The sequence below is a fragment of the Sinohyriopsis cumingii genome, chromosome 8 (assembly GCF_028554795.1).
Source record: "Sinohyriopsis cumingii isolate HCF-2022 chromosome 8, ASM2855479v2, whole genome shotgun sequence".
Lineage (NCBI taxonomy): Eukaryota > Metazoa > Mollusca > Bivalvia > Unionida > Unionidae > Sinohyriopsis > Sinohyriopsis cumingii.
In genome coordinates this window covers 27,380,002-27,638,712 of record NC_142968.1, presented here as the reverse complement: position 1 = coordinate 27,638,712, position 258,711 = coordinate 27,380,002, and the positions used below count along the sequence as shown (strand labels likewise).

The following is a 258,711-nucleotide window of genomic DNA, read 5'->3' as shown; positions in this document are numbered from 1 at the left end:
GTAGACGCAAATAAAGATGCTAATGATAACATTCAAAGTCACATTTCCTCGACAAAACCACAGAAAAACACACATCACAATCCTTCTAAGATCAGCCTGTTTGAGACGTGGATGAAGACTATGAATGGTTACGATAGGCCAGAAATAAGTTGTCAACAGGGCAAATTAGATTCAATAAATTTCCTTCTCGATAAAACCCAACTTCAACAAAGTATGTAACAGGTCTCTCTGGCAAAAACAAACTGCTAAATGTTAAGCGCAGACTACCACCTAATATGCTTTTAAAAAGTTCAAACAATATGTACACTGACATACACACGTTGCCTTCTTACCCTTACATTCACTTCTTACCCTTTCATTCAGACATCAGCGTTGGACTTGCATTATCTAGGTGGGACGAACTATAGTTTTTAACATGTGATGATTGAATATATATATATATATATATATATATATATATATATATATATATATATATATATATATATATATATATATATATATATATATATATATATATATATATATATATATATATATATATATATATATATATATATATATATATATATATATATATATATATATATATATACATACATATATAGATATATATATATATATATATATACATACATATATAGATATATATATATATATATATATATATATATATATATATATATATATATATATATATATATATATATATATATATATATATATATATATATATATATATATATATATATATATATATATATATATATATATATATATATATATATATATATATATATATATATATATATATATATATATATATATATATATATATATATATATATATATTGAAGTTGAACTGGTCCTAATACAAGGAAATAAAAGAAATCCAAACAAACTGTATGCATTAAATTTTAAAAATTAACTTCCGGTGCGCCCTTAAGTGACATTACTTTATTTATTTATCATGATCTACAATTAAATTTAATGTAAACTGAGCAGCCTTCACAACACTTGTCAAAATACTTCTCATCTCACTTTAAAGCGCATAAAATTGAAATATTGTTTTAAAATTTCGGGGAAAGCATGCTTTAAATACCCGTGCCTTAAAATGTTATGATAGATTACTTAATGATGTGCCATGGATCTTAAACTTGTGTCAGAACATAACTATTGGATGTCCAATATTTCACGCGTTCTTAATGCCTACACATGCGCATATTCATCAGAATATGACTATGACCAATATATATGCGTGGAAACATTTACAAAGGAAATATCAGTTGCACATAATTTTGGAAAATAATCTCAACCTTTAGATATTGCATTGCGTATCCTAGATATATGTGTATAAACATATACGAATATATGAATTTAACTGATCAAAAGAGGTTGTTGTCACAAGTACTAATAGTGTATGGACACTTGCAAATTTTAGTACATATCAGTTTCCCCTCCTTGCAAGTAAGTTTGTGAGATGTGCATCCCTTTGCGCATTCCCTCAAGCCAACATACCTGCATGACTCGGGAATAGTAAAATGTATACCAACTTTGGTGACAGCTGTCCATCTTCTATTTTCCAGTCCATGCTTGCATGTGATGATAAGATATGATATGGCTTGGTGATCTGCTTCCATACCATGTTCCGGAAGTGTGATCGTTGATCTGGCAATTGGATTTTGAAAACAGGTTAACGTGGGCCTCGTCACCGTTGCTTGACTCAGATATATTGCACAACCTGCACAGAATATATTCTGCGTCCCCTTTGTTTAATGTTTCCTTTCCCCTTTCCCATAGTTCTTGAGGAAAGGATTGTCAGTGTTTAACACGTTCCATCCCATCATATTGTTTTATCGAGCAAAGAAATATACAGTAGTACATCATGTTACTCATGAAAAGGGATTTCTTCAAATAGGACCATGTTTTGTTGAAATAATATTCTCTGCACTGGTTTGCAGAAGAAAAAAAAACATTGGTTATGCCCCTTCAGGGTTAGAGTGTAGCTGTTGAAAGTCCACGTCAGGAACAGATGTCTCTCTCTGGACTTTATCAGAAACTTCTAGGGTTTTGTCTGTCAAACATTTGCGACAAGATTTATCAACATTTTGACTTCATTTTATTGTCCGCTTCCATCGTTTGAATTTATCGGGGCACGTATTACCTTGCCAAACTTTCTCATCCATTGCTTTTACTGTCAAAAATGGTTCCAAACTTCCATTCCCTTTACAGACGTTTTCCAATCCAGATTCTCGAGTGTATTTCGTAATATACTCAGAAGGTTCATTGACGAATAGACGCGTCCTGATCGTGGAATTAAAACATCTATGTTCTGTAGTATTTTCTATTTCTGCTCCATTAGTATGCAAAAGAGCTTGATCAATTTTAAGCACGTACTTATTTTGCCGAAGATAATCTGCTACATGTAGAACTATTTTAACAAATGTGGTCAATATTGCCAGAGGTTTTAATATTTGGCATATATCCTAATGTGCTTTTATTTGTAATTATAATTTCGAGCACAATATAGACAACGGATCAATATTTTCAGATCTTTTCATCAGATTTATAAGCCTTATAATTAATTGGTGCAATATATGTTTATGATTGCAATTTCATTGCTATATACATATATTCCTTTTTGTGGCATCAAAAATGAAATAATTAAATATTATGAATTAACCGAGCATTTTTACAATTTTATTTGATGTAAGCGGTCATATAATACTGACCTGGAATATTTTACACATTTTTACATATTGGTATATTCTGCGGACTACTTTTGGTCACTGTTTCCGGGTCATTTTTGGGAAGTTTAATCCAAAAACCCTTATGATTTCCGATCAAAATTTACAACCTCAAGATTACAATCGAATTTTAGAATTTAAAACAACGTATTTTCACAGATCTTTATGTAGTCAACACTCGCCTCTTTTGCAGTAGAATATAACTGCAGGCTTTAGAAATTATTGCAGATTGCTTCCACAATGTGTTCCACCAGCTGTTATTAAAGGCCAGGGGCATAAGAAAAGCAAGCTATCTCACCAAAATGGAGTTTGCTTTTAAAAATCAAAATGTGTAAAACGCTTGAACAGTGAATAGTATAGCAAGACATGTCATACACAAGGGTAATGCTGAAAAAGAATGGAATAGCCTGGTTTTAAAAAACGAACAACCCTTTTGACGAAATGCAATATCATAGTAATCTTCTGCATACTAAACATAAAAATATGCACATATGCATAAAAATGCACGAGGTGTGCTAATTTAGAACTGTTTTCAAGCATAAGAAAATCAAGTTTCATTTGTTTCATTCGTTTGTTTCAATCATTTTATGGTCTAGCTTAATACGTCATTTTGTTACTTAATAAATTGTAACGAGCTGTGGAAGGGCGTCTATTTCATCAGTTTATTTCATTTTAACGAACTATTGCAATGTAGATGTTTTGATAATTAATACACTCATTGAAGTCATTTACAACCCTTTTATGTCCCGTCTGCTGCCTTAGGATGGTGTATGCATTTCGGTCTACTTTCTTAGGGGATTGGTGGGAACGACAACTTGTGCACTGGTTGAGCTTCTTTGCCATTCTTAGTACTTTGTGTACGATGTATGAACCATTTGAAGAAGTAATTGGTGGACTTTCAACACATTTGCGATATGGATGAACTTTTGATATAGTTTCATTTTCTCTTTCCCTCTTCTCGTGTCACATTTATTCTTTTGATTTTTATAGTTAAACTGTAATTTCCCTCTCCATAGAATTCTTATTTCATATCTACCATTTGGATCTTAACTAGTTCATAGATTTTTGTTATCCACTAGATTGTAATTCCTTTTTGGACCCTAGTCTACTTTGAATTTCAGACGATAATTAACATTGTTTGTGATATTGATCATCCAGAATTCGTCTCATTTCGACACTACACGTTCCGACCGTTTATTGTGTACGTGTTTCTAATAATATCTGGGACGATAGACTGATTGTTTTCAAGCAAATGTTCTTTTAGTAAAGAATTTCTTTCCTCAAACATGGCTGATTTATCTGCTGAGGCTTCATCGTTTTCTCTAAATATGAATTTTCAAAGTTACTGTGTAACTTGAGTAGATTTATGTATTTTGTCCAACATTTGCCGTATCAGGTTGTCGTTTATATCGTTTGTCCAAAGATTTCTCTTCACACAAGAAAAAAGCTAGGTCAAATCGCATTAGCTGTAATAAGACATGCTTTATTGCCTAGGTAATTCGGGCAAAGAACCTAACAAACAGGCCGATAATTGACCTATCGCCACATGTCATTCGCGCTGATTGGATACCCAATCAACAGGTGTAAATTAGGCACCTCCGGGTAACGTTGACGTCCGCATTAAAAATGTTTGCAGTGACTTTTATTTTATATCACCATGTTATCAAGCCTCTTGAAAATTTATTTTCATTATTTACTGAAATAAAAATTGTACGTTTGTACTATCCAAACTATACAGGTATAAATATTATATACTTCATTATAAATTAAGCAGCGTGGTAATTTTATACTTTACGAATGATACAAGTCAATTTAAAATACTTATTACTGACACTGAAACATATTTCATTACCACATACCAAATATGTGTCCGAGGCGAACAGGCTTTCATATTAATTGAAAAATAAAAACCAAATCTTTCTCATTAATCTTGAAAAATATGATCAGTTGCTCAAGCTTTTTTATACAAAAGGAAAGGGAAGACTTATTACTTTACTGCATGCGAGCTCTGATGCATTTCATTTCACACAAATTCAAAGAAGGCAGCGACTGTCATTGTAAATCCTTATACCAATTTTTCCAAATCTCGCTGTGATGACTTTCCATGTTTGTTACGCATATGCAATTGTCTTTCAGTTGTTCTGCCTGACACATAATCAAATTTCTTCTCGATTTGATAACACTAACCTTGTGATTTATGAGTGTGAGTCTTTTTCATCCAAGCAAGAAATGATGTTGTTATTGTTCTGGCCATCGCAAGACCATGACTCTCTTTCTTTTCGTTGCCTTTCCTTCCACTTTGTAGCCCTTATTCTTCGTCTTCTCAACTAAAGAGTTCGAAAAGATTATTTTATATCAGTGCTTGCAACAATTTGAAAACTCAATGGCTTTTATAAATGTTAACGATAGTGAATGGACATGCATGCAATGTAATATGATAGAAAAGTTAGTATTGTTTATTTTCAAATACAAGAAAATAGAAGCTGATTTATAGGTTCCATTCACACCACACAGATACGCAATGCCTGCATTTTTCAAATGAACTTCACTAAAATAAGAAACTCATTTTGTAATAGTCTTAATGTCAAGGATATAACTCTTGACAAACCCGTTCAACCAAAATATTTAAGATGTTTAATGACAAAGACACAAGGAGGGGGAGAGAGAAAGAGGAATGAACTGTCAGAAATATTGGACAATTCAGCATCATTTTAGGCATTTATTATAAAATACTTTGAATACATAACAAATATACTTGTCTCAACTGCAGAATATTCATGGTATAAGCGATTATCTTTCTGAAAAAGAAGAAAATTGTTCTTAGTTGATGTAGAAGTAGAAAATTATATTATTGTTATCAACATTATTAATGTATATGTCCACTAAAATAAACATCTGCCACAATCCCATCAGAACTCATGTTACCAGCATGTGTTCGTTACACATTGGATGTACTGCGATTGCATTGTAGGGCATTATACACACGCATGATGATTAACATTTTTTCCACAATCGTTATTATTATATATATTTGTTACGTGACGACGTGTCAGAAATACATAGCTTGGAAACTGTTCACATCCCATCTTAAACAATGTATACTTTTAATGTGGATGAGGAGATAAATGTGTTTGAGCATCCTACGCAAACAGCAGAACATGCCTCTGGAAAAAGAGAGATGCCCTTGACTCAGAACTTGTAAAATAACAAGAGTCGTACTTATAATCATATATACACTAACAGGATATGAAACAAGAAATATACATTGCTGATGTTGAATCTCTAGCACTTGGTTAGGGCTACGACTCTCGCTGTGCAGTTTGGAAGCGTGGAGGTATGAAATGGCGTGCTTTGACGTGCTTGTGCACAGGAAGCTTTGCCAGATTTTTGTCTACGTACTGAATGAATGGCCCCTGAAGCCTTTGTTTCTATCATAACGTATGAACGTCTCATTTACTGTTTGAGTCTTTCTTGCTAGCTAAGATCTTATCCAGTCTTTACTTTTTGTGTCACGACTGTAGTAAAGCAGAAATCACAGATAGTAACAGTGAGATAAACACTGTATATTCACGCATCACAACCTACGGATATTACACTTTTATTATTTTTTATCTGGTCAATGTCATGTTTTCATGGATTAAATATAGCTGAGAAGCTGTTTAAATAGTCGAATATAAGACATTTTTTATGGTTCGAATTGTACACTTTAAAGATTATACATGCGAAGATAAGTTCATTGTCATCAGGAAGTAAAAATATTGTTTGCTTCCACTATAATAAATTATTACCAATAACCATAAGCTGACAATATTAACGATTTGGCAGTTATTCTATCTTTACCAAGAAATACATAGCTTTAAGTTTGAGAGCATTAACAATGAATTTGATTCATAGCTCATATCACAGTTTGCATCCGGAGTCTCTATGATCCCATCAAATTAGTATAAACTCTTACATTTCATTCCATGTATAACGTATACTAAGACCAGCATTTTCATTGCGCACGTAAATGAAATAAATGTTAAGGGTTTAAAGATGACACAATATATAATCCAGTAATACAACACAAAATTAATAGGATCTTCGAAATATGACAGGACATCATAACAACGATAAAAATCCTTAGCTTTCAATTGCAATATCATTATTGCAATTTTGAATCATTCTTTATTCATAGGGTCGGAAATTTCATTGTATTTTGGAGAGCTGAGAGAGTACACATAATGATAATAATAATAATAATAATGAGGACTTTCTATAGCGCCTAATCTTTAGAAGCTCCAAGCGCTTTACAACATTAGACACACCTAAAAGATAAAAGCATATAATGATACGATTACGAAAACAAACAATATGAAATTAGAAAACATTATTAAAAAACATGCTGAGAATATTTAAGGTAGGAAACATTATTAGGTCTTTAAGTTTGTTCTTGCAGTCGAAATAATTGAGTTTTGAGAGCCCTCTTGAATGTGATCGCCGTGTCTTTATGTCTAAGTTCAGTGGGCAATTCATTCCACGTTGCTGGGCCGTGGTATGCATATGACGTTGTTTCCGTAGTGGAAATAATGAGTATACAATTGTCAGAAGAGGAGCGCAAGTATCTTGCTGGTGTGTAGACATGGGTGAGGTCTGATAGGTATGTTGGACATGAGTCTGACATTGAAACACAGAGAACAAATTTTGTGTTTGATTCTGGATCGAAAGTGTCTTTATGTACAATAACTAATGAAATCTTTTCTAAATAAATTTTGTATACACCCGCGGTCAGTGTATGCTGATGAACTCTTGCCAGGCCTGACTCTGTCGTAAGTTTGATTCAAGGTTTCCTTCATCTTATGTGTCTAAATATATATGCAAAACAAGATAATACGACCATGACAATGTTTCTTTTCCTTTTTCTTTTCTTCATTTTTTATTTTTTAAATTGACTTCATCTATTTAACTTTTGTAATCGTCTGTATGGGAGATTGCGTACCTCGCAAATCTAAAATGTTTGTTATCAAACTGTATGCTGGTTCTAAAATGAGGTCAAAGTGTCGAAAAAAGCTCGAAATTCACAAGCTCGTTAAAGTTCTAGGAAAGTGAAAGCATAATTTACAAATGTTAATGGTTGTAAATATATATGTCTAAATATATATGAGCCCACGTTTTGGCCCATATTTGTTTACCGACAGCGGGGGCGGAGTCTTTTTAAAAGAATATTTCCTCGGAACGTTTTCTTGGTACTTCTTAACTATCTAAATTGTTTGGGTTATTTTGGGTTTTTTTGGCCACCAAAATTCACTAATTTCAGTAAATTCGGCTTTATCTTTTCAATCATATAACATTTAAATGTATATTAATTTTTTTTCTAACTATACATTGCTATGACAAGTAAAATTGACTTGAAAACCCAGCTTATGCTTCATGTAATTGCATAGACAATGAAAGTTTCAATGCAGAAGAGGACAGGACTACCCTTATTACCTCCCTTCATTCTACCCGATAGTTTCCCTGTGAACAAACGTTACGAAAGTCATCGCGAAACCATGACCTTTATGATCAACTGGCAACTTACATAGTGCATACACTAGGCAGAGTTGTGTGCAGACATGGGCCAGTTGAGTTCCTTAATGCAAAGTCGTTTCCATGTATTGAGGCAACTCACCTTCGATTGTTCTATGAAAAGATTGTCCGCCACCCGTTCCTTGTACATTATAAATATATTTGATTATGGAAATTTGAACCGTATACCTAAAACTTGTTTGAAATTGAAACAATACGTTCTATTCATCAGTGAAATAAATAACATTCATACTCAAAACAGACACTGATCACAAGCTGCAAGATAAATTCTGATTCCCACTTATTAAAATGTCAGTGAATATATATACAAAAGATAGCAAACATGGAAACAAGATATAAATGAAAAGCTGCCCAAAGATATGTGATCTGATGTATATTTCTCCTGTTTCATCCCAACAAAAATCTAAGATGGAATTTTTATTTAAATCTTACAAAGAAACAATATGTTCTGACCTAAAACACAGGTTATGAACAAAGTACAGAAACCATGCATTAGAAACGAAAATGTATCGTAACCCACAACATGTACTAGTCAAACAGTATCCCATTAAAGTTATGCATGGAGGAACAAAAGGAAATATATTAAGAGAAGAATGGTAGTAGGTGATAATGAACAAGAATTAAGATAATAATACTAATTTTATAATAATAATAATAATAATAATAATAATAATAATAATAGAAAAAGTTATGGAATATATATATTTGAGTAGATAATATTGAAAACATTATATAAGGGCCATAAAAATGACGCTTGGCTGTGATTATAATAATATTCGACTAGACAAGTTACACGTGTTCACTTGGGTCGACCTCCCACTGAATTGTTGACTGCTGTATCCAATACGTTAGGTTTGATCGGTAGCATATCGCAGGACGCTAGAGAATGCCCAGGTTATTGTAGCAAACGGCAAGCCATTTGTTGATTTGGCTGTGAGCGTGGCTCTTGTATTTGTTGGATCTTTTTCTGAAATCAATAGTTTCGACAATGTATTGATTGATACAGATAATCTTTGTCAGAAGGTAGATTATATTTCAGTTTCGACATCCAAACTTCTGATTGATGGCGAAGTTGACTCCTGTCGTCGAACTTCTGAAGGATTCTTTATCTGGAATACGTTTTCAAAATCAAGCATCGCTTGTCATTGCAACGGTATGGGTCTGAATTTGTGCTCTTATTTTAAATTACCTTATCGCGCACTTGATGGTCCCTTAGTTTGTTCAGCTCTACGGTACACAACCACAAGAACTTCCTGAAATATACCCCTCAGACGTTTGGAGAATCTGATTTCTTTTCAATGTTTCCAAATGACCTGCTGCTTCGAAGTGTAAACTAAAATGACACGATTGTTGACTTTAGCCTTCTCCATGCACCTCCTTCTGTGTCTTGTGTGTATATATATATATATATATATATATATATATATATATATATATATATATATATATATATATATATATATATATATATATATGTGTGTGTGTGTGTGTGTGTGTATGTGTGTGTATGGATATAAATATATATGTGTGTGTGTGTGTGTGTGTGTGTGTGTGTGTGTGTGCAAATAAACATTTGTCACTATAAAGTGGGCTGAATCCATTTCAGGTTACGTTAGCTTACCGTCGAAAATTGCTGTAACGTTAACGTTTACATACAGTTAAGCTTTATATGTGCCATTTTAGTTCGTGTGGGTGTATTAGGAGTGGAATACTAGGTAGATCCTCATTTTCACTTCAAATTGAAGCACAGATTTTGGAGTCTTCTATTATATTGTTACAACTTTGAGTTACCTATATATTAATTATTATATGTCTAGTTATCCCTTCAACCGTGTTAAATTTACTTGCAGCTTTACTGTTTTAATGTTGACCTTGATACTGTCTCTCTACTGTGTATGTTAGCAATGCATGCATTACGTCCAAGTAGCGTGTCTGAGAAAGATGACTCTTTTTAATGTGTTCAGAAAATAGCAGTTATCATATATCTTTCAAAATCTGCAATGTTCAAATTATAGACTAATTCGCAATTGCTGCATTCAATACGTGATAATTTCTTAAGTATATTTTACAATTTCATAAACTCTAATAACTATTCAGCTATACATATTTTGTCGTCCTTCATAAACACATATGTGAAGTAAATGGCATTTGTGTCCCTATTGAAATTATGTATTATAAACCGTATGTGATAATTTGCAAATGTGTATTAAATGAAATACATGCACGAATGCCAAGCATTCACTAAGATCGTGTTAAACTTTGAACAAGCGACTCTTAGATGCAGTACCATTGGAGACCTCATTTACGCAGGATCATAACTATTGCACATGGACGCCCAAGACTGTGCAATTCGCAAGGAAAGTTAGCTATGGCACCATACAAGTTACAAATGTGCATTGCCACATTGAAAGAAATGAATCACAAGCTATAATCTACAACACCCATTTCATATTCGAAGCTATATTAATGTCCATTTCGATTTCTTGCGGTAATAAAAGACACCCACTTCATAATAGTTAGCAGAGGTTGCAACAATGGAAAGTCTGTAATCTAACTACAGAAATATATCAGATGAACATTCCGCACCAGATGACCTCCACAACGTACAATTTATTTTGTTTTATACTGATGAAATTTAGACATTCATCCGCGCTAATATCGGGCTGTTGTGTCTAGTGCCATATGGTACGTCTCAAGACTAACGACTAGAATTGATTTATATTTTTAAATTGACTGAATTTACTGAAAGGTAATTTTATTTTACTGGGTTACAATACTATATTAAAGGCGAATCCCTCGATTGTGACTTAAGTGTGGGATACATACGGTTTCCTTCTTGACTCTTTTGTGCATTCATTATCTGCAGAGCTTAGGCGAAATACGACACACATTCCGTCAAATCAGTCTGTTCAAATTAAAATAATTCCTAACATGAATTGTACTGTTAAAAATGCCATTTAATGGTCATAAGGTTCCAAGATTTATGTAAATTTACTTTATTTATATCATTCTATCAAATTAAAGCGAAATGGTTATATGAACCTTTCAGGAATATAATCCTTCTTGAAAAACCAGGTCCTTAGAATGGTACCATAGTCAAGATTATTTTCGGTGTAGCGCCATTTTAAGCACATGCCACGCTTCGCATGGCGGCCAGTATTTTTTGAGGAGTAATAATTTAAAATACCATAGGATCAGTCACCTGCCCACGGGAAAATACAGGCCGGCATTCCTACATATCCACGCTGGTCTAGCCATAACATAATGCAACATATTACAAGTAATATATGTCATATAGAACGAAATGATTTTAATCACAACTGGGCGTGGTTTTAATTGGGAAAGCTTGTATGTTTAGTTACTGTTTCATGGAAACATGAGTTGACATTTAAACGCGTTTATTCCCATAGTCGAACTTAGAAACAAATATGAATTTTTATTTCGAAGCCACCTACATTACCGTCAAATAATACAATTAAATACAAGAAATATGCGTGGGCCATCCTGGACCGTGCTGTATGTCAATATTAAACTTCTAGGGAAACAAGAAATAACTTTATTTAAAAGATGACACAAAACATCATTAATGAGCTCTTTAAAACACCTATTTGCTGACAGAAAAAACTTTCCCAGACCCGGGAAGAATTAGCAGGGATAAATACACATTTACGATGGATTAGTCCCTGGGCCTAGCAGATATATATTTCCACCTTATGATAAATCTGAGTACACTTTCTACCCTTCAATTATAAATAACCTTTACCTAATTGTTATACTTGTCATTGCAGACCAGGTCTCAAAGGTAACGAATACTTAATTTTTTACACAGGTACCCGATATAAGCTTGGTTCTAAAAGTGGATTCATATTACGGACATACTGTATTGCGAGTTTGCTTCAAGCACTCGATTTCTTAATGGAGTTCGCATTTACAAAGATATTTTTCATTTTCAACTGTGATGTTGAAAAAGTTTATCTTTCAAAGCTCTATCATCTTTATGACTCACACCACTAGCATTTTGTTCTGATTTTACATCTTATCAGATTTCAACAACTGCTCCTAGTAAACGGTATTTTCAAAAATGAGGCTTTCGTGACTGCGTATATTCAAAATACGCATTTTGTAGTGTCTCAGTCGCTTTCCACCATCTTTCACACCTTGCTTGATGTTTTAGTCCACATAAAAACAAATAATATTGAGATTAAAGCTGATTGTTGAAAATAGGTCTGATAATGACCTACAAAGTTTCCTTTGTTTGACCAATTAGCAGTCTTCCTTTTTGTATCTTAGATGTTTAGCCTGCAGGAATGGATGTCTGACCAGAATGGATTGTTTAGCACGAAAGCTGGTAGAAAGGGAATAATTGGAATTCTTCTTTCAAACGTAAGTTACTGGCATTATGCTTATATAAATATATGCTGGATTCCTTACTTTAGTTTGATTATGTATTAATATAAAATCATGAAAATAGTGGCAATATAGGCAAGCATAACAATGACCCAAATCCACTTTTGATACCCTCTCCGAACTTCTTTCATATTTGACTCATGTGTGATAACTGGTTGAAAACGAAACTTGTGACATCTGGGTATCAGAAAATGTTCACTATAAACACTAATGTCATGAGATCAAGAACTATGTGTGCAACTGCAATTTCTCGACCTACAGACCGTGTATTTTATTACAAGCCTTTATGAAAAACCATTAATTAAGTCAAAATATTTCTATGATGTTCACTCAGTTTGGTATTATTATTTTTTATCGTGTGCAGTGCATGCCCAGCCAGTTAACATCGTCATCATCAGCAAGGTGCTGAGCCTGTCTTGAGTATAATGGGGACCGGGTACGAGTAACTCTTGCGCCTCCCTCGTCACTGGGATTTGTGCATCTGGTTCTGTTTCATGGGCTCTGCAATGATACTCTATGACAAGTTTTGCTCAGTAAGGTGCTGGGGCGTTTTATAACTAATATGACATAAGGTATTTTTATGTATTCCGTTGGACATGACTTATATATTTTGAAATATGAGTATTGTATACAATATCATGCAAAGTCAGATATTGCAAAGGCGGTTGTTGGTCAACAAACAATGCTAGCAGACACGGTTGATAGTTGAGTAGCCAAACAAAAGCGCACACATACGATGTGCAGGATAAGTGTAAACATTAAATCAATAAGGTTTAAATGTCCCGGTCTACAATGACAAACTGCCAGAACCCCATGTGGTGAGAAATCATCTATCTATACAAGGAATAAAAGGAACAAGTGTAGTCATATCGTTACGATGTCTACAGTGTAGCAGTTTATAGTGATGTCTACCATTGGGAATCATGCTGCATACATATAACGTCATGTACCAACTAGTCACTTTATCTTGACACCAGGCCAACCAATCCAAACACTAACAACTTAATGCTGATCGCCAAGCATGGCAGCTTAAAATACCATTTTTATTTTAAAAACTTATATGAATCGGCATGAGTTCGAACCCACGGCCTCACGCATTCAAGGCAGACGCTCAAGTCACATAGGAGCTGTGGTGAGTAATATTATGCTATTTATATGTCATCATCTCTACTAAAATTCATTCGACATACAGGTCATCATGACAAGTGAAAATAAAGATACACACATATAATAAAAACGAACAAAGTAATAAGATATATATCTAATCATAATAAGTTAAAAACGATTTGACGTACAATCATCAATACGTGTTATTCGTACATGTCATCATAATGAGCAACAATAATGTTGCCCGAATGACGTCATAGCGAGTATTAATAACGATACTTATATATTGTATATCTTGGGCGAATACCTTACATATTTTCACGAGTGACTTCACTAGTTTCTGAAAATTCAGAGTATTTTCACCCACTCGTTGAAATATAGTCCATATAATTTTTTAGACAATTTGTTCAATCGAATTTGTTATTGTCGCGCAACAGAAAATGTAATGCAGCTAATCTAGCATAGGGTTTATATAACGTCCATAGATCTATCAGGAGAAATACATGATGTTTTATATTATTTGATGGAATCGACAAAGTTGATGTACAAAATATAACAGGAGAACATTGTGCATAAATTTGCAGTACTGTTCCCATGAAGCACCTGACCAGGTAAAGCACAATTTCTTTTTATTTGATAAACTAATACGAGATCGAAATCAGGAATTTAGATGTAGAATAGAGAGGTTCTTATATTATTAGAGTAATCTAAAAATTAATCTAACAGATGCGAAGCATATAGATGTTCTAAAGACATCTTTTGCAACAAGAGTTGCATTTAAGTAAAATGTTCAGCAATAACGTCGCGGGCAACAACAAACTGCCGAGGAAACTGAAAGACTATTCAGACATTTGACTGAAGCTGTACTTGGCAAACAGGCAGATATTTCTGATTCATCGCCAGAAGATAGCAAACACATTATTGGAGAAAGGATTATATTATATACTTGAAGAAGAGCAAACGTTATTGACAAAATAGGAGATCCCAGTGCGTTTCAAGAAAAGGCAAATAATTTAATATCTGAATCAATGCTACGTCAGAATGTATTATCAAGAAAAAAAAAATGTTCTTACTGATATCAATGTCACAAATATGTCACAGGAGGATCAAATTGGGTTTAATTAAAAAAATCTACAAGAGAACCAATATCACTTAAAAATTACAGCAACTTTTTTTAAAAGCTTATATTTCTGATGACCAACATGACGTTTATCAATTTTGCAAATGGTCAGGAAATATATACAATAACTGTATTGATAATCTGGTAAACATTGGAAAGATAGGATTAAAAGCTGACGAAAATATTGACAAAGCAGGAAGTGATAAAGCATATTTTGATTAGTATAAAAAAATCCCTACTGGAATTATTGTTGTTGTTATGTCATATACTGATAAACCTCCTCAATAAGACAAATCTGGTTCCGGTGATAAGATCTTCAATTCCAAAGCTAAAATAGTTGATGCACTGATTCTATTAATTTCATCAACATAATCTGGAAATGTAAGCACAGAAATCGACAATGAAATTGTTGAAATTTTATATCATATGCGATCAAACAAATATCTAACATCCGACGAATATTATATTTTACATAGTGATCTTTGCACTGCAAATTAATTCGGGGCGATTTGATTCCTTTACCACAAAGTACTCTGAGTATTATCCATCAGATAAATAAGAATGTCATCAAACACATTACTACCTGATTCAACACACAGTGCGGCGGACAGTGCAAAAGTATGTTATTTGTAATCCATAATTGAACTTGATACGGAAACGCAATATAAAATAGGTTTGGCATCAGCTACTGCTTGGCATCGTAAAATCTAACGTGAATGACTGTTTCACAGTTCATTATAGTCAGCCTTCTGCCTCTGCTTGGAGATCTGTTAAGATTTCGCAAGGCGCTTACAACGTTACAGATCTCAGTAAAGCAATATAATATCTGATTAGAACTGGAGTTGGATCCGCGACCGACAATTTTACTCCAAACTATAACACCCTACTTGCCAAAATTAGGTTGAAAACAGTTTTTTTCTTGATTGTGATACGGCCAACATCATGGATTCGTTGTTAAGTTGTACTCGATAAAAATACGGTTCTAGACCCCAAAGCGATCCGGCTGCAGCTTCAGTTTCATACCAAGGCGAGTTACCGGTGGACATATCAAAAGTAAATACGATTTCAGTAAACTGTTCAATTGCGAGTGTATCGTATACAGCACGTGGCAGTCGAGGAGAAACAATTTATAGTTTATCTTCTGACAGTCCAACAGAACCTCAGATGCAAGAAAATCCACGATAAATAATAAATTATCCGAAAAAGTCGAAAATCAATTAGGCTCAATAACAATGACGCCTGCAGATCATTCAGGGAGATATTTCAATCTCAACAACGAAATTGTTACCTACTATCTGCATTTGAGGTCTCAGTGAGCTCTGCTCACAGGGTTGAAAGTCATGGATATAAATAAATCTGACAGCAACTGATGAATTTTATCAGACAAGTTTATAGTGCTACTGACAGATCATGAGTTAGAGGAACTTGACAAACATAAAATAATCTTTGTAAGGTACAACAGAGAAATAGTGATGTAGTCGGCCCACAGTTGTTTGACGAGCAAAGATCTCAGAAACGTTTTAAAGGTAGGTCTGTGAACAGCAATTCTGTGCTGATTATTAAATAACACGGAGCGATTTGTTACTCTTGTTATTGTGGTAAACACTTACTAACTATAAGAAATATGTTCCACGGTGACAACAATATTGTGGCTCACTTTTAAGTAGAATGAAAAAAATAATTTGATCTTTGCGCAAAAACATTGAGGTCGACATGGAAAGTTTTTTGTCGAATACAACAAAAAATCTTTAAACAAGTAAGTAAATTGTTGCTCGACAAGCAACGACGTAGTGCAATGATTAAAAAGAAGGTGACTTATAACGAAAGAAGATTATATTTCCGTTTGTTTTCTGGAATGCGGACTTTCAGACTCCATCTGCAACGCATTTTTTATGCTGGACAAATACAAAAGTATTTTGATGCAGCAAAGATTGATGGAAATGCTATTTCTTCACCTGTGATAGAGCTCGTTGCTATAATAGGCTTACTAGGATGATCAAAATTAATTTTTCCTATTTCTCGTCTAGAATTTTCTTGTTCTGGCAAAAGGTCAAGATTTTCAAGTCAGTTGTCTTTCTGTATGCCGTTCCAGTGATTTACAACCAAATCGTCGAGAACGATGCGATGTAAAACCTCAAATGCAAATCGATGTGATCTGTAGCAAACTTAATTAGTATTAGTTCCACGTAATGTTATTTGTAAGTAACCGAAATTATCAAACTTATTTCCAAAAATAATTTTTGTTTTAATTTGTTTGATAATTTCTCTGCTACTAGCTTCGTACAGACATGATGTGGTTGAAACTTATCATGCAAAGACAAATTTGAAAGGTTGTTGTCGGTGACATGAACATTCACATGAAAAACTAGCATTTAATCTGAAATAGCATCGTTAAACAGCGTCCATATTAACGCATACAAAAACATTTCTTTATGCTCTGCATCATCTTTACAATTCACCCGAATTGTATAATCAGCCGGAGTTGAAACTCCTATCGACATTTTTGTCCTGATGTTTATCACAACTCTAAGCTCGTTGCCAGCAAAGAGGTTATATCTAGGATGAACCAAAATATTTCCTGATACCTTGCGAGGTATTTCAGGATAAGTGGCAGCTTGTATAAATTTTGTGTCATTATTGGATTGTGTTTTTCTAATCTCATTTTTTTTATTATATCAGACTCAATTAGAGTAATATAAAACAATAAAATATGACAATGTTGAAACTTGTCAATATACAAAACGAGGTTTGATGGGGATACCAAGCTATCAATCTAAAACAAATGACGACTGCTTTTCCTAGGTTCGACGACAGCTGGAAATTTGATAATACTCTAGCAAATGTCCCTGCCACAAATGTGTATCTTCTGCGTCTGCCAACTGTAAAATCTGAGCTTGCTACACACAACGGTTTTAAAATCATAATACAATTACATGTTCAGTTTTCTAAGCTAAATATCTCTTCAGAGCAGCTTGCGTCTCAACAGCAAATCGAATAACTTGTTGATCTTTATATCACATCAACATCTCGCCGAATTTTAACTGGAATAGATTTGATATCTTTGTCAGATGAAATATTTCAGGAAATATGGAAGAAAATCGACGAGTACACATCATCTGGTTCGGACTGGATATTTGATAAAATAACAGAAACTGTATTCGACACTATGAAATATAGTCCATTGCGAGGTAGCTCATATGTCGAGCTGCCAACCAAAATAAAAATAAAACTTAACATCTTGTGTGAATGTCAAAAATAGCGACAACAAGTGCTTTCAGTGGTCTATGTTATTAGCATGATTTCCATCAAGAGACCATCCTTATAGAGTATCAAATTATATTTGTCATGTTAACAATCGAAACTTTAGAAAGACTGGCTTTCCAGTTGCTGAGAATTCCAAAATTTCAGGAACAAAAGAATCTCCCGTTAGAACGGGTGTTAATGTATTTTGGAGTTGATGAGTAATCACAAAAGATCTATCCAAGAGAATATCAGTGATCAAGCATCACAAAAAGCAATAAATTATTGTGTTGATAAAATTAGTAGATGTGGATAAAGAACGTTAACGGGATAATCTGAAGTCAGTATAACAAACACAAATAAAAATATTTCTGTGTCAGATGTTTGCACTTATGCAAGTCTCAGCAAGTACTTGATCGTCATCTCGAGTATTGCTCTAACGTACAGCGGATATCAATGACTGCCGAAGATGAAACAATATTTCAATGTGCAAACTACAGACACAAGATGAACGTTCCTTTTATAATTTATGCTTATTTTGAGTCTATTTTTCTTCCAAAGCTAGGAGCAGTAGATACCTCTGATATATCTTCGACAAGAAAAATTCAAGAACATATTCTTTGTGGTGTAGATTATGAAGTTGCCTGTGCTGTTGATAAAAATTGGTCAAAATCAATTACAAATTATCGTGAAACGGATCCTGCTGTTTTGTTTCTGAAACATCTTACGAATGAGGTTGATATCATGATGTTGCTCAGTAAAACAGCAACGATGAAACCGCTGACAATAAAACAAGAAGCTGATTTTACTGGAGCAGAAATATATCAAGATCGTGTAAACAATCACTGTCATAATCCTGGTAAGTGTCGTGGTCCAGCACATGACAAATGTAATTTAAAAAATACCGCACAAAATAAAATGTATTCCAAATAATACTGAAAATCATATGTTAGTGGCACTCGGCAAGTTAAGATTAATTGATAGTTTGCAGCTTATTGCAGCGTAGGTGGATGAGTTTGTAAAAGGCTGCGGTAAAGTATGATAATTTTTCAGAGCATTTCGGTAAGAAATCAAATTTACTGACACAAAAAGGTATCTTTGCATATGAATATCTTAACAATTGGCATAGATTTGAAATAAGTTTACCTGACAAAAAAATTGTTTTCTTCTCGATTAAATCTTGAAAGCGATAGTGATGATGATAATGTTTATGCTATACCGATTTGGAATGAATCTGATTGTAAATATTTTGGAGATTATCACTACTTCTATCTGATCACAGATGTGCTGTTGCTAGCCGATAATTTTGAAATTATCAGAGAAATCAGCGCTAACAACTATGTATTAAATCCTGCCTGGTATTACTCAGCACCAGGACTAAGCTGGGGTGCATGATTAAAGCAGGGCGAAACAAAAAAAGAACAACTAACCGATCTGGACTTATTCTTATCATAAAGCGGGGAATCGGAGGAGGAATAAGTGTCATAACAAACAAAACTGTGCTAGCGCCAATAATAAATATTTACACCAATATGATAATACAGAGCCATCAACTTTTAAAACCTATCCGTACGCGAATAATCTTTATGAGTATGCAATGTCTGGGTCTATGCCGTATGGTGGATTCATATGGATCAGTGAAAAAATAGTTTTTTGATGAAACTGATAAAAGCGCAAGAGAACTTGAAATTGACTATCCTGCTGAGCTTCACGATAAGTATAACGAGTATCTATTTTGTCCCTAATCGACTACAGTTTATTACCAGAAAAACAACAAAAGTATACACAATGTAAATATGTTGTTCATAAACTAGTTCCTAATCTGCTTGTCAAATGGAGATACGTTTCACATATACAAAGCTTAAACAGGCACTTGATAATGGTCTTGCATCAATAAAAGTTCGTCATGTGTTAAAATGTAGTCATGTTGGATGAAATATTATATCGACGTTAATAATTGCCGAAGAGCAGTTGCAAAAACAAAATTCAAAAATAATGTTTCCATGCTCATGAACAACAGCGTCTTTGGCAAGGGCAAGACTATGGAAAATATCAGAAAGCCAGTCAATATTTAGATTGGATATATACATATTACATTTCAGCAACAGCTTTATCACTGTATCCCGCGCAAGAATATCAGCTGTTTATCGTTTATAATCTGCTGTTTGAGGTGTATATAGAAAATCATAATTAACACAATAATCCTTCCTATTCGAAGGTAAAACGGCAAATAATGAAACACTAAAAATATGACGAAATAAATGTATATGCGCGTTGCAACACTGACCTTGGATTCGTCCGCATCACAAGACCATGTCATTGCGCAAATCAATTCAAATGACTTGATCATAATGTCGTCAATTTGATGGTGTTGTGAAATAAATGGTATTGTGTTCCATTGCAGTTAATTATCACAATTATTTATCTTGAAAAGGTCCAGTACGTTATAGCCTAGCATAAAATCAGTTCCTAAGTCAGGCGTGAAACTTATGGAATTTCAAATCTAGAGGTATTGTATAGAAAATACGTGTCATTATTTTGTGGGTATCTTTTTGTTAGAGAAATGCAACGTTTAGTACAATATTATATGAAAGAGTACCAACAACTGATAGTTTTGCCCACTGTAGCATTTTGGTCAGACGATTCATGGCGGCCTGTTTTGTATATTCATGCTCATATGCTTACGTTTGTGCATGAACTAGCGATTCACTCTTTGTATCTCATATAAAAAGCATGTATAGTTTGGCAGTTACTTCATTTTACCACATAATAATTCCCATTTTTAATTCACAGTACCAGAAGCAAAGACATAGCGGGTACATCAGGAGCATAACAAAGTTGATAAATTTAATCTACTAATATACTCTTTGATGTGATTGTGTCTTTTGGCAAGCAACTGACAGATCGTGAAATAAACAGATCGGCAAACATTCAAACAGGCATGTAACCAGGGACGATCAACATATGGATATTAGCGAAACGACCAGAATAAAATCCACTGTGACTCTTGCAGCAACAACACCCCTTGGGTTCTGAGATATATAATAACCTAAAAGACCCATGCTGCATGTTGTAATAGGCAATTAATGGAGGTAATAACAGGAGTGGCTTAGAGGATGTGCTGCCCGTCTCAGTACCAACTAGATAAGTTCATCAACTGGTGTTTACATGGAATACAAATACCCAATGGATGTGTGTGTGTGAGAGAACGAGTGGTCTAAAGCTTTCCCATTCACACATAACTAACTTCTCACCCCTATCTGCGTGGGTTCGAGTCTCAAGCTCTGCCAAGGTGGGTATGTGACAAAGCTTGCCTTTAGCATTCCATGGGTCGTTAGTTCTTCCCGCGTATTTTCCATGGCTTCTCATCCACCAGATACTATAGCCGCCTTGTAAAGACTTTGAAGTGCTGACAAATGGCATTAAACCCACAAAGCCATGCCTGTCATTTGTATCTCTCATAACCTCCATTTAGCAATTTAAACCATCACAAAATAAATTTGAAATATATGACATGTTTACATTTCCGTTTGCAAACCATCTTTGCGTTTTCTGTATGCATCACTTAAGTTATTTATGACAGGAAATTTTCATTAACAATTAACCGTGGAACAGTAGATCTCTGCGTTGCTGATTACAAGCGCAAAAGTATGAGACGCGGTGGATCTATTTAAATTTCATAGTTAAAGAATACGTAATAAGGAAGAACACGCTGTCCGTTTTGTGTCAATGATGGCGTAACTCGCAAATATCTTTATCAGGCACTAACTAGTACTACATTTGATTCGGCAATTTTAGCATACGTGGAAAAGGACAGCTTTAAAAGTAAAGAGAATGGAAATTTTAAATAAACGTATTAGTGATATTCAGTCAAGGCGTAGCAGCAGTTAGACAATTGTGGGATACACGTATAAACCTGAATAAGAGTATACAGTTATTTATAAATAGTGATCATAAAGTTTGACGTGGCAAGAATAAATTAGTTGTATTTAAAACTATTTTGATTATGTGTAGAACACTTGGTAATTGCTTGCAACATGCATGATATAACATATTCCAATCATCAACATAGGAAAAGAAAAATACCACGAAGTGATTATAACGCTCTAGTTTTGTTATATGCAAAGGGGATGTTAAACCAGTTCCGGCAACGAAACTACATGCATTAGAGAGAGAGAGAGAGAGAGAGAGAGAGACAGACAGACAGACAGACAGACAGACAGACAGACAGACAGAGAGACAGAGAGAGAGAGAGAGAGAGAGAGATAGAGATAGATAGATAGATATCGCATCTTGGGGTCCTTCCGGCCTGAAATATAAATTCCAAACAAATCCTTAAGATGTGCTCTGAAAACATATTTTTGCAGAAAATGCAAGATAGCATGACTATATGTTAATCCCTGATTTTGCTAAAGTTAGGTGAAAAACGCATTGTTTAAAGTCAAGCAGAAAAGAAAGATAATTTATAAAAAAAACCAATCAGTTTGACAAAGACGGATTTAGATCTTTTTGTAAAATCTAAGTCTATTTTATTCTATCCTAAAAATACCACTTTAGATCATAATCATTCATTTGAACATTGAAGCTGGTCACGGAAAGTTCGAAAGATAATCTCAATAACAACTAAATTTTATATTCTCTTCATTTACGATTTTATTAAACCTCAGAGTACTTTCATTTCATTTTTATAAATAGAAAATAAATTTAATTTTGATCTTAACCCGCAAAACTCTCTAACTAGCGTACCACTTAGACCGTCCTTTAAAACGACAAGAACGTTCTTTTTAATTGGTGGTACATCAAATATATTCTAATACATAGTATCTACAGTCAAAATATTATATTGTATCGTTTATAACGATGTAAAAGATCTCCGTTAATACAAGGTGCATATTGTATCTGTAATAAGTATTGGCATTCTATCCCAATGTTTAGGCTTAGTTCAAGTACAAATATTTTACCTATTTAATGATCTTTATTTTGTTAATGGCGTTATCTGTAATTTATCCACCTTTTTAGTTTCAAGAACTATGTCTAAAAAACTTTCAAATCATTTTGTAAATATCGTATTCAGTTTTATGTATGATTTGAGTCGCATTTCTGCAGTGACTTGCTCATTACTTCCTATTTATGAATTTTTATATTAGTCGTTGCACATCTGCTTTTCTACCATTGTAATCGAAAGTTAATTTCTTTTGCCGGGGGGTAAATCATTTTTGGCCGTGGTTAATTTTCCTGAAACTAGTGGATGGTTCTCAGAATGGTCATGAAAATGCAGCGGAATCCACAAATCTACTTCTATCCACCCTGTTCAACTTTTATTAAGTATTTAAAACAGAGTGTATCCGATCTATCGAATTTGTTCATAATTTACCATTTGTTTGTTTCTTTGCTATTGACTTATTCTCTACACATATAATTTTGAAGTGCCTATGTCTGTCAACGTACAATTATTTTTTTCATCTAGTACGCCAATGTGTTATAACACTTCCTGCATGAATTCCACTTCAAATCATTGTGCATGCCATATATACATCCGATATATTTGACACCGTATTATGCGTTATCCCATATGCTCTGTAATAGTTGAGTCCCTCATATATTTTTCTTACATCTTTTGTCATAGATGCATTCATACTATTACGATTCTATGGTCTAACAATAAGTAATAGAAAAGGGTGAGAAACAAAACTTTTGTAAAATTCAACAAATAATTTATTTCCTTAAAATAGATAGTGAAAATATAAAATATTTAAGATACGTTATGGCGAATTAAATCCCAAATAATCATACAATTACAGATTAAAGTCATAATTATTAAAGTTTTGAATAAACTTTAGTGGAATGCAAATTAGATCCCAGGTTAGAAGTGTTGATATCCCTGTTGTGGCCCGTATAGTGGCGATGCGCCAAAAGTTTTGATTGTACCACAATCATACAATCCAAGAATATAATCCTTGTTTGAAATTTTACTACAAAGTCTGACCTCTCTTTGCAAGAATGTTATTTTTGCAGAAGAATTTGTATTTCCAGTGAATAAATAATTTGAATAAATAAATTCCAGCCCAAATGAATTACTAGACACAGCAAAACTACAATTGATTCGGCTAAGATATTAAATTATGAATAAATAATTTCTAGAAAGACAATAGTATCCTGTCCTCTGCTTAACCTTAGGTCACAATTAAAATTTTCTATCCACAAAATTACCTAATGGAAAACAACCTTCAAGAACTCTATTAATTTTTACTAGATAAAATCTCAGTTATACGTAGAGTATAAAATGTAGCAAACGCAATGTCCTTGACTCAGGGAAACGTAATAATCCTAATAGGTAATCCATACACATAGGGGAACTATTAGCTATGTAATACTTGCTAATAGAATTTAAAAACTCAATGATTCAGGTCAAGTAGAAAATGAACTTAATTTTCGGCAAGGTTATGTCCAACATTCAATGTTACATGATCAATAGCATATATTGAAATAAAAAATAATAAAACTAACAAACAAACAACGCAAATATGCACAACAATACATTCTTAAAAAGTACAACACAACAACAAAGTTCATATCTTTGCGCTACAATCATGAAGATCTCAAAGTGTTTTCACATTCAAGTATGACATCATATTATATTTGTGCTGGTAATAATCACTGTATACATTTTGATTATTTGGATGAGTAAACATTGTTGTTTGGGCGGTATAGATGTTTCATCAAATCAAGTAACGGATTTAGCAATCGCGGGGCCGGAGTTGGATCATCTCTCGACTTACACGAAAGGCCCCTTGTGGCCACGGCATCTGGAAATAAACTTTTAGATAAGTTTTATATGATATTGAACTTAAAATTTTCCTCCATCGCTTTAAAATTACTTTTTCTCGATATAGATATATTTTGAGAAATTATTAACCCAATGGGGCCCTATGAGCGCGATGCCCGATTGGGTCGAATCGGTTCAATCGGCATAAGGCCTGCCCAGTATGTTCATCGCAGACAAGTGCTTGTTTAAAGTGACATTACAGCCCATATAATCATAGGACTGGCACGGACGTGCGTGTAGCATGTTACTTTCTCTCTAAAGATATATTATTAAAAATGTATAACGCTCGGGGCCTTTATGAGCGCGTGGCCCAATTGGGCCAAATAGGTCCAATCGGCCTAAGGCCATCCCTGATTAAATCTAGCATGGGTTATTATTGGTATATGTCTTTCGATAATATGTATGAGTCGTGTCACTAACATAGTTTCAGTGTTTCTGTATGGTTTTAAATACATAATCATGTTGCCAGCGAATTTAATGATTCTTTCGTGTATTTAAAGTTATAACTAAACGGATTATTCCTTTTACAGAGACTTCCTTAGTATTATGCAGGAACCTGACGACTATAACACGCTTACAGAAACTTAATATATTTATATTCGGTACGATTGTTTGTGTATTCTCCTTGATATTATTTGAAAGCATCGTTATGAATGATCACCTAAATTGTGAACGATGAATAGAATGTACGTTTTTAATCCAAAATTCAAATAGGGTTTCTTATTAGGAGCGCCAGTGTTTGTCATTTAAAAGAACATGGTCTCCAGCTTTGTCTTTAAATAAGCTTTTTGTCATAGATATTGGATGTATTAGTCGAACTAGTTTGTTTCTCTTCAACTCTCTGAACTCTATATTATTCGTCGTGTAATATTTTTGCGATCTACCCAAGCAGTTGTATAACACCTTATTTCATTCAACACTTATGCAAGTATTAGTCTGTTACAGTTGTTAATTGGCTTTCAGTACAGTCAAAGCCTAAATGCCCTTAGACGTTTGCATTGTCCATCATTGCTATTGTTCCCTCGTAGCACCTTGCCTTTAGCATCCTGTCTCCCACGTCCATACCTATTTTATCGAGTCTGAATAATGGACACTACATACACGATTCGGATTTACATTCAAAATTACAATAACCAATATACAATACGTTTAATTGACATGGATAGTATTTCATGTTAATAAATTAATCCATCTTCAGACATTATAGATATCGAGTTGTCAACACGGTAACCTAGTGTTCTGATACCTTTTCTGGGCTATAGGAATAATATAAACATATCTACAGATATACTTTTGTCCGTGATATCTATTCAGTCATGATTACACCAATATTAGCGAATCTTTTTTTGAAAATAATGGTGCAGGCCACACGTATGGCTTTTAAGATCAACGTTCAAATCGAATATGATCGCAATGTCACCATGTCTAAACTTTCTCTGGGAAGATAATTTTATCCCGTTCAATGCAGCTTTTATACGTTGGGATGTGCTCCGCGACGTGGAAGCTCAGCGTGTTGTTTCGTCTTCCAGTATTTCATCCGCAGGTACAAATTCGCTGGAGCATGAATTAACGTTTTGCCGTTATTAATGTCAGAAATTGTTTTGAGATGTACCCATTGGCTGGGAAACCGATTAAATTTTGAATTAAATCTGGGCTACATATTATAGCTTACAATACCATTCTTGAGATGTTCTGCATGTTTTCTGCTGACAATTATTATAACAACCCTTGGTGCGATAATATGGTACTAAGTGCAGACAAGGCAGTTTCCCTATTTAGCAGCACTAGAACCTAAACAATACAGGTAAGTAAAAGTTAATTTTCTTTACTCTGAATAATTTTTTTCATTTTCAATGTGGTACTTCTGTTAGTGGCTCTTACTGAGCCTCAAATTAAGGCAGCTATCTATGAAACTAATAACTTCACTCTCACAAAGTCTAATTTTATTGACATGGACATAGCAACATCACTTTTAAATTTTTAGAAACAGGTATTTACTTCTAATGGCAAATATACAAGAACTAATGAAAAACACGAGACCCTACTGTACAATTTGCGTTTATTAGGTTCTGTAAATCTATAACATACGAATACGTTTACATGTCTTCAAGTACAAGAATCATTCTTATCATATGTCTGCATAAGTGTTGATTTTTGTCACTTAGTGTGATTCGAATGCCGTCCAGAGAAGCATATTATAGTTGAGTCTCTACCTCTTGCCTAAGGTTGTAAATGCACCTAAATGTACAGGAATGGATGTTCGGCATAGCATAGGACCACTAATTCTTTTGAAGCCAGACAACCAGTGAATTGGGACTGGGGTATAAAATAAATATATTTTGAGATGCATAAATTGGCAAGTAAATATTTTTTTTATGAATCTCATAAGCTTCAATATATAGTTGTACCGGTTATAGTCACCGCTCGATTGGCGTAGAGCCAGACGCCAGGGGTTGCTTCGACGGTGGGAGAGACAAACATGTTTCACTGGACAGCTACCGCCCGCCTCAAAGTGGGCAGCCCCAAGCCAATAAGGTGACGTCCCAAACCATTTCGCCTGCCTTGCTGGATGCGTAAGGCTTAAGGTACGCGAGTACCTGACAAGCGGACTGCAACTACTGCACCAAGAAATAACAAAACAAAAATAAAAAAGAAGACTTCAATCCTCAAGCTAGGTACCTGGAATGTCTGGACCATGCTGACTGGGCTTTCAGATGATCTCCAGACAATCAGTGATGCTCGTAAGACTTCAGTCATCAACGACGAACTTGCAAGGCTCCAGGTCGACATCGCCTCACTACAGGAGACACGACAACCAGATTATGGGTCCCTCAGAGAAAAGAACTACACATTCTTCTGGCAAGGAAAGAGTGCAGATGAAGCCAGAGAGTTTGGTGTTGGATTCGCTGTCAGGAACATTCTGCTGGGAATGATAGAACCCTGCCAACAAGGAAATGAAAGACTGCTATCCCTCCGCCTCCACACCACAAACAGGCCTGTCAACCTGATCAGTGTTTACGCTCCCACACTAAGTTCCGCCACAGATACCAAGGATGAGTTTTGTGATGAGTTAAACTCGCTCGTTGACAAAATTCACAAGGAAGAGAACTTGATTTTGCTGGGCGACTTCAATGCTAGGGTGGGTGCCGATCATGACTCTTGGCCCTCCCGTCTTGGCAAGTTTGGCGTTGGGAAGATGAATGAGAATGGGCAGCGCCTTCTAGAGATGTGCTCGTACCACGAACTCAGCATCATCAATTCATTCTTTCAGACAAAGCCACAGCATAAAGTGTCTTTGAGGCATCCCCGGTCTAAACACTAGCACCAGATAAACTTGATCATTACAAGACGGTCAGCCATGACGGGTGTGCTTCTTACCCGTAAATTCCACAGTGCTGACTGCGACACCAACCACTCGCTGGTGTGCTGAAACATGAAGCTTCAGCCAAAGAAGATCCACCGCTCTAGGCAAGAGGGCCAACCACGCATTGATGTGAGCAAGACATCATATCCAGACAAGGCTGAGGAATTCACATATGCTCTTTCCAAGACGTTTGACTCAGAACCCCCCAACGACAGTCCCAAAGAAAGATGGGATTACATCAGAGAGACTGTATACAGCACAGCCACACGGATCTTTGGTAAGAAGCAATCAAAGAACAATGACTGGTCTGAGGCTAACTCTGCCACACTCGTGCCAGCCATAGAATAGCGTGGCAGTGCTCACCTGCAATACAAGCGATCCCCGTGTCAGAAGACACTACAGTACAGACATACAGGTCTACCAGAAGCAAAGTGCAGAGATTAGCACGGCAGTGTGCCAATGAATACTGGTTTCAGCTATGTCAGAGTATCCAGTCAGCAGCAGATATTGAAAACATCAGAGGCATGTACGATGGCATAAAGAAAGCAATGGGTCCCACAAAGAAACTGACAGCACCACTGAAGTCTGCCACAGGCGATACCATCCACAACAAGGGCAAGCAGATGGAGCGTTGGGTGGAATACTACTCCGAACTGTACTCCAAAGAGAACCACGTGACCAATGATGCCCTCAACGCCATTGAAAACCTCCCTCTCATGGCCGAACTGGACGAGAAACCTACTGTAGACGAACTAAAGAAGCCTTAGAGAAACTGTCCCTAGGTAAAGCCTCAGGGAAGGATGGCATCACAGCAGAATTCATCAAGTGTGGATGTAGCGTGCTTCTCACACACCTGCACGACCTCCTCTCCAGTGCTGGGACGAGGGGGCAGGGCCTCAGGATATGAGAGATGCTAACATCATAACCCTGTACAAGAACAAGGGCGACAGAAGCGACTGCAAAAACTACAGGGGCATATCACTTCTCAGCATCGTGGGTAACGTTTTTGCACGCGTCATCCTGAACAGACTGCAGACGCGTGCTGACAGAGTTTACCCAGAGTCGCAGTGCGGGTTCCGCGCAGAGAGGTCCACAATCGACACGATCTTCTCTGTCAGGCAACTGCAGGAAAAATGCAGAGAACAACACAGACCCCTCTTCCTGGCCTTTATAGACCTCACCAAGGCATTCGATCTGGTCAGCAGAGACGGACTCTACACAATCCTGGCGAAAAGTGGTTGCCCTCCAAAGCTGCTAAGCATGATCCAGTCCTTCCATGATGACATGAAAGGCACAGTGCAGTACGATGGCTCAACATCCGACCCGTTTGACATCCGCAGTGGACTTAAACAGGGCTGTGTCCTTGCCCCCACGCTCTTCTTCGCAGTCCTGCTCAAGCACGCCTTTGGGACGTCCACAGATGGGATTTACCTGCACACACGATCAGACGGCAGACTGTTCAACCTGGCATGACTGAAGGCAAAGAGCAAAGTGCGTGAAGTAACCATCAGGGACATGCTCTTCGCCGAAGATGCTGCTCTACCCACCCACACAGAAGCTGAGCTTCAGCGCCTGATGGCCCGCTTTGCTAAAGCATGTGATGAGTTTGGGTTAACCATAAGCCTAAAGAACAACAACTACGAACTTGAGGTGGTGAGGCAGTTCATGTATCTCGGCTCTACCATCACCAACAACCTCTCGCTCGATGCTGAGCTCAACAAGCGGATCGGAAAGGCATCAACAACTCTCTCCAGGTTGTCGCAGAGAGTGTGGAACAACAGCATGCTGATATCAACACTAAGATCACCGTGTACCGTGCATGCGTGCTAAGCACTCTCATGTATGCCAGTGAAACCTGGACTCTGTACGCCTCACAAGAGAAAAGACTGAGCGCCTTCCACATGCGTTGAATCCGACACATACTCGGAATCACCTGGAGCAATCGAGTAACAAACAACGAGGTGCTCGAGCGTGCCAAGATTCTCAGCATGATCACACTCCGCCAACGCCCCATCAGACATTCTTTATTCGGAACTCGCCTCTGGATCGGGCAGCCACATCTCCGCTTCAAGGATGTCTGTAAGCATGACATGAAATCCCTTGATATTGATGTCTACACCTGGGAAGAGCTCGCTCTAGATCAATCAGACTGGCGACATGCTCTGATCACTGGTCTGAAAGCCGGAGAGGACAAGCAACGCTTGCTAGCTGATGAAAGACGATCGCAGAGGAAGAAGAAGCAGCCTCATCCAACACCTGACACAACCTTCAAGTGCAGCAAGTACAGCAAGGACTGCCACTCCCGCATTGGACTACTTAGCCACAGCAGTCGCTGCACAGCCACCAACCGGTACATTTCTCATGGGCGCAGTTCCATCGTCCCTCGAGACTAACGGATGTCAACGATAGTTGTACTGTAATTGACAGAACAATACATGTATTTGCAGTTACTTTTAAATCCTGTATTCAGTTTGTACTGACAATAAAATATATAAACTCCTGGCGCGATGCTGTTATTAGGTGTAGACAAGGCACAACGCTCCAAACGATGCCCTGGAACAATTGATTTTCAGCCATGTTTTGTTCTTATGCCAGCCTAATGCAGACATTACTTTTTTATTTTTTTAATATATTAACATTAAGTTTTAAGATATTGTAATAGTATTCCAATCCAAGAAGTTTGAAGAAAGATACTTAAATTATATGTATCTATATTTGAATATTTAAAACTTATTACGTTTGGGAAACCAGGAAATTCAGCAAAAACCATCGTTAACAATTGCGGACAATCACTGTGTAGAACTATTCATATACATATACAAAACGGCAGATTTTAAGAGGATAAAATCGTAATCTGTTGCAAAACAGAGGTGGTAAAAGTGTTGATTGCTATATGACACATTATTCAAAATGTTTGACACAATTTTTGTATTTTGCATTTATAGAAAATTATGATTACGATTTCTGTTCTATTAAGCGAATCTTTCGAGTTGTCTCCCATAAACCACAAACATTTTGTACACAGATGCACGTATGTGAGTAGCATAGATGTAAATGGATAAAATAAAAAGCCGACGAAAGTATTCACTGATGATAATGATGTTGAATATATATCCCTATTATCCAAGATGCAGCAAAATGAATGTTAAAAGCTCGCTGTTATTTTGCGTCTGTGGTCTTAAAATGAAAAATAGAAAATACATAGAAGCTTTAGAAAGGATTTGTAAAATTCAACAAATATTTTATTTCCCTAGAAAACAAAGTGAAAATGTAAAACATACGAACTTACAGTATCGCGAATTAAATCCAAAATAATCCTCAAATTACAGACGCAAGTCCGAATGATTAAAGTTCTGAAAACATTCTTTTTGGAAATCCAAATTTAAGAAAAACTGGAAGTGTTGATGTGCACGTGGTGGCCCATGTAGTGAGGATGTGCCAACAGTCTGTTGTTTGATCATAGTAATACAATCCAAGAATATGTTGTTACTTGATGTGTCACTATCAACTCAAGTCTCTATGTCAAAGAATATAATTTTATAACATCACTTTGTATTTCCAGTAAATAAATAGTTTCAATAAATAAAATTCCAACCCAAATGAAGCGATGGACAAAACAATAATGCAGTTGGCTATGTTCAGATCTTAAAGCACGAATGAATAACTTCTAAAAAAACGAATCATAAGTCCGCTGTTTGATCCCATGTCACAATAAACGTTTTCTAGAAAAGGAACTATTAACTTATGGAAAATGACCTTCTCGAAGGTTCCTAATATTCACAAAATTAAATCATAGTTATAGTTAAATGGTCTGTTGCTAAAAGTAAAATAGAGAATGTTAAATAAATGGGGTAGACCATGTATACTTATAGACTATAAATACTTATAGAGGAATTCAAATAACCTAAACCCAGACCCAAATAAATATGTTTACTTCTATTGATAATAATCATATTTAACCCATATTTCTAGGAAAAGTCTTGCAAAATTTTAGCTGTTTACAAACAAAATTTAATGATACTTGTTTAGTAGGAATATAACTTAATTTTGGACAAGGTTTACAATTTTCTGTTGCATATAATGAAATAAAACAACAAAAACCTAAAAACTAACAAACAATGCAAATGAAATATTCATAAAATGCTGATATCCATAAGCCAACTTACTCATATAAAATATGACACTTACATTTCAAGTTGCGTAGAATACATTTAAATATATTCTTTGTATGGCTATAGAAGAGCGGAAGAGAAGTAATTTTTATAAAAGAAGACATATATGTTGCACACACTGTGTTCAGGATGACATTAATGAAATGGAAGGTGAATTTCACTTATTGCAAAATATTGAAATTAAAATGATTTAAGGATAAAATTTATATTTATATTTCCATAACACACGTGAACTTCGCAAATATTTCCATAAAAAACAGTGATGTTTATCGATATATAGACGTGAGTGCCTCGTTCAAGGTTTTTCTCGTTAGGGCTCAATACATAGTGATTTGTTTTTAACACACTGGCTTATGACGATGGTGAATAAAAGTTGCTGTTATCTGTTGATAGTTGAGACGATAGAAAATTGTATTCCTAAGATCCAAGTCAACTGGATTATTCACACGTAAGCTAGAAAACTAATCATAATAGGTTAAATAAAAAATTTAAAATCTGGCTACATAATCGTAGGGCATTTTACACTTAGGTTTTCCTCTACTATAGTTTTTCTCCATCTAATTCAAATACGATGGATGTAGTGAGATTACTCAATAATTTTAAATATTGTGTCATAATAATAACTGCGTTAGTTTTTATTTTTTGCCTGTGTGTTCTCGTGCCGTTAGATAATGTTACAAATTCCAACTATATAGTTATCAGTGCGTTTTATTTATTAATTCTCAACATGTTATCTAAATTGTGAGAATGTTAGATAAATGGTAGGCACACAAATATGCATGTATTCCAAGAAGAGAAACCATACTTCCTATATTGAATTCCATTTTGTTTGTCGTGCGACTTTTCCATTATGTATTCGATAAGTTAAGATGCATTATTACCAGATTCTAATTTTGGGCAGAAGGCAAGTCATAAATCCAACAGCAAAAAGACCTCCCATTCCGAAAACAATATGCAGCACAAATGGTCCGGAAATAAATCCTGAAAAGAATTCAAAACATGATTTTACATGAAATATGAAAATTATATGTTCATCGCTGATTACATAATCGTTTCAAGGCTAGGATTGCCTCGATTTCCTCAATGACCAAGAGATCGCACCAAAAATTATCACAACTATTTGATGCCTTGCAATAACGTTTTACTAAATCAAGCAGTATCATGCATAATCTACCTCAAAATGTAGCATATGAAATGGAATGTGTATACCATCATAAACAAAAACAGCAAAAGAAGATATTGAATCAAGAAACAGGATGGGAAGAACAAATGTGTGCCTGAAAATAACAAATCAGTGGATAAAGACATCATCCTTATACTTTCATACGTTATCAAACATCTTTGAAGTATCATCCACAAATATCTCAATATAGGTTCTGCAATTATTATTGTAAAGTTCAGTCAAACGAACGTTACTTGATCTGGGCAAATGACACTATTGAGAGTTATAAATAAGATATAAAGATTTTAGCTGTATGCATGCTTGAATATAATTCCTTCTACACGATGCATCTTTTTGGAACTGTAATTTTATGGATTAGATTTCTTCAGCTTCTTAACGTAGAGATTATATTTAGTGTTTCCGCTAAGATGAAATTACATCTGATAAGATGATATTTTTATGAATTAACTGGAAGGAGACTGACACTTTGGTGGCTTTTTGAATAGATTCTGGAATTTTTATATCATCCAGGAACAAATTACTATAATATCATCTCATTGATTTTAATACTGATAGGATCAGGAATAATGTAACATCTGCCTCAGACTACAATATACGTGGGTAATGTTCGCAAAGCATAAAATAGACGAAAAATATTATATGTGTGAATAACACGCTAGACGGTGGATAAAACGTTATTTTATTTTCAAGCAAATATATATGGCGAATTGACAACACATTAATTTGATTGAATCTATGGCGAATATGACACATTTTTGTTCAAAGAGTTCACATTGGAGTCATTATGTTGTGCAAGCAATTAACTTGTCAGCAATACGTGAAAAGACAGATGAAGAGGTCGAATTAAAACTATCGGCAACATATGACAATGATGGATTGAGGATGGATTAATCTGTGAAACCGTATAGTAAGTTTGCAATATAATGGTACGATACATGAGATTACAACACTAAAACATTAAGTCTGATCGAGCAACAAGGGACAATGCTATTTGTAATCGAAGTTCTAACAACAGGGGACATAACTTTAGTACAGGTGAGCAAGTCATATGCGCCGAAGACTTATATATTCTCTAGACTGTAAGCCTGTTTATTTTGGTCTTAAATGTTCGTTCTGCTTGCAGTGATCATAAATTGGGTGAGCAAGAAAAGCGAGTTAATGGGACTATCGCTTTAAATAGAAAGAACAGTATTGATGAATGTTAACGATCGGATGTCAAACATATCACTTTATCAATACATTCAGCAAGAGTACCGAAAAGGTATTAAAGATAGGAAGAATAAAACTGAAAAGATTTGCCATGTATACAGAACCTTCTACATCCATTTCCGGCATCAAAACCGCAGTAGTGTAATAATTGGTGCCTTAAAAAGAACAAAGTCAATACTGTACGAATTGTATCCATTAATCAGAGATACATGTTGCTACTCTGTCTAACTAACGGATACATGCATTATATAACTTGTGGAAAACGGGCCTTGTAAGATTTGTATTGAAATAAATTTTACTTCGACCATCATATCACAAAGCAACCAATTTGTAAAGGAATTTTAAAAGTTTCTTCTTGTAGCTGATTGTTATCTTCTTGTCAAAGTGTTGGTCTTTATGTAGGGAAAAACAATACAAAATATCAGAATTTGTTGAAAAGAATGTTCTAAATAGGAAGTTCAATAAAAATATCATCCCGGTAGGTTTCGTTTCGTCGTCTATTTATTTACCTGTAGCATTATCTTTAGTTGCTTTTTGCTTCTAATCTTTCAACATAACGGATTCCCAAATCACTTTCTTCATCATCACACAATTGTTTTCGAATCCAATTAGAGCCAGTCCGTTAAGATTCCGTAGCGTAGTAGACTTACTACTCTGCAGCTCCAGAATAAAAAAGTTCTTTATATACTTACATAATGCGTTCTACATAGGTTTCATCAACTTTATGTGATGTTAAATGGCAAATATTTTATTCATGAATTTGCTCCAATAGTGTGCCTTCTTTGAAGACTGTGGACAATTATTGTTTACTTTCATTTGGAAGTAAAAGAAGTTCCAAACATGACAGCATCTAAAGTCCAACATAAAATGTGTAAACAACAATGTTAGTTTTCTCCAGCTAATCGTGTAAAACTGATTTTAAACTAAAATGGACCATATTTGTATTTTCAACAAAAGTACCTTGTGTATATACTTTCAGGCTCATGGTAGTATTCGAGTAATGACTACTTCATGTAAATACGCAAAGAGAATTTCTCATGTGTTTTCTGTCTTATTCAAACATGCATATATATATATATATATATATATATATATGTGTGTATATATATATATATATATATATATATATATATATATATATATATATATATATATATATATATATATATATATATCCCCTCGCTTTAAAATGCTAGATTATTAGAAACATACTCAAATTTAGAGACAAATACATAGAAATATGCGAATCGTGTAGAAATATAAAAAAGGTATTCCGGCGGCCGACAATTGTAGAAAGAACACCTGAGTTTCGGTTATTATTGTTTCTTTATGAGTATCATCATTATATTGCTACAGAAAGATAAATTTAAACAGTTTTACCTGGAGAAATAACTTATGTATCCTTTTTACACTTTGGACTTGCAATAATTGATTTCTAAACGAAAATGAAGAAACTGAATACTGTATATATGAAGATACATATTGCTCATTGGTCTAATATGGTGAATGCTGATAACTGTAACCCGATAATTCCAATAAGATGTTGAGGTTTTGAGTTTTCCTTAAAAGTGTTTCCGTCCTTTTGCGATCCCCAAAGTAACAACTGTTTTCTAAGTGATATGTTCATTCTCAGAACTTCGGGTTTTCTTCAAAGCAAAATGATGTACTTCTAGTAAGAACAAATATGGAATAGACTGGGTGTTCATGAGAATAAAAGAACGTTCTTATGTCAATCATTACATGTTTATCGATTATGACTAGAAAATAAACACGTTGTAGTAGCAGAATAAATACCTTTGCATCCTCCTTCTGGGTTGTCGCCGTAGTTGTGTAATGGATGATCCCTGAAAATTGCAAATAGGTCTCTTGATTAATCAAAGATGCATACTACTATTATGTTTTTAATGGTTCGTGTGCTTCGAATTTGAAGTAAATTATTTAAAACATATACTCACGGTTCAAGGTCATATATATGGCGTAATTAGCTTGGTGTTGTACTCACGTAATGATTACACAAAACAGAACGATTACATCTCAGATAAAAGTAAAGACTCCGAAAAGTTCCTGTGTCTCTTAGAGAAAGACTTCTTTACAAATGGAAGATTTTGTGTCAAGGAATATTCATAGCTGCGTGAGCAGCATTGTCCAATGTTTCAAGCTTTTGCTCGTCGGGCTAGATCTTGAGGTCAATATTGACGCCATTATTGAACCCTTCAATTAATATGGGTTGTCTGGGGTTATCCTAATCATAATCAACCTTCTTGACTGAGCACCACTTATCAGATAGTTCTTATTTTTACATAGGTTTGTCCAGGTTCTTTATACAGTGCCGAACAACTTGTCAATAAGCCTCTGGGGGTAACTTATAACCCTTCAAGATACATTCCTTACCTACATCATCAATGGCACTTTTTGTACCGACAGCGAAATGTAGGCTTCACGCGCTTTGCCAATAACACAGAAATTACACTTTATAATAAAAATGTTAAATGCTCACTTGACCATTTCAAGTTTATATTTTTATTCGCAAAGTGAGGAAAGTATTGTTCAACTTATTTTTCTTTGAAAGTGGGTAATAACCTAATATTTCTGGTGATATCAAAACCTGAACATGGGTGTAAGGGAGGGTGCTCCGACTGCCAGGTCAGATTCGTTTAATTTCAATTGTATTTCCTTTCTTTCTGCATCTGGCTCTCTCTTCTGTAATCCCCCCCCCCCCCCGTATCTGTTTATCTCTCTGTATTTAAATTTCTCTCTCCGTCTTATCTCAATGAATTTGAATTAATTTTTCTGTCTCTCTTCTCTACATTGTCTTAATTTCATTCTGAAGTGGAAGCTTTATTAACTCTGTTTCCATCTGGGTTTTTAACTTCTTTTAATTCCCTATCGAAAGCGGATACACTTACTAACGAAATATTAGGCTCGTTTTATCCAAAACATTTTTTTCATCAAATACTGGTACAAAATATGTTTTATTTCTTGTTCTACCAAAGATGCTTTTACTTTTGATTCAGCATAATGCCTGACGTGCTGAAGCGCAAAAACTCTTCCAGGATAGTATTTGTTAAAAACGTTCACTACATTAATTGATATTTTGGTTCCTCTAAAGATTTTTTCAAAAGTTTGAAATTAAAAACTTTACCATGGACCATGCCAATTGTTCGTTTTACCCTCTATGATTTCTTATAAAGAAATCTGTATGATCTTAAGATAACAGACAATAACACCAACAAGTGTAGTAACTTTCAACAAAATTATTAATTACAACAGTTATAAAAATGAAAATTTAAGAGGAGCATACAGTAATGTGAATTATATCTTAAATAATTCTAGCAGTTCTACCACAAGACTAAACATGTATTATTTAGAAAGAAATCCAAAATTGAATGTGCTGGTGTACCCATAAAATTTAATGGCTTGATGTAACAGCAGCCTGGATGTATCACAATGATATATTCCAGAACGTCTTTAAGGGAATCCACAATAATTACCAAATAGTGTTTAGTCCAAATTGCAAACGAGCACTTTCACATTCTAACGAATCGTTTGAGTAATCAATTTCTCTCAGATTATATCTGAACACAACTATATGTGATTCCACAAGAATTGATATTAAAATGGGAATGAATTTTTTTTTTTACTTCAGACCCTTACATAAAAACCTATGACAGAGTAAGATGTGGGTTATTGTCCCATGAAACTGGCAAAGAAGGCCAAATGTTTCCTTAATTTGTATTACAAATACCAGATTGTAAAACTAATGTCCTGAACTCAAATCCAAGTAAACATATTTTAAAAGAAATGAAATTAGTCAGGTGAAACTTCCGGTGACCTAGTGGTTAGAGCGCCCGCCTCAGATGCGGGAGGTCGTGGGTTTGATCCCCGACCGAATCATACCAAAGACTAAAGACTAAAAAATTGGTACTAACAGCTACCTCGCTTGGCGCTCAGCATTAAGAGGTTAGTGTTAGGACTGGTGTCAGTGTAATGTGACTGGGTAGGACATCATGCTACATGTCGTGGCATGATGTCCATGTGCTAGACATCACTATAAACTGCCACACTGCAGACATTGTAGCGATATGACTGAGCAATTGTTAAAGCTACGTTAAAAATCCAAACCACACATTACACACATTAGTCAGGTAGGCCCAAACTCTTTCCCTCAGGGTCAGAGAAACAATACAAAATTAATATACATAAACAATGGTCTATATTCATATAATTTTAGCAATTGGTGTGGCAAAACAAACTTAAAATATCAGCCGAAACTATCAAAATGATTGGGTGTGTTCTACACTATTTAGAAATGGTTGTAAAGACAAGCCTATAAATACATTCAAAGTATTGTAGGGAAACGAGATGAACTGTGCGGCTCGTAGGTAAGGAAATTACGTAAATTGCAATGTTGCCACGCAAACATCACGTGGACAGTAAATTATTCTTCTGCGGTAAATTACAGTGTATGAGAAATAAGCATATCTTTATTTCAGAATTAAAATGGAAGATGAAACACTATCTTTAATCACTGTACGTAAAAGCACACACTCTGAATGTATACAATTATGTTCTTTCTCAATGTAAGACACAAGAAAAATTAAGTATGTCGTCTATGGTAGCAATGCAGATTGAGGAACAGTATAGCTAGTCATTTGTTACGTTTGATTCAATTTTGCGGGAGGTAAACTTTATTTGATACTGTTTTGCTTCACATGATATTATTTGTGCTGACAGAAATCGATACGTTTATATAAATTCTGGGGTACATACCATTCGTTGGTACATTAACACTGATGTACATATCAGTGATTTGTATTGTAACACTGTCAGCCAAATCTTGTACTTTCCATTGTTTTACCACCCTGTAAGTTCCAGTATCATTTTCGATTATGTTAAAAATGTCTACTGTCACCGTTACATTTTCAGGCGGAATGTAAACTATATAAACATTCAATCCATGCGGTGGTATGCGTTGAACAGACGTCTTGTCATTGGTGTAAAACCTATGGATAGGTGAACAGTTGTGGAGGAGGATGATAGCATCATCCGTTATACTCTTAAACGTCCATGAGAAAAATACGTATTGTCCAGTTATGCCCCTTCTGATAAACTGTAGATAGTTTTAAACAGTGGAACACAATATTTAAGAAATGCATAGTATATTCCTGTCAGTGAAACGTTCACTTCAGACTAAGTTCGCATTACTCTACATTAATGAAAAAATGACAGCGCTTATATCGAAAAGATGGTATAAATAACACGTTCGAACAATTGATCAATGTCTTTTCTAGCATCTGAAGATGACATTATTAATCACCATTGTGTGTTTGAGTCTAACATCACCGTATGATAAGAGCTTGCCACTTGAGTCTAATAACCTTATAACATACGAATCCCTCCATGAAAGGTAATATATTAAATGTATTAGTACTTATCTTCTAACCTTTGCGTAGAATATAACATAATTATAGATAATTTCAGGAAGAAAAGAAATATTTTAGGGACTGTAATATGCAAAAAAAACATAACGGAACAGTTTATCAAATTGGTTGAGTCATCAAAATGTGGGTGGACCTCCAGACAAAATTAACAATGTAATTCAGTTTGTATTTATATGTATTCTAATTCTGAGTTATCCTTTCATACTAGGGTCAAAAATAATTTGTACCATTCTTATAAAAATGTGAGGAAACGAAAACGGAAAATTGTTATCTTCAAGAAAAAAATGCATTGATACATACAAGGAAAGACAACGAATTGATTGAATTTTATAAGTGCTTATGGCTGAGATGGCATATGGGTTGGTGATTGGTGCCGTAACCCGCTGACCCGCGTTCGAATCTCCCAAGAGTACCAACAACAATTCTCTAATATATATGAGTATAGTATTTATTCGTATTTGAACACAACTTAAAGAAAGGAAGACAAAGTCGTAACACAGCGGCCAAGAGCTCACCTGAGGTATTTAATCATTTGCATAAATAAGGGCAATGTACATATCATTATGAAAATCAGATGAAAAATACTATCGCAATGTGTACTTTCCATGTCTATTTTATGTTGGGATCAGAATAGCAGACGTTTATTAAATTAATCAAAAGTGTGGTAATCTTAGTGAAAAGATATTATCCATAAGGTGAATAAAACCCAAATAGCGTGATTTAATTCAGTATAAACACGAAACCATGCGTAGCGATTAACCAAAAAACAAAAGATACGTGATTGCGAAGTTGAAGTTGAGTTGAGTGGGGTTGGAGTCGAGGGTGCGAATTTATTTCAACAAAAAGCGACACATCACACCAAATTAGTCAACAATGAATAAAGGTTAAAGTAAAAGGAAAATCTGTACAATATGAATGAAAAATAAATGGGTTCTGATTTCCTATCGTTTAGTTACTCTGTTCACAGAAACATCAATGTGTATTACAGTACCAGGCCACTTAGTGTTGAACTAAATTGACGTTACAACTTTAAGATGTAGTAAAACTTTAGAAGAATCATTCTCAATTTCTCCTAAATCGAGAGACAAAGATATAATTTCTGGAAAACTGTGAAAGATTCAATACAGTACATAGTGACTCTGCATATGAAGTAGCTGTTTTGTAACTGAAAATATAAATTAAAATTTCTTTCTTCAATAAAAAATCATTTAGATCTATACATTGTCCTGTAAGAAAATTGAATACATTAAATTTATTAACCCACCGTAACCATGCAATCATAACAAATGCCATTAGCGAGATAAATGACTGAATACATAGAACATATGTTTTCACATAGAACACACTGAACATTTTGAAAATTATTAGTTTTATTGTTACCGTGACGACACTTTGAATAGATTTAGATTAAAATGTGACCTGAATCAACAAATGTGTGCGGGGTGTTTATTTGCAAACTTAGTAGTCAGACTGTCTCTTTTGCACCCTTTGCCTTTCTGGCTCCTGATAATCGCCATAGATTCTTTCCGCCATGACTTGTATCCATTTTGGCAACCAAATCACATACTATGTTCAACTCGTGGGGTATTAATAATACAAGAATGTGAAGATTGTTTAACTTGACTTTCATCGTATGTAAATCCGCCGCAGCAAGGTTAATTTTTGTTATCGGGCTTGGCGCTGATTCTCCATTTTTGCTAACACATTCTCTACCTCGGCTGCCCAAATTATTTTATCCTTGATTGGCACTGAATACAGTTAACTGATAGTGCACATAATAATTTGTGCCGCCGTAAAACGTTCTGAACAGACACGTATTCGAGAATATAAGCTTATCGAAATTTGTTTGATAGCACCACCAAAGACACCGGTTTTTATTAATAGATCCTCACAATAGTTCTGATTGGTGCACCTACGATGGTTATTATGGATGCGATTCCTTCAACATCAGGACCAACATCGGTTACTCAGGCAAATCCACAGATTTCATCTGCAACCGAACCCTCACGTTTGTATTTCATTTCGCAGCTGTTGCTCCACTTCAATTGTTTTCATGTCGGTAACATTGAGGGTCTATTATGGTTCTTCTATTAATAATACAATCGCCTAGTACAATTTCATGACTGGTAGACCCTGTCTGACGTGCCCATTGATACCAATAACAGTTGATTTTGTAGCTCATAAGTACCTATGGAATAAAACGTTCTTACAGTTTGCGAATGAATGTCCGATTCGGCGCAATAAAAAAGAACATTTACAGACCTAACAGAGCAGATCTTAAACCATACTATTTTATAAACCCAAGGTATGATATCTAAATTCATTTACGTGTCCTTTGGAACAATTGCCGAAGTGAGGAGAGTAATTGTTGTACTCAGTACTCTTGAATTATGTATATATTCATTTGTTTCATCAAGTGAAGGAATGCTGACATTCTGTTTGATTTATTCCCAAGTTACTGCTAAATACGAACCTTGAAACTTTTGAGCAAATTTTCTTTTTTCTTTTTTGCTTTGTTTGATGATGATATAGACTCGTACCTCCAAAGTTCTTGTATGGATTAATTCTCCGAAACCCATCAAATAATAAAAACCAATGATGTACATATACAAACGCCGACCCTGCTAGGGTTTAAATAAAATAATCTCATAATCTGAATATCAAATTTTCAAAGGGTAACATTCTTACCGACGTAATGTCATATTCGGTGACTGATGTTAAAATAATTAAAACAACAATTACATTAACAACTGCAAGGAGCCAAATAAGGAAAGAAACAAAACAACTTGCATATTCGGATGTCGTGCGAATCACTCTCAAATCTTTTTTCCGGACTCCGTACGCTATCAAATTTCCAATGGTAAGAAATGTCTTCTTTTAATACCATATACCGTGACTTTCTATTCGAAATCCATTAAGTCACCAGAAGAACGTCCTTGTGAACATATTGGATACTATACATCCTAAGACCAATGCAAAGTCCACAATATAATCTTGAGCTATTTCTATGTTGAAAAAAATATTCTGCGTCTGAAAGGAGACAAAAACAATGAATCTTTCAAAGTCAATGATAATTACAGGATTATCTTGTAATAATATATGCAAACAGCTGCAATATATATTCAACACTAATGGTCAAAACTAATGCAAAGTTTGAATAAACTAAAATATCATTCCTTGAATAGCTAGACTACTGAATTTAGTTACTTTTGTCTCCACGAAATCGTGAAGGTTATTTATAGATCTGTCTGTGAGCATATTAACAATTATGTATATGCACGCACCGTATATTGTATAACCGCTGAACTATCAATGAGTAGGGATGTGTGTGTGTGTGTGTGTGTGTGTGTGTGTGTGATTGATTTAGATTTTTAACTTAGCTCTAAACAAATTTCAGTCATAACGATACAATCTTTCCAGTGTGGCAGTTTATAGTGATTTATATAACACTAACCTCCTAATGTTGAGCGCCAAGCGAGGTACCATTTATATAAGTCTTTAGTATGAATCGGCGGGGGTACGAACCCGCGACCTCCTGTATCCGAGGAGGAAGCTATAACCACTTAGGCCACCGGAGTGGTCTGTAGCGATTTGATTTCTTTTTCTAGTATTCATTGCATTTGTTCTCTTCCATCCAGAATCGCCATTAGCTCCCTCGTGCACTGACTAGCGGGTTTGGCAGTAGGGCGAATTGGATTTTGATAGGAGTGTACGTACATTATCCTAGGGATGGTATGGATGTGAATAGAGACGAATTATAGAATACCGTTTGGAATAACTTTCTATTTTAGCTTTATACATGCACGGCCGTGGTATATCCCTGTATCGCCCATTATCTGTTTCCAGTGTCAACCCGTTCATGAATGATCTCCATGTATTAGGTACATCGATTTTGGGACTGGTACCTCTGTTCATAATTGGAGTTCTAACTGCTATTGCACAAAGCTATTTTATAATAATTAGGCGTATTAAATAATCCTTCACTAACAATGTTTGTACAAAAGCAACTAAATCTCCCAGTCAGTGTTTACTACAAACTTGTGTACTTTACACTCACTTTGTAGTTGGATAGTATTAAAGACTGCTTCGAAAACAACCCAGTAAGTTTGTCCCGATATGAATATAGTTATATCTTGTATTAGTTGGGTTATAGTGCTAGTATGCAGGGGAAATTAAAAAAGGGAGGTAACATGTGATATTGATATTATCAGTATCGTTTATTGGAAATAATGTAGTATATTGCAGTCTAGCAAATGTCATCGACGTGTTATTTTTTTGTATCGGGAAACGTCAGATCAACACACATCTTGGTGCAGATCTGGCATGCATTAGTGTCATATATGCACTTGTGTAATGAGCTAGTAGGAAGGCAAGGATCATTCACAGGGCTCACAACTCCGACCGAAATTAAAACTATTGTGAAGTTATTAACTATCCACTAGACAGTAGTACGATTCTTCCTTGTGAAAAGTTCTACATTACAAGAGAGTAAAGCATAAGATGTAACAAAGACATATTGCAAGTATGGTCCTGTGAACCTTTTACATTAGGCTAATTTTCCATCAGTGTATATTAACACGTAACATACGGTGTTTATTTTCTAATGAATGTTATAAATAAACCGTTCAAACAATCAAAGGATATCATTTCCAGTGTTCCGTCATGATGATATAATTCAATGTTTACTAATGATCAGCTATCATCTGGGGTTTCGTTTGACCCCCCCCCCCCAGGAAGTGGACTATATTCAATTTCAGTCATACTTCCGTTCTTACCATCAAAACCATGAATCACATCATTTGCACAACATATTCTTCAGCGCTTGTAACAATGATGCGTGGTTTTAATACTTATTTGAAGGGAATGAGTGTGTTAAAGATTAAGAAATGTATGAAATAATGAAACGCATAATCGACTGAGACCCAAAAATATGCGTTGAAATAATAATGGAGATAATCATATATAAGTCTTGCATTGGTGTTATTGTATTTTTCTTTTAACTTTAAATCATTGTTGCGTGATACTTTTTGATATAGATGTTTCATTGTATATTTGTAAACGTATTTGCAGGGAAGAAATAAAAAACGCTCGTAATATTAATTGATGAATGGCTATATAAATATATACTGAGAAAAGGTCAAACATACATAAGGACATGCAGGGAAAAGCCGAAATGTGGTTTTAGTATCTAAGTGCTAACTCAATACGTTGGACAGGCAGTATTTGTTTTATGACGGCGTTGTCGCCGTCAGCCGTATGTTGAAAATGCATACCTTTCCATACTGAGAAAAGACCAGATATACATACAACCTTACAGGGAACAGCCGAAAGGTTTTTGTTTTACATCTTAGTGTTAATGAAATCCTGCGGAAAAGCAGTAGTTGTTTGCTAATCGCGTTGTCGACGTCAACCATTTATTGAAAATGCAATTCGTACAAGGCATGATTTAACTAATATGTTGAACGTGTTCTTTGCATCTCATAAGACTGTAAATCAAATATATTATCAGCACAGTCCACCGAGATGAGTATACTTACCTTCATTTTCCTGTTTCCTATTACAATACTATACCACAAATTGTATCAAATATACATTGCGTGTATTAGCAAAGTGGACGTGATCTACCTTAATTGATTACCACGCAGCATACGGTTGCGTGCGAAGAAAAGAAAAAACCCAAGTCAAGAGATGAGAAGGAAGAGACGACAAAAGCTACTGGAGTCTGAATATCAGCGGAAATTGTGCAAAACTTGACTTTCAGATTGGCAGTTTCAGTGGGCTCTAAAGATTAAAGATAAATTAATATTAATCCTCCATCATTTGGAAGGATATGATATATTTTCTTTCAAGCTAATTACACTAGTGTCATGTATAATTTAATTCTTTGTCTTCAGCAAAATATGGAGTGACTGGAGATTATGCCTGAGATTTGAGTTCGATTAACATTTTGGTAAAGGATAAAGTACGCAGTTTTTCAGTTCAAGGCGAATTCTATCATATTTAATGTAGCCACCTGTTTCTTTTGCTGAATCAACTCAAAAATCATACATATATGTTATTCTTATTCCCAAAAGACAATCGATAGTATCACTTCATTGTTCTAGCATGCGCAAACAAACAAAAAAAAAACTGTATTACTCCATTCAAATTAAATGCCATGGTTTTTATTTCGATTATATTTTATTTCGCTTTTTCTTTATCTGTTATTTGTTCTTTTATTTGTATAATTTATAAATAATTGTCTTTTAAATTGTAAATGTGTATTTCATGGCACTTACTACGAAAGAGGTTCCAAGCGTTGAATACTCAATAGTATTCCTTTCTCGAAAAATTAAAACCATATTTGTCATGGGATATCCTACAAACAGAATTCTGACCAGAATTACACTCAGAAATAAGACGTGATACCGTAAAGCCTCGGGAATGCAGTTAAACATGGTAAATGTATCTGCTAACTGACTAAAACGTAATATCTTTCTAACTAGAGTTTAACACTAAATTAAAAGATGTATTATATTCAATCCCATTAACGCTAAAACTAATTGAAGAGTTAAATAATACACTCATAGTTATTGTAAAATTGGCTGCAATAAATACTATCCCTAAAAAGACATATGATCCATATTTAAAACCCTATTGGTCACCAAATGTATATTAAGTGCATGAAAGGCATAGGCAGATTAGAATTCAATGAATCGAAACTGTAAGAACCAGGAAGCTAATGTATATCATCTAAAAACAAGAGAAAGCTGCCAAGACAGAATCTGGGACAATTTCGTAGCAAGCTATGAAAGTTTACGAAGAAGCTTGACAATATAAAGTTTAACGTGTTTGATGACATAAATGAAGCAGCATATTCAGATATCAGTCTTTTCAGGAAATTGTATAGTTAACAGCGTAATAAAGGCAGAAACTCTAAAATCTTTTTCGAACTAATATGTGATGAAGAAACATCATCTAATCCACAGAAGACACTTAACTTAATTGCTCGATACTTTACACACCTATACACCCCAGACAATACTTCATGGTTTTGTTCTACGGAGAATAAATAATACGATCTTAAATATCACATTTTGTTGTGAAACTTTTACATCTGCTGATATAACAGCTTTCATAAAAGAAAGTAAGAAACGTAAAAAGCTCGGAATAGATTGTGCATAGGACGGACTGGCATAAAACTGATAGAATTTATTACAAATCTATTCAATGGGACACTAAAGACTTATATACAATTTCACTGGAAAATATGCATAATGTACCAATTTACAAAGGCAACAAAAAGTGCAAACGTGACCTAAACAAAAATCAACCGTAGGTTTAAGTCACGACAAAAAGAGAGCCATAACAGCATATAAGCGGTCGTCTATCTGCAGTTACTTTCATTATTTTTAATTATCCATACTCAAGAGATATGCAGTTTATACGCGAAAATAACAAATAGCGAAGATAACGAATCAAGTTGTGGACTAAATGAGCGAGTGTGTGCAGAATTTGGTAACGGGCGATCGGGTGTCCATATATTTACCATGCGGGTGCGATGGAGGGACAAACTAACCTATCTGTCTGATGTCAATCAATCAATCAATCAACGAATCAATCAATCAATCAATCAATCAATCAATCGTAGATGAAAGTCACTTTAGTCAAGCATAGCATGTGCGACTGTTTATTGTCCACGTAGTGGGCTACTTAATTGTTCGTGTGGAGTGAATTAGAGTCAAACTCGCATACTCGTGTATGTATACACTGTATGCTCATAATTGTGTGAGATTCAGGGACAATTAAGCTCCACGGGACCTACGATGAGTGGGCACTGTACAAAAACATGTTCATCACAATAAAGTATGTGTCAATTTAAAACTTCACTTAAGGCTCCTAACCGGTTCAGTGCTTAGGCGCACATAGGGGCACCTGCTAGGTATATGAGTTTAAATTGACGCACAAACTCGTCTTTGGTGCTCCGAGTTAGGAAAGGGAAGGATGAGGCTCGACAAGATGATCCAGGCGTCAATTGGAATGCAGAAATGCTGAAACGTCTGGCATATTTTGATCATGTCATTCCTTATTAACAAGTATGTGTTAGTTGCATTCGTAATTAGAGTCGGTTAAAAGTTCCATAATATTAAGTTGAAATTTAGTGCACTAAGCGTACATAATCGTATCTTAAATAACTTAACAATATCTTACATAACGATGCAGATAGTTAACAATATCCCTTAAAAGGGATTTTATGGCGGCATCCAAAGGTTTGATGGCCGTCTTCTTCTTCCTTGATCTCCGCTGCATCCGTGGCTCTACGAACCGTTGTTTCCGGAATGCCTTAAACACGTGAAGATGTGTCAAAGGTCTACGCGGCTTTTATAAATGTGGTCAGAAATTGTTGATGATAAGCCTTTCAGTAGTATTGAGTGCGAATATGCACCCTGAACAGCCAGTGCTGAGGTCTTGGCTTCCTTTTTATACTGGTCTCCGGCTATGAGATCCACCACACTTAAAAAAGGCCATTGGCTTTTGTAGTCAAATCCCTGCTCTGAGCAAAGATTCGTGAGCCGTTGACTGTCAGGGTTGTTATTCTCTTCTTTAGCTATATCTCCCGTATCACCTTCATCCTCATCCTCCTGTTCGTCTGTGTCTGATAGAGCTGGAGATTGTGATTCTGCTTCTGCTTTAGCCTTGCCCTCAACTTCTGCTTTGGCACGTTCTCTAGCTCTTGTAATATCGAGGAGGCTTATTTCCGTTTAAGAATCCTCGTTTCTCATACAGTCCTGCCGTGGTTTTGTCTGGCATGCGATGTCGGATTTAGTCAGCTGGTTGGCCGGTATTTGTACTGTGGGTACTGGTATTTTTTTAGAGGTCCAGACGTCGTAGTTGAGTGGTTAGTAGCCCTAGAAAGCTTCATTTTCCTGCCCTTCTAGTTTCTCCGCTACCTCCCAGTCCGACGATATCTCTGTCCACCACCTCACCTTTTTCATCCTAGATTAACAGTAAGGAAGCACTAGTAGCTTGAGCCTTATATAGGGCCCTAATTACACATGGTGCCGGGGTAGGTATTAATATGTTAGCTGGCAGTCATGATGGCGTCACGCCTGGTCTTGCAGTGTTAAAATACATTGCGAAGTGCAAGTTGCCTCTGATCCACGCGACTCTCTGTCTGAAGTTCCTTTCCTTCCTTCCTTCCTTGGATTAATGTCGTCTTCGCCTAAATCATATGCGACGCGTTATTCCAGCACCGCTGTATGTTTCCTTTATCGCACGAGTGCTCTGGCTCTTTATCGCCTACTATTTTGACTGTAAATGTCGCTTGATTTCCACTGATATTCAGGACATGATCCGGATAAAAGATTTCTACCAAAGCGGCTTCCCAATGTGCTTCGTGGTCCAAATGTATGGCTTGAAGCAATTTAGTCGTGAATCAACATATGGTGTTTTGGGAAACACCTCCTTATTACTGTCGCTTTGTACAATTAAATAAAATTGGTTATTCGGAATGCGAAGGTTCCTTTCCCGATGAATCACTCGTTATCGAAGGATAAAGAGTTTAAAATGTTCCAAATGAGGGATGTTGCAATTGTTAGGGTGGTGACCGGCGTTCACTAACATTGCCACCAGAATATTTAAAGGAAGGATTGGTAGCCGATACAACTGCTGAGTAAAATGCTCCCTGATTCTTTGTCTACTTGTTGCGAACTCAAATTAGCGATGGTGGTTCGAATGACATGACACGACGGACCACAAAGAATTCGAAAACGATTGAGATTTGGGCACACGTTCTCTAGCGGCAATTCAAGAATCAAAACTCGGTGGATATAATTCCAAAGTAATTTGACATATTTGATTTTGGCGTTTCCCTACTTTACGTTTCATTCGAAAGAGAATGCTTTCGATATATTACACATCTTCCTTTTTGGTCACTCGTTGAAAATTGGGCAAGTAAAAGCTCAATTTAAGACTTCGTCGTTCATAGCTTTCAAAATATAGACAGAATGATGGCGGCTATGCACTCGACCAGTGAATGAAAGAATTCGTTGGTCCATTTAAGCAAATATCCTTTGCTGAAGTTTCGTTCTGTTTATTTTTTAATGTGTTCACAATCAACCGTCGTAAACAGGCCACGCGTCTTTGACGTAAAAGGGGCCAATCCAAAATATCGATCAAACATTGTTTTGGTCGGGGGTCACAATTTGGGCGCACGTCTTATGCCCCGCATGAAATATTGATTGTAAGTTTAACTAGATACGCTAACACGTCGATGTCTTGAGAGCGTGTTGATGTATAAAACATGTCCACATGTGTTCTTTTAAAGTTTCTTGAGAACGTCCCATAGCACTAATTTTCGTTTCGATATTCTCGGTTGTGCAATAATGGATGTCTCTTTTTTCATTTCCTTTTGGAAAGATTGGTTCAGAAGTTCGATGTAATTTTCTGTTTGCCATCGAATATTGTGACGACCTCTTTGTTTCAGCACCAATGTTAAAGCTTGTACTAACACGGATCTGGTCCAGAAGTCAAAGGCACGGCCCAAGCGAGGTTGAAAATACGTCGAAGAAACAAATATTTGTAAGTATTATTGTACGTTGCTAAATGGGAGACATCTGCTAAATAAGTTAGCCATTAATGATCGATGCCATCCACTTTAGTTTGACGTCTGGAAAACTTTCGTCGAAGGGGTTTGTGAAACTGGTACTTCGCTTATTCGTGTAACCATCGGCTCACCTGGGGAAAAAAACACACCAATAAATTTAATTTGGTAGCATGATACAATTTTGGAACTCCTTCATAGCATGCAGGATTAGCGTTGTTGCACAAAATTCTAGCTGAAAGGTTCTCCAATAAGTCGCACACTGTTCACTAATGATTCTCGTGGATTCATGGGGATTGGAGACTGCCTGGCGTGTCCGACAAGCAACAGGAGTAGAAGCAGAGGGAGATTCTAAAAGGGCCACCTTTTCTTGCTCTTTGTGTCACTTCTGTCTTCCTTTCTTGTTTTTTAATCCTCTTCCGAAGTAAGCGGTTGACATCATCTTTTTGACCCAAGCTTTAATTTCGCTTGGGAGTAGTGGTAGGTTTGAACAATGACGCTGGAATCTTACTGCATAGGCGAGAAGACGGCCTTTGAAACATTTCTTCATGATGCACCCTAGTGGCTTCATCTGTCTTCGTCATTTGGGGTGGTTCGCTTTTCATCATCGCCTTGAAATCTTTCATAGTCGGTTTTGTTGTTTGTCTAAGGATTTCTGGTGAAAGAGTAAAAAGCGTTGCAAACCTTTGCCGTACCGTTGCGATTGTGCCATTTTTGAATCCGGGAGATCCATCGACCCTTGTAATTCTTGTTGTTACCGTGACATATTGGTGAGAATAGGATTTGGAGGTAAATAAGTTGTCCGTTTTTTGTAACAACGATAAAATTCCTTCCATTGTTTTTAGGGCACTAATGACAGCTTTCGTCCTTCCATCGAATTACACAGTACACGCATGAGACCTTTCAACAAAAGGTGACCCTTTTCTCTTCCCATGATGCCGCCTAAAATGGATTCAGCAATCGACTATAGCAGAGTAGAAGCAACTTTCAGCAAGGGTCATATCAGCATGAGTAGAAAGCCTCCGAGTTGCACAGCATCTTTTTCTTTGAATGATGGGTATTTTCTTTTTGATCATTTGGTAAATAACATTCCTATGTTTTCCTAAGCTTTCTTTCTATTTCTTTGACAAAGGTACTCTTCCATTCAAGACTTTCAAAAAGTATTTACTCACAATATCGACGATTTCGTTTAGAACCTGTTTAAATGAGTTGTTTTTTCACGGGGGTGTCTTTTTTGGGAGGAGAATGGTGGTGTGCACTTCTTGTGGTGACATTATTTTCTTTCAGGAACAAAAACAAGGAAGTGAGATGTCTGACACACATCTGTTTATACTGATGATTGGTACGTCGTAGTGACTTGATGACGGGCATCACTCGAAGATGATGTGCTTTCAACGGACTAAATCGTGACCGTTCTTGTTTGGATAAATCCAGTCAGCTTTTCTCTCTTGTAAGTTGGTCTTTGGTTAAGACACTTTCATAGCGACAGCAGCTCCACCTCAAGAAGACGTCATGGCTGGAGAACAAGTATGTTTAGAAATGGGTTTCAATTTCGTCATCAAATTAGGCAAGATGCGTGTTAAAATATACTTGACTCGTATCAGGATCAACGACGAAGAGGCAAGAGACACTGTCACTGAGGGGCGTAGTTCAGGTAAGTACTATTGTGCCCGAGAATCGGTGCCTCACTTTCTGGAAGGAGTTGTATCTTTGGGGACCTTTACTCTTCTTGGGGCTTTTATTTTTCTTGGGAGATGAGATTAAAAGGAAGTCATCTCGACGACTATGTGACAGAAAATAAGTGCAGGAAGCTTTCATAGATTTTTTATGCCGATGGGGAGGTGTAAATGGCGGGACCTCATTGTTGGCATTATTGGTAAAACAGATGGGTACGAAATCGCAAAGAATAAAAAGTGGTATGTTGTAACTCGACGAGGAAATAGACAAGAGATCTCCCAGTGGCATCGTCGTACACATAAGCCAACTACGGAGTTCCTAGTTGAGATTTATCTACGGGACTTTAACTCAAGACAACGCAATGGGCATTCAGGCCAATAGTATGATAGGTAATACTTTTTTGGAACAAATTGTCGATTATATAAATGATACTGGCGCTACGATGATGCGATTTGTGTGTAAAACAACGTCAAATTTCTTCGTCTTCTTCAAACCTCTCATCGGAGACGTAAAGAAGTGTTTGACACGATCCAGACTTGATCCCGTCTTTTTCACGAGTAATTCCTTTGCAAAAACAATGGATTCTCCTTGATTTTATTGAAGTAGTGTGTAAGCCATAATCGTCTTTGTGCTCGATCACACGACACCTTCGGTTTTGACCGAACCACTTGGTTCAGCAATCAACATGGCAAATACTTTGCGAAGATACAGTTCCTCCCAATATTTCGTTAATGTCGTTGAAATCAATCAATAGCGGACGTGTTCAGAATTCTGAGAATGACATGGACAACATAAGAAATTTCATTCCTAGGAACAAGTTTTGGGGGTATTCAAATTCACAACTTCACATTAAAGGCACACAAGAGCCAAATGACCAGGTGCATCATTAAAATACAAGTCAAAACTAACACAGTGGAATATAAATATTTTATATTGAAGTGTGTCAAAGGATATCTCAGGACAGGCTAACATATTATATTACACTCTACATCCTTAACAGCCTCATATGTTTCCTTCAAGAATAATATTTAATTCGGGGCGATGTGATCGACATTACTGTCCAGAACATGGTTTTCTTCTGTAATGTGTTCTTGGTCCACTGTTTTGGTGATTTAAGTCTACCTTTTGACTCGAATCATTAGCACAAATCGTTGACATCGTCAGCCACGTCTTGCGTCCAAGCACTGAAACAAAAATTAATAAGGTCACGTACATTTTTCCTGTGTTTGTGGAAGCAATACGATACTACTCACAAATCTTCGAAAACATGAAAGGTCAATAAAATGTCCAGAATCTTTTCTTCACACAGAGATAGAGCAGTATCGATCAGAAATTGAAATGCATTTAACAGTATGAGTCTCTCGTGCACTGAAGGTGCAGTGGCCATGATGTCTTTTGTAGGTACTGTTGATAAATACTCAACTTTGAATCTGATGGTAAACAAAATCCCAGAAACATGGTCACTAAAACAATTCACACACGACATAGTGTCACAAATTCAATGAAAACAGTTCTTGTAACAGGTTTTTGTAATCCTGGAAGGTCTGAATACTGTCAGTGACCTCCTTCCATATAATATTTCACATCACTAATGAAAAAGGCTGTGGCATGGAGAGCTTCTATGTCAAAGTCAGGCTACATTTTAATGTCCTTAGTTAGTCCCAGCTGTGTCATTGTTTTGAAGTTCATAGGTGTGCGTTTGCGACAATGTATGTCATGGAAAATTATAGTTAACTAAATCAGTCTCAAGTATACACTACACGCAGTGAATAAGTCACTTCTTGACGCGATACTACTCCTTTGAAAAGATATTTTGTAATCTTCCAGGTTTGGAGCATATATTCAACTTTTGTGTACCACTTTCATCTTGTAAATAGAGGTCTTGAGATCCGAAATCATACAATCTCTATACCATTTGAATATTTGCAACATAATCAAAGATCGTATAGCACTCAGGCACCAGTGGTAAAACAGTCAAAGGATCCAATTGTTCATTGCGTTTCACTTCTATCTTGACAAATTCTATGCAAATGCGTTCTCTCAGTTCCAGATGCAAACCACAAATGATCTCTTGTATATTAGCTATGAAGATGAGATTGCTTGTTTGGTCATACCAAAGGAAGGTATGGCAATGCGGATACCATCAGGTCCATATAAGCTGGGTCTATCTGTCCCCATTCATGAAGTGACACATTATAATTGAAGCAGTTGACTGTATCACCTTCTCCCAAGCAGACATATCCAACTATGACTAATTAGTTTGGATGTAGGTCAATTCGAATTTTTTGGCGATTTCTCTTTGAACGTTTGGAATCGAGTTTTAAAGCATAGTTGGCACGTATAGCTAAAGGCAACGTTTATTCGTCTTTCACTAGCTCACTTCGATCAGATGACGGTGGTATCTTTTCTAGTTTCAACTAGATGAGATCCGTCAGGTGGTACACGCATGCTATCACGTCGACTCTGAAGAGTAGCAAATGGTTGTATTGCTTCTCTTTCGCCTGTAAAGAAGCAAGGAGGACGGTAATAAATGTCATTGCTGTCTCTAGTACAACGACCAGTTATACTCACAGCAACACTTTTAATGGTGATAGTTGTGAGAAGCGCCCATGGGGTGCTGCATCGACCATTCCTATGGTACGGCATAGTTATGATCGCAAGGTACAAAATATCACTCAAGTTTATCACAGAACTTGAGTCCCGAGCTTGTTCTAGGCTTTGTGAAATAATTCATTTTGGTAGTTTTGCGTTGTAGTCACAAGGAAGTTGATATGCATTTATACCCACTGGTCTGGGTATTGGCAACCATACTTTAGAGGACCGCCGCTGGCAGTTGTGGTCCTTTTGTTGGAGCTTTTGCTTGGAAAATGGCAAATTTCGTAGACTGTTATCAAGCGGAATCCCAGATACAGAGCATAAAACAATTATATGCTAACCCACTTTCCTGTCAGAGCGTTTTCATCCTCTGTGTGATGAAAAGATTGGCTCCTGGTTTCGGCAAAGGGACGGCACAAAGGAAACATTTTTCTTTGACAAAGTGTGGTATGACACGATGGTAAAAGTCAGTGGGAGTTAAGACTTTACATTTGATCAAACCTTCGTATTAATGAATGTGTTCCACGTCGATGTGTTCTGTCAGCATTTGGGGGATGTTCTGTACGACAGCGACTATATTTGCACACCCAATGATACAACGAACAAACAACGATGTATTTGATTTCTTCTCCTAGAGATTCATTCACGTCATACAGCAAGCATGTGTCAATCATTCGTCCTCCAAATAAACTGTCGCATGGATCCAGAACTTCGACATCCACCACGTCGTCAGTTTCGGCAATGCGCCTAAACTTCGGATCGGTTTTGAAACGTCGACTGAAGTCGTGCTCATATATTTATACCATTCAGTATTCTTCTTGTTCTAACTTCAGGCGTTGCTGGTAGATTTTCTCGTACTATGTTCCATAGTGTATTCCGAGAAGAAGCTTTCTGTGTGTCGTTGAGAATGACATCCATTAAATAAGAATCCGTGAAATTAACAGACGATATTGGTGTTTTCTAATTCCCAAACATCCACCAAAACGTTTCCAATTTTCTTTTCGCCTCCTTTTTTTTTTTTGGCATGATGGATCCATTTGTCGTTCCTTTCGCAAAACGTAATGGACGAGTTGCGTCTGCTGATAAGTATGAGGGCATATGATAGTGAGTGTATCCTCGGTCATACGTTTGTTGCAGTACACTATGGAGTACGCTTTGGCTATGGTAGAAACTTCCTTCAAAGAATAAGAACTCCAGAAACAATTATCGAAATTTTCTTCGTGAAAGTCAAAGAGGTTAGAAGCGTGAAAGTGGTACCATGATCGTAATATTGGTCGTCTTGGAAATGCAGGAGAACATCATGTTGATTACCTTTGATATTGAAAACTTATGGTATATACGCTTTGGCCATTTTGTCATTCTAAACGTTTTACCTATTGGCCTCAAAAGCATGGCCAAATGACTCATGGAATCTTTAAACTGTACTTTGCTCACTTTCATGTAAATGAGTTTGGTTCCTTCCGTTGTCATTTTGTTGAATTAGATGCCTTGCCTTTATTAGTATTTTAGAAGAAATGTTTATCTGTAGCAGATTCATATATTTTAGAAATGTTTATATTCATGTTTTAATTAGTCATAATATATATTATATTATTTGATTAATGTCCATTGGTAGCTGACATAATATTTTAAGTTGTAGTTATTGTGTTTTTCTTATCTGATACACATTTATCCAATTAGGCAACCTTGAACCAGAATTACCTGTATAAGTTTTGTTCACTCTTAGCAATGACTCTACCCTGATAACTCTTCGTGCTAATTTGTTCTGTTTCAGGCCAAATCATGAGCAACTTTCGTATTGGTCAGTTAGAACTTGTTTATATAAACAATACAGTATGAGCATAATACTAGTGATAAACAGTCAATCCAATATATTGTTGATGAAGTGTGTTAATGAGAGAATTACAGAAAGGTTAGTAGTTTTACTTTCTTCATTTATTATTATGTCAACAGTATTGTTTCCTGTTGAAATGTGTATATTTCTCTCGTCCTAGGTTATTTATTAAATTCAGCTATAAGTTGTTAGATATGAAATTTATTATCACCTAAACTTGCCACTTCTGATATTGTGTACGTGATATTATTACAAAGTAGTAGTTTGTAGAGACTTTTCATAGAAGGAACAAGCTGGAATGCAAATATTTATATTTTACTTAGTATTTAATTGATTGAGGATCTTAAAATGTATTTTCGCAGTACAAAAAAATAGAAGACGGACAATGTGTGGTTTTATGTTTGATTGCTCTTTCAATATTCATGCTAGTAAGTTTCAATACCAACTGTATTTGGGTTAAGTTAAATATCATTTTCCTATTTCTTTTCATTCCCAGAAGAAGTGTGCCTGGTGATTTTATTTCAAGTAAGCAATGTGACCTTGATATTTGTCCCATATTATAAGACATGTAATAAGTTTGATATATCATGTTTAAATACTCTGTATATTTCTCTTTGAAATGTATGTGATAGGTTGTTCATATATATTAAAAAGGAACTAATGTATGTTGATGTAATTTAGTATATTCAATAGATTATCAATCTGTATATTCTTTTATATGCCTACCATTCTGTCCATGTACTTGTCTGTCTGCTCTCTAGTTTGCTTTACATACTGGATGCTTTACATGTGTAATGTATACGCATTCGTTTGAATTTAGTTGGTTTGCTGTCTATCTATATGAATAATCAATAAATATAAAAGCTAGTAGGTCATTAGGATTGAATGTACAGGGAGATGAATTTAATATGTACATGCAAAACAAGTGTAATGCGCTGATGACGCTTTTGTATGTGGATTTGTATTAAATGTATTTTTGTTGCATTTGCAAGGTCAAGAAAGCAGGGGAAATAAAAAAAAATGTTTTTAATTATTTTTTTAAGATAATATAAAACTCATGCACAATAAACTCAATTTTTAAAACAAAACTGGACTTTGTTCCTGTTCTGAGAGCAGACAGCAAACAGCAAGTGTTATAACATATCTAATGGTGAACCCTAACAGTAGCATACCGATGGAAGTCTGCGTAATGCTGGATGTCCTCTTCACTCTAAGTGTCGTCGATACCGCCTAAGATCCATTAGAAAAATCGTAAAGAGTACTGAGTCCTCAAAATACTTGTACACGTCCTCCTGGCACATTGCTACATTGGGAAAAATGATAAAAATGTAGGTTCTTGCATGCACTTGTTGCAAAACCCGATAAACGACCCAGAAATTGGGGATGTGAATTCTGGTCTCTTGCATAGATTCGAATTGAAAAAGATGAAATATATTTGTGTCTTTATCTTCTTTTTGTCCTTGAAGTATTCCACCTGTTTCTTTTTGTATTTTTTTGATGTAACATTGGCGTCCAAAGTTGACGATTATGTTAAACAATTACATTGATTTTTCTCTGGACAAACGTTTCTCTTGGGGTTATTACTATGAATGAGATATCCAAAGGCAGAGTACAATCTCAATAATTAGCAAGCACCTTTCACCTTTTTGTTGATAACATTGCTTCATGCTGTGTTGGATGTAGCACGTAGGACTCAAAGGGTAGAAAGCATGCTGATAAATCAATTCGTTCTTTTCCATCGGGAATGCATGGTTTAGACGTGAGACAGCCCCAGTATCTCCACCAACAATGAATGTGTTGTTCCCGATTGGCAAAACACCAGAGATTCACTAAGCACTTGAGGATAGGCTTCTAACGTGTAGCGTGGAGCCAAGACGTCTTGAACCTGTGCAATTCAGTAATACCACACGCAGTCTCTTTCGAAAAACCCGCCTGTTGTCACATGAGTTCTACTTCTTTTCGCTGTTTGGGTCGGTCCGATTGTCGAATGCTCTCCCAGGCTCGTTTCCATTCTGCGGTTTCTTTCTCGTCGGCATGGATTTGACCTAACACCTCATCTCATGTTTGAGAGATTTACGTTTTAACTTGATTTAGCAGACTTTGAGTATGACATCTATTTTCCAGTGATTTGGGTAGCTCTGTAAAGGGCCGTTTTGGTGTTTGTTTTTGACAAACCAGTGGATTTGACATGATGAGCTTTCATTGTCTTAAGCCCTTAGCACGACCAGGTTATACGTCTCTTGCTGATGGCATCTGAGTGGTAGTGAGAGTAAACGTAATGACGGTTTGGCAGAAATGCTTGGTAAGTGAAGATCTCTTTCTCTTGGGTTCAGATAAATTGAGTGATACATTTGCCTCCGATACCTTAACTTTGTCAAAATGTTTTGTAGGATACACAACGTTCGGTTTTCACCATCATACTTTAATCCTGCTCATTTTCTTACGTTCGTTTTCTTCTTTTTTTTTTTCTTTTTGCTGTTGTTAGTCACATATATTTGTTCTACTTCTTTCTGCTGCTGCAAACATGTATCCAGTTCTCCCGTCTGTCTCCAGCTGAAACCGTCTACCCAGGGTAACAAAAGAGTAGAGGGTGAAGGTACCCTAAGAACATCCCCTAAATTGAAATCATCCTCTTCTTAAAACATGATCGTGGCTTCTGTAATATCATGTCATCGCTTCTCGTATCCACAGCATAGTCTTCCTGGCGTCAGCCATCCTCAAACTATGTCGCACTGATGAACTGCGGAGCTCCATTCTGATTGTAAGAGAGAAACAAATTTCTATGCCTCTACTTCTTAGCGCGACTTTTGGTTGGTTAAACATTTCAATCTATTTCGATCCGACCGTAGACTATAAATACTCGTCTTATGGTTTATTATGGCTTCACTTGTTCACGATCAAGATGCACAGAACGTAGACCATTAGAGATCCCAGTTTTACACCATGTAAGCAAGAGTGGAAGCATCCACATTCTTATCATGATGGACCATCATCAAAATTACGGACAATCACATATTTGAAAGAGGAGAAATTATGTGGAAAGAGAGTGGTGCCTAAAACGAGTCTCACTGTATTTCCCTGGTGTGCGACGAAGTTTGAGGGAAAATAATATAGACCGGTGAGATGCGACCTATGGTAACTCGATTTGGTTAGGAAACCTTAAAGGCCCTATAAGGGCCAGTCAGCTCTTTAGGAAACATATTAATCAATTTGCTATAGCTGGTTATAGCTGAGAACGAATTAAGACTTCTCGGTGATTTAACTGACAAGTACAGTGGTCCGGCATGTAATGAACATAGTTCGAATTTCACATAATTCGGTTTGGTTTTGATTCTTCTAGGTTTATCAAGACATTTCTGAAAACGACACCAATTAAAGAATGCATTATATTTAAATCTAAAATTACTTCATTGAAAGAGACAACAACTTTAGTAAAATTATCTTCAGATTTCGATCATACTTTTAACCTAAAATGTCTTATTATTTCATACGCAAATGAGTTAATACTATCGGGATACTGCTGCCTTACTATTAAAGTCAAAGGCAATATAAATCCTGGTATTAGTTTTGGTTATTCATCCATCTCTTTTATTTTGTTATCGTTTTCTGTTTTAGGTATTACATGATACCACTACATGCCATAAACATTATAACAATTTCCATTTTAATACAAATATAAATTCTATTTCTGCCATGTTGATATTATTAGTATTTACCTTGTTTGAAATGTATCTAATATTTATATTGAACATATTCATTTAATCTTTTTTTGATACTCTCAATCTCTCTTTAATTGTAGCAGTCGAGATTGCAAAGTTTAATAGTCTTCCTGAGGTCTCTATATTTTCTCTATCACTCACCCCAATGCATCTAACTCTGAACTTATCACATGCTCAGTTGGATAAAAATAATGTCGAATTTTAGGTACTTCGTCTGCTTTTGCCTTGTATCATTTACATATCAGAAATGCTTGCACTTGTAAAAATATAAAATCCTTTTCTTGCTGTCACCAATCATGTTTGGCCACTCTTGAACTGTGTTAGATGTTTCAATGCTGTTATGTACTTACTTCTCTACATTGCTGATGTCTTCAATATGTTCCGTCTCCAAAGTATTACGTATTTGAATAATACAATGTCTCGACTGTGTTATTAGCAGCTCAAGCAAAGAAAGCAACTTCAAGGATTTTGAATTATCAAACATGGTTCGGCTGCTTTAGTGTAGAGGATGCATTTTAAAAAAAAATTATTCGGTAATAAAACCAATCGCTTGCTATATGTCAGAAATTTGGGGGTTATGAATTTACTAGAGATATTGAAAGTATATAATACAATTTGTACAAACAATATGTTTGGGTTCCTAAATCTACCAATAATATGATTGTATTAGGGAAGTGCGGAAGTCACCCACTTTGTACCTCGTATGTTTTACGTTACATTAAATCCAGGTTGAATGTCGTAAGAATGAGTTCAACTCCACACCCATACCAATGTTATTTAATGTTCAAAAGATTACGTGAAATTAACCGTGTCACCTGCGCTATCAAAGTTAAAGACATGTTTTTTCGTTTCGGTTTTGTGTAAGTTTGGCTAAATCAAGATGTTGGAGTGAGAAAACATTTTTTCGCACTAATTTTGCAAAGAATTAAGCATTGAACACTACAAGACTGGCAAAGTGATATAAAGAACTCACATAAATGTAGGTATTACAACCTGTATAAACCGAATTAGGACCGGAAATATTACTCTCATGTGAATTATTGCATTTTCTTATGAAATTACTTGCTACGTTTAGATGCTCAGCGCATATGATGAAAATAGAGACAGGTAGGCATAGCAGGATTGAGATAAATAATTGGTATAATGAACTATGCCGGAAGAATAATAGTTATTTAGAAAAAGACGAATACCATTTTGTTTCTGTTTGTCCAGCTTACGACTATATAAGAAGGAAATACTTCAATGAAGTTTATTATCTCTTTCCGTCTATAGGAAAAATTATATCCCTAATGAGTCTTAGCAATATGTTAATTACAATAAATCTTTCTTACTACATCATTTTGGATTTTCCTGTTAGACAATCTTTGATAACTCAAATGAATGGTGAATAATATACTTAGAGGTAATAGCATCTGTATTAAATAATGCACTGATTATTGTAAATTATGTATCTATACTCACGATGAACACCATATTTAACTTCTTTAAACCATGGCTCACACTATATTTATTTGTATTGCATTTTGTAATATGGGCCGGAGGCCTTAATTACTGAATAAAGTAAACTTTCTTGTTAATATATGTTATGTAGCTGTATTAGTTGATTTAATAATAATCGTATACATTTATTTTATGTTGATTATTCAAGTATGAGTCATTGTAGACTAGTTTACTATGGGTCTCCTTTAGGTATAAAAATTAAATTAATATAACCCATGACAATGAAATTGTAGCAATGTCGTCATGGCGCCCTTATGACCAGCCAGGTTATATATGAAATCAAACATGAAATCCCTGCCCCATGATGAGCAGTTAATTTAAATGCGAATCTCATGAATATGAAAATTTATGTAAGATTGTAATGGCTCTTCCTGACGTAAGGTATAGTAATATAGATGATTTATTCGCTGTGTCCTCCTTTTCCCAATGGACATAATATTCCTACTAATGTTTAGATGTTTGTATTAACTAACTGCTAAACACACAATCAGCAGATTAGTCCTGCTTTCTCAAAGCCCATTTGAGTTAGGTCTCACCGAATTTGTTCTTTGTCATATACACAGATACGTCACTTTACGAGAACTGGATAAAGAGCGAATGTTTGCAGGCCAACCGTCCTGATTTAAATGTCCTTCATTTCACTCATAAAATCTGGATATGAGTCCCTCCTTGTAAAAGTTACTAACAATTAAATCTAGGGTTTGCAATATATTCGTGCATGCGAATATCTAAATCATTGATATAAACCTCTTTTCCTTCCAGTGAGATATCAGTCTTTCTCCGCGATGTGGTTTGAAAACATCGAAGATTGCTACAGGCTTTCAGAGTTCACACTGGGTAGCCGAACACGGTCAGTATAATGAATCATGGAATATTCGTTGCTCCTGTGAGTTTCTGTACAAGTCACGTCGGAGACACTTTTAACTCCTTTCAGTAAGTACCTATCTGTCTTTTCAGAATAGGTCTGCTAGGGTGTCAGTAGCAAGCCTGATTTGGTGACAGCAAGTAAAATAATTATTTGTCTTTTATCGTGCGAGCCAGATATGGTGACCTGTTCAGAAACATTTGTTTCCATTAAGGTACATTTTGCACGTTCCTTGTTCATTTCGCTTTACAAAGCACATCTTCTCTAATCGATTTTGCCCATGCCTTACTAATACTTATGAATCCTGTGTACCTTTCTAATTCATGTTTAGTGTATGTGGTAACAATTCATACAGCACCATCCATCACAATATGCGCATTAATAACAATTCCTTTCACCCGAACTTTACAATATAATCTTGGACCACGACCTCATGGATATCCAGCTGCAAGATGTTCCGAATGGACGATTTTGGCAGGTGTGTCATGTCAGTTCAACTAGCTTTCTTGAGTTTAATATATTGACCCCGCATACTGCGGACTCTTATTTCTCTGACTGTTTTCCTGAACTCGGAACTGAACGCTTTTGCTGGTTTGGAGATTCCATTTTGTAGTCGAGTATCTTGCAATTTTAGCTCTAGCTGGTCGTCATGTGATATATACTTGCTCGTTCAAACTTACAGAAATCCTCATATATCATAGGAGTGTCAACAGCATCATTTGCAGTTTGCAGCGAATGAGCTTCTCCACTATCAGAACATTCCTTAAGCTGGGCAATGCCCACAAAAGGAAGAGACTGCACTTTAATTTCTCTACTCTTCGACCATTGGGTCAGTGACATTTGTATGTTAACTTCTAGGTGGAATTCACTCTTGCAAAGCTGTTTATATAAGACAAATCTTGCTTTTAACAAAAGAGATTTAAAGTCATCGGCTTCTTTCAAACACTTAGTATCTGATCATAACAACTTTGTGTTTTGATAGAAATCATTCAGAAAAAAATAAGAATCTGATTACATAAGAATACAATAGTAGTATTAAATGGGATAGCTCTAATGTGTGGAAAAAGAATTTGGCATTGTCTGTGAGATCTCCGCATTCACAACAAATGCTATTAATGAATAACTTAATTACTCAAGTTCATAACTAAACTACTAAATCACAGATTAATCTTGTTTGCTTACACGTGCGTGGAAATGAGGACTGGTATACTAGTAAACGTATACCGAGAAATATGCATCGATATATGTATATTTTATTTTTGCTGGGTGGTGGTGGCGGGGTATAAAAGGTAGATCGACGAAAATAGGTTACCATGAATATGTATCTTTAACCCAAACCATGAAATTCGAAACCCAGGTAAAGGAGCGTTTTTCATTGATATTGCAACTTCTGTAACATTTTGCAATATCATTAAATCCTAAGTCAATCTCTGACAGGACTAGTTGATTTATTAATTATCAGAACATACTCAGACAAATTACTTAAAATATTCGGTACGAAAAGCCAATATATTGAAGATGATATTAGTAATATTTGGCATGAAATGTCAATCCACATTAGAGCTTTTATCGAAGGAAATACGTAATGTATATATATATATATATATATATATATATATATATATATATATATATATATATATATATATATATATATATATATATATATATATATATATATATATTGTGCTTGTATGTATGTGTGCATGGTCAATGTCTGTGTCTATGTGTGTGTGATAATGTGATATCTAGCGGGGAGAAAATGATTAGCAAAGCTACGGGCATGGCTCAGTCAAAGGATAAATCTTGGGCCGCTTGCATAAACCATTATACTGTCATTGGCTTGTGTATCCGAAAATGGATATGCATTGCATTATATTTGAACGAATAGGTGAATGAGCTTTGCTGCCGCGTGCATTATTACCAGGTTGTGTATTGTGTCTAACCAACACGTAGTTGGTGATGTATCCATGTTAGCTCAAATTCTCTGTCAACAGATATGACCAAGACTAGAATAGCCTTAGCCCAACATTCTTTCTGTATCGTAATAATACATATTAAATTTTATCCACTCTGTTGGAGATGCCACATGACACTAAACATATATAATTGTACATTCCGTTCTGAAGCAAAATTTAAATGCAACTAAATATGTAAAAATCAATCATGCATCCATTATATTTGTTCATGAAACAAAGGTCGTTCATATCTGTTTATATATGCCATACATTGATACTAACTGGTGATAGACCCAAACATCAATAATATTTATTGATAATCGCACATATCCTTTATTGATAATCCCATACAATGTCAATTTCGTACATTAATAATTTGCATTATAAGTGAAACGCTCGTCACATAACTGTATTCAGCATTTTTCTTAAATCCAATCCCACTAGCTATCATCATGTTACACACATCGCATAGAATATATATGTAGCATTGTTTAACCTTTCCATAACTCAACAGTGTACTATTGTTGAACTAGGCGATGCAAATTTAAATTTACCATTATAAATCATCTCATATCTACCAATCTATCTATCTACTTATCTATCTAGCTATCTACCTGCCTACACACACACACACACACACACACATATATATATATATATATATATATATATATATATATATATATATATATATATATATATATATATATATATATATATATATATATATATATATATATATATATATAGTGTGTGTGTTTAACTTAAGGCCATTATTGGAAGTTGTACAAAAAGTGTTTACCTAACTAACTTGTGTTATCTGAGTATTTATAAAGGACTGAGGTGGGTACATTCAAGGCCGTGTAGTGTTACAGTTAGACCGGACAAATTTTCTACTGGTTCAGGTGAAAATGTGTATAAATAGGGTGTTGATAAACATATAATTCATTTCCTTTTAGGCAGTCAATTTGTAATCAGTTGTATTCCAATATAATTTGAGAGGAATTATTTAGGTAAAATATTCATTGGAATTACTAAAGGTCACATTCACATTATGATTTAGACATATTACTTTGAATTATTAAGAACTCATTCAATGATGTTCTAGATTCCATCCTTGCGTTACATCAAAACTACTGGAATTCATTTGGAGCATTCTATATTTTTGAACTTGGGATAGGACATTGAGGATGAGTAGTGATTTAATTCACAATACTTTGTTTCTTGAATTTTCACTTTTCGTTGTAGAAAAATAAATTACTTCTTCATTCTACTTAAATGTTTGGCTTGACATTATTTCTGTTTCATAATGTAAGACATTGACTCGTAAAATATCAAATTATAATGTAAAGTTATGTATAACCATTGGATTCTGTGGAAAATTAATTAGTGACCCAATCACTATTTTACGAGGGTAGTGTCTGTGACAATCATGCGCATATCAGTAACCGTAGAAGTATCATTTGTCGATTATGAGCAATACAATAAAATGGTTCACTCGTGTAATACTTTGAAGCAGTTACTGGTGAAAATGCAATGAAATGAGGACAAAAAGCGTGTCTGTGCAATTTCCGCTGGGAACTCAGACAGACCGAGCATTGAAAACCAGAGTTAAATGGATTAATCTACCACTCCTGAAATGGGACTGATTATAATAAAAATGTCTCAATACTCTTTCTTAAATGCAGTTCTGATCTCTGCATGGCGTCGCTCAGGTCTATCAGACATTTGATCACTAATATCCTTTGAACATTTCTTTTTGAACTACATGAACAGTTAGCAACTTCTTTCTTCCATATCTGCAATTGTCCATAGGTGCATTTGATTTGGGCACCACATTAATAACCTTACTATTTTCATTGCGCTTTTATCCTGAACGTACCTGCCCTGAGCTGAGCGGTGGAATGGTTTCTTCTTATCTCCAAAATGCATTGCATTATTGTTCATCACAATGAATCTCGCTCTCGTTTCCTATTACATCTCAGTCATTGGCATATATTTATTGCATATTTTATTCTAACTACACATGGCTCAAAATCATGAACGTATTTTCTTTCTGTGTCACATAAATTCTAGCATCTATCATAATTAGTACTCTCCACATAAAATGGTGGATATAGAACTTGAGTTATGTCTGTCCGTTTTTTTAGAACATGGTATTGATATAATCATTATGTTTGTTTGCACGCTCCTTTTGTCTCTCTTATTGCTGTGTTGCTTATCTCCATCTCTATTAATTCTTTCTCAATATCACATATATTTTGTTTTGTAAGTTTAGGTTATTCTTTTGACTTAATTTTAATCAAGTATTTGCTACATGGTTTAGTTCAATGTTTACTATGTAATCTTGTGTTAGGAGTTTGTTTAAAGTTACATTAGCTACTGGATCAAACTGCGTGTACAAATTAGGAAACGAAGGTAACTATTTCGAGTCTGAGAACTGTAATGTTCGATGTTAGTGATTGATTTATTCAATTATTTTTGCACAAAGGTCTTTCACAGTATGCATAAGTGATTTATTCAAAGTTTCTTCAAGATACCAATAAGTATTTAGACATGACTGCAGTGTCCACAAATGTAGTAATGAACAACCACACCTTGCGCGCAGTCTGACAGATTATGATGAAGTTTTTTCAAAGATGTCTGGCATAAAACATCTGACATATAAAATTCTTGTCAATCATCCCTCAAATATTTCTGATATATCCGAAAATTCATTATAGAAACCCTAATGATTTCTCAAATACTACTTTGACTATCTTTACATAACATTGAAAGAAACAACGATTGATCAGCCATTGTTTTCAAGCTGAAGGTTTGTCAAGCCCACGTAATCCCTTTGTAGTTTATTTATTGGTTCCTTAATATTTTCAGTGCGGACAAAACGTTTCTGTTTGTTGACTTCTTTTTGCTGATTGTATTAAGCCAATTATTTGATGTTCGCTGAGGTTAGAATACTGACGCATTTCTGCCTCTCCTCGCTAAATTACATTGATTATTACAACGAATACAGCTAGTGACAAAATAGACTGCGTGATTTGTTTGTGTGACTTGGGCAAATATATCGATCTAAATATTTAAATGTTGCTGTACATTATTCCAAACAAGTGACAGTTATCTTATACATTTTCAAACTCAGAACGTGTTTGAATGATCGAGAATAAAAGAATAGTGCTTACTGCAAGCATACCATTTATCAAAAATGATGTCCAAGAGATCAAATTTAATTAAGTTGGTGCGTCAGCGTGTGAAACCGAATATATATATATATATATATATATATATATATATATATATATATATATATATATATATATATATATATATATATATATAATAATAATAATAATAATAATAATAATAATAATAATAAGTAGATAGATTGCAATTCTTTGTGAATGTTTTACAAATTGTTAAAGAGGGTATTTCAAAATTCTGTTGATTCTTGTGTGGAAACAAAGTCTGTATTCACAGGCTTTGTGTGAACCGGATGGATATACTCATCAAATTCCACAGGATCTACGTGAACTGGATGGATGTACTCGTCTGAATCCACTGGACACAAGCGAACTGGATTTAGGTACTCATCGAGTTCATCATTCATTCTGATGGTATAATGTCTCAATAAATGATCTGATTCATTCTGTGTATGAACCATTGTTTGCACAACTAGCTGTGGATTTCTTCGTAGTTCTAAGTCCGTTTCAATGGCTGTACTCATTTCTCCTCTTTCATTGCTTACAATAGTCCAGTAGTTTGCAGGCACGTTTTCCTCCTGCAGACTTTCGGCCTCTCCATCTTTATTTGAATCGGTAAATGTATCTCTATTTGATACTCCGTTCACACACATGCTAGAAAAGGAAATTACATATTGTATTCGTATTAATAAAACTATTTCAGATCCGAGGTAAATGGATTGGGATTCAAAATATTTAAGAAACGTTATGTACAGATATTACAATAAAATAACTGTTTCACTTTTAGTCACTTTTGACATTGAATAATATTATATCGCATTTGAATGATGTCGTCCCCAGAATATTATGAGTTAATTAAATACACACATGTGTACACATATTATCTCCCATCAAAATGTATATATTGCAAGAACATTATATGTAAGATGGACACAATAAAGGATGAAATAAATGAGACAATATTTTTCATAACAAATACCGCTGTGTTGTCATTCGAAATTTGTGCATATGATTTCAATAAGCTGAGAATCATAATTACCAGATCTTAATTTTATGCAGCAGACAGGCGAGAAATGCAACAGTTATTATACCTCCCATTCCGAGAACAATATACAGCAAATGGCGTTTGGATGGAAAAGCTGAGAACAAAACAAATACTGTTTCTTATTTTCAAACGGAAATTCAAAATGTTCCCTATTTTTATATTATTGCTTATAGAATATGATTTTCTCAGATTACTAAACATTTCAATTCGATCAGAACAAATTTTACTACTCTATGGTCCAGTCTCTTACAATAATTTATAAGAATCGTCTTTGGAAAGCATTGTCATGCTTCAGAAATTCTCTACAATGTCATTAACAGGTAAGTAATCGGCAAACTCCAACTCATCATTTTTACACACATGTTATTTTCAGATAGTAAGATAAAAAAATTTTAAAAAAACAAGATTTATCTTTGTTACTTGAAGGTGTGAGTTTATCAGTTGACACTTCTATAACATATTTTTGTAATATGCATAAAATATATGTTATGACAGCATGCAAATAATGGCACATTTCAATAAAATGGCGAACTGTTGTATATCTATCTCTCGATATATATATATATATATATATATATATATATATATATATATATATATATATATATATATATATATATATGAATGGTCATAAGACAAGAATGAAAATGGGAAAATTGAAGTTAGTTGTATGCATGCTGAAATTCAATTCACTTGAGAAATTATATCCAAGGATTCGATTCATCACTTGAGTGAAAATATAGATGATACTTAACCGTTTCAACTGGGATGGAGTGAAGTCTAAAGAGAGGCATTAATGTTTCAAATATATGAAAGCAGACTCAAGCATCGGATAATTATTAAACATTTTAATGTCAAATTAGATCAGGTCCTGAAGGTTTCCTAGGATCCAGAAAACGAGTTATTATCTTCTAGCTTGTGATATTGATTCTGTAGAAGAAAAAAGTCATGTCTTATGCCTGGTAAAGATATATAAAGTATATAATAGGGAGAATTAGTATATGCGTTTACTAAAAGAAATACAAATCTAGCTGTTTGATAAAACATAACTTAATTTGCAAGGCAACAGTAACGTGCAATCACTACATTCTAACTCACTTAAATTGGATCTATTTAGAATATTGATCTTTTTTCCACAAGTATAAATTAGATTCATTTCATCCTGTTTTAAATATTACTCATTTGAAGAGCAAGTGACAAGACAAATCCAGGTGTCGATTATAACAATGTCAGCGACATATGAGAACGATATATCTGGGACGGATTAATCTGTGAGAATGGATCGCAAATTTTTCAAGACTTGATCAAAACGAAAATATCAAACACGATCGAACGACAAGTGACAATGTTATTTTGATATTAAAACTGTAACGACCGGGGACAATTTTAGGAATATATGTTCCAGTCACGTGCGCTGCAGTTGAAATCCTTATTTCGTCTCTAGTGTCATAGAGTGTCAATCTTTTAAGTTTGTTCAAATATTTCTTTCTGGTAGCTGATACTATAAGTTTTGTAAGGAAAATAAAACGTCCAGAAAGGTTTATGACTAAATATGGAACGAATATTGTTGATTAATGTGGGCATATCTCATGTCCAACAAATTATTGTATCAACCCATTTAATGATAGTTAAGATATCTAGGTTTAAACTCGACAAAATTTTGTCATCTATACAAAACCCTCTGCATTAACATATGTGGTCAAAGCTGCAGTCGTGTAATGATTTACCCCTTCTAAAGAAACAAAGCGAACGCCATATGAAGATTTCTGCTTTACATTCAAAGACAAATAATGCTTGTCGGTCTAAACTGAATATATGCTTCAAATTTTCGTCCGATATTCCTGTTTACAAACACTGTAACTTTGTAGTAAAAGAATAAATATGTCTCTGTTCCTATTTGATTCCCACATTTTCAATATTTGAAACTATTCAATGAATTCCTTCTCACATCTTCATGATATCTTCTTGTTTAAACGTTGGTCTTTAATTAGGAATAAACAAATGATGGTCTTCTTTGCTGTTAAAATAAAACGGCCGGAAAGAGAAATAAATATCATTGTGGTAGATTTCGCTTCTTCGTGTGTATTTTAATGTATTAGTATTTTCTGTTTTTGTTCTTTACTTGTTTCTGTCTCTCACCATCATGGATTCCAAACCCTTTTCCCGATCAACAAAGGTTGACAAGCCAGTCAGAGCCAGCTCGAATCTGATGTCGTATTCTAAAATTATAAATGAGAATAAAGTACAACTATCCATGTAAATTTGTTTTTAAAAAAATATATGAAAGAACTTTAATTTTACAACACAAGTACCTTCGTTATCGTCTTTCCGGCTCAGAGCAGTGGTCGTGTAATGATTACTTCCTGCAAGAAAAGAAGCGAATACTGAATCTATTGTATCAAATATTCAAAGATATATCTTACCGATAGGTTTAACATCCCAAATGCTTTGAACTGTAGTCAAATAAATTCGCTTCTGTGGGAATTTTTTTTAAAATATCCGGGAATATTCGGCTTCTTCAGTAGTATTAGTAGTAGAAGAAGAAGTAGTAGTACTAGTAGCAGTAGTAGTGATAGTAGTAAAGTAACATTGTTGTTAATGTTGTTGTTGTTCATGTACTGTCATGTAATTAAACACAAATAAACCAACTGCCTAATTTCAGCAAATCTAATCATTGTTTTTCATGCCATCACATTTTCTTCGAATTAAACATATTTTAAATGAGATATCTTGTATGTATCAATTTAGATCGCTATTTCCCCATCCTGGTAGGCGATGGTCACACATACAATTGTTTCACTTCGTTTAGGACGAAATATGCTTCCATTCATGAAGGCATTTGATATCCAAAAAGTGATTTTGAATAGAAATCGACAAGAGCACTGAACATCTGTTTCTCTAGAACTGTATAAATAGAAAATAGAAAATAATTTTAGTGACAATAACAGAACCTTCTGCATCATGTTTGCGTCTCATGCTGGGGTCGTGTAATTATCTTTCTCTCTCTCTCTCTCTCTCTCTCTCTCTCTCTCTCTCTCTCTCTCTCTCTCAGATTCAGGGTGCGATCATCCGTTCGGCCAATCATGACATTTTTCTCGAATCTGAATATGTAATAAAAAGAACTGTAGTTGAAGAATCAGTACCTGCTGAAGTCTCCTCCTGGATAGTTCCCATTGATGTGGAATGATTGGGCCCTGAAAACAAAATGTGAATATTGTATATTGTATGATGCCTCTCCATGAGACTGAGTCAAATATAAATAATGATCTTCTGCATCGTTTGCTTCGAAATGTAATCAATGTATCCGAACTTTATAAAGTTATGTATGGGATAATTGTGACCAACTTCATAAATATATAAAACATAAATTTTGGATTGGTTTTCATACCCTTCCTGGCAATACCTTGATTTTTTGCCTGATCTAAAGTTTTCTAGCTGTTAAATTGTGGTTATTTTTCATATATTCTTTGTAGTTTTCCAATGAAGGCTGAAAGCTTTGAAAAAAGATGTCAATGTACTGTGTTTTACCAGTGCGGTAGAAGTATAATAGAGTCTAGAAATTAGACAACAAAAGTTCATACAAGGAGCAACAAAAATAGGTTTAATGATGCCAAAAAATTATACACAAAGACAACGAACACTAATACATTAGAAGGCATGGACTCTCAAATCAAATAAATCTCCACCAATTGCATAGTAGTTAAGACATGGATTTAATGGAAAATATTGAGTTGTCTGCATCAAAAGAAATAAAACGAAGAACACCTAAGTCTAGATGCAATGTATTCTAGCTTTCAAGATTTAAATTTAGACAATACTTTCATATAGAATGAAACTATAAATTGCAAGGTGATAAATCTAGGAGATGAGTTATATAATCACAACACAGAAGACAAAATATATGGATGGCTTAAAATAATCTGCTTCAGATAAAATAATGCATGTGTGCATTTCATAAGCAAGCAAACTATTTGACAAATGATATTACATGAACCCCTCATATTTGGTATTTTCTCAACCCATTTACATACCCAACGGAGACCCAGCTATTTCTGGAGATTATAGAGTCATTACAAAAATATGTGATCGTTGGTACATTCGTCACTTGTCAATTATTTGGACTATTACAACATTTTTAATGCAAAAGAAAGCCTCATCCAGAAAACAATGTGATAAAACCAATACAATGTTTTTATCACCTTCTCTTACTGGAAAAAAGTTGTTTACCCTTTCCTGTTTTTAGAAAATGCATACTGTTCAGCTTGGTGCATTGGACCTTGGAATAAGATCATTAAAATAGTATCAGTTGACATTGTAATAAAATCATTAAAATGGTATCAATTGACCTTGGAAAAAATTCATTAAAATGGTATCAATTGAAATCCTTTTAAGACACTGTTCAATGTGCATCAGAAAATAAAACCGTGTATAACATTTCAAAATGAGACATCTGCAGTCCTTTCATTTGAGCATGGATTTTGGTAATGTGAATACCTTTCGTCAGTTTTGCTTTCTTAAGATCTGAATTAATTTGGAAATATGCTTGCATTCAAAGAATAGTTAGGAACAGAGACTGACAGTGATGAAGTATAAATATATTTGCAAGCTATAATTAGTTCGTATGCTGCTGGCACCGTTCATTTAACTGCCATTGGAAGTAAATTACAGCACTTTGTATATGTTCTCTTTTGCATTACTTTCCTTATAATGGACAAAATCTAAATACTTCCGAACATCAATTTAATTGTTACAAATATTTAGAACACAATTTCTTAATATCCTGCTACTGATTGCATTTCCATCTTTGTTCATTCCTTCTTCATTTTATCAAAAATGAATATATACTTCTGAACAAACACCATTTTTAAATCCGTACATGAATATATAAGATATGTGTTTATTTGCTTCTTATATGCCTAACGCGAGGGCCTCGTATTGCACATTACTGCAAGTTGAAGACATGTTATGTTCTGTTCTAGCAGGTCCGATACTATCATTAATTGGACTAGCATATACGTTGATACTAGTTTGACCAGATCTTACATCCGTTTAACTAAGCAACTCTGTCACTGGCCTTTCTGCAATAAAACGATGACTATATCAATGAGTAGAATATCTGGTGTGGAATTGTCAGAACTTCTATTTATGTCAGGTTAGATATCCTTGCAGGTGAACACTGTTCAATGTTCAAGTCTCATCAGACATATGAATATACAGAACTAGTACTTGATTTTGGTCATGTGGCACCAACGGTCCATTTCGGACAAGCGCAGGCAATTAAAGTGCACCAAGATCGAGGTATAAACAATGACAAACTTGGCCCTATCCAACATTACTCGCCTATTTCTAAGTAATCCAAATCAATATAAAGCGAAGCTTCAAGTTTTAGGTGCACTTTTCCACAAGTTTGTATGGGATGGTGGAAAAAAGACTTTAAATAAACATATTGTATATAGAGTATTTTCAATGCAAATTCAAACAAAATTTTGACCAAAAACTGGACATGTGTCCTTTCTGTAATGAATTCTGAGGAACTTTATCTTATTCGTTTTTCAGAACTTTTCTGGAATTGAGTCAATGCTTCTGGGTTTTAGAGGGTTTAATCATTTGCACAATTTTCAATTGTCAAAAAGGGTACTTAGTTTAGATGTAGTAACCCTAAACAGATACCGTGATAAATCTCATTTGTTGTAGCTGAACTCATATATCAATAATGTAGGTTCAACTATAAAACACCGAACATGAAAATGAAGTTTTACTGCATGACATAAAAACATTCCGAATATTCAATTATGCATGAAAAATGTTTGATGACAAATAGCAACTAAACACACATCTTTTGCATGATTCGCAATATCTGTTATAAATCACGATTATAATTTACCAAACAACTCTTATATGTACACATATGAAATTAAGCAAGTGTAAATTGATGCGGGTACAGCCTCAATACTTGAGCTTTTTGTTGGCATGGTAAACATGTTCACGTTATAGTCGTTGTGAATGCATATATAGAAAGTAAAGCAATTTCACAATGTTGATACTATACATTGTGAAACTATTTGTCGATTAATCTTTGCATTTAATCGTTAATTTTGGACGTTGGTAGGATAAGACAATTTTCATTTAAAATAATAGCAGTATACAAATATTATCAATTGATTGAAATAGTTTCCGTATAAATATGTTATATAATAACAAGTGATTGTTCAATATAAGGGTATTATACACACGTGTATGTGCGTGTGTATGCATGCGTGTGGGTTTGATCTCTGGGGCATGAGAGATAGGCGATAGTTGCCGTTATTTGTTGCAAAGGTTCGAAAATGCCTTGGAACAAATTATAAACTTCTGACCTGTTAGTTTTTTGGTGACATTAGATAGATAGATAGATAGATAGATAGATAGATAGATAGATAGATAGATAGATAGATAGATAGATAGATAGATAGATAGACAGACAGATAGATAGATGTGTGTATGCGTATATATGCGAGTACGTTTATTTATGCAAGTCCGTGCAGTTTGGGGATTTTCCAAGGTAGGTAATATTAATGATTCATTGGAGGGTTGTCAAATGATAACTCGAATGTTTGCTTGTTACACGAGAGACACACATTCGAATCGCACCATAAATAAATTGGTTTGCTAGGTTTTGCTCCAAGTATGTGCTTTCTTGCATTGCACTGAGACAGCGAATTGTGTTATTATATATATTTTCTGCTCGATAGTAAACAAAACCTTGCATAACACAAACGGAAAACAGACAATATTATCGTACGAAATCCGCCAGTTAAATATGTCGTACACTTTAGCTATACAACACGTTTAAGCACAGAATAATAATAAACATTTCATTGTTGAGGATGTTTTACGGGTATATTTCGAGTTCATATGTACGAAAAGGGAGGGTGGCTGCAGAATGATGAGAACTTGAAATTATATTTTATAGTTCGAAAACGATTTGCTAAATCTAAGAAAAAACAGTTTCTATTTAATATAATAATGTCGTGGTCAAATTATTAATATGTGCAATGACTACTATGCAAATGTCATAAGTTTTAAAAAAGAAGACGGGACAGATTACTATTGCAATTTGATATACAACTAGTCAGAATAATACTTTGTCTACATTAAGTCAATGTAAATTATCTTTTTCTCCTAAGGCCATTTAGTTTTTAAAAATTAAATGACATGTAATCGGACATTTTTATGCAAGAAAAAACACAGAGACGTTTGTGTGTCGGAAAATATAGCTCAATGAATATAGGGGATGTGGATGGTGGAAGGATTTGTTACCATGGCGCCACGAGAAATAGAAAATGAAAATGTGTATGTGTGTGTGTGTGTGAGTGTGTGTGTGATTTGTATTTTAACGAAGCTTTAACACTTTTGCAGTCATATCGCTATGCTGTCTGAAGTGTGGCAGTTTATAGTGATGTCTAGCACTGGGTATCATGCATGTAGCATGATGTCCCACCCAGTCACATTATTTTCACACCAGGCAAACAAGTCCTAACACTAACCTCTTAATAGCACCATTTTTATAAGTCTTTGTTCTATATTATATATTGAACATATACTCAGTTAGGTAATACAAAACGTAGGGGATACATACTTTACTTATAGCAACAGGTCTATCAAACATGTGCTAAGGTGAAAGTTCATACTTGTATTGGACAAAAGTATGTTTTTGTTGACACTTTTCATATAATGAAAGAAGATGATGAAAACCAAAACATAAACTTTAAGCTTTGATATCACTAAAAAGAGTTGTACCCTACCCAATCGACTCCAATGGAGCTATTGTTCTAACAAATAAAAAACGCTCCTTCTCACCATCCTGGTGTATGTTGATGGTAAAAGCTTTTGTCTGTAATTTCTAAACGCAAAATACAAGATTAGGTAAAATTAAAAAGAAAAATGTAAACAAATAACACTGTAACAAACGTATTTCCTCATCTGAATATAATTTGCCAGAGGACTTTAGAACATCCTCTTCGCTGAATGGAAAGAGCCGACAATGTACGATAGAGTTTGGTTGATTTACTGTATCTGACAAAATAACTGGTATTTCATCTTTATTTTCTTCTTTATGATCATGGTGCTGATATTCGCTGATACTAAAGGGTATTTTGTTTTTAAATTAAAAAGCTATGAGGTCACATGGGAAAACCACCCAAGGCAGATAGTACATGTAGGTAGATGTAGCTGAAATGCACATTTCTTGTTCCACTAATCATTTACCCTTCTGCAAACACGTGTAGCTAAATTTCACAGACACTTTTGAATGTATGGTTATGAAATTTGAAGTGATTGCTCACATTCGTGCTTGTTTTAACACCAAGGACGTGTAAATTGTGATTGTAATTACCTATTTTCTTGTTAATGGGTATTCCATAAGCAAAAGAGACATACCATTTTAAAAAATCTTCTGTTGGTTTATTCCATACAAAAAGCAATCCATTTTAAGCGTGAAAAAGGATATTTTAATTTAAGTTTGTGGATGTGGATGTGGGACGTATATACATCTATGTTTCGTACAATTTCACTTGAATCAGTTCATAGCAAAATTTGAAAGTACTTATTTTCTCCCGCTTTCTGTATAAAACTGTATTTTTCTGTCTGAACGCCTACCTGTCTCTCTCTCTCTCTTGATCGATCGATCAATCGATCGATCGATCCATCGATCCATCGATCCATCGATAAATCGGTTTTCTCCATCATATAATTTATGTCGACACTGCCAAAACCCGTCGCATCGGCTGCCACGTTTTGTTTCTATGCAAGGCACATTAATCACATTCTTTAGCATTAAAGAGTCTTTAGTGTGTTGATGTGCTATAAAACACTTATAAACAAATTGTTTAGCCTTCTACAACCCTCGGTAATATTTAGCATTCAAGTAGGCTTCCTTCCAAAGAAATAGATTTCTAAGCGGGAATTTTGCATGAACGAATTTACATCAGTTTGATCTCATAATAGTAGGTGTTGTCATTTCTTCGACGTTAACTTATTAAAAAGATTTTGTGTAAAAACAGTACCATATATGTCCTGTTCTCGGGCAGTGACCGATGTAGTATAATCATTGGCCTCTGAAAAAAAGACATAAAGCATTTACTTTCGAACATAAATACACAATGTTGTTATTTCTGATATGCTTCAAATTGTTGTAAAATGTATCGGAAAATATTTCAATTGGTGAACAAAAATGTATTCCAGAAACAGAGAAATAGCTGTTATTATTAAGTTCATATTTACGTTTTTGAAGATGCTGCTGAGTATCACAATCGTTATTTCTTCAATTTTGTGTGGAGAGAAATCGATTGTGCCCTAATGAAATATTTGATATCCATTGACCAGATAACGACACTTTGTATTTCTCCAGTAGCTTTTAGTGTATCCAACTGCTTGTTTCAAGATATACCTTGTGTGAATGAAAAATAAGAGCATTATTTGGTCATCATATTAGGCAAAGTTCAAGTTATTCAACATGATTTAGCTATTAGCTCAAGTAATGTGTGAAATTTGTTGTTCACTGCATAAGATAACTCTTACACAATCATAAATCTGTTTTCACAGTTTACAAAGCATACGTATTTCACATAATGTATCTTAACTATGCAATTAAAATTTTTGTTTAATTTTTGCTTAAATGGAGAAATGTTGTCTGCAATTATACCAGTGGTATATATATCCTTTCTCGATGTGATCGCCATGGACGTATCATCAATAATTCCTGAGAAAAAGAGAAAAGAAAATAGTGTAAATAACATTTCAGGTTTATAAAAATATACTTATGTTTAAAGTTCTCAGTGCTTTTATATTTTAGTTCATCAAATTGCGATGAAAATAAAGAAGACTTTTAAGATTTTGCTTTAAATAAGTAAATATACTATAATCATAATCAACAACTCCAAAGGGATCATACCAATTAACAGCAGGAAGTTATCACTGCTAATGTTATGTATATTTGATATAATTTAAATTTTATTTATTTATTTTGTTAGTTTAACTTTTTTCTTTATATGCTGTTTTAATCTAACTTTATTTATTGGATTTGACATCATCCGGACATTCAGTTCAGTTCCGTTTCACTTGTTTTTTCCTAAGCAACTAATAATAGAAGCTTTTTATCTAATGCTGATCTAATTCCTGACCTTGATTAAGAAATCAGTGAGAGTTGCAGTAAACAACTTTTTTATTCTGTTTTGTTCTTTCTCAGAGTACGATTAATAAAGTAAAATTGAAACCATACTTGGAGTACGTGACCAATAACATGAAGCAATTGTTACAAACTCTGTTTTTTTCAAAGGATTGATCCACATCCAGGCATCTCATTTACGTGTAGCTAGGTTTATTATTGATATTTTGAGAAACAATAGTCATTACTTGCCTTAGCACTGAAGACATCGATGTGTTTTACATTGTGACCAGTTTTTAGGCTAATTATTTTGTTTTTCTTCAGTTTATTTGGATTACAAAATTGTTTTCCCTGGAAATATTATTGCTCTTAATTAATTCTTGGGCAAAGACGGTTATCGAAATTTACACAGAATTCAAACACTGGAATATTTTCTGTGATTCAACAAAGAACATTTGACACATTAGTACAACACTGATCAAAGCATACGTCATCGCCGTCCATTTTGGATTTCATCGGGTTCGGACTCAGTTTCACTATGACTTTTTAATATTAGGACTGCTATATTTTATTTTCTGATATTCATGGTTTAATTTTGGATTTGATTCGCAAAACTGTAAGTTCTATTTTTCATTTTTAACTTGTTTTTCAAAGGAAATAAATTATTTGTTAAATTTTTCAAAGCTTGTTGTTTTGACTCTCTTTTTTTAAGGTTGTATGAGCCTTAACACGTAAGAAAGGAAATTGGGAGCTCGTCCTAGGGATATATGAACTTTGTCTAAAATATTTCAGAAAACTTGAACCCGAAGTATTATTTTACATTTTAGAAATCTTTGGTGAAATCAACAAGCTTTTATACAATGTCATCAAAAGTGGAAATCGTTCTTTCAAATCCTACCCAGGAATAGTTGGAACGTTTAAAAAAGGGTGAATTGATTCAACTTGCCAGAAAATATGATCTTTCTGAGGAAAAGGCTTCCTTAACGAAGCAAGAAAAAAGAAATATTTTGGTCCAGTATTTGGTGGAAAACAGTGTTTTGGATAAAAGTGTTCTGGTTTCGGTCAGTATGTCTGTATTAGACTCTGACATAAAAGTAAAAGAATTAAAATTAAAATACAAGATGGAATTAGAGCTGAGGAGGCTGAAACTTCAATAAGATAAAGAAGAAAAACACATGCAGTTACAAGCGTAGAAAGAGGAGAGAGGAAGACAAATATAGTTACAAAAAGAACAACTGAAGTTACAGGAGAGAGAGAGAGAGAGAGAAACAAATGCAGCTACAGATAGAGAGAAACAGATGCAAATGCACGTTCCCACTTCATATACAAACTCAAGTGTTGATGTCACTAAGAATATTAGGTTAGTGCCCCCTTTTAGAGAAAAAGAAGTAAACAAATACTTTCCTCGTTTTGAAAACATTGCGGAAACTTTTATATGGTAAAGGGAGCATTGGACTATGTTATTAAAATGTACACTTGCTGGTAAAGCTTTGATATTTACCACTCAATTTCACTACAGCAAAGTACTGAGTATGATCTGGTTAAGGAATGCATTTTAAAGGGTTATGAGTTAGTCCATGAGGCTTATCGAGCAAGACATTCGAAACTATAAAAAAAAGAAGCTGGACAAATTCATGTCGAATTTGCATGAGAAAATGAGCAGTTATTTGATAGATGGTGCTTAGCCAAGAAAGTTGATCAAGATTATGAAAGTCTCAAAAAACTTGTATTACTTGAAGAATTTCAGAAATGTGTTCACTGTGACATTAAGACATGTCTAGATGAGCATAAGGTCAAAACCTTGGAAAATGCTGCTCGTGCAGCTGACGAATATTCTTTAGCTCATAAAGTGCCTTTTTTAGGCAAGTATTCCACTCAGCAGTCTTCTAGCAGAAAAGTATTTCAGCTTAATACAAGCCCTTCTAAATCTCAATCTAGCACAACTTTTAAAAATCAATCTTCCGATAAGCTTGATCAAAAATCCTTGTTTCTTCCTATGTGTACATATTGCAAGACGCAAGGACACGTTATTTCTGATTGCTACAAATTGAAAAATAATCATCCGAGTCAAAACAGACCTTATCCAAATGCTCTTATTTCTTAGAGGCCAAAGACACTGTCGTGTATTGAAAGCAATACATTTGTTGGTTCTAATAAACCACAGTCTGATTTTATTATGGAGAATTATGAACCATTCATGTCGAAGGGTTCTATATCACTCTTGGGTGATTTGGCATAATATCCTTATTAAAATTTTAAGGGACACAGGAACTTCTCAGAGTCTTTTATTATGAGGTATGAGAGTGTTCTTACTCAGGGAGTAGAATGCGGCTTTGTTAGTGTTCCTCTTCATTGTGTAAATGTGTCATCAGGCATAGTCTCAGGACCCGTGACAATATGAATAGTGTTTGCTTTACCCGTTAAGGGCATTCATTTATTACGAGGCAACGGCCTAGGTGTTGACAAGGTTGTGGTTAGTCCACTTTTAACTAACAAGCCTTGTTTGGATCAAAAAGTCGATCCTATTGAAAACGAATTCCTTGATTTATACCCAGCTTGTGCAGTTACCAGAGCTATCGCAAAGAAAGCTCTTGAGAATGATGCTGATCAGGAAAGTACTACTTTGGCTGACACGTGTATTAGTCAGGCTTTTAATGAGGTGACTTTCACTACTTGTTTGGATCAATGAAAAGGTATTAATCTTAGTCATCCTCTTTTAACTACTCATTCTCGTTATTCTAATCAAAGTGGCAAAAAACAAAAACTTGTCGTCGAACAGGAAAAAGATCCTGAGACCTCCTGTTTGTTTCAAAGGTCCTTGTAGTGAAAATGATGCCACTTAATTACCTGTCTATTATTTCATTAAAAATGGAATTCTTATGAGATCATGAAGACCTCCCGAGGTATATGCTGCTGACGAGTGGTTAGTGAACTATAAAATTGTAGTTCCAAAATCGTAAGACAGGATATACTTAGTATGGTCCATGAAACTCATTTGGCTGGTCATTTAGGATTAATAAGATTTATCACAAGATTTTGACTCACTTCTATTGGAGAAAAATTAAAAATGATGTTTGTAAATACTGTAAATCTTGTCCTACATGTCAAATGGTTGGACATCCCAGTCAGAAGATACATAAGACTCATCTGCAACCTATTCCTGCATTTGATGAATCATTCAGCAGAATTATGGTAGGTTATGTTGATCTCTTATATAAGACCATGTCAGGTAACCAATACTCGTTGACCATAATGTGTGTGTCAACAAGGTTTCCAGAGGCAATTCCTTTGAGAAATATAAAATCTAAAACAATAATAAAAGCTTTGATAAAGATTTTACTGAATTTGGCCTTCCCAAATCTGTCCAATCTGATCAAGGGTCACATTTTATGTCTGGAATTTTCCAGCAAGTTATGTACGAATTAGGCATCCAACAATTCAAATCGTCTGCCTATCACCCTGAGAGCCAAGGACTTTAGAAAGATTTCATCAGACTTTGAAAAATATGATTCGATCATATTGTTTTGAAACGAATAAACAGTGGGATGATGGCATTCATTTACTATTGTTTGCTCTTAGGGAATCAGTTCAAGAATCTTTAGGATTCATTCCCTTTGAACTGGATTTTGGACATACTGTTCGCGGGCAATTGACGCTGTTGAAGATTGCAGAACGATTATGCACTGTACTCAGTCAAAAATGAAATTATAGTATGATAAAAACTCAAAGGAAAGGAATTTTCAACCTGATCATAGAGTTTTAGCTCCCTTGCCCAGACCACAAAATTCCCTTCATGCCAAGCATTATGGTTTCTACACAGTTAAAAAGAAAGTAAATGATTTAAATTGCATCATAAATACTCCTGGGAGGCGAAAAGAAAAATAAATTTGCCACATAAACATGTGAAAGGAGTATATTGAGAGAGATGCACTTAATTTAGTTGTACCTGTGAAGATTTATGTTCACATTTGCAACAGGAAGAAAGAAACGAAACTTAAACAGTCATTATTTGAATATGAGCTCTTATTTCCTGGTATTCCTACAAAAAAAAAATACAATTTTCCATGTCGTTGAAATTGTAAATTCCACACCTGTGAAACAACACCCGTAAAGGATGAATCGTTTCAAACAGGAATACTTGGAATCAGAAATTCAGTATTTACTGGAAAATGATTTCATAGAAACCAGTAAAAGTGACTAGAGTTCACCATGTATACTTGTTCAAAAAAAGATAAAACTTTCCGTATGTGCACTGGTTATAGGAAGGTGAACATTGTGACTAAAACAGATTTCTTTCCATTACCAAGAATCGATAACTTCATAGATACAATCGGAAATGCCATGTATGTCACCAAATTTGACCTTCTGAAAAGATTTTGCAAATTCCTCTAACGGAAATAGCAAAGGAAATTTTGGCATTCGTGACTCCAGATGTACTTATCAAGATAAAGTAATGCCGTTTGGGATGAAAGTTTCGCCAAGTACTTTTCAACGTCTAATAAATATGATTACCTCTAGTTTAGATAATTGTGATGCTTTCATCGATCATGTCATCATCTACAAAAATACCTGGAAAAAACATTTAGCGACAATTCGGAAATTCTTTGAAAGACTCACTGATGCAAGTTTGACAATTTATCTAAAACTGAGTTCTGTCGTGCTAGTGTAACTTTTCTAGGACATATCGTGGAACATGGGCAAGTTAAGCCTATATATGCTAAGGTCAAGGCTATCTCTGAATGCCCGGTGCCTGTTAGTAAAAAGCAACTGATGCGATTTTTAGGTATGGCTGAATATTATCGAAAATGTTGTTCCAATTTTTCAGTAATTGCTGAAACCCTGAAAACAAATTTATTGAGCAAGAAGACCAAGTTTCATTAGACTGAAAAATGTCAGGAGGCTTTAGATAAATTAAAGTCCATACTTTAAAGCTCGCCATTTCTTACAGTTCCAAATTTCAGCTAATAATTTAAACTGTCTGTTGATGCAAGTAATATTGGGGTTGGAGCAGTTTTGATTCAAGAAGATAAACATGGTGTTTATCATCCAGTGTGCTATTTTTCTAAGAAATTAAATAAGCATCGACGAAATTATTCAACAATCGAGAAGGAATGTTTGGCTTTGATATTGGCATTCCAACATTATAACATTAGTTCAGTTCCTTCATCGATTATTGCGTTAAGTGATCACATCGACCTTACTCTCATCGGCAAGATGAAAGATAAGAATCAAAGATTACTAAGGTAAAGTTTGTTGTTACAAGAATATAATATTGACATCAGGCACTTCAAGGGAAAAGATAATTTAATAACAGATGCACTTTCCCGTGTATAGAAATGTATTATATTATGCATACTTTGTATAACTCGTAAGAGTTATTCTTATGTTTTTTAACCTCATATATAATTACTGTATGGTACAAAGAAAAGTTTCTTTTAAATATATTTCTTTATGGGGATGTTTTATGTATATTTGATTTAATTGAATTGTTTGTTTGTTAGCTTAAAATTTTCTTATTTCATTACATGCTATTATAATGTAACTTTATTTACTATATTTGACATTGTCCAGAAATTCAGTTCAGTTGTGTTTGACCAGACTGTTTATCGTAAAGAACTAATAAGTTGTTGTAAACATTTTTTAAATTCTTTTTCAGAGTAAGATTCATAAAATGAAATCGAGGTACGTGACAAATATCATGAAGCAATTGTTACAAACTCTGGTTTTCCCATAGGATTGACCCACATCCGGCGATCTGTTTTGCGTCGTACCTAGGTTTATTATTGATGTTTTCAGAAAGAATAGTCATTATTTGCCTTAACACTGGAGAAATCCAGGTATTTTATGTTGTGACCAGTTTAAGGGCTAATTATTTTATTTTTCTTCAATTTATTTGTATTACAAGTTTGTTTTCCCTGGAAATACTAGTGCTCTTAATTAATTCTTAGACAAAGACAGTTATCGAAATTTACACAGACTTTAACCACTGGAATATTATTTCTGTGATTCAAAACAGACCTGTTAACACATCAGGAAGACTGATCACAGCATACGTCATCGCCTAACTGTTTTGATTTCATCGCGATTCGAACTCAGTTTCATTAGGACTTTTTAATATTATGACTTCTATTTTTTAATTTTTGGACTTTTCTTGGATTGTATTTGGGTTTGATTCGTAAAACTGTAAGTTCTTTTTCTCATTTTTATCTTATATTTCCAGGGAAATAAATTACATGTTAAATTTTACAAAGGTTGTTTTTTGCACTCTTTTTTGTTACTTTTGGAAAGAGCCTTAACACGTAATACTATTAGGAATGCGGTTTCATTTGCATGAAGTGCCACTTAAGGGTGGTTATTTAATGAAAATATCAGCATTTAGTAGTAATGATTATAATTTAGTTACTACAAGATACAATTTAAGCACAAATAAACATACAATGTCATTACCGTGTAAGCTATCATTACTAGCATAATAGTTACTAATATGCGCTTGTTCTAAATAATTCAGTACCAGACCGAGGAAACAGTATATATTTATTTAACTAACTAAAGTTATATTTCTACTACATTGCAAAACTCTGGCCAGGCCATAGGAGATAATGTTTAAAACTGCCACTTACTCTGTCGGAAAAGAAGATTTTATTTTAACACTGATATACGTACATTCAGGCATATGTATATTAGAATATAGTAACTATTAGTAAATAGATTTAAGTAGTAGTAGTAGTAGCAGCAGTAGCATTAGTCGTAATAGGCTTAAACGGCAAGACAGAACAATACCAACTAAATGGTGCCAATGAAAAACAGATTTCCAAAAGTGTATATTAAAATATTGTCCTGTATAGGTAACTTGTAATGTGATTTGCCTTTGTCGAATATTGACAATAATAGTATGGGCCTACCTGATTAATATCTTTTTTTCTATAAACATCTTACATAGTTAATTTTTGTCTATGATTTGACATTATATATTCCTTGCAGGTAAACATGTTTATGTAGCCTCTGAACCTTTGAAATTTCTAGAAGGGATCTTGTTTATGAATTTATTTGGGAGAAGTAAACATAAATTATTCGTCCCATATCTTAGCATCAGTCTTAAAGAACTCAATTTAAGTTGGGTTTCAGTTAATATTTGAGAGGATTCATCTATTTAAATTATACACTGGAGATACATTGTGCTCAATTGTATTTTTGGACTAAATCACTATTTGCGGATTAGTTTGAATTCATTCAAGGACCTTTAGAAGTATATCATTGTGATATACCAAGACTGTTAGCACATTGCCACATTCTAGGCTATTGGTACATCAGTACATTTAAGATTGGAATCCATTCGTAACACCACATTAATTCATTCGGAATATTCTATACGTTTGGACTTGTGATACATTTTTAGGGCAATTGGGGATTTAATTCACTATGTTGCAAGCTCTTTTTAAATTTTCACTTTGTATTCTTGGGAAATAAATTATTTGTTGAATTTTACAAAACCTTTTGATTTTCTATCTTTTATGTTAATTATATTAAAACCAACGCGTCGAAACAAGGTAAAATGAGATACTTTAATTACTACTGCACATAGGCACGTGCGCACAGATGTTACATCATATTACTCTTTCTCCTCATAAAGCATCGGGAAAATAAATTTGCACTCATGATAACAATTTGGGTTAAATCAAAACAGGTCAAAACCAATGTTAGATCCCATTTTGCTGGAGGCAAACCACGTTTGTTTCCATGCTGTTTAAGTGGTTAAAATTTGGGTTGACACAATGTAAATGTTTACATTAATTCGGAGCTACATACCATTCGTTTGTACATAAACACTGACGTCCAATTCATTTTGATTCTGCTGTCGTACCACCCTGTACAGCCCAATGTCATTTGTACTGAAGTTCAGAAAGGTTACAGTCACCGTTACTATCTCAGGCTCTGTGTTATCTATGGAAATTCTTATCCGATTTGGTTCCTTACGTGAGACCGAATAATTAGAACGGGGCAATATCACAGATAAAATTGACCCGTTATGCAGTAAAAGGATTGCATCATTCCATACATTGTTGTACGTCCACGAAAATGATATATTGCCCCCAATTATGCCTGGTACGATTCTTCCTTCTGAGACGCTATAGATTGTTATGCAGCAAAACACAAGATGTAAGAAAGGCATATCCCCGTCTATGCCTGTGAAATCTTTGCGTCCAGCTAATTGTATGTTCCATAACATTACCATACATCCCAGTGTTTCCTTCCCATCAGATGCTATACAATAAATCGCTCACACAATGAAAGGATGTCCTTTCCAACATTCTATGATAATGACATTATTGACTATCAATGTATACATATAACTGAATCGGACCATGTGACTGAGTCTAAATAATATATCCGATTATAGTCAGCAACCGGAGTATAACAACCTTGTAGCAATGAAATCCCTCGACAAAATAACGACATACAAAAGATGAGACAGATATCTTGGCGGGGGATGACGGTGATATTTATTGGCAAATATTATAATTTTACATTTGTATTCTTTTAGATTCCATGACAAAAATTAGGGATCTAAATGAAATGAAACTTGAATCATCTCCAACATGATTTGGTACCTCATACCACAGACTGGCAGCTGTATATCTAAAAGATATTTTGCTTCATTTTCGGTTTCTAAATTAATTTAAATTTCTTATCATGTATACATTTCATCATGGCTAACTTGCCTAAATTCAAAAGCACTGTATCCATTTTAATATTGTCAATAACAGCCTTAATAATTTGATGATTTAAAGGGTCACAAGGAATATTCTTGTAATGGTCTAAATCCATACATAAAACTGATTGAAGATTGAACATGATTCACTAGCACCGCTTACAACTTTGTGCACCTTCCACACATAACACTTGTTTTCTTCCGACCGACAGATCAGATATTATTAGCTGACCAGAATTTCCTAGATTTATTGCCACAGTAATTGCTCCTCAAAAGGATACTCTCAACGAATTTTTCTTTAATTATTTAATATTTGTTTTCTACTTTTTTGAGTATTACTAGGCTTTGCATAATCTGTAGCGAATGTATTTTGTAAGCAACATAAGCATGGCATCTATAGCTTTTCTTAGTTCTTTATTCATAGACCGGCGTGGACATGTATAGTTTATTGGAGCGGAACCTGTTAAAAGCTTCAGTTGTCAGAGTTGACAGATTCTGACTCATTTCTTGTACGCAAGAAAGAAAATGGAGTACTCACAAATTCACTGACATTACAACTTTGAAATGTTTATAAGATTTAATAAAATTTTGGTTACCACTGATAATACAGTTTTCACCTTCGATAAGACCTTTATCAAGCGTTTCTTCACAATTAATTAAATGAGGTTTCCAGTCATAAACGGAGACGTACGAAACTGTGTATCTGTCATTTAGTCTTATTTAAGAACAGTCAATAAGTAATATTTTCCGTGCACTCAGACTCTAATTCTTTAATCCTACGCGCTGTGATATCTGAGCAAATGAAAGATTTAATCCAACATCACTGGCAGTTGGATTCCGTCGCTAAATTCTGTATGCATCAACATGAAAAAGACCGTTACTGAAAGAATAATCAAGAATGCTTTATATATAAGCAGCTCACGAATTTCAATAAACCTATATATTGCTGTATTTATGCCAATATCGGCAACTTTAAAACCCTTGGCATGCGTCTTACGAGCATATAACAAGTCCGACAAAACACAATCCATTGTTGTTACTGTAAGTAAGGAACATTGCATAGATAACGCTGATATTGTTGCAACCAACTAATAACTCGAAAATAAGAAGAAAATCTGTAAAACTTGAAGTTTGTCAAGATGAAGATGGACAGGAAAAGGTTCATCACACTTAATAAGATGGTTATATTCAGCGAGTGTCAAATAGTGTATAGTGTATTTCCTGAATCCAGCTACCACATTAATTACATTTCAACCTTTTGTTGTTTCGACATCAATGATTTACTGCACATCGAGGAAATGTACCTGACTGAGCTAGGATACAGGGATACACCACAGATGAACAAGATGTATAATGAACAGCAGTATGCAAGGTTTTCATTTCCCGATGATTTATTGTCGTTGTCTTCGTTACGGCCAGCAGAGTACTTCCGAATTGAAATCTGTATTACGCAGTATCCAATCGCTCGTTTAACAACCTATACTTCGATTAGCAACAATCTAGCACCTTGACTAAATGTTGAATATAATTTCATGTAAAATTAAGATAAAATCCATGACAAAGTAAGAGCGACCGAGAAATACCTATCTTCCTCAATGATTAATTTGGCTTTTTCTAACGTGATAGATAGCAGCGAATGCATTATTCTCCACCAATTTTTTTTCTAACAGGTCAGAACAAAGTTTAAATGGAGAAAGAAATATTTCGAATTAAGTATGGAATCGGTATAAAGGAAGAATAAATTATTTGACAATACTAGCATGTTTTATAAAGAGAATATAAATGAATTATTTAAGTTAGTGTTTTACTTCTTCAAGACTTTATAGTTTTCAAAAAGAAAGAAAGCACAACATTCCCATGTACTGCATTACAAATTTACAATGGTAATATATTAATCAAGTTCTGCTTTCAACATAATAGGAAGATTTGTAATTTGCTGGCCTTCAGCTACATCATTAGTAAATTGGCGCTTCACAGAATACGTAAGAAAATGGCCCATAGCATAAGAAAGCCAAATCTGATATACTCGACGTAATACAATTCATTAAAATAATTTATATTAATCTCGCAGCCAGAATGGATATAGCCGTATGGATATTAGATGTGTTCGACGTGGTGTTATCATATCTACTGAAAACGTTCAATTCCATACGTCATGTCCTTCAGCCAAGAGATGTACACTTACGTACTCGTGGGAGACATAAACGAAAATAATACTGATGCAAAAGGACCAAACTACTGTGTAGTATTTGATTCATCGACACGTATGAAAAATGGAATTTGTGCATGTAGCTGTATTGATGGTTTTTCTTGTCAACTAATTTGGATCAACGCCCACAATTCGAAGGCATTGCAATTATGTATGGACGTGGAAGAGACGAACAGATTTAAAGACGTTTCATTTTGGGCAGAATATTTTTTTGGTAAACGTACCAGCAATCAATCCGTATAATCATATTTGGGGAAAACAAGTATAGTTATGAGAGTAAATAAAGTTAGTATTAGTCTATACTTTCCCTTGGTAAAAAACTGCCAGTGGTTTTCACCGGAGCTAAAATTATCAAAAAGAAATAAAAGCACTTGTTTCGGTTTTATCAACAGATCCATCTGGAGCTCAGACTGTACGTTTGTACAAAAGTATTAGTTTAACATATGTGCTGAACAAGATACCAAAGTTTGTTTTATAACAGATGATTATATTAGTAGTGGAACACCAATAGCCTTACTACGAAGAATGGTTCTATTCCAATGATAATGAATATTCAGTGCTTATGTACGCCTTTCCATTAACATACGGCACACATTGGCACAAATATATATTGATATGTGTTGACAGCGATGAAACTAGAGTTTTTAATTGTGAATGTGCATTCAGAGTAAAATACGTGAGAGGGATACTTTTATCTTTAACTGTATTTGCTGTATATAGGGTGCAATGGACAGTATCCTCCTTTGATGCTTCCGAATGTTTCCTAAGTGACATGTATTCTCAACTGGAGCATGCTCAGACCTGCCAGCCAGTATTTGTTCACCAAATTACGTACTTTTCGCTTCACACTGCTTCAATTCGATGTTTTGACACAAATGAGATCACTAATTTTTGGCCGAAGCATTCCCAAGTTTATTTTGTCATGCCTGCATCTACTGAACAACAACCATTTACTGAATTTTTGGCCCAAGCATTCCCAAGTTTATTCTTTCATGCCTGAACATACAAAAGAATTATCATTTACTGAACACGTTCAATTCCATAAAAGTATCATAATGCTTTCAACATGGTTATATTTTGCCTTACTTGCGACCGAGTTCTCCGCCATTTTTCGATGCTTTCTTACGCATTAAGCTGAATCGTTATGTTGACGTTTTTCCTAACCTAGACTGTGTCTCTGTCTGAAGCAAAACTAGAGACAGGTCAGGAACCATTCGTGAAACAATTTGGCTAGTGGTATTTATATTTCGGAGCATACCGACATGTTTTAGTCTTAACATGCTATATACTACATCTATGCAAATCCAATGTTACGTTGACGAATGGAATGTTTTTATACAACGAAATTTGCTTTAGTCAAGATAAAAATTGCAAGAAACGCAAACCGTCATGTATTAAAGGCATTTACGTTAGATTGTATCAAAGTTACAATGTTTCATGCTGAACTGTGTATTTTTCCAACTAGCATTACGAGCTAAGTAATATCTGAGATTCTAACAGATCTCACGTCCGATGAATTCGTTTGTATCACCGATCCCTTAAATTATATTATAAATGAGCACTTATTAGATGTTCAAAATTAGTTTATATGCGTCCAGACCTGACATCCAAACTGAACAATGTCACTGAACAACAAGAGTTCGTAAATGCAATACATATGAATTTAATTGTTAAGCTGAAATCTATTTTCAATTTTTGAACAAGAGACATTCAGGAGGTGCGTGAGTAGTAACAGGTGTTAATTGGGGGACAATGGGACTTCATGCTAAAAAGTGAATATTGAATATAGCCTCAAGGAAATGTATGGGCTAAAAAATGTGTAGCCTCAATGGGAATTTAACATGGTGGGGCGGTATAGGGACAAGTGGAATTGTGCATGAGTGAAGCCATGGTACTGTACAATAGATGAAAAATGGCAACAGTGTTGCAAGTCGCTGACCTCAATCCGGCAGTGAATTAGTGTCAGTGTTCGAGTTGACCTCAGTACGCACTATTGGTAGGTGAAATGGATTGAGATAACAAAAGGGGTCTATAGGACAATCAAAACATACACATACACACATGCTTAACACATTCTGTTAGCTTAGAATGTAAAAGAAGCAGACGAAATCTCACAAGACCTAATATCCCTCACACCACCGAAAATACTGTCTATCACACCATCTATACCATTCAATATCCGTTACACACACACACACACACACACACACACATTCACACACAGAGAGACCTTATCCAAATTCAGCTTAACCCATTATTATATGGTGTCAGTCTGTGTATAATTATCTAAATTTGAAAAAATCTTGACACAACAATGATGAATGATAAGACTGACAAATTGATCCCACCTGCATGCCTAAAGCGCGTATGTTAAGGTAAACGTCCTTTCCATTTCAATTCTAACTAAACCATGATTAAGAGTAATAGAGTGAGGTAAACTAGCATATAGAGTCAATTAAAAAAAAAAACAGGCACCCATTTAAAAAAAAAAACATTTTAATCACAACAATAAACTTCTCCAATACAATAATTCAACAAGTCAACAATATTTTTCAAACGTATTTACAAGGCTGACAACGTTGTGGAGTCACACTCGACTTTCACTCATTTAGGTATTTTGACGATTGATGCACATTATGTTTCCTACCTAAGACAAAAGATAATTATGATGTCCTCGAAACCATCTTTCTACTTTATCGTCGTTTCTAGAATAGGTACTATCAAAATGAGTCACTAAATGTTCTAACGGATATCCACGACTGCGTTGATTAATAAAATACGCAAAATATGGTACACACACCATGGAATCTGTGCCTGGTAATTTCACACGACTGAATCGAGTCGTCCTTGTCTTTCTTCTCACTCTTCTCGATGATGTCGTCTTCCAAAGGCGGTAATCCTAATCCATAAGAATCGAAGTACTCTACACTGTGATCGTAGGGAAAGTAGACGCCAACCCAACGGGTTTATGATAGATGACTGTCGTCGGAGTTAAGGACATAAGCTTGAATGTCTTTAGGTTTGCTATGATAAAGTTCATCCTTAACGTACAATACGGGATTCCCAGAAACTGTATACGATCTGTTTGTCGAAAGGCAATGAAGTTCCCATATATCTATATTCTCACAGGTAATGACAAGGCGTCAATTCAATCCCGATTTTTTCTTTGAAGTTCTCTGTCAAGTAAAAGGCTCTATGCTATGTCTCCGCATTCTGTTGAAAAAGAGATTCGTTGGATCTCCAGAGAATTCAGTGGAGGGAGGAATAGTCATGCAAGTCTTTATACCAGTGATGCAACATTGCTTCTTCCTAAATGAGACGCCAAGCGTCATTCAGCTACTCTTCCAATGTTTCTTCTTGGCTCATAATCCGGCATTTCTCGTATTGAATTTGGCTGGGAAAAGCGTTTTGACATCCGTAAAAATATTTGAGTCAACGCTGTAATTTTTTCAGCTAGGTACTTAGCAAAACAGAAGACTACATTCTTTTTTGCTCTGGCTATCTCGACACCATGATGTCCTCTTCAAATATCTTTCTTGATTCTAGTTCAAAATATCCTCGTCTATCATCTCAAAAGAGGCTCCATCGTCCAAGGAAGATAGGTATTCTTCCATAGCTTCTAATAGTCTACATACACTTCTCCCAAACAGTTAAGTTCTAGCTTATTGTCAAATTCCGTGTTGGGTAGATCCTCTGCAAACTGAAGTTCCACAAGAAGTTGGCGGGATTTTATAGGGTGGCAATGTCTGGGGTGAAATCAAAACCCAACAAAGCGTAACCTCCTGCATAATCGTCGTAGGATATACCGTGGCTACTGTTGGTACCTGACTGTCCCATGGCTTCGTACAGGGATAAGTAAGATCTGAAGTAATTATTCTGCGTGAAGATAGGTTCGAGGGGTCTGGTACACAAGGTCTCACCATCTCGATTGACTTCTGTCTTGGACACTTTTGCTTAAACTTGAAAGGAGTGGCCGGGATGGATCCGTTGAGGGCTTCATTGCTGAACATGGCGATGGTCAAACGTTTGGGTAAGTGTCCTTAGAAAATATGATCTTCGATAATGAATCGGATTCCAGCGACAATGGTGAAGGTTTTCACTTCCTCAAGTCGTATTGGATACTTGGCGGTCGATCTGCTCAGAGTGTAACTGATGTCGTTTCCCACTTTATGTAATACTTCTACGCGTCGCACGTAATGTATGGCTTCTTGCATGATGGGTTTGTGTGATTTTCTTTCGACGGTCATTAAATCCCATATTGTGAGGATTGACATTCTCTGTCATGGTTATGTCGTTGAACTTATCCCGACATGTCAGGTTTCCATACTGCACAAGCATCCAAATGAGTGATCTTGGCTTCTTCTCCGTAAATCAAGAGATTGTCCAGGTACGCTTGGTAACTGTAAGCATCCATGCTGCTGCTGGCCAGTTAGTTATTCAAGTACAAATCCACTTCGCTGAACAACGAATACATACAATTGCTGACGGGATATACTCTGGCATCGGCCCCTGGTGATGTATCGTCCGTTTTGAGAACTTGGATTTTCAGGTACAAGTAACTGCTATTCAGATCCATGTAATCGTCGGTCGGCCCTTTAATTTCAAATTCGATTGGGGCTGAAGTTGTCAAAGACGAAGAGGGACGAAATTCTACCCAAAGACGAAGAGGGACGAAATTCTACCCATTTTAATTCTTGCATGATCATAGTGGGTGGCATGATAAACATATCCAGTACTAACTTGGAACATTCCCAAGACTCTCGGTTCATAATATTGTTTTGTTTAATAATCAAAGACTGTCTAATTCTCTGGCGGTTGTTATTTACTTAGTCTAATTCTCTGGCGGGTTTTATTCACCTCTTTCTGCCTTGTCCTTGCTGTGACGTAAAGGAAGATATAATTTCTTGCTCAGCAGCGTTCATCGCATTTACAGGAGATTCTAGGCGAGCCAAATTGTCTTGTCCAGTTTGAAGCAATATATTTTCGCTCGCTGTCAAGAAGGCTTTTTAAAGGAGAGGGTGTCGATGAGAACAATTTGGAGAAATGTTTTGATATGCGTCAAAACGTTCCACGATGCTGACTCTGGTTTCGTGATTCTCGATGTAAAATGGATGTCTCTATTTTTCAATTCTTTCTGGAAAGCTTGGTTCAGAAATTCGGTACCTTTGTCTGTTTGACATCGGAGAGGGTTCAACAGCATTGTGTCAACACTAGTTGTAAGGCTGGCACTAACTCGGGGCTCGTTTTGGAAGCCAAAGTCACGACCAAGGCAAATTTGGAAAATACGTCGATGACAAAATAATATATTTTTAGCCCCCATTATATGTTGCCAAATGAGAAATATCCGCTAAATCGTTCTGCTATTTATGATTGGTGCCTTCCACTTTGGTTCGACTTTTGGAAATGTTTCGTGTAATAGGCACGTGTAACGTGTACGCGATTTGTTCTCGTAACCATCTTTGCACTTTTTCAGTCGGGTTTTGGCAGCACGATACAGGTTTTGAACTCCTCCGAAACTCACAGGATGGGCAGGATTGCTGGCTAAAAGATTATCCATTAAGACTCTCTTCAATAAGTCACACACTGTTCACTGATGATACTCTTGCTTTGGTGGGGCTGTTTGGAAACTGCTTTGCGTGTCCGATGTGCCACAGAACTCGAAGTTGAGGGTGGTGGTGGCGGCGGTGGTTGTTATAAAGGGATCACTTTTTTCTTGTTTTCTTTATTCGCTTCTGGTTTCCCTCCTTTCTTTGTCACTTCAATCGAAGTAGGAGTCTACAGCGTCATTTTAACCCAAGCTCTGAGTTCTTCTCTTTGGGGAGTGGAGGGAAGGGGTCAACAAGGACTATGCAATCATACTAGGGATATAGCAGACGGCGTTTGAAAGACCTCTCGTATGTCTTCCTCGTCTATCATCCGTGTGGCTGTAGCTGTCGTATTAACTGGGGTGAGGATGGTGGTGGTGGGAATTGACCTTTTATCATGTCCTTGAAATCTTTCAGAGTTTGTCTAAAGTTTCTGGTGACAGAATTGAAGAGGTAGCCAAATTTGGGGTTGCTATTTTTCCGTTTCTGACAAATCGGTGCGATCCATAAACGATTGCAATTCGTGTTGTAATTCTGACATCTCTTTTAGATGTGAATTGTAAGGTAAACTAGGGATACGTTGTTCTTGCCAACATTTGTAGTGAGCTAAAGTCAGCTTTCGTCTTTCTATAAGATTAAAAAATTACACGTATGACGCCTTTCTGCAAAAGGTTCCCTTTTATCTTCTTCTTCCTTCTTCGTATCTTATACCCTTTGGTAAAACAACGCCAACAATTGATCCATGTACCGCTCCAGTCAGTACTTTGATCAATAATCATATCACCATGTAAAAAATTCCACCGCGCTGCACCAACATCTTTTTCTTTTGAATGATGGGTATCATCACTTAGACCATTTAGCGAAGAACGTTTCGATGCTTGCTAAATTTTCATTCTGGCGTTTGGAGAAAGATTTGGAGAAAGGTATCATCCCTTTCAAAGTACATTGAAACAACAATCACACACGGTATCTATGACTGAGTTGTTTTCGCATGTTTGGAGGGATTTATTTCGACAGGAGGGGCAACATGTCCCAATGTTTGCTTCAACGAGGAGGCAGTCGTTTTATTTTCCCTTTTTTGGCAGGAAAGCGGCAATGGTGGTATGTACTTCTTTTGGATGATATTTGTTTCTTTCAGGAGCAAAAGCACTGATACGAATCGTCTGGGAAGGGTCCTTTTTTATTCTGAAATACGTCTCCACTGATTCTAGGTGCGTCGTGTCATCTTCTTGATTGTCATCACTAGACGTTGAGGGGTTCGCAACACAAAAAAAATCGACACAGTTCTTGCTTGGATAAATCCAGTAAACTATGTAACTCTGTAACAACCCTGATCTCTCTTGGACTTTGATTTTGGAGGAGGGTACTTTTACCGGCTACCGCTGTAGATAAAGAAACGAAAATAATGATGATGAGGTCGTCGCCGCCTGTGAAAAAGTTGCTTTAGAAACGAGTTTCCGTGTTTTCAATAAAATTGGGACAGATGCATGTCAAATCGGGTTTGAAAGGCGTCATCACCAACGGTGAAGTGGAAACTGCTGCTGCTGTTGCATGTCGTGGTTTGGGAAAATAATGCTCTGACCGGTTAGCGCTGTTTCTTGTTCGGGTAAAAGCTGTTTTCTTGGGACTTTCGTTTTTCCTTGGGATGTGACCTGGTCATGTCATCGAAGACGACCAGATGTGTTTGATTCATGTCAGACACGGTTTCGTCGTCTTCGCGAAGAATGTCTTCCACAAAAGACAATGTAATCTCCTTGGCTTTCTCGAAGGAGACGGTAAGCAGATTGCCTCTCTTTGTAACACAGCACAATGCGTTGGTGTGGACAATCGATTAAATGGGTTTGTGCTCGATGAAACATCTCAAAAATTCGGTTTCGCCTGAACCACTCGGTCCAGCAATCAAACATTTTTAAAGGATGACGAAGATACAAAGCCTCCTAAATGGAACGATCTAACGTTTCGTCGATGACTCAGAAAGTAGAGGAAGAGATAAATGGGTAAGATGTATCCATAGTGATGATGTTCAGAATTTTAAAAATATCACAGACAAGACAAGAAATTTTATACTTTTTAGGACACGTATATTCAAAGTTGAAATTGGACACGAAATATAAAAATACATGTGAGTCAAATGGTTAAGTGCACGTCTAACGTCAAGCAAAACAATCCAAAGTCAATACAAACAAGTCACTGTACAACACTGTCGACGAATGCGTGGTGTCCTAGTATGTCTTGATACACTCTCTAATATTCTAGTAGTCCCTACAAATGTGTCCTCCCGGAATTGCTTTTCGTTCGTGTCTATGTCAGTACTGCTGCTACCCTGAATTTGGTTTTCGTCTGTGTTGGGTTCTTCTTCTTCTGGCACTTTGGCTAAGAAAGGTTGAAATGTCACATGTTTCGCCTGACGTCTAAATATCTTTAACACAAATCTTTGGTATAGTTAGCCACTTCGTTCATCACTGCTTTCGTCCAAGCATCGAAGCCAAGGCTTTTCCAGTCACGTATATCTTTCTAGTGAGGGTGTAAGTCACACGTTATACACACATCTTTGTAGGTATACCAAGTGTGCGAATCGTTCATTCCTTCAGAGTTAGAGAAGTATTATCAAGATGAAAGCGCAAAGCTTTTAATAGAATGAGTCTCTTGTGTACATTTAAAGGAGCTACCATAATATATTTGCAGGGACTGTTCGTATATAGTCCATAAGGAACCTGTTGGCAAACGAAATCCTAACACGCACACCACACGTCGTCCAAAATTCAATGGAAACAGTTCTTATAAAGGTTTTGGTAATTATCTTAAGTCTGAATTGTGTCATTGATTTTTTTCCAAGGAATATGTTGCAACACTGATATAAAATTCGTGCCATGATGGCAAGCTTTCATAGGCACGTCAGGCAACTTCTGAATGTCCTTAATTATTCAACATCTTATCGCCAACTTGAAGTGATCGATGTAGAGATTATTATCTGGCCACTGCCCATCATGGTAACTGTCAGATATGGTAATACAATTTTCTAATGTAAACGGTCCATAGATGAATACTAAAGTCTTGATCAAGCGAAATCTAATGGATTTATTCACTTTATTCACATTACTCTTGTGAATTTATAGATAAAAGAAATTCACAGTCACAATTTTAGCTTAAACTCTTGCAAGTAGGAGCCAAACTTCGTTGTAGATCTTCTCTTGCAATTAATTTGGCAATCTTTGAATATTAGTGACAGTGACCATCGAGCATGTTCCAGGTACGTCGAGTATCTCTGCTCCCACTCGTGATGTGACACAACGCAACTGAAGCGCTTGACTATATCTCCTTCTCCCAAGTAGATAAATCCAGCTCTGGCTTATTATTCGGGTCTAGGTCTTCCCAAATATTTTGCCCGCTTTCCCTTGAACGTTTCGAATCGACTTTCAAAGTCGCAGTATCCAGGCAAAGCCGCGGGTTATGCATTTTCTTCTTTGACGGGTGCATGGCGTTGAGGAGGTTGTGACTTTCCAAATTGTTTGCACAGGCATAGATGAGATCCGTTGGGTGGTAGACACTCGGTATGGTATCACGTTGGCTATGAAAACCAATAAACTGATGTCACAAGGTAGACATCTCTGCAATCGCAAGGCACATCTTCGCACTCAAGTGTATCACTATACTAGAACCCCTGTTTATGTCTGTGTGAAATAATTCATATTTTAGCTTGGCTTTTTGTAGTCACAATGAAGTGTCGGTCGTGGAAGTTTTCCCAACTATATACTGGTCAATATCGACGTGTCCATAAGGTAAAGAGAAATGGTTAGGGGGTGGCACTCGCTCCATGTAGACGGTTTGTTATATTTTTCAAAGTTCGACTGACGACTTGGTGAGTGGGTAAACGTACAGATAAATGCGGTTCGTATTTGGTCACTCGGAATCGTACGATGATTCAGCGTCAATCCGTAGACTTTTTATTCAGTGTGTAATTCTGCCCGTTGTCTAGGTAGATGGTGTAGTTGTAGGGTATTGGATAGAATATATGGTATATTTTTGTGGTGAAAGGGATAATAGGTTTGTGTGATCAAATGTAGTTTGTTGTTTTTTGGAGAAAAATAAAATCCTCCGTTTGGTATGATAGGTGGTGTTTGGAGACTATACCATGCGTTTTGGGGTTGTAAGTAAATTGTTTGTTTGTTGGTCTATGTTTGTTTGTCCCCATAAACACTTTCGCCTCATACACCTTGCAAGCCCATAAATCTTTCTACCCAGGATGTTAGATGGTATAGACGATGTGATGGATTGTATTTTTGTGGTGCAAGGGATAATAGTCATGTGTAATTTCATCTCCTTTTCTTAAAATAAACCACTGCGTTATTGATAGTATATGGGGTGGTGGATGGTATGGATTACATAATGGAGAGTATTTTTATATGGTGTTGGATGGTATATAAGGCGTGTGAGAGTATGTTTGTGAGATTACATCTCCTCCTTTTACAATCTATGCTAACACATGGCATTTTGGTGTGTGAGAGTATTTTTCTAGCGTGATGAATAGTATGTTTATCTGCTTTCATCTCTTTTTTTTTTTTGTTCTGAGCTAAACAAGGTGTTTGGATAGTATGTGTTTGTAATGTCGAATGGTATAGTCTGAGTTAAACAAAGGTGTTTTGGATAGTATGTGTAAAGAATGTTGAATGGTATAGGTGATGTTTTGAATATTATGTTTGTAAGATTTCTTCTCCTTCTCTTACATTGTAAGCTAACTCTAGGCATTTTGGACAGAGTGTATAATGGGGTGTTGGATAGTATATAAGGTATTTGAGAATAATTTTGTTTGATTTCAACTTCTTCGCTTACAATCTAAGCTAACACAGGGTGGCTTGGATAGTGTGTGTGTGTGTGTGTGTGTGTGTGTGTGTGTTGACAATTCAAAATTAAAACTCTTTACCTTTACCCTTCCCCTTTGACCCTATAAACCTTCATGATCCCATAAACACCTTTGTTCTACAAAACCCTTCTGTCTCTATAAACCCTTGTATCCCTATACACATTTCACGTAGCGTTTTCCATACCTACCTACGTACAGTCGCGCTTATTGAGGCCAATTCGAACACTGTTACTAAGTAACTTCCCCCCACAGAGATCAGTCACTTGCAACACTGTTGCCATTTTCCCCTAGTGGTCAGTGCCTTGATGTCATATATGATCAAATCCACCAGTCCTTATACTTCCCCGCCATTTTAAATTCCCATTGAGGCTATACATATTTTGAGGCTATACATTTTCTTGGGGCTATACATTTTCTTGGGGCTATAAGGTTTTTTGTCATTTTCTCTGTATCAAACGATATACCCCAAATCGTCCTCATTAACTACTCGCTTGACATATTATTGTTGACGCTACTCAAAGTGTTCAGGAGCAGGGTTTAAATTTTAGAAGCGATTTTGTTGGACTCAAAATAAATATATCCAATGCCTTAAATCAACTTTGCTCATGCAACATGATTACATTATTATTGTTGTTGTTGTTGTTGTTAATGTTGTTATTGTTGATGACGATGATGTTCTTGGGTTTTTTTGTAGTATTACTTTACACTGTCTCTTTTTTGTTTCTGTTATTCTTCATTGTAAATATTATTGATATCATCAGCATGATATTGGTGTAATAGTTGCCACCAGAAAGGAACAATTATTTACACTATCAAGATCGTTTTTATGGCTATCAATATATAACATACATTTTTTCGGCATGGTAATAAGAGCCTTACTGATATAGATTATAAGACACATGAACCAAGCCTGTTTGGGATGGGGGGAGGGGAGGAGGATGGATTTAGACATATAACCCACAAAATGTGAATCAAGCAAACCCAACATTAAGCCATTAATCCAAAATCTCCTGCATCATAGTAGGACATGTCAACACTTTTCCAGATAAAATATGATTGGGTGCAAACACGTAATGAACGCTCTGGTAACAGCAGTAGTAGGCATAGCCTTAATAACAGTCAATGTTGTCCATTTACCATCAAATAAGGAAGGGTTCAGTTGTTTTGTTTTCTAGGAGGCACTTCAAGTCAGATGTTACCAATGTTCCTTGGTCAGTTATCACATCGCTCTACTTTTATTATGTCGTGCTTAATGTCATTAGAACAAGGTCAATGAATTATTGGAGAAGAAAATGTAGAACACTTTCCAAGTACTCAGATGAAAAAGGCATCTGTTACAGAAAGAATTCATAGAACTCTTAAAGCGAGTATCTGGAAATATTTCACTCAAAATGACACTAAAAATGGCTTTATATATTGCGCTAAAGTTATTATAGTGTACAGTAATGCTTATAGTAAATCTAAAATGAATTACATTGAATCTAGAAATAGATCTAAGGTGTGGATCCACTTACTTGGTAAACTGCCACCTGATACATATGGAGTGCCTGAATATATAAGAGGACAAAAGGTTATGATCTAAAAATGAAAAATGTTCTGGAAAAAGAATACCTTCCTAATTTCAAATATGTAATTTTTGATGATGCTAATATGTATACTGCTTTGCTTCAGTTGATGTCCAGGACAAACTTTAACTTAAGTCCTCGATCGTTACGCATCGAATAGCAGCACATGTACATTAATCAGCATTGCAAAGCCCATAATAATGTCAGTGATATATGCAAACATTTTGGGATTTCAATTATTTTTCTAGCTATCAGAAAATAGAATTACACTTTCAGCCATCCAGTACTGATATACTGGTTTCAAGCAATATTCATTAATGTAGAACAACAATGCATTTTTCATTCCGTCGAAAACGGCACGTCGGTACTTCTGTCTTTAGGAGGCGCTTTCCAGTTTCAAATTTTTCATAGATTTTTAAAAAAAAATTAAAAAGAAAGCATTTTTTTCGGATTTCCTCGCTGGTTATACTGGGTATCTAAAAAAGACATTACATAACTTAGAGATTTTGGTGTATTATTGGTGGATGTATTATGGGTTATAGAGTATACAGCTTGGCCTTACTTCAGATTTGCATGTCTCCAAAAACTGCTAGCTCAGCTTGGTCATTTTCACTTCCTGGACTTCGGATGTAAATTGTGAAAAATAGAGCCGATAACGTTTTATTTACATTTTATATATTTGGTAATTCATTCATTGCACTCTCAGAAGCTGGTACCGTCTGGTCCGGCAAAGTTCATTTTCCCTGTTTTAATAACTGCTAAATATAATGTACTTTATGTGACAGGAGACAATTTCGCATATTCACCCAAGGCAAGTTTCTTAACGTAAATGTATGGTGCAACTTTCTGAGCTATTATTGTGTAATAATTAAAGGTATGGAAATATTTGTGAATTTGGTCTTTCCGGCTTGTGATGTACCAGTAAAATACAAATAGTCGGCTAGAAAGTAGAGGTAGCTACTTATAGCAGTGGACACGCTGGTTCAAGGCAATTAGAATATCTCAAAAACTGATTGGATGAAACTATTTTGAATTGCATGAAACTTTTAAGTACATAACATTTTTCAAAATTATCACCCAGGGAAAGGACTTGTGTTTGCTCTGTGAGCACCACGTGTTCTCAAAAATGGCCTTCGGACATAAAAAATGCACGTATAAATTCGGGGGTGGGGTGCATCAACTTTTTATTCTATGAATTTACAAATACTTGTCAGATCAGATGTGTTGCTTTATTATACCTATCCAAAAATATGGACCTTTTTGACCTCACTCATGTATTTTTTGTCATAAATTGTTATATTAGGCGGGTGTATGCAGCATTACATTTGTGCATACAAAAATTGTCCCCTGCCCCCCTTAGGCTAATTCAGGCAGATTTTTGAGGCCAAGGGAGCGGCCATATTAATTAACTGTGTGCTTAGATCATGTACAATTTCCATAAGTACAATATCTAAAGAAATTCCAGCCACAGTACATGAAAGTAACATATATGTATACCAACATTCTCTCCACTGTGAATGTTAAAAATGTAAGCGACTTCACCTTACACCAGCCACTCTCAGAAGTTCATAAATCTATTAAACGCCCAACCATGAACCCACTGTTGGCTTTGACCTCACTCTGGATTATACCTTACTCAATAGTATACTCTTTAACTTTGTTACCGGAACGTTTGCGGTACGCCTATTGTAAAAATTGTGAAATTGTTAATTCAGGCTGTTAAATTTGTATTCTCGATGGAACTGACGATAACGTGTATATCTGAAGACGTTTTATTCAAATCATTTAATATCAATATATATTTGAGTCTTATGTTGTAGTGACATTCGTGTTTTAGTCACAGGTTTAGTTGAAGTTTACTTAGAAAGGAGAGCACGTCTGATACGAGCATCAAAACCGCGATCGCTTGGTTTTCCGTCAGACCAGTGTCAGACAGAACTGAATCTCACTGGGTTCCTAGAAAAGAAGGGAAATTTGGTAACATGTCGCATAAGTGAAATAACGGGATAATTTAATCAGTATGTATAGTAAGCTGAAACAAAGCAGAGGAATAATTTAAACAGGCAGGCCCGGCCTTTGGGCAAGGCGAACGAGACAACCACCTACGGCCCCTCGCTTTCAGGCAATGCAGTTTTTTGCTTGGGACTCCGTACTTTTTACTTGCTGACTCGAGCCCCGCATGCTGCCTTGGACCCCGCACGTCCTAGGGCTCGGTCCTCTAAACAGGTTATAAAGTAAGATGATAGAGAAAAGTGTCAGAGCGTCCGTAAAACTAATAGTTGACCACTACATGTTTGCCTCCGGCCCGCTCCCCCACCCCTGCAACAAAACAAAATTCTGCAGGTGCCCCTAATACGTAACAATTTATGAGTAAGCTGTTTACGTAGCTAATGTTTACGCAAAAATCACAGTCGTAAGCTTAATATCTCATAGAATTTGCAAACAAATACAAAATAAGTTTCTTAAACTCTTGTTCATTGTAAAGTCAACTCGGTAGCCGCTCTTGAGCGTCAATCATGTTTTAAGCGTATAATAGTTGGCACGATTATTTTGTTATGCCATCGTTCTTTTTATTCATAATGTCAGCAATGTTGTGGGCAACATAAATTATGGTTAGCAATGTTCATGTATCATTAGCAGAGGTAAAATAATGAAGAAGTAAAAAAAAACTTGCTACTGCTAGCTGAAATATTATGAAACGAGACCCGTATTTCTGCAGATATTTAAACGATCTCGTAGCAAGTATCCTGTGATAACTCAATGGATATGCAATATATCATAGCAAAATTACTGCTGTTTTTTTATATAGAAATCTTAGAAGAAAAATTAACAGTCTGCGATATATTGTCTATATCAAAATTGTATACAAAAATGTGTATTCCGCGTTACTAACTTTACTTTGTTGAAGTAAATAGTTCAATATTTCTACGATTTCATTGTCAATTTCCCGCTTGTTTACTGACAGCTTGCGACTTGACTCGTGTCACGACATCAGCTTGACCACATTACTATTAAATGTCAGCACCTACCGTACGTTTCAGTCTAGCAATTTTTGGTCGAAATCTAATCTACTTTTCTTACCCTCACCAAAAAGAATTCTCAACTTTTCATCACTTTTCCAACTTTTCTACTAATGTACTTACTTGCAATCTGCAGGGTCTTTTTAACAGACAGTACATCCTCATATTTTTTTTTTTATATATTGATTTGTTTCATTTTGTTCGACTACATAGCAACATTTTTAATAAGATCTTTGTATCCTTCTGCAGAGAGAATTTTAACCCAATCCGCAATTTGTTCATCACTTATCTCTTCTTTTATTGGCTCAGAGGCATCTTCTTCAGAACTGATTTTATAGTTCAGGTGATTGAGTTGGTAGATAAACGTCTGATGCTTACGCTGTTAGTTTTTGTAGCTCCTCATGCTGCTATTCAGAAATCTGTTCTTGTCTTTTATGTTTTGCATTTAGCGCTTATAACAATTTTGCTACGTTCCAAGGGTCACTTTTTGGACTTTAGCTTGCTTGTCATGTTTCTTGTACAGTACAGATGCGGTTTCAATTAATACTACTGTCACTGGTTGAAATAATGTTTGTGCTACATTCAGGGCCGGCGCCAGACCCGGCCAGACCATCTGGCGCCCTAGGCAAGGTTATATTCTGGCTCCCCCTCCCCGGAAAATATCAATTTCAAAATGTATAAACAATATAAAAAAAAATTAAAAATGCGTCCCCTGAAATCAGCGCCCTAGGAGGCTGCCTAGTTTGCCTATAAGGTAGCGTCGGCCCTGGCTACATTGTGTTGAAATTCCTGTTCGCCAATTATTTCCGCGAGTATGCGATAACGTAATTATATTTGCTGCTCTATGCACTTTCGAATAATTTCATCTGTCTTTTTGCACTTCAAATCATACAAACGGCATTGTATTAAGTGCATTTGTAATTACATTACTTTGGCAAGTAAAATTTGTAAATTTCGCGACGATACATTTCAGTAACGCTTTCGGCATCTCTTTGAAAAGTCATGACTTATTTATACTGCTGCCTGTGGCCTCGTGATAATATTTCACATATTTACCAAGTTATATGCCACCACAATGATCACGCGCTTTTGAATTTATTTCTATGTTGTACAGGCCTGAAAACAACACAAAACAACCGGTGTTCTGTCAAACATTTTTTGGCACATTATAAAATGACTGAATTAAGTTGATATAATTGCATTGTTTGTTTCGTGATAGCGAAAGGTATTCTTTAATTGTATTCTTGTTATCGTGGACAATGTTGATGTCATCAGATACAACGACAGAATCTTTGTCTCTGTTATGTATATTTAATTTGCATTGTTTAATGGCTATTTTTAATGTTTATGTGTTGTGAGCGTCTGTATTTTGACCTTGTCCAAAGTCAAGTTCGTAGTGTACCTGACCAGAGACATTTATTTTGTAAACAACAGAATACGTTACTAATATTTCTCTATGATTCTGGATTAAATATTCAGAGCAGTATTATAGCAAACATGTTTAGTTTGATTTGAGTTGATTTGACTTAAAGATACAGTCTTGATTCTGACTTAGAATCTTCCAGAATGGAAATTTCCTATTAGTTGTCAGAGTATTTTTAGAAAATGGTAATTTCGACCTAGGTTTTAGTAGAGAGTATATAATGTTGTTTACATTAGAATTACTCATTCTTGCATTAACATCTGAATCAGAATCAGTCTTCTTGTTGTGTTCATTTTTTTATTATTTTGGTGCATTTATTTGTTCAAATTATTATTCACTAATTAGAATTACAGAGAATTTAGACAAAACTATTTTGGACTACATTATTGTGATATACCGAATGGCGGTTATCAAATCGGCACACTCCAGGCCATTGACACATTAGCACAATCGAGACTGCATGCACATCAATACATTCAATATGGATATTGTTTGTAACACCACTGGAATTCAGTTGGAGTTTTATACATTTGGAAATGTAACTCTTTAGGACGGAGGTATCGCAAAAAGATTTTTTTTTAGTACAAATGATGGTGGAAACTGACAGATGGAATTCTTCTTTCCAATACAAGTTATTGACATATTTCTTGTGTAAAGCAATTACATAATTATATAAATTTCTACTGTCATCTGTTTTATTTTCTTCTGGATTTACATTGTATTAATAATACTGAACTGCCTTGATGTGATATGAAACAGAGGAACACTGTTTGCCAATCATAATCATAACATTTGGATATTTTTTGTCTCTTAACTTCTTCTTCTTCTTCTTCTTCTCCTAACTCTTAAAGATGTGTGATACTCGTTGAAAAAGGAATATTTGCTGACATTAAAATGACACCAATATCACCGAGAGGCGTTACCGTAAACGTGAATGCTACTAAGAAATCAACTACTATGTGTGCAACTACCATTTTTCAAGCCAGAAATTACGTATCTTAATATTTTTTATTTAAGGAGGCATGCATAGATCACGATATTTTCTTAGTTTTGACCCATTTTGGTATCAAGCTTCGATCAAATACATGCAGTTCTTTGGTAACACTGTAAGCAGTGTAATGGGGAAGTGCGCTGTGCTGAGTACAATGAGGACAGGGACGAGTAGCCATTGCAACTCACCTGTCGCCGGGACGAAGGCATGAAATAAATTATGTGCCTTGAGGCTGTTGATTGGCTTCTCCAGTATTAGCTGTGCCATCTTTGTAATATTTTTGCTTGTATGCCTCTTTTTTATATGAGCAGGTGTTCTCCAAAACTCTCATGTACATTATAATGGTCTTCAGGAGAATTTGCAATAATGTATTATTATTATTATTATTATTATTATCAGTATTATTATTATTATTATTATTATATCTCCAATCATATTGAGGAGGAATCTTGAAGTTATGACAATTTTCATTTTTAAAAGAGTTTTATTATTGTTTGCTCGGCAAAGATAGCAGCAGAGAGGGTGATTGCTATAATAATGATTTAATTACTCACAAACCCACACATCAACAGAGAGCATGCGACCATAAATAAGTGTCACGGTGGGTAAACAAAACATATACAAATGTTTGAAAAATGCAAACGACAAAGATAGAGTAACAAAAGAAACTAACCCAATTAGAGAAACTCTCTCTTTTGGTTAGAGGCTTCGGTTTTACGTTATTGACATTGTATTTTTCATTTTTCTAGGAAGCTTCATTTTCTTTTTTAAATGGACCTTCCAGCAAGCAGCAGAGAGGGCAAACAGCCTCTAACTGACTTACTCTCTATTTCAAATAATAAGCCTTCCTGGAAATCGCAAAAAGGGCTCGAAATGAACGTCCTTCTTGAAAATCGTAAAGAAAAAGGATTTACCAATCGAGGGCCGAAAATGAGACTTCGCTCTCTCTCTGTTGCTACTATCCAAAAATTGTATCAAGGCCGATTCAATGTCTCGACCCTGGGTCACGTACGTTTATTTTTATAAAACCATGCGGGGATACTGAGCCTGACTAAATAAATTTTTGAACTTAATTATATCCATATCACCGCTACACTAAGTCTGATGAATATTTAAATACAGCTAAAATATTACAGTTATCCCTAATCACTTTTGGTATTTGTGTATACCGATGAGTAACATAAATCACGTCTGTGTTTTTATGCCTGCCTCTAGAAAATATTCTAGCTGGATTTGGTTGCTTATCCAGCTTTAAATCATCGTACACAACTAAATTATTAATAAACCCGTCAATATCATATACAGACGGTGCTTCATTAATGTCAGTAATAAATTCAATAACATCATCACCGCGCTCATCCACTAATTTTGCGTTTTCATTAAAATCCTTAAGTACATCATAGCATCTCTGATCAACTACAGACGGAGCTACCATATATAACGTATCCCATCTGAGCCACCTCATTATCAAATTAAGCAGCAGTTGCGTCTTACCAGATCCGGATGGTCCAATTATGATCACTCGGATAGAATTTGGTAACGCTGCGTGATGTTTAACCAGCTCATGTTTTCTTGTCGCTAAGAAATCAGTTACATCCATACAATTATAATATGGATTTATATTGTGTGAAATGCAGGACGCGTACCCTTACAGGTGAATAAACAATTATCACAACAAAAAATAACAGGTCAGCAGTTACAGGTATGGGTGAACGATGCGGTACAAAGAAATTTAAGTTTATTTCTAATCCAAACAACATGTAAAAAACGGAGGTGATATTGCCACCAAATTAGCCAAACTACCAGGAACTCCGTGGGATAAGTACCCAGGAGAAAAACACATCCCAGGATATAATTACTTTGGTCCTGGAACCCGACTTGATAATCAAGATCAACCAAACCCCAGTGAGTATCCAATAAATGCTATTGATAAAGTGTGTCATGCTCATCATGTAGCTTATAAAAGTAAAGATATGCAGCATAGGCACATAGCAGATTTGAAATTAACTCATGCGTTAAATTCCATTAAAAAATCTTTCACAGAATCATTAGCTAATTTTTCGGTGAGATCTGCGATGAAGGGTAAGCTTGTACTGGGAAATGGAGTTTCCTTAGTTGGTAATTAATTATCGGATTTTTGAAATAATGGAGTCGATTTATTTTTCCCCAAGAGGATACTGGAAAGGTAGCGTTTAGTAAACTCGCTGAAGCAGCAGGTGTCGAATGTTCTACTGCTGATAAAACGGTTAGCCCGACAGGCAATATGGCAAATTATTTACCACCACCTAAAAGAATACAGTACGCACATTTTGATATCAGCGTCCCTAAAGAAGATAAACAGGCGGATATTTTGTTTTTACCACATGCTACTATCAAAAGTGGAAGACGTCGATTAACATACAAGTACGCGCTAACTGTCGTTGATGTTCCAAATACATACAAGGAAGCAGAGCCGTTATCAACAAAGACAGCTGCTGAAGTAGCTTCTGCGTTTGAACAAATTTATCAACGAGGACCTGGACCACAAGGTGGTCTACGATGGTCACAGCTGCTACAGACTGACGCTGGCAGAGAATTTCAAAGTGTAATATCATCACTGATGAAGCAACATAACGTCAAAATACGACGAGGACATACTGCAATTCACCCCGATCAGGCAATTGTTGAGCGATTCAATCGAACACTTGCTGAGCGGTTATTTGGATATCAATACGCAAATTAAATAAGATACTAGATCTCGCGAGTGGGTTGCAAGATTACCAAGTGTAATAGCTGCATTAAATAATGAAATTACTGGAACAACTAACATGAAACCTAATACCCGTATAACAACGTGATTTTTCAGCGCAGCCAGTGCTGGGTAAAGAGCGAATGATCCTGTCTGGAGTATTATTACAACACATACAATTTCCAGCATGGTAAGATCCACGGGTAGACCTGCAATATACAGGCTAGATTCAACTGCTCCTCAGCGTGGATTTACACGTCAACAATTACAAGTAATTCATGAAGACAAGCAATTAGCACCACGATCACTTAACTATCATCCCTACTCGATTACATTCAAAACAGGTCAACATCGTATTCTCACGTGTATGACCAAGACTACCATCTTTTCTGTCTATGGTAAATTGTCTTGGATTATTACTCGAGTACTGCCATAACATTATACAATTACAGCTAGCACAGTGATTATTCTGCCGCTGCTTCAGTGCTATGACAAATCCAACATCTAGATCAAAGTCGCGTTTGTTTTATGGTTTTTTTTTTGGTCACTCTGTTTATAACCAAATATTTTTTTCTTCTTACTATATCGCTGTCAATAACATCGCCAGTGGTTTCTGTAACATCTATAATAAACCTCCGCAGCTGAGATATTCTTCTGACTCGAGACACTGCGAGATAAACCAAGTTTGACCTTTCGATACGATTATCTATAATCCAAACTCGAGTATCAGAGATGGTTTGTCAAATGTGTATCCTAACGTCCACGGGAACTGATCAGCGTGTAGTGCATCCTCAACAACACTGACATCAGCGACAACATCATTTAATACGAGATTCTGTTTCTCAGTCTGTCCTGGTATATCAAAGTCGATATTCTGTCATTGTGTATCAACTGGTCTATAACACAATGACACACGTAGATCTGAAAACTTTTCATTATGCTTTTCAAATAACCGCTGTTGAAGTGCATCACGAACTATCTTTCTACTCGCTACTATTAAATCGTCTGGCTTCCATGTTTGAAAAAAAATCTTTCATTGATGTTACTGAAACTTTTTTTACGCATTATTTCACACTGAATTTTATTCGGATGTAGTCTGATTAATTTTTTAAGATTTGTTTTACGTTATCATCAAGAGATCTATGATAATCAGTTATCTCATCGTAATAACCTGCAATTTTTTTTAGCCAATGATGTGGAGAGGGTCCAAGAAACGGTGGTGGTTGACCGTGATCGCCGCACATTAGCCAATTGAGAAACATTTTTAATATATCTTTAGATACTGTGCATACTTCACCCCAAATAATAATTTTTGGAATATATTTCTCTCCCATTCGGTCAGGAGTCCATGTGTCACCCTTGTAATGAAAAAAGTTATGATAGGTACATGACTGCACCCCTCGTTTTTTTATTTCTCTTGCGATTCTGTGTGTAGATGTTAAAACAACAATATCCTCCGAAATCTGACGAAATAATTCGATCACACGAGTCGTCTTACCAGATCCACCCCACCCCCGGTCCGTTTAGATATACCGTCTTGTGTCTGGATACTGGATCATACACAGATGCCGCAGACGATAATTCTGATATCTGATTGCTGTAAGAAGTATCCTTGATCTCAACATCTGCGGATTCAGAATAATTATATAACATTTCTTCATTTATTCTCCAGTTACCCCATGATGCATCAGTACTTGTAAAACGAGTCGGTAATTCTGTATATATTTTTTTATATAAAAAGAATCTGTAGCAACTCTGACTGCAGTGTCAGGGAATCTATTTATCATAGATAATACATTTATAGAAACATAGCGGGCATTGAAGATCTTAAATGAGTAAACTGAGGTGATTCACCATGAATATAACCAACAATTGTACCTAACCTTGTTTCGTCAGAAAAGTTAGCGTTTTCTCGACTTACAAATATATTTCTCGAAATTGCATCAGCGATTATAAGATCATATTCAACATCATCTAGAATTAATCGTGCAGAATGTCGTTTATGATCATATGCTCCACCTTGAGTAAATTTACCAATTATTCTTCTACCAAGATCTTTTGCGGTTTTATCATCATCAGGTGGTGGTAACCAAACTTCGGTCTGCTTCTGATATGATATAATTGCCTCAATTTCAATCAACGATATCAGTATTTTAAAATCAATCATATATCGTTAAAAAGAACTATTGGAGCCCAGCGTTTTCCTTAAAAGTGTCTATCAAACCAAACATAACAGATCGGATGAAGACCTTTAACAAACTCAGATGTTACAATACGAGCGAATCCGGTCAGATCAAACTAAAGGTAGTGGTCCATTTATCGATACTCATTTCTTCTCGTTTGTGGGGTGACCAAATCTATTAAAATATCCAGAACACTCCCCCGATTCAAGAAACTTCGCGGATAACACGCGACCATATCAACCGAGATAACTTCGTTGTGGTCATACTTGGTATTCCACAATCCACCGTGTCCGTATCCACAGCAACTTAACTGTACATCTTCGAGAAATTCAAATCGTGTTGGCTTGGAACTGTAAAACAATTATTTAGTAATTGCTCTGTATTCTCTGTTGAAAATGTCTGCGCAAGATTTTTCATTTCTTCATGAGGAGATTCTGTATGATATATTTCGCCGTTAGGTCGTACAAATTGATAATATTTGTCATCATCTGAACTTTTAAATAGCCATACTGACACAGGATCGTCTTTACTTATTTCGTGAATAAAATCAAACATGTTTATTCCAGAGTCTGGGTAGAATCTTACAGTTTGATCTCGTGGAAATATTGTGACTGTGTTGGTCCACGCGTGCGCATCATGATCAATAATTTCAATTGGAACTCTCTTCGACTTATTCTTTGATTCGTACAAAATCTGCCGGGTTATCGTTTTTACTACTATTGGAAATTGTAATTTACTTCCTAACTCGGCAACATCGTTTATTGTAGCTCCTTAATCCTTAACCGATTCAGCACATTTGTTTATATTTTCACGTCGCAGATTTGTTAACACATTTCCACGCATCGCGTTTGTAAAACGTTCGATTACTCGTTCGGCTACACAGTTCAGCTTTGAAAATCTCATTGGTGCAAGATCATTAATTTTGGGCTTATCAATTAGCTGATAAATTCCATAAACAACCGCGGTCATAGGATACGCTCGTTCGCAATATGGTCTGTCAATACCAGTCAGTAATCCTGGCTTGGAATTTTTACTTAACACAGCGGTTTGTTCCATTAGCAAGGGCATGGTCACGTTTGTCACGGGTAATCCACTCAGCGGAATTTGTTTCTGATAATACAATAAACTTTGTAAATAAAAAAAATTCTGATCGTTGATGTATTCGATAATCGTTTTCGCCCGCGTATCGTTCATTTCAACATCAATGACTTCATCGACACCTTTGGTGTCACATATAAATTTGAATGTCGACCACGTGTGAGATGCCCCATCATCGCAAAATTCTATTTTAGCATCCCTGATAATATTAATCAGATTAATCGTCGGATCAATCAGAGTTCGCCTCCGCAAATCGGGAGTCATCATGTCAAGATCTAATCTAGATTTAGGAAACGAAGTTTTCCAGGGCTCGATTATAGAATATCTCTCAAACTCTTCCATATTATATTTTAGGCAAATATTTAAATAAAATATATTATATATTTGATGACTCGAATAAGAAATCAGTGTAATATTGATGCTAGTATAATGATCAATTATTTTTAAAAAAAAGATTGGATTACTGAGTTCGTAAACCCGCAATCTACAGATGCTCCAAAACAGGTCGCACTGTTAAATCTTATATAAAAAATATGTTATCATTTAGCCGATAAATTCCATAAACAATCGTGTATTTTTTTACCCAAGTGAGCGCTATATTCTCTGTCAATTCGAATCAGCATTCAGCACCCGAATTTTTTACTTAACAAAAGGATTTTATCATCAGCACGGACAGGACCACATTTGTCACGAATAACCCATGCTGGGATCCATGGATGCTTTGACTTAATAAACTTTACTCTGTTTGAATATCTTTGATTGTCAAGATAACCAAGAATCTTTTTCTCTCGTTCATAGTAAATTTTAGAAACGGCTAATATACTCAAATAGCTATCATAGTTCCAGCTCCCAATACAGAATGTCGACACAGTGTGTGATGCCCCATCATCACGAAATTCGTGTTTAGCATCCATGATATAAGAAATCAGATTAACACCCCAATTGCCCAAACCTCGATTATCCGGTTCGGGAGTGAATCTGTAAAGCTCAAATCTTGAACTTTCCCAAGGCTGAATTGTAGATAATCTCTCAAACTCTTCCATGTTATATTTCAGACAAGTATTTAAATAAAAAATATTATATATATATATATATATATTTATATAATGACTCAAATAAGAAAACAATGTAAGTTGATGATGTAAGGTCTTCAACTCCTTGTAACAAATCCTCCATGAATGAATTATGCGGTCAACATTTGCAAAGTGTAAGACGAGGGAGTCTTGGACCAAAGCCGTGTTTAAGATGTGGTGTTGGAGCTAGAGAAAAACACAGTTGTGTGTACAATGTGATGGAAAACGTTATAGAGAACTCAAACGTTATTATGATAAAAAAATAGCAACCCTGCCATTGATAAGGTTATAAGAACCCCTGAAGATTATATAGCCAGATTTGAAGATAAATTGTAATTTGGACAACTAATATTATATATAAATCGGGCAAAAAAAATTGTCACACATGCTATCAGCAAGAATTATGAAGCACCTCGTGATGGTGTAATCAGAAACAGTCGACTAAATAAAACAGTTGGTACTGTTAATAATGCTGGTTCTCCTAGATTCAACGCTGGGGGTAAGAGGTATTACAATCATAGGTTTTTATTCGAGACTTTTAATGGGGTGATCAAAGATGGTCTTGTGATTGATCATATTGATGGACCAAAACTTAATAATTCTTTACAAAACCGTCAAGCTATCACAGAGTGAGAATTCTGCAAGTGGGGGACTGGGAAACACAGAAAGATTCCTAAGGCGGTTAAATCTTCTAATGCTGAGACCGGTGAAGAGATAATATTTCAGTCAATGAATATAGCTGGCAAGTTGTTCGGTATTCACTCGAGCGGGGTACAAAAAGTAGCAGATAAAATAACCAGATCGGCGTTTTTATACTTGTTCGGAAATTGGATCTCATTTTCTTATGTTACAATCGTGTTAGATAAAAACAACGGAGACAACTCTATCGTGGATATTTAACTAGGTTGATAGAGTTATCGTTGTTTCCTGAACTGATTAACCGCCTCCTAGTTTCATTATCGTATTATCGGAAGTAATATACACATTGCATCGAATAAATAACAATTAAAGCCGCTTTTCATACCGAAATCTGGACTATTACAAATTTTCATACTATTTTTCAATGTATCATAAAAGTACATGATGGCTGAAATAGACTAAAAGGTAAATTATCATTATTACCTCGTTTAGTCAGTATCTTTATTTTTTCTCTCCCTGCTTCACTGTCCTTGATTTCAGAATACCTGCAAGAAATATTTTCTTTTGTGGTAACGGTTCGACAAACACGGATGTAAAATAACTACAGTCTATCTCAACAATCGATCTGGCATCGTATTTCAAGGAAGTTCTATTTCAAGCCCTAACAGTTATCTCCGTTATTTTATAATATTAATTCCCGTATCTTTTTATCAAGGATTGTCAGTACGGGTAGGTGTAATCGATTATTGAATGGCTGTGAAACGTGGACACTCTACCGAAGACATATCAGTCAGCTGGAACAATTCCACCAGCGCTCCCTGAAATCCATTATGCGGATCAAGTGGCAGGACCGAATCACCAACCAGGAAGTCCTTGACAGAGCCAACACAACAAGCATCGAAGCCAAACTAATCCAGGCCCAGCTTCGTTGGACTTGCCATGTAATCCGCATGGATCAAAGCAGAATCCCAAAGAGCTGTTCTATGGCGAGCTAGCCCAGGGAAACCGAAACCAAGGCCGCCCTCATAAGAGGTACAAAGACAACCTCAAGATGAACATCAAATGGACAGACCTCCAACCTCGCCAGCTCGAGCTCGCTGCCTTAGACAGAAGCCATTGGCGAGCGCTGACCTGAAAAACTTGTTCCACCTTTGAGGATGACCGCCGCCAGCGTCTTGCTGAAAATCGGGAGAGACGTCACAGAACTGTATCATAAATACCACCAAACACCAGTGTCCCATGCCCCACCTGCAACCGCCTGTGTGCATCGGAATTTGGACTCAGGAACCACATGCGCGTTCACCGTTGAATGAGATAGCACAACTTGTCTTCCTCGACTCGAGAGACTACTATTAAATTAAATCGATCATTGGGGAAAAAATTTTAAAAATTCAGAGGCAATATATTTGTTTTACTAAATCCGTCCTGTTTTCTGGTTCGTCTACATTTTTTCTGCGATTATAATTAAGAAAAATTAAGAATATAGACAACAAATAAGTCACGCCTATCGCGTGAGTTATCTTTGAATTTCCAAGTATCAGCCAGCTTATACACTATAGGACCTGTTCTATTATTGGGGTTCTCCCCATCGAAATTCAACAGACAATCAAATACGTGGCAAAATCTGTTGAGCGTAGAGAATGACCCCATGTCCGTCTGTACCGTCCTATATGTGTTGTGCCGTCCTCCTTAGAATTAAGTTAATTAAGATTTATGTGTTGTGCCATCCTTAATTAAGGTTTACTGTATCCTTCTGGACTTGCTACGATGTCATATGAGGAGATTGTGTCTTCCTCCTACTTAGAGAATCTAAGTAAATTAAGATTTATGTACGGTGTCGTCCTCCACTAAACACGCCCACTCGAGCTTGCTAGACTGTTGTTTGACAGGTTAGGGGCTCACATAGGAGGTTGTGTTTCGTGCGTCCCGAAGCCTGCTAGGATGTCATATGGGAACCATAGAGGTTTACATGGAAATGTGCCGTCTTTAGTGTAACAAAACCCACCCTTCTGGACTTGCTAGGATGTCATATGGGCACCCTTGATCTTCATATAGGAGGGAGAAATATTTTTCTTTTAAATATATATCATATATATAGGTGGCGCTATACAGTTTCGCATTTTGCATAGGGTTAGGATTTTAAAGAAAAAGAATGTCCCCGGCTTTCCTCACTGGTTATACTGGCTATTTAAAAAAGACCTTGTATATCTTAGGTATAATGCAAAGAACCTTTAATTCCCTTTATTTTGGTGTATGATTGATGGGTGTACTATGGGTTATAGAGTATACAGCTTGGCCTTACTTCAAATGTGCACCTTTCAAAAAAGTGCTAGCTCTACTTGGTCATTTTCACTTCTTGAACTTCAGAGGTCAATTGTATAAAAAAGAGCCGATAACTTTTTTTACATTTTATATATTTTGTAATTCATTCATTGCACTTTCAGAAGCTGGTATTGTCTAGTCTGGCAAAATTCATTTTCCCTATTTTAATAGCTGCTATGTATAGTGTACTTTAGACTAATTCAGACTGATTTTTGAACACAAGGGAGCAGTCATTTTAGTTAGCAGTGTGCTTAAATCATGTAAAATTTCCAAAAGTACAATATCCAAAAGAAATATCATCCACATTACATTAATGTAGCATAGAGGTATGCAAACATTCTCTCCACTGTGCATGTTTTAAATGCGAACTACTTCACCTTACATACGTCACTCTCTCAAAAGTACATATTATCTGGTGAGCGCCACCATAATGAATTATGAAAATATCAATGATATTTATTCCGCTTTTAAAAAAATCAGAAAAAGACTGCATAAATATATCTGATGAACTAAATCCTGAAAAAATTATTTCTGATTTTGAAACATTACAAGAACGTAAGGAGGAGGAAAAGACCGCGATGTTTCAATAGTTAGTTTCAGTGAAAGAAAATGATGTGAGGGAATTCCTCTCTCTCTCTCTCTCTCTCTCTCTCGTGCAATCGAAAATTTAGATCAGACCTACCTCGTGAATATGAGGCAAAAGAGACAATTAATACTCGTGTGAGACAACTAAGAAAAATATGTCAGAAACTGTTACTGGTAGTAAAAGTGAAAGTTAGACTCATTCGTTGAAATGAAAATGAAAGCATGTCAGATCTTAGTCCATTTGTCAGTTAAAAAAAATATCCACCTTCACTGTCAAGGACGGAGATTATGTTTTTTGTGCTGTTTTTAATGTGTCAGTGAAATTTTTAAAATATGTACTGTTATCAAGGAGAGATAACACTACGAGGAAATCTTTGAAAATCGTAGATTTTTACGATTAAATATCATTAAGATTTCACATATAAATTCAGACTCAGCATTTCTTAGGTCAATCAAGTTGCCGGACTGGTCAGTTAGTCGGAGATTTAATCTTGATAATAACGGATTATGACACCGTAGATAGACGGGATTGATTGGTTCTTGCTCAATGAGAGATCCAGGTGGGACTTTCGGGATCTATAAAGAATATATCCTTGCTGTGCCTGCGTTGATATTTCTGTGTTTGTCTGAGAGCTGCCATCAATTACATCACACACAAGATTGACCGCAATCGTCGAGGTTATATTTACGATTCGAGGAGAAACATGGCGGCCTGCCCCGTCTGGGTCATTGTTATGCCTGAGAATATTGTCTTGGGGAAGTGCTTTTTTCTCCATTCGGCGATTATTTTGGGAAAAAACTCATCAATGATATCGTTGACGGATTTTTTTTAACTCATCTGCGTTATACCTGGGAAATTTAAATGTCGGTAAATCAGCTTGTTATTTTATATTTTTTTATAGAAATACTTGTTTGTGTTTGCCTCCTGTATTAATTACCGTTTGAATGAGATCTTGATGAGTAAATTCAGCATCAAATACAATTTGATTTAGTCTTTATGTGTGCTCAATGATTTTCTACCTTGTGGACGTTATATCAAAAAGATTCTCGGTAAAATTTTGTCGAAGTTTTTCTCGTTGTTGTTTGTGCTCATTATTAATAATAGCAAAAAATTCTGAGATTTAAACCTCATTGTGTCTCCTCCCGCCCCTTCCATACCACCATTTCACGCTGTTGCTGCCATCAATATAATAAATATAACCAGTAGAGTCTATGTCGGCTTTTATTGATCCAAAAACCCTGTGTGTTATATATCCTGGAGGAGGTTATTCATGTGATTTCTTATCTGAAGTATAAAAAAAAAACGTTTGGGTTCAGGTATTGGCGGAGGTAACGGCGGTGCAACTTCAGGCCATCCTAGCATTGATCTGATCGATGAATGATAGATATCAGCGGCGTAATCGGGAGAGTTTATCTCAATGGTTGCGGCCAATTTTGGTTTTTGAACTGTTATTGCTATTTTGGATTCCCTTCCCGTGATATTTTTTATTCTGCGCTGGAATTCATCATTGACCTGTTCGATATGATAACTTCCGGTCGGTATCCCAACAACGTTCTAGGCAGGTGTTTCATCTAGTTTATTTTTATTTGCAAATACCGCTCATTATTTCATTGCAAACCACCGAATGATTTTGATCTGATATTTGGCAAACTGTGGTATACTCGCAACTGTGCAAGGGCGATTTCTTTTACCGGAATCACAGTTGGAAAATTAATACTGAATTCAGGGTTGGTGGAGTTTACTGTTATCATTGTGATTTTCCGCGGACTTGTGTTTGCGGCTATCTGCTTAAGTAGTTCGGTCATTATTTAAACCGTCATTTTTCAAATGGTGGTTTTATAAATCAATTACTTCATTGTATGTTTTAACCATTACATCAAATTCAAAATCTGTTATCGTTGTATCATCAAGGCTGGATGATATCAGCGACGATAATTTCGTGTACGCCGCCGTGGCTGTACTTAATCGGATAGCATAATCATTTAATTTTGTACTCGTGCACATGAATATCTTTTTCGCGATAATATTAAAAGAACCAACAATTACTGCTGATGATCAAATATATATCATTGCTATTGCTACCATTAGCGGGGTAAGTGCTGATAACACCACACCGGTGGACTTTGCGAGTGTAGATACCGAGTACACTACAACATCGATGGCAACTACACGTCTTCGGTAAAAAAAAATTACGTTCGAGGTATACTTATCAATAGTAGTTTTCAACGTTATTTGCCATTCACGTACTTGATCATATCTAATTTTTTGGACCCTTGTCTCTATCAGCGCCATTATTATTTTACAAAGTAACAACACTGATTTAATTAATCAACGGAGGAGTTTCAGCAACAAATGTTGCGGTTAATTTCTTATCAGCTGCTTCCAGTATAAATGTTTCTTTGGTTCCGCTATTTAACACAACAGACACAACCCCGGAAAATTTGTCGTTTGAATGCCGCCATGGATATGTGGTGTATATACTAAACTTTGCAGAGCTGAACACAGACAACCTGTACACACCAGTGACTTCTGTGGTATGTTTGATAGTATTATTTTGCTGTAACCATGTTGAGAACCAGGATGACACTGTGTATACGTTATTGATAATCTGTTTGTGGGGAATTTTAATCAGATTAATTTTGTTAACGATATCAGGAATTCCACTTACGATACCTTCTTGTGTTTTTTTTAATCGTGTCAATGCTCGTCTTGATATCAGAGAATTTCACATTAGCGGTCAACGGAGTACCAAAGAATTCCTCTGCGGTTTCATTAATTTTTCTAAGATTCGTGAGCATATTTACATGAACGTCATCCTCGGCCCGTTATGTGGATAATGTATTATCTACGATGTTGTAGTTAATGTCTGCATATTTTTTCCTAGCAGCATCTTCGTCGGATGTTGGATCTCTAAGCACTTCTATTTTATTTCCGTTCATGCTAGTTCACCTGTCATTGTATCACCGGTATTCTTCAAACGATTAGCAATACTTCTTGCAATTTCATCTCTGATAGATGTAAACAATATATTTGAGTCTGATTCTACCGCCGTCAATAAACACAGGAATGTTATCAACGGTAGTACCGAGTACTCGTCGAACTATATCATAGAAAAACACCGTATCTGTCCTGAAGAACAAGAACCTCATCTCGGTCAACTTCAGCCAGGTTCATAATATCATTAAGATCGTCTTTTGTCTCGTAATTTTACAAATCTATGTCAGATTTTTCTTTACTCGCAGTATTACCACCGCGTGATCTCCCGTAAATATCTACCATTATTCTTTTCTTTCGGATCTAAAACAATGATTAGAAATCGCAGATTTCCAACGCTGACTTGTATAATTATGCACTACGCACTACTTTGAGAGGTGGATCTAGCCCATACGAATCGAAATAAATAATTACACGAGGGTCAATCGCGTATGATACCCAATGAGTTCCAGATCCAGTGCTGTTATCGAGATTAATAATTCCGGCTTCTAGATTATTTGATTGTTATGGTAATTGATCTCGCATAAAACACCTCTAAAAAGTTTTATTTTTAGTTGTTTAGCAGCATCAAGTAAATCAAAATTTGACATAGGCGTAAAACCCAATTGGCTTTTCAACGAAGTGTTCCTGGAAGTCTCAGACCTTTTCCTCGATAAGTTCCTGGAAGTATTAAATCCTTTCCCGTTGATTTTTTAATGTCATTCCAGCAGCGGTTAAAACATCACCTAACGCGGCCGCTTTTGCAACAGCTGGGGCAGAAGCGGCTATCACCGCTGGTATTGCTGAGAGAAGTGGGAATATCCCGCCTCTCTTAGCGGTGTCGCTGGTGGCTCCGGCGAAAAATTTAAGTCGTATTCCAGTCTTGGATTGTTTGGCTTTATCAAAATGTTTGCGCTCACGTTCTGTCAACGATAGCTTATTTTCACCACCTGTGATTTGATTGTGCTTTAGCGTTATTGTAGTCCCACATTTTTGTTGCTGATGCGGATTGTAGCTTCCTGATCTGACCACAAGTCAGACCAATACTAACGTGATGGTAAGACATTTTATAGAATACTCGTGTTTCTGAATCACAAGGATTAAGGTAGCACATTAAGATTTTCTACTGAGGCATCAACAGCCTTCATTTCATTCGACCATTAGCACCTTCAAGTAACACTGCCTTGTCGCTAAGTATAACCGCGATTGCTCTGTATTTATCATCAGCACCTGGATTCACGTTAGCTCTAAAGTGTATATCAACGACAGATTGCCTAAATAAATCTAAATGTTCTAGTGAAAAGTAATAGATTGGAAACAATGTTGTAAAATCCAACTGTGATATTTCTAAACCAGTATCTACTTTTTGATCACGTCCCATATATGACAACAATGGATGATACGCGCGCGCAACATAATTGTTTTCAAAATTTAAAATTATATAATCGGATGGTTCTTGATGTCAGTTTATTCGTAAAGAAACCTCACTCACTCCAAGAGTATCAAATATCATATGGGAGCGTTCTTGACTACCCACCCGATCAGCATTTTGCAGCGCAATAAATATGTGTCTCGGTGCAGAAATACATTGCTGAGTCGCTATTTGCCACGTAAATAACCCAGCAACTTTACTTTGGGTACTGTCGGTGGACATTGAGTGCCACAACAACATAAACTTATCACATGTGTCCATTAAATAAAGTAATCGCTGTTCTTCAGCAATCGATAGGGTCATTGCTGGCATCCACGGCGATAGTTTAAACAGCATTACTTTATCAACAGCAGCTGCATCTGATCGCCAAATAGCATCATTATCAGTACCTTTTCCTACAAGCACAACTGTCTGTTTCGCTCCAAAGATAACGTTTTGGACATTTCTGCAAAATCCAAAGATATGTGATACTGGAATCGCGCATGAAAAATGCATCAGCTGGTCTTTCTATCGTTGTGGGTGGATCTTGTTGGTCAGTCGCAGTATTTCGTGGTACTTTCACTCGAAAAAAATTGCTTATGATCAGGACTATTAGAATTATATTTGGAAAAGATCATTGACGGACCGGTTGATCTTGTATAATCGTCGGAGTATCTTGCTAACCCTACTAATGTGGTGGCAACATCAACATCTTTTTGAATTATGTCTATGTTCTGTCCATCAATCATGTATGTGGCACTGTCAAGTAACGTCATAACAGTGTTATGGACCAGCTTCGCACTGCTAAAAGAGACCAGCCGTAAAGCTGAAAGGCTTTGGATTTCCACCAGACTCACTATTCATAAGCAAAACTATGAAGCCGCTAAGAAGAATGTCACAAATATAGTCCATGCAGCGAAATCAGCCCACTACACTACTAAGATCATGGAAAGTTCCAACTGCAAAGAGCTCTTCGAGATAACTAACAAGCTAATGTCAAGGAACAAATCTACACCCCTTCCAACTACCTTCTCTCCTCTCGACCTTCCGGACATGTTTGCAAATTTATTCCGTGACAAAGTACAAACCATTAGAGATGAGCTTGACACCACAATTTCAATTGACTCGTCGTCACCATGCAGTTGGGATACATAATTTCAGCGGTAACCATTAGCAGCATTTGAACCTGTCTCTATGGATTTGCTACGTACAATCCTGATGAAGAGTGCACCAAAGTCATGTGAACTTGATCCAATTTCTACATCACTGCTGCTTGAGTGCTTAAATTCAGTATTGCCTTCACTAACTAATGATATTAATACCTCTCTCTCATCAAGGGAATTCCCTTCATTTTTCAAAACTGCCATTGTAAAGCCTCTGCTGATGAAACCAACACTAGACCATAACGATATAAAGAACTACCGCCCAGTTTCTAATCTCCCATTCATATCAAAAATCTTAGAAAAGGTTGTTCTATCCCAGCTTGTATCTCGTCTGAATTCAAACAGTCTTTAAAGCAATGTACAATCTGCATATCGCCTTTGCCACAGTACTAAAACTACTCTTCTAAAAGTAGTTAATGACATTCTCTCTGCTTTGGATAGCGGAAAGATTACAGTCCTCACCCTCCTTGATTTGTCTGCAGCATTTGACACAATATACCATGATATATTACTTCACCGTCTTCAGCATGTGTTTGGCAGCCATGATACAGCCTTAAAGTAGTTTAAGTCCTACTTGGTCAACAGGACACAAACTGTGTCTGCAAATGGAATACACTCCAGCCCATTTGATCTATTTTGTGGTATTCCACAGGGGTCTATTCTTGGACCTGTTCTGTTCATTCTATACACTCAGCAGCTCTCAAGTGTCATAGATCATCATCCAGTGTCTCACCAATTGTACGCTCAGGACACCCAACTATACAAATCTAGCCACACAACTGAAGTTGATGCTACCATCCAAGGTGTAGAGAGTTGCGTTTCTGATGTGAAATCATGGATGACATGTAATAAGCTGCAGATGAATGATGATACAACTGAGGCCATTCTGATTACAACACAAAGACTTTCTCGTTCACATCATTTACCTCAAACAATAAATATCAGCAACACCAATATCAAATTCACACAATCAGTAAGAAACCAAGGTGTTACTCTGGACAGTACTCTCACATTGCACCAACATGTCATGAACATATGCAAGTCTGCATATCTTGAGCAGAGACGCATCAGCTCCATTCGCAAATATCTTTCAGTTGATGCCACTAAAACATTTGTGTGTTTATTAGTACTTTCAAGACTGGACTATTGTAACTTAATTTTGTCTGGTTCATCTCAATATCTACTCCAGAAACTTCAAAAAGTTCAAACCACAGCTGCTCGGATCATACTTAGAGTACCACGATCAGAGCACACTTTCCCCCTGCTCAGTACCCTACATTGGCTATCCATTCGATCCAGAATCAGACACAAAATGTGTTCTCTGTGCTACGTTTCACTGACAGACTCTAGTCCAACATACCTATCTGACCTCACCCGTGTGTACACACCAGAAAGATACTTACGCTCCTCTTCTGACAATCGTATACTCATTATTCCCACTATGAAAACAAAGTCATATGGACAGCGTTCTTTTGCATAACAGGGCCCAGCAACGTGGAATGAATTGCCCACTGAACTTAGACACAAAGACACAGTGATTCCATTCAAGAGTGCTCTCAAAACTCACTTATTTCGACTGCAAGAACAAACTTAAAGACCTAATAATGTTTCCTACCTTAAATATTCTGAGCATGTTTTTAATGTTTTCTAATTTCATGGTGTTTGTGTTTGTAATCATGCCATTATATAAGTTTTTTTATATCTTATAGGTGTTGTCTATGTTGTAACGTGCTTAGAGCTTTTAAAGATTAGGCGCTACACAAAGTCCTCATTATTATCATTATAATACCGTTATTAACAAAACCAGCTATGGCACCACTCAAATATGGTGTGTTAAGAAGAACATCTGTTACAAGCTCACCTTCCACTTCAGTAAAAGCCTCAGCGTGTAGAAAATATCTATTTGTATCATGGACCTGCAATTCAATTCTTCCTCGTGCATTGGGTACACGTGCTTCATAAGAATAATACTGATAATCACGCACAGAAACATACTTTGGACTGGTTTATCCATGTCAAATGCGGAATCGGGTATACGTTTGAACATCTTTATTACACTGCTCATTTTTTAAATCGTGGTCGCCTAGATCTTCGGGAAACTCGGCTTTCTGAAATAAAACTCGTGTTTATCTTTTTTTCATCTCCATTCTGATTTACCAAGTCTGCCAGTTTTTGATTTGCGGCTTGGTTTATTATTTTACTGACATCCGCGGTCATAACCTCTGGGGATGGCAAGTGTACATGTGGTTTAGCAGTCTGACGTCTGCGTAATAGTTGTGCTATTCTGTCTTTGATTGCTGTGAAGGCTTTACCAGCAGCACTAGCAACTGCACCAGGAGCTTTCTCACGAACAACATCGATAGCTTTCATTGATAATTGTTCTGCGATTGTGAGCCATCCTTCTAAATAATCCCTGAATAATATTACTAAGTCCACCTCGCTCTGTAAACAGATAATCACGAGTTTACTGCTCTGACCATCACGGGTCTGCGGTGACCATTACTGTGTATGATCATCTTATTTATTATTCATTTATCTAATCACTGTAGTCATCAACGAGTTCATCAATGAGAGATCGATAAACATTAATATCCATGATGCCACCGCGAAATAATCGTTGACATATATCAGCCGCTTCATTGATTATTTCCCTGGAATTATTTCCAGCTCGTTTTCCTGCTATGAGAACTTCTAGCCGTTGCACGTCATCGATGATGTTGTTAGTACAAGTAATAAGACCACTTCCTGTGAAACCGCTCCCAGTAGGCACATCGTCAAACTCTTTTTCTGGAGATTGTAACCGAGTAGTTTTTGTTGTTGCCTCGCTTTCTTTACATCTTGTCTAAATTTTATATACCCTGGATCTTTTGCATTTAACCCGTGATTTTTGGGAGACAAAATATTATGCAGAATTCCAATTTTTAGGTTCTATATTTTTAACAAATTCAGGTTTTAAATAATGTTCTCTAGCATTATACTGATGCACAGCAATATTGATTAATTCATACTTGTTTTTATCGTAATATATACGAAATATCCACTTGACAAAATTTTCATCAGTTACGGTTTTATAACCAGGGTTTAATAATTCAGATTTATTATACACGCAAAGTAATATTTTTTTCAGGCAATTCATTTTTTTTAATAATATTTTTAATTCCTTTTTTTTCTCACATCAGCGATTTCTGAATGAATTATACTAATACCCTCAAGTATTTCTTCTTCGACAGGTGGAGGTTGTGCGGCAGCTGTATCAGTTGGAAGATCTCGTAAACTCTTTGCTTTTTTAGTTCTTTCGGCTATTTTTGCAGTTTATTCGGCGGTTTGTGTTATTGGCGGAATAAGACTTTCAGTAACTTTTGTAACGGGTCTAAACAATTGTTCTGCACCTTCTGGGAATTCAACTTTGGATTCTTGTCTTGCTTGTGTTTTTTTCTTTGACAGCATCTCTCAGTGGTGTATACTTTTGTTATTGCTTCTAGTCGCTCTCGAGCTAATCGTGTTGCATAAGCTTCTCCGAGGTTTGCCATTATTTGATATAATTTTATTTAATTAATAGCAGCAGAGAGGGCGAACTCTCCTACTCGGCACTCAATTGGTAAATCCATTTTCTTTACGGTTTTCAAGAAGGACGTTCATTTGGACACCCCCCACCCTTTTTTTTTTTTTTTTTTTTTTTTTTTTTTTTTTTTTTTTTTTTTTTTTGGCGATTTCCAGGAAGGCTTATTATTGGAAATAGAGAGTGAGTCAATTGGAGGCTGTTTGCCCTCTCTGCTGCTGAGCAAGTGGTCTGGTCACCCTCTCTGCTGCTAAGATTGTTAAAGTTAGTTGATATTTATTTGTTTATAGTCGGTAAAATAACTCCAGTGATCTGATGTTTCTTAGTATGTAGTTGCAAACCGACTCGCATTAACAATATTGTAATGTCTCTTGGCCCCTTCCCGTCCGGGTGGATAAAAGATTGCTCCCAGTCAAATTTTAGGACAGACTGGTACCTTCAATCTTAGTTTTTATTGTTGTTAAGGATAGGATTATTGGAACAACCAGTTTACCATCTTGGTTGCTCGTAGCTACGATGTCGTAGCCTCATCTTGATTTGGTGTGGTTGAGGCTACGAACTGATCCCATATCATGTAATGCAGCACATAAAAATTTCATCACTAAAGTCAGAAAAACAAACAGTGTAGAAATCTACTACATAAGTATAATCATGTTGTGAAAGAAGTTTGGCTTGTTTTGAAATTATTAAGCCCTTACACGATAAAAAAGGTAATTTGTGATGTGGGCTCCTAAAAGATTCAAGTATGTTGAAAATAATATACATAATATATATATTAACGACATAATTTAAAAATGGCTTGAGTCATTACAACATGGATGATTTGCACAATAAAAAAAAAGAAAAAAAAGACATTACTGCAGTAAAATACCTAATATGCTTATCGTGTATCATATGGCAATAAAGTTGCTGAGATGTATGAATACCATTCCGAGAGAGAGAGAGAGAGGGAGAGAGAGAGAGAGAACATGTATTATCGAGGTAATGGAATTCATCACCCAAAATGTTATTATGACATTCAGTACATTTTCTTCTTTTAAACTGATTTTACTACATTACATTGACCATTTTCAAGATACATACCGGTATACAATGGGCAACAAATAACATCGAATTGGTCAAATTTTTTTATCAAAGACTCAGTCGTAAAAGATAGAATGCTAATTTAAAGACTAAAAATCATCATTTTGCGATCAGTGACATACAAAAATCAATCCGATAATAAAGCTAATGATAAAATGCAATTAATATTGAAAAACAGCTACTTTACCAAGTTTAACTGAATTTAAGAAATGTACTGTTATTAATTATTTTTTTACATGTGATGTTAACATTACATAAACAGGACATATATAGGCTTGGGAACATTTTATTTATAATTCTAATCGCTTCTTTCATCTTTCTTTTTAACATATGAAAGTATATTACTGAAGCACTCTTTTTCTTATAAACGGCAACAACTGACACATTTTATTGGCAATTATGTAATTTATGTAGATACTGTTTAATGTTAAACACAGATAACAGGAGGTTTGCATATTCAAATGAATGATTGTACAGACAGCTCAAAGAATTTGCAGGGATGATATAATAATAATGATATATATTAAAGATCATTAAATGGAAACTAAACAATTTATAAGCAATTCAAAAGATGACGTACCTAACATAAAAGACAGCCCGACTCACATGTTTTTTTTACAGTCACCGCAAGGAAACTGTTTCTTGCTCTTTCCTTTTCCCATTTTGATAACATCCAAGATGTCACAAACGTCCACAAAATTGCAAATTTTAACACGGTGAATAGAAAATTGTTTTTTGGTTTGATTGCAACCTTCTTATATAAGGAATATATGTCTATTGGATATTATTATTATTTGATAACATAGATTAGTATATCCCGTTCACAAGTGCCAACATATATATTTTGTTTTGTTATACGTATTTGATTCCCCCAGAAGATCACATGTGCGTATACAGAGCAAATGGACTGGACATAAGTTTTTCAACTTACCAGTTGACATACATAAATAGAATTAGATGGGAGGGATGAAAGAATGCTAAAGTCAGAGTTATAGTGTGATTCATGTGGTCTGGAATGTAAAATTGTAAATAACAAAAATAATAATCAATTTCTGCTTATAAATCTTATAAAACCTTACATTATAGTATTTTTGTCTCCATTACTGTCCATTACTGCCCATTACAGCCCATTACTGTCCATTACTCTCCATTACTGTTCATTACTGTATATTACCGTCCATTACTGTGTTTAGGGAGACCTTTGAAAAGTGGGTAACGGCGAGTCTCGCGTTATCTGTCATGGCGGACGGGATGAGGTTAGTGTGATCATGCCAATTTATTTTATCGTGTAAGGGCTTAATAAATTCAAAATAGCTAAACTTCTTTCACAACATGATTATACTTATGTGGTAGATTTCTACACTGTTTGTTTTACTGACTTTAGTGATGATTATTTTGCTCCATTACATGTTATGGGACCCGTTCGTAGCCTCAACCACAACAAACCAAGTTGAGGCTACGACATCGATGCTATAGTTTACCTTAGAATCAAGTGCCTGTGCAGGGAAACTAGAAGCCACATTTTCAGAAATGTCTCTCAGGTTTGGCATTCCATATTGACACTTTTTCACATATTAAAGTTTAATTGCATTAGTTGGACTATAATTACTAAGATGCCCTTTTCCTATTGGCATCAAATTAATTATAAAACAAGTGGACACGTTTGTTTGGTTGAAATGCGATGGAAGCCGAGGATGCCTTAAAGTTTGATAAAGAAGAGACAAGTTTCTTTAATAAATCAAGCCGTCTAATTCAGGGTTAGTGCCACAGGCACTTGATTCCAGGGTAAACTAATGTGTACACTCACCAATTAAGGTAACTCTCGTCAGTCACAATCTGACCCCTCGATGACTCTCCGATCTAATTTTCCGATACTATTTATGCATATATGTTTGGGGTCACTTTAAAAAAAATGGAACAAAATTACAATGACCAAAATATATAGAATGTCAGTGAATAATAATATATATACATTTTTAATTATTTACTGTTCGGAGTCACATAAAAATGGAACAAAATTACAATGACCAAATAATAATATATACACATTATTAGTCATTTGTTTTTAATTCACGTCACATAAAAAATGGAACAAAATTACAATAACCAAAATATATACAATGTCTGAGACACTTTAACTTATTTATTAGTTGTTCGGGATCTGTAGTTGTTCCCATTCCCATTTTCAGAGGTGGTCGATTATAGCAGGTAGCATGAATAAATTGGTTATATTATGGCATACAGTAATAAGGCCAGACATCAGCATAAGCAGCTTATGATATAACAATGTTACAGCAGTTTGTCAATATGATTAAAGGATTTATTTATATAACAATGGATTCCAGTGCAGTTTTATATCAAAGTTTGCATCTTCCTGTCATGGTGCCTTTGAATTTCTCTACTCCAAACCCAAGAATGTATATACATTTTTTAACAGCCCAAAATTTAGTCATGAAAAAAAAATCTATTCTAGAAACCAGAAAAGAACAGTGAGCAGTCTGTCTGCTTGTTTACCATGTTTGCATCAGGAGCTTCTGTTTGGTTCGAAACGCTTACAACAATTTGACAGTGTATGTGACCCCGTGGCAGCAATCAGGTTAGACATAATAAATTGATGAATGAAATGACTAAATTTTTGCGCATTTTTCGCGTCCTTGATACGTTTTATTTAAAAAGCCATATGGGGTACAAAGAAACGAGAGTGTATGCAAATACTAATTGGTTCATGGGTAAGTTAGATTGTGTGTTAAGTTATAATGCAACATAGGTCCAACCCAGTGAATAGGATTTCATAATTTCCCTAATGAAATAATTAATTGAACATTTCAGCACTGTATTTTAATCCAAAATGTGTTGTATTGCATTTTTATTGTTCATCTCTGCATTGCTCTTAGTGAACAGTAAAGGTTCACAACTGAAGGTCTTCCTTATTAAAAAGGAATAGGAGAGTAAGAAGACTGAAAATTCCTCACTAGTGAATCATTATTTACCCTGCACACATATAGTAGGGTGTATATTACCTGCAGTACATACAAGAAGTCAGTTTCACTTTGACACTGATACAGTATTTTTATTATTAATGTTGTGTTTCAGATACCTTTTAATTCACATAACAAGTATTTACCTTAGTATGCGCATACACTGGATGTATATAGCACACAGTACATACAAACAAATGAGTTTCATGTGTGAAAATAAATTACTATATTTACCATATATCTTGGGACACCATAAATTAATTTTTACAGTAATTTTTTATGCACTGTATGTTCTGGCACACCTTGTTTTATTTTGAGTCATAATTTGTGGGAGACCTTTTAAATCATTTGAAATTTCCATGTCAGAAAATGCACTCAAACTTAAATTTTATAAAAAAAAATATTAAACTGTGTACTTGAGATAAAACTCTTCTTTATCTATTCTGAACTCAAGGTGGAAGCTTCAGAGTTTGTAAATCCTAATTATTTCCTGCATATTGTGAACATTTCATATTAATACTAGGGTTATCACCGACAATGACTATGTTAATTTTGATTATTGCAGCAATGCTGATATTTAATCTGTTAAATTTTCTTAAGCTGTTAGTTTGCTTCTGTTGCTTGCATCTATACCTCTCCCTCGATAACTCGTGCACAACGGGGTCCACAAACATAGATCGCACTATAAGCGAGGCGCAAGTTACTGCGGGACCTCCAAAAATTGGGAAAAAAATCACTTTGACATCGAGAAAACCATGGGGGTGGGGCTTTATGGAACTGGGCTGTTTAATGACTGAATCCACATTTTACAATCATGTCGATAATAATTTTTAATAATGCGCTTTTTGTAATGAAGTTGTTCATTATTCTATTTAAATAAAAAAAAATTTCTCAAAATATCTAATATATAAAAAAGCATTCCAACTGGTTTGAACAACCATCACATGTACGCGAAAAATCTGTGTATTACGTCACTGCTTTTTTTTTTTTTTTTTTGATAGGTCTGGCTCCAGTAGTGGTATTTAATAGTATCTTGCCAAATGGGTAGTCCACAATTTGGGAACTAGACTAACTGTTGATACACCACCATACAAGATTCTTTTTTCTCTCAAAAACACGCGACATTTATTTCCTGACACGTCTACTTCGAAACTCAATTTTTTATTGTTCAATTAGTACAGTGTTAATGTTGTGATTTTATTGGCAGCAATAATGAAATTTCTTATCATCCCTGAGGATATCTCTAAATGCCAGTTCAAGAATTCTCTGAAACTCGCTTGCCCACAATGGTCCGTATCTGTGAAATCAAGCTCTTTATTTTACAAAGTATTCTTTTCGCTTTGCTGCCTTGTTATCTTTAATCAGTTATGAAAGAGTGGGTTAATTTAAGGTAATTTCTGTTTCATACACAATAATGTTTATTACAGTGTTCGATTGATCAAATGAAGTGAGCTCACCAGACATACCACCAAGGCCACTAGATTTTAAGTTAGTCCAATTTTTGTGCCTTTTAACTTTTCTTTTATTCCACCTCCTTTTTTTATTCAAAAGACGTAATTAACGTGATAACATAAGGAGGCCAGCTTTTAATTCAGTGCAACAATACAACAAATACCTCCGCAAGTCGGTTATCAAAACACGGTCGGCACTTAATTAGGTTCTTAGGTAAACGCTCGCGGACATAGCTATTATGGTAGATTGACGCATTTTACATTTAATTACAAGAGGATACATTGCACTTACGACGATTACACTTAAAAGGAACTAAAAGATGGAACTAGAACACAATTTTCAACTGATAAATTTGTTTATATTTAATTTGTATTTATTTATTAAGGTACTGCCTCCACTTGGCGTAAGTGACATTTTCATTGATCGAAATTTCCTTACATATCGTTAATTGCAGTGTACTAGGAACGTTGTTGGAAAGAAAATGTAAAAAATTGTATGAGTTATTTTTAAATTTGATATTTCATAGTGTTGATTAAAAGTTCCAGGTTCTATCTACCATTTTCAATGATAAAACGAGCAAAAGATCATAGTTTCCGTTACCAGTTTTAATCGCGATTTTCTTAAAGTTCAACAAATAGGGATCATTTTTTTGAGTACTTTCGGGTTTAAAAGATGGGATCCACGCCTGACACCGCATTATAAGCGGGTTTGCAAGTTTTAAGGGCGCGAGTTATCGAGGGAGTGGTGTAGTTGGATATACAACAAATATAGATATACATAACAAATGCAAAGGCAGCTTTATATTAAAAAAATATTATTTTCAAAAGCAATCCTTCGATGCAGAAGACAAAAGAAGCCTATCACATGCAGCGCACAGCTATGATATGTAACATTCTGGAAATATTCAGAGTGGACAACTAATTCCTTGTTACTTTGTCCACATCCACTGGATTAAAGTGAACAATCCATAAACATGATGCAAATACCAAAAGTTACATATTTTTGTGGAACTATGGCTGCTTTGCGGCTTAAGGTACTTACCTTTGCAGATCACTGACATCTTGCCTCTCTCTTTGTGTGTTTGAATCTCAGGTTTGGCCAATGTAAGTGTGAGAAAGCATGCCAGTAGCTTCCCTTGGGCTGGTGCTTTGTAGGGTTTTTTCCTGGATTCTTCCTCCACCAGTTATTCTGACTGCCATGTATAAACCTATCATTTGCTGATAAATGGCATTAAGCCCACAGCAGCAACAACACCTACTTATTCTTGTCACCTTGTAGAGCATTGGTCCTTGTAAGGGACTCTTGTTCTTTATTTTTATATGTATACACGTAGAAGTAAATCAGTTGCAGAATAGGTTAGGAGAGCACTAAAGGATATCCCGGCAGTTAAGAAATATTGTACGTTTCATTTAAAATGTACTTTTCTTCACATTTTAGGTCAGTTATGCCATATTTCCTTCGCTGGTGTTTGCTGCTAGGTTCATTTGGAGTGGTTTTGCCCGGTAAGTTTTTTATGTTCTGTTTTGTATGTTCTGCTTATATTCATAGGCTTAATTACTGGATGATTGTTAGTACTACAATTCAGCTTTTGTGACTTCTGTTGTTTCCTGACTTTTCTATAATAGCAGGAACATATTAGTATTTCCATTTGTCTCTTCATTGCCTGTTCATTTCTGCACATGACTCATAACGCCATTCAAGATCAAGGGATGAATTGTGGTATTGTTATTAGAAGGTATATTGCTTACTATGTTGGTGTTTCTGTGACAGAGATAAGCACTGCAGATGAATATTTTTTTTCCATCACAATTTTCATTGCTTTCAAGCTGTCTGAAATGATGGAATGAAACTTTTTTACTTATGCACTATAATTAGAGAGTGTTGTTTATAACATTGGGTTTGCTATTTTCAATGGCACTATTTAAGTTTTGTATCACTTTCCTTTCTGCTCTTTAAATCTAAAACCATTTGAGATGAAGCTTGATACACTTGTAACATTATCATTAGAAGGTATGTTGCATTGCAATTTGTGATCATATCTTAAGGTCAAGGTCACACTTAATAGTTTCCTGTTGTTCTTTCCATTCTGGTCTTATAACTTTAGAGCTGTTAGAGATTAAGGACTGTCACTTGGTTTATTTATCATTAGATGGCATACCATGTACTACATTAGGAGTAGTATTGTCAAGGTCATGGGTCAGTATTTTTAGTTCTCCATCACTTTTCGTTCTGCTCTGTAACTTTTAATTTAGAGCCCTTTCAGATTTAGGTTTAAAACTTGATATACTACAATAGCTTGTGTGTCATACACCACATTGTTTTGTTTTTAATCTTTAATGTCAAATTCATTAGTCTATATTTTATGTTTTCTTTCATTCCAATTCTATAACTTTTAGAGTTGTTGGAGATCAAATAATGGAACTTGGTATATTTGTCCTTTAAGACAGTAAAGGGTACTGTTTTCAGGGCCACTATTACACACCAATATTTTAGGTTTCAATAACATTGTCCTTTCCATTCTGTAACTTGTGTGTTGTTTAAGTTAAATATAAAAAAATTGATATACTTGTATATTGTCACTACAAGATGTCTTACATTCCGTATTTGGAGTCCTGTCATAGAGATAAAGGTCGCATGTATATATGCTTTTCTTTCTGCTTGATCATAAAGTGATTTAAGGTTCAGAGATCAACCATGGTAAAATATGTTTCTCTGTGTGATTGCAAGTAATATGCCACAATCAAGGTATTATTTTCAAGGTCAAAGTCACTAATACATTTCTTATATTTTAATTAATTAATGACATGATCAGAGGTATTCTGAATGATGATAAGATTTTCCTGTGGCAGTATCTAAGTGGCACAAAAGTGAGATCTGCAGGTGATTGCATCACAAGAAAGACTACAGTTATCAGTGAAAACAGGGTCATTGGGATCTATATTTTATAGTTCTTTGACTTACTTTTGAGTACCTTTTACAGATAACTTGCATTTATGGTATGAAAGAAACCTATAGATTTTGTGACTAAACATCATATATTAGGATCATGGTAAATAAAATTAGAAAATAATAGCCTCTTTGCAGTACGTTTATTGGAAATTCTAGACCCCTACCATGACCGAAGATATAGGTTTTCGAGACCCACTGGTCAATAATCTCTAGAATCAAACTTGCTATACATATAAAGTGGTCTCGCTCTTATAAGGCCATCCTTTCTGCACTGGGAAAGTGGTCTTATAAGACGGGTTGCCTTTCCAGAGGTGAACTATTTTTTTTTGTGAGAATTTTTTGTAATGTCCTTAGTAAGAAAGTTACATACTTCAAAGCATCTATCTTCGTTTGAAAGTAACATTAATTATTTAAAGTTTTTTCTTGATACAGTAATAGACTTATTTCAACTGAATATACATTAATAGTTCTTATTCTTGGTGTAAGCGTGCTATGCGAGCAGGTATTGTTGTCATGCACATTGCAAAACCATTCAAAAATGTCATTTAAATCTTGGTACATACATAATTCTCTTTCCATTTGCTTCATTTTACCACTGCTGCTGAATAACCTCCCTATCAGTTATGATGTTGTTTATTTGAGTCTTTTCTACATAAAATTGTTCTGCAGGTCCCCCTTCCCCACCTCATCCGATGTTGTCAAGTTGAATGACCGCCTGTCTTCTAAAATAATATGTCTCCCTTTACGTGATAACATGTTAATGTTTGGTAATGATTTATTTGGATGTTGCTAACTGTATGCGATTTAATTATGCAGATGAAACCTTTGTCGAGTGGACAAAATGCCTTCTTCGTAAAGGAAGTGATAATGTGTTATCATGTGATTTTCTGGTTTTTGTCTGGTACCCTGTTTTGTTCAAGGTCAAGGTTAACTTGTGTGTGTGTTACTGCACAAAATTTTTTTTTAGCCTATACTGACCCTGTTATGATCTTGACAATTACGTCCGGTTGTAATCATCAAAGAGAAGAACTCGACAGATGTGTGAAACCCAAAACTCTATCATAACATTGTTAAGCCCATTTCCTGTAAATGTCTGCTTTTATAAACATTGATAAAATATTAATCTTATGGTTACATGTACTTTAGTCAACACTTCTTTCAGTAACGGAAACTTGACACTGGGAGACATGTATTGATGATAGAGATAATCTGATTATTTACCTTGCATCATGATATGAATTAATTATTGGTTCTGGAAACATTTGGAGAAAAAAAAGTGGCTGCTTGTGAGGGGAACATTTTACATTTATGTACTAATATTCTGACCACTGGTCATGTTAGAGGGGTGGCCATTCTTGATGGATACTTTTGAATACAAACTCGTCGGTGCCAAAGGATTCTGGCTGTAAGAAGCAGGTGGCCACTGTTCAGGAGGAGTTGTTCAATAGGGGGACTACTGTATCTACATTGAGGACAGTTAAACAGTAGACCAGTGTATACTGTACCATTCTTGGCAGACTTGTTTAGTTTTTCATATTTTACAGTTTTGGTTTAATTTCTCTTTGTTTGCTTGCTTGTCTGATTAGGCCTTTCAATTTGTAGTTTTCATTGTTCTGATTGTGTTGCATTGTTAGATTTGCTGAGATGGGCATAGTGGTCATCTCTGCTCTCTCACATGTGATTTCCATTACTGATATAGGTTTTTTGTTGTTGTTGGAATTCCTTCACGGCCACTTATAATTTATCAAGTGCATCAATGAAATTGACTTCACATGCTGAATGTGCCTAATGATGGATTCCTTCACGACACAATATCTTTACTTGCGTAATTATTTGTATTTGCCTGCAGAATGTCTTTTCTGGTCCTATTTTATATTTAAAGACAAATACTTAGCTACAAATTGTGTAACAGAGGCATGACAATAGATGAGGCTTTTCAGATAGAGTCATATTAGTCGCTTGGACAGTTAAATCGATCCAATTTAGGCTAATACCAGGCAGTTAATTCAAGCTTTATGATGACCAGTAGGAATCAATTGCTTTTAAATGACCAGACATGTTGAAAAATGAAGACAGTTCTTCAGCTCAGTGAGTTCAGTTTAATGGAGTGATGATCATGATCAGAAATGGAGTCTTGTGGTGTACATAATGGATAGAAAGGAATTTTAAATGGTGAAGAAGTAAAGCCAGTAGACAGTGTAAAAGTTCTTTGGAATGTAGTGCATTGACTAAGTGAAACAACATTTTTAAAATTTATTATAGACAGGATTAGAACAGCTGCTGATGTTTAGTTTGGTTTGGTGCTTTACGGCTCAGTACCACAAGTAGGTTATTTAGTGCTAAAGAAGTTGGAGTCAAGTGTCTTGCCAAAGACACACCATGGTAGCTGACACAGGCTGGTCTGATGGTAGGATTCAAACCTGCACCCTTTCAGTAGTGAGTCTGGCATGCTAACCAATGAGTCACTGCTGCTTCCAGCAGTTGATATACTAGTGTAATTATGCAGTGTCTGTAAATAAATATGTCATTAATGCAGCTTTGTGAGCTATTTCCCCAGCACACATGCACAGTTTTATAAACTTCCTACACTCTCTGATATTTATGTAAATTTTAATGATTTCCTAGAGTATATGGTATCTTAAAACAAATTAAACCTGCATTAATATTCAACTTGCTTCCTATATGCTACATATTCTGATTGTTCTGTGCATGATAATGAATTGAAATATGCCAGTTTGATTTGTTATTTATGTCCTTTTGTGAGATGAGTACTTTTTATGACTAGGAAATTTCAGACAGTCATGTTGCCACATTTTAAGGATTTGTTTTTTATGAAATGCAGCATGAATAAAAACTATTCAAGGAGATTTGGAAAGCTTGTTGACGTCAGTTATAGTTATAGTATGTAACCATATAGTATATACCATTTTTTCATTTAGCAGTATATGCAGCTAAACTCTTTTGTTTTATGAAACATTTACATCTGACGCATTATCTAATTTCTTTACCTTACATGTGCAGAGACTTAATTCCGAATAAACATTGCTTGTGTGTGTCAGTTTGTTCAGGTCAGGTGAGCTTATGATGGCATTATGTCTATTCACAAGTCATGCATCCCTAACAATTGCAGCTTTAAATTACTTCTGAGAAAACAACAGAAACATGTTGACCAACTTTTGAACTGATTGTCGTGGTATGAAGGACATTCAAGTTGTTTTACTCATGATTCTGGTCTGTTGTCTGCAGATACAATTGCTCTTACCAAAAATAGCAAAAACCCATTAAATGGTTCCTTTTCTTAAACTGTTGAAAAGCATTTTATTAAATTTTTACAGAAGTATCATACTAGGAAGACCTTTCAAATGATCCCTGCCTCAAATGTGGCTGCAGCTACTAAAAATATAAAAGACACCTTTACTAAATGGGGAAGACCTTAAATGATTTATCAGAAACTCTTGAATGGAATCTGACCAATCATGAAAGAAAGCTTCCTGGCATGAAAACCTTGCAACTTGATGCAAACGATGTTAATCCACCATGAAATATAGTTGCCAGTACTACCACTAGAAGAACTAAATGTCTTCTTCAAGACCACTCAACTGAATTTAGTCAAATTTAATTGAGATCATCACTGTATGGAGGGCTTTCAAGTTGATTCAGCTGATTGTTTTCATAAAATGCAGTAACAGCATTGGAAGAAATTTAAACAGAAAGCATCCTTCTAGCCCAGATTTCTTTTGCAACTACTGCTGCATATGTCTATTAGGCAGCTGTCAATTTTAACTCTATTATTCATAGACCAGAAGAGCTTATGGGATGGCCTGTTGTCCTTGTCCGATGTCCTTCTGTATGTTAGCTGAAGTTTGTTATTGCTCCTTCTCATAAACTTGGGAGATTGCCATGAAACCTTAAACACACATTCATCCCTAAATTTTGTTGGTTTTAAATGAAAATGGTACTGCACAGACATCCAGAATGGCCACCACAGTGATCATGTTGAAAATCTTATTATTGCTACTCCTCCTAAATGGATGTGATCATATCATTATGGGCTTTTCTTTATAAAGACTTTTTGTGATGTGAAGTTGTTCCTAAATGAAAAAGGTGCTGATCTAGTGTCCAATACGACTGCCATCTTTATAAACTTGATTTCACACAAATGTTACCAGATACTTCTGTGAGGCATAACGGTATAAGGCGAATTTGTGCAAAATACAACAACCATAGTGGAGAAAATATTGGTATACCTGTCTGGTACTTTAATGTATAGGGACTACAGTTTCTTTATCTGTGGTTAGGGAAACAAGATGACACCTAAAAGCAGATTGCTGATTGAAATGGCTGCACCCATACCTGCTTGAAAAAACTTAAATCAAAGTACATTAATTTTAGAGTCATTATTATGGAAAATGAAATTTGCTATTGGTGACAATACTAACTTTTGAAAAGTTCAATTATTGACTTGTAGAATTTGAAAAAGCTTTTAATAAACATCAGCTAGTTTTTATTTCAATTTAGTGGAAGTCCAGGAATTGAAAATGACCAAGCTGAGCTAGTAGTACATGTATTGTGAGCGGTGCACATTTAAAGCAAGACCAAACTGTGCACTTCATACCCCCAAATTATACCCATCAATCATACAACAAAATTAATGGTATTAAAAGTTATTTGAACAACACCCAAGATAATACCAGGTGTGTTTTAAATTTTCAGGATAACTAGTATGGAAAAGTTGGAAAATTCTTTTTCTTAAAAAGTCAAACCAGGTGCAAAGTACAAAACCATGAAGCAGAACCTGTTGCTTCTCTTCCCGATCAGAAAGTCATATCAGCATGGGTTTTTCATCTGAAGATTTCTTACAATAATGTCTAGTTGCTCGAAAATGAAAATGATTTTACCAATATGATCATTACAACAGCCATTTTGAAAATGTTTTTATAGCTACTCTTAATGGGTCTTCATATCAGCATGGGGGTTTAACTAAAAGACTTCTTATGATGTCAAGTTGGTCCTTAATGAAAATGGTGTCAGTCTGATGTCCAGTATGGCCACCATGTTAACCATCTTGAAAATATTGTTATTGGTTCTCCTCTTGAATTAAAAGTCATATCAGCATTGGGCTTTTTATGTAAGATTTCTTTTGTATCTACTTGTTGTTGTAGTAGTGCATAACGCCATTTTTCAGCACGCGATTGGCTATACATGGCGGCCAGTATTAATGGTGGAGGAAGAACCTGGGAAAACCCCAGAAAGAACCACCGACCCACGAGAAGCTACTGGCAAGATTTCTCATATACCCACATTAGCCGAATCCGAGACTCGAACCCACGCAGACAGAGGTGAGATGGCAGTGATCCGTAACGGAGAGCGCTTTAGACCACTCTGCCACTCTGGGCCCCTTGTATCTAGTTGGTTTTCAAAAAACATTTTGATAATCTGATTTCCAATATGGCAGCCTCAGTGCCATCATTGCTACTCCTTGATGGAGAGTTATATCAAAGTTAGGTCCTCAGCAGGAGGCTTCTTAAGATGTCGAGTCAGTACTAAATGAAATTGGTGCTGATCTGAAATTCTTGTGATTCTTACTCCTCCTGAATGGAAAGTTATATTGACATGGTGTTTTCTTCAGTAGACTAAATATGACAATTAGTTGGAGCTGAATAAAAATGGGTTCGATCTGAAATCAGATATTGCTGCCACAATGAACATATTGAAAATCTTGTCACTAATTCTCTTGAATGGATGGTCATATCAACATGAGGTTTTCAAAGACAAGTTTTCTGATGGTTTCTTTTTTATTCTGAATGAAAATGGTTTGAATCTTACAGTCAGTATGGTTACCATAGTAGGTAATTTGAAAATCATATCACTCAAGAATATCAGATATGGTTCAGCACACAGAAGCTTAAAAGAAGACATGATTTTATCTTATTATTCTGAAAATTCTGCCAATGCTAAAAATTGGCACTGCTGGAGCTGGGCAAAAACATCTGTGTTGGATCAAGAACATTTCCAGCATGGTTCACCACCATAACAAGAACAACAAAAAGAAGCATGTCTGCCTTCAGTCCTTGCATCACTTTGATTGGACTGACCAGCTGGAGATCTGCAAGTTCAACTGTGCTGATATATGTGAAAAACTGCACCAAAACATGGCAAAAGGTATCAACTACTACAACAAGCACCAAAAAAAAACCGTATGCCTATTATGTCTACATGTCTTCATTTGGGCCAACCTGCACTTCATTTATCTGGATGCTTGAGTGTGATATGGAGGAGATGTGTGCAGTATTTGCAAACCTGGCCAAAGTGAGGTGAATTCAAATTTACAATCAGGGACTATTTACCCCCCAAATTACCCTAGACTGGAAAACATGGGGATACATATTTTCCACCTTAAGTTTAATTCACTTGAAGAAATATGGAATATCACAACATTTATTTAGTTTAAGGTACAATAAAATTTTGTGAGTATTTTGACATGTTTGCAAACTCCCCTTTGTTGACAAGAAAATTGCTGATCTCCAAATGCCAGAAGTTTTGACTACATGCTGTCTTTAGAGACTGCTCTGGTGGCCTAGTGGTTAGAACGTCCGCCTCGGGAGTGGCAGGTCGTGGGTTTGAACCCCAGCTGAGTCATACCAAAGACTTACAAAAATGGTACTAACACCTGCCTTGCTTGACGCTCAGCATTAAGAGGTTAGTCTTAGGACTGGTCGGCCTGGTGTCAGGATAATGTGACTGGGTGGGACATCATGCTATGTGTCTCCGGCATGATGCCCCAGTGCTAGACATCATTATAAAGTGCCACACTGCAGACATCATAGTGATATGACTGAAAAATTGTTAAAGCTACATTAAAAAGCCTAATCACACACACACACACACACATGCTATCTTTAGATTTCAACTTTTGATCAGCTCCTGGCCTAATATCTTAGAGTTTGTGGGGGAAAAAACATGAATATGTAATAACTCCATAAACCAGAAAGTTAATATTGCTCCTTAAAAATGCATATTTCAATATACTTTGAGCATATCTAGTAACAGTTATAGTAAAATTCGTTTAAACTAAGTTGGCTTCAAAACCGAAGTATGCACAGTGGTTTGAAAATGATGTTTTTTTCTATGCAATGCAAATAGAAAGTGTGCAAGGAATAAAGTAGAGGAAAACAAGGCTCTTGAAAAGTATCTGGATGAGAAGCTGCAGAGGCAAAATTCCACATAAAGAAAATGTACAAGTCCTAGGACAGGATATTGTTCAGTGTATAATGTGTAATAGCTGTTTAAAACTGCAGGCCTAAATATGACATTGGCTAAATGTTTAAATTTCTTTAAAGGATTATTTGTAGGGCAATATTCAAAAGGTCATTTTAGTGGATAGTATTTCTTAGAACTTGTAGGTATTATATTTTAATTATTAATTTTGACATTATCTTTATTTCATATTATTTAGAAACAAACTCAAGAGATTACTTTATCAAACTTTTAATAAATGTTATGCTAACCATGAGGATAATCTAGTAGCTGCTTTGTGTCTTGAACTGCAACAAATTTGTCAAACATTGAAATAAACCTAAAAATGCTATTTCAAATTTTAAAATTTAATTGCATTTCTTTACCTTGTTAATAATCCTACAATAGAAAGGATGGAGTTTAATTTCCAGGTGGTCTTTGAAGAAATTTATGAGATGTTACTGGCTTTAGAATGCTCCCCCACCCATTTATAGCTACAACGAATGATAAGATTAAGGCATCTGTTCTTTGACAAAGAGGAAGAAATGCTGACTTTCTGGATGCTTTCCCGATCTACCAACTTAAGATAAAGGTAATAAATGACTGGTCTCAGTTGTGATCTGGGTAACACCAACGCTTTCTTTACAGAAAGCCATACACCAGTGACATTTTCATACTGTTGGTACAAGACACAGTCAAACATCTGTAAAAACGTACTGATGTTAGATAAAAGTACATATATCCCTGCAACAGTTCTATAGAGGAGACAAAAATGTGTTTGCCAAGTTTCTCCGCCTTCAAGCCTCCTTGTGCCAGATGTTGACATGTAGACTCCACCGCCGTAGCCAGCCTACTGGTGGGTAGCCATCTCCAACCATTTTCACTCACAATGGATCACACACATCCCTGAGAACAATTTGGCAATTCAGGTCATTTCTGGAAGGCTTTGAATTTCATTTATCCAACCCCTCCCCATTCCTTTTCACCCCTTCTTACGCAAGTACCATTAGACCTGGTGAAAGATGTCTTTTTATGATAGGAGATACTGTCATCACTAACTGGGCAGTGGAGATTGTGCAAAAGCCACACTCTCATCTCTTTTATTCAATGCTTTTCCTCATCTAGAAAGCAGATGGGAAGTTGAGACTGATCTTCAGCCTGAGTCACCTTAACCAGTATATTCCACCACCAAAATTCAAGATGGATATATCAAGATCAATCCATCTCTCAATCAGAAAGGATGCCAAGAGTCTTGATTTGACTGCACCATATTTTCATGTCCCTGTCCACCTAGCGTCATGAAAAGTCCAACTGTTTTGGCTTCAGTATCAGCCCTTGGGCTTTTACTAAGATTATGGATTGTATTGTTACCCTGTTCTGGTTAACTATATTTATAACAATGACAGAATACTTGGACAACATTCTTTGAAAACATATGGTAATTTGAATTCTGCTACCAGGGCAGGAATGGTCTCCTTTCACTTTTGAATCACCTATGCTTTCATATGAACTGGAACAAATCTGTTCCCAGTGTTTTGTCAACCCTGGTTTGGAATTTATCCCCAACTTCAATTGTGCATGGCTTCCCAATGATCGCATAACACTATTCATTGAACTGGTTGAATCCATTTCCAACAAGACTGGGATTTCAGGGAGAGAGTTCTTGTAACTCCATGGCTTATTCAATGTGGCAGCAGACTTGATTGTGCTAGGCTGTCGTTTTATGTGTCCCTCATAGATGGCATTGCTGGCTCAGTGGCTCCCATTATCTGGTCCCCTTGATCAATAAGTCATGATCACGCCCAATGTATTGATCATTCCTGGATCAGTGGCACAGCCCGGATTGGCCAATGTTGAGCTCCCTTTGGAGAAGCCCCAAATGGAAATGATAGTATGTACTGATGCCTGGGTGCATATGGCTGTGTCGCCCACCTTTGGCCAGACTTTACTTTGGTCAGCGGCATGTGGGAGCTGGAGGGAATTGGCCTCTCCACATCATCCTTCTTGAAATGAAGGCTATCATCAACACTATAAAATTCTTGAAGGATCGTCTCTCAACAAAAATGGTCCTCATGTTGGACAACTCTATTGTGATGACCTACTTCCTTAACGGAGAGGCACCAAATCACCCAACCTGCGTGTTCTGCTTTGGCTTTTGTACAATGGTGCAAAGAACTCAACATCACTGTACAAATCTGACATATTCCTTGCAGACTTAATGTCCTGGCAGACACTCTATCCAGGAGATTTTATATGAAATAGAGAAATATGATCTTTTGTCATTTTAGTAGCCTTTCAGGGAGTAATAGACTTAATACCCTAATGTTAATGTGACCAAATTAGTATTCTTGGAGAAACATTCTTTACTAGAAAATTGATTAAGAAGTCCTCATACTTATAGCTTAAAACAGACTGTGTGATTTGCATGACATGAAGTCATGCACCAATTTTCAGTAGTTCTGGTTTCTAATTAAAGTATATGGGCAAATTCTGCAAGTAGTTTTACTTTCATAAGCTCCAAGCCGTCAATCATATGTTTTTTTATTAAGTGCATTTTACAGGTAAGAGTGGTCTTTATGAGATATAGGACATACAGGTAATTGTCTTTTATTTTGCAGGAAATTTAAGAGAGGAGCAGATAGGGGAGGTGAACAAAAAATGGATGGATGCTCATACAGAGCTTATCAAGAAATATCTTGGTAATATTGAAGTAATGCTTTCTTATGCAATTATGTTTCCTTCAGTATTTCTACCAAGTTTACCACCCATCTTTCTTTCTGTTTGGTTCTTTTTCAGTGATAGCATGTTTTATTTGCATGTGTGGTAGAATATACTATGTTATTGTTGTATTACTGAATGTCAATTGCATACTTGTCTTTGAAAATGTTCAAGCCATTTTCATCTTGGACTTTTTTTTTTCATTTCTTTCTTAATCTGTCTAGTAACATCATACAGTTTGGAGTGTTTTTGCCCCCACAACAAATTACAGAAAGTACAACAAAAGCTGCATAGGCTGCAAGTGGGCAGTGAGATGAAATTTCATAGAAACCATAGCTAAGAAACAGCTTGCATAGGTCCTTTACAAGATGTTTACCCTGAAACATATAGAAGGCACATCAAGGGAACAGTTTTTGGGGGTTGTTCCTGAGTTGTTTACTCAACCAACAAAACAGACACATGGAGCCTAATGTGAGAATTCATGTTTCAGTGGTTCTTTGCAGGCAGTGTGGACAAGCAATTAAAGATGGGCCAAGCCCATTACAAATCTAGGCTGAAGGCATCATACAACAAACATAAATAGCATTTACTTTGTAATAGGATGCCAACCATTAAGAGCATGAGTGAGCTGTTTAGGAAGGGCACATTACCAAGGGTGAATATGATGGAATTATGGAGGTGATACTGCTAGCCAGGGAAAGGCAGGCGCTCCCAATGGCTAGAACCCCTATGCCAACCACCATAGCTGCAGTGCTTTTATGTGACCAGGTTGATAGCAGCCCTTCCAGGCAACTAGATCCAGTCCATAGTAGTCAGGCCAAGCCACTGATCCTACAGGCCCTTGAGAGGCAGCAGCGTGGTGGCAATGCATTTGTGAAAGGCTGTTGTGCTGCTTCTGCTCACTGATGTCAGGATCTAGGACATTATTCCAGCATGGTTCAACACTGCAACAAGCAGTAAAGATCACATCTGCTTATGATGCCTATATGTCTTCAGTCAGGCTGACATGCTGAAGACCCACAAAGCCGACTGCAGTGTCATATGCAAGAAACCACAGCACACTGTCATGCCAGAGCTAGACATAAATATCCTACAGTTTGAGCACCACTATTAGCAGTTGCACCTACAGTACATTATTAATGTGTGGCATTGAAACTAGTAATTGAGGCCCTGCCCATAACCCAAGTAAAAGGTGCACATAAGCAAACAGTCCTGTGTAGCTTTTGCTACACATTTGTCTACAGTGATGGGACTGCCAGTCACCACATTTGTTTGGAACCTTGAGTGGATGATGGAAGAGATCAATGTGATGTTCGTAAACCTGGCCAAGCTGGTTATGGACATTGCCAAAACAAAATCTGTGACAAGCCCCTCATGGAATAAGGACCATTTCTTCCACAACCTTAACAGCTACAATGGTCACATCTTGATGTGGGCCATCAGGATACCTTCCATGGTCAGCATCAGTGCAATCCTCGACAGTAAGAAGTAAATGAGTTTGTAGACAGTTGTCAGCTCATTATTACCAGTCTGGAGATTAAGCTCCTTGCCAGCCTACGCAAGGAGGTGCTTCACATCATAAGCCATTATACAGGGTGCAAGGTCAGCCTGCTTACTTGTAAAATTGTACCCCTACGAGTACATCGACAGCTGGGAGTGTTTCTCAGAGATGCAGCTCCCCCTATTATGGCAGATCTCCATGGCTTGCAAGATGTTGTTACAGGGGCTGATGTCCATGTGGCTGCTAGGCCTTCCAACTTTGCAATTTTATTAATATCCAGTCAGAACAAATATATACTAATGCTTACAAAATAAAAAGCATTTGGTTGCAGTGATCTACTTTAGGGTAAATCCTGATTATGTGAGAGTATAGAGCCCGTAAATTTATATAACTATTGTGAGTGATGAGGCTGAGTCTTGGATCTGTCATTAGTCAGTCAGTGGGTAGGCAATCCAGAAATCTTTAGCTAGCAATGAATTAAACATTTCCATTAAGCGACATGATAGTGCAAGATGTGATGGTGACTTCTTCCTGTAGATCATAAAATCCATCAAGCTCTTACTTCAGTCCCATAACTTGCTCATAATTCTGTTCATTTTCGGAGTGCTCCAAAAATAGTGATGTGACACATTTGACAAATTCCGTCCGAGACTGATTTAACATTTGCATATGGTGGACAAATTGATTAAAGAGGGAATGAAGAGAGGCAGGCATACTTGTTTTAAGATGATCTGAGCAGAAAAAGCATTCTATAGATAAAAATAAGATTCGGGTGAATATTTGTGATTAGCTGGGGCACTGATATACTTTGAAGGGCGAACTTGGGCTGAAGTCAAACAGTTGTTGTTGATATCTAGATTAATTGGTAAGCACATGACATGTACTTGTAAAAAATAATATATGTCAGTTATGCCTTCAAAGAAACAAATAGACGTAAATGCATCATATCAAACTCATAATGAGAATAGTATATCACATAAGGATAATCAACTGTATTTAACATAGTACGGTGTTGGCTGCATATGTTTGCTGTGGTGATGTCATCAAATCTTGCTTTCCAGCTTTCAACTAAAATTGGTTGACCCATGGATGTCTCCTATCTATATTGGATTAATTCATAGGCACGTGAAATATGGCAGGGTTTCTCAGTTCCAAGGAGAAATTACATGGCTCATAACTTCATGAAATGTCGATATTATCTAGTTTAAATGGAACCCAACTATGTTTAAGATCAATATCTTTCATGATTCAGTATTATTCAAATGATTTGGTCTATATGACTTTTTGCATGTAATGACAGCATTGGGGCTTTAAGGTAAATGGCAACAGATTCTTTTATATGGTGGCTGACAATGAACCAGCAAGAACTCCTGTTTTCTCTGCTCATCAAGATACTGGCTTTAGTGATTTTATTATGCCCATCCAGCTTATACTATGTGCCTCTCCCAAGCCACCACCTCCCTACAACACCACCTGAAAAAATCTGTAATATCAAGGACAACTTGCATTATACCTGTAGATATGTTGGCATGCACGGAGGGCTGGCCCCCTCTATTTTGGATAAAGAGGATACCATTTCAAACTGGGATTACTCCAGGGAGCAGCTTGAGTTGTTTGTGAGTGCGAAAGCCCCCACATAAGAGATTGCTACCTTCCCTAATGTATTGTGATGCAGATCTGGGAGAACTGCACATGGCTTACTTTACATGCCCTTCATATGCCATAATGAAGAACAGGGGCACAGTTTGCACCATTGCATTTGTGTTAGGGTCATAGTTAACAGATTAGCCTTGGGTTAGTGGGTGCTAGGTTGGTGGGTCTCTGAGCTTAAGGAGTGGTAAGATTTCAACCATTCATGCTGAGTTTAAAATTAGTGCTACATGATATGGTACTGAAAAGTTGAGAGTTGTTGTGATTAGGGCTACTGACGAATTTTTTGAATTTATGCTGCTATCAATACTGCCACCAGACTATGATGGGTGTTTACAATTCACATCAGACATACCTCTTGGCTGCCTGACCTGTTATTCTATTTAACCGTGTTATGGGGCTCCTTTACTGTGGAAATTAAACAGCATCACTTGCTTTACAAAAAGTATATGAGGGCCGTCACCATCATAGATGGGGTGGCAGTAGTGTTCTCCATCCTCACTGTGTGCACCAACATTTGTGGGTGTTGACATGCTAGCCATTCACAGTCGCCCTGGAGTATGCCTTGCTTGCATGTGGTTTAAGTCTTGATGAAGATTCAGTATGTGGTCCACCATTTGTGGTTGTAGGTGGCAGACATGATTTTTCTCTGTTTTAAAGTGGAATTCCACTTTTCTCCTGACTTAAATCCGATTTTTCTTGATATTGTCCGTTTTTTTTATTTTTATCATCTCTGATCTGTTTTTTCTCTTCCAGTTTTTTAAAACAGTCTGTTCATTTCCATTCCGCAACAACCCTTGTAATGTATTCATTCCATATATATTAGTTAGCCCACGACTCTCATAAAGAGTATTCTGATTGGTCAAAAGTTTAAACTCATCCAGTGAATCTTCCTGTAATGGAAACTGATGGCAATGGAAAGAAGAAGCGTGTTTGCAGAAAATGGAGTCCTGAGTTGTTGAGAGAGACCATGACACGAGAAGTTTAGATAAAGGTTGAAAAAACATATGGAAATGGGAATGGCTGGAGTGAAAAGTCAACAGAAATTTAGTTGGTCAATTTATAAGAAAACAACACTTGAGGACTGGAATTTTGTGACCTATGCTCTAAATTAATCGTGGTTGGAAGAGTTAGGAACGGCACCTACAAAAGAAGCTGCATATGGAAAAATTGAAGCTCAGAAGGCATCTGGAAAAATTGCATTTAATTACTATAAGAAGAAAGATTTCATGCATGAGGGAACAGATGTAGCTCTCTGTCAGAATATACGCACTGCATGTTGCCAATACAAGCACCAGCTCGAAAGGAAAAAAGCTCTCATTGAGAAGGAAAAGAAACGATTGCACATTGAGCCAAAAAAAGAAGGCTAAACAAATCTTTACCAAAGCCACACAGAGAGCTCGACTGGAATATCAACAGGCTGTGTCCATTGGAGAAAAAGACAAGTGAATGTATGGGATTATTTTGTATATAGTTGATGTACTTGGGTGTTTATTTTACAGATTTGTTATGAAAAGAGAGAAGTATAATCTGTTTGCTGCAAAAATTAAGTAATATTTGTGCTCTAATTACGATGTGAACACTGACACACACATGAAATAACTTAAGCACCAATAGCATTGGAGAACAAATTCATATGACAGTAAATATTGTGAAATTGTGGAGTCAAGTTGAAACTTTTTGGTAAGTTTGTTAGTTTTTCAAATGATTATTTTGTTATATATTATGATCATAAGTTGCACCAGGAGCAGCTTTATGTGATTGTAAAATGTATTTTTGGCCGGGGCCCCGAATGCCCCCTGGACACCCAGATGAGGGGCACTGCCCCTCAAGACCCTGTTGGGGGAGGACCCCCAAACCCCCTTTTCAAATTTTCAGTTTTTTTAGTGGAATACCAAAATCATGTTTGAGGTGGAAAAGCACACTGAAATAACAGTCCTTGTCAAGTGCAAGCTCGACACCTTTCCAGACCTGGCAGAAAATTACATGGTTATGAAGACTGACAGCCCAGAAGGCGCTTAGCATATGAGCTATCAATGATGCAGAGATAAGCACTTTACTCATATATGGCAGAATGGAGGGACATGTGGTGGTCATAGAAAGCTTCAGTCTAAGTTTTGTTATATACTCCTCCATCCCATCCTGCCTGGTCACTCTCTGATGCTTTCAAGACTGCCAGCCATTTATAGTCCTTACAGTTGTATGTCCTGAATGTTGTGGCTGTGGCTTTTAGCACCTCATAAAGCACTATTTCCAACTTCCTGAGCTCGTGCCCTCATCTAGTATGGTTGGAGGCTCTGTGGTGCTTTGTGTGTTAAGAGTATCATTAGCATAATTGTTACAATAAAATCCACATTTGCTATTAAGTTTCTGATGGTAACTAGTGTTGCTGGTGGCACAAATGCGTGAAATCCAAAACACAACACACCTTTGGAGGTGTTACATTTCAAAATGTTGCCATGGCACTCATTCCTTTGCAGGGCATGCATTTTTTATTGATGTTGGTAACATTAAAATAGTGTTGCCTCATTAACAGCAAAATCTGCCATTTCAAAGATCTTGCTTGCAATATAATGGTTGTCAACAACTTTCTATGATTATCAGAAACACTAGTCATCCACACTTTTTTATAACTAGCATCAGTGCAAGTGATCCTAGTTTGATGCTGGTCATAAAGCATTTTCTTCAACTAGTATTCACAAAGGAATGCTAGTTGCAGAAAGTTTTTTGTGGGTAAGCCCAAATACCCCTTTTACTTCTTTTCCTGATAATAATAGAACCATAAGAAATATTTCTGACATAATAATAATGATATCTTTTACAATCTTAATGACTTCTCTCATGTGGCATATATGTATCCCACATGTCTTTGCGACATTAGCAAACGGCATCATACATACATAAGAATGAGAAAAACAAGTTTCCTTTATTAGTTCATAATAACATACATGTGCATGTTCTGGCAGGATCAAAGTTTACTTTTATTGTTCAAGTTTTATACAAGAATTAAAAATTTGCTCATTTTTAACTCCAGCTGAGTTCATGATGTGACCCTGAGTACATCTTGCATCTTGCATCTCTCAACCTTGCTTTCTTCAACATCTCAAAAATAACTGCACCAGTTTCAACCAAACTTGGCAGAGAGAACCCTACCATTAAAGTCTGTTGAATCTTTAACAGATGATACTGATCTGCCTCAAATATGGCCACTATTACTAGAAATAGACCCTTGAAAACAACAACTTTTCAGAGACTGTTGTCCAGAATTTGATGTGATTGGATAGAAAGCATCCTCGCATAGAGACCTTTCAGTTTTACACAAATAACCTACCATAAATTAGTGAATATAACATACATCCATGTATAACATGTACTTATGTATTACCTGCAGTTTTCCTTTTGTGTGAAAAATATATTAGATTGCCCATAGAGTTATATAACCTACAGGTTTTTGTAAAGAATAATAAACAACCAAAATCTGTGTTGGTTTCTTTTTGTTATAAACATAATGTAAAATACATGTGTGTGGTGAATCAGCCTTTCCTTTTACTATTGAACTGCAGCAGAGCCATTTAAACTAAACTGTGCAAATGCATAATTAGGTTTCCTCACCTTGACCTGTCTGAAACATTCCACAATGATGCCACATGCTTTCTTTGTTAAATGCAGGAAGAAAACTATACCTATCCATTATTGGTAAATCAAAATCAATAAAATAGTCACCTAGTTGTAAATAATTGCCAGATTGCATGAACTACACAGCTTCTGATTTTACAATAAGCAATAATAACACCGGCTACTATTTGGAAATGTGAAATTCTTCCGGAAGTTGACTCATCTATGGTAGTGTGTGGGGGCGCCCACAGATTTATTGGGGGTTGGTTGGGGGAAAACATGTAGCAGTCAGCTATTAAGTTTTATGGATGCAGGCCAAAACGTGTTTAGAGGTGAAGTCCAGAGGGGTGGGGGCACATGCCCCCATGTGCGGGTGTCCATGAGTAGCTCTGAATCCAGCTATGACAGCGAATCCGACCCATCAATGGCAGTTTAAGATTTTAATAAATACAACAACATTGGTGCCTTTCATAAATTGGTAAGTTATTAAATTGAAAATGTAGATTTTGTTATGTTGATCTTATCTTGATATTATTAACCTTCAAAAAAGTTTAGCTGAAATGTAAAACATAACTATATAATCAACATTAGACTAGCTTACTGTTTCCAAGTTGGTGCATTGTCTGAAATAGGAAATTAGTCTTTTAAAATATTACTGCAACGTGAAAATAGTGGCCAAGTGGTCTAAAGCGCTCTCCGCTACAGATCACTGCCATCTCACCTCTGTCTGCGTGGGTTCGAGTCTTCGATTCGGCCAATGTGGGTATGTGAGAAAGCTTGCCAGTAGCTTCTTGTGGGTCGGTGGTTCTTTCAAGGGTTTTCCTGGGTTCTTTCTCCACCATTAATACTGGCTGTCATGTATAGCCTATTGTGTGCTGAAAAATGGCGTTAAACCCTACAGCAACATCAACAACATGAAAAGATGTGTAAAAATCAAATTGTATAACAAGGATATATATACCCCTCAGGAGTTTGAATGGTAGGGAGAAACTTGGAAAACCTGCATGTTATATTCAGTAATTTATGGTCCCATGAAATATGGCTATGATTACAAAAAAGCAAAAACACCTTATACTTTTTTCTAAAACTGCTTATTAATATTTGACCAAATTTGACTTAGTATTCTGTTATTACATGTAAATATTTTCAATTTTATGCAAATGTTGCCAGTCAATATGGTTACCATTTTTAAAAACAGAAAATCGTGTAACCTCCTACTTCACAGAATGCACTAGTATCATGGCATCAAGAGGACTGAAACTTACAGTCAGATCATGGCAATTTGCCATCAGTTGATGCCACTGGGACATTTGAATGACCTCTTGCCAAATAACAGTCTTCTAATGGCAACCACATTTGACAGAAAGCATTGTGACATGACTAACTTGACATTTTTTTACCAGTTTGCCATCAAATATGACTCCAAATAAATATAAAAAAATGAATCTTGACATAAGTTATATAAATTAAACTGATTTAAATTAATTATAAAATAGATGATAGTTATTGACTGAATATGTATCTTCATATTCTTTGCAGGAAAAGAACTCGTGGCTTACAGAGGGATGTCTGTTAACTTGTTTCCAGATGTACCAGTAGATCAGGACATTTCCGTGTATGTGAATGGTATAGAGAATTCTAGACTCATTGCCAGACTGCAAATTGGAAATGGCGTTGATAGAGGCAAATGGTGGATTGATCCTGAATATTCCTCGAAGATTGATATAATAGTATACAAAAATATAAACATTTGGCTTTGCAATTTAGATCAGAATGATGCAAGAACATATTATGCTGTATATGGAGTTAGTACGGCTGGACCCAAAGTTCATTTAACCATATCAGGTGAGTTTTGTGAATTTATCCATCCATTCAGCTGATTGTTCATTGATATACATACACATACATTTTCCATAATCCATGAATGCATACATTAATTTTGCAGGCAAGTCCAATGTAAATTTTGACTATTCAGTTTCATCACTGTATACTATAGATATGACTTGGTTTTGGCTGCATCTTGAATCCACACTAGAATATAGTCATTGGTTGTTTGGGTATTTCCATGTTATCTTTTGTTATGATGGAAGCCCCTTCCTTCACCTTTTTTTTCAGACAGAGGTTGAGACTTCATTTCACGTGCCTCCAAGAGTGATAATTTTTTAGTAATTGTTTTGACACATTTTTAACAACTGCTTTAATTTAAAATTAAAAGAATTAAAAGATTACATTGGTATACCTCTGCACATCTGATGAGGTGGTATTTGTAATAATAAATGTCCATCCGTTTGTCCATATCTTTCTGGCACTAAACAGTACAACTATTTCCTCAGCTCGATTTGGCATCTACATTGACTGCCAGCAAATTTTGTACCAATTTTGACTCTTAAACATTCAAGATACCAACGAATTATATATTGACAAAATCTGTATCAAATAAATGTGGTTGCCTGGGATTATATTACTAAATTTTCTTGTTTTTGTCACTGGTTCGAGTCATCCTTGTATGATTTCTGAATTCACATGTATGAAATAATATGGTCAGTGAAATTTGCTGCAGTTGGACGCCTCTACTCCGTTCGCATGGAAGCGCCTTTTGACGCCTCTACTCCATTCGCATGGAAGCGCCTTTTGATGCCTGCTGTAAACATCAGCCATTTTAAGCCGGTTTTTCATAGTGCCACCTTCGGGGAAAAACCCCTATTAGATATTACATTCATTTCTGCGAATGACAATTACGTCAGATCACGTGGTCACTGTTTATGCACTGGTCAATGTCTACTATTTAAAGTAACTGGGTCGCAATCTCCACTTGCAGATTTCATTCAGTACGTACGAAGTTTTCATGATTAGAATCACGCCTATGAAAAATTCAATAACTTAGGTCAAGGCTCTGATGTTGATGTAGGCAGCAATTAGTTTTTATAAATTATCAAATTCAGATGACTTAGTGATGTAGACGCAGACGAAAAACTTGTAAATTTTGAGTATGAGAAATGGCAGCTACGGTTGGTCACATGGCCTCACTGACATGACGGTGAACAAGTTCTCTCAGATTTTCAAGCACATAAAATATTCTTCCATGAAAAATAATTACACAGCTATAACAATCAGAGTTTACTCTTAAATTTTTCCAACATAATACAGTGGAACCCCGCTATAACGCGCCCCGCCATAACGCGAATTCAGATATAACGCGGTCGTAGCATGGCTCCCGAAATTTCGTATATTCATTCACACATGGAGAAAAAAAATTTGGAGAAAAGTAAAAAAAAACAAAACAAGAAATTAACTTCATTTTGGGCATGAGATTAGTTGTGACTTTTAAAATAATATGATCGTGGCATGGTTCCTGAAATTTGAAATTCATTTACGTGTATTTTTATCGGACCGTGAAAATATTTGTTTAACGTACGAGAAATAGTGTGTAAAACGTTTATTATAATTTGGTGGAAGAATTCGCGTATGACTTTTAATAATAAACGATCGGAACTTAACAATTTATCCAGGTTCTTTAAGTGATTTTGGAGAAGTGATCCTGTATGAATTCTAAAATAATACGATATATATAACGTACGAGAAATAGTGTGTACAACGCTTGGCTTCTGAAATTTATCAATTTGAACAGGTTGTGGTGAAGCTCCGTATTCTACTCTAGAAGAGAAAACTGGTTTAATTAGGTTTTTGAATTGTTAAGCCGAAGTAAACATTATCGGAAGTGTTACTTATTACGGATCCATGAGTAAAGCCAGTAAATCGTCTTTGTGATTGTCTTCCATGAAATCTGTATACAGTCGTTGCTCAAACAATAGCCGACATGGGCTTCTTATTTAACTGCAATCACAGCCAAGCAGCAGACAAAGCTGTGGTTGATACAAGAGTCGCACAATTTAATAAACATCAAAGGACGAAAGCCGCCAACATGTATGCTGTGCTTGGCGGTGTGATCAAACAACAAACAGTTGAAAGTAAATAATATCCACTTTATTATCTGTGAATTAAAAGGGTATGAAATTGTACATCCGTTCAGCTTAATTTTGTTTTATATAAAAAGTGATTCGTAACCATTGCAGGCCTTCATTACTTAGTTATCGACCTTTATCTGTGTACGTTGTTTGCTTATATAAAAAAATATTTTACTGTTATGGAAAAGCAAGTTCAAAAACGCAAGTCGTTTTCTGCTAAAGAGAAACTGTATGCCCTAGATCAACTAAAGAAGGGCAAACAACAAACTCAGCTTGCCAGAGATCTAGAAATAAAAGTTATTTGCACGCTGAAATCATGCGTTGATTGTTAATTATTCTTGCAGTTGTCGCATATGATAAAATTTTAGCGGTATGAAATTTGTACAGACACCGTATGTAGACCCGGGAATAGCTGCATGCAATGACCGTACGATATCAGACGGCAAGTAAATGGTTTCAATATTTTGTTCATCCTATATTTTACACGACGAATTCAGACTATTACAAAATTATTGAATATTTTAAATCTGTACGATTTTCAATTAAATTACATCCATTATGGATGAACTGCATGCCACGACGGCACGGTAGCATACGGTGTTGATACACTTTTCATGATATAGCGATAGTCTGGTATTATCGGTCAATCTGTCAATCTGTATTATCGTTCAAACAAATAAAAATTAGTAAATGTTTTTAATGCACAGTAATAACCTATAAATATATTAGCCATATATTAGCCATCGATTATTTTGAATATATCTTAATTAATGCATTCCAGTTAATATTCATCTGATGATAAGCCGACTTTTGATCATTGTACATGTATACACGTATATGTTCTCGGAAAAAAAGTTAAATAGTGTGAAACCCCGCATTAACGCGACCCCGCTTTTAACGCGATCCGATTTTATGGACCCCGATCATCGCGTTATAGCGGGGTTCCACTGTAGATGTGTACCAAAAATGCAAAATGGTTAAAATTGCTGTTAAACGTAACATACACTACATTGCTGAACAGTTAACAGGCAGGCCCATGCATATGGAGTCGAATAGGTAACAGGTGTTCTATTTATAGCACGCTGCACTTTGTAACTATGCTCTATGAGGTAAAGAGTTAATAAACAGTTTTCTGATAGAATTATGCATCCTTTCATTCTCCATTACTCCAGCTCACCTTACAGTCTCTCAAATGCACTTTCCGATTACTCCAGCTCATCCTGCAATCTCTCCAGCTCACTGTGCGAGTACTGCAGCTCAGCATATGAATACAGCAGCTCATCCTACGATTTCTCCAACTTGCCTTCTTCAACTCCAGAGCTTCAGTGCTCAGAAACCAATTTTCATTCCACCCTTTGGTATATAAATTTCATCTCGCCTAGAAGCATCAAAATTCAATCTTGCAAATATTGTAATAACTTTTGTTTCTTCAATGTGTAACTATAAGCTACTTCTTGTAAACTCTTGCTTCACTTGTGTACATTTTCACCAAATTGTGAATACTCAGTGTTTATGTGTTATACCAGAACTGAAATGTGGTTGGGTTTTGTTTCTGCATACAGCATTACCCAAGAATATTTTATTTATGTCTTAAGTTATTTCAAAATGACTGAGTTTGGTTCAACCAATCCATCAGGATTAAGCATGATGCTACATATTTAAGTGGATCATGACGTTTTTACCTCTTTATACAAGATATGTGTTATGTGCTAATATCATATATGATTGTTAAGAAAGTTCTTTTTTTTAATAAGATTTATTGGAAATTTTTTTCTTTCTTTTTTTTTTAAATGTTACCAAGTTAGACAGTTTGGGAGTAAAAACAAATCATGTTTTTCATGAGTCACATTGTGATATTGCATGTATGCGCCTGGTTTGATACTATAAGTATGACCCTATTTTTTTGCGTCTAACTTTATTTTGAAGATAAAAGGAAATAATGACCATTTCCTGTTTTTTATCACTACTTTGAGAATGTATACTGTATAAAATCAGTTGATATGGCCATGCAATCAGTGCATTTCTACATTTGTGTTTGGTTGGCTTGTTTTAGAATGCCACATGTACTGTAACTACTACAGTAAACCAGGTTAGTAGAGGTAATGCAGTCAGTAATTTTGGACATCTAATTTTCCATTAATTTTAACTGTAAATTTCAGCAGCTTTACTGTAGTAAATTTTACAGGAGAAAATAATTTTTAATAATACGGTTAAGCAAAAACCGTGATAAATTAACATTCTGAAGATTTTGTGCATATCTGACCTATAAACAAAGGATGTGATCAGCCAGTGGTCTTTAATTATACAGTGTAACTCCATGATAGCATGCTTCATTATAGCACAAGTTTGGATGTAACAGATTGTGGCGTGGATTCAGAAAATGTATGTATTTGTAAATTTTCTTTTTTCAGAGTATGAAAACTAATGTGTAATATGTTAATTCTCATTTTGGGGAAGAGATTATATATGAATTTGGATATAACACGATTGTAACATGGCTTAGGAGATTTAACAGAAATTTTACCAATTTTTTTTGAAGAAGTGCAAAATTTTATGCCAGAATAAACAAGAGTTTGATTAATATTTTGGCAAGATTTGATGCATTGTTAAAAATAAAAATTGTCTTACGATTGCATCTTTCTTGATATGAAATAATGTTCAAATTTCTATAATTTGTTAATATTCATTTCAAAGGTGTCAGTAGTTGATCTGTGCCCTTTCATCTTAGCTCAGTTTTGAAAGAAGTCAGCTCATTGAAAAGTTGATAATCATATTATTAGTGAACTATAAACAATAAAAGCCAGCAAGTCTTTTCCGTTTTTCTTCAATATGTCTGCGGACAAGTTTTGCTCAAAGGGAAGAAAAGATTCTTATCCAAATTTATAATCAATTTCACTAGACTGCTCCGGTGGCCTAGTAGTTAGAGCGTCTGCCTCGGAAGCAGGAGGTCCTGGGTTCAAACCCCAGCCGAGTCATACCAAAGACTTACAAAAATGGTACTAACAGCTGCCTTGCTATGCGCTTGGCATTAAGAGGTTAGTGTTAGGACTGGTCAGCCTGGTGTTAGGATAATGTGACTGGGTGGGACATCATGCTGCATGTCTGTGGCATGATGCCCAAGTGCTAGACATCACTATAAACTGCCACACTGCAGACATCTTAGCAATATGACTGAAAAATTGTTAAAGCTATGTTAAAAATCCTAGTCACGCACACACACACGATTTCAGTAATTGCTAATCATCAATGTTAATTTCAGTACCAAAGATTATTACAATTATGGGGAAATGATATATAAAATAAAACAAAACAGAAACCAAAAAATAAAAACCATGATACAGCCACCAACACACACATGGCTCTTTGTGTTATCAATCATCTTGCAGTCAGTTGACCAGTGAGTACTGTACTGCATTTCCTATAATAATTACCCTGTTTTTTTTACACAATTATTCTTGCTGTAGATCAGTACCTTTGACCTTTTTCAACTGAATTATGTGTACTATTCAAGCCTAAATATAAGTATCTTTTTAAAGCTCTGTCTAAATTATGCATTTTATTGTTGGTCTGAAATCAGACCCATTATGAATGTTGCAAAAAAAACCCAAACAATCATGCATTTCACAAGCTTGTGTGAATATTCTAGCAAGAAATTAAATGGATTTGAATGGACCTAGCAAATAATGTTTTTTGTTTTGTTATAGAAAGTATGCTTCTTTTTGCTCAGTTGTGATGGAATTAATATTATGGATAAAGCAGATTTGACTGGCGAGTATACTTACACAACTATTTAAGCTTATGTTGCAGATTTCTTATAAATAAAAAGTAAATATTACACATGAAACTTCTGCTTTAAGTACTTGTTTAATATAGAACAAGTTGATATTTAATATGCATTGATTTAAGATGGTAACAGTGACAGTGAAGCAAGCATTTTAGCACCCACTTTTATTACCCCTCACCAATTTTTGGTGCATGCATTATTTTATTTAGCTAACTGACTTTGTTGATAACCGTATTTACCGTATATGTTGGGACACCATATGTGTTGCAACACCATAAAGTAATTTTTGTGCACTGTATGTTCTGGGACAAATAAAAAGAAATTTGAGCACCCACTTTTATTACCCCTCACCAATTTTTGGTGTATGCATTATTTTATTTAGCTAACTGACTTTGTTGATAACCGTATTTACCGTATATGTTGGGACACCGTATGTGTTGCAACACCATAAAGTAATTTTTTTGTGCACTGCATGTTGTGGGACAGATAAAAAGAAATTTGAGTCATAAGTTGTGGGACACCTTTTAAATCATTAAAAAATTACATGTAATAAAATGCACTCCAACTGAAATTTTATTTTAAAAATTAAAACTGTCCTTGAGATAAATTCTTTAATCCACTGCAGCAGTATCTCATCAACCCGATCCATCTCCTTCACTCGTATGATCCATTCTTAAATATTTTGTTAGCTTTCTTATGCCATGAAAAATTATGGTGGGAGGCAACACATCTCCTGAAGTGGAAACTGCAGGGACTAAAGTCAGATTTTTTTAACAATTTGCACCAGTTGTGCTAACTCTCACACTTTTAACCTCCATCTTATCGACAGTCCATCCAGGAGTGAGATCAAAGTATGCTGGAATTGCATACATGTTAATGATCATATTGCTGGCAAAATCATTTTTTCTTCTGGCCTTTATGAATTCATCAAATAATTTTATTTTCTCCAAATTTCTTGGCGATGCTGGGTCATCAATGTCCATGCATGAAGCGCTAAATTGTGTTACTTTTAAAACTGTTCCATGGTTTCAATTTCAGGGATCGTGTTGGGTTTCACCAATGTCACAAATATAGATTTTTTTCCCTTATTGCTAACAAAATATACCATCTGGTGATCTTTTCGGCAACAACATTTTTGGCTATTACAATTGTATATACAGTCTTTGGTTTGGAGTTGAGAAATTCAATGGCACCAAGACAGGAAAAGCCACAAACTTGGATATAAAATTGCAATGGAATCTGTTGTTACCTAAAGAATTCTTTTGTTCCTATTGACAAATCACCCTAACATGGCATTGTTCTTTCATAATCCTCTTATGCTGATGTCTGGCCTTAGTGCCCTGTACTGTAATATAACCCAATTAGTCATGCTACCTGACTAGCTACAATCGACCACCTCTGAAGGTGGGAAATGAATGAGTACATTCCTTTTGAAAAATGTACCAGAAAAATTAGTTTTCCAGAAACTTCAAAGAAAACTGATTACCTCTGAAGCATTGATCGTTCTGTATATATACTGAGCAAATGAAAAAAATGGTGTCTCCATCAATGTTTTATGATCATTTGATGTTGCCACTGCAATAACAAATGGGCATTCATTGGGTCCTTCAAAGAACACCTTTAGCGGCGCCTTCAATAACACATGAATCTTCATCAAAGCAAGACGATGAGACCTTTGATCAAAGAATTTCGGCAACAAACTTAAATGAAAGCATTGTTTCTTTGTTCATAATGGTTGGAGCATATTTATTGTGCCATGAAAGTTTTCTGTTTGCAAAAAAATGTTCAGCTTATCATTGCTATCAATGGTGATATGTTGTTGTGGGGTTTAACACCATTTTTCAGCACATGATAGGGTATACATGGCGGCCAATATTAATGGTGGAGGAAGAACCCAGGAAAACCCTGGAAAGAACCATTGACCCACAAGAAGTTACTGGCAAGCTTTCTCACATACCCACATTGGCTGAATCCGTCGATGGTGATATTAAAGCTCCAATATTTTGAAATTATAAATATCTGGCCATCAAGTTAAATGAAGGTGGACATCTTGCAAGAATGTGGAACTTTTTAATTTGTTCTTGTTTTCATTTCCCTATGAATAGCCTCATCCCCTTGTAAGCCTTGGCATCACAGTAGTTGTCTCTGGCTGACCAAATTCGAGGCCAATTTAAGTACATGTAGCATATAAACAGCTATACAGCCACATGCCACTAGGATAATAATAATCAGAGTGAATTGTTTTGGGAAATGTGTCTGTTGACAATAGGTTATAAATCAAACAAGGACTAATGTTTTTTGTATTTATATATATGTTTTAGTTATTTTCTAACGTATTTGACTGATACATGAATTTTCTAACATATGATTGAATATTCAAATTCATGGATATTTTTTACACAGTCAGATGTAAGTTGTCAATATACAAGTGCATTTCGGACTAGAACTCTTCACTGAATCAAAATTTCCATTTTTTTTCACTGCCAAAATCCGAGCCACTGACAACAAGTCATCTCTTAAAAATTTCACTTTATGCAAAATTTTAATTTATTTTCAGCCCCCCCCCCCCACTTGTCTAAACATCTGCTTATGTCAACAGTGTTATCTTTGTCCTGAGGATGTCGAGATAAATGGATAGTACAGTAAAACCTGTCTTGAGAGACCAGGTTCTCCATGTACAGATTTATTGAGCATATAGTGTTATGACCTGTTATGAGAGACTATTATGTTTTGGCAGAAGGGGTGGTCTTTCAAGACATGTTCCACTTTATTATGAAAACGGCAACATTTTTTGAAAATTGGCAACAAAATATTGAGGTTGGCGATATTTTTGGCGACAACTTTTTTAAAACCAGCACCATCCTTGAATTTATTTTCGAAAGTCCTGTGAATACTGGTGGAAAGGAACCAAAGTTAGCTTCCCTATGTCGGCAGACTTTGTATGTTCCAAACAAAATCAACAAAAAGAAATAGGCAAAATTAAAGAATCCATAGTTGGCTTCTGTGGTCAGCTGCATTGTAATTAAATGACCTTTGTATTGATATCCTTTAATATAAAAAAATTGGCTTAAAAGTATCCAAAGTCTGCTTGCTTTGTAATAAAATAACCTTTGTCTTTGTTATTATGTTGGTAATTTCAAACAATGAGTTTTTTGCTTGCTGCCACTTGTGTTTATTCACCACCTGAGCTTCTATTTGCTTGGCATTTGTAGTACAAATGGGCATTGATGTCTGCCAGTAAATAGTATATCTAGCAATAACTTGCTTTAATAATACTTTTTGTAACCCTAGTGAAAAGATTGTCATTTGCACTCAAGTGAATGTGTTTTCAAATAACGATTTTATTTGCAAAATTCTGACATATAATTGACCTAGATATAATACAATCTTGGTTAATTTGCACCTAACACATTGTCATGCATGAATGGCACATGCCTTCAAGCAGTTGGTTGATTATTTCCCTCTTGCATGCGATTTTGTTGGATCCAGTTTTCAGTTGGATAACATACTCAAACCTTCGAGTACAACCTAACATGATTTGTTCATGTCATTGAACAATGTGTTGCGTGTTATCTGACATAAGTGATACATGCTAAAGTATGGATGCCTACACTACATATATGAAGTTTGTGGATATATTCTATTCTTTAATTCTCACAATGAAAAAAATAGAGGAATAAATGATAACAGTACAAGGCTGGTTTCATTTAATTATCAAATAAGCATTTTGCTTTTCTATTTTATTGCAACGTGCTGTTGGGAGTGCAAATTCAAACACAGATTTCTTTTGATCCTTAAGTCATGGGACATATGACCTACATGAAAAAAAGTTGCACGATAAGTTCTGGGACAGGAAAATAATTATTTTATTGTGTCACAATATATACAGTAAATATGATATAGCATGATTTAGTACATAACACAGATTTTATGGACCCAAACCATCATGTCATAGTGGGGTCACAATGTACATAGCAGTACAAAGTAAAATAAAATCCAAATTAGGATTACACATATAAGCACTTAATTCATAATTGTCAGAGATACCAGTAACTGTTAAAAATATATACCAGCTATTAATGTTTTGCCCGAGAATATCAACATTTATTTGTATGTGAGAGAACATGATTTGTTGCATAATAACGTAAAAATATGGAACTGCAGGTAGAATATATACCTGCATCCTACCCACTGTACTCTTAATACACAAATGAATTTTGTCTGAAGGAATTTCAGGCTTCCAAGGTTTTAGTGTTCAGGGTTCAGCAATGCAACTAGTTATTTAAAATACAAGAGTGATATTGTCCAGTCTTCAAGAAAATGACCACATTTCTGTTGTAATACTGTCAAGCACAATGCTACAGTTTGTATGATTTTTTGAAACCCCATGCTTCACAATGGGGGTGGAGAGGATTAAGAAAGAACTGTCCACATTTCTGTGTAGGTACTGATGGAGTTGCTGCATCATCGCAGAGAGAATAGCTGTACAACCATTTTCTCATGGAGTCACATCCAATGACTACATGGAGTGGACATGGTCTCGATAATATCAATGTGATTACTCTTTATGACCCCTGTAGGCTTGCTCTAAGGAGGTTCAGAGAGAGGCACCAATTTAACTACATGTACATAATTATCTCTTTTGGAAGCAATATGCTTGATTTTTTATTCTGAATACTGGTGATTATTCAGTTATAAATATTTCCTAGCTCTAACAATTATAATGTATGAAACATAATGCCAAAACAAACTTTAGGTAATATTAACATAATGATATGCCTTACACACTTTATTAATACTACAGTTTGCACAATAAATCTGATGATTGTTTCTTGATGCTACATTATCAGACTCTTAAGATGCATTCATATTCTTATTTCTCTTGCAGTTTGCATGGTATACATTGTAGTGATCATACGAAGGTCAGCAATATTGTATGCTCTGCAGTGAATTTATTTTGTGTTATCAAAATAAATGATCAAAATAAAGATAACTGATTCATCCAATGGTAACTGGTTATAAATAATTCTTGATGTTTCAATCTTTCCATGCGTAGTCTTCATTCATTGGGTGTTAAAATGTCAATGAATAATGTTGACCAGCCCCTCCATGATGGTATTGCCATCTGTGTGCCTGGTAAGGCACATTGGTGATTTGCAGGTATTATCATGATCATTCTTCACTTTGGAAAACAATGCAAGTAATTCTGGTTTATTTTACAGAAGATGTCACAGGAGAAAATCATCCCGAGGTGTGCTGGAGCAGTCATCCAAATTTTACAGAGAAATATTTTGGTAAATTTACTTTATCATGCTGTGTTTTTCATTTTCTTATATTTTCTAGTTATTTTACTGCTTAACTGACTCCTGGCTGCTCGGAAAATCAAATGAACTGTACTACTTTATCAAGATTTTTTCCTCCATTTTTTTTCTCATACTATTTGAAGGTTTTAGAGCAGACTACAGGTATGGGTTCTATCTATCTCATTTTTATTCCCTATAATTGACAAAAGAGGAAGGGGGGCCATCACATTTCACCTCCTTTGTCAAGATTGGATAAACCAGTCTAATTGTGAAGGACAGAGGAAGAGTCGAATAGTCCTGTATCAACCATGTGAGGGGAAATATGACAATGAACCCACAATCATAAAAGTCTCCTTGTCAAAGGAGAGAGGCTGGAAAAGATAGTCCTGTAATGCTCCAACTGCAAAGACAGGATGATGAACAATCAATTAAGTCGACTCTAATGAATTCCTAGAAGATTCGGTTGTGTCTGACCTTTCCCTAATGTGGAGGCCCAATCTCCATCTGTCACTTTGATCATGTGATGAAAGATGAGGAAGTTTGAACTTTTTACAAGGTTGTTAACAAAGTTTACTTCCTTCTGCGTCAGTTCTGTGTCTAAAAATAGACCATATAATGTTCACACAGAGCTTTTACAGAAGTTATTGCAAGGTAAGGGCTACCCAAGCAGCAGAAAGAGTTGGCCTGTACCCTTTTCTACAATTTGGGCACTTGATTCTGTCTCCTGTTCCTACATGCCCTCAAGATTCCAACACTTGATTCTTGTTTCTTCGGTAACTGTATCAGCAGAATATGAGCCAGACTTTCTGTTAACTTTGTAGAGTAAATGGAACGCAAGGCTTATGTTCTAGTTAAAATGGCCTTACGCGCTAGCTCATTGCCTGATTGACCGCCCAAGAGCTGAGCTATTAGTAAAACTGGTCCCTGGCCAAAGTCATCGTCCTGTCCAAACCTTCAAAACGGAAGTCCAATCTGGAGAGGTCTGTGCGTACTGCTGCTAAGTGTTTTATGTAGGCATTTCAACAGAATTGTCCATCCCAATTGAAAACTCCCTTGTCACCTGCTTTCTCAAGATATAAGAGCTTGAAGAGCCAAGGATCCCATCTACTTTCTTGGTTTAGGTGGGTGAGGTAGTTGATCCTAATGAGTTGCAACCTGTGCTGCCAAGCCTCTCTATTTCTAACATCCCAGTAGGTGACAGATTGGGCCTTTTTCAGTGACTTACTCAGACCAAACAAATGATGCATGGATCCTTTCCACAGCATTACATTGTTCCTGGCTTCAATTCCATGATCCTCCACCATTGTTAAGGACCACCATTTGGTTTCATCCAATCAAATTGGAATCCTTAAGGGAAGAGGTGTACAAATTTCTTACTTCCTAGGAAAGAGTGCAGTAGAGAGAGTAACATATATTCATACTCCTGGAATTTATTTATAAATCTCACTGGTCTAATAGAAAGGGGGAAAGTATTAGCTTATCATCAGTCAGTCTTGATTACACAAGGTTTATTAGGTGAAATACTTAAAGACGAAGACAGCCATCTCAGTCAGGAGAGCCATAAGGGTTTCAGTAGACTTACAAAGGTTGTCAACCTTTTCATCCCATTCTTTCATGAAACAAAGTCAAGGTCTGACCACATTTTTGTTATCCTTAACATTTTGGCTCTTTGAATTAATCTGAACCAGAAGGCACTATGACTCTATGTATAAGTGATTGCAAGCTACTGTATGATAATAACCATGATATCAGTTTCCAGCTATTTTCTTTCGTATTTGGATCAGGATTTTCTTTAGAAATATCAATGATGCTAGTTTAGCTCCTATGACATCATTGTAAGTGGCTCCTCACTTTGATTTGGTACTGTGGAATATTCATGAAAGCATAACTATAATCATGCTGGAAAGGCAGAAAAAGCACTTTGCTGCTTCAAAGTGTGTTGGAGAGCACTAATTGACTAAAATCCCAGAAACTAAGTGTTCTGCACACAGTCACTATTATTTTGTGGGCTTTGTTGTAAAAGGGTTTGATGTACAAGGATTAATCCGCTGGTAGAGCAAAATGCCCAAAGTGCAGCTCAACTTATTATTTTGCTTCTGGCATCCTGGTGGAGCATTTTCAACCATGCACAATTACTTCGCATTAAAAGATAATAATAGTGAGGTTAGTTTTAACTTAATTCGCTTGCTCCAGCATGACTCCATTTCTACATGTTTTGTGTTTTTCACTCTGTAAGAGTTGGGGTACTTTATAATGATGTAAAATTGAATATTCACTGCATTAATAGAAACCTTGTAATTATTGGGCTCTGTTTGTATTTGTTACAAGTTGGATCTGTGTCTCAGTTGGCTGCATGCATTGCAGACAAGAGGACATATTTGAATGAATGAGTAAACATGCATCTTTGAACCAAAACTGTTTCAGATGCAGTTGAGTTAAATGTGTTCTTCAGTAAGGGATGACTTTATTAGGCAGCCCCCGAGTGGCCGAGTGGTCTAAAATGCTCACTGTTATGGATCATTGCCATCTAACCTCTGTCTGCATGGGTTCGACTCTCAAGTTTGGCCAGTGTGGGTTTGTGAGAAAGCTTGCCAGTAGCTTCTTGTGGATCGGTGGTTCTTTCCAGGGTTGTCCCGGGTCCTTCCTCCATCATTTATACTGGCCACCATGCATAGCCTATCTTGTGCTGAAAAATGCATTAAACCCTACAACAACAACAACAACTTTATTAGGCTTGCTGCAGAATATAGGCCCTGATCATTTCATCAGTAAATAAGGTGTACAGATTGAAGGTTATGAGCTGTGGATGAAATCATTTCCTTCACAGATATGTTCTGAAATCAGCATTAGTTTCAAGTCACAGGAAAAGAAACTGACATTTCTTCATTTGGGTTTCAGACTTTCTTGTTGGATTCAAAATGCCACTGACAGAAATTACTACATAATTATATTCATAGAGATTAAAGTATATTGGGACATTTTAATGTTCATTAAATTGAGTAGGATGATAATTTCTTATTTATTTTGTTGTTTTTGCAGAAGTTAGCCTTCAGTGTCCTTTCACAGACTGAAACTATATCATTTGCCTGAATGCCCTGCTGATCAGGTTTTAGTGAGGATGGACTCTTTCACATGCAGTCATTCACAAATTTCCAGTAGTCTGAGTTTCTAATTAAAGTTCATGGGTCATTTTTTGCAAATAGTTTCACTTTCATAAGTTCCAAACTTTCATTCACACAGTTTTTTATTAAGTGCATTGATACAGTTAGAGTTATTTCTTTATGAGATGTGGGATTTACAGGTAATTGCCCTTTATTTTTCAGGAAAATTAACAGATGAGCAGGTCTGGGAGGAGATAAGAAAATGGCTGGATGAACGTCCAGAGTATATCAAGAAATATCTTGGTAATATTTAATTGTTGTTTTCTTATGCAGCTGTTTTTCCTTTTCTTACCACCCAACTGTCTTTCTGCTTGCTCCTCTTTCAGTCATAGCATGTTTTATTTGCATATGTGTTAGAATGTACTATATTATTGTAGTATTACTGAACATCAATTGCATATATGTGGCTTGATTTTATGATTGTGTTAGGAATTGTTTGATTGAGATATTTCCATCTTGGACATTTCCTTGATCTGTTTCCCATCTTGTATTATTCAAGTTGGAGTGCTGCCCTAGCAACGAATTATTAGGTAAATGTGAATTACAGTAAGTACAATAAGAACTGCAGAGGATGCACTTGGACACTGAGACTGAAATTCATAGAAACCAAGGAAAGAAGCAGTTTGCATGGGTCCTTTACAAGATGCTTTCCCTGAAACATATAGAAGTCACAGCAAGGGAGCAGTTTTTTATGGTTGTCCCATAGCTGCTTACTCAACAAACAAAACTGAGACATGTGGAGCCCAAGGTGAGAATACATTTTTCAGTGGTTCCTTGCAGGAACTGTGGACATTCAAGCAAATAAAGATGGAGGGACCAAGCCCATAATAAACCAAGACTGCAGGCATCATACATCCAATTAGAGATGGAGATACTTTGTAGTAGGTTGTCGACCATTAAGCATATGAATGAACTGCTTAGGGAGAGGCATATTACTGATGGTGAATATCATGGAATTCTGAAAGCATTACTGGTAGCCAGGGAACGGCAGGTGCTTCCTATGGCCAGAACCCTTATGCCAACCTGACCATACTTGCAGCACTATTTTGTGACCAGGCTGATAGTAGCCCTGCCAGGCAACTGGTTCCAGCCCATAGTAGTCAGGCCAAACCAATCACTCTACTTGCCTTTGAGAGGCAGCAGGGTGGCAGCAACATATCTTTGTAAGGCTGCTGTGCTGTGTTGCATGCCTGGTTCAGACTAGAAGCAGATGCAGCTTGCTTGGTGCCATGGCTGCTTATGTGGGAGGTTCACTTAACATGGCGATTGTCAGCATAAAGTTCAACTTCATTCTCTTGACTAAACTTGAAAAGGCCATGACAGGCTAACTGTAAGACAACAACATTAAAGTGACACAGAACTGCAATCATATGGCCTGAAGAGCCAGAGACACTGGTCACTTAAACCGTCACCACAGTCCAAGAACACATTGAGAGATATATTTGAGAGTGCTGTGGATGGCACTTTTCTTTGTGCTGAGCTTGAACTTCAAATTTGACAGTAATCCTCATTTCACTTGCAGATCTACATTCTACCACCAATATGTGATCTGCCAAGGTCTTGACCCCCAGGGGATTGTCTTTCCAGTGGGAAAATGAAGTGAAAACAAGTTTGAGTGTTACAAGCCAGACATTGCAGTCAGTGTTTATGGCTGGCAAAAGGGTTTCTACCTGCAGCGCATTGGTGGAAAAGAAAGACGACACAATGTGGTCCTGCTGCTGCTCAGTGATAGCAAAAGACAGCACTATGTCTGGATCAAGTACATTTCCAGCATGGTTCACCACCACACATAAATAAATCACATCTGCCTATGATGTCTATATGTCTTCATTAGGGCCAACATTTTGGAGACCTACAAAACCAACTGCAGTGGCATAAGCACCTACTACACAGTAGTTACATGAGGCATTGACTGTGCTCATTGAAGAAGACCCTGACCATGTGAATCATGTGAATGGTAAAAGCAGCACACAGCAGACTGGTCTCCTGTGGTTTTTGCTACAGTCATCTGCAGTGATGGAGCTGCCAAAGAGCCAGTATTGTGCTGTGACAAAGAAGCAGTCACCACATTTATCTGGAGCCTTGAGTATGAGATGGAGGATATCTCTGCAGTGTTTGCAAACCTGGTCAGGCTGGTTATGGACATTGCCATCATGAAGTCTTTTCAGAAGGCAAAGGGCTGCATACCCCTGTGGAAAATAGAACATTTGAGGAACCACTGCCTTATTATAAGTGAGTACCATGATGTGGCCCAGAGAAAGCAAAGGTTCCAGTCATGTTCCACAACCTGTGCAGCAGTTATGGCATTTTCTTGATGTAGACCATTAGGATACTCTCTTTGGTCCGCATCAGTGACACCTACAACATGGAGAAGTATATGGCATTCTCTCGGGAGCAGCCACACTTTCTAGACAGTTGCCAGTTCTATAATATCAGCCTGGAGAAGCTGACTACCAACCTACCCAAGGAGGCATTCCACATCACAAGCCACAATTATCTTTCAGTAACTGAATGAAATTGCTAATAAACTAAGAAAGTAATAGTTGTCTGAAAACACATCCTTGTCCAGTCCCCTGGCATGCTACCAAAACACTTGGTTAAGCCTTTGCTTGATTTGAATTTGAAATGGTTAAAAATTTCTCATTCATACCTTTTGAAGCAAGATTCTCCTAAAATTTAACATGTTTGATTTAATTTGTAAATTCCCTGCTGACCAAGGTTTAGAGAGGGCTTGTTGACATGCATTTATACACCACTTTCTAGTAATTAAAGTATATGACCCAATTTTATATACAGTTTCACTTTTGGAAGTTCCAAATTTTCATTCCCACTGTTGTTAGCTACATTGATAGAGGTAAGAGTAGTTCTTCATGGGGGGCCCCGAGTGGCCAAGTGGTTTAAAGCGCTCACCGTTACGGATCACTGCCATCTCACCTCTGTCTGCGTGTGTTCGAGTCCAAGGCTCGGCTAGCGTGGGTACGTGGGAAAGCCTGCCAGTAGCTTCTCGTGGGTCGGTGGTTTCTCCCTGGGTTTTCCAGGGTTCTTCCTCCACCAGTTATGCTGGCCACCATGTATAGCCTATCTTGTGCTAAAAAATGTGGTTAAACCCTACAACAACAACAACAAGTTCTTCATGAGATATAGAACTTACATGTAATTAAGAGTTTAATGTTGCTTTTTCAAAGTTTATTGTGGTTTAAACTGTCAGTTGCCAAATCCCATGTTAAACTCAGAACAACATTAATCTCTTATAAATGGAATTCTTATAATTTTATTGATTCTTTTATTTTTATTTTGCTTCTTTACAGATATTTCATGTCAGCTTTAGAACCTTATTTGAGCATATGAATTCTTGTTTAGGGCTTCTGCTGTATTGCTATTTTTAGAACAGGGGATTCTCTGTCATTAACATAATAGCTACATCAGCATCTATCAAGCAATCCTACCAGTGTTAGACAATAAAAGGATTTGAACATTCATCACCACTATCTCAATATTTTATCTAACTTGGCGCATATTCTGAGTAGAGGCTCACTATGCAAAGGAATGGATGACTTTGCATTTGTTTTGTTGGACATAGAAATGACTTTTTGATATAATGCTTTCGTTGAGTTCTATCGGACTAGTGAGCAAACAATTTTTGTTTCTTTAAATCAATTTTCTTTTATTGTTCGTCGCTATGATAGGATACATACAGGGGTGACTTACAAATGAAATTAAGACTATCAGTAAATGATTATAGTAATAAGGGTTTAAGAGTCAAATGAAGTAAGACATCAACATTTACAGTTGCAATTGAGAGATATACAGTATCTATCTCCGACTCATCCGTATCCTAAACCTCCAAAATTGTATCTCTCAGGGTTGGTGTCTTACATTGTAGGACTACAGACCTGCCAACCCTTATGATTTTGCTGTAAGCCTTAATAAAATTACCCTTAAAATACAGAATTATGGCATACAAGCAAAAACTATGAAAAAAATGATTATTACCCAAAAATCCAGATAATTGGTTCATCCGTGTTTGATTTGGGTATTGGTTTCATATTAGAATTAGTGAAACTAGTCAGGCAACCAGATTAACTTTGCAGCAGCACCCCAGATGCTCTAAACTGCACTTATTTGTTAATGCGAATTGTTTGCATGATCAAACTGTTGATTATAGAACTTTTGTAAAATGGTGTCCAGAGAGCGATGCATGTTTAGGACAAAAGGGAAAATAAGGTTCTAGAAAAGTGTTAATAATCAACACAAGAATAAAAATCAGTATTCAAATTCTTATCAATAAAAGCTGGAAAAAACACACTTACATTTACTGGACATCACATGCCAATTTGAGTATGTCTCGTGGCGGGAGATATAATTGCCATCGTCATGTGAAATGGACATTTTTTTTCCAAGCATTACGTTAAGTTGAGAGATAGCAACAAGCCAGTGAGTTAGTTGCATAGGGTTTGGAAACAAAGTTTGTGCAACTGTAAAAGTGGTAAATAAAGTCAACTCGTACTTTAAAAACTTTCCAGTTGAGCATAATGTTTATCATCACTTTGTCAAACTTTGAATTACATTTTCCATCTTTACAATAGCAGTTATTGATATTTTGTTACACCTTACTGAAAACTGGTGAATCTTACAGAAAAAAAATCAACTGCCTTACTGAGATGGACTTGTCAGGGTTCAGACTTGGCAGGTCTGGGACTATGACTCCAACTGTTATAATGTTAATGTTTGAACCCCACCCATTTCCCAATCACATGTAGCCATTTATCTGTTGTTTTAATTTCATTTGTAACAAGCCACAGTGAAAGACCAAGATCTAGCATACATGCTTCATTATTTCTCTTCAGTTTTATATTAAATCTAGAAGAAAAAAAAAGAATTATTTATTTTCAGAAAAATATTATGTTATTTGATTAAGTCAAAATCAGGTTATTAAATTTTTAGAATATGATATAAACCTGCCAACATTTCTATTTCGTTGTTAGGGCATGCAGTGTGTATGCCCTCTGTTTTAATGTTTAGATTAGTTTCTTTGCACATGACTCTATTTATGGAAGTTGTTTTAAAGTAGTTCTCCATACATTTTATACAGAAATAAATGCAGCTTGGTCTGATCACATGGTTATGGTTTGAAATCATCTCTGCATTTAACAACTAATATAGTTGCAGTTATTTGGCTTTTATTTTGCAGGAAAATCAGCAGAGGAGCAGATAGGGGAAGAGATCCTAAAATGGCTGTACAATCATCCAGAGTATTTCAAAAAATATTTTGGTAATGTTTAATTACTGTTTTATTATTCAGTTTTGTTTAACTCTTATATATATATATACATTTTTCACCACCCATATGTCCCTCTGTTTGCTTCTCTTTATGTCATAGCATTTTATTTGCATGTATGTTTTGATATATTATTTATTACTGAAAATCACGATTTGGATTTTTGTTGCCCCAGGGATGAAATATTATGTAAAGGTAAATAACAGGTCCCTGTAGGCCTTTGACACTGTGAGTCATGCAGAAAAAGTCTTAATCTTAAGAAACTGGCTGTTCTGCGAAGAGACCTGGGAGTCCAGGTCATTGAGGATGAGAAAGTTCATTATTGGGTATAAAATCATTAGTCCTAAAATGATAGCATTTAAGGTAAATTAATGCCGTTTTACTCAATACAGGTTTATTAAGTTAATTTAGTTTTAATATATTAAACCATTTGGACCAAATTACCATATTTATCCAATGATAAGTCATGACAGGATGATCGGTTGTGTTTAATACATAGGATCTCTTTTATCTGACAATAAGCACACTCCCTACTCTTGATAGTTTTGTTAATACTTTACTAGTCTTTTGCCCAGGATTTATCAAGGAAGTACTATTGATTGATTTTTGTTTAGTGTAATCTTCTTGACTTTTTTATAATGATGATATGATTAGGTTTTCTTGCAAAGAACAGTTTGTTTTTTAAAACATTTAGGTAAAATGTGCATGCAGAGGACACAAGTTTTTATGAAACTGATGGTTCAGTTATTTTGGATCTACGATACAGGATGCAAAAACTTGAAATGAATGGGGTTGAATGAGTAATAATATTTACGATCCAAGATACTTTATTTAGTGATCGAGGCCTATACTATATTTTAATGATTTAAGCATATTGTATCATTCTGTTGGATATTTGCTTCTTTGAACATGTAACAATGTACACAGTCAATCGAATGCACATGTATACACCTGTAGGAACCTCTCACTAAAATTTAACAAAGACAGTTCCTTAAACACAGCTTTAAAATTTATGTTAACTGTTCAGAAAAAGTACCCTCGATATAGTCATTGTTTGTATTGTCCTCTAAATTATTACAAAGAAAACTTTAATGTACATTTTGACAGAAAATATACATTTTCATCTTATTCCTCAGCATGTAAATTTATGTTATGAACTCTAAACTCCAGAGGAAGTAACCAAGTAGTCTACAATATTTACACCTTCATTAACTATTCAGTGTAAAATTAGTCAAAATCGTCATGCAGTCTGCCATTTTAAAATGTGTATTCCAAAATGTACAACACATTTCTTCAAAGGATTTGCAAAAATTGTTATTTCTATTGAAAAGAAATCCCTATTTCTTGCTTTTAAAATTGCCTGCCAAAATCTGTTGTGTGTCTGGAAAAAGTGATTTCTCACACACATTCTCACACACATTACAGCCAAAATCGTAATGCAGACTGCCATTTGAAAATGTGCTTTGGTTGTGAATGTCCCTGGTGCCTTCTACCACATGTGTACTACTTCTTCCATTCCTGAACATATGCCACCCACCCACCATTGTTTAGATCACCATCTGCATCTCTTATAAATGTGTACTCTGTGTTTTATGCTAAATGTGAGTATAAAACCTTGCTCTGGTCCTCGTAATGTCACGCTGTTGTCATGAGTATTAATGAATTAGTCGATGAGTTCATCTAAAAACATCAACAGTTCTACAAGCCCAGGGACATCATCATTAAGTGGAAAGATGTTCACATGTTAGCTATTATTGTGCAATATTCATTTTCATGTTGGACCATGTGTGTGTCATGCTGAAATTTTTCCTTAATAGTTTAGGAAATGAATTATCTTACCTTCCATGATTTTGGAATATCAAAGCCAGAAACATGATGTTAGTCCATAAATTAGTGACTTCAACTATCTGGTGGAATTTTGTTACTGAAACAGTGGAGATACAGGATAGTGATGGAATCAGTGTGCCTGGCCAAAGAATCACATTTCTCTTGTCAGACTTTTGTTGAACATTAAGTTAGAACTAATGTTACTGTTCATTATTGAAAGTTCTTGGTTATGTAGAACTTGTTATTTTACCTTGATGTGCAAAATTGTATGCATTTGATAGGGCTATTTCTAACCATATTACGACTCTGGGCTGTTCCAGTAAAACATATATCCCCCCCCCAGAGATGGCACTTCAAAAAAACTTCTGTAGCCAGTTGTGTTTCGAACTATTTTGATTCTGGCAGTGGAAGGTTGGTTAGGAAAATCACTTCTGTTGTGGATTGTGTTAACAAAATGAGAAATCGCTTGTGGGGTTATCAGAAAGAAAGAAAAAACCCCCGATTTTATATATTTAAATCGCATCTAACCCCCTCCTAGCGGTCTAACGTGAGTAAAACATTGGGTTAGAAAATGATGCCAGTACACACGAGTGCACGTAATTTGTACGAATTCACATACTTTTAAAGCAGTGATACGCATTCAGCAAATTACATCAACGTCGCTGATATAAAAAATGTGCTTTACGCAGTATGCAATTTTTATTAAACTTTTAACTTTAAAAGTGCATTACGAGACATAATTCGTGCTGCCGCAGCTATCTCACAGCGCTTGATGCGACATCCAGATATCTGGATACTTTGGTTCGACATGAATGGCTGTTAAACTAAATTTGTTTGGTTCACTGGCCCTGGAACAAGCATTTTATGGAGTTTTAGCCTTACTTTCATCGTGGAAGTTTTACAAATGCGTGTTTCCAATAAGGGCCACACAGGAAACCAAAGTGGTTGAATGACAACACGGTTTGTCTGCAGACGACATTTTAAGTCTGCAAATACTGGCTGGTGATAGCTATGATGACAATAAATTTCATGTATATTGGTCTGTTGGACATTGGGAAAATGTTACTGGAAATACCATTGTGTGATTTTGATCCCAAAATTGATGTTGAGTGCGAGTACGATGTACGTGTTGGATGGACAATATGCCGGTTATATTTATTAAATATACCCATGTCTAAACAAGCAGACTATGGGAATGTTGGACTTAAAACCCTAATACAGCATTATGGAAGAGAAAAAGCTGGCATAAGAGGCAGCAAAACACTGATTCAAGGAAGTGAATCTTTGGCAGAGTTCACATTCGTGAAAACTGACAGAGGTCTCGGAAATGCTTATAATCACGCCTATTTGGATGCCAATTTTTTTTTATTTAGGTGGGCGGTAAAATTCAAAGACTTGCCAGTCCTGCTTCAGTCACCTGCATAGTGGGAAAATGTGTTGATCAGTTAGCTGTGCTGATATTTACAATTACAGAATTTAGTGGTTGAAAGCCCCCCCCCCGTCGTCACCATTATAAGAGTACATCAAAAGAACATGCTGCAATAGCTAAGTTGCAAGATCAAAGGCTTTGACTGGCAACTGGGTGGAAAAATATACTGATATTTACAGTGCTTGAATTCAGAGGCAGAAATACCCAGAGATGTACATGTGGTCATTTATAACAGTACATCAAAAAAACAACTTTAGCTTTCATTATTGTGTTCATTTTCGAGTATAACGGAATAAGCAGTCCACGTGACCTCGGAATCATGACATGTTGAGACTTAGGCTTGAATGAGTATTTTGGGGTTCAACGGCAAACTGACGAAGATTATAATGAGATTCAGGAGAGTGCTAAAGTTGCTAGAACTGATAGTTTGGAAGGGACAGTAGCCAAATGTAAGAAAGTGTGTGATGCCAAGCTTAGTACTTTGAATAAGACCTTCCTTGGATCGAAAAAATTTAGACTCACTCATATGAACAAGAAAGAGCTATAATTGTGTTATAAAGAATGTAGAAATTAAACTCTATGGCAACCAGTAGTTCTTAAAATTTGCATAGTTTTCTGAGAGGGGACTGCAACTTTTCCTGCTGGGACTCATATTTTTATTCTGGTTCAAAACTGTTCTTTTTGGAACAGAGATATCCAAGAGAGAATACCCATGGGGCCATACATGTGAGATGTTGAAAATTGCACAACCATAAAGAACAGTAACTTGTTCAAGCTAGTTATGCATATGCATTTCAGACAGCAGGCAATGAAAGGAGTTCACAGCACAAAATAATATTCGTACACAGAGGAGGAGGATCATATTAAATTCAGAAACAATTAACAGATTAATGCTCATAGGGAACATCAGAGAATCCCCATACAACATAATTAAGTGTGTGTAGATCTCTAGTTGGCAGAACCACTGTGGCAACAAAAGAATAAAGAGACAAACTTTTATATCATGCAGATGTTTGAACAAATGAAGTACATGCTCTCTATGTGCAAAAATTATAAATTACATTAAACATAAGAGACTGACTGATCTTTGTAAACTCAAAGCAAGATGGATAAAATTTGTTCTGTTTGTGTTCGGTTCTTCCAATGTATATTTTGATCATGGTGGTATTTTCTGCAGCCCTTTTGGCATTTAGTTCCAAGCCATCATTTGGTATTTGTATTGCAAAATGGATAACTAAAAAAGTCTATTATCTAGTTCAATACATTTTTAAGCAGTATCATTAACTGATGATGAAATTGATGAAAAAATACTTGATATGATTCTGATATATAGATTCTTTACTACACTACTAATCTGTTCATCCTGATTCTTTTTTTTTACCATCTCCTTTAGTCATACTGGTACCAGTGCTTTTAATAAAATTGTAACTTCTATTTTCTTGCAATCTAAATATTTATAATGATGGGTTATTGTCAAAAAGTAAAATGTGCTTAGTGTTGTAAAATCTGAAACTAGTAATTAGCAGAGGACTAAAGTAAAAAGTGGACAGAAATTATTGCCATATTACAGTGTTGTTAGAAACAACAGAATAGTTGTACAAGATGTGTTTTGCAAAGTTGTAGAACCAGCACTCGTATTGTCACCACATATTCCATTTAAATAATAATATCATTATTTCTGTATATTCCTATCAGTATTTTCCAAGTGGTATTAATTTTCTGATCTGATTTTGTTCGTTTCATGTCCAATTTTTACACATCAAGAATTCTCACAATATCATTAAAAAACAATGTAATCTGCACCAAATTGAGTTGTTTGAGAAGAAATGGGCATTAAAGTCTCACATTAAATAACATTTGAAGTAACCATGATAGTAATTTTAGGATGCAACTGTACTAATTTCACCTTTGGTATATTCAAATCTTGAATGTGATGGAGGAACATAGCTCCAAAATAAACACATCAGTTTTATAACCTGTTCATTGACTATGAATTAAGTATATAATCCATGTCCAACTGAATTGTTAGAAAAATTTTAATACTTTTGACAACATTGTAATTAGCTGTCAGATATGGAGTAAGCCTATGGTCTTTCTATCATCCTAACCAAGACCCCACCACAAGCATGTGACCATGCCCAATGACATCACAGTAATAATTGATATACAACTAGAGATGACATCTCTGTGAGATTTTTGATTTCAGTAGAGCCATAACAGAGTGGAACAGTAAGAAAGTATGACAGATATTTAAGTGTATGAGAGATATTTAACAATGGCTATTCCTCCCACCACTTCCTCATTGGAGATCACACACACACACAAAACTTGGAGTAAATCCTGAAATCCTGGCAGCATCCCTGCAGGGGAGATAACTTGGCTATTTTATTAGATTTTATTGGTCTCTGGTTATCCCATGTTATTTCTGTTACTTGAACATTATCTTACAGTGTTTTCCCATCAGCATGGTCGAAAAAGGCTTACAACCATTGAGAGTTGTTGAATGACTCACATTACTACAGATATGAAAGAACGAGAGCCATACTATAAATCAGTGAAGATAAAACAGAGTATATATGGGTTTGACCATCCCTGATTGGTTGATAATGAAAGATTTTTTTAAAAGGAATCTTTTGAGAGCTTTCCCTACTAGTAACTGAAAAAAGTGAGGGACATTGTTTTATTAAAATAATTTCCGTCCCTTTACAGACCTGAGTTTGGAAGACTCATTCCTGAAATCAGCAGCTGACTCTTTGGTGCAGTATTGAAAGCACACATTTCAAATTTGTGTAGGTCCAGAAAACGGTGCAGCTGTTATGGTTTTCTTTTCACAAAAGCTGTCGTCATAGATGTGTCTATACTGATATAAATTTGATCATGAGCACTTAAAATTTTAAGTAATTGAATTTTAATATCATGGTGTTTGCATGGGTTTACAGGGGGAACTGAGTTAGTACAGCGAGTACTGAATTCTTGAGTTTTGTGCAGAAACTTGGAATCCAAGCAGTATACATCCAGAAATGTAGAGGTTTTCAATCTTGGATTTAGTCTCCCTGTTGCATTTCACATTGATATACATATTCACAGACAATTAGTATAGAAGTAGGAAAAGTAAGTGACAAATTTAGATACATAGACAAGACAAACAGCATGTGGGGGGACAAGATAATAAGAACAGGATGGAATGGAGAAGTATAATACATACAATAATGAGTAGAAGTATGACTTTTTTTTTTTTAGTGTGCAACTATTTTCTCAGCTTCAGTAAGAAATTACATCAAAGAGAAGACAAAGGGTGTACAGTTAACTAAACCAGTGTGAATTTAGCCAACTGAAAAGATGTATCAAATCGATTTTAACCTTCTGGTTATATCTGTTCTGGTCTGTTCCTGTCCATTCTGGTGATTATGTCCACTGAATCAGTATGGTTGGGAAAAAAAAATTTGCAGATTATGATTACTGGTATACACTGTACTTCTGCCTGAGAGATGTGAATAATTTTATTTCTTGGTTTGTTGATTCTGGTTGTTGCTCAGTTCAAATGCATCATTGAAAAATATTGATGTATTCTCGTACTTTGTTACAAATATTTATTACAGATGCATATCTCCAGATATCGGTGAATGTAGCTTAAATAAGTTATAACAGTTCTTGTTGGAAAAATGGACATTGTTAGAGAAACTTTAAGTGAGCTAAAATGTAAACTTTTCAGCAGCATGTGATGCAGGATTGCTTAAGACTTTTCCATCTCATATGCTCACCATGAAAAATCCATTTGTACAAACTGATGATGACTTTTTGGCAACTGTCAGAAAGGCATAATTGACGATATTCAAAGGTCGACAAAAATTACTAGAGTCAAGATCTATAAACTCGTACAGCTGTAACAAAAATGATGGACTAGTACCTTTGCTGTTGTTGCCACAGTTGATTAGTTGATTGATTTAGTTTGGGTTTGGTTTGTTTGTTTGGGGTGGGGTAACAATATATTAGGTGGAGGAAGAACCCCGAAAGACCACCAACCCAAATTGGTTGATCTGTGACAAAAACTCGCACTATGAGATGTGCAAGTGATGTAAAAACAAGCACCTTAGTGCACTTGGGCATATGGAGCCTCTGTTGATTTGATGTTTATCTCCAACAACCAAAGTCATTTAGACACGAGATCTCTGGGTTTTGGTAGGTCTTTATGGCCTCTACACCATTTTCAGATGAAGAGAATCTGTATATGGCAGCCAGTTTTAATGTTGAAGAAAATCCAAGTACTTTTGAGACACCGAACACCACTTATGTAGAACCACTGACCTTCCACAAGTAACTGACAACATTCTCATTTACACATTGGAGGCAAGTAATCACGTGACAAGCATACTGTACCATTCAGCCATGGAAGCCCCTAAGATCTGTGTCACATACTAGCATCTTATACCAATCTGACATGAAAGCCCCACAGGCCATAGGTACAAGTCGCATATGAAAGACTAGAAGTGGGAGATAGAACCTGTGACAACTGGATTGAAAGTGTAGAATGTTACTGCTTGGTCATTGGTGATGATAATGATGCTGTTGACAATACAGTTAACTGCAGTGACATTGATTTTATGAGTACTCTGGGAAAAATGATTCCTTGACTTTCATCCATTTTTAAAAATCTAATTAATGATATAAAAATGTTTGACTTGTTATATTTCTTTTGTCTTTTTAAACTTTATATTAGTCTTGGAACAAGTATCAAAATAAGACATCAGTAACTGAAATATATGTTCTTACAAGAGATGATGTAGTGTAAAAGTAGGCAGAAATAATGTAACATCACTTCCACAGGCATTAATGTTTTTTTCCTTCTGACAAATCATGTATTATAAGTTTACCAAAACATTTATTGAAAATAATAATAACAAGGAATCATAGCATCTGACCACACATTCAAACAATACAAGATTCAACTGTTATTCTAATGAAAAGCAGCATGCCTGAGAACAAAGAAAAATAGCAAAATATAGTGATCACTTTAGTAAACACACAGTTTAGTAAGGATACAAATTCATGATTTCTGTATTAGAATAGAAATCTCTATTATAATATCTGTATTCATGGATATTAAATTCGTAGGTATTAAGGGACTGATCAGTGACATATACCAATAATAAGCCACAATGAAAACTTGTGATTTCACAGTATCCTAGACAGACATAGTTGACAGACAAACAAACAAAAGGACAAAAGATAGATTATAATGAATGAATACAAATAAAAATATGCTGTAGATTATATGATCTATAAGAATTCAGTAGATTACCTCCAGCCAGCTGTCATTTAAATTGCTTCTGTCCCCAACCCAATATTAAAATCGCTTCTACCCATAGCCAGATATTATGTTAAAAAAATATGCTTCTGTAGGGGGTAGTGTTTTTCGATTAAATCATATCTGACGGTGGATCATAATTTTTTTAAATTGCATCTGTTGCGGATTGGTAGAATTTGAAAGTGCCTTCCCCCGGGGGGGTATTTGTTTTACTGAAACAGCCCTTATGGATTTCCTTTCAAATGATAATATAATACTTGGTTGACAAATGCAATTAGCTTCAGAAAGAATATGTATTTGTGCAATTAAACCAATAAAAGTTATTTGACTAATGCAAAACAAACCTTGATAATTGATGATATATTGAGTATCATCTTTAAAAGATCCAAGCTTTCATTTAATGACATCTTGTTTTACAGGAAAGGTGATGCCAGAGCAGATACTGCAGATGCTATGTAATCATCCACAAGAGGTTTTGAAGGAACCTAGCGGTAAATTTGTATTATTTGCTTTACTATACTTAGTTTCTTTTTTCCTGTATTATTTTCTATCCATGTTTTACCATCCAAAAAGTCCTTCATTTTTCTTCAGAGTTAATGGAATAATATTTAAAATGATTTGGCTTTACTAATTTGCTATTAGTATATGTTATTTAAAAGTTTTCTTTCTTTCTTTCTTTCGTTTATAATTTGACTGATTCCTCTCCCCCCTTCTAAGGACAAGTTAGTCCTTCAGCATTAATATGTGAATTCCCTGCTGACCAAGTTTTAGAGAGGGCTTGTTGACATGCATTCATACACCACTTTCTAGTAATTAAAGTATATGACCCAATTTTATATACAGTTTCACTTTTGGAAGTTCCAAATTTTCCTTCACACTGTTTGTTATTAAGTACATTGATACAAGTAAGAGTAGTTCTTTATGAGATATAGAACTTGCAGGTAATTTAGAGTTTAATGTTGCTTTTTCAAAGTTTATCATGGCCAAATGCCATGTTAAACTCAGAAGTAACAACATTAATCTGTTATAATTTGGAATTCTTACAAATTTCATTGATTCTTTCATTTTCATTTTGCTTCTTTAAAGATATTTCATGTCAGCTTTAGAGCCTTATTTGAGCATATGACTGCTTGTTGAGGGCTTCTGCTATATTGCTATTTTTAGAACAGGGGATTCTCTGTCATTAACATAATAGCTACATCAGCATCTATCAAGCAATCTTACCAGTTTTAGACAGTAAAAGGATTTGAACATTCGACATCATGATCTTAATATTTTATCTAAATTGGCACATATTCTGAGTAGAGACTCACTATTCAAAGGAATGGATGACTTTGCATTTGTTTTGTTGGACATACAAATGACTTTTTGATATGATGCTTTCACTGAGTTCAATCTGACTTGGCTGATTCATTTATATTCAGACATGTGAGCAAACAATTTTTGTTTCTTTAAAACCATTTTTGTGTTCAGTACTGTGATAGGTTTCTTACAGGGGCGACTTAAAATGAAATTAAGACTATCAGTAAATGGTTATAGTATTAAGGGTTTAAGAGTCAAACAAAGTAAGAATCAACACTGACAGTTACAGTTGAGAGATATGCAGTATCTATCTTCGACCAAACCTTCACCCCTGCCTCCAAATTGTATCTCTCAGGGATGGTGTTTTACATTGTAAAACTACAGCTCCAATTGTTATAATGTTAGTCTCTGAACCCCACCCGCTTCCAAATCCCAATATCCATTCCTCTGTTTTAATTTTGTTTGTAACAAGCCTTAGTGAAAGACCAAGATCTAGTGTACATGCATCATTATTTCTCTTCAGATTTTTATTAAATCTAGAAAAAAAAGAAGAATTATATATTTTCAGAATTTTTTTAATGTTATTTGCCAAAATCAGGTTATAAAATTTTCAGAATATGATATAAACCTGCCACCATTTGTATTTCATTGTTAGGGCATGCATTGTTTATCCCCTCTGTTTTAATGTTTAGATTAGTTTCTTTGCACATCACTCTATTTATGGAAGTTGTTTTAAAGTAGTTCTCCATACATTTTATACAGAAATAAATGCAGATTGGTCTGATCACATAGTTATGGCTTGAAATCATCTCAGCATTTAACACTAATGCAGTTGCAATTATTTGGCTTTTATTTTGCAGGAAAATTAACAGAGAAGCAGATAGGGGAAGAGATCCCAAAATGGCTTGACAGTCATCCAGAGTATTTCAAAAAATATTTTGGTAATGTTTAATTACTGCTTTATTATTCAGTTTTGTTTAACTCTTATGTAAATACATTTTTCACCAGGGTGGCAAATGACCAGTCTCAGGCTTTCTACACCTTGATTTTCCTGGTCTCCAGAAATGATGGAAAGTTTATGATTGCCCTTTATCTTTCCAGCATAAATAAATGTCTTGAAGAAGAAAAATTCAAGATGGAGACTACTTCCTCAGTAAGGAACATCAGGTCTGGCAACTGGACAGTTTTGTATTTATAAAGGAAATACCTCTGGTTTTGCTTGGACCAGGAGGTTTTCCAATTTTGAGTTCAGCTGTTCAACCAAGCCTCTGTCCCCAGAGATGTCACCAGGGTGATGGCAGCAGATGTGTCTCACCTGCCAGCCCTGGGGATCTCCATTCTCCAGTATTTCAACAATTGGTAGATGCACAGTGGCCCCAAAAAGAACCCCCTGCAAAATTTGTCCTGTTCCTGGTTCACAGTAACTGCACATAATTTTTCATGCAAAGTATATGCATGATCAAACTGTTGATTATAGGATTCTTTAAAATGGCATCCAGCAAGCAATGCATGTTGAAGATGAAGGGAAAACTAAGCCTCTTAAAAAGTGTTAAGAATCAACATGTAAGAATAAAAAGGATTATTCAGGTTCTTGTGAATAAAAGTTGGAAGGCACACAATTGCTTTTATTGGACATCACATGCCAGTTTGAGTTTGTCTTGTGGTGGGAGATATGATTATGGTATGATCATGGTTGTCATGGGAAATGAAAAAAAAATTCCAAGAATTAAGTCAAGTTGAGAGATAGCAAAAAGCCATTGAACTAGCTGCATAGCATTTGGAACTGAAGTTTTTGCAACGGTACTGTACAAACTTTTCAGAGGAACATAAAGTTTACCTTCACTGCATTTTTCGAATGCCGAATTTTCAAAAATGTTCTACAGCTTTACAATATCAGTTTTTGATATTTTGTTTCACCTTACTGAAAACTTGTCAAACTTAGAGAAAAAATATAAACTGCCTTACTGAGACAGGATTGGCAGGTCTAACTTACAGGTAGGTTTTCTATGCAATGTTTAATCATTTCATCCACTTCATAGTTACTGTAAGTGATGCTTCAGTTATTTTACTTGTAGAGGCAGTAAACTAGGCTTTCTTCATGTAGCTTTTAACAAAATTGACATTTTAGCATCCACTTGTCAAGTATTAATAGAGATGTTCTAATGCTCTATCTGTACAGGCCAGGTACATCCTTTTACAGATAATTGGCATAGTGTGTAGCTCTGCATGTACACTCTGAACTTCATGAAGCACAATGTGTTTCACGCTACACCTGTATGGATTATCTGCTATTTTGTTTTTTAGATTTTGTCCATGGGCAAGACCAGACTGACAACCACTCTATATGCGTAGCTTACTCTGTCTGTCAATGAACGAATATATGTTAGACTTGCATGTTATGGAGAAAAGCCAATGGGTGGAAGTATTGGGGGTAGTAAAGAAGAAGGCCCAGAAGCCCACCTTGAAGAATTAAGACATCATCAGTTTGCATGCAAGGGTTTAATACCATATTAATTACTGGGGACAAAGATTGAGAGCAATGAACAATCTCAGTTAACCATCTCACATATCAGTTTTATGGACCAAATACATGAATCAATATCCTGTACCTCATCCCAGCCTTACTAACTGGACATTGTCGTGCCAACCAAGATGGCACTGTTGGTCATAACTGGACTATGCCATATATCTCTGATTGCAAAAACGAAAGCTGGGCTGGTGCTAGGCAACGGAGGTAGTGAGGACGAGTGAAACGCGCGCGTACGAATGGAACGAGTATAAGTGTAAGCAATTTTGGTCTCAACTCAATGCAATGCTATACAGAAGAACAAGCTTTTTCCAGTTTCATGACTCGCGTAGTGCAACTAGGCACATTCTGCATTTAATGACCAGTGTAGTGACTCAGTATTCCAAAACCCAGTTTCATGAGCCCATTACATAAAGGCACTCTAATGGATCAGTTTGATCTGCATAGTGCTTCTAGGTACATCCTACATATGATGCCCAACTCGGTGTCCCAGCATCCAAACCCCAGTTTCACAAACACAGGGTATAAGGGCACACTTATGGATATGTGTAACCTGCTTAGTGCTTCTTTTCAAATCCTGTGTATGATACCCAGTTTGGTGCCAGAAGCATCAGAGATGCTGGCTTTAACTTTATCCAAAGATGACAAAAACTTGCTCTTAAATCCCCTTATCATTATCAGATCTTACTATGATGCATGAAGACTCAACCTTATAGGTGTGGATTGATGAAGTTTTGCCTACTGGTATTAGAGTTCTGTTACACAGTCTGGCAGAGTTTACTGACATTTTTAGCAGCTTACATCATCAATAACAAGGCCCTATCAACAACAGAAACATTTTCTTGCAATTTCCTTTCCTACTACTAAAGTGGTCAGTTCTGTAAGTCCCACACATGAGTTTTCTGTTTGGATACACAGTAGTTTACATATCACAGCTTTGGGGCTGAAAAAAGAAACCCCTATTAAGCATTATTGATAGGAAGTCTATTAAGAACACAAAGCAGATGGTACACAAGGTCATAGCCTTGGGATCTAGTATCTGTGGCAATCTTTCACTAGGTTGAACCAAATTTACTTTCTCTTATCCTGAATCCCATAGGACATGCATGGGAGTCAGATTATAGAATGTCCCTTACATAAAACAGGGTGTCCAACATATTCTGACCAATGCAGTAACAGCAACTTTGAACTCACAGCTAGTGGAATGAGATGCAGTGTTCTGTAACTCCACCTTTCTTAAAGACCATGATAAGGTCCAGTTGCACTTGGCAACTTTTATCAACTAATCTCTGCTTTAATGATCAGGTTGACAAAATCCACAAGTTGGCTAGGAAGCTAATTTCTCTCCCTCACAGTCTTGACTACAGTGGAGGGATTTGCAGGATAATCAAGAAAAGATCACAGGGACAGCCCTAGAACACAGGCCACTGGGAAGCAGTCCTACCAAATTTACAACTGTTGAAAATGATAGTTCTGCTGAACAAATTGGGACATGGGGCAGATAGAGATGGTGATCATTTTTGCCAGTTTCTCTTCATGAGAACCTTCTTATCTCCAAAATGACACCATGTTCATGCTGTCCTTATCACAGGTTCTTGTAAGGGAAGGTTGCAATCCTATGCTGCTGAATGGGAAAAGAGTTTCCATGATCACTTTTGGACCTGACAAGTGATTTCTGAAGGACATGGTATTACTTTCAGCATACCTCCTTTGTCCAAGGTTTCATCAGCTACAAGTGCAGCACCCTTCACCCAGTCATTGACTTATTTGCACCTATAGTTCACAATGGAATACCACAACAGGTTGTAAATGCCATCTAGTAAGGAAACTACAAGATCATTGTGGACTTCACATGCCCACTAACACAGTTTCCAGGATGTTTCTGCAGTTTGCCTACAAAGACTACATTCTACAAAAGCATATTCATCGTTACTCTCCCTCTCAGCCTTAGTTTCCTTGTTAACAAGGACCTATCTGACCTTGTACCATCTCAATATTTTGGTCATCTAGGTCTGGAGTTCAACACAGTTAAATAGTATTTCTCCTTTAGGGACAAACATTGAACTACTACATTAGTGGCTTCCTTGCTGATCTAGGAGAAGCCAGCTTCCAGAAAACTCTTTCACCTTCTGGGTTTACTTAGTGAAGCAGAAGATATTTTAGTACACTAAGTCACCTTATGTACCATTACAGATGATTCTTTTGTCTAAACGGAGGCCGAGCCTTTGCTCATTGGACACACTTCTAATAATCTGTGCAGTATGGGGTTCCATCTCGAAGATGGGGAAATCTCATTTGACTCGTGCTGCACATACCTCTTTTAAAAGAACCTCTGGAAATATGTATAGATATCAGCACAAAGGAAGCAGGGAGGCATGCCTCCTTCTATCATTCTGGGAAGCCATTGGAGTGTGACCCCGTCAAGATTGTCATTTACATAACAACATTCTTCAGACGAAAGCCATTTGTGTCAGGAGAATCTACTTGGGAAGAGAATTCTCATTTTGTCTGACAACTTGACTGTGATGAATTATCTCATAGAGCAAGGTGGATTCAAGTCCTCAAACCTTTCTATTCTTGTTCGAGATTTTCTAAATTGGTGTCTTCAACAACAAATCAACATCCCAGTTTGTCATAATTCAGGCCATCTAAATGAATTAGTGGACTTGTCCCAGAAGAATCAACTAATAGTCTCTTCATCCCTTAGTTTTCACTCAATATGTGCCTGATGGGATAGACCAGTGATGGACCAGTTTATGATGCATCTGTTTGCAACAAGGTGGAATGCCAACTCTCAACATTTGTCTCACTAGTCCAGATGAAAAGGCCTGTACAATGAATGCTCTTTCTATAGGTTGGAATTACCTGGATGTACATGGTTACTCTCCAGCACCTCTGGTTCCAGAGATGATTCTGAAATCAAGAGAATTGGAGTGTCACCTCATCCTGATTGCTACACTCATATGGGAAAAATCTTGGATAATTATCCTCATCAATCTTGGAACAGAAATCTCAAGGAAAATTGAAATAACCCTTCATCTGCTCAAGCAACCATGACAACAGGTGTTTCATTCCAACATCGAGTTGGTGAACCTGCATGTCTGGATCTTATTAAACAGAGCCTTAGGAACAAACAGTTCTCACCATCACGGTGGAGAAATCATTCAGGTAAGATGGCTGTCCACTTCAAATGCATACAAAGGCAAATGTAGTATCCTTAGACAGTGGTGTGCAGAAGAACATGTTCACTGCAGACATCAATATCTCAATATTTAACTTAGTACTATGGCTGTTTGAAGAGAAACATTTATTATCAATCACAATTAAATGCAACCATTCCATGATCACTATAATCATGGAAGAGAGGATATTGGACAAAACAAAAACCTCTCCAATCTTCTATCCAATATTGATTACACACATACAGTGACGTTGGCCCTTTACCCAATGTGGAATCTGTCATAGGTACTGACCTGTCTGAAGAAGATCATTTGAACTGATCTCAGTAGCTTCATTAGTTCTCCTCTGATATAAGACCTATTTCTCCTTTGCAGACAGCAGGCCGAATCTGCAAAATACATATCAGTGGACCTGAACTACATGCAGCTCCAAGTTCGATCGATATCTCATAACAGCTCCAGGCCTGCATCCATTGCTGAGAACAGGCTCACACTCATGGGAAATCAGACTTTTGAAATGATATCCTGTCTGCTTTGGATACTTCATCTCAAGGTCAGCTACAGGACCCAGTGCAAGCTTTGAAGTGGTTCTTATGAAGGAACAAGCTGTTGTGTCGAGGCAGTTCATGCCTCTTTTTACCTTTCACAGAAGGAAAGGACAGCATGTCAGCTCAGACACTTTTGTCCTGGATAAAGTGGGGGGGGTTGTTATTCTGCATATTTGAAAATAACCCCACACCAAATGAACCTGCTTCATGTCTCTCATAAAGTTAGGGCAGTCACCACAAAACATTACATTTGAACAAAACTGTTACTTGATATTATTGATGTACTAAGATGGAGATGAGTCCACATCTGCAGCTTTTATGTCAGATCCTTCATCCTAAAAGGCTCAACCTGATCTGGTGAGACCTATAGCCATGGTGCAGCAGGTTACCTTTCCAGGTCATTTGACAGCTTCATAAGGACGTGGCTTCACAATTTCTACTGGATTTGCATGAGGGGACATTTTTCTCTTTTGAAGTCACACCCCGACATATAAAGTCTATTCTCCAGTCAGGTTATCTAGAAGCCATCTTACATACCTTAGAAATGGTCTCTGGGGTAAGGGCATGTATCACCCTCCACCTCTTACCTATTCTTCTAACAGAAGAATACATCTTACCTATTTTACTAAGATGTTATGATCGGGTAACGTTTATGAAGAAGAAACCAATTTTTTTCTAGTAAAGTATGTTTCTTAAATAACTCTTGATCATAATACACCTACACCCTCCCAACCTCTCTGCAGTGATATCCATGTTGAGAGTGTGCCTTCTGTTCCAGTAGTAACTGAAGAATTCACTGGGTTTGGCACCAATCCAGTATAAATAGGTGGTGAATCTATCTAACTGCAGCCTAGGTGGTCAGATAACTTTGGGTTTTTTTTAGCAAAAATTGGAAGGATTGGATAAGTGAGGTAATACAGTGGAACCCTGCTATAACGCGCCCCGCCATAACGCGAATTCGAATATAACGCGGTCGTAGCATGGCTCCCGAAATTTCGTATATTCATTCACACATGGAGAAAAAAAATTTGGAGAAAAGTAAAAAAAACAAAGCAAGAAATTGACTTCATTTTGGGCATGAGATTAGTTGTGACTTTTAAAATAATATGATTGTGGCGTGGTTCCTGAAATTTGAAATTCATTTACGTGTATTTTTATCGGACCGTGAAAATATTTGTTTAACGTACGAGAAATAGTGTGTAAAACGTTTATTATAATTTGGTGGAAGAATTCGCGTATGACTTTTAATAATAAACGATCGGAACTGAACAATTTATCCAGGTTCTTTAAGTGATTTTGGATAAGTGATCGTGTATGAATTCTAAAATAATACGATATATATAACGTACGAGAAATAGTGTGTACAACGCTTGGCTTCTGAAATTTATCAATTTGAACAGGTTGTGGTGAAGCTCCGTATTCTACTCTAGAAGAGAAAACTGGTTTCATTAGGTTTTTGAATTGTTAAGCCGAAGTAAACATTATCGGAAGTGTTACTTATTACGAATCCATGAGTAAAGCCAGTAAATCGTCTTTGTGATTGTCTTCCATGAATTCTGTATACAGTCGTTGCTCAAACAATAGCCAACATGGGCTTCTTATTTAACTGCAATCACAGCCAAGCAGCAGACAAAGCTGTGGTTGATACAAGAGTCGCACAATTTAATAAACATCAAAGGACGAAAGCCGCCAACATGTATGCTGTGCTTGGCAGTGTGATCAAACAACAAACAGTTGAAAGTAAATAATATCCACTTTATTATCTGTAAATTAAAAGGGTATGAAATTGTACATCAGTTCAGCTTAATTTTGTTTTATATAAAAAGTGATTCGTAACCATTGCAGGCCTTCATTACTTAGTTATCGAGCTTTATCTGTGTACGTTGTTTGCTTATATAAAAAAATATTTTACTGTTATGGAAAAGCAAGTTCAAAAACGCAAGTCATTTTCTGCTAAAGAGAAACTGTATGCCCTAGATCAACTAAAGAAGGGCAAACAACAAACTCAGCTTGCCAGAGATCTAGGAATCAGCGAGTCCACTTTGCGAGGGTGGAAAACAGATGAAGGAAAGCTCCGTAGTCTACCCAACATTTTTGAAGAGGAAACTGGTTTACAGCGTAAAAGGGTTAAGTTAGCTAATGACAATGTCCTAGATTCAGCTTTGTACCAATGGTTTGTACAAGCTCACTCAGAAGGTGTTCCAATTTCTGGCCCAATTCTGAAAGCCCAAGCAGAGAAATTTGATCGCCGTATCAATGGAGATGATTCCAAATTTAAGGCGAGTAATGGCTGGCTAGACAGATTCAAGAAAAGGCACGCTATCAGCCAAGTTCTTGTGTCTGGGGAAATCCGCTCCGCTGACAAAGAGGCTGCCAATTCCTACCCAATTGGGCTTAAAAAGTTGCTGGAGGACGGTTGCTACACAGCCGACCAAGTTTACAACTGCGATGAGACTGGTTTATGTTATAAAATGTTACCCGATCGCACCCTTGCAACCAAGACTGACAGTCACAAACGAGAAGGTTTCAAGAAGAGGAAGGACAGAGTGACTCCCTTATTTTGTGTTAACAAGTCTGGCAGCCACAAAGTCAGACCTCTGATGATTGGAAAATCGAAAGCTCCCAGATGTTTCATCATGTAAATATGAAGGCACTTCCATTTCAGTACACTAACAGCAAGAATGCTTGGATGAATAGCTCCATATTTGACGACTGGTTTCACAAAACATTCGTTCCAGATGTTCAGGCTCATTTACGAAAACTCAAGCTGGAGGAAAAAGCTCTCCTCCTGCTGGATAATTGCCCTGCCCACCCCCCAGCGGAAAATCTTGTCAGCAGTGATGGCAAGATCAAAGTTTCGTACCTCCCGAAAAACACTACGTCAGAAATTCAGCCACTTGACCAAGGCATAATTTCCGTATTTAAACAAAATTATCGCCGTGAAATGATAAAGGGAATGGTAGCAGATAATAACGCATCCGTCGACACACCATTGGCATTACTCAACTTAAAAGAAGTATGTCACCTTGGAGGTAAAGCCTGGGATGCTATCACTGCACGCTGCATTGAACGATGCTGGATAAAGGGTCTTGGGCCAGCTTTTACGCCCTTGACACAAAATGATAGTGACGATGAGCTTGAATTTACAGGATTCACTGAAGACGACGTACGTTTAGCAGAAGAAGCACTCAAAAAATACGAGCACAGTCATCATGATATCCTTAACTGGTATTCAGTAGATGACATCTGCCCTATATACGAACACATATCAGATGACGAAATTGTTACAAATGTCAGCAGGAAGAATGAAGCTGCACAATCAGAACCTGAAACCAGTGATGATAATGATAACGATGACGATGGCACCCCAACTCCCCCACCAAAAGTGTCTGAAGCAGTAGTACATTTAGAAGCAAGTTTAAGGTGGCTGGAAACACAAGATGTTGACAGCGTCAAAGTCCTTCAATTAAGAAACATTCTTGACTTTGCTAGAACCCAACAGTTCGCGGCAAAGAAGCAAACGTCATTGGATATATTTTTCAAGAAATGATGAAATTTAAATTTGGAACCACACTGACTTTGCACTTTGCGCAACGATTAATTTAGCAGTTTTCACATGTTTCTTTTGATGTTCACAAAATCTGAAATAAAAGTTATTTGCACGCTGAAATCATGCATTGATTGTTAATTATTCTTGCAGTTGTCGCATATGATAAAATTTTAGCGGTATGAAATTTGTACAGACACCGTATGTAGACCCGGGAATAGCTGCATGCAATGACCGTACGATATCAGACGGCAAGTAAATGGTTTCAATATTTTGTTCATCCTATATTTTACACGACGAATTCAGACTATTACAAAATTATTGAATATTTTAAATCTGTACGATTTTCAATGAAATTACATCCATTATGGATGAACTGCATGCCACGACGGCACGGTAGCATACGGTGTTGATACACTTTTCATGATATAGCGATAGTCTGGTATTATCGGTCAATCTGTATTATCGTTCAAACAAATAAAAATTAGTAAATGTTTTTAATGCACAGTAATAACCTATAAATATATTAGCCATCGATTATTTTGAATATATCTTAATTAATGCATTCCAGTTAATATTCATCTGATGATAAGCCGACTTTTGATCATTGTACATGTATACACGTATATGTTCTTGGAAAAAAAGTTAAATATTGTAAAACCCCGCATTAACGCGACCCCGCTTTTAACGCGATCCGATTTTATGGACCCCGATCATCGCATAATAGCGGGGTTCCACTGTAGTAGTAGTTCTTCTATTATGATTATTGTGTTCTCAGATATGCATTCAGATTTTGTATTTTCCACTTTCCTGTTTCACATTGTGTTTGAGTGTTAAAAGGAAATGACTATAGCTGTGATATTTTGCCTTATTAAAAAAGTACTTTAATGAAATAAAAAATGCATGAAATGCAAAAGACACCATTGAAACTATGATATATAAAGATATTACTGCAACTGCAATAAGTGTAAAAATATACTTTTAGATTATTTGTCAGCAAATTTTATTTCATTTTGTTCATATTTTGCAGATGTAACCATGGGTGAATGTGTCATCACATTAGTGGTGGTTTTTTTATTAAGAAGAATTTCATGCCTTATCAGTAGTGATGGGAATTTGTTAGAAGTTCATAATCGATCATCGGTTGCACACAATTTACTGATAATTGATTATAATCGGTTACTACAAGTAAAATTTAATTTTTGTTTGTTACAGAGTTATATCTTTGTTCAAAAGTGTGAAATGTTAATAAATGTACAGGAGTAATCTCTTTTATATATATACTTTAACCTCATAAAAATATTACTTTTTTATTGCATTGTGTTATTTTTGTTCTACAAAAACAACTTTCTTTGGCTTATCAGTTTTATGCAACTGAGGGACTGTTGCAATCCCCCAGAACACTTTTATTCATATGTGATTTGTCTATGGTTTAAAGTATAGAAGGACATGCTTTTCTTGCTGATCATTATTTACTAATACTACAATCAAAGCAGATTAGATTTAAACAAACAAAGAACACCAATTACAAAACTTAAATTTATTGACTGAACAGTTTATCAGCAAAATCATGTAATTATGTAAAGACAGAACATCTAAAGCTAAAATTCTTAAAACTTGACTAAAATGTTATCCACATTAAACAAAATCAAAGGTTTGATTAGTACAGATCATGTCATTTTTCAGAATACTGGTAATTGCACTAACAATGAACCAATCATTCACATTTTACATTTGAACTCAAATGAAACACCAAACAATGTTTACACTTATTAACTTTAAAGTTTAACAGCAAAGTTTCATAATGATTTAAACAATCTAAGACTAGAATTCTTAAGATTAGATCAAAATGTTATCCATATCACAAGTTAAACAGAAGGTACAGTAAAATATAAATCAAATGTTTGAGTAATACTGAACACATAAATCATTTTTCAGAATACTGCTTATTCTCGTTTTTTTTTACACCGACACTACCAATAGTTAATGTTTTTGTTTAAGAATATTACCAGGTCCACACTGTCACAACTTAAATGAACCCGTTTCTTGCTGACAAGATGTCCAGCCAGGCTAAATACCCTCTCACTGGATACAGATGATGCCGGAATACTTAGGTACTTCTGAGCTACTAAGCTAAGATGGGGGTAGAACTGGCAGTTTTGTTTCCACCACTGTAACATTGTGAGACTGGTATCAGATGGAGCAGCAGCTTAGATATCTGGAAACCTCCTAGTGGATGACATCTGTTATTGGCTGTTGACTTTCACCAAGGCAAACAATATCTTGCGACTAATCATCCATGTCAACATTGACCTTTGCTTCCTTGTTTGGTGGACTAGGTGTAACCACAGTTTTATCATTATCATCTCTGAGATTTAGTAGTGATGGTACTATAGGTAGAGGTGGCAATGTGTCTGAAGGCTGTTCATCACTAGTCCCTGACATTCACTTTGACATCAGCCATATCAAGAGCAGCCTTCAAAAGCAGAGCATGTCCATATGCTTGCTCACTGTCAGGTAGAAACTCAAGATCCTTCATAGTATGATTCAATAAACAGCCCAACAGAGCTTGATCTTTATTCTGTGTTCTGTTGTCAAGTTCTTGTCTCATTACATCTTTAAGTTTGGCAATTGGAGGTAGATCATTAACATTCGTTTCTGGACATTTGGTAAGTTTAAGAAGTATTGGGATAACTTTATGAAGGGTTGGTGATTTATCTCCGCAAACACTGTTTGTTGCATTCAGTAACGGTGAGAGAACTTCCACAAGTTTTTCAACTAATGCTTGTTCGTCAAATGTATAGACATAATTTTTCAATGTTGCAGCTGCTGACTGCTTATGTTTGGGTCACTGATAATAGCCATCGTAGCAGGTGTCTGCTCAAGCAGTTGTTCAAGCATGTCATGAGTGCTATTCCGTCTAGTCGGAACGTCCATCTTGAGCTTGTGTCCTCTAGCACCTACGTGAAGTAGTAACTGCTGCTTACTCGTTAACAAATCATTTATGCTCGTGCTTCGATGGAAAAAGGTCAAAAGTTTGCGCCCCTTTACAATGATTCATGACAGTTCTGGTATAGCTAAAGCTTTTTCACAATAAGGTTGATTCTGTGACTATAACAGCCAAATCGAGTCCACTGAAGTAAATCAAAAGCCTTTATCTCATTGGCTGCACTATCTGTGACTCCAGTTGGTGTTGGAAGACTCCATCGCCTCTTAGTGGCCAACAAGCTTTCTTTTGTGTTTTCCCCAGTGTGACTGCATTCAACTTTTCGGGTTTCTAACACAACACGTTTCAATTCCCAATCTTTGGAAATAAAATGTGTAGTCACTGTACTGTACTGTAACTTTCTGTATTTAATGAAGTCCATGCATCATGAGTAACAGCTATATCAAGAACATCATGCAGTTCCTCTTTCACTTTTTTCTCAGCCTGGTCTTTCTTCTCAGCTAATATGGAGGACATTGATTTATGACCTGGAATTTCATACCTGAAAATGTAAAGTTTGAAACATTTAGTTAGGGAAGTCAAACAAGACAGGGCATACATGTATTTGGAATACTCCTTGTGTCTAAATATTATGAAAACAATGAATTTATGCAATGTTGAATGAGACAGGACGGCATTATATTTAATGAAGCATTGCTTAATTTAGGTATGAAAATTCAAAATTCAACACCTTACAGTGTTGACGTCTAGAATCGGATGGATTAACACTTTTTTGTTTTCTCACTGTCAGTTTAAATAAATATTAATAATTTATAGTGTTATCATTCAAAACTTACTTTGGATTAAGAAGCGTCACAAAGTTTCTAAAATATTTATGGTCAACAAGGCTCAGCGGAAGAACTTTGCCAACAATGAGTTTCAAGAGTGCGTCATCAATTTCTTTCTGCTTTCTAGCTGACATCCTCTCCATTGTTCATCAATCTTAGTCTGTTTGGGTGGGGAGGGAACATAAGCACCTCTTGTTGATCCCATTTCCTTATGGTCATGATCAAGATGAAAGTCCAAATTTGTATTATTGCCTGGAATGTATTTGAAATAAATGTTTTTATATTGAAACTAAAGCAAACAACAAGTAATTTATGCACAAGTATATTAAATCAATTAAATCAAATTATAAAAAAATGAGACAAGAAAAGGAGGATTTAAATTAATATTAAACTTGCACATATATTTTAAATTTAATCTGGAACATTTTAAAATTTGCTTTTTTTGTTTTTAAATAGTGGCATGTCTCAGGGAACATCTGTAGCAAACCTCAGATATCACTTTTCCATCATATATGCCTAAATAGCAGGATAATCTTCTGATCATTTATGTATTTCAAGCATAATCATGACATGAAGCTTTATTATGAAAAGAAATCTGAAGTATTTTAATGAAAACAGCACATGCTATATAAGAGGAAAGCACACAACACACAAACGATTTAATGTAAATAAAACACTTGATTTAAAATTTTAGATACTAGAATGCCATGAAATGTTTTTTTCCGAAACGACAGTCACCAGATGCATGTTCACAGTTGCAGCTCATTTATTTTATATTAGGGTACTCGTCTCCTAATAATTGCATTTGTGGTTGACGACTATATTTGTTTCCAAATTATTCTAAAAGTTTCTAACTATGGAGTATGGTTTTATATTTCAAAGTTATGAAGGGAATAAATAATTCAGTTCTACTGTAGTGGATCGGAAGACTTATATCATACTGTTTCCACAGTCCTACAATGTAAGGCGTATCATATGATAATTTTGTTTTCGTGTAGCACCAAAATAAAATTAGAATACTGTTCTTTTTTTACAGTATGTATTGGAGTATGTGTTTGCCAAAATATAAAGAACCAGATGTATCCCCTCATTGATTTCAATGAAAATAGCTGGACCTACCTTTGTTTGCATATTCCTTTCTGCAGAATTTGCATATGATCTTTGTCATAACTAAATTCTCCTATGTCGGTGGGCCCTTCTGTGCTTTGTAAAATCCGAAATATGTCCAAACACGAGAACAAGCTTTTCCTCCAGGATAGGGATATATTGTTTTGGGATCATTTTCATCCATGGCACGTGTATGATATTTAGCAGCGTTTTAAAAATTTTATTCTGAATCCTCGGTTTTCTTCCCAACAAACAAGGGGAGAGAACTAGTCTGTGCTGAGCCCTTCACAGTTGTCTCCCTTACCATGCAATCGATTATAGAGTTTCACAATCGATTAGCGAATTGGTTCACCCAACCAACTGATTATCGATTATAATCGATAATTGGAACAACACTACTTATCAGTAACAGTTGGGTCTCTTGTTTCTAGTATTTAAATAACCCCTCAATAAATTCACTTCATGGTCTGAATATTATATGGTTCAAAAGTTCTCTGTCTCCATATATGCCACTGTTGACCTGGGATTATACCCTTGAACTGAACTGGCTCAAGATGTTAGACACGTTTTTTGATTATGATGATGATGACGATGATTTTATTTTAATAAAGCTTGATCTGCACATTTGGAATATAACATTATCACATGCTGACCTACATCATCACGTGCTGACCTACATCATCACAGTGGTGACCTACATCATCACAATGCTGATCTACATCATCACATGCTGACCTACATCATCACAGTGCTGACATACATCATCACAGTGGTGACTTAATCGTCACAATGCTGACCTACATCATCACATTGCTGATCTACATCATCACATGCTGACCTACATCATCACAATGCTGACCTACATCATCACATGCTGACATGTCACCTTCTACTACTCCTGCTCATGGGTCATGTCCTTGTATGAGGGCAAAAAAGAAAAAGCAATATCATACAATATTATTGAATATTTTTCTCCATCCAGTTTACTTTCATTTTTGAATATGTAACAACATCATGTACTTTCTATTCTTCCTGTGTCATTTCTGCCTGTGGATCACGCAACTGGTTTGGGACATGGGATGTTCTTTGGTATTTTGACAACTCATCTTGAGTCAAATCATGTGTTTCTTAAAATACAATTTTTATCTTTTTTTATTGCAGGTAGTTGGAACCCTCCAAACCAAGAACTGTTGACAGTTACGTGTATATTACAAATGATACTACTTTTGTGTATACTATTAGCAAACAGTAAGTTTTGTTTACTTTTTATGTCACCTTTTCAGTTTTTACTGTCACCTAGCAGTATATAAGAAAAGTGAGTTTATTTTTCATTTGTAATTGCCCTTTTCAACTTCTTTTTTAAAAACCACTTGATCAAATTGCACCAAATTTAGTAGCATGTACAGTTACAATATTAATGTATATGTGTAGTATCAGGATTTAAAACAGATGCCTGTCTAGCAGGCTTATGACAATATTTGTAGCCACTGACTGTGTGAAAGAAAGTGAAGCATACAGGTAAACAGACTGGTGTTTCTAGCATTTCCAAGAATGGTGGAAAGTTTGTTCTTCGCTTGTCAATAACATGCATGCATGGCAAACATGATTGGGATTGAGCTCTGCATTTGTGCATTGTCCAGATACTTTATGGTGTCATGTTGTTGGATGTTTTACACTTCATAATGACTAATGTTGATATGGTGTTTACAGTATGTGAAAAGAATCAAATACTTTCTCTTTCAACTGCACTTTACAAAGTCAAAATACCGTCAGCTAGGAGTTCTGTAGTTTGGCTTTCTTGGGCTTTGCTATGGCAAATCCTTTTCTAAATCATGTGCAGCTGCATTTTTACATTTTGCACAATTCCACACTGTTCCAAATATGAAAATAATTATTCTTTGAATTTTGTCTATGTAGTAAACTCTGATTTCAAAGAAACATCACTTTGATCGCAAACTACCCAATACTCACAAACCTACCTGTAATCTTTAATAAAAATGACATAAACATTCTTATTCTAGGCAAGTGTGATTACTTTTGTTTCCTCAACATATATCTGTTTGATTTACCTAATTTAAAATCAGTTGCCTTGTTCAGCTTAATTTACTTTACCTGTGTAAATTAGCCTAATAGGCTCACCAACAGTAGTACTGAAAGGACTGCCACAAAAATCACCCTAACTATTGTCAGTCTTGTAAGTAATTTGTGCACTAGTATTGTTCTATCTCAAACTGCCTTACCTTTTAATTTCACAATTAAACAAGACTTGCCGAAGTCACAGTTTGATTCGGACTGTATGTGCCTTGACTCAGGGATCTCATGTGCCTAGACTCAGGGATCTCATGATTTCTGATTGCTCATGTGATGAGCCAGTTTTAAGAGCATGCTCAGCTTAGATGCTTCAAAGAAATACAGCAAGGTGTTAGAGGCATAAGGACAAATAATTATACAGGTTTATGGGCATGCAATCCCAAAGGCATTTACAGGTTCATAAATTCATAATCGAACTTTGACACTTGTAAATCTGCTTTAATTGTGAATTTTATTTCCCCTGTACTGAGAAGTAAACGCAGACTCTGTATTAGATAGTTCTAGTTTAGAAAATTGACAAGCCTGTGCAATTGATATAGTTATCTGAAAAATTTCAAAATTGGGACCTCGCTGGCTTAAGTGTAACCATCCGATTTAGGTTTATGATAAAACTTGTGGAGAGTGCAGTCTTTTCTCCACCCTACAGTCTTTACACTAGCATCCAAAGACAGTTTCGTCTAAGCTGCATCACTGCTTGAAACACCTCTTATGCAGTGATTACTGCACCAGAAATATACATAATCAGTTCCTGCCTTTTTAATAACTGTCTTAATCCATATTAATTCATCTAGCTATGGTACTTATGGGTGTCTTAATCCATCTATAGTACTCTCAGCTGTCCTAATCCATCTAGCTATGGTACTCTAACCAAGAGCTTTGAAATGAGCAAATAAAAAGATTTTTACCAAGTCTTTATAGCAAGCATTTAGATTGACTAAAATAACATCACGAGATGAAGAAAATAAAGCAAAATTTATTTGTTGATATAACCAGAGAGGAACTTTTTATGTACTTGTGTGCTTTGTGCACAAATTACTTATGTTATATATTTCTTGAGGCCTTGTATTATTTTTATAATAGTTTGTGGTTTTCTTGACAAATGACCAACATTTCCACATTTTTGTGAATGAGTTTGAAAATTAGACCTGTTTGACATTTGCATCAAGTCTCTGATCATATATATATATTAATTGTGGAGGAAGAACCAGGGAAAACCCTGGAAAGAACCACCGACCCATGAGAAGCCGCTGGCAAGTTTTCTCACATACCCACATTGGCCGAACCTGAGATTCGAACCCACACAGACAGGTGAGATGGCAATGATCCATAAAGGTGAGCGCTTAAGACCACTCGGCCACTCGGGGGCCCTGACCACATTTTGTATTTAGTTGATTTCCATTACACAAGTTGATAGTCAGCACTATGGCATTTATTTTAAGGTGAAAGATTTTGACTTCTTGTTAGCTGTACCAGCTTTTGAGCATGATAGCACTAACAAGTTTTAATGGATTGTTTTCAAACTCAATTTGTGGATATATCTGATGAATATCTTAAATGCTATAAATTCATTACCTTGCTTTGGGGTAGGGGGCCTTAAAAAAATATAAAATTAGCTAAGTGTAGCACGTGTGAATCTCTTGACTTTGTCCAAAACAGATTCACTGATCTATAATATCAGGTTCATGGTCAAAGGCCATTACAAAGAAGTTTGTACTTGTCAAGCCATGTTTGCTGAAATAAGCACAAAAATCATGTTGTTACCAAATTCAGTATGTTGGAGTTTCCCATTAATATCTGAGATGATTAGAATATTTAGCAGTTAAAAAGAATAACAAGACAGTAAACTGTTTGTCCCTTTGAGACGATTTGTATGTACTTACCTGTTTCTATTTTTCTTTTTCTTCTTTACACTTTCTTTTTTATGTGAATTTATTTTTCTTTTTTTCTTAAATGTAATTAATTTTAAAAAGTGAACATTATATTTACTTGAGTTTCTGTGTGCTGCTGTTTTCACATATTAATTTTGTAGATCTATCAAAGTAAAATTACACACGGGCTGAAGGACAGTAACACAATTGATTTGGACATTATTTTCAGGGATTCATATCAGAGATGAATGCATAAACATGAAACATTGGATTCACAAGAGACTTTATAGCCAACAGAGATCTGAAAATTTGTCTCAAATCGAAGAGACTGTAATACCCATGGAAGAACAAGGTATGAAAATTCATATAAGTAGTATCTAGAACAGATATAGTTTTTATTACACTCACAAGGCAGATAATATATCATTCTGTCATCATATCTATACATCTTTTAGCAATATAGTTTCTCTGGAATAACTTAAAGTTTGCATCACATATCTTCAGCCAACTCTGCTGGTGTTTTACCTTGTAAGGGTCAAAACAAATTTGATGTACTTTTAAAAAGTCATGGTCATAATTGACCTCCAAAGCAGAATAGCCTCTATGTAATTTTATGAATTCTGATTTATTTACCATGATCAAAACTCCACAGATGGATTGCTCAGAAAGGGGACAAAGAACAAAGTTCTGAAGTCAGGGACACTGACCAACCATACTACAATCATTTCTAATAAACTGTATGAGTTCTGCTTCATGTACCTTTATAACACTTTGAAGATGGGATGCTATAAAGAGACGAATAAAAAGACAGTCCTGTTGGTTTGTGGGCCAAAAGGTAAAGTTCAAGGTCACTATTATATCAGGATGAAGCCAGGTTATGATTGGATTTAATGTAGACACTGAAGCAGTTTTATGAATGAGATGTTTATAGTGGAATTGAGTGATGAATGAATCTGATGCTTTATACATTTTCATAAAGTCCAGCAATGGATTTAACAGAAAAATGCACAGTGAGTTCTACAGCTGATATAAGAAAATGATATCATTCCTAACTAGAACTAATCAGAACATGTGACTTCAACAAGTAATTCAATGATAATCATTGTATGGAACTTATGAACAAATATGATTAATATATGGATCTGTCACAGAGGATGATCATTGTATGGAATCAATACATAAATATGAACAAGGTATGATTCTATCACCAAGTGTATCAAAGTTTCAAAATGGTACAGATGATGACAGTTTTCCCTTGAATATTGCCACCATTATTAAAAAAAGAAAAACTTTAAATGACTACTTCTCAGTAACCCTTCTGAAAAATATGAACAAATTTGATTCAATGCATCCTGACAAAAATCACAACATTTAATGATTGGTTGAATCTGGTTGGGTAATGATCTTGAAGTGTACCAGTTATTTTGGCCAATCAGAAGTCTTGTATGGTGCCCATGTATAACTTTATTGAATGGAGGTTTTACCAGAATGGATCCTTTAGTACAGTGGTTCTCAAAGTGGGCAGTATCGCCCCCTGGTGGGATTACCAACCAGGTGGAGGTGCTAATGCTGAATAATGCTTTTTACAGAGTAAGGTAGATGGCGTTGAGGAAAATGAAGGGGGCAGTGGCTGAAAATTTTTTTGAACCACTGCTTTATTATGAAAGTTGATGAAAATTGTGATGGTTGGAATTCTTCATCAGGATGCAAGTTACTGACATTTTTGTTGTGAAACATAATTGCATGCTTACATAAATATCTGGCATGACAATGCATTAATAAAGATGCACAGTCTTGAAGATAATGAACTGGGGCAAATGTAACAAGTCTGATCAGGCAAAAATCAAAATTTTGACATTTTCTGTATCTGAACACCTCCCATATCTAACTCATAAAGATGTGTGATAGCTCATTGAAAAGGAAAATTATGACACCTAGATTATGAAAAGATTTCACTGTAAGTGCCTGATATTTATATTCCATGCTGTCACACTAATTGCTTCAGTTGATTAATTATTATACCGTCCTTGAGTATTTTCTGTTTTGGTTTTGTATTTTTACATTGAAATAACTCTAAGAGAAATGAAAATATTTCACGGGACCTTTATCATTTCTTTATATGTTTTGTTATTACAAATTAATTTATTGTTATGCGTACACTGGAGTGCCATTAGTGTTTTTATATATTATGCAAAAAATATATTTCTGATTAATTTATTCTTGATGATCTTCTTTGCTTTTAAAATATTCATTAATTACAGGATCAATGTTATTATCATTTGAGTATTTAGCTGCTTTCTCCACACTTCTCTACTCAATGCCAGTGACTTAATGTTTTTCTGAACAATATAAAAAATGACTTTTCATGCTTTTTCGCATGAAATTGGCCAAGGGTGAGTCATTCTGCTTCTTAGATAATACCAAAGTGAATGAATGTATCAATTTATTTTGGGTATTTTGTATTAGCAAAATCATTCAACATCTTCAGAGTCAGTTAAACAAACCTGTGTGATGCATGTAAGCGGAACAGTGATTAATCTTTATGTAATTTTAGAAATACTCCACTGCTCTGGTAATTTAATCCCAGAATTATGTATACTAATAAATTCTTTAAAATTACTATATGCATCAAGAAGCGAATTTTTCACCATTTGTATAATATATGCTGACATATTGTGTAATATATTCTCACTCAATTTCTATGAGATATAATACATTGATAGAACTTAGGGCAGTTTATCTAATATTATAGAAATTAGCATGGGAGGTAATTATTTAATCTGTTTTACAGAATCGTTAAAGGAAGATCAGGTTCAAAAATGGCTGAATGATCACCCAGATTTTATGGATACATATCTTGGTAATATTATTTTAATGCTTTATTATACTGTGTTTTTTGCCTTCTGTGTTTCTAACCTTATTTACCAACCATATTTCTTTTTACTCTACCTTCAATCATGGCATGCTTTATTTTTACAGGTGTGATGCAATGTAGTAGTTGTTGCATTATTAGTGAATGTCAGTGGTTTACCTGAGTTTGATTTTATGTAGAAACTGAATCATAGAACCATTTAAATGTTGGATATTACCCTTATTGTTTTGCCTATTTTTCAATCGATTGATCTTTCTCCAGTTTTACATTGGCAAAGATTTCTCCTGAATTCTTGACTGTAGTGTCATACATCATTGAGTCTTGAAGTCTTTTCCATGGAAAATTAGTCCAGTATAACCTGCAGTGCTGCTGACTCCATTAGTATCTGTACTGGTCATAGAGCAGAAGAGCTTATGCACTGGCTTGTTGTCTGTCATCAATAATTTATCATCTATCATTTGCCTGTCATTCATTCATTAGCTCAAGTTATTGCTGCGTCTCCTATATTACTATATTATTGCCTTGAAACTTTACACAAGCATTTAGCTCACGGTCTAGTTTGTCCTAGAAGGAAACATTGCAAATCAGCTAATTGGGCGTTCATTTATGTCACCAAGGTGGCAAGTTTACAAATCTTGTTACTGGTGATGTCGATATGGAGTATTCACCATAAGAATTCTTAAGAAATCTAGTTGATTCTAAATGAAAGTAATGCTATTCTGACATCCACAAAGGATTCAGTCATGGCCATCCTGAAAATCATATTGCTACTTTTCCAGAACAGATGTTCATATTGACATCAGTTTTACATGAAACAACTTCATATGATGTCTGTTTGGGACTCCTTAAGAACATATGGTTGTATGGTTATCCATTTTCACCAAAAGATGTTCTTCGATTTTGGTACAACAAGAAAAGTCATGCTGATCTGACTTGCACTGTTGTGACCATCTTGAAATTTGAATTTGTTGCCTCTGCCATGTTAGCCATATTGAAAATATTGCCTCTGTTGCGCCTTCTGATTATATTTCATATTGATTGAAATGGTGTTTGCTAAAATTCTTATTGGGATGCACAATAAGGCCAGTATTATTCATTTTGAAAATCTTGTTATTGCAATTTCTCCTGAATGGATGGTCTTACTGGCATGGCTTTTTTTTACTAGAATAGAAATGTTATGATGTCAACTTCTTAATGATAATGTTGCCCGATTGAAAGCCAGTAGAACTTTGTGTAATATCTAGTTGGTCCTTAATGAATATGGTGGTAATCAGACTTCCAGTTTCATGGCAATGCTGGCCATCTTGAAGATCTTGTTATTACTACTCCAAAATATATAGTCATAGCAACATGTTGTTTTCACTTTAGACATCTTATGATATGCAGTTTGTATTAAATTAAAATAGTACTAGCTGGACCTACAGTATGACAGCTCTAGTTTCCCTCTCAAAATGTTTGTCTAGTTACCAGTCACTGAAATATTTCTTGTGATATCAAGTGGATCACAATGTATGGTGCTGATTTGATTGACAGTTTGACTGACATTTGTTATAGCTACATCTTCAGCTTTCTGAATAGATAGGGTGTTACTGCAAGACTTGTCATGACATTTAGTAGATCCTAACTAAAAATGGTATTCATCTGCAGTGGCCAACTTGAAAATTGTATTATCATTACTCTTCCTGAAGGTATGGTCACATTAACATGGAGTTTTCTTATAATGTTTCTCACTTTATGTAATTAGTTCTGAATGAAAATGATGGCAGTGTAACCTACCAGAATTTAAACATCTTGTAATAGCTTCTGCTCCAAATCGAGTATCATATTGATGAGGTTAAAAAGAGTGAAAATTTCTTACAATACGTACAATGTTGATTTTTAATTGAAACACCACTGAGGGGAATTACTGCAGGTATTCCTGTGTATTAAACCTTACTGTGACACCTGATGTTAATTAAGTTAATTAAGGATGAAAAGGGTTTGTTTTGTCATTACATCTTTGTAGAAATAAGCCTACAAGTTCCATTCACAGGTCAGAAGGTCAGTGTGATTTTGTTTGAAACAGTCTATTTTTATTTAAATGGCTTGCTTGCCAAGGTTTATTTAGTGGGGACTCTTTGATATGCAGTCATTTATTAATTTCACAGACAGCTTTGTTTTTTCAAAACGTTTATGATACATTTATATATAGTATTTCTTTCAAAAGTTCAAAGCTTTCATTTACACACACACACACACACATTTGATTAAATGCATTAATACAGCTAAGATCATTTTTTTCATTTTGTCTAGAAATTGCAGGTGTTTGCCTCCTATTTTACAGGAAAATTGACAGAGGATCAGATTTGGGAGCAGATCCAAAAATGGCAAAATGTTTATCCTGGACACTTTATGAAGAAATATCATGGTAATATTTTACTACTACATTATGGTGTTATTTTACTTTTTCCGACATTACTAAATTTGTTTAATGTTTGGATTTGAACCATGTTGCTTTCTTCTCAAGTAGTGCTGATGGTAACACATGTTACACATGAGCAGATATGTATGTGTTTGTGTAATAAGCAGATCTGAAGCAGAATTTATTCTTTTGCAATTTAGCTAATAGAGTGATTGAATAAGATTCTGGGGTATTAGGTTTTTTTTGCAAAATGATTGTACTGTTTCAAGCCAAAGTTATTTTATCATGAACAAATTTGATCTAAAACAATCACTGTATTGAAACATAGGAAAGAATTGACATCTATTGACCCATTATTATTTTTGCTTTTACTGTAAGATTATTTTTCTTTACCATTTATAAAATGTTGCCATATTTACCATTAAGATTTGTTTTCACTTATAATTAACATAATTTAGAGCATATTGCATTTTGATGTCTATTTGTCCACTTCAAAATGTGTTTCTGTAGATTAAATTGAGTTATCCATGATGTATAGTTACCTTACTTTGTTGATAGCTTGCACTTAGGGTGAGAAAGAAATCTAACAGTTTTGGGATCAATTTTAAGGTCAAGGTCACAGTTATTTGAAGAATAAAAACAGTTTGAGCACAATAACTTGAGTTCTTCACCATCAGCAGTTACCAGACTTTGGGAATGGGTTGCACCTTTGTTAAGTTAGAAACTTACCAAGGGCTCAAAAGCTCATTGGTCAAGGTCATTAGGATTGAAATAAGAACAATACTTTTTCACATTAACCCTGTGGATGACTTGCGTCTTTGGGCAAGGTTGACAATCAAGGTCACTTTGAATGAAAGAAGAATGATTTCTTTCTGGGGGCTTGCATTTGTGATTTAGAAGAAGCGAAGCCTGTCAACTTTGGGGCCAAAAGATTAAATTTTAGGATGACTGAGTGGAAGAAGGAACATCATTTAAGCACAGTAAAATTAGTTCAGCATTACAGACTTTGAGAATGGCTTGCATGTTGTGCCAAGTACAAGCTAGGGAGTGAAATATGGTCAATGGTCAAAGTCACTGACTGAAAGAAGCAAAATCATTTTTGCATCATAAATTTAGTTCTAGACCACATAATTTGACCACATGGCTTGCATTCCAGGCATATTGATGCTGCCCATCTGGGTTGGCTGTATCAATGTTTTCTAACAAAAGGCACTTAGTTCCCGTGATATAGCCAGTAATGTGTTAAAAGTGTACTTAAAAGCAATGATAAATGGACTTGCAGATTAAATTTTATATATAAATTCCTTGACCAAACTTTGATAATGGCGTGCACCTTGGGTAGTGAAGAAACCTATAGATTCTGGGGTAATAGGTTCATGGTTTTGATAGTTTAAAGTCTGATAAGAAAATAATCATGTTTGTACATGGAGTTTAGTGTGATAAGTGCCTTCATGATAGACAGTTCAGCATTGTATGGTAATATAATACACCATGTATGGTGTTCCTATTTCATTTGCTAATGGTTCCTAAACCACTCTTAACATTCTTAACGTACTTGCCAGAAATGATTGTGAGCACAGATAATTTTTCTACAATGTGCTTGCTCCATCACTGTCAGTTTAAGAAAATTGTTGTCAAGGTTTTGGTTTTAAAAAAACAAATATGGTATACTTATATTTCTTAAACCCACTGATTGGATTCTTTTAATACGTATTAAGAATCATTATGAACCTAGCGCAGTTCATTCTTTGATAGAGGGGGGCCCCATTAGCTCATAGGTTATCTTGCTGGACATGCAACCAAAAGGGTGTGGGTTAAAATCCTCCCATGCAACCATCCTAGGTCAGCCACCATGGTGTGTCCTTGGGCTAGGCACTTTACTCCAATTACCTTTGCACTATATAACTTACTTACGTTACTGTTCCGGTAAGCACCAAATGCCCCCCTCCTCATTCTTAGACACATGGTGTTTTGATGTTATGGTCATGGTTATGTTAATGCTTTATTTAAAGTTGTTATTTGTTTACTTATGTTTGCTAAGTTCATGATGACTTTCCTTGGTTAATCATTATGAAGATAAGACTATTCATTCATTAACACATGCCATTGCTCATTTTTGTGGTCAAAGTGACAGTCATAGAAAACTCAGCACTAGTTTAATATTTATAAATCCCAATATTTTTATTCTAAAACACAGACACACTGTTAGTTAGGTACATTGATAGAACTTAGGGCAGTTTATCTAATATTATAGAAATTAGCATGGGAGGTAATTATTTAATCTGTTTTACAGAATCGTTAAAGGAAGATCAGGTTCAAAAATGGCTGAATGATCACCCAGATTTTATGGATACATATCTTGGTAATATTATTTTAATGCTTTATTATACTGTGTTTTTTGCCTTCTGTGTTTCTAACCTTATTTACCAACCATATTTCTTTTTACTCTACCTTCAATCATGGCATGCTTTATTTTTACAGGTGTGATGCAATGTAGTAGTTGTTGAATTATTACTGAATGTCAGTGGTTTACCTGAGTTTGATTTTATGTAGAAACTGAATCATAGAACCATTTAAATGTTGGATATTACCCTTATTGTTTTGCCTATTTTTCAATCGATTGATCTTTCTCCAGTTTTACATTGGCAGCAATTTCTCCTGAATTCTTGACTGTAGTGTCATACATCATTGAGTCTTGAAGTCTTTTCCATAGAAAATTAGTCCAGTATAACCTGCAGTACTGCTGACTCCATTATTATCTGTACTGGTCATAGAGCAGAAGAGCTCATGCACTGGCTTGTTGTCTGTCATCAATAATTCATCATCTATCATTTGCCTGTCATTCATTCATTAGCTCAAGTTATTGCTGCATCTCCTATATTACTATATTATTGCCTTGAAACTTTACACAAGCATTTAGCTCACGGTCTAGTTTGTCCTAGAAGGAAACATTGCAAATCAGCTAATTGGGCGTTCATTTATGTCACCAAGGTGGCAAGTTTACAAATCTTGTTACTGGTGATGTCGATATGGAGTATTCACCAAAAGAATTCTTTAGAAATCTAGTTGATTCTAAATGAAAGTAATGCTATTCTGACATCCACAAAGGATTCAGTCATGGCCATCCTGAAAATCATATTGCTACTTTTCCAGAAAAGATGTTCATATTGACATCAGTTTTACATGAAACAACTTCATATGATGTCTGTTTGGGACTCCTTAAGAACATATGGTTGTATGGTTATCCATTTTCACCAAAAGATGTTCTTCGATTTTGGTACAACAAGAAAAATCATGCTGATCTGACTTGTACTGTTGTGACCATCTTGAAATTTGAATTTGTTGCCTCTGCCATGTTAGCCATATTGAAAATATTGCCTCTGTTGTGCCTTCTGATTATATTTCATATTGATTGAAATGGTGTTTGCTAAAATTCTTATTGGGATGCACAATAAGGCCAGTATTATTCATTTTGAAAATCTTGTTATTGCAATTTCTCCTGAATGGATGGTCTTACTGGCATGGCTTTTTTTTACTAGAATAGAATTGTTATGATGTCAACTTCTTAATGATAATGTTGCCCGATTGAAAGCCAGTAGAACTTTGTGTAATATGTACTTGGTCCTTAATGAATATGGTGGTAATCAGACTTCCAGTTTCATGGCAATGCTGGCCATTTTGAAGATCTTGTTATTACTACTCCAAAATATATAGTCATAGCAACATGTTGTTTTCACTTTAGACATCTTATGATATGCAGTTTGTATTAAATTAAAATAGTACTAGCTGGACCTACAGTATGACAGCTCTAGCTTCCCTCTCAAAATGTTTGTCTATTTACCAGTCACTGAAATATTTCTTGTGATATCAAGTGGATCACAATGTATGGTGCTGATTTGATTGACAGTTTGACTGACATTTGTTATAGCTACATCTTCAGCTTTCTGAATAGATAGGGTGTTACTGCAAGACTTGTCATGACATTTAGTAGATCCTAACTAAAAATGGTATTCATCTGCAGTGGCCATCTTGAAAATTGTATTATCATTACTCTTCCTGAAGGTATGGTCACATTAACATGGAGTTTTCTTATAATGTTTCTCACTTTATGTAATTAGTTCTGAATGAAAATGATGGCAGTGTAACCTACCAGAATTTAAACATCTTGTAATAGCTACTGCTCCAAATCGAGTATCATATTGATGAGGTTAAAAAGAGTGAAAATTTCTTACAATACGTACAGTGTTGATTTTTAATTGAAACACCACTGAGGGGAATTACTTACTGCAGGTATTCCTGTGTATTAAACCTTACTGTGACACCTGATGTTAATTAAGTTAATTAAGGATGAAAAGGGTTTGTTTTGTCATTACATCTTTGTAGAAATAAGCCTACAAGTTCCATTCACAGGTCAGAAGGTCAGTGTGATTTTGTTTGAAACAGTCTATTTTTATTTAAATGGCTTGCTTGCCAAGGTTTATTTAGTGGGGACTCTTTGATATGCAGTCATTTATTAATTTCACAGACAGCTTTGTTTTTTCAAAACGTTTATGATACATTTATATGTAGTATTTCTTTCAAAAGTTCAAAGCTTTCATTTACACACACACACACACACATTTGATTAAATGCATTAATACAGCTAAGATCATTTTTTTTCATTTTATCTAGAAATTGCAGGTGTTTGCCTCCTATTTTACAGGAAAATTGACCGAGGATCAGATTTGGGAGCAGATCCAAAAATGGCAGAATGTTTATCCTGGACACTTTATGAAGAAATATCATGGTAATATTTTACTATTACATTATGGTGTTATTTTACTTTCTCCGATATTACTCAATTTGTTTAATGTTTGGATTTGAACCATGTTGCTTTCTTCTCAAGTAGTGCTGATGGTAACACATGTTACACATGAGCAGATATGTATGTGTTTGTGTAATAAGCAGATTTGAAGCAGAATTTATTCTTTTGCAATTTAGGTAATAGAGTGATTGAATAAGATTCTGGGGTATTAGTTTTTTTTTGCAAAATGAATGTACTGTTTCAAGCCAAAGTTATTTTACCATGAACAAATTTGGTCTAAAACAGTCACTGCATTGAAACGTTGGAAAGAATTGACATCTATTGACCCTTTATTATTTTTGCTTTTACTGTAAGATTTTCTTTTCTTTTAAATTACCATTCATAAAATGTTGCCATATTTACCATTAAGATTTGTTTTCACTTATAATTGGCATAATTTAGAGCATATTGCATTTTGACGTCTATTTGTCCACTTCAAAATGTTGTTTCTGTAGATTAAATTGAGTTATCCATGATGTATAGTTACCTTACTTTGTTGATAGCTTGCACTTAGGGTGGGAAAGAAATCTAACAGTTTTGGGATCAATTTTAAGGTCAAGGTCACAGTTATTGAAAGAATAAAAATAGTTTGAGCACAATAACTTGAGTTCTTCACCATCAGCAGTTACCAAACTTTGGGAATGGGTTGCACTTTTGTTAAGTTAGAAACTTACCAAGGGCTCAAAAGCTCATTGGTCATGGTCGTTAGGATTGAAATAAGAACAATACTTTTTCACATTAACCCTGTGGATGACTTGCATCTTTGGGTAAGGTTGACAATCAAGGTCACTTTGAATGAAAGAAGAATGATTTCTTTCTGGGGGCTTGCATTTGTGATTTGGAAGAAGCGAAGCCTGTCAACTTTGGGGCCAAAAGATTAAATTTTAGGATGACTGAGTGGAAGAAGGAAAATCATTTAAGCACAGTAAAATTAGTTCAGCATTACAGACTTTGAGGATGGCTTGCATGTTTTGCCAAGTAGAAGCTAGGGAGTGAAATATGGTCAATGGTCAAAGCCACTGACTGAAAGAAGCAAAATCATTTTTGCATCATAAATTTAGTTCTAGACCACATAATTTGACCACATGGCTTGCACTCCAGGCATATTGATGCTGCCTGTCTGGGTTGGCTGCATCAATGTTTTCTAACAAAAGGCACTTAGTTCCCATGATATAGCCAGTGATGTGTTAAAAGTGTACTTAGAAGCAATGATAATTGGACTTGCAGATTAAATTTTATATATAAATTCCTTGACCAAACTTTGTTAATGGCATGCACCTTGGGTAGTGAAGAAACCTATAGATTCTGGGATAATAGGTTCATGGTTTTGATAGTTTAAAGTCTGATAAGAAAATAATGATGTTTGTACATGGAGTTTAGTGTGATAAGTGCCTTCATGATAGACAGTTCAGCATTGTATGGTAATAGAATACACCATGTATGGTATTCCTATTTCATTTGCTAATGGTTCCTAAACCACTTTTAACATTCTTAACGTACTTGCCAGAAATGATTGTGAGCGCAGATAATTTTTCTACAGTGTGCTTGCTCCATCACTGTCAGTTTAAGAAAATTGGTGTCAAGGTTTTGGTTTTAAAAAAACAAATATGGTATACTTATATTTCTTAAACCCACTGATTGGATTCTTTTAATACGTATTAAGAATCGTTATGAACCTAGCACAGTTCATTCTTTGATAGATGGGGGCCCCATTAGCTCATAGGTTATCTTGCTGGACATGCAACCAAAAGGGTGTGGGTTAAAATCCTCCCATGCAACCATCCTAGGTCAGCCACCATGGTGTGTCCTTGGGCTAGGCACTTTACTCCAATTACCTTGGCACTAAATAACTTACTTACGTTACTGTTCCGGTAAGCACCAAATGCCCCACTCCTCATTCTTAGACACATGGTGCTTTGATGTTATGGTCATGATTATGTTAATGCTTTATTTAAAGTTGTTATTTGTTTACTTGTGTTTGCTAAGTTCATGATGACTTTCCTTGGTTAATCATTATGAAGATAAGACTATTCATTCATTAACACATGCCATTGCTCATTTTCGTGGTCAAAGTGACAGTCATAGAAAACTCAGCACTAGTTTAATTTTTTATAATCCAAATATTTTTATTCTAAAACACAGACACACTGTTAGTTAGGTACATTGATAGAACTTAGGGCAGTTTATCTAATATTATAGAAATTAGCATGGGAGGTAATTATTTAATCTGTTTTACAGAATCATTAAAGGAAGATCAGGTTCAAAAATGGCTGAATGATCACCCAGACTTTATGGATACATATCTTGGTAATATTATTTTAATGCTTTATTATACTGTGTTTTTTGCCTTCTGTGTTTCTAACCTTATTTACCAACCATATTTCTTTTTACTCTGCCTTCAATCATGGCATGCTTTATTTTTACAGGTGTGATGCAATGTAGTAGTTGTTGCATTATTACTGAATGTCAGTGGTTTACCTGAGTTTGATTTTATGTAGAAACTGAATCATAGAACCATTTAAATGTTGGATATTACCCTTATTGTTTTGCCTATTTTTCAATCGATTGATCTTTCTCCAGTTTTACATTGGCAAAGATTTCTCCTGAATTCTTGACTGTAGTGTCATACATCATTGAGTCTTGAAGTCTTTTCCATGGAAAATTAGTCCAGTATAACCTGCAGTGCTGCTGACTCCATTATTATCTGTACTGGTCATAGAGCAGAAGAGCTTATGCATTGGCTTGTTGTCTGTCATCAATAATTCATCATCTATCATTTGCCTGTCATTCATTCATTAGCTCAAGTTATTGCTGTGTCTCCTATATTACTATATTATTGCCTTGAAACTTTACACAAGCATTTAGCTCATGGTCTAGTTTGTCCTAGAAGGAAACATTGCAAATCAGCTAATTGGGCATTCATTTATGTCACCAAGGTGGCAAGTTTACAAATCTTGTTACTGGTGATGTCGATATGGAGTATTCACCAAAAGAATTCTTAAGAAATCTAGTTGATTCTAAATAAAAGTAATGCTATTCTGACATCCACAAAGGATTCAGTCATGGCCATCCTGAAAATCATATTGCTACTTTTCCAGAACAGATGTTCATATTGACATCGGTTTTACATGAAACAACTTCATATGATGTCTGTTTGGGATTCCTTAAGAACATATGGTTGTATGGTTATCCATTTTCACCAAAAGATGTTCTTCGATTTTGGTACAACAAGAAAAGTCATGCTGATCTGACTTGTGCTTTAGTGACCATCTTGAAATTTGAATTTGTTGCCTCTGCCATGTTAGCCATCTTGAAAATATTGCCACTGTTGCGCCTTCCGATTATATTTCATATTGATTGAAATGGTGTTTGCTAAAATTCTTATTGGGATGCACAATAAGGCCAGTATTATTCATTTTGAAAATCTTGTTATTGCGATTTCTCCTGAATGGATGGTCTTACTGGCATGGCTTTTTTTACTAGAATAGAATTGTTATGATGTCAACTTCTTAATGATAATGTTGCCCGATTGAAAGCCAGTAGAACTTTGTGTAATATCTAGTTGGTCCTTAATGAATATGGTGGTAATCAGACTTCCAGTTTCATGGCAATGCTGGCCATCTTGAAGATCTTGTTATTACTACTCCAAAATATATAGTCATAGCAACATGTTGTTTTCACTTTAGACATCTTATGATATGCAGTTTGTATTAAATTAAAATAGTACTAGCTGGACCTACAGTATGACAGCTCTAGTTTCCCTCTCAAAATGTTTGTCTATTTACCAGTCACTGAAATATTTCTTGTGATATCAAGTGGATCACAATGTATGGTGCTTGTTTGATTGACAGTTTGACTGACATTTGTTATAGCTACATCTTCAGCTTTCTGAATAGATAGGGTGTTACTGCAAGACTTGTCATGACATTTAGTAGATCCTAACTAAAAATGGTATTCATCTGCAGTTGTCATCTTGAAAATTGTATTATCATTACTCTTCATGAAGGTATGGTCACATTTACATGGAGTTTTCTTATAATATTTCTCACTTTATGTCATTCATTCTGAATGAAAATGATGGCAGTGTAACCTACCAGAATTTAAACATCTTGTAATAGCTACTGCTCCAAATCGAGTATCATATTGATGAGGTTAAAAAGAGAGAAAATTTCTTACAATACGTACAATGTTGATTTTTAATTGAAACACCACTGAGGGGAATTACTGCAGGTATTCCTGTATATTAAACCTTACTGTGACACCTGATGTTAATTAAGTTAATTAAGGATGAAAAGGGTTTGTTTTTTTTGTCATTACATCTTTGTAGAAATAAGCCTACAAGTTCCATTCACAGGTCAGAAGGTCAGTGTGATTTTGTTTGAAACAGTCTATTTTTATTTAAATGGCTTGCTTTGCCAAGGTTTATTTAGTGGGGACTCTTTGATATGCAGTCATTTATTAATTTCATAGACAGCTTTGTTTTTTTAAAACGTTTATGGTACATTTATATATAGTATTTCTTTCAAAAGTTCAAAGCTTTCGTTTACACACACACGCACACACAAACATTTGATTAAATGCATTAATACAGCTAAGATCATTTTTTTTCATTTTGTCTAGAAATTGCAGGTGTTTGCCTCCTATTTTACAGGAAAATTGACCGAGGATCAGATTTGGGAGCAGATCCAAAAATGGCAAAATGTTTATCCTGGACACTTTATGAAGAAATATCATGGTAATATTTTGCTTTTACATTATGGTGTTATTTTACTCTCTCCGATATTACTAAATTTGTTTAATGTTTGGATTTGAACCACGTTGCTTTCTTCTCAAGTAGTGCTGATGGTAACACATGTTACACATGAGCAGATATGTATGTGTTTGTGTAATAAGCAGATTTGAAGCAGAATTTATTCTTTTGCAATTTAGGTAATAGAGTGATTGAATAAGATTCTGGGGTATTAGTTTTTTTTTGCAAAATGAATGTACTGTTTCAAGCCAAAGTTATTTTACCATGAACAAATTTGGTCTAAAACAGTCACTGCATTGAAACGTTGGAAAGAATTGACATCTATTGACCCTTTATTATTTTTGCTTTTACTGTAAGATTTTCTTTTCTTTTAAATTACCATTTATAAAATGTTGCCATATTTACCATTAAGATTTGTTTTCACTTATAATTAGCATAATTTAGAGCATATTGCATTTTGACGTCTATTTGTCCACTTCAAAATGTTGTTTCTGTAGATTAAATTGAGTTATCCATGATGTATAGTTACCTTACTTTGTTGATAGCTTGCACTTAGGGTGAGAAAGAAATCTAACAGTTTTGGGATCAATTTTAAGGTCAAGGTCACAGTTATTGAAAGAATAAAAATAGTTTGAGCACAATAACTTGAGTTCTTCACCATCAGCAGTTACCAAACTTTGGGAATGGGTTGCACTTTTGTTAAGTTAGAAACTTACCAAGGGCTCAAAAGCTCATTGGTCATGGTCGTTAGGACTGAGATAAGAACAATACTTTTTCACATTAACCCTGTGGATGACTTGCATCTTTGGGTAAGGTTGACAATCAAGGTCACTTTGAATGAAAGAAGAATGATTTCTTTCTGGGGGCTTGCATTTGTGATTTGGAAGAAGCGAAGCCTGTCAACTTTGGGGCCAAAAGATTAAATTTTAGGATGACTGAGTGGAAGAAGGAAAATCATTTAAGCACAGTAAAATTAGTTCAGCATTACAGACTTTGAGGATGGCTTGCATGTTTTGCCAAGTAGAAGCTAGGGAGTGAAATATGGTCAATGGTCAAAGCCACTGACTGAAAGAAGCAAAATCATTTTTGCATCATAAATTTAGTTCTAGACCACATAATTTGACCACATGGCTTGCTCTCCAGGCATATTGATGCTGCCTGTCTGGGTTGGCTGCATCAATGTTTTCTAAGAAAAGGCACTTAGTTCCCATGATATAGCCAGTAATGTGTTAAAAGTGTACTTAGAAGCAATGATAATTGGACTTGCAGATTAAATGTTATATATAAATTCCTTGACCAAACTTTGTTAATGGCATGCACCTTGGGTAGTGAAGAAACCTATAGATTCTGGGATAATAGGTTCATGGTTTTGATAGTTTAAAGTCTGATAAGAAAATAATGATGTTTGTACATGGAGTTTAGTGTGATAAGTGCCTTCATGATAGACAGTTCAGCATTGTATGGTAATAGAATACACCATGTATGGTATTCCTATTTCATTTGCTAATGGTTCCTAAACCACTTTTAACATTCTTAACGTACTTGCCAGAAATGATTGTGAGCGCAGATAATTTTTCTACAGTGTGCTTGCTCCATCACTGTCAGTTTAAGAAAATTGGTGTCAAGGTTTTGGTTTTAAAAAAACAAATATGGTATACTTATATTTCTTAAACCCACTGATTGGATTCTTTTAATACGTATTAAGAATCATTATGAACCTAGCGCAGTTCATTCTTTGATAGAGGGGGGCCCCATTAGCTCATAGGTTATCTTGCTGGACATGCAACCAAAAGGGTGTGGGTTAAAATCCTCCCATGCAACCATCCTAGGTCAGCCACCATGGTGTGTCCTTGGGCTAGGCACTTTACTCCAATTACCTTGGCACTAAATAACTTACTTATGTTACTGTTCCGGTAAGCACCAAATGCCCCCCTCCTCATTCTTAGACACATGGTGTTTTGATGTTATGGTCATGGTTATGTTAATGCTTTATTTAAAGTTGTTATTTGTTTACTTATGTTTGCTAAGTTCATGATGACTTTCCTTGGTTAATCATTATGAAGATAAGACTATTCATTCATTAACACATGCCATTGCTCATTTTTGTGGTCAAAGTGACAGTCATAGAAAACTCAGCACTAGTTTAATATTTATAAATCCCAATATTTTTATTCTAAAACACAGACACACTGTTAGTTAGGTACATTGATAGAACTTAGGGCAGTTTATCTAATATTATAGAAATTATCCTGTGAGGTAATTATTTAATCTGTTTTACAGAATCGTTAAAGGAAGATCAGGTTGAAAAATGGCTGAATGATCACCCAGACTTTATGGATACATATCTTGGTAATATTATTTTAATGCTTTATTATACTGTGTTTTTTGCCTTCTGTGTTTCTAACCTTATTTACCAACCATATTTCTTTTTACTCTACCTTCATTCATGGCATGCTTTATTTTTACAGGTGTGATGCAATGTAGTAGTTGTTGCATTATTACTGAATGTCAGTGGTTTACCTGAGTTTGATTTTATGATTTTTAGAAACGGAATCATAGAACCATTTAAATGTTGGATATTACCCTTATTGTTTTGCCTATTTTTCAATCGATTGATCTTCCTAATAATTGCTGATTTGTCTCTTCCTTTTTGAAGAACGTTGCTTTGTTTAATTATCAGGAGTTATGGCACACCCCTTTCCAACACATTCAGGTACTTGAAGGGCCTGGCCATTGATGCAGACTCTCACAGAGCAAACCTGATCAAATATTTCAAGGTGCAAAGACAGGCATCGGTACTGCCTAGGTGGAGTCTATCATTTGTCTTGTGGTCTGTAACTAAAAACCCTATGAACCCTTGAGTGAATCTTTTTTGGAGAACCTTACCCTCAAGGCTGATTTCTTGCTCTCCTTATCATCTATGAGATGAATAAGCAAGCTTCATGCTCTATCCATAGAACCAGACTGTTAAAGGTTTGGTGGATATTCATGGTTGGTTTCTCTTTGCCAAGCAGGTTTCCTAACAAAAAAACACCATTCATCTGGTTGCTACATTTCTAATTGAGATCCCCAGTCTTGTCATATTTGTGCTGAAGATGATCAAGATAAACTTATTTGTCTATTAGAGCCTTGCATTTTGATTTAGCAGCTTCGAAAGGGAGACAAAAGGGCATGATGTGTCTTTTCCTTCCTTTTTAGGTCTCATATGATATTTCTGCTTATATCAGTTCGTGGTTGATTACCTCAACTAATAAGAGAGCATATCAGTCCCGTATCAAAATTTATCTTTAATTTTTGAAGATAATATCTCATTAGATTCAAGCCATTGCTACCACATGGGCTGGAGAATGTGATGGAAACCATGTTTTTGGCAATGTCAAACAACATTCTTGATTTATATTCTCTTATTACCAAAGGAAAGGCATATGTTCTAAAGAGCTGATAGTCCTTTTTCTTTTATCCCACCAGTTGTATGGTAATCAGTCTCCCATCAAAATGGAAAATTCAGTTACACAACAGCAACATGTTATGAATTACCGATATTAAGATGTAGTTTTGACGGGGAGGAGTGAAGCTATTTATAATGATCTAGTATTTACATGTTGCAAATGCCAGATTCCCTCCTCCCAGCCCACACAGATATTCAGCTAGATAAAGTTATGTCCTGGGAATAAAAATAAGGATTAGTTCATTATTTGGATCCACTTTCAATGATATTTCTGGAAAAAAGTAAGCTATGCAATAGTAACAGGTAAGTAGTACATCATTAAAATTAGTTTTAACCCCCTACCCCCACTACATTTTTCTTATACACAGACAGTACAAAAAAAAATATAGGCATTTAAGATTTTCAAAGGAAAGAAGAAAATAAGACTTATAAATTCTACATAAATATGCTGGAATGGTCACCTACATTTATTAGCCTACTTTTAAAAAATTTGAAAAGATATTAAAATATTAATTTCAGATGAGCTTGAAAAGGATGACCCAGACAAAACTCCAACCCTCGATGAGTTAGCTGTTACATTGTGTGAGCCAGGATCTGGAACTGAGGATAACCAAAGGCAGTTGGAGTTGTCGCAAGAGGTTATCACCTCCAGCACATGTAATAGTCCCAGTTCAGGTGAGACAGGGATGAGGTTTTATTTAATGAATGTTTTACATTGAAGTGATCTGCATGGTTTATGAATAGATTGATGTGAAGGTAATTACAATACAGGGACTTTTCATTTGAAGTATGTACTTGTTGGTATTTACCCCCAACACCACCCCTTTTCAGGTGCTTATAAGTTGATGCTAGATACTAATCAAGAAATAATTGGCATTTGCAGTAGGAGGTAGCAGGAATCATTATTATTAACAAAAAGTAACACTTTAAAAATAAAGGTGTCAACAGGTACTAGGGTATCTGCCAGTTCATAATTAACCAGGTAATAAAATTAGCTACAGGGTACCCATTTAGTCCATGTAAAAAAAAATTGTCCAAGTTCAGGGCTATGATTATATCTGGTGATGTCAGGAGTAAGCAGGACACAGAATAACCAGTACAGTTTGAAACTTTTGTTGTATGACACTGAGCCATCATAGACTGCCATCTACTGATCTTGTATTTTCAACACATGAAGACATTTGTCTAAACACAAAGTTTTGAGACTTTTTAGTTCGTTACAAATGTAATCCAAGAAAATATTTTTTACGATCCCTAAGTGCAAATCATATACAGCGGGCAAGAATAACACTGGCTACTATTCAAACTTGATTCTGTAAATGTGATTTTCTTTTGGAAGTCAACTCATATAGCTCTGAATCTAACTATGATGGCAAATCAGACACAACATCACAGGCCTCAACCATCAATGAAACATTCCTAGCCAAGGTAATGAATGCTTTTCAGGACAGCAAGTATGATAAAAATTTTGATGTTTTTGAAACTTCAGACACTGAGGAGGAGGATGTTAGTTATGACTCAAGTCATGCAGATTGAACTTACTTTTTCTGGCCTCAGACTGCAGCATGTACTATTTTTTATGACATTGTGTAGGATGGATTAATTAAAGTGGTAGTAATGTATGTATTAGTAGTTATTTATTTATCAGCTTTACAGTAAGTAACATAACTTTTATTTGGTGCAATTAAATTTCACAATTCTAATAAAAAAATTGTTATTGCTTATTTTTTTAATATTATTGACTTTGCTATATTGCATTATAGAAGTTCATATTCTGAAAATATATCTAAGATCAGTTTAAGTTTTTAATAAACACAACAGTATTTCCACTTTTCATAAATTAGTAAGTTATTAAATTCAAGATGCTGATTTTATTATGTTGATCATGTCATCTTGTTATTATATCATCTTTAAACTTAGAAACATTTAGCTGAAATGCAAACCATAACTATATAATTAACATTATACTCATTTACTATTTCGCACTTGGCATGTTCTTTAAAATATTACTATAGCATGGTTATATGAGTAAAAATCAAATTGTATAGCATGGGGACATATATACCCCATAAGGGGTGTGCATTGTAGGGAACAACTTTGATAACCTGTGAGCTATAGTCATTAATTTATAGTAAATACTTGAGAAATAAGATGTCTACTACAAATAAATATTCAGTAAAGGTTCCACAGCACTGAGGATTCTTACATATTCATGTTTATGAAGGAGTATTATAATACCCCAGAGAGGCTAAATTTTACCTGACAGAAGAAATAAGCCCGTATTTTTCAAATTTAAGTCAAAGGTCACTTAGTGAGGAGGTGGTTGTCAGAGTTGCTTATAAAATTTAGATGAAAAGCATGGCAAAGCAAATGAGGTTTTACTTGCTAAGGGCAACAGTGCATGAGCAAGATAGAGGGAGATGTTCTTTCAGACCTTTTAACATTTACAAATGATCTGTTTTTGGAACATTATTATAGGTTGAAAAACAAAAACAAATAAAGCATTATTATGTGTGCAGCCTATCCAAGGAATATTCAGTACAGCTCTTTCATCTCGACAGGCTATTGCAACTTTGTATCATTAGTATCATGTAACACTGACTGTAGAAAAATCCCTTGGAAAGTATAGACAAACCATTATGATGATTTGGGGTCTGCTAGGTTACTTGATGAAAGTTGAAACTCAATGTTTCTATACAGCTGATGCTTTTCTATCCCTTTCACTCCCTAGTTGCCATATACTATTTCATCTCAAATGGCATGAGAGGAAGAGAGGGAGATAAATACATAAAAGGGATAGCACAGGGGATTTCAATGTAATTGTTTACCATATTTAGTTCACATAGTAAACAGTTTATTACTATTTTTCTTATTATTATCTTATAAAGTGGAAATTCATCACTGATAACAAGAGCATAGAAGCAATAGTCTACAGTTCAAATGATAATTACGTGTATTCACCATGGGCTAATCACAATTTTATACACCAGCAGAGTATATATAAGTCATGGAATCTCTGTCTATGAACCTCTCTATGCTTGTGAACCTTATATGTTATGAAAAAGTATTACACTGAATTATATGTAACTTTGCTACATTCCACATTTTTGCAGAATAGCCTAATAGTATGTCTAAGCAGAAGTGATCATTAACTGCTATGTACAAATGAAGAGTTTGCTTAAAGCCATTTCAAAACATGGTTTCTGGAGAGCTGAAACAAAAATGTGCTAACAACTTGTTATCCTCTTTAAACAACGACATTATTATTGTCACTGATATTACTATTATTACTATTGCTCCTCAGTGAAACAAGAAAACATGCATGAAGTTTTATTAGAAATGTGATTTGTGTAATCATGAAACACCAGTGTTTATTTTTTTCTTCTTAAGCATATGGTTAATAATTCCAGCTAATAATTAAGGCAGACTGAATTGAAAAGAGGGCAAAAACTGAGGATGAATTATATAAAGTATATTTCGGACCCTACATGTAGTATTAATATTTTATTCATCCAATAAATTGCTGAAGATGAAATCTCTTCTCTAATTGAACATATTTGTCTTGCATAAAACCATAACTTAGTTTTAATGTTATATTCTTTTTACAGAATGAGATCATTGCCTTAGAGTTTATAGGTAAAAATTAATGCTATTTATGTTCCTAAAGTTTTTGGTCAATCCTTTTTAGTTCAGCCTTGATCTTTTTCATTTTTTTAATATTTTTAGCTCTACTATTTGTACACCAGAAGACCTGTCAATCATCCACACATCAGTTAGCACAAGTTTGTTATTGCCACTACTCCAAAACTTCATGAAACTTTAAACACATCTGTTGCATGGTCTAGTTGATCCTAATTGAGAATGGTGCCTCATGGTCAACCACCACACTGACAACAGTGACTATCTTTAAAATCTTGTTGCTGTTCTAAATAAATAGATTGTTGTATCACAACCAGTTTGATAGCCAATATGGCTGGCATGGTGGCCATTTTGAAAACCTTGGTCCTAAGTTAAAATTATATTGCTAATCTGACATCCAGTGTGCCACCGTGATGGCACTCTTAAAAATCTTTTTGTCGTTATTAATATTGAACAAAATTTGTACTATAATGGAGTCTCCACCAAAAAGACTTATAATGATGTCTAGTTAGTCCCAAATGAAACTGGTACCAATCTTAGATCTTACCAAAGTTACAGATTGGAAAATTTTATTATTACTCCAGAATATCAAAGATTTTTTTGACAGTCAACCATTCTAGAAAACAAATGGTCTTATCCTGAATTCATGAACATTTTATGGGGGGGGACAGTATGTTGTCAGTCCTTCTGGGGAACTTGTTTTTCCAATACGCTCCCAAGCCTTTTTTTATTTTAATTATTTAATCCTTCACTCCATTTTAACCTATGTGGTATGTTATATATTTCATTTAATTTTTACATTTTCTGTTGCTTTTTCTTTGGTATTTTTCCTGTTAGTCCAGTTTTACAATAGGTTCCTGTTGGTGATTGCTTATAGCCAAATATTTTCATTTTATTTGTGGAGGTTTTAGGAGATGTGATTAAATTAAATCCAGAGGTGAAGGGTATACAGATTCGTAATACAGGATAATTACATGCAGGCATCATAGCAGTATGACTGAAATTTTTTAAAAGCTACATTAAAAATCCAAATCTCACACACACACACACACACACACACACACACACATGTAATGAGCTCAGTCATAGTCTAATATATGCAAGCCTGACACCATAGTAAAACTATCATTTCAACATAGTATTTAATTTAGATAAAGCAAATACTACATTTAGTCTACATATGGACCAATTTATTGACATGTTGAATCAAAATAAAGTATTTAAAAGTCTTTTTGATCCAGGGCCTAGTTAGCTATATACATTAGCTTGTGCATGTAACAAATACTACATTTAGTCTACATATGGACCAATTTATTGACATGTTGAATCAAAATAAAGTATTTAAAAGTCTTTTTGATCCAGGGCCTAGTTAGCTATATACATTAGCTTGTGCATGTAACAAATACTACATTTAGTCTACATGTGGACCAATTTATTGACATGTTGAATCAAAATAAAGTATTTAAAAGTCTTTTTGATCCATGGCCTAGTTAGCTATATACATTAGCTTGTGCATGTAACAAATACTACATTTAGTCTACATGTGGACCAATTTATTGACATGTTGAATCAAAATAAAGTATTTAAAAGTCTTTTTGATCCATGGCCTAGTTAGCTATATACATTAGCTTGTAACAAATACTACATTTAGTCTACATGTGGACCAATTTATTGACATGTTGAATCAAAATAAAGTATTTAAAAGTCTTTTTGATCCAGGGCCTAGTTAGCTATATACATTAGCTTGTAACAAATACTGATTATAATACTCCGTTAAGATACAAAGTAAGAATTTGTTCTTTTCACATTGACAGGTAGGAATTTGTTCTTTTCACATTGACAGGTAGGAATTTGTTCTTTTCACATTGACAGGTAGGAAATTGTTCTTTTCACATTGACAGGTAGGAATTTGTTCTTTTCACATTGACAGGTAGGAATTTGTTCTTTTCACATTGACAGGTAGGAATTTGTTCTTTTCACATTGACAGGTAGGAATTTGTTCTTTTCACATTGACAGATAGGAATTTGTTCTTTTCACATTGACAGATAGGAAATTGTTCTTTTCACATTGACAGATAGGAAATTGTTCTTTTCACATTGACAGGTAGGAAATTGTTCTATTCATTCATTGACAGATAGGAAATTGTTCTATTCATTCATTGACAGATAGGAAATTGTTCTATTCATTCATTGACAAGATGAATCTATTTTCATGTCCTGAAACTAAAGTGCCCAGCAATGGACTTGAGTTTGAAATGTTCAGAAGTGGTGAAATGTTTAATGAATATGAAACATGACAATTAACAGTATAGTAACAGGTATGATGTCACCCTATTTCACACTAATAGAGCATACACAAGAAATGATTCAAAGTGGCAAATTGTTAACCTGTGTGCCAAAGGACCTGCCAGGAACTATAATTCTGCGCACACACATGTTTAAACCAGAATTCCTTCACCCTAATGCAGAGTTGGGACAACACCAGAGATTCCGCCAGCATTGCCAAAGTCAGCTGAATGTGCTAAACAGTAACTGAGCTTGGTCTAAGGTATCATATATACGCCTGGATAGAAAGTATTTTATTTACTATATATGTAGAGTGTTAGTATAATTGGTGCATGAGTACACTATGCATGATATGTATGCATGCACAAGAAAACACCTAGCTATACATTAAAACTGTTCTCCATTAAAAATGACTATACCAAATTATCATTGCATGACAGACAAGATCTTTCATGGATATATCTATATAGGAATATTCACATGGGATCATAAAAACTTTGATTGCTTGTTGTCATTTACTTTATTCATCATTATTGAGTACAGTGATATTGTGCTGTATTAATCTGAACTGACAATTGGCAATTTTGAATATTTAATTCAGCAATCTCTACTGACAAAACAGATGATACAAGTAGAAGAAGAATGTCTATTACATACCTCAACAGCAGGAAGATTTATCATGAAGATGACCACTTCATGACAAAGTCTTATACATACATCATAACTGTAGAGAAATAATAACACTCAGTATTGTTGTAAGTAGCAGAAAACCATTGACAGAAAACACGTGGCAAGTGAATTCCTGTTGCAGTCACTATGCATGTTCCACAGTAAGTCATTCGTCTGGTGATTAAAGTCACTATGTTGCAGTCATTCCTCAGAACAAAAACACATAAGTATTAATGGGTAGGCACCATGAGACCCATACAGTACTTTAAATCGAAATAAATAGTAATTTTGTGTGCATAATTCAATAACACAGTACATCCACAACTGATTGATGATTTATCTCATACTAGATAATACATTAGGCCTGGGGGGTGGGGGTAACTTTGTTAAGATAATAATTATTTGACTTGAAATTGAATTACTATACATTACGAAGATGTGCAAATTCACCACATTCAGTAAGTTGTTAGTTGCAATTGTCAGATGAGAAGATAATTCTACTTAAAATAATAAAATTGGTCTAAGGTATCATATATATACGCCTGGATAGAAAGTATTTTATTTACTATATATGTAGAGTCTTAGTGTAATTGGTGCATGAGTTCAGTAGAAGTAATCCTTGAATATCTTTCCAGAACTGGATGTTTGCCAGTTTTTAATAGAGGGCTATGCACTATAACATGTTACCATTACTCTAGTTATTGCTGTGTTGGCACTGTCAGGTCTATTGAACTAGGCCTGCTTATTATGTATGTCTATGTGTTGACAGAGAGAGAGATGAGTGGATGTGTATGGATTAGTGTAGCAAACGTAGTAAGTGATTAAGTGAGCTCAATGAAATTTCAAAAAACAAAATATTGGATACATTGTATGATAACAAACATATAAAGAATGAAGAAATGTTTTTCATAACCACAAATCTGATTATAAAAAATATAATTTATACTTAACTATATTGGTCAGTTTTGTAAAAATAAACAGCTGTTGTTTGCATCATATTTGAGGTAGATTTGTTTTAAAAAGAGCATAACTGCAGAAGGTTGCAAATTTGTTTCTTCTAGATTAAATAGATAACTGCAGCTTATTCTTTTCAGATCTGAGTTAAAATGGCAGAAAATTTAGTATTGCTTCTTGTTTGCTTATCATATCTATGTAAATTCAGCACAAAAACAGGATATGCTGGGACATATCATTGCGGTCAAATTGTCAGTCAATCCAGCCTTCCGAATTAGGAATGACAACAGTTTATGCAGAAAAGCAACATTGTCCTGATGTTTGTTCTTTTTAAAGTTAGTTGAGAATGTCTGCATCCTGCATATCTATGATAATATCAGACTATGGGAAATATCGCCATTGTTGGATCTTGATTCAGGAAATGTGATGTAATATAGCAGCATATATTCAGTATTTGGCCAGCATATCTACAGCACGTACTGCACTTTATGCAGGTCTGTAAGGGTTGTAATTGACCTTACAATGCATGAATTAGGTCAAGTTAGTTGATAATACCACCAGTAGCTTCTTGCAGATGGTACACTGGAAATTGATTGTTTTTAATTGATAATTGATAGTGATTGACATGTAATGTATTTCCAGAACATATTTTTATGTATGTTGGATTTTTTCCCTTTTTTTGCACACATATTTTATCCTTCAACATATGAACAAATAAGTCTATAAATTACAGATCCAAATATCTATATCTTGGGCACAGATCAGTATATAAACAAGTGTTTAATAAGTGATACGGATACATCATGTGTACATTTCTTACACAGTCTAATCAGTGGTGGCAAATGATTGGACCAGAGGAGTTTGTTTATTTGGCATGAAAAGCGAGCACATTGCGTTTCAATTTTCTTTGACATTATAACATAGGTAATGAAATTATTACATTTTATCACAATTGACTGAGAATATTTTCCTCCCCAGGCACATTCAATAAACCTGGTCATTCAGGCAGCCAGCCCTTCAACACGGATGAGCAGGATGCAGATCCAGGATGGGACATGGGACAGACTGAGTAAGTCAGTCAAAATCGACATTCATCTTTCCCATTGCAATTATAGGTTTTCTTTGCATAATTTGAACTTAAGAGCAAATGGTTGACCCAAATAGCAAAGGAATTAATGAAATTAAACTTGTTATGCATCAGCTGCGGTGGATGGACAAAATCGTTAAAACTTCTTGGTTTTTTAAAGCAAAGTATTGGTCAGTCAAAACTACAAAAAAACATTGTCATCAAAACTAAATACAAAACTTAACTGTATGTGACTTTGCCAGCAGTTCCAACAAAACAGTCCCATAGAGTGCTTTCATTTACAACCATCAAATACCAAAAGTCTAACACTGAACATAATGTGAACACCTTGAAGCAACTTGTCTTAATGCTAGACATGATATTGATATCTACATAAAGAATGCAGTAAATCTCACATGAGACATGATGTCTTCAGTGATTGCAATAATGTCTTGAACTGAACATAATATCTACATAATGAAAGAAATTAGTCCCACACCAGACATAATGTCTACACAATTAATAGAATCAATTTTACACCAGACAAAATGTCCACACAATGAATACAGTAAACAATATATAAATTAAATGTTGATTATATGGAGTTATCTGTTAGACTGACCAGCAGAGTGTTTCCTCCAGATTTATTCAGTTTAAAATAATCGGTTACATGCATAACCAATTATCCAAATTAAATTGATGTCTTGAAATGAGTTTGGATAACTTGTGTTCCACTATATTTGCATATAATTTAGTCACTTTACATGTCAGTTCCAAGGAGAAAGATTACTGATAAAGAATAATTTAGACTTTAATCTTTTAAAGGAAAAGCTCAGTTATTCTCATAATTTTTATTAGTATAATTTTTATTATCAACACATGAAATGTATATACTTTCATAATGATATCTACACAAAATCACATACTGTGGAGTCCTGATTCATGCAATTTGAAGATGGGATATATCTTGACAAAATTCAGTTTCTGTGACCAATATTACCTGAGTCACTGTCTTTGGTTATATTTGGGATATTATGTTTATTTTTGGAGCTCTGTTTATGGTATTCATCTCTATTGCAACCTCATCTTCACAACAAAATAAGGTCATGGTGACCTGCATTTCACAGCTTACATGCAAACCAGACAAGTTTTTAACATTCTGTTGAAATGCTGCTATACCAGGATTCATGAAATTTGTTGAGTTGTGCATCTTTATGAACACTACATTCTCCTAATAGGTCAAGCTTCACAGACTTTGATCAATGTTTTTTTAAGTCTATTCCTCAAGCTTTGTTCATATTAAAATCAAACAAACCAGATGATTGTATGCATCTTTGTTAATACCACACTCTTACAAAAAAAAAAGATAATGGTGATATAAATATTATTTTACTGTCTTGCATTAAGCTTTGCATTCAGCTCATGACTACACTGGTACTTAGTTCTTTTGATCTTAGACCAGGAGAGCTTATGGGATGGTCTGTTGTTTGTCATCCATCCATCCTTTAGCACAAGATTGTTATTGCTACTTATCCTAAACTACCTTGAGGACTGCCATGGAACTTACACACACATTATCTCATGGTCTGGTTGGGTCTAAATGAAAATGGTACCACTTGGACATCAAATATGGCTACCCCAAAAGCCATCGTCAAAATATTTTCATCACTGTTTCTTCTGGATGATCATATCAACATGGGCTTGTCACTGAAAGATTTATGATTTTATTTGGCACTAAATGAAAATGGCACCAGTCAAGCCTTCACTGAGGCTGTTATCACTATTGTGGTTTCACCAGTAGATGATGTATGCTGGCCAGTTGAACCTAAATGGAAATGGGGTCAATCTGATATCCACCATTGGCATCCATTTTAAAAATCTTATTATTTCTCCCCCAGTATGCCTACCACATCACCTAATTTGAAAATATTGTCATTGTTGTAGAATATTGGAGATAGTTTCAAAACGTAGCAGTTGAAACAAGGAAATGGTATATATTCTTGGAAATTCTTTTAGGCTAGTATAGCAACAGTCCCTTTGAGAGACTCTTGTTTGTCTTCTGCATAGTACTGTTATACCTGGAATCTTGAATCATGATGACAGGATACATTATGAAGAGTACACCATTTTCATCATAAAAGTCTATCGCTTTGACTTGTATTTCATATTTTACTGACTTTGCTTTAATTTGATGTGTTTAATGTTCATGCAGTAAATATTATGAAATAAATGAATGTATACATTTATCTTAGTATTATACCCATTGCAAAAATGGTCATTGTGACCTGCATTTCAGATTTCACAATTTACTATCTTAGGTTAAGATTTTTTATTCAGTTCATGACTATTTAGATTTTTGCCATGCTATGGGCATGCTCTTCTATCCAGAATCATGAAAATTAAAAATGCATATTGATGAGCACTATACTCCATTATTTCATTTATAGTAGTAAGTCATTATGGTCAACATGTATGTTTTATTGACTTGGGTTAAATTTTATACTTGATGTTCATTTCTATTTTTTCCTTCACCTGCAATCAGTATGTATGTGCTTGCCATATTTTAACCTCATCCATCCATCTGTCTGTCTGTTACCAATTTAATTTCTTTACAATAACATTCACCAGTGGGAAGATACTAGCATTCTTTCTCACAGACACTTGGCTACCTGTTGCCCATATGTAACTTAAAGAAGTAAAATGGTTTCTGTACAAAACCATACATCACCTACCTTGACAAACTTTGTGGATGACTTCCACACGGGTTAAAAAAGCCCAATTGATTTTATGGTCGATCGTTCAAAGGCCAGGTCACTATGACTGAAGGAAGTAAAATGCATTCTGAAGTAAAAATTCAGTGACTGGATGCATTATGTAAAGTATTTTTTAACTCAAAAATACCTAACACACCTGAAGCAGTGCAATGTATTTTCATCATTCATACTTCATATAAGTTATACTTATCATATCAGTTTTGTTCTGACCCAAATCTATTTGACTGCACTGTAAATATAATCTTGGTACTCAGAAAATACTTACATACCTCGGGCATGTCCCATCTTTGTGCACTTTATGTGTATCAACATGTTCAGACTTTCAGTTGGCCTTACTGTTACCAATTTTTTCCATATTTTCCTACTGTTTCTTTAGGCTTCCTACTTTTCTCCGCTGATTCATTAAGCTCCCTACTTTTCTGTACTGGTTCATTGGGCTCCCTCCTGTTCCCTGCTATTTCATCAGACTCCATACTTTTCTGTACTGGCTCATTGGGCTCCCTACTTTTTCCTACGGTTTCATAGGGCTCCCTACTTTTCTGTTGGGCTCCCTACTTTTCTCCACTGTTTCATTGTGTTCCCTTCTTTTCTCTACTGTTTCATTGGGTTCCCTACTTTTCCCTACTGTTTCACTGGGCTCGGTGCTTTTCTCTACCGTTTCATTGGATTCCCAGGTATTTTAACTACTACTCTACAAATCAGTTTTACTATCACAGGGGTGCACAACCTTTTTCTGGCCAAGGGCCAGATTGCATTTTCTAAGACCATGCAGCTGCAAACACTAATTTCTTTAATATAATTACTGTTCACGGGCCAGATTTCTGTGTTGTTTTAATTTGCCCTGAGGGCTGGACAGAACACGTTTGCACACCAGGGGTTGTGCACCCCTGTACTATCCCAACATTTAAACAATTGGGGGACATTGTTTGATCCATTGAATACATGTAATAAACATTATGGAGAGGCTCTCATCGTTGCACTGCTGTCTTTTGTAATATATGAAGTTATGATGGAACATTGCATGCTCTGACATTGGTTGCCTTGGCAGACTGGTCCACCTAGTTGTTGTGTCGCGATCAACCCTTTCTGAACTGCCATTTCAGATAAAAGTTTGTCTGCTCCACTATTTATTCCTGGCAAAAGAATTTTTTGGGATGTCAGGAACAGATATGTGGGTAGAGATATGGTTGCTTCAAATACGAAAGGCATATGAATCCCATGTTTCTGTCCTTCATTTCTGTTAGATTTTCTCTGATTTTCCTTACTTTTAAATATAAAATAGCCCTACGTTATCCCAACCTTATTCAAACCTTTTCTCAAAAGGGTGCTTGAAAGCCTGCATGTTTTGTTTTTCATCAGAATATTTTCTCTCTTTCACACTCATGCAAGCATAATATATGTTCTCAGTTAATATCACTATCTAATGGGTCATTTGATTTTTGTAAGTAATTCTCTTTTGCAACAAGATTTTACATGCATACTCGATATCAGTGTTTTTTCACCCATATAGACAAAATGTACTCTTAGAGAGACAATTTATCTTGCATATTTCCGTCCTCATATTGCAGTTCTCTACCATGTCAGTATGCCTTGTATCATCCCCAAAATTTTGTTTCTTGCTGTATTTTCAAAAATATTGATATACATTGGACATATCCTTCCTGATTTTGACAGAAAATAAAATGCATTAATTAGATTTTGAGGATTTCTAGGAAGAACATGTATTCAAGCTTGAAAAATACTTCACTGAAATTCATACACAGATATTAACCTTGTAAAATACTCAAGATGGACAATTCAGCAGATATAAAACTTCCTTATCCAAGTTTTTGAGTAAACCATTTTATTTCTTGGGTAAAAAGTGCAATCTCCAAATAGAACAGCTGAGTCCTTCTCTGATATACAGGGCAAAACATGTATCTGCTCAATATTTGTTGAAACTTGTGTTGACAGCTATGAGTTCGTGCTTACTGCAGGGCAAAGACAGGGAGATTGATTATAATATCAAATCCCTCAATCCCTACAGCTTGATTGGTTTTGTTCCAGTTATGTCTACCCTCAGTACATGTAACTTTAGCATTACAATGACAAGTGATCTGCATATATCTGAGTGACCTGTACCTGATGCCAGCATTTCTGATTATATTTTAAGAAAATTAAAAGGACTGAGTCAGATTTTAAACAAATGGGTGTATCCATATGATGACACTTCAAACTTACATGAAATGTTTAATATGGGAATATATTTATATTTCTGGAGTTAACAGTGGTCAAATTGAGCATGGGGGAATATGCATTTGGCAATGAAAAAAAAAAATACTCCAGACAATTTGGGTTATAAATTGATTTCATGATTTCAACAATGGCTGGTTGAGGGGTTTGTATGATGGTTGATTCAGCAGGAATCGGTAATCTGTTTTGCCTTAACTATTAAGTAGGTGAATATATTTAATTATAAATTCAGGCAATGAATTATTTGACCACTGCATTTTTTAGCCTCAGTTCTGTATGTCAGATTATTGAGCAAACAACTATTTCAATTGTTTACTGTAAATTGAGCAATGGTTGTACAAGGGATTATTATGTACTTAGGCTCGAATAAACAGTAACACAGAAAGAGTGAAAACAACAAGCTTTTTAAAATTTAACAAATAATTTATTTTCCTGGAAAATTCGGTAACAATGAAAAAAAAAGAGAACAACTTACAGTTTCCAGAATCAAATCAAAAAATAATCTAAGAATAATCCATGAATTAAATTGCAAAAATCCTAGTAATAAATGTTCTAATGATTTCAAATTTGAATCCTGATGTAAAATCCAAGATAGATGATGATGATGTATGTTGTAGTCAGTACTGTGCTTATCTACAGTTCCTTGTAGAAATACGAATAATGACATTCCGGTATTGGAAATTCAAATTAAACTTGTAAACAATGTCTTTCCAAAATCTGTGTGAGCACTCTTCAAATATTTCCAGAGAATAAAGAATTAATCCTTTTAAATCCAAATGATCTGAAGATAATTAACTCAAAATCTGGCAACAACAAAGAAAATAACTTGATACCAAATGTAAAAGCCTGAACACTGAGAAATCTCTCTCAAAACAAAGGTTATATTGTACCATAAGACGCAGTTTTGAAATTCCCCCAAGTTGCAGAATCAGAAAGGGGGGTCACATGATCAAGTTTATATCATGTACACAGAATATGGCCTTGATTAGACCAATAATTTTCTCTAAGAAATGAAAAAATAAATGTAATCCCATCATGACCTTGGAAACAACCAATCATTTTAAAATAAAATAGAACTTTGCTTACCAATTTTGAATCAAGGTCAGAATTTAGATCAGCACCTGGTGTTTATGAAAAGAAAAATTCAGGTCAACGAATTTTCTGGAAAAATATCATCTCCAGTGAATAAATTTACATTATAATAGCATATAATAGAATACAAAATGTAAAACTGACAAACAATTAAATTAAAATAAATATATATTAAATCAGATATATGTAACAGGATGCATTGAAGACATACACAAAGAAGACTTTAATGACTTTATTGTTGATGATACAGTAATAATGAGTTTAACAATTATCAGCTTTTTAATAATCTAATGTCTCTCAAAACTAAACAGGAAGCAGTGATCATATGTTTCCTTCAAGAAGAGAAGACATCTTTTTAATATATTAATTTAAGAACTTGCTTGTCTTGGCACTGAAGCTTTGTAGTAATAAAGGAATTGGTGAAATAATTGTAAAATTTCAGCATGCATGCCATGATCATTCTATATGCAAATATCTGTTATTACAAAGTATGTGGTGCTATTTCACTGTCAATTTTATAAATCAAGGGAAGCAACTCAGATTTATATAAATGATTAGACCTGATAATATGTATCTTCCTTGAATATAGTTCCACTGACAGTACTACTCTAAACAGCAATAGAAATAATTAAAAGGATACAGTGTATTACATCTTTATTTCAACTAGTAACGTTTTTAATGATAGAAAAGTTTTGTGACATAAAGGAAAGACAATTTAGATAAGTATGATTAAGATTATTTCAGAGCTGAACAATTACTACAGTATATAGGGCCATGAATAGCAGTATTTCTGGAGTTATGTTCTTCCATCTCATTTCATGCATCTTAGCACCATTCAACCTAACAAACCATTGGAATTCTCAGCAATATGAATAAGATTACGTCACTGGAGTATGAAGTTGAGATCACGATCAGTCATTTTGAAAATGAAATATTGCATCATATCTTAATATAAATTAATTGTGAATCAACTATTGCTTAATGTTAACCCTAGTATATAAAAGACTAGTTGTATTGCAGATCATATATAAATCATTGAATAATAATTTTTTAGCTGCTTGTTTGTTAGAGCTCCAGTTCATAAGTCTCAAACTCGGACAGCTGACTATTTTCAGCCATAAAACATGAATTATTTCATATTTGTTAATCTGAGCCATTTATTGGAAAGGCAGTTGTGAGAGATAACTTACATTCACTTAATTACTTATTCACAAAGTTATCACAATGTCAAAACAATGTCAAAACAATTGGCCTCATTTGCTCACAAATTCAGTAATGCTCTATATCATTATTCACAATATCTCTGCACTGTTTATTTTTCAAAAGTATGGAAAGCTTGGGAGTGTTAGCAAAAGAGGACTCAGACTCACTGCCAGATGAGGAATCTAGAGAGCCACTCCTCAAGGATTATGGTGGTCAGAAGCTAAGATCTGATAAAAGGTTTGTATTCCAGACATACATATAACCTTAAATATGTACAGTTAATTTCACATTTTACGAAGTACTGTCAAGTCAGATATAGATGTATCACTTTTCTGACAGCATTATTATCTATCCTGTTTTGTGTTTTCTTCAAGGTTTTGCATTAAACTCTGATAAATTTTAGTATTAAAAAAAATTTGTTTTGAAACATTGAGCCCATTCATTTTCAGAATAAAAGAAAATAAATCAAAGCAACTCATTAATCATGCTTCAGTGGCAGTGCAAGTTTTTGTATTAATATCCACTAACTTGACACACATTCATATACAGCTATTCTTTTTAACGTCCCACAGTGACACTATACATAACTAGACAACAGTGACTTATGTTTAATGACACTTTGGGGTTAACCACATGATAGTTTCATCCAGGATATATTTTTTCCATTGATGCTAAAATATGGTACTAACAGCTGCCTTGCTAGGCGCTCAGTATTATGAGATTAGTGCGAGGACTAGTTGGCCTGGTGTCAGGATAATGTGACTGGGTAGGACATCATGCTACATGTCTGTGGCATGATGCCCCAGTGCTAGACATCACTATAAACTGCCACATTGCAGACATTGTAGCGATATGACTGAAAAATTGTTACAGCTATGTTAAAAATCCAAACCACACACACACGCACACACACACTTATGGGTCGCAGATGAAAAAAAGTACTTTTTGGACATCCAATATGGCCACCATAGTGACCAGATTAAAAATCTTATTTCTACTTATATCAAAATCAGTTTTTCCCCCCAAAGACTTCTTGGAATATATAGTCAGACACAAATGGTGCAAATCTGATTTGCAATATCGCCACCATGGCTGATCCAGTGAAACACTAAAAAAAAAATTGGGGATTTCAATTTTCATGGTTTTCATGAGTGAGCCAGACCATAAATTTAAAGTTATAATGAAATATCTACCAAGTCGATATTCCACTCCCTATCATGTGCAGTGGAAGAGCATCATGTTTCTTTTAATATCATGGCTGTATATGTATCTTTGTTTTTTCACAACTAACTGTGTAAAAAACAATCAGCATATTAATCCCATGTTCAGTCAGGTCTCTCTGAAATTCTGCATTGTCATGTTTCCAGATAAGCCACATGCTTTAAATTGGATTAAGGGTAGATGTTTTCAGTTCGACCGAGACCTGATTTGAATGTATATACATCACTCTCCTCCAGTTCATTTAACTCCTCAATTACCCATGTTGAATATCACTTTTAAAAATCATATTTTGTAACCAGCAGCTTTAGCACCAATCATTACAATATGTTAATTAATACAGTTATTTTACTGCCTTTCACACAGACCTTTTTATGCTTAAATATTATACACAAGGTCAAGGTCATCCAGCAACCAGGGGTTCCCATGGGGCTTTTTTTGGCAGACTTCTCAGTCATTGGTTTTGTTCAAGTGCCTGATCCCTAATTGTTGAGAACTTTAAATTAACAGTGGGTTTTAAGAACACCTAATAACCTAATTACTTAAGATTATAGTAGTGGTAATAAATATTAGTTCTGATGTATAAAAAATGACGTCAGCTTTTTATTTCAGATCTCCACATTATGCCAGATATTAACAGTGAATAACTTAATTCACCAATTTAATTGCTGGTATTGCAGTACAGGTTAAACCTGTTTGCTCACACTTGCATGACAATGACAATGACATCTGCAGCTCTTTTTTTGGCAGGGTTGTAATGATAGATTCATAAAATTAGTACCCATGAAAAGAATATTTTTTACAGTATCGTGGAAATCGTGTTATTGCTTCCCCTCCTTAATTGAAAGTCACATCTACATTGAATTTAACCAAAAGACTCCTTATCATACTTAGTTGTTCTAAATTAATATCTGATCTGGAATATGTTCACTATTGTGGCCATTTTGATAATGTTTTTGTCATTTCTCCTAATGATGGGTGATTGTATCAGTATAGGGTTTGGACCAAAAGACCTTTTATAATGTTGGTCTAAATGAAAATGGTATTGAGCTGTAATAAGATATAGCCACCATGTAAGCCATTATTTTGAAAAAGAATGGTATCATTACTTCTCTTGAATGAATGGTCATATTCAAATGGGGTTTCACTGAAAATAATTATGTGTAGTTGCTCCTAGATGAAAATGCTGCCAGTCTTATATCTAGTATGGCTGCAGCAATGGCTATTCTGAAAATCTTGGTATTGCTAAGAATAAAATATCAGATTTAGTTTGAATGATTAGCTGTAGAAGAAGACATGATCTTCTCTTGAATTCCTGGAAATTCTTTTTGGCAAATTGAGTATCAGTCCCTTGTTTTAAAATTCTTCTCAGTTACCAAATATTTCATAGAGTATCCAGACATAAAAGGCTTTTCAGGGTCATATAAATGATGCAAATGTCAGCCTTTAGTAAAAAAAAAAAAAAAACCTCTTTAAATGACCACTCAGAGTGTATTAAGAATATGACCAAATTCACATTTTTTGTGCAAATATGCCATAGGATATAGCCACTACTGCTGAAAATGGAGTAACACTTGAAGGAATTCTCAAAGGCATTCTGGAGAATTTGCCAAATTTGAAAGAAAGCTGTTATCAAAGTCATGGTCAAGGTTGTGGCTCAGTAGTTTAATTTTTCTATTACTCTTCTTGTTTTATTTAAAAATATTAGAATTGTTTGAGATTAATAGGTAAAATTTGATATATGTTATCTTTAGAAGGCATGTTTCTAACCATATTAGGGATCATATCTCCAGGGTCAAGTTCATTACTTAATATTGAAGCTTTCCTCATACTTTCCTTTCCACTTTTTGATATTAGAACTGTTTGAGGTTTTGGAATGAAAATTAGTATTTATTTTATGTTATCCTTAAAAAGTTCTTATGTACTGCATTGGGGGTCATTCTAAAAGATCAAGGTAAAGGGTCAGTATTAAAGTCTTCTTTCACACCGATCTATGTAATTCAGGAGTTGTTGGAGAGTTTGAGTTAAAACTTGGCAGCTTGTAAAACGTCTTCAGCATTTGTGTTGCATTGTTAAATCTTATTTTGGAGGGCATGGTCATGGGTCAGTATTGTAAGTTTTCCTTCATATTTTCATTTAAATTTTATACCATCATGGCCATTTGGGATTAAGGAATGCAACTTGCTACATTTATCAAGTACCACATTGGGGTTCTGTTTTTTCATGGCAAGGTCACAGGCCAATATTTTAGATTTTAGTAGCACTTTCCTTTCTTTTTGTTACCTTGAGCTGTTGAAGAAAAATTGATGAAAATCGGTACACTTGTATATAATCTCTAGAGGATATGTTGCATTCCACATTTGGGGTTTCATCTTCAAGATAACAGGTCCAGCTTTAGTAGTTTCTCTGTTACCATGGAAATAAGTGTAGCATTAGTTGTATATAATAAATTATGGGAATTTGTTTGTAGGATACTTAAAATCATTTTCATTACCAGAAACTAGCTCAGAAATGTCTAAGTCAGACTTTGTGCACATATCAAGCGAGTTTCATAGAAATACTTTTTGATACGTATGTTACCATGGAAGCAAAGTATGGCTTAAGTACTGTGTAGATTGAGGGTATTAGCTGTGATAGGAGTATGAAATCTGAGAGTGCTGGCTCATTGGGTGCCTCTAGTAGGAGCCTTTGCATAAGCTGGGGTCATTGGGATCTCAGTATGACTCTTGTCTTATTGGTATATTTTACCTTGACAAAACCACTTAAGCTGTAGTGTAAAAGGATGGAAAAGGAAGGTGAAACAGTTAAAGGAATATACACAATGTTCATCTATAGATGTATACCATATTTCTGAAGTTCAATCATATATGTTCAATACATCTGGAAGGATTGACTTACTGACCAATTATAAAATGCCCACATCAGGAGTTTATGCAAAGAATATAAATAGAGTTGATAAATAATTGTTCTAACTGAAACTTGTACATGGGTATTGACCTGATCTTTTCTGCTTAATATGTTCATTGCAGCAGCTTTGAAATTGCTATAGGGACCAGGGCCTTTGTTTGTTAACGATATAGAGTTATCTCTGCTAAGGACATATATTTCTCTGCCAAAACCAATTTTGGGATAAACCATTTAATTTCACGAATAAATGGGGATCTCCAAGAAACGGTCAAGTTATTTTCAAAAAGACAAAGAAAAGAAAAGATAAAATAATCTGTTCAATGTATAGTGTTTGCTGACAATTGTTGCTTTGAACTTGATACGCAGCTAAATTAGGGAGTAGTTTGTAATGTGGCTGCCTTGATGGCCATCTTGAAATTTTTGTATGGCTAATCCAGAATGGGTACTGATATAATATATATGACAAAACAGAGGGTCACCTTAAGACAAATCAAGAGATTTGCAATATTTAGATGGAAGTTTTGATTTTGAAAGAGGGAGGATTTTTATTGAGAATGGCAAATGTTTCTATATTTCACTTATCCAAATGAGGATCCAAAGCTGGGTCACTACATAAGTAGTATTCATCCATTTGTACATAGATGTGCAAGTAAGCTTGTATGGTCAGATATGCTGTACCAGCAAGGTATTTATTGCTGGTACAGCTATACCAAAAAGACATGGATTGTGGGGCAGCACTATATGTGTAACAATTAAAATCTACATGCATCATTGTTTGTATGTGGACTTTTGTGTAGTTCCAAGTTAGGGAACATGATTTTTTAATAGATCTGAAAAATGATCTGCTGCTGTAAATGGGAAATTATGTTTGGCTGTAAAGTTTCGGCAAAGATTTTCTTGGCATGTATATCTTTACCCATCTTTGATGCAGATTGCAGAAGGATCGATTTTATTAATGGTGTATATTTGTCATGTTGAATATGCTTTAATATGCTTTATGTTCTTGCTACTGTAGCAGATTTTAAAATCAGCTTTATGGGAAGGGCAGAATCCATACCAACCACTGATATTCCCATTTCCGTCCATCATTACATTTTGTGTGAGATTTATATCAGTTGCTTAGATTTTGGCATGTTAGCATTGGGAGATAATGCTATAAAGATGGCATTAAACCACAACAATAACAAGGTTTATACTTCTCAACAAACTTTAGGTACCTAAGACAAATAGACCCTGTTTTATACTGATTGACCTCTTTAGTAATTCAACCAAAAACCAAAATCAATTAATCTTTTAGTCCAACCAGAATTATTTCTGATGACACATAGTGTAATCCATGTAGACAAACTTCAAAAACTGAAGTCAGCTGACCCTCCCAACAAAATCAAAGAGATGGTATGTATGTTATGCAGAATGAATCTTGCTCTGCTTATTAAAGTTTACAGTCATGTGATCAATGGCAGCATTACCATAATATACTACACTGGAAATGAGGCATGACAAAGTGGACAAATACCATCTTTCAATAAAAAAAATTTCCGACAAAGGAGATTTCAGTGAGTGACATATGCTTTTTGACACAAACAAGTTTGAATAGGTTTTATTAAACCCACTGTTTTGTATATCTGAAGATTATCTTTTTATGATGCTACATCAGTAATTTTGATTTCTTTCAGCCACAGCCAATTTGTTTTTAAAACAGTATGGACTTAACCAATTTTAAAATGTCCTTTTAGATGTATCTTGACAGTATCTGAGTGGAATTCAATGATTTTCCATCCAAGATGGGTTCAGAGTCAATGGCCATTGCACACAGTATTAAATTGCACTTGTGAACATGTAACCTGGACCATTTTCCAAAATATTTTTGTTGTCAAATTTGGTATGGTGAAGGTTCCTCAGAATATAAGAGATGATTTTATTACTCAGCAGTTGCAAAAAAATAAAAGAACAGAAGACCTGATATTGTCATTTTCCTTTAAATTGTTTTTGGTCAGTTTATTTCCCTAAAAGGAACTCTGGTTTTATAAATGGTGTGGACTTGCAGTAATGAGTTTCTGTTAAAGTTACGCATGTGGCTTATTTGTAACCATCATAAAAATTAAAAGCACTGTTTGTGAAAGGTAGATTGACTTCATTCTTCAAAACAACATGAAAATAAGTTTGAAATCAAAGGCTCTTAGTTCTTAATACATTGTGATCATGATTTACATGAGGGTTTTGTGTTTGAAGCGTGTACATAATTTGAGATTCACATAAATTGAGATCATTTTCTCTGTATAAATTCAGTACGTTAAAATTAGGGGATGCTTCTGCAAAGTAGATTAAGATAAAAAAATAAGAAAAGTTTTCATAAAAGCATAGGGAAATGAACTTAAAACATAGGAAACATAAAATAAAAACATGAAATTATGAATTTTAATCAATAGAACATATGTACGTGTATTTAAAAAATGAAAGCTTCATTGAACAGTAGTGTTCATCAAGCCATGTTGCCAACATCCTTTCCATCCTGTCCATTATGTTGGGGCAGGCATAGCAACTTTTCTGGTTCGAAAAGGAGGTTACAGCTTTCACACTTGCTTTTATTTTTTCCACACTGTCATGTATTGTTCTATATGTACTTTCACTAAGGTTCAAAGCATGCTTTATCGTGGCAGTACTCTGACCAGCTTCATACCTTTTCACTACTTCAAGTTTAAGCTCTAAAGAAATAGCCTTCCTTGGTCTCTTCAGACTATCACTTGCTCATTTTTTCGATGTCATCACTAATAACGTTCCAGAATTGTAGCAAACAATGTGTACATGTACATACTTATGCAGCACTGAGGCCACAATAAACAGAATGTAGGGGTCATAAGAGCTGGGTGTTGTGGGTAATGTTTACCTGTGAAGGTGGCACAGTCTATATGTATGAGAGAGTTATCTAGATGGTAGTGATCTTTTTCGCATCTTTCCCCATCTCATGTTATTTCGAATTCACGTAAATTGAGATCGCTTAAATTGCAGTCACTCTGTAAACTGATTGACATATATTGCCAGAAAAAAATTAATTTCAAATGATACTGAAAATTCAAAATTCTGTGTAGTTTTTTTGTTGAACACACTGACTTATTTCTGGATTGCCATTTATCATGTTCAGATTATCTTTCTTCAGTAATTAGAAAATTGGTTATAATCAGAAACTTTTTTGTATGCTTGATACCATGAGTAATTAAATTTTTGTGTCAACTTAGAGGACATTTATCAGTCAAAGATAAATCTCTCTACACTGAGCTGCATATGTAGGATGGTTGACAATTACTAATCCTTAGAATTCAGTAATGATCATGTTGTCAGTGTGTTTTTGCCTTATATATGCAAGTGTGTTGACTGTAACATTAAAATTTTATCAAGAATTTTGCGAAGAATAACAAGAAAATTATCCTGTTTATTACCAACTGTTTTGAATTGTATTTGTCCATGTAAAATATATTCTTTCATTCCTTTCCTCAAAACTTCTTTTCACAGAAGACCTTCTACCCATTACAAGAAGGCAACAGACTGAGGAGGAGACAGGAGGTGCTGAGTAATTGAAGAATTGGACAGCTGTGAGGACAGCAAATAGAGATTTTGCTGATATATTGTTTTCTGTGTTTTTTATGTACATGTATGTTATTGGAGAGTTTCTGCCTCTAGCTGTGGGATTAGGGAGCTATCAGCTGAAAAAATGATCAAAATGTCACTTTCAATCAACCATAAATAATTGCTAATATAATAAGTTAAGAGAACAAAGACACTTTTGAATGTTCCTTTTGCTTTAAAGTTTACTTATTAGCAATCGTTATTTACTATTCTGGTTCCTGTATGTTCATCTTATTCATATAAAAGCGTATACATTAACTGACATTGGGTGTGCTTAACACTGCCTGTAATCCATGTTATTTGATATCTGTTTTTGAAGAAAGGAAACATACCAACATTTCTGGTATTGACCAGAATTTAGCAAAATTACAAACATTTATTTTCAATAAAATAAATATTCATTACACATTCGTTCATAAGAGTGTTAGAAAGTAACCAAGGGAATTGAGAGACACTAGATAAATTTTTATTATAATTAAGCTACTCTCATCATTGTTAACACTGTGTAGTAAAATATCCCCTAGTTATCAAACATGAATTTATGAGTAATTGTGACCACATGTTATAGCCTGAATTCATGAAAGAATTATGAAGCTATAATCCTGCTTTTTTCTTGATAATAATTGATGTAAGTTAGTTGGAATTATGGAATAATTATAACACTATCAGGATCAATGCTTTCAAGAAATCTTGTTGTCAAGGCAGTTACATAGCTTAATTCAGTTGATCAGTGCATAAAATTCCTAATCTTTCATGATATTTATTCTTCCAAATTAGTTGTCTTTCAAGTTAAATTTTACTCTATTATTTTCAAGAAAATTTGTTTCTAAATGTGTTTAAAAATGTGTTAATGTTAAAAGTGAATTTTATTCAGAGCATATCTATAAAACTTTCTTCATCATTTATGTACAACAAATATTTAAAGTTTTTCAGTTCTACACTATTCACTACAAAGAATTTAATTCATGCATAACTATCTTCAGCAGCTGCCCTTGAACTTAACTGTATATGTCATTTTTTGATCTAGTACTAAATGGCAATTAAAAATATTGTATCATACATAGCAGTAAGATCTCATTTGAATTTATAAACTTATTTTAGATTGGATTTTATTTTTATTTTTATTCATTCATTTGTGGATGATACAAATGCTCTAAGCTTACAGTTGATTGAATATTCATCAAAAAGTATTATTCAAAATTATTAATTTTCAATTTTGCTGTGGCATGTATTCCCTGAACCCCTTCATAGATTCCCATCATACTTGAATCATTATGAAACAAAGGCAATTTGTTCTGTAGCATTCTTACTAGATAGCATGCACAATGGACTTTATTACCTTAGGTCAGAGTCCCACTTATGGAAAATTTCTATTCAGGTTTTGCTAAAAGTTTTTTTATACACTGATATATCCAGTCGTCTGTACATGGGATGAATCATTTTGAAGTTAAGGCAATTCATTATGTGACATGCTTGTTTGTCTCAGTTTGATGAAGTATTGCCTGGTTTGTCCTGAGGTCATGATTATGTATTGTACAGCAATATGTTGATCATAGTCTAGACATGCATGCACTGGAATTATTTTGATGTAATGGTCAGGCATGATGTTTTTACCTTACATTTTTACCTGCCTGTGATAATGTCTATGATCAATTTATTTTTGTTTGCTGTTTGTAATTTTAAACTTTTTTTTAATGAATGCATGTGATATTTCCTAAGCATGATGAATAAATAAAAGATAAATGTACAGCAATTAAAGTATTTTTTCTTCTTCAGCCCATTTTAATTTTGACCTGCTATGAGAGACCACCTGTCTTAAGTAGTCACTTATGCTTGTAGAATGAGTGTACTATCAGGACAGGTTTTACTGTACATGGATTCCCCAGCATTTAAGTCTAAATAGAAAATAAAATGTTTATTGAGTTCAGTCTCTTGGCTTTTGTGTAGGATGATGAAGTGGGTAGGATTTCACCAGAATAGCTACTTTAACCAGATGTTCTGGTCATTTGATTCAGGTGCAAATGCTTCCAGGAAATGCTAAATTACCTCTGCTTTTTTTAAGTTCAAATGACCGTAAGAACAAGTTAGCATCTGAATGGCCCTCAGTCCATCGTGCATCTCTTGTCATCCCTAGCAACAATTAGAATAGGTGTTAATGCAGTTGTTGACCCATATCCCACAATCACTGTTGTTTCAGTCAATTTAAACTCAACCTGGAAAACAATTTTGAACAAATTTTTTATTTGATAATAAAATTGGTAAACATTAATTTTCATTCTAATGCATTTAGAGTAATTGACTAAGATTTAAGGGTAAAATCATTGTTAGCATTCCTTAGAAGATCTTGTCTAATTCATAATATGAATCAAATAGTTTTGAAATTCATAAAATAAAATATCAGTTCTGTATGTGTGAGAAAGGGAGAGAAACTAAGAGAAAGAACAGTGTACAAGACTTATTAATCTAATTAACCTGATTATAAATTAGAACATTTTTATATTTGGATGCTTGGTCATTGTTATTTTATATGCATACCTATTCTTCTTCAAGACTATTAAAATTCATTTAGATATTCAGAGACAAATTTGAGACCTGTTTAACTTGGTAATTTGATAACTGTTGGAGTTATTATGTAAGTAACATTCTAAACAGCAGCACTCGGGTCGACTCAAGGTAAATAAAACAATTTTTCTCCAGCTCACCCTAAAAATGACATAGCCAGGCAATTTTCTGATGGGTTTGGGAAGGGGTGGAGATGGGGAGTCTTTTAAGCATGAGATCTTGATATTAGTCTGTTATTAATCTGTCTTAGTGTGTCAATGAATACATCACCAGCTACAGCTAATTATCACAAATTGTTGAAGTATGGTTGCCATAAATTCAGTTTTTCTCAAATTGTTGATGCTTCTTTTTGTAACTTTAGGTTTTTGCATTTATTCCACTTATTTTACTCAAATTATACTGAATGATTAGTTGACTTATTCCATATTTATGATGTCTGTGAGAAATCTCTGTTAATGTATTTTACCTATTACCATATCGATCACTATATCAGTCTCTACTTGTCAATGTTCTTAAACAGTTTACAGTGAGCACCATTTCCTGGTTTGGTTGCTTGCCTTTGTTACAGTGTTTAATTCTAATTGTATTTATCTCCATTCTGTGGTTGCATCATAGGACCATTGTAACAAATATATTAAGTATAGGGTTTCAGGCTGCTTACGTTTCGCAGGCTTGATATGTCAAGATTGCATTGATACATTTGCGATCTTTGACCAATGACATCAATCTTTAAATATTATAGGTGATGATTTATGTACACTTTACTCCCATATGCCATCATTAAGAAGTGAAACATGCCGATTATGAATGAAAGCTGTTAGATTAATGGCATAATGCAATTATAGAACGGCACTAGTTTGTGCCTTGTTGGAACCTCCATAACAACCACTTCATGTTTTGTACCATTATACCTGAAAACTATATACTTGAGTTACCATACAGCGTCTAAAAGTTTCAAGATGTTTATAAGAACTCACAAGTATAAATGCTTTATAGATCAAAGTATGCTGATATACAGTCACTTACATAAGGATAGCATCAAATAGAGGTCTGTCAGTTTGCCACATTTGATTGATTGGTGGATTCAATCTTCTAAATCTGATTGGTTCACTACTGTCATGTAGTTAAAATCCAAAGGTTATATATAGGGTGACTGACAATAACTGCCAAATAAGTGCTGTGCACAGTTGCATTTGAAGTTTTGAAAGCATATTTTTGTCACAGAATTGTCATTAGTGAATCTAATAGACCATCACATGTTTAGGCAACACAGTTATAGGGAAACAATGGAATACTTATTTGAATAATAATAAAATAATCATAATAGAGACTTTTAGATTGGCAGTATTATAATCATAATGATACAACTCTAAACATATATATATATATATATATATATATATATATATATATATATATATACTGGAGTAAGTGAGCTATCTTTAAAATTTTCTTGCAGTTATGTTCCACCAGGGGCCCCGAGTGGCCGAGTGGTCTAAAGCGCTCTCCGTCATGGATCTCTGCCATCTCACCTCTGTCTGCATGGGTTCGAGTCTCTGGCTCGGCAAATGTGGATATGTGAGAAAGCTTGCCGGTAGCTTCTCATGGGTCGGTGGTTCTTTCCGGGGTTTTCCCAGGTTCTTCCTCCACCATTAATACTGGCCGCCATGTATAGCCTATTCTGTGCTGAAAAATGGCGTTAAACCCTATAACAACAACAACAACATCTTCCACCACATGTTTGGGGTTAAGACAAATTAAAGCAAATCTTCAATTTTTATCAAACATCACTTAACTTTTTTCAACAAGAAGACTTATGTTCTGAAACAGAAATCTAGTTTAACATTTATTGAAATGATCCTGTCACAAGCCATCAAAAACTAACTGTATTTCATGCAAAGAGTGTTCTGACATGAAGACATCTCTCCATCTTTTCCTTTTGTTGCTTCCATTAAACATTTTTGTTAACCTTATTCTTGAGCAGACCTTCTTCGATAAACTCCCTTCAGCAGACAGGAAGTAGAGGTTACTTTCAATATCATGCCAAGAGGGAACATGAACTACATAAGCATCACCATTATCATCGCCAGTTCAAATTTCAGATTCAAGTTGTAACATTGTAAATCTATAGCATGAACATAAAATAACATTACTCATTGTGACAAAATGTGAGATAATACAATGAATGCGCTCAGAAGGATATGTGTGTGTGTGTGTGTTTGTGTGTGTCTGTATATATATATATATATATATATATATTCATGTGGAGGCAGTCAAAATGAATTGCAATTGATTCAAGTTTAATCAACTGAACTAAAACATCATTGCCATAATTTTTTACATTTTGACTATTTATGCTAAGTTAATCAAGAAGTCTTTGATTTCTCATGAACAAATCCTTAGAATGGATTAATTTTTGCAAGCATATATTCATCAGTTTCAGGATTTTTATTGCATGGTATCAATTCATCTCCAATTAGAAATAATGAAAACAAGTAACTTTGAAGTTACAAGCACTATTCAAGTTAATACATGAAATATCATCAACTGATTGTTACATAGGAAGAGTGGCCAAATGCTCTAAAGAACCTTTTCTGATCACTGCCATCTCTCTTTCTGCATAAGTTCGAGTCTCTGCCAATTGATATGTGAGAAAGATGTTGGTAGCTTCTTGTGGGTCTGTGATTCTTACACGGGTTTTCCCTATTTTTTTCATCCAGCAGTTATACATGTATAGTCTATCTTGCACTTAGAAATGGTTTTAGATCCCCAAACAACAACAACAACATAAAATAGGAAGAGGTGTCATTTTCTTTAGGTTGTGTACAATTATCAACGTGTGACTGTTATGAAATATAGAATAATAGAAGATGTATATATGGAGAGAACTGGGCAATCAGATAAATTCCTATTCCAGCTCTCAGCTGTGTGTGTACACACAACACTATTACTAAGATGATTCCAGTCCACAATTATTTTTATGAAGAAAGAATTTTTAAACTGTTCTTTTCTACATTATTCAATTACATAACATCTACTGTTATTCGTTACCTGGGTCTACCAACACTTCAGGAGTAGGATCTGTCTTACATAGCGCTATAAAGTAGTTGAAGGGTTACTGCCAGCTCTCTCACCAAATATATTTGTAGACCTCATGTATTGTTTTCCTTTTGTAAGTCTGTAGACATGTTTAATATTGTACATATATATTATTCGAGAGGAAACAATATTTGTTTTGACTGCTCAGTGAAAATAGAAACTGCTAATTATTTGGGATTTAATATTGTTCTGGAACTGTTGTAAATTGTTCAAAGAAGTTCTGGACAACACCTTCTTGACAACATCATGATTCTTGGCAGACCAGTACATTTCCGATTTTGAGATTTATATGGAAACTTGCTTTCTTTTGGATTTTCTTAGCACCTGGTCAGGATTATTATTGGATTCACTTCATAATACTGTAAGTTCCTATCACATTTTCATTTATAACTTTGATAATTAAATTATTTGGTACGTTTTGCAAAATATGTTGGTTTTGCTTCTTTCTGTTACTTAGTTTTACTTAGTTGATGAATGCAGAGTTGTAACACCTGCTACAACTTTATGGTGTACAGCTATCCTACAGAAGAGCAATACTAGCAAGTTTAGATAGCTCAGCAAATAATTTATTTCTCTAGATTACAAAGTGAAAATTTAAGAGGAACTTAGAGTATTGCAGTTCCTAAATGTTCTATTACAAAAGTATAGAATGTTCCAAATTAATTCAAGTAATCTTGATTGTCCTGATGTACCACAGTGATATCATCCAGAATGTCTTCGAATTAGTCCCCAATAGTCCCAAAGTAATATTTCAGTCCAAAAGTTTAACAAACACTTTGTAATTCCAAAAGATATTTTAAATAAATATTAATTTCAAATTATATCTGAGCACAACAATAAACTCTGATCATAGATTCCCAAAGACTGATATTTAAAAAGGAATGACTAAATTAATTGCCACATCCTTTATGTACATATTGTCACCTGACCTATGATGCAATTATATTTTTTTGAAAACTTCACTTTTTCATAGCAAGGTCAAGATTTGAACTTAAACTCTAGAAAATAACATGACAAACATGAGGTAGGCAAAACGCTTAGCCAACACAAAACTACCTTCAAATACATACAAATGTCAAGCACAAAATATAATTAAATATAGGTAACAGACCACACTTATGTTTAATATTCATTGTTCATGTCTATATGACATGTTATGTATATGGTTAATATATTTGTCTACTGCCTACTATGCCCTGCGAGTGGAAATATAAGCTAAGCAGCATGCTACAAAAAACACATTGCTTTGACACCAACTAACACTTTAAAGGGGAGCATTAGCCTAGATATCATAATGGAATCTCCAATGACTGGTATTGTCCCAGACATATCCTATGTAACAAAAGTGTAGGATTATTGCCTGTAACCAGATGAATATGACAAAACAATAGAGGAAAGAACTATTGTATACACCTAGTTAAATATATGTGACCAAGACCATTAACTCCAGTCAGATTACAATGACAGATCACACAAAAAATATAGCAGCTTGTTTCTTGTTGGTTCTTATTATTGAACTTAAGTGAATCACTGAGGGAACAACTCAGATCTAAGGGGAAAAAAGTTCATACTGACAGTACAAAAACACCAGCAACGGACATTATTATATGCTCATCTTTTGTCTCAGTTAACTTTATATTATCAGAATCCTGCAGTATATTAAGATACTAAACACCTTCATATTGCACACACAAGAGGTGTGCCTAAAGATAGTAAAATGTGTTAGGAACTATTGTGTACATAAACTATGTACACTCGTGAAGTGGACGCTCTAGGTTTTGGTTGATTAAATTTGTTTGTGAATGAACTGAATCAGCTGTTTCATCCAGGCATTTGAACATATAAATGATAAAGTTAACGATGTGGACGAGGTCACTTAGTCAGAAACGAAACTTTCAAAGAAGCAAATGCATGAACGTGATATTCTCAATGCCAACACCGCGTGTTAGTTACCCAGTTATTGAAAATACTGTTCTGATCATTGAAACAGTTATTTTAGGAGAATATTCATTTCTTTTCGAAAATAGAATAATTATGACTATGGCGAATGCTCTCTATGATTAAAAAAATGTAGCATAGAAAAGCATATTGTGGCCAAGGGCTATCGCATATCTATCAGAGACCTACGATTTTACAAGTCTATATATATATATATATATATATATATATATATATATATGTATATGTATATATATTCGAGAAAAAATGCATCTGAAGGTTCTGGTAGGTAACCAAGAGCTTCAAAGCCAGTACGACGGGAAAGTATTATTTCGGCTGGGTAAATGGGGTGTCACACAACAGCTACTTTTAAATTTTCGCTGTGTAACTATTTTGATACAATGTTAGGCTCCGAAAGAAGACACATTGTATGATACAGGTCATATATGGGGTTCCTGAAACAGCAAGATGCAAGTCACATGGTAAAAGCAAGATTTCTTAAGCTGCTAATAAGAATGGTAATAAATATACATACATGTATGCACCTTGAATTTCCTCAAAATGTACTTTTAAATCTGACCCGTATGTCCTGCAAAACCTGATACATACTGAAACTGTGCTGGAATTTCGAGTAGCCTACATTTCCGGCTGAAATCTATTCTCCTTATGGCACTTAATTTACCCAACAATCTAGTTCCTCATAATCAGGAAAGCAGAAGTGAGTTGGATCAACACAGAAGCAAAATCCATGCGCATTCATGCACAATATGACTAAAAATTTAAATTTTAAGTAGACCAAAACGACAATTCTTTTTTAAACTGGTGTAGAGCGCATGACTTAGAAGGTCACTGGACGGAGCTATGTGCGCATTAATGCTGTTGTCGTTTATTGATGAATTTATGGTTGTGAATTTATTTTGGAACACAATATAAATGAAATTACATTGTTTCTTTTAATGTCTTGTATTATTAATCATTAGGCAGTTAAATAAAATGAGTATATAATAGAAAGGTTACTTCATTTTCTGGGAAAATATGAACCCGTTTTTTACTTCTGAAAATACTGTATTTTTCAGAAAAACTCATTCATATTTTCCCATATAAATGCAGTTACCTATAATTATTATGGAATCACCTACTGATCGTCCTAATGAACCAAATAACTGTCTTGCTCACATAGGTGTTGTTGATAACAATGAAATACACACAACTGGTCAGTTGTATGTTGCTCAGGCTACACCAAATGAAGTAACTGAATTCAGACTGCAAATACCACCATCAGCACCACGACATAATTATCAAACCCATCAGCAACTGAAAGAATAAATGTACACACATCTCAGAGCCCTACCAATACCATCCTATGGTAGTAAAGTGAAAACAAAACAGAAGGTTAATTAGTGGATATCACAAAACTCAGATTGAAGGTGCTTCCATTCTGAAGTGGACAAAGACCAGGGTAGATCAAAAAAAAAATATATAAAGACATACAATGATATCAAAATAACCATCAGATATAACTCAATTGACAGAATTGACATGTATCTTTACCATACAATTATTACGGATGTGCAAAATCGAAGACTAACTCATGCGAACAGATAGAGAAAGAAACAACCGCATGGACTTGATTATTGCATTTCATGGTGGAATAATGGATTTGTAAATAATGATTTCATTTCAAGTGAACAAGAATGCCAATGAAACATACTTTGCAAAAGTATACTATACGGGTAATATCCTAATCATTGCTTGTTATAACTGTTAGTGTTTCACAAAGCAAGAAATCAAAGCTTTTTAAAAGAAAGTAATCCCTTGGAGAGACGAACAAAGATTTGGAGGTATTTTAGAAGTTGATTTATAAGTACCAACATATTTATGCATATATTTTAAAGATGGTCTTTAGCACTCCAACAACTATTTCTTAAAGAATGTGAATTATCACCTTATCTAACGATATTAATAGGGAAGAAATCGGATACATAACTTAATGTGCAAGTAAAAAAGCGAAGAGCTAGATGTTACAAATAATAAATAAAATCTTTAGTACAAAACATATTGTTTAAATTAAGTTATTTGGATTGTACACAAGTTTTGTGAAAATATATATTGAACCAGCAACTGCAGAATTTAGGCTATTAATTTCATTTTTTACATTATGTTAGCGGTAAACAAGAAACGTGTTACTTTATTGATGTTCAGAACAAATGTGCAGCTATATTTAAAGTGCAAAGGAATAAGAATATATTTTCTTGACGATAACACTAAATATCACAAATGTTTGACAGCTCTTTGAATGTTTGATCATGATCAGAATTAGATTACTATCCCGTGACAATCCCTGATTTTTTTTATCAAGTTCTCTCTGACATAATAAACGTATTAATATAAATGTTAATACAATATTTTTGAAGACTTTATGTTAAAAGTCTGTATTGTTAATCATTATCATGATTAAGGATTAATATAAATTATATATTTGAATACAATAATGAGTTGATGTAAAACATCAAAGTTCTATGGAGTTCCTGGTGCAATGCCTAAACCATACAAAGCTAGTATTTTAAATAGTAATAGATTAGATTCTCCAGTGCATGAAAACATAAATCATATCAGGAAGTATGGTATATTTGCTAAACTGTTTTGCAAGCTATATCAGAAGGAAATAAAATATAAAACAAACTCCAGTACAAATGAAACATAAATGGAAATAAACCCTTCCTCAAACAGTTCTCGATACCAATATCAGATTGCCTGAAATATGCAATGACTTGAACAAACTCGGCTACATTTATAGTTTATTTGTCATTTTGTGAAAAGAGTATTGGTGCATTTTATATCAGTTCTTATCCACAAGTGTGATACTGAGTTAGGTGTATGGGAAAATACCATACTGATTGTAATTAAAAATTCCCAAATTATATATAAGTTACCTTCCGGATCTTGTGGATTGCATAGAAACAAATATTTTATACACATGCATTTAGAATTAAACACACCTGTAAGAGGGAACGGTATTCATTTATTTGTCGAATGTTAACACATACAGCATACAGTTGATTAAAACATGAGATTTAAGTGTAAATATAACGCATGGCAGAAATTTAATTTTAAATATAAACTCATGGATACTGATACATATGATTTTGTGCATCATTTGAATGAATACTTGGACAGCACGTTTCTCTCATCACTGTCGGGTGTCCGAGTTGAATACCAATCTTTTTTTATTCATATCACTAAGTAATAATAATAATAATAATAACAATGAGGACTTTGTACAGCGCCTAATCTTTAGAAGCTCTAAGCGCTTTACAACATTAGACAACACCTATAAGATAAAAAAAAACATAATTATATGATTACAAAAACAAAAACCATAAAATTAGAAAACATTAAAAACACATGCTGAGAATATTTAAGGTAGGAAACAGTATTAGGTCTTTATGTTTGTTCTTGCAGTCGAAATAAGTGAGTTTTGAGAGCCCTCTTGAATGGGATCACTGTGAATTTGTGTCTAAGTTCAGTGGGCAATTCATTCCACATTGCTGGGCCCTGGTATGCAAAAGAACGCTGTCCATATGACTTTGTTTTCATAGTGGGAATAATGAATATATGATTGTCAGAAGAGGAGCATACGTATTTTGCTGGTGTGTACACATAGGTGAGGTCGGATAGGTATGTTGGACTAGAGTCCGACAGTGAAACATAGCACAGAGAACAAATTTTGTGTTTGATTCTGGATCGAATGGATAGCAAGTATAGGGTACAGAGCAGCGGGGAGGAGTGCTTTGATCGTGGTGACATGTTGGTGCAATGTGAGAGTACTGTCCAGAGTAACACCTAGGTTTCGTACTGATTTTGTGAATTTAATGTTGGTGTTGCTGATATTTATTGTTTGAGGTAAAGGATGTGAATGAGAAATCTTTGTGTTGAGATCAGAATGATCTCAGTTTTATCATCATTCATCTGCAACTTGTTACATGTCATCAATGATTTCACATCAGAAATGCACCTCTCTACACCTTGGATGGTAGCATCAACTTCAGTTGGGTGGCTAGATTTGTATATTTGGGTGTCATCAGCGTACAATTGGTGAGACACTGGATGATCATCTATGACACTTGAGAGCGGCTGAGTGTACAGAATGAAGAGAACAGGTCCGAGAACAGACCCCTGTGGAACACCACAACATAGATCAACTGGGCTGGAGTGTATTCCATTGCAGATACAATGTGTGTCCTGTTGACCGAGTAGGACTTGAACCACAGTATGGCTGTATCATGAATGCCAAATACATGCTGGAGACGGTGAAGTAATATATCATGGTCTATTGTGTCAAATGCTGCAGACAAATCAAGGAGGGTGAGGACTGTAATTTTTCCGCTATCCAACGCTGAGAGAATGTCATTAACTACTTTTAGAAGAGTAGTTTCAGTACTGTGGCAAAGGCGATATGCAGATTGTACATTGCTAGAAAGACTGTTTGAATTTAGATGAGATACAACTGGGATAGAACAACCTTTTCTAAGATTTTTTATTTGAATTGGGAGATTAGAAACTGGGCGGTAGTTCTTTAAATCATTATGGTCTAGTGTAGGTTTCTTCAGCAGAGGCTTTACAATGGCAGTTTTGAAAAATGATGGGAATTTCCCGGATGAGAGAGAGGTATTAATAACATCAGTTAGTGAAGGCAATACTTGATCAAGCACTCAAGCAGCAGTGATGTTGGAATTGGATCAAGTTCACATGACTTTGGGTGCACCCTTCATCAGGATTGTACGTACGAAATCCACAGAGACAGGTTCAAATGCTGCTAATGGTTGCCGCTCAAATTCTGTATCCCAACTGTATGGTGACGACGAGTCAATTGAAATTGTGGTGTCAAGCTTATCTCTAATGGTTTGTACTTTGTCACGGAAGAAATTTGCAATCATGTCCGGAAGGCCGGCTGGAGAGAAGGTAGTTGAAAGTGGTGTAGATTTGTTCCTTGACATTAGCTTGTTAGTAATCTCGAAGAGCTCTTTGCTGCTGAAACTTTCCATGATCTTAGTAGTATAGTGGGCTGATTTCGCTGCATGGACTAAATATGTGACATTCTTCTTAGCGGCTTCATAGATTTGCTTAAGAATAGTGAGTCTGGTGGAAAGGTAAAGCCTCTCAGCTTTATGTCGGTCTCTTTTAGCAGTGCGAAGCTGGTCCCTAACACTGCTATACCATAGAGAACACTTCTGAATTGATACTCTGCACTTGGTAGCTGGGGCACGTTTGTCAAGCAATGAACGAAGGCAGTTATCGAGTTGTTCTGCGGTAGGAGGTAAGCAAGTTGTTAGGTTAGCTTGGATGTCGTGCATTAGTTTGGTTCTATTTATCATACAGAGATTTATCTTAGTAACAGATAAAGGTGGAGGGTTAGGGACTGATACGTCAAGATGGCATATAATGCAGAGGTGATCTGATGCAAGGTCATGGGATACCAGGGAGGACCGTAGAATGTTATCATCAGGTCTATGAAGAATCCAGTCTAAAATGTGACCATGTTTATGGATGGGTTGGTTAACTGACTGTTTGAGGTTGAAAACATTAATGGAATCTATGAATTTTGATATATTTGGGTTTCCGGGACAGTCAAAGTGAAAGTTGAAATCTACAAAAATAATCAGGTTGCCAGCTATCGAATTTCCATAGTCCAGGAGATTCGGAAACTGCTCCAAAAAGAGAGAGTCAGCTTGTTTTTTTCTACTAGGAGGAGGGCGGTATAGGCAGAAAAAATGGACTGACCTTTGCTCCAGTGTGAGTGTGGTTTGGACTAGTTCAAACGATGTGTGGTCGAAATTGAATGTTGTGGTGTGGTTAAGACGTTTTATCATGGAGTTCTTTGTGATGACAGCAGTTCCACCTCCGCGAGAATTACAGGGGAACGACTTGATGGAGTAACCAGTGGGTGCTAGATCCACACACTTGGGCAATAGTTAAGCCATGACAGAGGGCAATAGTTAAGGGTAAAAAGTGGACGAAGTTTTTATTATCCTGTCCAAGATTTTTTATCTTCCTGCTTCGTCACCTTAATAGACAAAAGTAGATGATAGATGATGGGGCTCTCTATTTGCTTATCGGTTGTCTGAGTTTTATCAAGATTCCTCTCACGAAGGCGTCTAAACAACATTCAAAAGTTTCCAATAAACCATCAAATATATCTGATATTTCCAAACAATATGTTATAGAAAACCTACCGATTTTTCCAATACCACTTTAACTATCTTTATAAAATATTGTTATATAATATGGAGAGCATGATATATATATATATATATATATATATATATATATATATATATATATATATATATATATATAT

The 258,711-nt window shown here is 35.3% G+C and overlaps 3 protein-coding genes and 1 non-coding gene across 5 annotated transcripts; 2 read left to right on the top strand and 2 right to left on the bottom strand.

The window, feature by feature from the left end:
- Positions 1-68,526: 68,526 nt before the first annotated feature.
- On the bottom strand, positions 68,527-87,774 carry LOC149793190 (uncharacterized). Its single transcript, XM_089966313.1, has 7 exons — positions 87,307-87,774; positions 79,039-79,095; positions 78,401-78,451; positions 72,500-72,550; positions 71,669-71,719; positions 69,351-69,450; positions 68,527-68,965 (listed from the first exon to the last, which is right to left on the bottom strand). The coding sequence occupies exons 1-7, from the start codon at positions 87,731-87,733 to the stop codon at positions 68,542-68,544; spliced, it is 1,161 nt and encodes a 386-aa protein (XP_089822439.1). The 5' UTR covers positions 87,734-87,774; the 3' UTR covers positions 68,527-68,541.
- A 42,141-nt stretch (positions 87,775-129,915) lies between these two features.
- LOC149793187 (uncharacterized) lies at positions 129,916-246,507 on the top strand. 2 transcript variants are annotated; one of them, XM_089967141.1, is made up of 22 exons: positions 129,916-129,938; positions 134,550-134,614; positions 145,916-145,996; positions 154,321-154,626; positions 165,753-165,824; positions 169,157-169,237; positions 174,186-174,266; positions 183,253-183,324; positions 184,996-185,076; positions 199,979-200,065; positions 203,006-203,128; positions 205,568-205,636; positions 207,972-208,055; positions 210,343-210,411; positions 212,752-212,835; positions 215,131-215,199; positions 217,544-217,627; positions 219,923-219,991; positions 221,610-221,765; positions 229,617-229,707; positions 237,129-237,242; positions 244,641-246,507. In XM_089967141.1, the coding sequence occupies exons 1-22, from the start codon at positions 129,922-129,924 to the stop codon at positions 244,675-244,677; spliced, it is 1,992 nt and encodes a 663-aa protein (XP_089823267.1). In that variant the 5' UTR covers positions 129,916-129,921; the 3' UTR covers positions 244,678-246,507. The 2 variants fall into 2 exon arrangements, with proteins under 2 accessions (XP_089823267.1, XP_089823268.1); XM_089967142.1 differs by lacking the exon at positions 129,916-129,938 and adding an exon at positions 133,096-133,148.
- Trnap-cgg (transfer RNA proline (anticodon CGG)) lies at positions 159,645-159,721 on the top strand. Its single transcript has one exon. It is a non-coding gene; the product is annotated as a tRNA-Pro (tRNA).
- On the bottom strand, positions 195,608-198,997 carry LOC149793188 (E3 SUMO-protein ligase ZBED1-like). The gene is made up of 3 exons (XM_089966312.1): positions 198,830-198,997; positions 197,720-197,962; positions 195,608-197,424 (listed from the first exon to the last, which is right to left on the bottom strand). Exons 2-3 carry the CDS (start codon positions 197,851-197,853, stop codon positions 197,262-197,264), a joined length of 297 nt encoding a protein of 98 aa, XP_089822438.1. The 5' UTR covers positions 197,854-197,962; positions 198,830-198,997; the 3' UTR covers positions 195,608-197,261.
- Positions 246,508-258,711: the final 12,204 nt, after the last annotated feature.

Coding starts and splice junctions, on each gene's coding strand:
- LOC149793190 (XM_089966313.1), bottom strand. CDS start 87,733: ATGGTAATGTTATGGAACATACAATTAGCTGGACGCAAAGATTTCACA. Junction 78,452..79,038: donor AAAGGATATATATACCACTG/GTATAATTGCAG, acceptor TCTTTTTTTCAG/AGGCCAATGATTATACTACA. Junction 72,551..78,400: donor CCGAGAACAGGACATATATG/GTACTGTTTTTA, acceptor TTTTGTTTTCAG/GGCCCAATCATTCCACATCA.
- LOC149793187 (XM_089967141.1), top strand. Junction 145,997..154,320: donor GCTTATCAAGAAATATCTTG/GTAATATTGAAG, acceptor TATTCTTTGCAG/GAAAAGAACTCGTGGCTTAC. Junction 154,627..165,752: donor AGTTCATTTAACCATATCAG/GTGAGTTTTGTG, acceptor TTTATTTTACAG/AAGATGTCACAGGAGAAAAT.
- LOC149793188 (XM_089966312.1), bottom strand. CDS start 197,853: ATGGAGAGGATGTCAGCTAGAAAGCAGAAAGAAATTGATGACGCACTC. Junction 197,425..197,719: donor GTGACGCTTCTTAATCCAAA/GTAAGTTTTGAA, acceptor TTACATTTTCAG/GTATGAAATTCCAGGTCATA.